Below are 256,439 nucleotides of genomic sequence, written 5' to 3' on the forward strand. Positions count from 1 at the left end.
GCTGGGAGAAGTAATAGGTATGGACCCTTTTCAGCCTCCAGAATAAAGAATGTTCACATTCACTGACAACATGGCATCGTTCCTCTGTGTTTGGGTTGAGTTTACAATTTTCATTAACTCTTTTATCTGAATTTTGTTAAATAATTACTGTAACTGATCTGTTAGATCCCATTCATTTCTTGTAACATTGGGGGTCATTTACTAACAGCACTACACCGGTATTTTGCGTTAAAAAAGTTGTAAGCTCCCTTTTTGGGACTCTCTAAGGCTAGGTCTACACGACGACATTTGTCGCGCGACAAAAAGTCGCGCGACAGATAGGGCGCAACAGTTGTCGCGCAACATTTTGTTGCACTAATGTCGCGCGACAATTTTTATAATGGCAGTCTATGGTGTCGCACTGCAACATGCGACATGTTGCGACTGCGACGCGACAGTCGCAGAAGAATGGATTTTCTGCGACTGTCGCGTCGCAGTCGCAGCATGTCGCATGTTGCAGTGCGACACCATAGACTGCCATTATAAAAATTGTCGCGCGACATTGGTGCAACAAAATGTCGCGCGACAACTGTCGTCGTGTAGACCTAGCCTTACTCTTGTGCAACAACATTTTGTCACATCCAGCTTTTTTATGCTGTCCTCGCCACTGGGGAGAGGCAGGGGTGTGAGGGAGGCCAGGGCGAGGCCCAGCCTTGGGCCCTGGCTAATTTATTAACACTGATGCCTGGAAACAGGCCTGAAAGTGAAAACGACACTAGTCAAGAGCCTGGAGTAAATTTCGCTCCAGTTGCGCAGACTACCGGAGATGCGCCTAATTATGACAGGGCCTGCAACTTGCATAAATTAGGCACTTCCTCCGTCAGCACAGGGGTCATTAAAGACCAGCGTAAAAAGATGGCCTTTGATAAATGATCCCCATTGAGTTTTATTGTTGATATCGTATTTTAAATTGGTTGCATGAAGTAAGGCAGTGAAAGCCCCTCAAGAACAGCAGTGGACATCACTTCACTTGTAGATGTAGGACATGACTGGTGCACAGACCTCTGTTTGTACTTGGCTGTGAGTGGTGGATTACTCTGGTCCAGGTCACCGGATTTCTGTATGTCTTTTGGGGGAGGGGAGTTCTAGAGGCAAAGTGTGATCAGCAGACAAAGCTTTGATGCACATTTATGTTGTAGTTAAAGTTTCCATATAGAAATATCTCCATACAAAGTTGAGTCACTTCATTAATACATTAATTATCCTGTACTGATCCTGAGTTACATCCTGTATTATACCTCAGAGCTGCACTCACTATTCTGTTGGTGGAGTTAATGTGTACATACGTTACTTATCCTGTACTAATCCTGAGTCAAATCCTGTATTATACTCCAGAGCTGCACTCATTATTCTGCTGGTCAAGTCACTGTATACTCACAATACTTATCCTGCACAGATCGTGAGTTACATCCTGTATTCTACTCCAGAGCTGCACTCACTATTCTGCTGGTGCAGTCACTGTGTACACACATTACTTCTCCAGTACTGATCCTGAGTTACATCCTGTATTATACTCCAGAGATGTACTCACTATTCTGCTGGTGGAGTCACTGTGCACATACATTACTTATCCTGTACTGATCCTGAGTTACATCCTGTATTATACTCCAGAGCTGCACTCTCAAGGCTGCAGATTTTTTAGCTGAAATCTCCCAACATTCTCTGACCATTCAGTGTCTGAATAGAGCTATTTCTGGCTATTTGTATTTAGGGACGTTTAATCTTTAGTCAAAGGCCTGTACAATTGTATATTTTAGGAAAAACTATTGACCCCCTTCATTCTTAGAGCTCAGCGAGTCCTTTGGTGCTATTTCCATTCATTTTAAAGTACTTCTCTACAGCTTTCGCTTCCTTCAATGACAAGCTGACTCCAGAGGGGGTACCTTGGTGGACCCCAATGTATAGCTGTTGTGGGGGAGCATCCATCATCCTGGCTAAGAGATGGAGTGGAGCGTGGGCACCCCGACAGCTGCTCCCTCACATTTCTTGTCCAGTTTGTCCAGTATACAGCTCCTTCAGGTAGCTCCTCACTGGAGCGTCACGGGAGTGTGGGATAATCCAGACAGGATCTTTTCATGACTAGAAAGCAGATCATTTTACTAGAAGTCAATGGCAAGACGTGAAACAAGATCCCTACTACCCTCATCATTTCCTTCTGACTGACCCTCAGCTACAGGTTTAATGGCAAACACATCTGTCCTGTCTGCAGTCACCGCTCATAAAACAGCCAGTTACCTTGTACAAGAGCAGACTAGAAAGTGATTATGTGCCAGGCGCTGTGTACCCAGCAGGGGCTTCCCTGAGGAGTCTGGGTGTTGTGCAGCTGTGTGACCAGAACGGGTACTTTTATCCCTGTCTTTGTAAGCCTGACTTCCCTTCACCCACGGGAGCTGCACTCACATAGTGTACAGACCATGCCAAATTCAACAATAGCTATACAAAATCAGTGATCCCTATTGAGCATAGCACTGCTACATACACCAGCATGCAAAAGCTGAGACACTGGCCACACCGTTTAATGAAGCTCTTCATGGTCCCACGTGGATTTTGTTGCAGCAAGACAGTCGTGGTCCACACAGCTGCAGTCTGTTACCATGTATCGGGGTACTGTAAGCGATCCTCCATAAGCAACAGCACTAATCTTTCTCATGGGGCGGCTAATAGGCTCTTTTCACAATGAATTTTGCAGTATCCTCTGGTGGTTTCCATCAGAGGAACTCTCAATGGATACTCCTGACGGATGCCTCGGTAATTTGTTTACAGTGGCATCTGCCATGATAAAATAAAACCTATACCGCACGGCATACATTTTCTAACAGTCTGCTTCAATATGCAATAATGCAGGGGTCAGCAGCCTCTGGTACTCAAAACTGCAACTCTTAGCATGCATCTTTGCTTTGCTGCTGTCAAAACTCTCATAGAAGTGAACAGAGCATGCTCGGAGTTGTAGTGTCAATGCTGGAGAACTGGAAGTTGCAGAGCCCTAGAATAAAGTTATACAGCCAAGAGAGGTCTTTTATATAAGCTATAAGCATGCTTGACCTACACACCAGGAGCTTTACTGGCACAAATGGCACTGAGTGACTACAAAACACAGTAAAATAAAAGTAGCCTTGTCTATACTGATGTAACAGACTGGAAATGTGTGAGCAGAACGAGGCCATGATGAGTTTCAACCTCTTAATAGAAAGTTCTCATTCAGTGACAGGAAGCTGGGATATTGAAAACACAAAGTATCTTAGGCTACTTTCACACTTGCGTTTTTGCCAGATCCGGCAGGGATCAGCAAAAACACTTCCGTTCCTGATAATACAACTGTCTGCATCTGTTATGAACGGATCAAGTTGTATTATCTTTAATATTGTGTCTGAGAAAACGGATCCAGCACCACTGACTTGCATTGTGAGTCATGTCGGATCTGTCTTGCTCTGCATCCCATGCCGGACAGAATATGGGAACGCAACCAAACGGAATGCAATGTGGTGTATTCCGTTCTGTTCAGTTCAGTTTTGTCTCCATTGACAATAAATGGGGACAAAACGGAAGCGTTTTTCTCCGGGATTGAGATCCTATGACGGATCTCAAAACCGGAAAAGTTAAATGCAAGAGTGAAAGTAGCCTTCGAAAGTTTTCAAAGTTTTTAGTATGCAGTCATTTTTTATGATTTTATGATAATTAATTAACATTTTGTGTAATTGTTAGAGAATGACTTTTTCCATTTGCCCAGCTATTTGCACCCACAGAGACGCACGGCTTTTGCGGTGTACTCAGCCAAAGCAAGGCTTACTGTGTAGAAGAAGGAAGTGAGGAGGGGGAAGCACGGGCTGACTGTGATTCATGTCAGAGCTACAATTATTCCCGAGGAGGTTTCCTCTCTGGTTACTCAGCCGCTGACTTAATATCTGGATTCAAAGTTTTCCCAAAGTCTTGGCCGCGCTGAAACGTCAGGAGCTGGAGCCTTCGTGGAGGAAGCCTGGAGAATCTACCGAGCTGTGAGTGACTGAAGTGCTCCGTACCTGTCCGCCCTCTCCATGAGTCCTTGGATAGTGCACATTATACTGGCAGGCAGGAACATAGCTTTGTGCATGTGTTTTTTACCAGACTACAGAGTAGAATGGCTGCTATTACTGATGTATATAGATTGGTGGATACTGAGCTGCAACACGTTCACATTTACTTTGTCTTTTCATGACATGATGAGTGCATGGATGGATCCTATTCATTCCTATGGTGCCATCATGGTCATTAGGATCCCAGAAATCCACCCTGCTGCTTACAGTCTCTTTATATATTTTGCAGTCTTCTGCTATTGAAATTAATTGGAGAATAATCACATCGCCATCCTCAGATAAGCCTTGAATTCACATCATGGTTTTGTTTTCCGTTCTTCTGATCTGTCAGAAGAACAGAAATAAAAAAAATCCTTTATTTTGAGCATCCGTTGTGTTCGTCCTGCATCCGTTTATGACAGGTCCATCTGCTGAGCTCCATTACTTTTGATGGGAGAAAAAGTCCTGTATGCAAAAATAATGGATCTTTGAGGGAACTGACAAAAACGGATGCAAAATGAGCACAACAGATGCTCAAATTAAAAGATCAGTTTTCCTCTTTTAAATTCTGTCCTTCTGATGGATCAGAAGAATAGGAAAACAATGGTGATGTGAACAAAGCCTAGGTCTAGGTTTTCATGGTAATGGCTCGTCAGGGAGTCTTTTAGATTTGGTCACTTATAATTCTTGAACTGCACAGTTTTGCAGGGCAACGAGTGGAAAATGTTTGGGCCGCTGGTTAACAGGTTCTCCGCTATGGACAACTCTTACTTGTCAGAAGGGGCCATTGACAATAGTGTCACTCCTCCTCAGAACCCCCAATGATCAGCTGTAATTTATGGTGAAACCTGGAAGTAACTCTTCAGTTTCCCTGCAGTCTCTGCCAAGAGATGATGGTCCTAAACAGAGGGTCCCTCTCTATTACCTCAGAACTCACTAACAGCATATGTGGAAATGGGTTCTGTAAATCGGACAACCCGTTAAGTAACCGCAAAAGCAGCCCAAGGAAAACTGCCCTAGGTCTGCTCTTTTGGCATGCCAATACTTCTGGGACCCTTCTACATCCTTGCTTTTTTCACAGGGGTCCTAGTGGTGCATTAAAGGTACACTGCACACAATACTACGTCCTACTTAGTGCAGAGCCTGAAGAGGCGGAACATGACCCAAGGATTCAAAGAACACCAAAGATATAAACCTGTGTCATGCTCCACCTCCTCAGAGCCTGCCCTATCCATTACACAAGGAATTATTGTTTTTCTACTATTCCTGGACAGAACAATGCACGTTTCTTTAAAGGACACCCCGTTTTTTCAACGTTGGTTTGGCAACTGGTGCAGACTCATGTCTTCCAATCCAATTAGCTTCTTTTTAAATACATAATTAAATTTAAAAAATAGAGTACTCTGGGGAGGGGGGGGGGTCCCACAATTGTGCTTCCCGGAAGTTTGTGGGCGCTCAGCTGCAGTTTGCAGGATTTCTTCACTTACCTTCTTGTTGGCTGGAGAATGTATTTGTTAGTGGCTGTGAAGGCTGGAAGTGTTTGATGATGGGAGCAGCTGTTTCTGGGGGTAGGGGGGCTTTATGATGAATGTTGTCATTGTAAATACAAGCTTCACAGGCCGGAAGAGGCTGAGATCACAGCCGGGCACCTGGTAACTGATGTATAGGGCAGTGTGTCATGATGCTGCAGGAAAGCTAAAGACCGTGTAAGTAGTGCCCGTCCTCAGATGAAACGACGGTACAGTCCTCAGTAAATTTTACAATAAATAATTGAGTTTTTTTTTTTCTGTATGTCTATATCAGGTGTCAGCAACCTCTACGGAGTGGTTGTGAAACCACAATTCCAAGCATGTTCCATTCCTTTCTAAAGGAGTCCTGTGAATAATAGAGTACAAGTGCATCGCTAGGATATGTCCCCATTGTCTGATAGGTGCAGGTCCCATCACTGGGACCCGCACCTACAGTACAGACCAAAGGTTTGGACACACCTTCTCATTCAAAGAGTTTTCTTTATTTTCAGGACTATGAAAAGTGTAGATTCACACTGAAGGCATCAAAACTATGAATTAACACATGTGGAATTATATACATAACAAAAAAGTGTGAAACAACTGAAAACATGTCATATTCTAGGTTCTTCAAAGTAGCCAACTTTTGCTTTGATTACTGCTTTGCACACTCTTGGCATTCTCTTGATGAGCTTAAAGAGGTAGTCACTTGAAATGGTCTTCCAACAGTCTTGAAGGAGTTCCCAGAGATGCTTAGCACTTGTTGGCCCTTTTGCCTTCACTCTGCGGTCCAGCTCACTGAAACCATTTCGATTGGGTTCAGGTCCGGTGACTGTGGAGGCCAGGTCATCTGGCGCAGCACCCCATCACTCTCCTTCATGGTCAGATAGCCCTTACACAGCCTGGAGGTGTGTTTGGGGTCATTGTCCTGTTAAAAAATAAATGATGGTCCAACTAAACGCAAACCGGATGGAATAGCATGCCGCTGCAAGATGCTGTGGTAGCCATGCTGGTTCAGTATGCCTTCAATTTTGAATAAATCCCCAACAGTGTCACCAGCAAAGCACCCCCACACCATCACACCTCCTCCTCCATGCTTCACGGTGGGAACCAGGCATGTAGAGTCCATCCGTTCACCTTTTCTGCGTCGCACAAAGACACGGTGGTTGGAACCAAAGATCTCAAATTTGGACTCATCAGACCAAAGCACAGATTTCCACTGGTCTAATGTCCATTCCTTGTGTTCTTTAGCCCAAACAAGTCTCTTCTGCTTGTTGCCTGTCCTTAGCAGTGGTTTCCTAGCAGATATTCTACCATGAAGGCCTGATTCACACAGTCTCCTCTTAACAGTTGTTCTAGAGATGTGTCTGCTGCTAGAACTCTGTGTGGCATTGACCTGGTCTCTAATCTGAGCTGCTGTTAACCTGCGATTTCTGAGGCTGGTGACTCGGATGAACTTATCCTCCGCAGCAGAGGTGACTCTTGGTCTTCCTTTCCTGGGGCGGTCCGCATGTGAGACAGTTTCTTTGTAGTGCTTGATGGTTTTTGTGACTGCACTTGGGGACACTTTCAAAATTTTCCCAATTTTTCGGACTGCCTGACCTTCATTTCTTAAAGTAATGATGGCCACTTGTTTTTCTTTACTTAGCTGCTTTTTTCTTGCCATAATACAAATTCTAACAGTCTATTCAGTAGGACTATCAGCTGTGTATCCACCTGACTTCTCCACAACGCAACTGATGGTCCCAACCCCATTTATAAGGCAAGAAATCCCACTTATTAAACCTGACAGGGCACACCTGTGAAGTGAAAACCATTTCAGGTGACTACCTCTTGAAGCTCATCAAGAGAATGCCAAGAGTGTGCAAAGCAGCAATCAAAGCAAAAGGTGGCTACTTTGAAGAACCTAGAATATGACATATTTTCAGTTGTTTCACACTTTTTTGCTATGTATATAATTCCACATGTCTTAATTCATAGTTTTGATGCCTTCAGTGTGAATCTACAATTTTCATAGTCATGAAAATAAAGATAACTCTTTGAATGATAAGGTGTGTCCAAACTTTTGGTCTGTACTGTATATCGAGAACGCAGTGGGCAAAGTGTTGGCTGGAGGACTCTGGTCTGGCGACCACCAAGCGCACTCCCCGTAGAAGTGAATGGGAGCGCACCATGCATGACCGGCTACCGCTCCCATTCACTTCTATGGGCCCGAAGGAAAATGCCTAGCCAGCTCTCGGTTATTTTCGGCGGTTCCATAGAAATGAATAGAGGGCGGCTGTGCAGCGGTGGAACCTGCACTTATGAGACAATGGGGACATATCCTAGAGATATGCCCCAATTGTCTCAAATGAGACAACACCTTTAAGCTTGGAGTTCCATGCGGATTTCTTCATGCATGTTAATGCAGTTTCTGGAACCTCATTCACATGCTATGAAAAATTTTCATGCAGATTTTTGTGTGCACCACAGGGAAAAAATAGTAACCGCAGGAGATAAGTGGCAAGTTACATATTTCCACACATCCTGTAGGCAAAAGCCAAGGATTAGCCGCATTAAATAACAACCATCCAATTGCCAGCCTAGTGCTGCTTCCATTCTCTTCAATAGGAGCAGCACTTAAATGACCAGCTCCATCCACTACATGGTAGACGTTGCTGGGTGGTGTCGGAGCTACAAGGAAACAACTGATCAGTGGGGTTGTGGGATGTCAGACCCCCACCGATCTCATATTTGTGGTATATTCTGAGGGCAACGCCTCCCATTCTTTGACAGCAAACGTAGATGGTGAGGAAGTAAAACTGAGAACAGCACAAAGTTGCTAAAACTTTTTCTTATACAACACTCCAACCAAAACTGATTCACTGAGTACAGCTATCATGCAATCCCTGTGTCATGCTCCGCCCCCTCAGACCCTGCACTATAGATAGCACCTCTATCTGGAGTGTTCCTTTAAGCTTTAATGACACAAACTTTCCCAATCAGTTCTTGCAGAAACAAACCCTCTGCATTCAGACGATGAGCTCAGCCTCTTCCCAGGAGATAGTCCCTCAGATCTGTCCACACTGAAGACATTTTTCTGGCAGTTTCCCCCCTGCCGCAGGCTCTCTGAATCCGGGAGACAGGAACAAACTGCGGAGTGGCTGCTGATTCACGGAGCCATAATTGCCTGGTTCGCGGCTATAATTGAGCTTGTAACTCGCGGGGTGTCAGGTTCCATCACAAGCGGCTGGTTGTAAATTCAGCTGAAGTCATGGAAATCTGATGTCATGGGGGATTAATACGTGGTTATTATTTGTCCTTTTATTATAGCTGATTATATAGATGCGGAATTGCTCATGTCCAGGATGGTAAATTCCAGGGAACAACGGTTTTACTAGCGGAGGAGGAGGACTGTCATTAAGTGAGAACATTTATAAAGAACCTTCCCCCGGCCCCCCCCGAAAATATCATCCATTGAGTTGCCCTTCATAGGTTGCAGGCTGTCTAGGCATGCTGGCAGTTATAGTTTTGCACTAGCTACAAGGTTACAGTTCAGAAACCAAGATTTATAGGTCCTGCCCAGATAGGAGGGATCCGCATCAGCTAATTGTACTCCTGCACCCAGGAGCTTGGGATGAACAATACTGTAGGCCCTGCACAGATAGAGAAGTGTTGTGTATTCTAATTCTGAACCCAGGAGCTCTGGATGAACAATGCTATAGGTCCTGACCAGATATAGAATTGTTGTCTCTGCTAATTCTACTTCTGTACCCCAGAGCTATGAATGAACAATGCTGCGGGCCCTGACCAGACAGAGAAGTGCTGATTCTACTCCTGCACCCAAGAGCTCAGGATGAACACGTACTATAGATCCTGCCCAAAAAGAAGGATGCTGATGAATCATGAATGCAGCTTTAGATGTGACTGGAGCATGAGACTGGAGCATCACTGATAAACATTACATTTTATTGATCTCTACCCGGAGACATTTTGCTAAGACCTAGAATCTATTGTTATATGTGCAGCTAGGTAGAAATGTTCTACCAAGTAGCTGCACAGACACAGTGACACGATGGAAAAGGAAGTCTGTTTAGGAGAGATAGAAGCTGAGGACGGTCAACTTTTGGTGTAGAAAGAAAAGGAAATTCTCTTTTGCTGAGAGATGTTGATTTTAGGATTTATCCACAATAGCAGCTGAAAATTTGAAAAACATGTGTGTGCTCCACTCCAGCACCAAGAATGGCACAGTGACATGGAACCATCCGGCAGGGTCGTCTCTAGGGTTTTAATTACAGTTATTGGGATTTCATACACAGTTGTACCTGGGCCCCAGTGGGAAATCCGTGCTGCTGTTCAAACAGCGCAGATTATTTCACTTCGGATTTGAAATAGACGTTGCAGAAAAAAGATACGTTTCAGATTGAGCTGAATCCAGGGCACGTCACACTGCATATCCACTGCAGAAATGCAAGTGTCTACTTCAAATTTCTGATGCAAATTCGCTTGCAGATCCGCACCGGATCTTTTAGCCTTAAATTCCATTGTTGCCTCAGTATACAGCCTCATGCGAAATTCCACCACAGATTTTTAAGTTCTGCAAAAAGTGGCGACTTACTTGTCCATATGCCACCGGATTTCACAGTTTGCAATGCATTAATCCAGGAGGGAAATCGGCATAAACATACTGCATATTGACATACTGCAAATTAAAAATTAAATTTCCACTTGGGCAAAATAGCATCCATTTTCTGCTACTGTAATACATTGCTGATTTTCCACCTGCAATTCCAAAGTAGAAAATCTGCAGCGTATCTATAGCATGTGAATATAACCCATCTGTTGGATCAGGTTAGTTTCCCGAGTACCCTATCAGGACGTCAGTAGAGTGGGTCACCCTGCTCAAGACACTCTTCTATTAGCCAGAGCAAAGTGCAGATACAAAGAGCTTCTCTCTCTGGAGGACCTGGCATGTCCACCCATTAAATAGACAGCCCATTGATTTCAATAGTATACATGCAGCTCTTCATTTCTCCTGTGGAGGCGCTCAAGGAAAATTAAATTCTTGTCCAGATTCCCCATAGTTTCTAACAAAAAGACATTGTCGAAAGCCAAGAATGCTGGGAAAAAAAAATAATAGGGAGAGGATCATTTTAATACCTGTCCCTGTAATGTTCCCTTAAAAACCAGGACCTCTGTCCCAGGCTCCAACCATTTCTGAACACTTATGGTTATATAAACTTTAGCAGCATGTAATTGAAGGAGGGAGGGACGCCAGATATTAGTGCAGGCTCGCTGCTGATTTTTAATCCTCTTTCTGCCTCGGTGCCGCCCAGTGTCACATTGATCACATCACTAACTGGTACCTGCTATTTCAAGTCTGCTGGGGAATTAACTCCTTCCTCACTCTTCTAGCAGGACCAGGTTCCTGTGCACTCACACATCTGTTTCATTTTGGCCCTGTGATTGCAACATCAGGGGTTCTGTAATGAATGCAATTGGGACTAGGGGTTTGTGCCCACTATTGTGCTCTGTGGAGTCACACTGTACATACCGTACATTACTTACCTTGTACTGATCCTGAGTTACATCCTGTATTATACTCCAGAGCTGCACTCACTATTCTGCTGGTGGAGTCACTGTGTACATACATTACATTACTTATCCTGTACTTATCCTTAGTTACATCCTGTATTATACTCCAGAGCAGTGGCGTAGCATAGGGGTGGCCGTTGTCCCGGGCGCAAAATTTTAGGGGGCCCCAGCAGGACCGCACTGCCAATAAGGCAAAGTGAGGCAATCGCCACAGCCGGCTCGACGGCAGGTCACAGGGAAATGAGTGCTTCCATTGTGGAAGCGCTCATCCCCATAGTCATCTGTATCACCGTCCTCAGGACAGCCTATTAGAGACCGGTGCAGGCGGAAGAGGCTGCATCGCATCGCTGCCATGGAGGTGAGTATAAGTGTTTATTTTTTTATATGGTACAATACTGGCACATGATTGGGGGGCACTTGTTACTGGCACACGATTGGGGGGCACTTCTTACTGGCACATCTTACTGGCACATTATTGGGGACATCTACTGAGGCCACAAAGAAGGAGTATTTTATATGGCGGGCTCTGTATAGGGGCATTTTATACTTTGGCACATTATGGTGGGTACTATGGGGAAGGGGAAAAAGGAGTACTATGGGGTCATCTACGGGGGCACTAAGAAGAGGTATTTTATACTGGTACATTATGGGGGGCACTAGGAGGAAGGGGGGAGAGGAGCACTATAGGGGTATTTTATACTGGCACATTATGGGGGCACTATGGGGACATTAGCTCAACTGGGGCATTAAAAGGGGTTATTTTTTGCACTGTCACATTATAAGGAGAATTAATACTACTGGGGGCATTATGGTGGGCTTTATTACTATTGGGGTCTATGGGGAACATGATTACTAGTATAGACACTATGGGAGCATTATTACTTCTGGGGCACAATGGAGACATGTTGGGGACACTGTAGGAGCACTATTACAACCATGTGTGCTCTAGCAGAGAATTATTCCTATTGGTGGGACTTTTGGGAGCACTATTTTATGGTGGGGCCCCCTTGGCACAGTATCAGCTTGCCACAAATATTTTTGGGGGACGTTATGTTTACACTATTAGGCCCCTTTCACACGGGCGAGTATTCCGCGCGAATGCAATGCGTGAGATGAACGCATTGCACCCGCACTGAATACTGACCCATTCATTTCTATGGGGCTGTTCACATGAGCGGTGATTTTCACGCATCACTGGTGCTTTGCGTGAAAATCGCAGCATGCTCTATATTCTGCGTTTTTCACGTAACACAGGCCCCATAGAAGTGAATAGGGTTGCGTGAAAAATCGCAAGCATCCGCAAGCAAGTGCGGATGCGGTGCGATTTTCATGCACGGTTGCTAGGAGACGATCGGGATGGAGACCCGATCCTTATTATTTTCCTTTATAACATGGTTATAAGGGAAAATAATAGCATTCTGAATACAGAATGCATAGTAAAATAGAGCTGGAGGGATTAAAAAAATAAAATAAAATTTAACTCACCTTAGTCCACTTGCTCGCGCAGCCCGGCATCTCCTTCTGTCTTGATCTTAGCTCTGTGTAGCAACAAGGACCTTTGGTGATGTCACAGTCATCACATGATCCATCACATGATCTTTTACCATGGTGATGGATCATGTGATGACCGGAGTGACGTTACCACAGGTCCTTTTCCTGTACACAGCACAGAAGAGAAGCCGGGCTGCACGATCAAGTGGATTAAGGTGAGTTTAAAAAAAATATAACCCCTCCAGCCCTATTGTACTAAGCATTCTGTATTCAGAATGCTATTATTTTCCCTTATAACCATGTTATAAGGGAAAATAATACAATCTACAGAACCCCGATCCCAAGCCTGAACTTCTGTGAAGGGCACTGTGTGCCAATATATATTAAAGGGCACTATCTGCATGGTACTACTATTATCAGGGGGTGTATCTGTTTCTGCAGTATAATATTGGGGAGCACGGCAGGCAGAGTATTAGGGATGGTAGGATGATTTGTCCAGAAAATGGGAGGATGATGGAAAAGTAGCAAACTAAGATTTTTTTTTGTCAAACTGCAGAGACGAGAAATGGCTGAAAAATGGTGGTCTGGTCTGAAAGGAGAAGATGAGGAAAGACAACATCTACATTAAAGGAGACATCACTGGATGTAAGAGGTATGGGGCGCTGTATTACCCTGTATGTTCTGTAGTGATGGGAGGGTGGATATAGAATTTGTCCCACACTGTAGCAGCCTAGCCCCAGAATTCAGGTCACACTGTGCGTGTTCTAAATTCTGGGGCCTCACACCCATCTACTACATTATCTGTACACAGAGAGTTATTACTGTGTTATCTGTGGTGTTACATAGGACTGCAGGTGATATCTACTACACTATCTGTACACAGAGAGTTATCACTGTGTTATCTGTGGTGTCACATAGGACTGCAGGTGATATCTACTACAGTATCTGTACACAGAGAGTTATCACTGTGTTATCTGTGGTGTTACATAGGACTGCAGGTAATATCTACTACAGTATCTGTAAAAAGGGGACATGGTCACATGTTGGGGGGGGGGGGGGGGCGCAATATCCTGCATTTTAGAAGTTCAGCTGTGCTGTTAGGGGCATGTTTGCAAATGAGCTTGCTGACTGTTTCCAGTAACAACCACGGAAATTGGGCATGCAGCTCTGGTGTGTACAAGCTGCAATTTAGAATCAGTGTTAGAGAAGTGTCTCACTTTGTCGCTCACAGATATACACATAACCTCGTCTGAGTCTTGTCCCAGTATTTTTACACTGACATTGAAGTATCAGCACTGCGTCTCATCAGACCTTGAGCCTGCAGGTGTATCTAGTAGGCTCTATTTGTATTTTCGCAGACTTGGGGTCTCATCCAGGTCACCCTTTACCATCGTCTCATCGGTGATCCCAGAGGTGACAACTTCTACAGAAACAATCCATTGACATCCTGGGAGGGTAATGATAGCGAGCGTCTTATCGCTGTATTGGCGTTGTCAGACAGCCTTTGTCCCAGAAGTATCTGACGGTGGTGACAGACAGCAGAGGACACACAAGGTCATCCCTTTGTTCTGTACTTGTCACTGGCAGTCACTGCTTATAGATATACGACCACGGGCTAACATTATCACATGGGTAGCAGGGTACCTACTGTACCTTGTAAACAGGAGCCAATCATTATGGGGCCTTGGTACTTATGGGGGTGCAAAGAACGGGGTTATAAATGGCACATGGTAGGTGGGGGCGCTGGTACAGATTTTGTGTGGTGGCCCAGGAGCTTTAGGTTATGCCTCTCATAGGGCCCCATAGTGAATTTTTCAACGACCTCTTCCCAGCAACTTTTTTGCAACCCCCTCCTCCTATGCAACCTCCACTTCTGGGATAGTCAAGACCGCTCTTTGAAATCAGGCCAGGCAGCAACTCTGTCTGTATCCTACACGTATATACTGTATGTCATGTCACCGTATATACTGTTACTATCTATAATGTCATTGTATAATACTGTTGAGTGGGCCCTGATAATAAAATCTTCGTTCTCCTCCTGGGTGGACCCTTTCTGAGTTCGGGCCCCAAAGCAGCTGCTTCCCGGCCTATAGCTACACATCTGCCTTCACCAGACTGTAGCTCACTGCACAAATGCTGCACTTCCTCCCGGTAATAACTGTGGTTTCTTCTTTATAATTACATCCATCTTACCAAGTCTGTCCTATTCCCTATGCACAGTAATACTCCTTTACCTGGGAGAGAACAGAAGGATCTGGAGAGAGACTGAGGAGTCTGGAAGGAACAGAAGGATCTGGATGGGACAGAGGAGTCTGAAAGATACAGAAGGATCTGGAGGGAGACAGGAGTCTGGAGGGAATAGAGCAATCTGGATCGGGACAGAGGAGTCTGGAGGGAACAGAAGGATCTGAAGGTGGACAGAGTAGTCTGGAAGGAACAGAAGGATCTGAAGGTGGACAGAGGAGTCTGGAAGGAACAAAAGGTGGACAGAGGAGTCTGAAAGGAACAGAAGGATCTGGATCGGGACAGAGGAAGTCTGGAGGGAACAGAAGGATCTGGAGGGGACAGAGGAGTCTCGGGAAGAGAAGGATCTGGATAGGGACAGAGGAGTCTGGAAGCAACAGGGGGATCAGGATGGAACAAAAGAGAGAGGAGGAATAGTTTCAGCCATTCAGCAGACAGGGATCCACCTTTTATAACCACCTAAAGAGTTAATGGTATAAAATGCCCATGTTATAGGAGTTTTCCTTGGATTTAAGGGACTGATGTGATGTGATCCTGAGTTGCCCCTTTCACACGTCGCCGGAACTGCCTGCCGGATTAGGCAATCTGCCTGCAAACGGATAGCATTTGTAGACGGATCCGGATTCGGATCCGTCTCACAAATGCATTGCAAGAACGGATCCGTCTATCCGTTTGTCATATGGACAAACTGATCTGTTTCTATTTATTTTCACATTTTTATGTAGACCGGAAGGACGGATCCGGCATTCACTTATTTTTAATATATACTAATACATTTTGATGTACAGTACAGACCAAAAGTTTGGACACACCTTCTCATTCAAAGAGTTTTCTTTATTTTCATGACTATGAAAATTGTAGATTCACACTGAAGGCATCAAAACTATGAATTAACACATGTGGAATTATATACATAACAAAAAAGTGTGAAACAACTGAAAATATGTAATATTCTAGGTTCTTCAAAGTAGCCACCTTTTGCTTTGATTACTGCTTTGCACACTCTTGGCATTCTCTTGATGAGCTTCAAGAGGTAGTCACCTGAAATGGTCTTCCAACAGTCTTGAAGGAGTTCCCAGAGATGCTTAGCACTTGTTGGCCCTTTTGCCTTCACTCTGCGGTCCAGCTCACCCCAAACCATCTCGATTGGGTTCAAGTCCGGTGACTGTGGAGGCCAGGTCATCTGGCGCAGCACCCCATCACTCTCCTTCAAATAGCCCTTACACAGCCTGGAGGTGTGTTTGGGGTCATTGTCCCGTTGAAAAATAAATGATGGTCCAACTAAACGCAAACCGGATGGAATAGCATGCCGCTGCAAGATGCTGTGGTAGCCATGCTGGTTCAGTATGCCTTCAATTTTGAATAAATCCACAACAGTGTCACCAGCAAAGCACCCCCACACTATCACACCTCCTCCTCCATGCTCCACAGTGGGAACCTACCAGGCATGTAGAGTCCATCCGTTCACCTTTTCTGCGTCGCACAAAGACACGGTGGTTGGAACCAAAGATCTCAAATTTGGACTCATCAGACCAAAGCACAGATTTCCACTGGTCTAATGTCCATTCCTTGTGTTCTTTAGCCCAAACAAGTCTCTTCTGCTTGTTGCCTGTCCTTAGCAGTGGTTTCCTAGCAGATATTCTACCATGAAGGCCTGATTCACACAGTCTCCTCTTAACGGTTGTTCTAGAGATGTGTCTGCTGCTAGAACTCTGTGTAGCATTGACCTGGTCTCTAATCTGAGCTGCCGTTAACCTGCGATTTCTGAGGCTGGTGACTCGGAAGAACTTATCCTCCGCAGCAGAGGTGACTCTTGGTCTTCCTTTCCTGGGGCAGTCCGCATGTGAGCCAGTTTCTTTGTAGCGCTTGATGGTTTTTGTGACTGCACTTGGGGAAACTTTCAAAGTTTTCCCAATTTTTCGGACTGACTGACCATAATTTCTTAAAGTAATGATGGCCACTCGTTTTTCTTTACTTAGCTGTTTTTTTCTTGCAATAATACAAATTCTAACAGTCTATTCAGTAGGACTATCAGCTGTGTATCCACCTGACTTCTCCACAACGCAACTGATGGTCCCAACCCCATTTATAAGGCAAGAAATCCCACTTATTAAACCTGGCAGGGCACACCTGTGATGTGAAAACCATTTCAGGTGACTACCTCTTGAAGCTCATCAAGAGAATGCCAAGAGTGTGCAAAGCAGTAATCAAAGCAAAAGGTGGCTACTTTGAAGAACCTAGAATATGACATATTTTCAGTTGTTTCACACTTTTTTGTTATGTATATAATTCCACATGTGTTAATTCATAGTTTGGTGCCTTCAGTGTGAATCTACAATTTTCATAGTCATGAAAATAAAGAAAACTCTTTGAATGAGAAGGTGTGTCCAAACTTTTGGTCTGTACTGTAAATTAATGCCGGATCCGGCATTCCGGCAACTGATCCGGAATTTTGGACGGAGAAAATATCGCAGCATGCTGCAGTATTTCCTTCGTCCAAAACGATGTTCAGTGACTGAAATGAAGATATCCTCATGCATCCTGAACGGATTTCTCTCCATTCAGAATGCATGGGGATGAAACTGATCAGTTCTTTTCCGGTATTGAGCCCCTAGGACGGAACTCAGTGCTGGCAAAGAAAAACGCTGGTGTGAAAGTACCCTTATGCATCTTTCACACGCGCGTCATGTTTTTAGCCCGGATAAGATGCGGCTGCGTTGCGAGAAAATGTGCGATTTATTTTTTTTCCACGCGAGTACAAAACATTGTAATGCGTTTTGCACGGGCGTGTGAAAAATTGGCATGTTTGGGTTAGGTGTTCTGTAGATTGTATTATTTTCCCTTATAACATGGTTTTCACGCACGGTTGCTAGGAGACTATCGGGATGGAGACCCGATCATTATTATATTCCCTTATAACATGGTTATAAGGGAAAATAATAGTATTCTTAATACAGAATGCATAGTACAATAGGGCTGGAGGGGTTAAAAAAAATTAAAAATAATTGAACTCACCTTAATCCACTTGTTCGCACAGCTCGGCTTCTCTCTTGCGTCACTGCGCTCATCACATGATCTTTTACCGTGGTGATGGATCATGTGACGGACCATGTGATGAGCGCAGTGACGTCATCACAGGTCCTTTACCCAGGTCCTGAAGAAAGAAGACAGAAGAGAAGCCGGGCTGCGTGAACAAGTGTATTAACCCCTTAAGGACACAGGGCGTACAGGTACGCCCTTGTGCCCTGGTACTTAAGGACACAGGGCGTACATGTACGCCCTGTGTATTTTCGATCACTGCCGTGCGGCTGGCAGTGATCGGAACCCGGTGCCTGCTCAAATCATTGAGCAGGCACCTAGGCTAAATGCGCGGGGGGGTCTCGTGACCCCCCATGTTGGCGATCGCGGCAAACCGCAGGTCAATTCAGACCTGCGGTTTGCTGCGATTTCTGCAGTTTCTGATCCCCGCGGTCCCTGACCGCGGGGATCAGAAACTTTAGGATTAAAAAAATGTTCCAGTATCCCTCTCCCCTTCACTCCTGAGTTATTTGAGCACGGTGGGAGGTGCAGGGGGAGGGTTGCGGGCGGTGCGGGAGGCCCGCCTCCCATTGCATAATCGTTAGCGTCTAGTGGGTATACCAGGGTGCCAGCACATTGCTGGCACCCTGGTATAAACGGCTGACATTGGTGATGCGATGTCAGCCGTTTAACCCTTTCCATACAGCGGTCCGTACGGACCGCTGTATGGAAAAGGTTAACAGCTCAGGGAGCTCCCTCCCTCTCCCATCGGGGGGCTGCTGTGCCTTTGCAGCCCCCCGAATGGAGAGGGAGAGAGCTTCCAGGCAGCCCCCCAAGCCCCGTCCTTACCTTTCCCCATCTGCGAAGTTCTGGCAACTACTGAGCAGACGGGGAAGGTTCCCATGGCAACAGGACGCCTTCTCAGGCGTCCTGCTGTCCATGGTTCTGAACAGATCTGTGCTGAAAGCATAGATCTGTTCAGACAAAGTGTAAGTAAAATACAGTACAGTACAATATATATTGTACTGTACTGTATTATGCAGACATCAGACCCACTGGATCTTCAAGAACCAAGTGGGTCTGGGTCAAAAAAAATAAAGTAAAAATCCAAAAACACATTTATCACTGATTAAAAATGAAAAAATAAAATTCCCTACACATGTTTGGTATCGCCGCGTCCGTAACGACCTGATCTATAAAACGGTCATGTTACTTTACCCGAACGGTGAACGCCATAAAAAAATTTTTTTTTAACTATGATGAAATTGGGATTTTGCCCACCTTTACTTCCCAAAAAAGGTAATAAAAGTGATCAAAAAAGTCGCATGTACGCCAAAATTGTAACAATCAAACCGTTATCTCATCCCGCAAAAATCATACCCTACCCAAGATAATCGCCCAAAAACTGAAAAAGCTATGGCTCTTAGACTATGGAAACACTAAAACATGATTTCTTTTGTTTCAAAAATGAAATCATTGTGTAAAACTTACATAAATAAAAAAAAGTATACATATTAGGTATCGCCGCGTCTGTATTGACCGGCTCTATAAAAATATCACATGACCTAACCCCCTCAGATGACCACCGTGAAAAAATAAAAATAAAAACGGTGTAAAAAAAAGCCATTTTTTGTCATCTTCCGTCACAAAAAGTGTAATAGCAAGCAATCAAAAAGTCATGTGCACCCCAAAATAGTGCCAATCAAACCGTCATCTCATCCCACAAAAAATGAGACCCTACTTAACCACTTCAGCCCCGCTAGGTGAAACCCCCTTCATGACCAGGCCACTTTTTACACTTCGGCACTACACTCCTTTCACCGTTTATCGCTCGGTCATGCAACTTACCACCCAAATGAATTTTACCTCCTTTTCTTCTCACTAATAGAGCTTTCATTTGGTGGTATTTCATTGCTGCTGGCATTTTTACTTTTTTTGTTATTAATCAAAATGTAACGATTTTTTTGCAAAAAAATGACATTTTTCACTTTCAGCTGTAAAATTTTGCAAAAAAAACGACATCCATATATAAATTTTTCGCCAAATTTATTGTTCTACATGTCTTTGATAAAAAAAAAATGTTTGGGCAAAAAAAAAATGTTTTGGGTAAAAGTTATAGCATTTACAAACTATGGTACAAAAATGTGAATTTCCGCTTTTTGAAACAGCTCTGACTTTCTGAGCACCTGTCATGTTTCCTGAGGTTCTACAATGCCCAAACAGTAGAAAACCCCCACAAATGACCCCATTTCGGAAAGTAGACACCCTAAGGTATTCGCTGATGGGCATAGTGAGTTCATAGAACTTTTTATTTTTTGTCACAAGTTAGCGGAAAATGATGATGATTTTTTATTTTTATTTTTTTCTTACAAAGTCTCATATTCCACTAACTTGCGACAAAAAATAAAAAATTCTAGGAACTCACCATGCCCCTCACAGAATACCTTGGGGTGTCTTCTTTCCAAAATGGGGTCACTTGTGGCGTAGTTATACTGCCCTGGCAATTTAGGGGCCCAAATGTGTGAGAAGAACTTTGCAATCAAAATGTGTAAAAAATGGCCTGTGAAGTCCGAAAGGTGCACTTTGGAATATGTGCCCCTTTGCCCACCTTGGCAGCAAAAAAGTGTGACACATCTGGTATCGCCGTACTCAGGAGAAGTTGGGGAATGTATTTTGGGGTGTCATTTTACATATACCCATGCTGGGTGAGAAAAATATCTTGGTCAAATGCCAACTTTGTATAAAAAAATGGGAAAAGTTGTCTTTTGCCAAGATATTTCTCTCACCCAGCATGGTTATATGTAAAATGACACCCCAAAACACATTCCCCAACTTCTCCTGAGTACGGCGATACCAGATGTGTGACACTTTTTTGCAGCCAAGGTGGGCAAAGGGGCACATATTCCAAAGTGCACCTTTCAGATTTTGCAGGCCATTTTTTACACATTTTGATTGCAAGGTACTTCTCACACATTTGGGCCCCTAAATTGCCAGGGCAGTATAACTACGCCACAAGTGACCCCATTTTGGAAAGAAGACACCCCAAGGTATTCCGTGAGGGGCACGGCGAGTTCCTAGAATTTTTTATTTTTTGTCACAAGTTAGCGGAAAATGATGATTTTTTTTTTCTTCTCTTTTTTCCTTACAAAGTCTCATATTCCACTAACTTGCGACAAAAAATAAAAAATTCTAGGAACTCGCCATGCCCCTCACGGAATACCTTGGGGTGTCTTCTTTCCAAAATGGGGTCACTTGTGGGGTAGTTATACTGCCCTGGCAATTTAGGGGCCCATATGTGTGAGAAGTACTTTGCAATCAAAATCTGTAAAAAATGACCGGTGAAATCCGAAAGGTGCACTTTGGAATATGTGCCCCTTTGCCCACCTTGGCATCAAAAAAGTGTCACACATCTGGTATCGCCGTACTCAGGAGAAGTTGGGGAATGTGATTTGGGGTGTCATTTTACATATACCCATGCTGGGTGAGAGAAATATCTTGGCAAAAGACAACTTTTCCCATTTTTTTATACAAAGTTGGCATTTGACCAAGATATTTTTCTCACCCAGCATGGGTATATGTAAAATGACACCCCAAAACACATTGCCCAACTTCTCCTGAGTACGGCGATACCAGATGTGTCACACTTTTTTGCTGCCAAGGTGGGCAAAGGGGCACATATTCCAAAGTGCACCTTTCGGATTTTGCAGGGCATTTTTTACACATTTTGATTGCAAAGTACTTCTCACACATATGGGCCCCTAAATTGCCAGGGCAGTATAACTACCCCACAAGTGACCCCATTTTGGAAAGAAGACACCCCAAGGTATTCCGTGAGGGGCATGGCGAGTTCCTAGAATTTTTTATTTTTTGTCGCAAGTTAGTGGAATATGAGACTTTGTAAGGAAAAAAGAAAGAAAAATCATAATTTTCCGCTAAATTGTGACAAAAAAAAAATATTCTAGGAACTCGCCATGCCCCCCACGGAATACCTTGGGGTGTCTTCTTTCCAAAATGGGGTCACTTGTGGCGTAGTTATACTGCCCAGGCAATTTAGGGGCCCAAATGTGTAAGAAGTACCTTGCAATCAAAATGTGTAAAAAATGGCCTGTGAAATCCGAAAGGTGCCCCTTTGCCCACCTTGGCTGCAAAAAAGTGTCACACATCTGGTATCGCCGTACTCAGGAGAAGTTGGGCAATGTGTTTTGGGGGGTCATTTTACATATACCCATGCTGGGTGAGAGAAATATCTTGGCAAAAGACAACTTTTCCCATTTTTTTATACAAAGTTGGCATTTGACCAAGATATTTTTCTCACCCAGCATGGGTATATGTAAAATGACACCCCAAAACACATTCCCCAACTTCTCCTGAGTACGGCGATACCACATGTGTGACACTTTTTTGCAGCCTAGATGCGCAAAGGGGCCCAAATTCCTTTTAGGAGGGCATTTTTAGACATTTGGATCCCAGACTTCTTCTCACACTTTCGGGCCCCTAAAAAGCCAGGGCAGTATAAATACCCCACATGTGACCCCACTTTGGAAAGAAGACACCCCAAGGTATTCAATGAGGGGCATGGCGAGTTCCTAGAATTATTTTTTTTTTGCATAAGTTAGCGGATATTGATTTTTTTTTTGTTTTTTTTCTCACAAAGTCTCACTTTCCGCTAACTTAGGACAAAAATTTCAATCTTTCATGGACTCAATATGCCCCTCACGGAATACCTTGGGGTGTCTTCTTTCCGAAATGGGGTCACATGTGGGGTATTTATACTGCCCTGGCTTTTTAGGGGCCCTAAAGCGTGAGAAGAAGTCTGGAATATAAATGTCTAAAAATGTTTACGCATTTGGATTCCGTGAGGGGTATGGTGAGTTCATGTGAGATTTTATTTTTTGACACAAGTTAGTGGAATATGAGACTTTGTAAGAAAAAACAAAAACAAAAACAAACAAAAAATTTCCGCTAACTTGTGCCAAAAAAAATGTCTGAATGGAGCCTTACCTGGGGGGTGATCAATGACAGGGGGGTGATCAATGACAGGGGGGGTGATCACCCATATAGACTCCCTGATCACCCCCCTGTCATTGATCACCCCCCCTGTAAGGCTCCATTCAGACATCCGCATGATTTTTTACGGATCCATGGATCGGATCCACAGAACGCATGCGGACGTCTGAATGGAGCCTTACAGGGGGGTTATCAATGACAGGGGGTGATCAGGGTAATCAGGGTGATCACCCCCATGTCACTGATCACCCCCCCTGTAAGGCTCCATTCAGACATCCGCATGATTTTTTACGGATCCATGGATACATGGATCGGATCCACAGAACGCATGCGGACGTCTGAATGGAGCCTTACAGGGGGGTTATCAATGACAGGGGGTGATCAGGGTAATCAGGGTGATCACCCCCCTGTCACTGATCACCCCCCCTGTAAGGCTCCATTCAGACATCCGCATGATTTTTTACGGATCCATGGATACATGGATCGGATCCACAGAACGCATGCGGACGTCTGAATGGAGCCTTACAGGGGGGTTATCAATGACAGGGGGTGATCAGGGTGATCACCCCCCTGTCACTGATCACCCCCCCTGTAAGGCTCCATTCAGACATCCGCATGATTTTTTATGGATCCATGGATACATGGATCGGATCCACAGAACGCATGCGGACGTCTGAATGGAGCCTTACAGGGGGGTTATCAATGACAGGGGGTGATCAGGGTAATCAGGGTGATCACCCCCCTGTCACTGATCACCCCCCCTGTAAGGCTCCATTCAGACATCCGCATGATTTTTTATGGATCCATGGATACATGGATCGGATCCACAGAACGCATGCGGACGTCTGAATGGAGCCTTACAGGGGGGTTATCAATGACAGGGGGTGATCAGGGTAATCAGGGTGATCACCCCCCTGTCACTGATCACCCCCCCTGTAAGGCTCCATTCAGACATCCGCATGATTTTTTACGGATCCATGGATACATGGATCGGATCCACAGAACGCATGCGGACGTCTGAATGGAGCCTTACAGGGGGGTTATCAATGACAGGGGGTGTTCAGGGTAATCAGGGTGATCACCCCCCTGTCACTGATCACCCCCCCTGTAAGGCTCCATTCAGACATCCGCATGATTTTTTACGGATCCATGGATACATGGATCGGATCCACAGAACGCATGCGGACGTCTGAATGGAGCCTTACAGGGGGGTTATCAATGACAGGGGGTGATCAGGGTAATCAGGGTGATCACCCCCATGTCACTGATCACCCCCCCTGTAAGGCTCCATTCAGACATCCGCATGATTTTTTACGGATCCATGGATACATGGATCGGATCCACAGAACGCATGCGGACGTCTGAATGGAGCCTTACAGGGGGGTTATCAATGACAGGGGTGATCAGGGTGATCACCCCCCTGTCACTGATCACCCCCCCTGTAAGGCTCCATTCAGACGTCCGCATGATTTTTACGGATCCATGGATACATGGATCGGATCCGTAAAAATCATGCGGACGTCTGAATGGAGCCTTACAGGGGGGGTGATCAATGACAGGGGGGTGATCAATGACAGGGGGTGATCAGGGAGTGTATATGAGTGATCACCCGCCTGTCATTGATCACCCCCCTGTAAGGCTCCATTCAGACGTCCGTATGCTTTTTGCGGATCCGATCCATGTATCCGTGGATCCGTAAAAATCATACGGACGTCTGAACGGAGCCTGACAGGGGGGTGATCAATGACAGGGCGGTGATCAATGACAGGGGGGTGATCAGGGAGTTTATATGGGGTGATCATGGGTGATCAGGGGTTTATAAGGGGTTAATAAGTGACGGGGGGGGGGGGGGTGTAGTGTAGTGTGGTGTTTGGTGGGACTGTACTGACCTACCTGAGTCCTCTGGTGGTCGATCCTAACAAAAGGGACCACCAGAGGACCAGGTAGGAGGTATATTAGACGCTGTTATGAAAACAGCGTCTAATATACCTGTTAGGGGTTAAAAAATTCGGATCTCCAGCCTGCCAGCGAACGATCGCCGCTGGCAGGCTGGAGATCCACTCGCTTACCTTCCGTTCCTGTGAGCGCGCGCGCCTGTGCGCGCGCGTTCACAGGAAATCTCGCGTCTCGCGAGATGACGCGTATATGCGTCCAGGAGGAGTAAAGCAACCACCTCCCGGACGCATATGTGCGTACAGCGGTCGGGAGGTGGTTAAGATAATCGCCCAAAAATTAAAAAAAACTATGGCTCTTAGACTATGGAGACACTAAAACATAAAACATTTTTTTTTGTTTTAAAAATGAAGTTATTGTGTAAGGCCTCTTTCACACGACCGTTTTTTTTTTCCGTTTTGCGGGCCGTTTTTTGCGGTCCGTATACGGTCCGTATACGGAACCATTCATTTCAATGGTTCCGCAAAAAAAACGGAATGTACTCCGTGTGCATTCCGTTTCCGTATTTCCGTTTTTCCGTTCCGTTTAAAGATAGAACATGTCCTATATTTGGCCGCAAATCACGTTCCGTGGCTCCATTAAAGTCTATGGGTCCGCAAAAAAAACGGAATGCATACGGAAATGCATCCGTATGTCTTCCGTATCCGTTCCGTTTTTTGCGGAACCATCTATTGAAAATGTTATGCCCAGCCCAATTTTTAATATGAAATTACTGTATACTGTATTTGCCATACGGAAAAACGGAACGGAACAACGGAACGGAAACGGAACCACAACGGAAGCAAAAAAACGGAACAACGGATCCGTGAAAAACGGACCGCAAAACACTGAAATGGACATACTGTCGTGTGAAACTTACATAAATAAAAATAAATGTATACATATTGGGTATCACCGCGTCCGTGACAACCTGCTCTATAAAATTACCACATGATCTAACCTGTCAGATGAATGGTGTAAATAACAAAAAAAAAAAAAACGGTGCCAAAAAAGCAATTTATTGTTACCTTGCCGCACAAAAAGTGTAATATAGAGCAACCAAAAATCATATGTACCCTAAACTAGTACCAACAAAACTGCCACCCTATCCCGTAGTTTCTAAAATGGGGTCACTTTTTTGGAGTTTCTACTCTAGGGGTGCATCAGGGGGGCTTCAAATGGGACATGGTGTCAAAAAAACCAGTCCAGCAAAATCTGCCTTCCAAAAACCGTATGGCATTCCTTTCCTTCTGCGCCCTGCCGTGTGACCGTACAGCGGTTTACGACCACATATGGGATGTTTCTGTAAACTACTGAATCAGGGCCATAAATAATGAGTTTTGTTTGACTGTTAACCCTTGCTTTGTAACTGGAAAAAAAATATTAAAATGGAAAATCTGCCAAAAAAGTGAAATTTTGAAATTGTATCTCTATTTTCCATTAAATCTTGTGCAACACCTAAAGGGTTAACAAAGTTTGTAAAATCAGTTTTGTATACCTTGAGGGGTGTAGTTTCTTAGATAGGGTCACTTTTATGGAGTTTCTACTCTAGGGGTGCATCAGGGGGGCTTCAAATGGGACATGGTGTCAAAAAACCAGTCCAGCAAAACCTGCCTTCCAAAAACCATACGGCGCACCTTTCACTCTACGCCCCGCTGTGTGGCCGTACAGTAGTTTACGGCCACATATGGGGTGTTTCTGTAAACGGCAGAGTCAGGGCAATAAAGATACAGTCTTGTTTGGCTGTTAACCCTTGCTTTGTTAGTGGAAAAAATGGGTTAAAATGGAAAATTAGGCAATAAAATGAAATTCTTAAATTTCATCCCCATTTGCCAATAACTCTTTTGCAACACCTAAAGGGTTAACAAAGTTTGTAAAATCAGTTTTGAATACCTTGAGGGGTGTAGTTTATAGAATGGGGTCATTTTTGGGTGGTTTCTATTATGTAAGCCTCACAAAGTGACTTCAGAGCTGTAGTGGTCCCTAAAAATTGGGTTTTTGTAAATTTCAGAAAAATTTCAAGATTTGCTTCTAAACTTCTAAGCCTTGTAACATCCCCAAAAAATAAAATATCATTCCCAAAATAATTCAAACATGAAGTAGACATATGGGGAATGTAAAGTCATCACAATTTTTAGGGGTATTACTATGTATTACAGAAGTAGAGAAACTGAAACTTTGAAATTTGCAAATTTTTCCCAATTTTTGGTAAATTGGACATTTTTTTATGCAAAAAAAAAATATTTTTTTTTACTTTATTTTACCAGTGTCATGAAGTACAATATGTGACGAAAAAACAATCTCAGAATGGCCTGGATAAGTCAAAGCGTTTTAAAGTTATCACCACTTAAAGTGACACTGGTCAGATTTGCAAAAAATGGCCTGGTCCTAAGGTGTAATAAGGCTGTGTCCTTAAGGGGTTAAGGTGAGTTAAAAAATTTATAATCTTTTTTTAACCCCTCCAGCCCTATTATACTATGCATTCTGTATTAAGACTGCTATTATTTTCCCTTATAACCATGTTATAAGGGAAAATAACAATGATCATGTCTCCATCCCGATCGTCTCCTAGCAACCGTGCGTGAAAATCGCACCACATCCGCACTTGCTTGCGGATGCTTGCGATTTTCACGTAGTCCTATTCACTTCTATGGGGCCTGCGTTGCGGGAAAAACGCACAAAATAGAGCTTGCTGCGATTTTCACGCAACACACAAGTAATGCGTGAAAATCACTGCTCATGTGCACAGCCCCATAGAAATGAATGGGTCCGGATTCAGTGCGGGTGCAATGCGTTCACCTCACGCATTGCACCCGTGCTGAAAACTCGCCCGTGTGAAAAGGGCCTTAGAGTTATGATGCAGAAGTCAGTTGGAAACTCCTGAGCATGTAGTGCTCCTGTCCTGCCACTAGAGGCAGTGTTGAGCTGTGCATCAGTGGTGATTCTCACTACACCCAGAACTAACTGATCTGATCCCTGGTATTGAGACTGACTATAAAGTGATAGAGCAGAATATTACTGGTAGCAGTGGTGCTACAGCCATAACTCCCAGCTTCTACTTTAAATCTTAAACATATCTATATGGGTCTGAACAAAAATTCTGCATTAAAACATTTACTTTCTTAAAGTAGGCTTCTCACATATGTTTAAATTGCAGCCTGTATATTGGGAAATGTTGTCTTTTGTCCTAGTGTGTGAATAGTAAAAAGGTTAAAAAGATCTGCAGGGGTCCATCTCCTGGCAGCCCTCCTGATCAGCTATATGGAGAGGGCGCAGCACTGCTTGAATGCTTAGGCCTCTTCATAGGCCAGTGACATCACATTCATCAGTGACATGGCCTCGGTGCAGCTCAGTCTCATTCAAGTGAATGGTGCTGAGCTGCAATACCAAACACGACCACTATACAATGGACGACACTGTGCTTGATAAGCTGCTAGTAGACCGAAGTGCTCACCAGAGCTCCAGTAAGCTCTGCAACTTCCTCAAACATGACTGTGTGCTAGGAGTCAGACCTTCGGCAATCTCACATTGATTACTTAACCAAAAGTTTGTGAACCCCTCAGCTGCATTCGTCAGCGGCGAATAGTCAAAAAAGTAAAACGTGCCCTAGTCTTGTCCGCTTTGCGGACAGGAATATGAATTTCTAACGAAGGTATGAAGCTACCAAAACTGGACAAGGGATGTCTCTCACTTAGATTCAGTAAAGGGAAGTCTTAAAGCTACAGCGACATTGGAGAAAATTGGGAACGTCTAACTTTATGGCAACTCTCTAGGGGAAGGCTGTTAGGTTATAACAGTGCCCCTGGGCACTTAGTGAGACTTTTCACACCGTTTCTGCAAGCCATGACTTATCACCCATCATTAGTGCTCTTGGCAGCCATGTGCCAAAGGCTTTGTGGAAAATGTGCCTAGGAGACCGGAGACTTAAAGGAGAGAACAACTCCATAGCTGCATCCATGTGATGCAGCAAGAACACAGGAGGTGAAGGGGGGCACATACTTCTGGCAATGCATATGTATAGTGATATAAGGTAGGTAACCAGCAGGCTTGCCAGACAGTTGGATGCCGGGCTAGTTTAGAAAATAAAAGCTGCAATGAATGAAACCAATTGGGAGCAGGACCTTTGCAGGAAAGAGTTAATCCTGCTTGTCCTGGCAATTGGCATAAGTCCTCAGACAGAGATTTATTGCTGCGGTCCAGTGTAGTAATGATTTCTTTCCTTTGTATTGTTTGCGGTCTTGGCTTTTTTTCTGGGCACCACCTGGATAAATATGTTCACAAAATCTAAAGTCAGAATGGAAGTTTCTCAGCTCAGAGGCATTCACCCTCCCCAGCCTCTAATATATATATATATATATATATATATATATATATACACACACACACATGGTGCAAGGGTGTAATATTCCCTGCCATTACAGTACTGGTGTGCTGTCCGTGCAGTCCTGACAGCGACTGTCTAGAGCCACCCATACACATACCACTGGCCAAAATGGCTAACCATCCACTGAATAATTGTTTGCAGTGGCTAACGGGAAAAATTTGATCTGTAAGGTTGAAGAATTTCCTCCATAAGCGCCATGTGTTTAGCACAATTGTCTGAATTGGACAAAAGAGTGCGACTTTGCACAAACCCGCTCATATTTTTTATTTGGCTTCCTGATTGGTCAGTTTGGGCTGGGATCCTTTGTACGACTGATCCCATGGATGACTGATCAGCCACATTCTGGATAATACTTATGTGTATGACCAGCTTCACAAACCAACAGTTTATGGGTTGAAAAGCAACAACTGCTCTTGGTGCCAATTTGCGGCAGTAAGTGGTTGTCACTTCCTATCCCTCCCCGGCACAGAAATGGTCCATTGGTCACTTAAAGGGGTTGTCTCACACTTCAGAAACTGACATTTATCATGTAGAGAAAGTGAATAACAGGCACTTACTAATGTATTGTGATTGTCTATATTGACTACTTTGCTGGCTGGATTAATCTTTCAATCATATTATACACTGCTAGTTCTCAGGGGTTATGACCACCCTGTAATCCAGGATCGGTGGTCATGCTTGCACTAGGCCATGCACACCACGGTTCCACCTACCAGAGAGGCTGGCGCCTTTTCCAATAGTGTGCAAGCACGACCACTGCTGCTGGATTGTAGGGTGGTCATAACCACGAAAATTGAGCAGTGTATAATGGATGAAAAAATGAATCCAGCCAGAAAAGGAGGAAATATGGACAATCACAATACATTAGTACGTGCCTTGTGTTAACTTCGTCTACATAATAAATGTCATTTGCTCAAGTGAGACAACCCCTAGAGCTCAGCCAGAGGACCCCAGATATTGCTCTGATGAAATTATCAAGGATCTACAAATACTGCACTAGTCGGAAGGTGGCCCTTGTATTCTATTCATGTACAAGGCATTTACTGTACATTGATATAATATACATAGATAGATTTCACACACACACACTGTGCAAGTAGATGGACGGTAGAGTATTTTTTTTATATTTTACTCACTTATATAGGGCTGACATACTCCGCAGCGCTGTACAGACATTAGGATCACTCGCTGTCCCCAGTGGAGCTCACAATCTCAGCTGCCTATCAGTATATCAGTAATCATATTACATCCTGTACTGTGGGAACTCACACCCCACTACAAAACCAAATATTGACAGACCTGGCCATAAAGTGTCACTGGGGGGTTCACATACTTCACACGTCAGTGCCAGCCCCTCTGGAATCAGCGGGAAGCTTCTGTTCCTACATCCAATTATCCTGGTGCTCAGACCACTGGTAGAAAACAACGTAATCAGTCCTTCAAAAGCATTTGTAGAACTACTACTCCCAGTATAACTTCTCAGCCAGCCAAATACACATGTCAGACAGACCCTTTCATATGACATGTGCTTAGGCCGGGGCACCAAGCTACAATCGTGGCACAAACACGCTCACGCCGAAATGTAGTGCGATATAGCCTCTAACGTACCGCAAGTTTCCAGGGGTGAATGACATCACGTGTGCATATAATGTCATACATGAGCAGTCACAAAAAGTCCAACTCTAATCCAGAGCGTTCTCTTTCCCAACACTTTCTAATATTGCACAAAATACATTTGTACATTTTGTCTGCAATTTTGCGCTGCAATCTCATGTGACATTGGATTGTGATATATTGTTACAGAACACCAGACATTTGTGCAGACTCAGTACTTCTCATGCTGAGGGTTTGTTACAGTGTTAGGCTAGGTCTACACGACGACATATTGTCTCGCGACAGATAGGGCACAACTACACTGCAACATTTGTCGCGTGACATTTTGTCGCACCAATGTCGCGCAACAATTTTTATAATGATAGTCTATGGTGTTGCACTGTGATATTCAACATGCTGCGACTGCGATGCGGCAGTCACAGAAAAAAAATCCATCTCGAATGGATTTTTTGCGACTGTCGCATCGCAGTCGCAGCATGTCGCATGTCACAGTGCAACACCATAGACTATCATTATAAAAATTGTCGCGCGACATTGGTGCGACAAAATGTTGCGCGACAAATGTCGTTGTGTAGACCTAGCCTAAGGCTATTTTCACACTGGCGGCAGTGTGATCCGGGAAGCAGTTCGGTCGTCGGAACTGCCTGCCGGATCCGCCGATCTGGATGTGACTGAAAGCATTTGTGAGACGCATCCGAATGCGGATCCATCTCACAAATGCATTGCAAGAACGAATCCATCTCTCCGCTAGTCATGGCGACAGACGGATCCGTCTTGTATCTTTTTACACCTTTTTCCCGGTCTGCGCATGCGCAGATCGGAAGGACTGATTTGACACTAATACATTCCTATGGGGAAAAATTCCGGATCCGGCATTCAGGCATGTCTTCAGTTTTTTTCGCCGGAGATAAAACCATAGCATGCTACGGTTTTATCTTTTGCCTGATCAGTCAAAATGACTGATGACTGAAGACATCCTGATGCATCCTGAACGGATTAGGCTACTTTCACACTTGCGGCAGTGTGATCTGGCGGGCAGTTCCGTAGTCGGAGCTGCCCGCCGATCTGCATGTGACTGAAAGCATTTGTGAGACGCATCCAGGTGCGGATCCGTCTCACAAATGCATTGCAAGAACGGATCCGTCTCTCCGCTTGTCATGCGGACAGATGGATCCGTCTTGTATCTTTTTTCACATTTTTACTGGTCTGCGCATGCAGACCGGCATGCTACGGTTTTATCTTTTACCTGATCAATCAAAATGACTGGACTGAAGACATCCTGATGCATCCTGAACGGATTGCTCTCCATTCAGAATGCATGGGGATATACCTGATCAGTTCTTTTCCGGCATTGAGCCCCTGTGACAGAACTCTGCCGGAAAAGAAAAACGCTAGTGTGAAAGTACCCTTATTCAGGGGAGATAAAGCCTCTCTGTGAGCTATACACATCAGCAGCACTCATCTCTCCTGTCTGACAGTTTGCTACAATGTATCAGTGAGGATGTGCCAGTCAGGGGTTGGGGCTGCTCTGCTGCTCTACACTGGATACAATTGTAGCAAACACTCAGCTCAGAACTATTATTTCTAGACCAGATTTTAGCCTCTGGATGTAAACAAGATGTTTCCATTTAGTTACAGCAAGCCGAGCACCAGTGGTTTGTATTTGCATGTGGTTCTTGTGATTTTCTGCTTTGGCTATAGTAGGAGCTCTGTCTGATTCAACCAATGACTGTAATTCTGGGAAAACGTCCACAAAAATCACAAGTGAATCCACAGAGGTTTTGCATGGCTGCGATGTGGTGGATCTGCAGCGTGTGACTATGGCCCGAGTGCAAGTAACGAAGATGCTACATGTGATACTTCTGGTTATGTTTGTAACATTTCTCACTTCCATACCTTCCTGACACCAGACACAGGAGCCTGTGCAAGGGGGTGGACAGGACTGGGGCTCCTGGATTGCAGGACACTTGGCCCCAGTGACAGAAGAGAGCAGGGAAAGTGATAAGATTGGAGCACATGGGACTGGACTGTTTATTTTATCACAGCTGTGGGCTCAGGAAATGTCTGCAAACTTTGCATATTTCCCCACCCCTAAGGGGGGCCTGAGGGTCTCTGTGACTACTCCTTAAGGAGACTGCAACCCTCAAAATGGGTGAAAGACTAGATGTATATTATTAATAAACGGTCTATAACAAATACAGACTTTAAATAAAAAATAACATGCTAGAATAAATCAGAAACTGCATCAGAAAACTTAAAGAATATATATAATGAATACAATGAAATATAATAGAAAGATATAAAACATAAAACTTCAGTTACTTTGTAATTACATTTCATTACTTATCCTGTATTGATCCTGAGTTACATCCTTTATTATACTCCAGAGCTGCACTCACTATTCTGCTGGTGCAATCACTGTGTACATACATTACTTATCCTGTACTGACCCTGAGTTACATGCTGTATTATACTCCAGAGCTGCACTCACTATTCTGCTGGTGCAATCACTGTGTACATACATTACTTATCCTGTACTGACCCTGAGTTACATGCTGTATTATACTCCAGAGCTGCACTCACTATTCTGCTGGTGGAGTCACTGTGTACATACATCACTTATCTTGTACTGATCCAGAGTTACATCCTGTATTATACTCCAGAGCTGCACTCACTATTCTGCTGGTGCAGTCACTGTGTACATACATTACTTATCCTGTACTGACCCTGAGTTACATGCTGTATTATACTCCAGAACTGCACTCACTATTCTGCTGGTGGAGTCACTGTGTACATGCATTACTTATCCTGTACTGATCCTGAGTTACATCCTGTATTATACTCCAGAGCTGCACTCAGTATTCTGCTGGTGGAGTCACTGTGTACATACATTACTTATCCTGCACTGACCCTGAGTTACATGCTGTATTATACTCCAGAGCTGCACTCACTATTCTGCTGGTGGAGTCACTGTGTACATACATCACTTATCTTGTACTGATCCAGAGTTACATCCTGTATTATACTCCAGAGCTGCACTCAGTATTCTGCTGGTGGAGTCAGGATGTCATATTAGTCATGCCAGGCACAGCAGAGGTTAAAAGGATGTAGACGTGAGTAGATGCCAAGTCTGTGGGCACAGCAGCCCAGCCTGTGAGATATACTGGGAAACCAATCCTCTAATCCACCTTTCTACCCGTAAAAGGTAAACAGTCCATTAAGCCACTGAGATGTGAATGGGTTTTTGTTCCTGGTATAAATGTGTTGATAGGGAACTATGGTGAAGCTTGTTTATCTGCCCGGGTTAGAGCAGGTAACGTCTCCTGGATATTATGTGGCTAGAAAATCAAGTCAAACATTAAAATAACAATCCTAATAACGACCAGTGACTAACGACTCAGGCTGGGGGATTATAAATGCCGGTTATGTGATCATACAGTTGGACAGACTGAGTCACTAATGTATGTGATTCCACCAGCATAATAGTGAGTGCAGCTCTGTAGAATAATACAGGATGTAACTCAGGATCAGTACAGGATAAGTAATGTAATGTATGTTCACAATGACTCCACAGGCAGAATAGTGAGTACAGCTCTGGAGTATATAATACAGGATGTAACTCAGGATTAGTACAGGATAAGTAATGTATGTACACAGGGACTCCACCAGCAGAATAGAGGGTGCAGCTCTGGAGTATATAATACAGCATGTAACTCAGGATCAGTACAGGATAAGTATTGTATGTACATAGTGATTCCACCAGCAGAATAGTGAGTGCAGCTCTGGAGAATAATACAGGATGTAACTCAGGATCAGTACAGGATAAGTAATGTATGTACACAGTGACTCCACCAGCAGAATAGTGAGTGCAGCTGTGGAGTATAATACAGGATGTAACTAAATGATTTTCCTATTTCATGACGTAAAGTCATAGTTTTATTAAAGACACGGAGGCGAGTATTGCTTTCTCCTTCTTTACTGAACCACCAATAGCAGCAAAGAGAAAAAATTAACATAACAGGGAACCATAGCAACCAATGTCCCTCCCCTATGGCCCCTATAAAAGGCCGCTCCTCCTATGACTCTTCCTCTTTCTTTGGGATCCTGGTGCCAAAATCCCGAACACTCCAACGAACTCTGAACTTCAACCGGAACGAAGAACTCCACACTGTACGAAGCAGGAACCAGCAGTCGCCAACCTGTTCAACCACCGAAGAACTTAAACCGGAACACGGTATACCACTCTTGAAGAAGCTTCAACCTGAAAGAGAGAACAGACCATGGGCCCAGGTGAAACCGGCATGTCAGGACAAGAGCATCGGACACCAACTGCTCAAACAGACCCGATAGGGGTTGAATGACCAACGGCAATAAAGTGCATTAAACAAACACTACAATGGCGATGAAATAATCAACAGAGCAATAAATACAATGTCATTAATAAATAACAGGACAATAAATACCGTAAAGACATACATAAGCGAGCCCTGAAAGAAAACAACCCACCAAAAGACCCAAGGGAGGGAATCCAGGGTGGGCAATACTCGCCTCAGTGTCTTTAATAAAACTATGACTTTACGTCATGAAATAGGAAAATCATTTAGTTTTACATCAAGACACGGAGGCTCATATTGCAAGTTCAAAGCCTGTCAATAATCGAAGCAAACAAATTAGCTGGAGGACGGAAATAGAACTCCCTGAACGTGGTAACATTAGACCAGTCGGCCAGGCGCATCACGTCCTCCAATCTGGCCCCCGAAACTGCCAGAGCGGTGGCCGAGGCCCCCCGTGCGGACTGGGCTGTGAAGACCGAAGTGTCAACACCCGCCAACGACATAACCCATTGAAGCCAACGCGCTAACGTAGGGCTAGTCACCGGGCCAAACGGATGCCGAATGGAAACGAACAGCTGTGGCCTGGTCGGAGACCTGTGTGCCAGAGTCCAGGACTCGTACACCCGAAGGCACGCCACGGGGCATAAGATCGGAGACGTAGGAAAACTAGGGAAGGAAACAAACCGGATGCTAGTCTTAGTGCGACGCGAGATGTTAAAGGTAACCCCCTCCGGGGTAAACGAACGCGCGTCGTAGTCAAGGGCCCTCACATCCGACACTCTCTTACATGAAATGAGGCAAAACAGTGCCAACAATTTAGCAGACAATTGCCTAATGGATAAAGAAGAATTTTCGGGCCAAGAGGCTAAAAAGCCCAAAACCAGGGAGACATCCCAAGTAGTGGAAAAACGAGGTCGAGGGGGACGAGACAACCGAGCCCCCCGAAGGAGGCGAGACACGGAAGGATGTTGACCAGCCGCGACACCCGCGTAGCCCTCGTGGGTAGAAGAAATAGCGGACCTGAAAAGATTAATGGTCCGATAAGCCTTCCCCGCCTCAAAGAGAGAGGTGAGGAAACGCAGCAGGTCAGCTACAGGTGCCGAAACGGGATCCAAGTCCCGTTCCACGCACCAATTAGCCCAAGTTCTCCAGGCTGCCCGGTAAGACTTTCGGGTGCCGGGAGCCCACGCGCTGTCCAATAGTCGTCGAGTCGCAGCCGAAATTCCCTCGAAAGATCCAGGTGTCCGGAGATCCGGCACGCCAGCAGCCGCAGGGATCCGTTGAGGAGGAGGGGATGAAGTAGACCCTGAGGGTTGCGTAGGAGATCCAACCGGTTCGGGAGAAGAACAGGAACCTCCACCAGAATCTTCAACAACGAAGGGAACCAAACCTGGGATCCCCAGAACGGGACCACCAGAACCAGATCCGCCCGATGGCGGAGAACCTGCAGGAGAGTCCTCGGGATCATTGAGAACGGAGGAAACGCGTACAGGCGAGACACCGACCAGTCCTGGAGGAAAGCATCCACCGCCATCGCTTCCGGGTCCGGACGCCAGCTGAAGAACCGGGTCAGCTGCTTGTTGAGCCGGGAGGCGAAGAGATCGACGGACATCGGGCCCCATAAGTCCGAAATCGCTGCGAACACCAGCGGATCCAACTGCCAATCGCTGCCGTCCGACAGGTGGCGAGAGCTCCAATCCGCCTGAATGTTGCTCAACCCTGGCAAATACTCCGCCTGTACCATGATATCCCTGGACAGGCAGAATGACCAAAAACCTTTGGCCAAACGCGCCAAAGTGGCCGAGCGAGTACCCCCCAGACGGTTGACATACCGGACCGCCGACAAGTTGTCCATCCGGAGCCGGATACATGCGTTGGCGATCCCGTTGGAGAAACTCCTCACAGCGAAGGACCCCGCCAAGAGCTCCAACGCGTTGATGTGCAGGAGGGATTCCTCCGCCGACCAGGGACCCCCAGTGGAAACCCCGTTGCAATGGGCCCCCCAGCCCTGGAGACTCGCATCCGATTCGATCGTCAACTCCGGCAGGGATCCGAAGATTGCTCTCCCGTTCCATGCTTCCAGGTTGGCAATCCACCAACTCAGTTCCTCCCGGGCTTCCGAGTCCAGAACCACCGCGTCCGCAAAGGAGGCACCGGTCCGAAGATGGGCGATCTTCAGTCGCTGGAGCGCTCGGTAATGCAGCGGGGCTGGGAACACCGCCTGAATGGAAGAGGCCAACAGGCCGATAATGCGGGCCAGGTGACGTAACGAGAGGAACCCGAGACCCGAAAGCAGATCCGCCGTCCAGCGTAGATGTTCCAGCAATCCCGCTCGGGACTCGTGCATCAACAGGATGTCGTCCAGATAGATGATGAGACGCACACCCCGAGTCCTCAACCACGACACGACCGGACGCAGCAACTTGGTGAAACACCAGGGAGCTGAAGACAGCCCGAACGGCAGACAGGTGAACCTCCAGACTTCTCCCTGCCACCGGAACTGAAGCAGGTCTCTGGAAAGGGCGGACACCGGAACCGTCAGGTACGCATCCTTCAGGTCCAGTTTCACTATCCAGTCCCCAGGGATTAACAAATCCCGAAGGAGATGGATCCCTTCCATCTTGAAATGACGGTAACGTACTACCGCATTCAACGAGCGAAGGTTGATGACCGGTCTCATCTGCCCGTCTTTCTTCTGCACAAGAAAGATGTTGCTGATCACACCCACCGATGCCGGGGGTGCAGGCTCGATCGCCAACTTTTGCCTGAGGGACTGCAATTCCGCGTCCACCAACGCACGATCCGTGTGCGACAGGGGAACAAGCGGAGGGGAAGGAATCAGATAGGGGGAGCCCGTGAGCTCTATGTGAAATCCCCTTACCGTGGCAAGAACCCATGGATCCCCGGTAATGAGGCTCCAAGCGTGGGAAAAAAGCTGGAGTCGGCCCCCTACACAAGGTACCATAGAATCCCCCAACAGGGGAGCACTTACCCAAGGGTCTGCGGTGACTCGGATTGCCCCGGAAGGAGCGAGAACGCCATTGCTGTCCTCTCGTGGTAAAGAACGGAGACGCGTTGCGTTGATCCTGGAATTGAGGACGATGTCCACCGGAGCCTCTGGTCGCTCCACGGGCCTGGAAGTTTGCACGGCCGGACAGGCGGCCCCTACCACTGCCGGCCCTATGAGAGACCCGTCCCTGAAACACTCTGCGCATCGAACTTTGGGCCTTATCGAGCGCCGTAAAAGTGCCCACAAAACGGCCCATGTCCTTGATGAAGGACTCGCCGAAAAGGAGACCCTGGGCTTCCTTTCCTGCCTCAGTGAGCGCTAAATTAGCTAGTTTAGGGTCTATTTTAAATAAAATAGACTTGCGCCTTTCAATTGCCACTGCAGTATTGGCATTTCCAGTAAGGCAGATGGCCCTCTGGGCCCAGCCACGTAACTCCACGTGGTCTATAGGGGATCCCTCATTCCTGGCTGATTCGGCCAACTCTAAGATTTTGGTCAGCGGACCAAGGACATCCAGAATCTTGTCCTGGCAGCTGCGGAGCGCTGAATCAAGTCCCTTTTTTGAGTTCCAGCCAGTCTTGGCCAGAAATTGCGCCATCTTGGGATCCACTATTGGGGTCTCGCACACCTTATTGGGAACTAAAGGCCTGGGACACTCCGCCCTGAGTTTGTTGCGTGCCTCGCGGGGGAGCGAGTGACGCACCCAGTGTTCCAAGTAAGCCCCCACATGAGGGGAGGGGAGCCATTCCGCCGAACGCGGATGATGCAAGGACTCAGGGTCGAACATAGGCTCTCCTGAGTCATCCAGAACCGCTACAGAGTGGGTAGCGTTAACAGGGGACACCACATCCCTGGCAGAGGAGGTCGCTGCAGCGGCAGCTGAGGGGCCCTGAACCGGGGAGGTGACCTCCTCCTCCGCCTCATAATCCACGTCCGCAAACGCCTCCTCGTCTGAAGCCCCATCAGAGCCAGACAATACTGGGGATTGCGCTCTAGCGCTTTTCCAGGTCCGCGCCCGTTCTGCCTGGCGGGAAGAGGCCCTTTTCCGTGATCTAAGCACGGTTTCTGGGGTGGCAATATGCGCACCAGTCAAAGTCCCCTGTGGCACAGGGGGATCAATAGAGGTAGGCTGCGGTACGGTACTGGGGTCTAGCAAGGGCGCACTAGCAGGGTGTGCTGACAGAGCCTGGGCAATAGTTTGAGATAAAACTGACGACATGGAGCCCATGGCTACCATAATTGCGTCAGACACCGAGCGCTGCAGAGCCAGGGCCTGAGCATCTGCATCAGTGGGGTTAATTCCCTCAGGGGAGGAGGGGGGGGGGTGACTGGCCATCGGAGGTGGAGTAGGGGCCGACATGTCTGATGCCAAATCAGGGCAGCGCTGGGGACAAAAAGGGGGCAAGACTGCACTATGAGGCCGAGGTCACCTGAGACCGTGGAGAGCAGGAGCCGCCGACCGCGCAGGGATCCAGTAAGAGTGACCGGAAGCAGGAAGAAAACCAAGAACCGCCCCCAGAAGCCCGCGAAATGCGGCCGTCCTCACCAAGATGGCCGCCGAGATCTCGCGAGATCACGCGGCCGGCCGATCACAGGGGACTTCCAAGATGGCCGCCGAGATCTCGCGAGATCTCGCGGCCACCCGGAAAAGAGAAGCGCCGGTAAATGGCGCCACCAAAGATCGAGAGGGAGGATCCGCCCCTCAACCCTCGGGCCGCGCGGAAGCAAGCAGGGTAAAACTATATATACAGGGGGGGAGCGGGAGACAGGCCAGCGATGTGAGGCAGGGCCAAGACAATAACAAAAAGAAAAAATGGGGAAAAAACGCCCTAATGGCGCCAACAGGGGGGCGCCCAAAGGCGCAGACTGAATAACCCTAAAGCGCAGGGATAAGCGCCGCCATCAAAACCTCTAACCTGCAAAGCAAGGGGTAAGGAACACGCAAGGGGAGCGCTGTACAGCCAACAGGGTTAGTCACCCAGTGTACGCAGCGCAACCCAAAAGAGACACCTAATACAAGCTACAAACAGCAGAGAATAAAAGGTGTACTTAGCTTGGCAGCAGCAAAGAAAGAGGAAGAGTCATAGGAGGAGCGGCCTTTTATAGGAGCCATAGGGGAGGGACATTGGTTGCTATGGTTCCCTGTTATGTTAATTTTTTCTCTTTGCTGCTATTGGTGGTTCAGTAAAGAAGGAGAAAGCAATATGAGCCTCCGTGTCTTGATGTAAAACTCAGGATCAGTACAGGATAAGTAATGTATGTACACAGTGACTCACCAGCAGAACAGTGAGTGCAGCTCTGGAGTATAATACAGGATGTAACTCAGGATAAGTACAGGATAAGTAATGTATGTACACAGTGACTGCACCAGCAGAATAGTGAGTGCAGCTCTGGAGTACAATACATGATGTAACTCAGGATCACTACAGGAAAAGTAATGTAATATATGCACACAGTGACTCCACCAGCAGAATAGAGAGTGCAGCTCTGGAGTATAATACAGGATAAGTAATGTAATGTGTGTACACAGTGACTATCTATCTATTCTATACATATAACCTCGTATTCTTTCGGTCATTACAATCAGTTCGCCATCACTTTTTGGTTCTGTAGGATTATTGCAGGATGTCTCTAGGGATTGAATGGGAAGAATGAAAACAATGGACCTGCTCAGTGAGTTTTGTGGACAATGTGATGTGTTCTGTTTCCTGCCCGCTCCCACCCTGGACCCTGATATTTAGTGATGACATCATGCTTATCAGGCTGGAGCTTTCCTTTCGGGAAGTTGTCATTGATTTATTGTTGTGTAATTGCCAAGTCACACTCCAGCCCTCCCGTGCCCTGTGTACAGCTGGCATCTGCGTGGTATGTTGTTAGGGGAGGATCTCCAAGAAATCCCTTTCCTTCATCGTCAACCTGACCTTGAAAAGCTGGGTCACTGCTAATATGATGTCCGCAACTTTCCCAGACTCCTGAATACCCAGTCTGTCTACTTTATATAGGGCGGCAGGATGAGTGCATTACTTTGTATCCAGGCGGATTTTCCTTTCAGAAGTCTGGAAAAGTTGGGTGAAATCTGTAATAGAAGCCAATTTAGTTGACCCAGCCTTTCCATAAGAAATAATTGTATAGATGTTTTAACAACTTGGATGAAGATTGAGTTTGTGGTCATTTTGATTCTTTGCGGGAACCCTTTGGCTGCAAATAGTTTAAAAGGGTTTTCCGAGATTTTCCTACTGATGATGGGCGTCTGACACCCGGGACCCCCACTGATCAACTGATGGGGAGACCTCCAGTGAGCACCGCAGCTTACCAGCGCCATACATTGTGTAGTGGCTGTGCTTGGTATTGCGCTCAGCCCCATTCACCTGAATAGGGCTGAGCTGCTCCTAGGCCACGTGACTGATGTACGTGGCGTCACCGGCCTAGGGAAAGCTGCAAACGCTGTTGCGTTCTCAAACAGCTTATCAGTGCGGGTCCCAGGTACTGATGAACTATCCTGAGGATAGGTCATCAGTTAAGAAAGTCTCAGAAAATCCCTTTAAGGTGTGTATTTGAAGTATTTCTTTCCTGCAGGTTTTACATTGGCTGTGCTGATCTAAAGCTGGAGTAGATGTTGGCTACAGTACATCCATGTTTCACACTCTGCAGACGTAGATGGAGGCCTGTATCTGCCCCATGGGAAAAGGGGTGGGGGGATCCGTCTCTGTGATTATCTGCCACAGGATCGGACATGTGGTGGGGTGTCTTTGTGACCAGGTGACCACCGCGATGCGCTCCCATTCAGGGGCATAGCTAGAAATGACTGGGCCCCATAGCCCAAAAAATTTATGGGCCCCCCGCTCCCGGATCTCCCACCCCCACATACCTTTCGGACCTCGCCGCCACATCCGCTGCTCTTCATGCACTTGCGACGGTTACGCGTAGGACTGTGCACTGACAGTTGGTCACTGGTCACAACGCATTTGTGCCAGTGTAGGAAATGTATGAATCTAAATGTCTGTGTATTAAAAAAGATTGTTAAATTGTACAGGGGTCTGTAACACAAGGAGGTGAAAGAACATATCGTGGGGTGTGTATGTGTATTAGACAGAAGGTAGGGATATGTATCTTGTGTAGTTTGGGTATTAGGGAGTGTAAGGGGTATATATCTAGTGCTGATACACATGTAGGTGAAGAGCCGCTCTGACATAATTCATCTCTTTCATATTATAAGCTCCCCTTATATATAATTTACTTACAGTTCTGAAGACTCAGGGGTGCTGACAGGCTTGGCCTCAGGGGTGCTGACAGGCTTGGCCTCAGGGGTGCTGACAGGCTTGGCCTCAGGGGTGCTGACAGGCTTGGCCTTAGGGGTGCTGGCTGGCTTGGCCTCAGGGGTGCTAACAGGCTTGGCCTCAGGGATGCTGGCTGGCTTGGCCTCAGGGGTGCTGGCTGGCTTGGCCTCAGGGGTGCTGGCTGGCTTGGCCTCAGGGGTGCTGGCTGGCTTGGCCTCAGGGGTGCTGACAGGCTTGGCCTCAGGGGTGCTGACAGGCTTGGCCTCAGGGGTGCTGGCAGGCTTGGCCTCAGGGGTGCTGGCAGGCTTGGCCTCAGGGGTGCTGGCAGGCTTGGCCTCAGGGGTGCTGGCTGGCCTGGCCTCAGGGGTGCTGGCTGGCTTGGCCTCAGGGGTGCTGGCTGGCTTGGTCTCAGGGGTGCTGGCTGGCTAGGCCTCAGGGGTGCTAGATGGCTTGGCATAAGGGGTTCTGACAGGCTTGGCCTAAGGGGTGCTGACAGGCTTGGCCGGGCAGAAGGAGTGTGGGAGACTGTGAGGCCTTTTTTCTCCAAGCTGCTCCGGAAAAAAATAAATAATGTCATTACACCTCAGGTCAGACCAATTAGACCTCAGCTGACAGCCCCAATAAGATCCCCAATGTTAATAAGACCCCAATAAGACCTCAGATCACACCTCAGCTCAGACCCCAATATGAATGACCCCCAACCAGACCTCAGATAAGAGCCCCATGCCTTTTAGTAGCCTTCAATAGCCTCATGGCAGCCCCCAGTAGCCTCTCCATCAGCCCCCAGTGCCTCTCCATCAGCCCCCAGTGCCTCTCACCAGCCCCAGGTATTAAAATCATTGGTGGGCATTGCTTATAGCAATGCGCTGCACAGACCTGTGATGAGTTACAAGAAGGAGGAGCGCCCGACGTCCACAGCGCATGTAAGTATGCTGCAGAATAACTGACCATGGCAGCCAGGACTTCAGTAGCGCCCTGGCTGCCATGGTAACCGATCGGAGCCGCAGCATTACACTGCTGGGACTCCGATCGGAACTGCCTCTGCCACCAATGAGGGGGGTCCTATTGCACCGCCACTTGAAATAATATTTTTTTTAACTCCTCAGCCGGCAGCCCGGGTCCCCAGTGGCATAGGGCCCCATAGCCATTGCTATGGCAATCCCTACGCCACTGCTCCCATTCACTTCTATGGGGAGAGTGCTTGGTGGTGGCCGGACCGGAGTCCTCCAGCCACCACTTTGCAAACTCCTTTCTCGATATAGGTGCAGGTCCCAGCAGTGGGATCCACACCTATCGGACAACGGGGGCATATCCTTGTTAGCCTCAATGCAAAATCTGTAACATCCACTATTGGTGATACCATGCTGTGGCAGGGGGGCACTGAGCCCGCTCAGGCACCAGGCCAGGAGGGATTGCAGTCTGCATGCTGGGAGTTGTAGTTCAGCAGTAAAAGGTGGCAGAGTACTAATACCCAATGTATATTTCTCAGCAGGGGTGGCAGTCTGCATGCTGGGGGTTGTAGTTCAGCAGCATCAGGTGGCAGAGCACTAATACTGTATATTTCCCAGCAGGGGTGGCAGTCTGCATGCTGGGAGTTGTAGTTCAGCAGTAAAAGGTGGCAGAGTACTAATACCCAATGTATATTTCTCAGCAGGGGTGGCAGTCTGCATGCTGGGGGTTGTAGTTCAGCAGCCACAGGTGGCAGAGCACTAATACTGTATTTTCCCAGCAGGGGTGGCAGTCTGCATGCTGGGAGTTGTAGTTCAGCAGGAAAAAGGTGGCAGAGTACTAATACCCAATGTATATTTCTCAGCAGGGGTGGCAGTCTGCATGCTGGGGGTTGTAGTTCAGCAGCCACAGGTGGCAGATTACTAATACTGTATATTTCCCAGCAAGGGTGGCAGTCTGCATGCTGGGAGTTGTAGTTCAGCAGCCACAGGTGGCAGCGCACTAAAACTGTATATTTCCCAGCAGGGGTGGCAGTCTGCATGCTGGGAGTTGTCCTCCCCGGGCTGGCTGGGTTCAGCGCCGTCGGCCCTCGCTCCCCCCCCTGGGCCGGGTCCACGCACTACACAGAGGGGGCGGGGCCAGACTGAGCGCCGCTCTGGAGCGCTCACTGCTCCGGAACATGGCAGCTAGGTGAGCGGAGGAGACAGCGGCCGGAGACATGGTGAGGAGGACGGTGGGGTGTGGGGGGCACCTACTTACTGTGACAGGGCTCTGGCATCACCTGGAGTAACCTGTACACGACCCTGAGGTGGAGAGGGAGTGTGACCGGGGTGCAGGGATGTATTGTATGTGTCCTGTAGTTGTCACGTGTGTGGTGGATTATTGTGTGTGAGGTCTGTAACTTCTCTATCAGGCGGTTTATTCTTGTAGTGTGATGTGTGTCACCTGTGTGTCACTTGTGTGATGTGTGTGTCACTTGTGTGATGTATGATGTATATCACCTGTGTGATGTCTGTGTGTCACCTGTGTGATGTATATCACCTGTGTGATGTCTGTGTGTCACCTGTGTGATGTATGATGTATATCACCTGTGTGATGTGATGTGTGTGTCACCTGTGTGATGTGTGTGTGTCACCTGTGTGATGTGTGTGTGTCACCTGTGTGTGTGTCACCTGTGTGATGTCTGTGTGTCACTTGCATTACACTTGTGGTAGATTGTGTGGCTATGGAGTATGTTTATTGTGTATTATGTCTTGTCCTGTGTCCAGGTGTAAAACTGTGTGTTGAGGTGTTAGTGTCACACTTATGACCTATGTGATGAGTTGTGTGGCTGTGTACTGTATGGTGTCACTGTCTTGCTTGTGTTGTCCTGAGGTTCTTGGATCAGTGTCTCTTCTATGATACCAGTGGTCTGTTGTTTTGGACTCTGTGACCTGTGTGTACATCGTGTCCCTGCCATGTGTGATATGTATATAGTGTTTCTGTATACTGTGTGTTTACATGTACATCACACACTATATACATTATAATGTGTGTGTTTATAGCACGTGATGTGTTTATAATGTGTTACCCAGTGGTTGATATCAATGGTTAACTGTTCAGTTATCAACCGCTGAGGAATCTCACTTACTGGCTAACACGGTACAAATAGATTTTTTACTTTTATATACTGTGTGTGATTTTCTATATATTTAGTGTGTGGTGTCGATGCGTTGTATATCCTGTCAGATCCTGGATGTCTTTGCTCTCCCTCCTTTTTCCTCTGTACAGGTTATTATTTATTTTAAAGTGCTATTAATTCCATGGTGCTGGACATCAACAGGGGGAGGGCGCTTTGTGTCAGTACCTCTGCTGTATGTGTTTACATGGAAAAGCTGGGTGGTCACCATCCAAAGCAGCTCCTAAGGAGATGTCACCCAGCTTTCCGATGACCCCCTTGATGTCAGTGTATGCTGGTGACTACCACAGTGGAAGCAGTGAAGGCGGCTGTAATGGTTGTCACCCAACTTTCCCAGAGCCGGACTGGACAGACGACCCTGCTGTCCGGTTGCTGTGTTTGTGCTCTGTACGGTAATGTATCTCCTCTGTGGCATCACATCACCAGTATCCATGCTGTCCTGCTATATTACAGCTTCTCATGGTAGCAAAGCCACATATGCAGGGCACAAGTGATACCAGAACTCTGCACATCACCAGTCTGTAGGGGTGCCACTATACCAGACAACTGGGTGTCAGGGGTGCCCTGCATGTCATCAGACAGCTCGGGTATCATTAGTGCTCTGCACATTACCAGTCTGTAGGGGTGCTACTATACCAACCAACTGGGCAAGGGCAGACTGGCCATTTACCCCACAGGGGTAACCCAAGCCCTCCTCATGGCCAGTGGCTGGGTACATAACATTCTGATGCTCTAAGCATTAATTAATCAGCCGCAGGTGCCCTTCTGAAGTCAACTGTATCACTATCCTCAGGATGATGGTGCAGTTAAAGCCTGTCATCAACGTTATGCTGCTCATACTAAAGGCAGAATAAAGTAGAGACAGGCGAGTTGATTTCAGCGATCTGTCATTTAAAAGTTAAAACTAAGTGGTTGCCGAGAACCAACATCACAATCATTGCAGACTGGCCCTGAAAAAGAGTCCCGGCCACCTGAGAAGAGTCCTGGTTATTCATGAATTCCTGCTTTCCTGCTGATGACTGACCGTCTTCTATGTAGTTTTCTCCCTTTCTCTCTAGGAGAGAACTGCCAATCATCAGCAGATGGGTGAGAGAGCAGGAGATTATGTATAACCAGGACTCTTCTCAGGTAGATTTGACTCTTTTCAAGGCCTGGGCTGCAATGATTATGATGCTGGTTCTCAGCAACCACTGACTTTTAGCTCATGAGTGACACGCCGCTGACATCAGCACTTCTGTCACTATTTTATGCTGCCCTCAGTGAGGTCAGCATAACGTTGATAACAGGTTCCCTTTAAATGCTGTGATGGGGCGGCAGTATTGTGTGCTGCACTGTGGTATTAGGTTCTGCTGAGGCAGTATTTTGTGCTGCACTATGGTACTGCTGGTCCTGCCTACTTGTACAACATGGGGCCACTTTTAGTTTTTTTTTTTTTCCCCAGGGCCACAAGTTCTCAGTCCGCTCCTGCAACTAGGTATCAGCGGTGCTCTGCATATCACCAGACTAACAATATGCAGGATGCAGGTGACTCCTTAATAGGCTGGTGGTATGCAGGGCACCGCCAGCTTCTCTGTAGACTGGTAATATGCAGGATACCAGTGATATTAGAATAGACTGGGGATTTGCTGGGTACCAGAAAAACTGGGAAATCTGCAAAAGTATTAAACTACCTGCATATTAGCTGTTCCCTGTAAAATGCCAGACTGATCATGAACTGGCCGACCACAGAACAGGTAATATGCGGGCCGCCTCTGACACCTGGACAGCCTGGTGTTGTGCCAGGATGGGTAATATGCAGGGCACTTCTTGCACCGGAGCTGACTAGGTATTGTTATTGCGCTCAGCTCTCTCAGGTGTCCTGGCACCTCAGCTAGCACATCCACAGTGAGAGGTCCCAGTGCAGGACGTGACATGAAATCCCTTTAGTGGAGCGGGCACAGACTTGGAATCCTACCGTGGGAAGGACTGAGTTGTGCTGCTAAATCCCTGAGAGGAAAAAAGCATGTTGAATTTGGGGAAGTGCCAGTTTAGAATAATTTGAGGCTGGTGACCCGAGTTCTTCATTGTGTCAGGGTTCAGACAGCAGTACAGCCCGGCGTGCAGAGCTCAGAGGAACAGAAAATAGGACAGGTGCTCGCTATTTGCATTCTCTGACTGCTAAGATGACAGCTTCCCTGTGCAGACCCATCTGTGCTTAGAAGAAGAGAGGAAATGGTTTGCATTTCTATCTCCTATAGCTGAACTGATAAGATCAATACTCAAACCTGGTGGCGAAACACAGAAGAGGTGTGGACAGTGTGGGAGCCTCCCAGAGCTCGTACCTCACATAGATATACCTTTTAATATTACAGTACCCTACTAAAGGGAGATTTAGACTACAGTATATGGGATGTATGGTGCCAGTCAAAATGCAGGTTCACCTTTTATATCATGTATATACAGTGTAACGTCACAGTGTACATTACATTACTTATCCTGTACAGATCCTCAGTTACATCCTGTATTATACTCCAGAGCAGCACTCACTATTCTGCTGGTGCAGTCACTGTGTACATACATTACTTATCCTGTACTGATCCTGAGTTATATCCTGTATTATACTCCAGAGCTGCACTCACTATTCTGCTGGTGGAGTCACTGTGTACATACATTACTTATCCTGTACTGATCCTCAGTTATAGGCCTCATGCACACGGCCGGGTTCCGCGGCCGAGAGCGGACCGTGGAAACCCGGCCGGGATTCCTGCTGACAGCATGAGCGCACGGCGTCATTGGTTGCTATGACGCCGTGCGCTTCATGCAGCTGCTGCTGTACAGTAATACACTATACTACTGTATTACTGTACAGCAGCGGCTGCATGAAGCACACGGTGTCATAGCAACCAATGACGCCGTGCGCTCATGCTGTCAGCAGGAATCCCGGCCGGGTTTCCAGGGTCCGCTCTCGGCCGTGTGCATGAGGCCATATCCTGTATTATACTCCAGAGCTGTACTCACTATTCAGCTGGTGGAGTTACACTGTACATACATTACTTATCCTGTACTGATCCTCAGTTACATCCTGTATTATACTCCAGAGCTGCACTCCCTATTCTGCTGATGAAGTCACTGTGTACATACATTACTTATCCTGAACTGATCCTCAGTTACCTCCTGTATTATACTCCAGAGCTGCACTCACTATTCTGCTGGTGGAGTCACTGTGTACTGCTTACTTATCTCCCTCAGACACATCCACATACCTGGAGGAATGTTTGGCCCCCTTGGTGCTATATTCTGCATCACTATCTGCAGGAGAGATCAGGATATTTTCCTTTGTCTAGACCAGGGATGCTCAACCTGCGGCTCTCCAGCTGTTGTAAAACTACAACTCCCACAATGCCCTTCTGTAGGATGATAGTTGTAGGCTGTCAGGGAATGATGAGAGTTGTAGTTTTGCAACAGCTGGAGGGCCGCAGGTTGAGCATGCCTGGTCTAGAGGAACCTCCACAGCAGCTGCCTTTTCCATTATGTCACCATGGTAGATTTGGTGTTTGAGGAAATCAAGGGTTAAAATAAGCACACTGATCTCTTCCAATGAAATAGAGTGCGAGACCAAAACATTGGTGTGTACAGGAGCAGTGAGCGGGGTCATTATCACATCTAGGCGCGGGTATTTTTAGATGGTTGTATATTCTATTTTAGCTCATGTTTCAGGCCTAAATATATAGGGGCGACGATTTTTAAAATAACTGTCAGAGGCGGACGCAGCGATGGTAGACTTGTCTGGACCTGTCGCGCCGGACGGTCAGAAGCCTTTGTAGCCGCCTGAGGCTTCCAGGAGGGTGCTGCAGCAGTGATATTAACTCTCCACACGCCAAGTAAAATTGTTATCCAAGTCTCTATGTCAGATTGTCGAGGAAGCTGAGATACGAGGAGCGGAGTTTGTAGTCTGCATTTTTGACTCCTTTACTATTGTTTTTCCATAGAGAAGTAAAAGGGTATTCCCAACGTGCACATTGGATAAACCATAAATGACTGATAGATGTGGGTCCCGCCTCTAGAACCTGCTGCTGTGTGGGTAATGGGGGTCCCACCACACTCGCGTTTGGTGCGGATCCGTTCAGATAATACGACCGTCTGCATCCCGTTCAGAACTGATCCGTTTGTATTATCTTTAACATAGCCAAGACGGATCCATCTTGAACACCATTGAAAGTCAATGGAGGACGGATCCGTTTTCTATTGTGCCAGATTGTGTCAGTGAAAACGGATCCGTTCCCATTGACTCCGTTTCGTCAGATGGACACCAAAACACTGCAAGCAGCCTCCAAAGCGGAATGGTGACTGATCGGAGGCAAAATAATGCATTTTGAGCGGATCCTTTTCCATTCAGAATGAATTAGGGCAAAACTGATCCGGAAAGCCAAAACGCCAGTGTGAAAGTAGCCTTAGCTGAACCTATGTAGGAGATACGAACCAAAGGACACACGTGCATTTGTTTGCTAATGGCGTTTATTTTATTTGGGTGCCTTTTTTGAAAAAAAAAAGAAAAAAAGCCCAAAAAAGTGTAATCAGTAGGTATAGTGGTGCCTAGCGTCCCAGAGACCCTTCTTCAACATAAGAAGATGCCAGTATTATAGAAAGCACACGCTTGATGGGGGGGCCCTGCTACAGATTGTGCAATGGGGCCCAGGATCTTAAAGTTGCGCCTCTGCATGTGATACACATGTCTCTTTTATGACTTTTTTTTAAAACGGTAATGTGTGTGTGAAGGGGGCCTTAGGGTCCATTCACACGCCCGTGTGTGTTTTGCGGATCCGCAAAACAAGGACATCGGCAATGTGTGTTCCACATTTTGCGGACCGCACATCGCCGGCACTCTCATAGAAAATGCCTTTTCAATTGCGGACAAGAATAGGGCATGTTCTATTTTTTTGCGGAATGGAAGTGCAGATCCGCAAATGCGGACAGCACATTCCAACCCCATTGAAAATGAATGGGTCCACACCTGTTCTGCAAAATTGCGGAACGGATGCGGACCCATTTTGCGGATGTGTGAATGGACCCTAAACCTGTCAAACAGCTCCCCATAGCTCTGCTTCCTGGGCAGCAGACAGTGTATTGGGGTGAGCTTTACCCTGGGTTCACACCTGAGCGTTTTTGTCGCGCGTTCTTATGCGCGTTTTTTGTAATAGTAAACGCGCGTTTATGTCATTGACTGCAGTGTCCTATGGCCACAAACGCGCGTCAAAACGCCCCAAAGAAGCTCAAGTACTTGTTTGAGCGTCGGGCGTTTTACAGCGCGTTCGTACGCGCTGTAAAACGCCCAGGTGTGAACCCTTCCCATAGGGAAGCATTGGATTTCATGTCTTGAGCGTTTTACAGCGCGTTTGAACGCGCTGTAAAACGCTCAGGTGTGAACCCAGGGTTAGTCATGCCGGATATTTGGGGTCACGTACACTCGGAGCCCTTGATGCCTGTTGCTTTGTCCTTGCCCCGTGGCTTGGGACATTGTTTTTTCTTTTTGTTGTTTTTACCCTGATTTGCATCTCTGCACTTTATTTTGCATAGAGAGAATGTGTCAACTGGGATTAACTCTTTCAGGACAATCAGTCCCGGCTCACATTGATGCTTACGGTACATTGGATCAGTTTTGCTGATACTTGTGCTTATGGTGTTTGAAAATGTCTCTTCAGTTGACATCCAAATCTGCTGTCAAATTTCTGCTGGTTGTCCTTGGAAACAGACAGCAGCTTAGCTCCACCCTGTGGTCAGGCGTCCTGACAGCTCTGCTCTAGCTGTGACCTCTGACTTCCTGCAAAGCATTGTGGATTTTACCTTTGGCTGTGAATAGAGAAGTACCGATCCCGAGTATCATACTGGATAAAAGACAAATCACACAAAGTATTTACCGTAGTATTAGACAATGTATGGAGATATTATCTGGGGAATGTAGTTGTCCAAGTGGAGATTTCCCTTAGGGCTCATTCACACGAACGTGTGCCGCTCGTTCCATGCATTGGGAACCGCAAATTGTGGTCCCTAATGCACAAGCACCGTCTGTGTGGCTGGAGAAGACTGATGCAGACACATTCAACTTGAATGGGTCAGTCATCCGTCCGCACCGCAAAAAAATAAACCACTCAGTAGTGCTTCTGTGCGGTTCTGTGCCTCCGTTTTGCACCGCACCTTAGCCGTACACAAGCGGCCGGTGCCTGTATATTGCGGGCCACAGTACGAGCCCAGCCGGCACACGTTCATGTGCCTTAGGTAGTAGAATGTCTCTTGTGTAGTCCATGCCTCCTGGGTGCCCTCATGTATGGATTTCTATCCTTTGGGAGACTCCCATTGTGCATGCATGATGCATATGATGATATTTGCAGCAGGGAGGTGACTAGATAATGAGGGTTGTATTCCTTATATCTACGTACATAAACCGTGTATTTCATGGCTTGTGCAGAGCCGCCCTCCCCGAGCCTTTGATGTATTAATGAGCTTTAAATCTCATTATCTTCACAAGAACGTTTATGCCGTCCTGTAAACTGGGCGCAGTCGCTGTGAGTTGCCAGGGTAGTGCTCCCGATGAGGCCTTTAGTCTGAGGTAAGGAATGAAGTTTCATTTTAAGACCCTTCTGGCTGACTGGAAGGAACAAAATCTGTCGTCTTGTATGTTGCTGAGGATTTTTATTCCACAGTCTAGAACATTCCGGATTTAGAACATTAGAATATTTTTGTCAAAGCCTTTGATCCATGCAAGCTGCAGTCTTGATTTTACATGCAATTTTTTAAGAGAAATGGTTTACATAGGCTATGGGGAGGTTGCAAATATGGCTGTGTAGTCAGAGATCGGTGGATGCATCATGTTCACATAGCAGCTCACATGTATGTACATATTTCATCATACAGTGCTCCAACCCTGCAGACGTGCGGATGAGGGCAGAGCCTGGTGCCATTGCAGAGCCCTCTAATGACCATTGTGCGTGGACTCATTTGCTCTGGGTTTGGGGTGCATAGACTTTTTGTAGCACTATGGATTGCTTTTTAACTATGGAGTGACAGCTGCAGTGTAGAAAATAGCCTGTGACTCCATGTACTGTGTAGGACTGCAGCTATAGCTTGAGTTAAAATCAGTCAGTAGCACTACAAAAAGTCTTGGTGCAGTTCAAATGTTACTTTCCAGGTTTTTTTATGGACTACTACAACCAGCATGCTCTAATACCTAGGAAATTCCGCCTCTCAACAGTTTAAAAGCCACAGGATGAAAATCGCTGAATTACATTGTCCCATGCTTGACTCGAGGTAACTTGTGATAATTTCCCAGTGGATAGAATTAACTCACACCCTCATGCCATCTTATGAGTTCATTTCAATAGGCTGAAAGATGGCAAGTAATGTGTGATTACTAAGATCAACAAAAAAATCCGTTCATTACGCCATAGCGAGCTGTTTGTCTGCAGGGCAGTGTTTTATTGACACTCATCACATCCTGTATACTGTATAATTAACACCGTGGTAATAAACTTCTACAGAGAACGTCAGACATGTAACATAAACCTCTGAGTCCATACTTATCCTGATCTTATACTTCTAATCCTGAGTTACATCCTGCATTATACTCCAGAGCTGCACTCACTATTCTGCTGGTGGAGTCACTGTGTACATACATTACTTATCCTGTACTGATCCTGAGTTACATCCAGTATTATACTGCACTCACTATTCTGCTGGTGGAGTCACGGTGTGCATACATTACTTTTCCTGTACTGATTCTGAATTACTTCCTGAACTATACTCCAGAGCTGCACTCACTATTCTGCAGGTAGAGTCACTGTGAACATACATTACATTACTTATCCTGTACTAATCCTAAGTTACATCCTGTATTATACTCCAGAGCTGCACTCACTATTCTGCTGGCTATTTTAAAAAGTTTTTAAGCTTACAGTCAGACGCACCCCATTGCAGCATTGCTGAGCTCCTATTTTGCATTGGAGCAGTAAGAATTTATTACACCTGAAGACTGTACAGATCCAGAATGCAAATCACTACAGCAAACTCTGGGCAGACATGGAACAAGCAGGGAGTATGAGCAGGTGCAAAACCACCTTTAGGCCCCTTTCACACGGGCGAGATTTCCGCGCGGGTGCAATGCGTGAGGTGATGGGGCTGTGCACATGAGCGGTGATTTTCACGCATCACTTGTGGGTTGCGTGAAAATCGCAGCATGCTCCTCTTTGTGCGTTTTACACGCAACGCAGGCCCCATAGAAATGAATAGGGTTGCGTGAAAATCCCAAGCATCCGCAAGCAAGTGCGGATGTGGTGCGATTTTCACGCACGGTTGCTAGGTGATGATCGGGATGGGACCCAAACATTATTATTTTCCCTTATAACATGGTTATAAGGGAAAATATTAGCATTCTGAATACAGAATGCTTAGTACAATAGCGCTGGAGGGGTTAAAAAATTTAAAATTTAACTCGCCTTAGGGCCCTTTCACACTTGCGTTGTCCGGATCCGGCGTGTACTCCACTTGCCGGAATTACACGCCGGATCCGTAAAAACGCAAGTGTACTGAAAGCATTTGAAGACGGAGCCGTCTTCAAAATGCTTTTTGTGTTACTATGGCAGCCAGGACGCTATTAATGTCCTGGTTGCCATAGTAGGAGCGGGGAGCGGGGGAGCGGTATACTTACAGTCCGTGTGGCTCCCGGGGCGCTCCAGAATGACGTCAGAGCGCCCCGTGCGCATGGATGACGTGTTCCATGTGATCCATGCGCTTGGGGCGCCCCGACGTCACTCTGGAGCGCCCGGGAGTCGCACGGACGGTAGGTATGCTGCTCCCCCGCTCCCTAGTACACTTTACCATGGCTGCCAGGACTTTAGCATCCCGGCAGCCATGGTAACCACTCTAAAAAAGCTAAACGTCGGATCCGGCAATGCGCCGAAACAACGTTTAGCTTAAGGCCGGATCCGGATCAATGCCTTTCAATGGGCATTCATTCCGGATCCGGCCTTGCGGCAAGTCTTCAGGATTTTTGGCCGGAGCAAAAAGTGCAGCATGCTGCGGTATTTTCTCCGGCCAAAAAACGTTCCGTTCCGGAACTGAAGACATCCTGATGCATCCTGAACGGATTTCTCTCCATTCAGAATGCATTAGGATAATCCTGATCAGGATTCTTCCGGCATAGAGCCCCGACGACGGAACTCTATGCCGGATCCGGGCAACGCAAGTGTGAAAGGGCCCTTAATCCACTTGTTCGCGCAGCCGGTATCTCTTCTGTCTTGTTCTGTGAGGAATAAGACCTTTGATGACATCACTGCGCTCATCACATGGTCCGTCACATGATCCATCACCATGTTGCTGTATTCTGATGTATTTAGAATGCTATTATTTTTCCTTATAACCATGTTATAAGGGAAAATAATACAATCTACAGAACCTTGAACCCAAACCTGAACTTCTGTGAAGAAGTTCGGGTCTGGGTACCACAGTCAGTTTTTTGTCACGCGCGTGCAAAACACATTGCACCCGCGGGATAAAAACTGAACATCGGAACTCAATCGCAGTCAAAACTGAGTGCAATTGCGTACCTACTTGCGTGGGTTTGCCTTAATGCACCGGGACGCATCTGGACCTAATCCGGACACGCTCGTCTGCAAGGGGCCTTAATGTCCCGTCAGGATAGCCCCAGTCCACATAGGTTAATAGGTTTTGGACCCCTATTTTTTAGACCATAGTCCACAGGTGCCTCAAAATGAGCATCTGATTGTTAGTCCATTGACTTCAGTGGTCACTGTGTACTGCTGTGACGACAGCAACTGTACCTCACTCATCCGCTCATTTTCCGGGTGTAGTGATTACAGGGGGTTGTAGTCCCAGTGCCAGAAGTATACATTGAGCTTCGGCACAGCGGCTGCACTAGATCAGGGACCATGTGAAAATCTGGCTTTAGTTATATTTCATATGTATTTTGGATTTGGTGAATGTTAGCGGATCCCGGCCAGTGGGAGCAAGGTGCGGCCGGCGTGGGCGAGGTGGCTGCGGATGAGAGCGCTGAGTGTGCGTTTCAGAGCTCGCCGTCTGTTCTATCCCACCCTTCAGATTTTGTAACCGAGGAGAGGGAAAAATCAGTGTTCTCTCACATCCCATTGTCTGCGCCTCGCTAGTTCTGATGGCTCTGCAGTTTGTTCTGCCCAGTGCTTCCAGTTTAACCCCTCATTCACTGGAGATAACTGTGCAGGATTTACCCGGCCATAGAAAGCAGCGGGATCCTCACTATTTCTAAGCATTTACATGAAATCTCCATCTAACTGAATGTTACGTCTCCTCTGTTTTGTATTATGGAGACCACAGAAGCCAATCACTACATGTAGGAACGGTCACGTATGTATAACGTCACATATTATTGGGAGGGGGAGTGACAGTTAATCCCACCATCGAACATACATGGTAAGAGTGGCCCAAGAGAGGATGAAAACGCCTGCAAATCTCTAATATGTTTCTAGTTTCAAACTTCATTTTAGACAAAAAGTCACTGCTTGCAATTAGTGAAAGTGAATATCCCTGTTTAATCCAGAGGCTGTTTGGACTTCAAACTTCTCACTGCTGGTAGTTTGTTCCATTAGTATCCAGTCTAGACAAAGTCTGTGAGCTAAACACATCCACAGCACCATTCTGTCTCCTGATGGTTTATTACAGTGTGTCAGTGCGGTTATATTATAGACTGGTCCTCATTAGAGCCTTTCCAACCTCTGGGGACGACAAGAACGTTCCTTTGTACTAACATCAAGTAAAAATGGTGAGGAACCTAAAGATGAAAACTATGAAAAAGTTCCAGAACTGCTGTGGATTCTTCTTGGGATACAGGGAAGACGAGCACTTTCACTGCTTGGAAGTCTCATCCTGCGGCCGAAAACTCTGTCCCCGGCCTCAGCCGCTGGTTACTTCTGACTTCAGACTACGATGGGAGCTGTAGTTCAATTGCATTCGTATTGCCTTAATTATGCTTCGCATGGGCCTGTCCATAATGACCCGGCAAACATTCATTCATGGATCTTGTGTAGCTGGAAGCTGTAGGTACATCCCTTAGGTGACGGCGTTCATTTTAGCAATTTTTGAGCCCTTGCTTTCTGCACAGATCAGAGTCCATGTCGGATTGACATATATTGCATCCTGTGGCTGTGATCTAAGCCACGTCCTATCGGCTCGTGTCTCCTAAAGAGCCACTATTTTGTATGTAGCTGGGTGACAACTGTGAATAATCACGGTATTGTGCCCATTGTGGTTGTCAACAGTAAGGGTATAGCGACACTGGTGGCATGACACATATCGCGGCCAAGATAACGGTGTACTATGCTACGGAGTAGCGGTGATCCTATAGAAAAATATGGGATTGCTGTATGACTTACAAATAATCCAGCAGTGTTAGATGTTTTATGACTCCCGCAGTGATCCCATTAATTTCTATGGGATCGCCGCTACATCGTGCAAACAGTGTAGCCGTACCCCACAGCAGCATACCTAGGAACACTTTCAGGATATGTGCAGGGAAAGCTCCCAGTACATATGAGAAATGCATCCTTAGGGCCCCATGTACTCAAAGAGTCTCCCCTTTTGGCAAAAGCCAGACCAGTATACCCTTTTTATTTCAGTTTACTCTATTTACTGTATAGGAAGGCATAGTCTGCTGCACCATCCTATAAACCGTGCGGTATATCTTCTTTTTACAATGAGTGAGTCATTGGCCACTTTATGTCAGCAAAATCTCCTGAGGGAATAAAGAAATTAAGTGTGAACAGAGCCTTTAGTGCCCCAGTAGATTTGTTACCCTATTCGGGAACCAGAAGTCTCAGGATGAGCACATCTCTCAGTCCCATCCATCTAGAGGGAGTGCTGGCAGTGCATGATGGCTCCTGGCATGTGAGCTCAGTGTTTGCCGTCCTCGGTGCAGGGCTATGTGACCTGAGGCTATGACTAGCATTTAATATATTTTTGGGCACGGCAGATACTGGCTCAGTGAGATATTTTAGAGGGGGGAGTGGCACAGATGAGAATTTTTTTGCTCTGACCCACAATCACAGCTTTGTTTACTGCCGGGATCCAAGCCAGTATGTGGGTGCTGCTGAGACTGGACTTATACTGGGAAAGAAGACATTATAGCCAGTGCCTCTGGGATTGGCGTAGTCCTGAATGATTACAGCTATGTGGAGCCATCAGATGAGGCTGAATGCAAATGGAGTCTGTCCATGGTTTTCATACGGAAGACTGATTGTGAATATTGACTCGGGCCTTGAAACGCGTTGTCTCCAAATGTCTCTAATCCCTAAGGAGAGCCCCAGATTTCTATAATTCTTCCTATTTCCTATAGGCACATCCATGGCAGCCATGTTTGGAGCCCATGGACTGTTATCAGGCAGAAGCATTAGATGACTCCACACCCCCAGCCATTGCCCGCTTTCTGTTATTTTAGTGGCTGCTGTGTTTTTTGTCTACATCATGTTGTTCCATCTGCATTTTTGGGAACCACATTTCTGAGAAAGTTTTGCAGGAATCCAATACAACTGCTAGAGGGATAACATAATTTGCTGACCAGGATTCAAGGTCAGATAAGCGGCGCCCCTTCATGTGTTCCCACTCAGGCTGAGCTGATAGAAAACATTCCAGCTCTTGATATCAGAATATTATGTATCAGAAAGAAAATAAAACCGCAATATCACCGGCCATCACATGTACAAACAATGCAGGCAGCTGAGGAATGAGAGGACGGCAGCGATGACTTATAGAATATCTGTCCTTGTTACATGCAGGCTAATGATGTACCATAAGAATCTGAGCGGGAACTACTTCCCACCCAGCATTCCCTGCTACTTCAGTGTCTGCACAGAACTTGTTGTGATATTCATCCTGGGAAGTGTCAACTTTCTAATGTATGTACACAGTGACTCCACCAGCAGAATAGTGAGTGCAGCTCTGGAGTATAATACAGGATGTAACTCGGGATCAGTACAGGATAAGTAATGTATGTACACAGTGACTCCACCAGCAGAATAGTGAATGCAGCTCTGGAGTATAATACAGGACAAGGAAGGTTTGCACAAAGTAACAGCTTTTTATGTAGACTGCATCTGTATTCAGACTTCAGGATTGTTTTAGAAAGTTGCATCATTAGTGAAGAGGTTATCAGAGAGATGGAGAATTCATACTATTACTGCTGGTGATTGCTTTGCGTTCGGTCTTGGGTTTTTCCGTGTTCCGCGGCCGAGAGCGGTCCGTGGTATGCCGGGCTGGATTCCTGTTCAGAGCAGGAGCGCACGGTGTCATTGGTTGCTATGAAGTCGTACGCTTCATGTCACCGCTGTTGTACAGTAATACACTCATATAGTGTATTACTGTAGTGCAGCGGCGACATGAAGCGTACGACTTCATAGCAACCAATGACGCCGTGCGCTCCTGCTCTGAACAGGAATCCAGCCCGGCATACCACGGACCGCTCTCGGCCGCGGAACACGGTCGTGTGCATTCGGCCTAAAGCGGAGATTTTGGAGAGGGTTAATTTGCCTGGCAAACATTTTTGCATTCCATATTTCAGAAATCCTCTCTGCGGTTTCTCTGCTTGTACAAGGTGGGCCCTGCTCCGTGTACAAACAGATCCTTCTCTGCAGCCGGAGACTCTTTATGTCCCTCTGCTGCGTTTGAGGGTCAGGTATAGGATATGGATTGAATACATGGGAGAATTTCTGCTCAGTTTTGGGTCAGGAAGAAGTGTTGGCTTTAAGTTCGTATTGTGCATAAAGTAATGATAATGTCTGTAAAACGCCATGGAATATGTCAGCGCTATATAAGTGAGTCAAATAAATAACCGTACACGGCACATGGTGCCAAAGGATTATAACAGTAAAGGCTGCAAATGTAATATCTGGCTGTATGAATAGCTGTGTACATATGGGGCCTTACAGAAATAATACAGATACATAGGGGAATAAGCAGGCATTGAGGCAATGTATAGACCCAGCCTATGGGTTACAGGCCCAGGAATCCCACATATCAATTGCATGTCTTGTGGTTGCAATGATGATCATCTTTAGAGTACAAATTTCCACTGCATGCTCTTTAGTGCTTCTTTATGTATTATAAATAAAGCTTTTTAATTAATAATTGAAAAAAAGGACTTTTGTAATGTAACAATATATCCCCAGTGAGTGAAGCTAGTAGTGTAAAGAATGGAGGGCAAAACATTGGCTACTTGCTAGGTTTAATATAGTGTATAGAGGAGAAAGTATATGTACATATAGACAGGAGCCTGAATGTAGCCATAACAAGCCGAATGGAATCCCCCATCCTTTACACTGCAGTCAGTGTCCAGAAAACCTGAAAATGATGCAAATATGCCCTGTGGATCACAGTCCATTTTGTATTTTGCATACACTATTGTTCTCTAGATGTCCTGTATCTTCACCTCCCAGCGTGGCCTCTGGCTGTCAGGGCATGCTGGGAGTTGTAGTTTGACAGCAGCGGGACTGGCTGGTAAACCGTTTTCTCATGCACCTCCTGATTATGGATGTCCATGGGAAGCTGAACTTTCTGAAATGTCCAAAATGAAGATGTGGATGTGAGGACAATGGACCGTTTCAGGAGAAATCTGCTTAGTAGAGAGATTGCGTCCCCGTTCACACATCCTCTGCTCGACCTCCCGGAGGAATATGACGTTAGTGCAGACACGGGCTCCCTGTCATGATGGCGAGCCCTCCAGGACTGATGCATTTCATTGCCGCTCGTTACCTGTGTCTTGTCCGAGCTTGTTTTTTGCTTGGAGTTCAGCTACAATGTAATGGCAGGGACGAGCGGAGCGACTCGCATGCGGCTTTTTTGCCTCCACACCTGGAGCCATACTGTGTATGCAGGATTCTCCTGAATGTCTGCTCTAACAGGATGGAGGGGGCTGTAGGACCCCATTATTCATTACTCCATGACATGACAGAACTGACAAAGTATTTTTGAAATGCCAGATAATTACCCCATGGGAAGCATGAGATTTTAACTCCAGTACACAATAGAACTGATTTCAAGAATCTTAGAAAGCGGGGTGACCACCCAAATGGAGGAATGGGAAATTCTGCTCCATAACCAGGCAAGTTTGACATTCAGGACTCTTGGAAAGAGTGAGCACACCAGGAGGAGCATGGGAGCAATCTGTCTTTCCGGATTGTTGGAAAGCACGATGAACCTTCTGAAGGAGAGTGGGACGTCTGGCTCTTTTAAATTACTTTTTAGATCTCTTGGAAAGCTAGGTAACCACCCTGTGAGGAGCATGGGTGTATTACTCCATATATAGGCAGATATACCATTCAAATTCAGAGGAAAAAAAGGCTGGTTTGAGAGCTGCATTTATACAAGCAGGCGAATAATGCGAGTGTGACTTTAGATTACATGACTTGAGATTTAGGGACTTTAGGAGGGGACTGCAGTAAGTTATATTCTTATCCCTGCACTATATTGTATTTTTCTCTTTTCTTGCGTAATCCTCATTTACTATGTGTTCCATTATTGTCAGCGCAGTCCGGTGCCCATCTTGTCTAATGTCTGCAGTCCTGGAACAGCCGTTTGAGGTGCATATCTTTGTTCAAAATGTGAGCAAATTACATTATAGGATGGGAAGATAGTGCAGATAGAGACCGGGGGCAAGGTAGTGGGACTGGGGGAGGAATGGATGGCGGGACTAGAACAGTTCAGAAGGAAAGGTGTAGAGTAAAAAATATACATAAACCTCTCAAATGTATGTATACTAATGCCAGAAGCCTGACTAATAAAACTGGTGAACTGGAATTAGTGATGTGTGAGGAGGACTATGATACAATGGGAATAACTGAGACATGGCTGGATGATAGCTATGACAGTGGGAGTAACTGAGGCATGGCTGGAGGATAGCTATGACAGTGGGAATAACTGAGACATGGCTGGATGATGGCTATGACAGTGGGAGTAACTGAGGCATGGCTGGAGGATAGCTATGACAGTGGGAATAACTGAGACATGGCTGGATGATGGCTATGACAGTGGGAATAACTGAGATATGGCTGGATGATGGCTATGACTGGGCAGTTAATGTACAGGGTTACAGTCTGTTTAGAAAGGATCGTCAAAACCGGAAAGGGGGGGGGGGGGGGTCTGGCTTTATGTAAAGTCCTGTCTAAAGCCCACACTCCGTGAAGATATAAGTGAGGGACATGAACATGTGGAGTCACTGTGGGTAGAAATACATGGAGGCAAAAACAATAATAAATTACTAATAGGAGTTTACTATAAACCACCTAATATACTGGAGTTCACAGAAAATATTCTACTAAACGAGATGGACAAGGCGGCAAATCATAATGAGGTGGTTATTATGGGGGACTTCAACTACCCAGATACAGACTGGGAAACTGAAACTTGTACATCTCATAAAGGAAACAGGTTCTTGGCAATAACCAAAGACCATTACCTCTCCCAACTGATTCAGGACCCGACTAGAGGGACAGCCATACTGGACAGTATTAACCAATAGACCTGACAGAACAACAGACGTGCAGGTCGGGGGACACCTGGGAAATAGTGACCATAAAGTAATCGCCTTCCAATTATCATTCAAAAGAGCGTTTCTTCAGGGAGGAACAAAAATACCAAACTTCAAAAAAGCTAAATTTAGCCAACTAAGAGAGGCCATAGGCGTAACTAACTGGGACAAAGTCCTCAAAAATAAAAATACAGCCACAAAATGGGATATTTTTAAAAGCATCTTAAAATCTCATTGTGAGAGGTACATACCGTATGGGAATAAAAGGTTAAGGAACAAAAAGAAACCAATGTGGATAAATAGAACTGTAAAGAAAGCAATAAATGACCAAAAAGAAAGCATTCAAATCACTAAAACAGGAGGGTGGTGAGGAAGCACTGAAAAACTATAAGGAAAAAAATAGAATATGTAAAAAACAAATAAAAGCAGCCAAACTAGAGACCGAGAGATTAATTGCCAAAGAGAGTAAAACTAACCCTAAAATGTTTTTCAATTCTATAAATGGTAAAACGTATAAATCTGAAGGTGTCGGACCCCTACAGAGTAATGAGGGGGGAGTTGCAGAGAGCGACGAGGAGAAAGCAAAGCTGCTAAATATTTTTTTTCTCCACTGTATTCACTGATGAAAATAAACTGTCAGATGAAAGAAGAAGCTGCTGACAAATCACTTTATTATCTGTAGATTTATACTGTTAGTACCTAAAAGGTATGCGGCGGTTATACAGTTAGTGACGAGCTGACATGTAGCTGAGCTTTTCATGTCTGTCATGGTCCATGTCACTGCCTGTCAGACTAGTCAAAAAGTGATAGTGGTGCTGAGTAAGATGATGTCTGGTTTCCACTGGGTAAATTAGCTGAATTGCGTCTGATTTTAAGTTGTTTCATTTCCTGCTCATCGGCCCGAATAAACTCCATCTGTACGGTGAGGTCGGGAGAGATTGCAACGAGCAAAGCCGATATTGGTATAAAGTGTTTGAGATGGATAGGTTCTCAGATCATGGCGTTGGGGCAAATCACAGTGGGTGTAGGCCTGACCATACAGTACAGTTCAGGTGGTCTCTGTGCCGCAACACTGTGCTCGTTACGTCTTTTTCCATTCATAAACTATAATGAAGAGATCAGCTCAGAACAAAGAGCATGTAATAGCTATGTGCGGGTGGGGAGCGGCAGCGACTCTGCCTTCAGGAAGCCCCTCGTGTCCTATTGCCAGTTTATTGTGCTAATTAAATGGCTCTTTTGTTCACCATGACGTATGAAATGCCAGCTTTCCTACACCAGTATGCTCGTCACTTCACCTTTCTACCTCACTTTACAGGTTACAGAACATTCATAATCCCTGTTTATACATCACATTACTCATCCTGTAATGATCCTGAGTTATGTCCTGTATTATACTTCAGAGCTGTACTCACTGTTATGCTTGTCAAATCACTGTGTATGTACGTTATAGAGTATTGCTTATCTTGTACGGTTTGTATTATACTCCAGAGCTGAACTCACTTGTCTGATGGTAGAGTCACTTGTCTACATACATACATGTATGCACACAGTGACTCTACCAGCAGAATAGTGAGTGCAGCTCTGGAGTATAATACACAATATAACTCAGGAACAGTACATGATAAGTAATGTATGTACACAGTGACTCCACCAGCAGAACAGTGAGTGCAGCTCTGGAGTATAATACAGGCTGTAACTCAGGAACAGTACAGGATAAGTAATGTAATGTATGTACACAGTGACTGCACCAGCAGAATAGTGAGTGCAGCTCTGGAGTATAATACAGGATGTAACTCAGGAACAGTACAGGATAAGTAATGTATGTATACAGTGTATCCACCAGCAGAATAGTGAGTGCAGCTCTGGAGTATAATACAGGATATAACTCAGGATCATTACATAAGTAATGTAATGTATGCATACAGTGACGCCACCAGCAGAATGGTGAGTGCAGCTCTGAGGAATAATACAGGATGTAACTCAGGATCAGTACAAGATAAGTAATGTATGTACACAGTGACGCCACCAGCAGAATGGTGAGTGCAGCTCTGGAGTATAATGCAGGATGTAACTCAGGATCAGTACAGGATACATAATGTATGTACACAGTGACTCCATCAGCAGAATAGTGAGTGCAGCTCTGGAGTATAATACCCGATGTAACTCAGGATCAGTACAGGATAAGTAATGTAATGTATGCACACAGTGACTCTACCAGCAGAATGGTGAGTGCAGCTCTGGAGTGTAATACAGGATCACTGTCAGTAGAGGATAAATATCAGTGTCCTATACTTTGTTGTATAAGGCTACTTTCACACTAGCGTTAATATTTTCCAGTATTGAGATCCGTCACAGGGTCTCAATACCTGAAAAAAAACGCTTCCATTTTGTCCCCATTCATTGTCAATGTGGACAAAACGTAACTGAACAGAACGGAGTGCTCTAAATGCATGTTCCGTTCTCATACCTGATAGCATGCTGCAGTTTGCTTTCCGTCCTAGGATGCTGAGCAAGACGGATACGTCATGACACACAATGCAAGTCAATGGGGACGGATCTCTGACGCAATAGAAAACTGATCCGTTCCCCATTGACTTTCAATGGAGTTTATGACGGATCTGTCTTGGCAATGTTATAGATAATACAACTGGATCCTTTCATAACGGATGCAGATGGTTGTATTATAAGTAACGCTAGTGTGAAAGTAGCCTAAGCTGATGTGACCCAGATCTGCTGTTGGGTGCTGCCACTATTCATGATGTTTGCTCTGTGCTGCACTACATCCTGCTCCTGTACCCTGTGACTGCAAATAATGATAAACATCTGAGATTTGTCACTTTCGTGTTCTCGTCCTCACATCTGCGCTGTGCTCCATTCCTTCTAAATCAGCGACTGATTGGCAGTAATGAAATGGATTAGTCTCTTGCACCCCCCTCCCCCTCTTAATTATCTTAATTGTTTAAGTGACTGAGAGGAAGCATGATGAGATTACACAGGTTGTGAGCTGCTGAACTGACACCAAACCTGCGGTGTGGCATAAATAATCTCTCTGATCATCAGCAGATAGGTAGTGCTCTGCTCACTGAGAGTTAGGGCGCCGCCACACATTCAGGTTTTTTATGCCGTTTTTAAAGCAAAAACCTGGCGTGGAATGAAAAAAAAGTTGCATCTGCCTTTAAATCATTCTTTCCTGTTATGATCCACACCTGATTTTGGTTAAAAAACTGCACCAAAAAGCCTGAACGTGTGAACCAAGTTGTTTCCTAGTCAGTGCACTGATGGTTCTTTCTTTCTCCTCAGTCATTTGTAGTAGACAGTTTCCCTGTTGGAAGCATTCTGTGCATTCGTTCTTACCAAAGGTCAAGGCTAAGGGGGTTAACTGTATTTTTTTGGTCTGAGGAAAGGACGATCTTTAAATGGAAACGGCTTAAGCAGCTGCGCATTTCTCATCTCTCCCTCTGCAGGATTCCCAGTCTCTGGACAGTTGCATTCAGAAGACCCTCTCCTCCCTCTACCATCCATTTGAGTCCACTGCTGCTACCGTGCTGTGCCAAGTCCTGGACGTGGTGGAGAAGACCTACCGTGGAGATGGCCTCAGTTATCTCATAGATTTTTTGATTCCAGTCAAACGTATCCTGCAGAGTTTGCAACAGGACGCTTGTGTGAGTTTAGTACCAGTAATGGTGGGTTATGTGAGATCATTGGTGGTGGGGAATATGTTGTCCAAGTCCAGTGGTGACGATGTTGATGTGGGTTATGTAGGTCCATTTGAGGATTTGAAGGAGGGTTATGTGAGTCCGGTGGTGGTTGGGGGCAGGGGGTTTATGACTCCACTGGTGGTGGTGGGTTTGTGAGAGTCCAGTGCTAGGGGAGCATATACAGCTTTTTGTTGGTCATGCAATGAAATCTGTGATTGAAAGTATGGTTGCTTTCCATATATTCCCCTACTGTAAAGCCTGATTCACATAACTGTGCTTGGTCCAGGAAACAGCCGTGGGTCAGCATACATGTTCTCAGTACTGAGCATGGTCATTTGAATCAGCCCTAAGGATATCTAGGGTCACTAGAGAATTATAGGATCATATGTTAAGCTAAAATAGCAATTTTATACACCACCCCTAAACTTTAGCAGTCTTTCTGTGGCATTGTTATAAGGCTCCATTAACACGTCCGCAGAATGGGTCCGCATGCGGGACCCTTTTATTCTCTATGCGGCAGGAATGGATGCGGACAGCACACAGTGAGCTGTCCGCATCCTCATTTCCAGAGTGCGCAGCTGAAAAAAATAGAACATGTCCTATTCTTGTCCGCAATTGTGGACAAGAATAGGCATTTTTATGGGGGTGCCGGCCGGGTGTATTGTGGATCCGTAATGCACATACGGACGTGTGAATGGACCCTTAAACTGATTGACTCCTACCTAGCCAAACGTCAGTGTATATCGTAGAGTTTTACCCCAGTATATGGTAAGGCAGTGATTCTAAACCAGTCAGGGAGCCTTGCAAAACCTATCTAGCCACTTAAAGGGCACCTTTGACGTCAAGAATGGTGTTTGTGCTGCAGGCAGCATGTGATAGAGCAGGAGGGGTTGTGCAGATTGATATTTACTTGTATGGGAAAAGATTCAGTAAAAGATGTCATTTAAACATTTCAATTCCTGGTCATTCTGGGCTTTGAAGTCCAGGAGGCGGTCCTATCAGTGATTGACGGCCTTCCTTCTATGACTGTGTGTACACAGATAGCTGTCATACTGATAGGACCGCCTTCCTGACTTCAAAGCCAAGGGATTTAAATGTTTAAATGACATGTTTTACTAAATCTTTTCCCATAAAACTATATATCCATCTGCTCAGCTCCTTCTGCTCTATAAAATGCTACCTGCAGCTCATAAACCAAGTTCAATATGACAGGTTCCCCTTAAAAGGGAATCTATCAGCTTCAAAACACCCCCAAAATTCAAGTAAGTGGAGTATAGTATAAGTAATGCTGAGTCCAATTATGTCATTTTTATCTTCATACTCTCTTGCATTCAGGGGAGCAACCAGACATATTGCTTAGGAGGGGTCTAAGGAAAATAAAGGCGTGCTGTGCAAAATTTTTGGCCCCACCCATTATTATAAGCCCTTCCTTTCTATAATCGGCCACTCCCAACAAACACCATACAGCTTAAAGGGGTTCTGCACTTTGTTTTAACTGATGATCTATCCTCTGACGTCACTGGGCCGGCGGTAAACAGTGAGAAGGCCGCGGCGCAACTGCCAGCGCCGCTGCCTTCTCAAACAGCTGATCGGTGGGGGTCCCGGGTGTCGGACCCCTACCGGTCAGAAGCTGATGATCTATCCAGAGGATAGATCATCAGTTAAAACAAAGTGCAGAACCCCTTTAAATTACATTGTTGAGGATGAAGGTAAGAGTCTCACCCTCATCCTCCATAGACACACTGTACTTAATACTCAGGGCGCCAACATAAAGCTACTAAACTCAAATAAACTATTCTTTTTTTCCCTCCCTGTGAAAGGACTCACATCCAGTTCTGTTTCACAAACTGCCCACAACATTGCTGACTCTGGCAGGAGCTGCTGCAGCTTTGCTTCCTCCCTCCTAGTCCTGAAGGCGCCAAAAAAGGAGTGGAGGAGGAGTTGCACAATATATAAGGTGTGTAGGTCCAGGTGGAGGAGCACGGCTCTACACATCATACAGATAGTGGAGGGCCTGCCCTGGGTACACTGCCTGCTTTACATTAAACAATAGACAACAGCAGGCTACAGCCAGGAAGCTCCTCCCCTCTCCTCCCTCCCTGAATCCTGCTTGCGGCCTGTCACCTCTCCCACCCTCCTGTGGCCTGCTGCCCCCAGACCTGTTGGACTAACCCCCGTGGGTGCACCCCTGCTTGCATTCCAACACTGTGCTCCCACAAACCAGCAGTGAAATGCATTGAGAGGACTCCTCTTTGAGTCCTCTCCATTATGTCTGTGAGCTCAGGAGTCCTCTGAATAAATTTTGCTGCTGGTTTGTGGAATGCAAGTCAATATGAAGATAAAAATTATATAACCGGATTGAGCACCACTTACACGATACACGGCTTACTCTATTTTGACGGGTGTTTCGGAGCTGACAAATTTCATTTAAACTTCTCTGCAGACTTTTCTTGGGATGGGGAAATCATCCCTTAATTCTTGGTCTGCCTAGTGTTTTGCCTGCCATCTTCCCTCTTTTGACAACCCTGCCGATCCCCGATAGGATCCATGGACTAATGCAACCAAATTCCATGGCTTTCCGGAAGCCCTGGTTGGGACACTGGGCCTGAGTTATCCAAACTGATTTGCTCAGGTTACATAGAAATTCTAGCATTGACTAAATATAATTTGGCTTTTCTACTGGAATTTAGTAGCTAACCGCGGTCGTCTCAGGTGGTGCTTGACTACTTTGTTTATAGATTAAATTTGTTAGATTTGTGTCTGGTGTAAGAAAGTACAAAATGCTCACCGCTCTCTTCCTCTTCCTGCAGTTACAGTATTGCGGACTACTCTTCCGACATGCTGGGTGGCCCCTTTGTATCCATGATAAGATTGTTCTACAGCTGGCGTCCATTGACTGGAGACTTCTCCAGCCCGGAGATTTCTACCTCCAAGTTGTGCCTTATTTGAGAAAGACCCCAAGGATTGTGCTAAAATGTCTTGCAGAGGATCAACATAACATTGAGGAAGTGGTGCTTCCAGAGGTGTCCTATACATCCATCTTCACCGTGGAATGGTTGGAATTCATCAACTCTGAGCGGATCGGGGCCTCGTTGGAGAACTGTCTCCTGACCTGCGATGACCAGCTCTACCGGGTGCCGTGGGATATGATTGTTCATCCCGAGTTTGTGGAGATAAAACCATCAACTGAGGAGTCAGCAGAAATTTTTGAAAAATTTCCTTATGAAAGTAAAGAGGGACCAACCCGCCATCCCGTGGAAAAATTGATGGTTCAAGATGAGGAAGCTGGTTTGGAAGCTCCGTCCACCAGCCATGGTCATACAACGGTTAGTACGTTGTATGCCAAATCAGATTGCTCCAGTGAGATTGAAGGAGAATACGTGGAGCTACGTGATATTACAGTGCCACGTTTCGGCCCTCAGAAGGGCTCCTTAACTCAGTCTATAGCCTTAAACTTCAAAAACCAGCACCAAAGAGCTAAGAGTAACCAGACTTTTAATATCTCAAGCAGCAATAAGTGCACGGAGAGTCCTTTTCATAGCTACTTGCAGCCAGAAACTATTATGGGAGCGAGTTCGACACATTACGATACAGACCATGTACAGAAACCAGAGTCAATTGGTCTGGTGGACATTGAATTCGGGGTCAGGGAGTCCTCAATACCTGACTGCACACGCCTAAATTTTGACAATGGAGCTAAAAGTTTCCAGCAAGCTTTTAGTCTAGAAAACGAGGCCATGTTGGAGGATGCAAAGAACAATGTTATCAAAGAGTCTGATAACAGCAGACAACTCCATGAGCCGCCTGATAATTATAGCACATCATTATCGTTCCAGGGGGAAAGCAGAAGCCACTCTAGAGACTTCACTGAGAATGGCTGGGGGGTGACAGATGCTTCACAAGAACCTGTTACAGAGCATTCAAGGACACATGGCAGTCCAGTAGTAGCGGACAAGGACTGTTGTAACCAAGAACTTTCCAAAACTTGTGCATCACACCCTTACACGGAAGTCAGTGATCAAAAGGGGCCTCAATTACTGGACAATGATCTGCTACCGGAAATCAGGGACAGTGTGGAGGGTGCAGAAAACAGGAACAGTGTGGAGGGTGCAGACAACGGGGACAGTGTGGAGGGTGCAGGCTACGGGGACAGTGTGGAGGGTGCAGGCTACGGGGACAGTGTGGAGGGTGCAGGCTACGGGGACAGTGTGGAGGGTGCAGGCTACGGGGACAGTGTGGAGGGTGCAGGCTACGGGGACAGTGTGGAGGGTGCAGGCTACGGGGACAGTGTGGAGGGTGCAGGCTACGGGGACAGTGTGGAGGGTGCAGGCTACGGGGACAGTGTGGAGGGTGCAGGCTACGGGGACAGTGTGGAGGGGGCAGGCTACGGGGACAGTGTGGAGGGGGCAGAAAACAGGGAGGGTGGGGAAAATAGGAGCAATGTGGAGATTGCAGAAAACATGCACAATGCACGTGGTCTTAGTAGTGAAGTCATAGAACAACATGAGCTGCCTGTAGCTCGGAATGAGGCGCAGTTTGGGTATTTTAATGACCAAACTGTACTAGTGGTGTCTGATGTAGGACAGGGTCTTGTCCCTGCTACTGATGCCTGTGCTGAACAGCCAGTTCACAGCATAGAACAAACCAAACTAGAATTACCTTACTGTCAGGAAAGTCCCCCAAGAAGTCCACAGTATACCAAGCATGCACAATCCCCAGCGATGCAGCTACCTCTAGAGACCCTGCATGAGGATACAGAGGAGGAGCAAGGTGCAACCACTGGCCCCCCAGATGTCCCAGGAAGGGACATTATTCTTCATAACGTATCCGTGAAAGGTAAGACTGGTCAAAAAGGCAGAAAAATAATAAAATCAGTAGAATTTTTGCAGAATTGTGTCTGAGATGGACGACCATCTTTGGGATGCCATAGACACCTGTAATTCATCCAGTAGACTGAGGACAAGAACTGGTGATCTGTCTCTAGGGACTATACAGTAAAGTATTTCATATCGATGCGCAATGTCCAGTGGTTTCAGATGGGTCAGTATTGGGGGGTTTGTTTTGTGGGGATGTCTACGACCAGGAATACAAACTAAGTTCTTGGTACTGTCAGTCAGCTGTGTTCCTGAATGACATGTCTAAAGGCCCTATTACACCTGCAGATTAAGCAGGCAAATGTCAGGAAGGAAACGTTCCGGCTCGCTAGCTGCTATTACATGCAGCAATCTCCTGGGGATGGGGAGCAGTGATCACTAATGTCATCGCTCGTCCCCATACAGAATCTTTGTTTGCCGGCAGCAGAGTGCTGATTACATGGCACGATCTGCCGCCAGCAATGATCTTAGCGGATACCTGCCAGTGTAATAGGGCCCTAAAGGGGTTCTCCCGAGAATTAAGAAAATGAAAATACTTAAATATTACTTTATTATAAATATATTCCCAAATACCTTTCATTAGTTATAATGGCTCATTTTGTCTGGACAGCAATCATTAGGAGAAATAAAATGGCCGCCGTCCTATTAGTACACACAGAATCTGTCCTATCCACACACCAGGACAAGTTACTTCAAAACACAGAGATAAATAACTGCCTCATCCTCCTCTCTGCTCTACTTTTCAGGGATTATTAACCTGAGTACTGCTGATAAGATCTTCTGCTGAATCTCTGTAGGAATGGAGTTCATGAGGAGACATGAAGTACAGAGAGGGGGGCGTGTAGATAATGAGCAGCAGCACTTGTATGCAGTCTCCATTACCACAGTCCATCCTCTCTGGACTTCATGTCTCCTAATGAACTCCATTTCTACAGAGATTCAGCTGAAGTTCTTATCAGCTGTTTTCAGGATCTTCATCCCTGGAAAGCAGAGCAGAGAGGTGGATAAGGCAGCTCTTTAGGACAGGTTTTGTGGGTACTAATAGGACGGCGGCCATTTTATTTCTCCTAATGATTGCTCCCCAGACAAAACAAGCCATTATAACTAATGAAAGGTATTTGGGAATATATTTATAATAAAGTATTATTTACGTATTTTCATGTTCTTAATTCCAGGAGAACCCCTTTAAGGGCCTCAGTGCATAGTGCGATGTCTGGCTCTGATCAGACACAATAGACCCCTCCTGTGGTTATATATGTATACAGAAGGTTTATATACATGGCTTTGGCAGTGTCTGGACTGGAAGTCCCTGGGCATCAATGTCGTATCCTCCTGTGTGCAGATTCTCCCGAGTATTTCCTGATCTGTGAACAGCTCCTATACTTGTGCTCCCTTCCTGTTTTAGGAGAGGTCAGGATATGTATTCATAGGGGAAGCATGAAGGACAGCTGCGGGGAATTCAGATTTTCTGATGTCATACCATAGAAATAACTCCCATCATTGTCTGCACTTCAGGCTGTCAAACTCCTATCATGCACAGACAAATATAAAATGGCAGGACATGCTGGGGGTTGTAATTTCACAAAAACTGGAGAGCCACAGGTTGGAAACCACTGGTCTAAATTTTGGAAATGTTGATACCCAAGTAGGTAGAACTGTCGTGGTAGTAGTCTGCCTGTGCTTGTAATGCCTTCTATAGCATGCTAGGGGTTGTAGTTTCACTACAGCTGGAGAGTCACAGGTAGGAGACCACTGGTCTAACTCTTGGAAATGGTGATGCCTGAGTAGGTAGAGCTGTGGTGGTGGTAGTAGTCTGCCGTGCCTGTATTGGCTCATAGCATGTGGGAGGTTGTAGTCTGAGTACAGCTGGAGGGCTGCAGCCTTGTCTGAATCTTATAAATTGCAAGGCAAGGTATAGCTGTTTCGGTAGTAGTCATTTATTGTCTTAGCATGTTGGTGGTTGTAGTTTTAAGCCTGCAATAATTTTTTGAGATCCCGGATGGTTCTTATTATCGGATTATTGTTTCTGTAACTTTACAGCAACCATATAATCTGTTGGTTGAGATGAGTAAATCGATCAGTTTGCAGTGGGGGAATGATTTCGCCTTTCTCGGACCCTCTGGTCAGTAGGTGATTGTCTCAGCTCTACAGACTGAGGTGTTGTCGGCTCTGCTGCATATTCTCCAGTAGTTTTATTACCAGAGCCCCTGCACCTGCCGCTCACCGTCCTGGGGGTAGAAGGCCAGTTTGGAATTGTTTAGCAGACGGGGAGGGTTCTGCTTTTATTGTTCACTAAAGTTCCCTGGAACTGTGTATGATCCTGCCCTGCCTCTGGTATCAATGGGAGAAGTTATTTGATCCTGGGATGTGTCAGCACACACATGATTTAACCATCTCCATCCTGTATCCAGCCTAAAATATCCCATGGCTGACCCCTGTCCTTCCCGTAAATTTCCTAGACATGCGAGAGGGACTTGGGCTTCTATAACCTTCCATTTATTGTACTGAGGGGGCTCCACAGAGCATGAGTCACCCATTGGTGAAAAGGTTGCAGTCACTTCATGCTGCTGTGTCACCCAGTGGGTGAGGCTATGCCAAGATCCTGCATTTTTACATTGTGTGTCACTGTCTGCAGATGGAGAAATTTGCACAAACTGTAAAAAGTTAATGTAAAACTTTAAGGGACTGTAAATGAATTTTAAGGGTACGGTCACTTGGGGCAGAATTTCCACAGTGCACCACAAGATTTTGCTGTGGATTTTCTGTGGGGTTTACCCTATGTATTGCAACTTAGTATATCCACACCAAAAATCAGCATTTATATATCTCACTGCAGCTCATTTTATGCTGATTTTAGGCAATCCGTAGCATGTACACCACTTGGGAATATACACTAAATCTCTGTATATTGACAGGTTCTAAAATTTATGATGCTTTGTCTTCACTTTTTTTCAAGACCACCGCTTGCTGTTGATCTATAGTAACATTTTTGTTTACAAGGAAAATGTCTGGGATTCCAACTGAAGGTGTCCGTGCGCCTAGTGGTAGTGTGAACGCAGCAGCGGTTTTACAGCACATTAACACATTCTTTACATGTGGTTTGTACAGTCAAAACTAGTGGTAGTAACATGTTTTACCTGAAACGAGAATGTTTCATTTGTTTTGATAATAGGGAAGTAACATAGTATGGTGCCACCTGATGTTCATTTACTTACATAGTATGGCGCCACCTGGTGTTCATTTCCTTACATAGTATGGCACCACCTAGTGTTCATTTACTTACAAAGTATAGCACCACCAGGTGTTTATTTACTTACATAGTATGGCTCCACCTGGTGGTCATTTACTTACATAATATGGCTCCACCTGGTGTTCATTTACTTACATAGTATGGCTCCACCAGGTGTTCATTTACTTACATAGTATGGCTCCACCTGGTGGTCATTTACTTACATAATATGGCTCCACCTGGTGGTCATTTACTTACATAATATGGCTCCACCTGGTGGTCATTTACTTACATAGTATGGCTCCACCAGGTGTTCATTTACTTACATAGTATGGCTCCACCTGGTGGTCATTTACTTACATAATATGGCTCCACCTGGTGGTATTTTACTAACATAATATGGCTCCACCTGGTGCTCATTTACTTACATAGTATGGCTCCACCTGGTGGTCATTTACTTACATAGTGTGTTACCACCTGGTGTTAATTTACTTACATAGTATGGCTCCACCTGGTGGTCATTTACTTACATAATATGGCTCCACCTGGTGGTCATTTACTTACATAGTATGGCTCCACCTGGTGGTCATTTACTTACATAGTGTGTTACCACCTGGTGTTAATTTACTTACATAGTATGGCTCCACCTGGTGGTCATTTACTTACATAATATGGCTCCACCTGGTGGTCATTTACTTACATAGTATGGCTCCACCTGGTGGTCATTTAATTACATAGTATGGTGCCACCTCATGGTCATTTACTTACATAGTATGGTGCCACTTGGTGGTCATTTACTTAAATAGTTTTGGCGCCTCCTGGTGTTCATTTTCCTACATAATAGCCAAGCCAGTGCTCATCTGTTTTCCGTGGGCCCATAGAAATGAGTAGATGGCAGCTGCACATGTGCAGTGTGCCCTCCACAACTTTCGGACCTCCGTTCTAAGTGTAGGTGGGGGTCCCACCTCCTAGTGATATGCGCCCATTGTATGAAATGGGAAAACCCCTTTTAAAGTAATTTTCATTTTCAAATCATTGTAAATTACTATAAAACAGCCTTCTGGTATGAGATGATTCATGGGCTGACCATTTAACATTACGTTCAGTTTTTATTTTCATTTTGCATTCTTCACTGTTGAGGTTGAGTCGTTTTGTGGCGAATGATTCATTGTTTTATGAGCACAAATATGTGAGTGCTCGACCTTCTCTGAACAAAATGGTCTTTGAGCGCGGCTGCATATATTGTGGCTCGGACTGCAGTAGTCTTTCCTTAATTTTCTTCTTTTGATTTACGTATCTGATATTTAAAGGGCTTGCCCACACCTACTGTTACAGTATTCGTCTATCACAGCATCTCAATCTCTTGCTGTCCCAGTGTTCCCAGTCTCCGTGCACGCTGTATGGTCCTGACGTGTTTTACAAAGCATTGGTGCCTTCAGGGGAGTGTGTCCCAGTCTTCTGAAAAGGCCATTGCTTTGGTGAAACATATAAGAGGGACATAGTGTGAGGTAACGTTAGCCCGTGTGTGTTATACATTTGCAGCGCTGCCTACCATCAGAGTTGCATCATTGTGCTCTGTACTGGCATACACGGAGAGCACAACACTTTTTTGCAGTGCGGTTGTTTTAACACTGAGCGGCTGTCTGCAAATTCCGGAATTGCCAATCACTGTGTATGATAATTGTTCAAGTACTCGATCACTGTATATAACAGTCCCTCAGTGCTGTATTTGATAATTCCTCACACTGTATATAATGATTCCTTAATCACCGTATATATTCTTCCCCTCCATCACTGTATATAATAACCCCTCCATCACTGTATATAATAACCCCTCCATCACTGTATATAATAACCCCTCCATCACTGTATATAATATCCCCTCCATCACTGTATATATTGATCCCCTCCATCACTGTATATATTGAGCCCCTCCATCACTGTATATATTGAGCCCCTCCATCACTGTATATATTGAGCCCCTCCATCACTGTATATATTGAGCCCCTCCATCACTGTATATATTGAGCCCCTCCATCACTGTATATATTGAGCCCCTCCATCACTGTATATATTGAGCCCCTCCATCACTGTATTAATACATAAAGTGATAGAGATTATTATATACAGTGATGTTTTGTTTTTTAGCAGTCATCTTCCAGGAACATAAAAATCTCGAATTCTTTGGTTTTACAGGACAGACCAATGGTCAGGAGAGGCCCCCAGAAATATGCCTGGAGAGAGATCCCTCGCTATTAAGGCCTCATGGCTTGAGCTCCCCAAGTGTCTGCAGGAAAAGTCAGAGCCGTCCCTGGCAGGTCAGGGATGTTAATGTGGAGGTTCTGACGAGCGGCGTCATCTATCTGCCTGGTGAGCTGACACTTTATACTAACTGTAGAAAGCTATTAATTCAGATGTATCACAGCTGCAGGGGCGTTTCATTGTTACCTGCAACAAAACCAGATCTATCTCTTTTTAGGAACACGGGACAGGAGTGGACGCGCTCTGGTGATAATCAACACTCGTGACACCTGCTGGTTAAACCCGCACTGCAACGCCGCTGAACTGGGGCGCCTCTTGTTGTACTTCTACAGCGTTGTACGGTACGAGCCGGTCCCCCTTTCTCTCTCATTTTATATAATGCACACTAACGGCACCCCTCTATATCTGTGCAGCCTGTGGGAATTTGGTGCACAGACCATTGAGTTTCATATATACAGTCATCTCCATAAATATTGGGACATCGACACAATTCTAACATTTTTGGCTCTATACACCACCACAATGGATTTGAAATAAAACAAACATGATGTGCTTTACCTGCAGACGGTCAGCTTTAATTACATCCAAATCAGGTGAACGGTGCAGGAATTACAACAGTTTGCATATGTGCCTCCCACTTTTTACAACAGTTGACCAGATCAAGAACACTCTCCAGGAGGTAGGTAGGAGGTAGGTGTATGTGTGTCAACAATCGAGAGAAGACTTCACCAGGGTGAATACAGAGGGTTCACCACAAGATGTTGCAATTGTGTCGATGTCCCAATATTTATGGACCTGACTGTGGTTCATGCAGTTCTCTGGTGCACATTACTGCCAATGTTTTTCTTTCATTTCCTCACCAATTCAAGATCTCTGTTTTCTGCCAGTAAATGGAAACCGACCCATACAGATGTACTATTTCTCACAGCTGATAATTTGCTACAATTGTATGCAGTCTAGGCAATCCTAAACAGGCTGAGCTCGATTGTAGCAAATCCTCAGCTATGAAATGTATAAGTTCTTTTGGGGATTTCAGCCACTGATATCAAACAGAGATACTGAAAATGAGGAGAGAAGCTGCAGAAGTTCTTGCTTATACAATGATGCTTACATAAACTATTTGACTTTACAGTATCGCACCTATCCATGGCCGAGCACTTGGCGATTTGTGCTTTCAGTATATTTGCTGGTTTCATGGCTGTGATATCATCTGCACCGTGTCACTAATTCTCCTTTCTTCTCCCAGGAGAGACTGCAGAGCTTTGGGCCTGACTCTGCTGGTGGACACTCGGAGGTGCTCTCCAGTACCCGCCTTATTTAAAGCCATTCATATAGTCCAGGTATTTGTTCCATCCATCCAGGATTCATCAGAATTAGTGCAAGAAGTGGAGCAGTTTCCCATAGCAATCGGTCTCAGATTGCTGCCTTAAAATCTGCCCCACTTTTAGGGCTCAGCTGCACAACGACATTTGTCACGCAACGTTATTTGTAATGATGGTCAATGGTGATGTGACTGTGATGCGTCAGTCGCACAAAATCCATCCAAGTTGGATGTTTGTGCGAAGGTCGCAGCATGTTGAAGTGCAACACCATTCCTGTCATTACAAAAAATGTGCAACATTGCTGTAACACATGTCGCAGTGTAGCTGTACCCCGATTTGTAGCCGTACCTTTATATAGAATACACTGAACACATTCCTGCAGATTATGGGCTTCTTAGAGGCATTTGCTGGCACTTTGCACCATTTTAGCACCAATTACATTACTTGTTATGTCGCAGATTTAAAGATTTGTCCACTTTGATTGCAAAAACTATAGGTATAGGAAGAGGCACTTATGGTCATTGCATAATTGCATTGCGGAGCCATTCTGGACCTTGCAGGACGATGCAATGGTCTGCAGGAGCCCTGTGTACGATCGATGTGACAGATGCCCAGAGCTTTACCTGTCACTCATCGCATTGTGCTCTCCATCTGCAGTCAACTCATTACACGGAGAGATAACTGCTGACTGGTGTAATAACTCCAACTTCTTTGCCAGCGGTGGTCTCCAATCTGCAGCTCTCTGTGTGTAATTTAGTCATGTCTGGTGATAATATAGCTGAGATTACACCCAGACTGATCTCTTCCAGATGTAGTAATTATATAAGAAGTTGTCTGTCAGCATAATGAGGGTTATAACCTGTGTTTGGATTGATGTATTAGAGCTGTAGTAATAAATGTTGCATTACTCTGTTCCAGAGCACTATTCCTCATTGTATCCATGGAGTATTACTTCTGACAGAGAAAGATCTTGTCCTGTCCGTGGAGAGACCACAAGGAGTGCAGGTAATGAGTGCAGAGCCCCACGTGATCCAAGTCGCATGTTGTAGTCTTCTGTACAAATTGCAAGATGGTGCAAGTTGTCTGGATAGAGGGGCATAGATTCTGTTGTACGTACTGTAGATCTTTACTACTATATAGTGATAGTTATTGGGGGGTATAGAATACTGGTGATCCCAGTAACTGACCCTTCATTATTATCAGATGACTGCACAGATGCAGCTTCTAGGAATAGAAAAAATGGGGTTTGGGTCATAGCAAATTTGCAGGCAAGGTTTCCTGAAGTTTTTGGATTTCCGGGTCCTTGATTGACAGATTACGTTAAAACTATGACTGTCCTGTGTGAGTGTATATATGCTAGTCAGAACGTCTCATACAAGGGTATGACTCGCCCAACAATCCTTTATTTAAGGGTTTCCCTAATTGTTCTGAAATCCAATCTGACCCGTCAGTAATGTCTGACTAATTGTGACAAAGCATATGGGAGCCCCCTGTGAAGTGTGCTGCATATACCAGCCCGTGTCTCCTGAGGCCGCCCAGGGGTTAAGATTAGCATAACTTTCAGCCTGACCTCTTCCTTGTGTCCACCTTACACAAAAGCAGAATGAAGAGCCCCTGACAGGCGTCAGCTCCCACCCTAGCTAATTCAGAGGCTTTCATACACGGATCCTGCTCTTGGCTCATTAGGGCAAAATAAGAGAGAACAATGATGGCCGATGACCCCCGACCCCTGAAGAGTTAAACCAGCGGCAGGAATGATTTATAGAAGCGCCTATTTCCTGCACCCTGACTGCAGCGCTTCGCTTAAAGGCACAGTGTATGCAAAAAAAAAAGGGGATTGTGCTGATTAAAAAGTGATTTGTTGATATTCTGTATGAGATTGAGATATATAGCACACAGAGCTCAAATAATCATCTGTGAGTTTTCCAGCCTTATACATCTTACCTGCCCTGATACATAGTAGCAAAGTATCAGGACAGGAGAGGGATTTGTGCTGCTTATGTGATCAGATCATAGAGGATTGTCTACACTGGATACAATTGTAATAAACCTTCATCTGTGAGAAGTATTTGTTCTGTACAGGTTTTCTTCCTCTATCTAGATACAAACAATAATTCTTCCATTCACTGACAGCAAGCAGAGATTGTGAAGATTTGAAGCACCAGATATATTAGAAAGTTTCAGAACATTTTCCTTGGTGATGTCATTTCTATCTGCATATGTTTCTACAGTTTGATGTTCTCACGTCAGTGAAGTCTTTGCACAAACACATAGAGGCCTCGCAGCTCCCCCCTACGTTTAATGGAACATTCCCATATTGTCACCAGGACTGGCTATCATTCCGCACGGTGAGTAACCACTCTGGACTTTGGGGTGACTATATTGTGCCACCGTGATCCTTGCATGACTTGAGGCAGATTTTACACCGCAAAATTGTTGGGCCGATTATCATGAACGAACATTAATACAAATAGTCCTTCCCAAAAATAGGCTCTAAGCTCTTTATCTCCACTGGTGGGCAGGCAATTATTGGGAAGAAACGGTTCCTTCCTGATAATTGCCTGCTCAGTCTGGCAGTGTACATCCCACCTTTATACACAGGCAGAACGTTCTCACTCTCAGGTGCGTCCATTGTGTGGTGAGTGACAAGCTGCCCGTGCAGTTTCTTTTTCAATATTCAGATTATTATTTTTTCTTTCCTGTAGAAGTTGGAGAACCTGCAAGACAGCTGCCGGGATGCCTGCATCTTCCTGCACAACGCCATCCAGAACATGCAGGTCATCGCTCTGCCCAACACGGCTGAGGTGAGGAATCCACAAGGCTGAACCCTGCAGTGTAGACGGATCTCCCCCCGCCCCATTAGCCTGCTGTTTACTGCAGAATGTGATTGCTCATCCCTAGATCAGGTGTTTGCCTGAAACGTACAGTATCTTTGCTTTTAGAAATCAACCCAATCTGATTGTCGAACTGTCCTCATCAGAACATTTCCAGAAGAAGAAATCTGATGTGTACGGACAGCACTTGTCATGTTTAAGCCCCATATTAGTATTGTATCTTACAAAACTATACAGCCAGTGAATTGGATCATCCAATCACATATGAAAACAGAGGGTTTGCAACGATGTATTCAGTCTAAACCAGGGATGCCCAACCTGTGGCCCTCCAGCTGTTGCAAAACTGCGACTCCCAGCATGCCCGGACAGCCTACAGCAGGGCATGATGGGAGTTGTAGTTTTACCATAGCTGGAGGGCCGCAGGTTGAGCATTCCAGGTCTAAACAGCCAGGACTCCTGATTCAGAATTCTTCCTGCACTGATACTGTACATTGTAGTAATCTATCAGTAGGAGAGACAGATTTATACTGCTGCTTTGGATAGTTGTAGTGGGTCGGATTTTTGCCGTCCTGTTGGTGTTTTTGTTTTCCTCTCACGTATTGGAACATTACACTTGTCCGTACTGCCAGATTTATCACAGCGTGTGACCAGAGACTGTCTATTGCCTCTCATGTAACATGCTGTGTCTTCTCTCTGGAAGGAGGCCAGTCTGCAGCTGACGCGTTTTGGCCAGTTGATGACGGCTGTGCTGGAAGATGCAAGACTAGTGACTCTGCAGACAGAAGGGGGCGCTGTTCTGGCCAGACTGAGGAAGGAGGAGTCGTGTGTAACTCTCACAGATGATTACAGGTACCGTGACCCATGATGGGATTGTACTGAAGCACTGCTGCAGTTTTGGAGCAATGTATGTAACATGAATTAGTAACATGAGATTACTGGGCTGATGACTAAACTGGAGGAGAATCCTTCCCTTTGTGAGGAGCTCATATCATGTTGATAAAACTTAAAGGGGTTCTGCAGTTTCTTGATACTAATGATCTATCCTCTGGATAGATCATCAGCATCTGATCGGCGGGGGTCCGACACCCGGGACTTCTACCGATCAGCTGTTTGAGAAGGCAGCGGCACTGGAGTAGTGCCGCGGCCTTCTCGCTGTTTACTGCAGGTCCAGTGACGTCACGACTATTCAAGTGAACAGAGCTTAGCCCCGCCCAGGACATTGATACTAGTAATGACGTCACTGGTGCCTGCGGTAAACAGCTAGAAGGCCGAAGCGCTACTGCCAGCGCCGCTGACTTCTCAAACAGCTGATCGGCAGGGGTCTCGGGTGTCGGACCCCCGCCAATCAGATGCTGATGATCTATCCAGAGGATAGATCATCAGTTTAAAAGAAACTGCAGAACCCCTTTAATAAGGAAATTCTAGAATCTTTTAATAGGTTTTTGTTGTTTATCATTTCCAGGATCTCCAAGAGCTTGCTGTCAGAGCTAATACCCAGTGCAGCTGAGGGTTTGCTACAATTGTATCCAGTCTTTACAATCCTCTGTCAGCTGAGCACCCTGGAGACCAGACTGATACATTTTACCTGCACTGATACACTGTAGCAAAATATCTTGCGGAGAGAGATTTGTGCAGTTTATAGGTTTAGGTTGGAAAGCATTGTCTAGACTGGACACAAAATAAACAAATCCTCAGCTGTGAGAAGTATGAGGTCAGGATTGATGCCCTCAACTCATGATTTCAACTTCTGGATATAAACAAGAATTTTCCCATTCACTGACAGCAAGCAGAGATCTTAGAAATGGTAAGGGATAGAAATGCTAAATATATTATAAAGTTGTAGAACTTTTCATAGTTTGAGAATTAATTTACATAAAACTGGACGACACATGTAAGATGGCGTCTGGCCGTGGAAGTGTTAACACTACAATGGGACCAGCAGTCGCTGCAGATAATGGGGGTGTTTGTTGGAGGAAGCCAGGGTTATCTACCAGTAAGGTCCTGGCCTGCGCCGCAGTTTTCCAGCCACTTTGGATCACTGTGCCGTGTCTGGAATTCGATTGAAGCTGTTGGAGTTGTGAAATGTTTTTCCCGCTCATCACTCCATCATCTGGCACCAGATCCTCTTCACAGCAACTCAGGGGCCAGCAGAGCTGTGTGACTGCATCCTGCGAGGGACAGGGGGGCGTCCGGGATGCTTGTCCGAGGATATGAGAGACCCCTAAACAGGGAAATCACTGGGGAAAGAGTATTAGGGCCGTTTCACACGAGCGGATGCCGTGCGTGGCATCCGCTCCGTGAAAGTGCCAAGACCCGCTGCAGACTGCAGAGGCACGGAGCAGTAACATGACTGTTAATGCTCCGTGCCTCTCTGTGATCTCTTTACTACGAAATCACAGTTGTCACTGTGATTTCGTAGTAAAGAGATCACAGTGAGGCACGGAGCATTAACAGTCATGTTACTGCTCTGTGCCTCTGCAGTGTGCAGCGGGTCTTGGCACTCTTTCACGGAGCGGATGCCACGCACGGCATCCGCTCGTGTGAAACGGCCCTTAGTCTCTGTTCACACCACATGTGGCTGACATACAAACATGTACCATTCATTTCTACAGAGCCAATGTATGCCACATACAGGTCACTACAAGAGTGGCTCCTAATGTGCGTCGTCATCTAAAAACACACACTGCAGCTGCTGCAGAACCTCTTCCTGAAGTGTAAACGAGACATCCCTTCCCCACCATTGACACCCTCATGTTTTTCATAAAGGTCTGCCTCACTGACCCGCAGTGCATATTATGTAGTACAGTGCTATAGCTGCTGGAGAACTTCTCTCAAAAGTGACCTGCGACAGATCAAGTGATGAGCAGCATCTATGTAGTTCTGACATTGGCATATGATGATTGCAGTGATCTTTGCAGACATGGCAGCTTCCATCAGTGTGTTTGATATGTATGTATTACATGTGTTGTAAGGTGACGTGTCTTTTAGGGAAACAGTGGACATGGCGGCAGAGCTGTATAACCGGGTGGATGAAGGCGTGCACAGTCTGGTGCGGCTGTCTAACCAACGCATACAGGAGATGGAGTTAGTCATTGGCTTTGAAGCATTTGAAGAGCAGTTTCACGAGGTAAGGATGTGGATAACCCGGTGGGTGTAGATACATGAACTCACGTTATGTTAGAGTAATAAAGGGTCAGACATGTTAGATTTCAATATGCAGAATTCTATTGTTCTTGGGGAGCCTTCTCCTGACCTATAGTGTTCGGATTATTTACTGCCGCTGTATCTTTAAGGGCCCTTTACATTGGCCGGGAATCTTAAAGATAATTGCTAACAAACGTTCATAGGAACGCTCTTAAGTGATTTTCTGGCGGTGTAAATGTACCGCCGATGAATGAGCGAAACGCTTGTTCATTGGGTAATCCGATTGGTGTCCTCCCGCACGACCAGCAGATTGTCTGGAAGGAACGCTTCCTTCAAGACAGCATGCTGCTCTGTCCTCTGTAAAGGGACCTTAAGTGAATGTCTTGTTAGTACAGTAAAAGTCCTTTCACCCTTTGGATACCGGAGGTTTTTTTGTTTTAGCGTTTTCATTTTTCTTCCCTATTTTCCGTGAGCCATAACTTTTTTTACGGTCACATAGCTGTATGACGGCTATTTTTTTTGCGGGACAAGTTGTACTTTCTAATACAACCATTAATTATGGCATAAAATGTTGTGGGAAGCGTAAAAAAAATTCCAAATGGGGTGGAATTGGGAAAAGAAAAACGCAATCCCTCCACTGTTTTACGGGTTTTGTTCCCACAGCGTTTTGTTTACAACCTTTTATGCCCTTTATTCTCTGGGTCAGTCCGATTACAACGATACCCCATATGTATCGGATCTTTATGTCTAAATAGTGTAAAAATACATTTAAGGCTACTTTCACACTTGCGCTTGATCGGATCCGTTCTGAACGGATCCGATCATATTAATGCAGACGGAGGCTCCGTTCAGTACGGATCCGTCTGCATTAATAACTTAGAAAAATTTCTAAGTGCGCAAGATGCCTGAGCGGATCCGTCCAGACTTTCAATGTAAAGTCAATGGGGGACGGATCCGCTTGAAGATTGAGCCATATGGTGTCATCTTCAAGCGGATCCGTTCCCATTGACTTACATTGTAAGTCTGAACGGATCCGCTCGCCTCCGCACGGCCAGGCGGACACCCGAACGCTGCAAGCAGCGTTCAGCTGTCCGCCTGGCCGTGCGGAGGCGAGCGGAGCGGAGGCTGAACGCCGCCAGACTGATGCAGTCTGAGCGGATCCGCTCCATTCAGACTGCATCAGGGCTGGACGCAGGCGTTCGGGTCCGCTCGTGAGCTCCTTCAAACGGCGCTCACGAGCGGACCGACGAACGCTAGTGTGAAAGGAGCCTTAACTTTGAGATTTTTTTTTTTTTATATCACCATATTCTGCCCCCCATAACTTTTTTATACTTATGTCTACTGAGCTGTTTATTGTGGAACAATCTGTACTTTTAATTGATACCATTTTGGAGTATGCGTGACTTTTTGATCACATTTTATACATTTTTTGGGGGTAAGAGAAGCAATGAAAAAATGGCTAATCAGCCATGTTGAACCTTTTTTCCGTTACGCTTTTCACCGTATTGGAATTTATTTTTTCTATTTTAATAGTACGAGCATTTTCAGGCGCGGTGATACCCATGATGTTTATATTTGTTATTTAGGTATTTCTTTTTTTAATTATACGGAAAGGGGGGGGTAATTTTAAACCTATATAAAAAATAAAAAAAATATATAATTTTTTTAAACATTTTTAGTTTTTAAATTGTTTGTGATCATTATGTACCTCATATATGAGCTTATTACATTTTTTAATGATTTTTTTGGTTTATCAGGAATTTATTAGCTTATTTTGCTCATTTCTTATCCTGGCCTGCCATCTGGTAGCCAAAATAAGAATTGCAGTTTGAATACTGTTAGCTTATTCAGTAAAGCTACCAGTATTCAGCGCAAATACCATGTTTCTCCGAAAATAAGACAGGGTCTTTATATTATTTTTTTTCTCTGAAAAAAGGGTAAGGCCTTTTATCGGAGTAGGGCTTATTTTGGGTCCATGAACAACAGTCACACATTAATGCTTGGACAAAAAAAAAATCTAGATTTATTTCAATACAGTATAATCACAGTGGGTGGCACAGTACTACGGTATGATAGCGGTACAGTACTCTGGCAGGCAATGCCACACTTCTTTCTGGTACCGTACGTACACTGCCCCTGAGCCCCTAGGCAGCAATGTGTACAGTACGTTACCAGGGAGATCCGGCGCAAGAGATGACAGGGTGCTGATTGGTGGAGGCAGGGGAGGGAGCAGGACGCCTTCACCACCAATCAGCACCTCCAGCTCCAGGCAGCAGAGAGGAGAAGGACATCCTCCTGCTGCCTCATTCAGCTACGGTAGGGGTAAGTTAGAACGTGCGGGCTGGCGGCAGTACAGGGTAGAGAAGCCGTCCAGCCTGCCCAGCGATGTACCCATTCGGTACCGTAGATGGAAGCGCGGCTGCCGGCATAATTTTGCATTTAGTGAAGCTGCGATGTATGCGCGGGCTAGCGGCTTCACTAAAGGCTAAGTGTTGGTAGCGTGCGCTGCTGTACTGTAGCTCCTGCCCGGATCCGATCAGCTGGGAAAGCGCTGATGTCCTGCCCGCCTGCCCTGCCAGCTCAGAGCCATTAGTGAGCACTCCTGAGCTGCTGAATCCATAAATATAAAATTCATCTAGGGCTTATTTTTGGAGTAGGGCTTATATTTAAGCCCTACTCCCAAAAACCCTGCAAAATAGGGCTAGGTCTTATTTTCGGGGAAACATGGTACCTATGCCCGGATTGGACACATGTTTTTGCGCATTTAGGTGCCGTGATCTCACTTGATCACGGCATCTAAAGCATTTAATTACCGCAATCAGCATTATTGCCGGTCACGGTAATTAGCCACAGGTCTCTGCTGTATCTGCCGGCCATGACGCCCGCTGCACGTGCGAGCAGGCGTCATGTTTACACATCGCACCAGCGCCGTATATGTACTACGCTGGTAGCCTTAGGGTTAATTCTGCATTAATTCTACAGATTATTGCATACTCCAGATTATCAGAAGATTGTAGAAAAAAAACGGAGAACTTACTTGTGAGGAACGTTTCTGGAATCCGAAAATAAAATGTCACATAATCCACTGCTATTACATTGCAGTTCTATCTTGGATTATCAGATGCCAGATTACAGGCATGTCGCTGTATGTGGACACTTTTGTGTGCAGCTCATTGTTTGACCATTGTTGTTTGGCATCTTCTCCTTTCTTTTAGGTCAGCGGATGGATAGAGAATGTCGGCGAGCGGGTACTTGAGGAGTGCAGTGTCCTAGAAGATTCTTTGGAGGTTCTTCTTCAGACACAAGGACATTTCCGTGAATTTGATGGTGTGGCATGTGTAAGTGATGACTTAAGACATCTCTCCTCCTCCTTAGGAGCTGGAGACCCGGACCGCTGACATTTGGTTCTTGTTTTCAGGAGTACTGCAAACGTGGTCAGGAGCTGCTCCAGACGGTGGACCGGTGGCAGAACCTCCCCTCCCCTGACATTCAGAAGTACATGATCAGGTTGCAGAAGTGTCAGGAGAAGGTGGGCGAATTCTTCAGGAGACTTGAGGAGTGCAGAAGCAGGTTGGAGAAGACGGTCAGACTCTATCAGTTCTTTGACAAGGTCAGTGAATAAGTCGCATGTCACAAATACATAGAAGCCATATTAAATGCTTCTCTATTTGAGTTTAGCTACAGTTAAGTCACATTATACTGAGTAGCATCTAATATCCAGAGTACCTGCCATGTGCAGCACGGACAGCAGCTAGACGACCTGAGAGTCACTCAGTAAGGTCTTATTAGACTGTCACAGGTATCTGGAGCTGACAACAGTGTATCCCACAGATCCAGGAGGCGGCGTGGGGGAGGATCCATAGAGGGAACACGACCATTGAGGTGGTCCCACTGATGCTCTGTTGGGTTCAAGTCTGGGGAATTAGGGGGCCAGGGTAGTACTTAGAAGACTTTGTCATTAAGTGTGGATGAGTGTGCCCAGAGAATGCCACGACAACCTTCCCCTTGTGTTCTTCCACAAATGGTTGCAGGAAGTTTATTCTCTGATGTTTCTCTCCTGACATGCCAGCGTCCATCTATTCCATGAAACAGAAATCAGTGGAGGTCCAATTCCGATACTGCTGCAAAAACTGAAGCCTTTTCTGCCGATGCAACTTGGTTATCATACGTGCAGTGACCGTCTACTGCATATGGGGCTCCGAAGCAGACAGAGTTCTCTGAACTGTTGTGTTAGACACACGTCTAATAGCCCCTGGTTCATTTTGGGAGAGAGTTGCTTCACTGTGGTGTCTCTGTCCACCCTCACAGCCGCCGTTCACCTCTAACATCAATGGCATGTGGTCTCTGCAGTTTCCACACTGTTGGTGCAATTTGTCCACTCGCCATACACTTTCACCACAGCAGTACAAGAACAGTTCACACTGCAGTGTCAGAAATACCGCCACTTGAGGCCCAAAAGCCAATAAACATCCTTTCCTGCAACTCTGATAAATCGCCCTTTTTACCCATTACGAGGAATATGCATGCAGACAGCTTATCACACACCATATATACCCACCAATCCAGCTCAGAACACGGTACTTCATTCTTAAGCTACCTGCTGCCGACGTCAAAAGTAGGAAGTGGTCAAAATAATCGTGTAGATTGAACTCTGCCTTCTGTCTCAGAGGCTTATGCTGCTGCTCTGTCCCTCCCCCATGCTTTACACTACAGCTCTGCTTTATCACCTTGACTGCCCTGATATTGGCCTCCTGAGAGCTGGGTTGCCGTGCAGTAGCACAGGCAGCTTCTTGTTTCCTGCACAGAATTACAGACAGATACTGGTGCTGGAGGCTGAGGTCGGTTTTCAGGTTACGTTTATATTGTATAAATGGCTCCAGATGTTGTGGTCGGGTTCCATCTTATGACTCATGGCTTCTTTTTCCAGTGCAGTCCTGTCTTTATTATATCCCCCTGGCGTCACTATACAATCTCCCTGTATATGAATCCTCCTGCAGTATTTTTTTTTTTTTTTGGGGGGTGTTGTGTCTGAAATAGAGATGTGCAAATTAATTTGTCACATCTGCAGGACTTCTTCACCTGCCTGGGGCTGTCTCTGCAGGGAAAGAAGCACCCACCTACCGATAGATTGACTGGACCGGATATTTAGCTCGGCCCTAACAATTCCTGCCTGTGCAATGGTGGCAGCTCAGAAGCAAAGCCTCTGCCCTTTCTCTATTATGCCTCATGCACACAACCGTTGTTCGGATCCGCATTCGAGCTGCAGTTTTTGCGGCTCGGGTGCGGACCCATTCACTTCAATGGGGCCGCAAAAGATGCGGACAGCACTCCATGTGCTGGCCGTATCCTTTGCTCCATTACGTGGCCCCGCAATAAAAATATAGCATGTCCTATTCTTGTCCGTTTTGCGGACAAGAATAGGCATTTCTACAATGGGCCGCCCGTTCCATTCCGCAAATTACGGGCAGCTTCAGTTTTTTGCGGCCGCAAAAAGGAGATTTTTGTATAACTTACCAGTAAAATCTCTTTCTCGCTCTTCATTGGGGGACACGGGAACCGTGGGTATAGCGATGTCCTCTAGGAGGCGTTAACGCTAGTAAAAGCTGTTAGCTCCTCCCCTGGCAGCTATACCCCCTCCAGCCTGGAGACGGAGCTTCAGTTTGTGTACAAGCAGTAGGAGAAGCAAGCCAACCAAAGAAAAAAACATGGAACACCAACCATGCCAAAAACCCAACAGGGTTCTAACCAGAAACAGCCACAGCTCTGGTTGAACAACAATACTGGGTGGGTGCTGTGTCCCCCAATGAAGAGCGAGAAAGAGATTTTTACTAGTAAGTTATACAAAAATCTCCTTTTCTCGCCCATATTCATTTGGGGACACAGGAACCGTGGGACGTCCACAAGCAGTCCACAGGAAGGGAAAAACCACAGTCCCATGGAAACAGCGTCCCTGCAGGCATCTCGGAAACTGCCGCCTGCAAGACCAAGCGGCCCATGGCAGTGTCCGCCGATGCGCAAGTATGCACCTGGTAAAATTTCGTGAAAGTATGTAAGGAGGACCAAGTAGCCGCCTTACACAACTGTGCAGCTGAAGAGCGATTCCTCCGAGCCCAAGATGCACCCACCGCTCTGGTAGAGTGAGCCGTGACACCTAAGGGTGGAACCCTGTCCCGGGAGCGGTAAGCCTCCGCAATTGCAGCCCGAATTCAACGTGCGATTGCCACCTTGGAGGCCGCCAATCCCTTGCGAGGACCCTCTGGAATGACAAAAGGGAGTCCGTATGGCGGAAGGGAACGGAGGATGCTAAATAGATCCTTAGAGCTCTGACAACATCCAAGTGATGCAACTCCCTTTCCCTAGGGTGTGAAGGAGAGGGACACAGAGAGGGAAGGACAATTTCCGTGTTCATATGGAAGTCGGAGACCACCTTCGGAAGAAAGGAAGGAACGGGCCGGAGAACCGCTTTATCCTTATGAAGAACCAGGAAGGGTTCTCTACAAGAAAGGGCCGCCAACTCAGACACCCGTCTGATGGAAGTGATAGCCACAAGGAAAGCCACAAGGAAAGCCACAAGAGAAATCTCCTGTAGAGGCTCAAAGGGGGAAGCCTGGAGCGCTAGGAGGACTAGATTCAGATCCCAAGGCGGTAACGGAGGACGGTACGGAGGAACCGTATGTGCCACTCCCTGAAGAAAAGTCCTTACCGCTCTGAGACCTGACCCTTCAAAGAGCTAAGGCTCAAACCAAGGTCCAACCCTGATTGAAGAAAGGACAGGAATGTGGGGAGAGAAAAACGAAGAGGAGGAATGTTTTGGTTTTCACAGGTCCTGTAATAGATCCTGGCTAGCCTGAATCATAGTGCAGATAACATCCACCGAAAAACCCCTTTGCTTTAGAATGGCGGTTTCAATGGCCATGCCGTCAAACGAAGAGACCTTAAATGCTGATGGAAGACCGGTCCCTGCGAAAGCCGGTCGTCTCTGAGTGGCAGTGACCAAGGAACGTCTCCCATAAGGAGAAAGAGGTCGGCGTACCACTAGCGACGGGGCCAGTCTGGGGCGATGAGGATCGTCGGAATGCCCTCCATCCAGATTTTCTGTAGAACCCTGAGTAGGAGGGGGAAGGGGGGAAACGCATAAAGGAGGGGAAACCCCTGCCAAGGGGAGATCAGAGCGCCCACGCAGCAAGCTTCCCGATCCCTTGCGCAGGAAAGGAAGGTAGGAAGCTTCCGATTGAGCCTTGAGGCCATCAAGTCCACGTCGAGGCGACCCCAACGGAGACAGATCGCCTTGAATACTTCTGGGTGGAGGGACCACTCGCCCGGATCTATCCTGGTTCTGCTGAGGAAGTCCGCAGTCCAGCTCTCTACACCCGGGATGTAAATTGACGAAATTGGCGGGATATGGGCCTCCGCCCATTGTAAGATCTCGGCAGATTCCTGCATCACCGCCAGACTGCGTGTTCCCCCCTAGTGGTTGATGTACGCCACAGCAGCGGCGTTGTCCGACTGGGCGACCCTTCAAGAGGTGGGTCCAGTGCCGGAGGGACAGAAGAATCTCCCTGAGTTCCAGGACATTGATCGGGAGCTTGGACTCAGACCGAGACCACGTGCCTTGGACTGTCCTTGGAGGGAACACCCCTTCCCAAACCAGTAGACTGGCGTCAGTGGTCGTCCAGGAGATCGGAAGGAAGGACCTTCCCAGAACCGGAACCGACAGCCACCAACAAAGGGTCGACCGCACTGAGGGGAGAGACGGATGAGATGGTCCAGGCTCTCAGAAGACTTGTCCCAGGAGGACAGGATCACCCTCTGGAACGTGCGAGTGGAACTGGGCAAAGGGAATTGCCTCGAAACAGGTGACCATCTTCCCTAACGTCCTCATGCAGAGGCGAATGGACGGAAGTCTGCAGTCGAGAAGGAGCCTCATGGAACGTTACAAGGCCAGTCGCTTATCCGGGGGAAGGCGAATCCGTGCCGCGTCCATGTCCAGTAGCATACCCAGGAAGATCAATTGTCTAGACGAGGGTGTCAGAGATGACTTCTGCAGGTTGACCAAGTGAGCCAGGGCTGCCAGTGATCTGTACGCTGTTCGATGCCTGAGCAAGGGAGGAAGCCTTGATGAGGATGTCGTCCAGATAAGGCATAAGGAAAATGCCTCTGGAACGGGGCAGGGCGAGAAGAGGAGACAGAATCTTTGTGAAGACCCAAGGCGCAGTTGCCAGCCCGAACGGGAGGGCGACAAACTGGTAATGAGTCTCCTATCGCAAACCTCAGGAAGCGCTGGTGACGTGGAGGTATGCGTCCTGGATATCTATGGCCGAAAGGAATTCCCCGTGCTCCAGAGAAGCAATTATGGAACGAAGGGATTCCATCCGACACCACTGGAGGCGGAGGAACTTGTTCAGCAGTTTGAGGTCCAGGATTGGGCGTACCGAGCCCTCCTTTTTGGGGACCACAAAAAGGTTGAAGGGGAAGAGACAGTAACTCGATCAGGTATCCCGAGGATACAGTCTCGAGCGCCTAAGCGTCGGACACGTGGGCCCGCCAGACGTCCTGGAAGAGGAGGAGGTGGCCCCCCACCCTGTTGGGGGGGGGGGGGCCCTGCCTGAGCGTCTGACAAGCAGTGCAGACAGAATCCTGTTACCTGCAAGGGAATTTAACCTGACAAATAGAGCAGGCATAGTGGACAGCTATTGGCCGCGGACATGGTGAAAAACCAGGGATATCTGAGGCTGGAGGGATACAGTGACCTGAGGAGAGGAATAACCGCTCTTACCAGGACCAGGAGATGCCGACAGAAAGCCGGAGAGAACTGGTTAAGCGCTGAGGCGGGAAGATAGGCTCCGCCCCCTCAGGTCCTGCATCCCTCCAGATAGTCGCTGCGATGCGCGCGCATCCATTAGCCCCCGCATGCTGGATTCACCCTCTGCTGTGACCGAGCAGTGCCAGAAACAGGCAGCCCGAACCTTATGTAAGAAGGATCGCCGCCAGCCGAAGCTGTGAATCGCCCCCGTTGCTTGTAAGCGCTCCTGTGCGCTTGGCTCCGCCCCCATGCGATCTGACGCGGCCCATGTCTATGCCCCAGCGCTAAGTCCTGCTGCTGATTAATAAATTGCATTTTATGGGGACGCAGTCTGTGTCCCAGAGTCGATTATAGATCAACCCCTTGCAGCCAGAGAGGTTGAGCGGCGGGCAGGAGGGGGGAAATCGACTGCCTGGAGCAGGCTTCTACTTATCTGTCCAGCCGCTATCTCCACCTTTCCTCTTCTCCAGCAGGGTCACCCCTTCTGCTGGCGGGATGCAGGGGAGCGAGGCTGCCCTGGTCCACCTTGCCTTCTTGTGGGGGGAGGAGGCAGTGTGGCGAACCAACGCTGGCGTGCTCCCCCAGGGTGAACAGGGAGGCGAGGCAACCACTGTTTCCCACCTAAAAGAAGAGAAAAAAATAAACTAAAATAAAAAAAATCTTGAGGTCTTGCCTCCTATTGACACTGGAGGGGGTATAGCTGCCAGGGGAGGAGCTAACCGGTTTCACTAGTGTCAACACCTCCGAGAGGACATAGATATACCCACGGTTCCTGTGTCCCCCAATGAATCTGGGCGAGAAAAACGGAATGGTCGTGTGCAATAGGAGTGGCAGCGCAAGTAGGAGATTGTCAGGGCCAGGCTAAATGTCCGGCCCTGTCAATCTAGTGGCCGGTGGGCGTCTCCTGACAAGCGATGAAGCCCTGCGGATGAGACGAATAAAGTTTCTCATCTCTAGTCTGAACCAAGCACCACAGAGCCAAACTCATCATCCCTCTGCTGGTCACAGCTGGAACTGCAGGCTAGCACCTCCGCTTAGGCTTATGTGGCAGGGACTGCCTGGTAATGTGTGATTTCATTCAGCCTTTGTTGCAGGATATTTGGCTAGTGTTGAGTGTCATCCTGTGAGGTTCTTTGCCATTCTCTTCAGTTGTCTGATGTCACTGTCATCTTCAGCTTTAGACAGTTTTTTTTGTACGTCACTGTTTTCTGCAGTGTAATAATTATTTATTACATATTAATTGCAAATCTTGAGGAACATAGAAAAACGAAATGTCATGATTGTTACCTCATAGTCTCTGCAAGCTTCTGTCATGTGGTACCGGGTGTAGGGACCCTGTAAGGTCATTTTGAGGTAATTAGGAGCTGTCTCCTGACTGGGAACCCCTGTATTATCCAGATCAGATTTCTACTGGAAAAACCACCTCCTGTTAAGATGAATGTATGATGCTACACAGCAAATGAGCCGTTCTCCCAGTGATAACTGGGAACTCCATTGATCTGGCCTCTTTATAGCTCGGAAATCCTTAGTCAGACATGCAAACAATAGTCCAGTGATGAATAACTCTCCACACTGTCTCCTTAAGACTGCTGGACAAGACACACACACACACACTTGGGCCGGCGTCCAGTCTGGAGATGTCGGCGCAGTCCCTGGCACAGTGTGGGATATGATGTAGCATGGGCTGGCGCCATACACTTAGGTCTGCATTTAGCCGTCATCTTATGGCTCTGTAGCTGAACAACCACCTGGCAGCAGGTAATCGCACAGACTTGTATTATATATACATTGATGTGTGGCATCTCATAGATCGGAGTATCCAGTAACATGGCACGCAGGCTGGATTATCGGAACTTTTATCACCATCTGATCCATACCGGTCAGTGTGTAAGATGTAAAAGTAGTGATGTGGAGGAGGCTGTGGATAGGCAGTGCATAGTATGTGAGGACACGCCAGGCTAGAGTGCCGCCATACCACGCAGGCCTCTAATCTGCCTGTAGCTGTTGATTAAAGTAGTTTCTCCGGTAACCGCCGTTTCCCTGGAATTTGCTCGGCAGCTTCTGATCAGTGACCATAGGGGAGAATGAATGGAGGGAAGAATGACCTGTGCAGCAATATCGTCATCATCATTGCTGTCCTGTTGAGAGTCCACTTCTGTGGCTGAGCACCAGGAATGTGGCAGCTGATTTCACCCACCATGCAATGCTCCATGTAGCTGGGATTGAGCTATACTTTGTCACCCAGCAGATAGTGCAGGGGATCAACTAAGGCCCCTTTCACACGGTCGAGATGCGCGAGTTGAACGCATTGTACCCACACTGAATCCTGACCCATTCATTTCTATGGGGCTGTTCACATGAGCGGTGATTTTCACGCATCACTTGTGCATTGTGTGAAAATTGCAGCATGCTCCTCTTTGTGCATTTTTCACGTAACGCAGGCCCTATAGAAATTAATGGGGTTGCGTGAAAATCGCAAGCATGCGTGGATGCGGTGCGATTTTCACGCACGGTTGCTAGGAGACGATCGGGATGGAGACCCGATCATTATTATTTTCCCTTATAACATGGTTTTAAGGGAAAATAATAGTATTCTGTTTTAAAATTGTTTTTATTGTTTTCCAACAAGAAATACGTAACAAAGAGGTCAGCATTGTTACAACCTATTCTGAATACAGACTGCATAGTACAATAGGGCTGGAGGGGTTAAAAAAATATATAAATAATTAAACTCGCCTTAATCCACTTGCTCGCACAGCCGGCTTCTCTTCTGTCTTCTTTTTTGCTGTGTGCAGGAAAAGGACCTGTGGTGACGTCACTCCGGTCATCACATGGTCCGTCACATGATCTTTTACCATGGTGATGGATCATGTGATGGCCCATGTGATGACTGGAGTGACGTCATCACAGGTCCTTTTCCTGCACACAGCAAAAGAAGAAGACAGAAGAGAATGCCGGGCTGTGCGATCAAGTGGATTAAGGTGAGTTTAATTATTTATATATTTTTTAACCCCTTCAGCGCTATTGTACTATGCATTCTGTATTCCGAATGCTATTATTTTCCCTTATAACCATGTTATAAGGGAAAATAATACAATCTACAGAACACCGATCCCAAGCCCGAACTTACAATGTTTTGCACTCGCGTGGAAAAATCGTGCATGTTCCCGCAACGCACCCGCACCTTTTCCCGCAATGCCCGTGTGAAAGAGGCCTAATAGCACGAGCCTGCTCTTCATCTGGAGCATCTGTTTAGCATGGTAATAATGTAACAAACCCTCAGCTGTGAGCAATTTTTGGGTAAGGATGAGTTCTCAGCTTTTTTATGCAAATAACAGTTTTGCCTTTCATTGACAGCACACAGGGATCTTAAAAATGTGAATGAAAGGTATAATGGAAACTTTCAGAACATTTGATTATACAAAGGTCATGTTCCTTGTCCGCAGAGCTGACAGTCTCAGCAGTGAATGTATTTGGTGGAGTTTTCATTGTGTACATTTCTGTGTAATCTTTCTGATATGTTCACATATCAGAAACATTTTGTGCATATTGTGTGCTGTAAATTCACCCATAAACCACATCCCATTGATTTCAATTGATTTTTTTTTTGGGGGGGGGGGGGGGGGGGGCAGTGATATCACAGATTCTGTGGCGGGTGGGCACACAGATTAGCTTTATTAAATGGGGCTAAATATTTTTGTGGATCTGCCACATATCAAACTGCAACTTGGAGGCTCTGAAGGCGGCCGTCTCCTGATCTGCAGGTGAAAATCTATTCAAGTCTTATAATCTAGCTCCGTGTGGCGTTACGGTGTGCAATAATGATCTGCACAGAAGTATAACGTCTGACCATGGGACTTTTAACCCTCTCAGTTCTCAGGCTGGCATTTACCCTGGCACTAGTCTGGGGGATTTCTGTCCTATTCACAAGTCTGTTCCCCCTCTCCTCCAGTCGCACACTTTAGTCTGGGCCCATCCCCCCACTCTCCCTGTCGCTGGGTCTAGGGTCTGCCCATCTGCCTCACATTTGCTTGTGAATAGCTGAGCTTGGTAGGGTGCAGGCGCTGGGCGCCAGTCACTCACTTCTCCAGCAGATCATGAGAAGAGGCTGCAAGGAATACAGCTCAGATACTGGTCAGCGCCTGATGGGGTCTACAGACGTGCAGGTAAGAGGGTCTCCAGGTTTCCTATCACTTGTGAGGACAATACTAGAGTAGGGTGCAGCAGGTGTTGCGGTACTATATCTGTGGGTTGGAGGCTGGGTCAGGGAGCAGTGGACAAGCTGTAGGATAGTGGGCTGAGGGTCCTGGAGATCTTTGTGCCCTCTCCAGCTGGAGTTTTGTGGCACTGTGTACAATATCTCTGGGTCTGTGCCAGGCTCGGAGTATCATGTCTCGCACATTGTACCCTGGAAGTGAATTTTATATTGAGGATTCAGTGTTAATTGTCTAGCAGTGCTCACGTTGGCGTTATGTAAATTCATTTGAAGTCGGCTGTCGCCAGGTTATGGCAGCTGTGAGGGCGTCCTGGAGTTAATGAGAAAAGCAGCGTGGGGTCTTCTACAGGAGGGGGCCGAGCGAGGCTTGTGTCTGAATAGACCCTCATAGAGCCAGGTACCTGGAGGTCAGAGGTTTCCAGCTGTTCATATATAGACAGTCTACAGGCGGGCAGTAAGGGGTTATTCCGATAGGCAGAGCTGCTTCTCTCAGAAAGGTAAGTTTTTACTATGACAGTATACAAAATTCACTTTACGTCACCTTGTGGGTGACAAGCTCTGCAGGGCTGTGGCTGTCTGTGGCACTTACATTACTTTAACTTTTATGGTCCTAGTAGGTAAATAAGACCCCCTCCACACACACACACACACACACACACACTCACACACACACACACTCACTTTGAGCCTCATTAATGGTTTATTTGCTCTCTGATGGGTTTTCACAGACACATGGCAGAGGCTGGCGAGCAACCAGAGGACGAGAGGCCACTGCTCGCTATAATCATCCTCATGTTAGATGGAGTTATTTAGGTTGGGCATACACAGGGTTAATATTCGCCCCTGATCCATTTAGCATTAAAAATTCACTGTTGTGACGTTGGTTGATGAATAAACATAGTTTGATCATCACAACTACTGTCGGTGTAATTCCTCTGCACTGTTGCTGTAAGGCCCAGTGCGGACTGTGGCAGAGGCCTGCACTTACCGTATACGCAGGAAAAAGCTCCTGATGTATACATTAAACATATCCATTGGTTCCCTTTACTGACGCAGGCTTAGACTAGTTTCACACTAGCGGCAGGTGAACATCCTGTCGGATCCGTCCTGCCGCTAGTTTACGTGTGCCTCCCGAAACCCACTCCGTTCCCATTGATTATAATGGGGGCGGGGTTCCGGTGGTGGCACGGCGAGAGGCAGCCGGACTAAAAGTACTGCTGTGGTTTTTCCATACAGTTAAAAAAGATATATTGATGTATACAGCCCCGATGAAGGCCAATTGGACATGCTTTTGTCCTTGGTCAGGTGGATGTGTTTGACATCAGTCTCCGTGTGCACAGAGATAAGTCTGCAGCTTGTGTCCAGATGCTACATAAACTCGGTGACAGATTCATCTCGTCATACATCCTGCAGAACATTTAATTATCCGGCCTCTTCACTGAGGAAATCAGCGCCTCACAATCAATGCAAATCTCATCTGCAGGAACAGCTCATCTTATTCCTTCATTTATATGTTCTCTATAAGGGTATGGGCAGACGTTGCGGACGGTATCTGCATATGGCCGCCTGATCTTGATGGCAATACCTTAGTTGTACTTGCAAAATCATAGAAGCATTGGCCAGGCCTTCGGCTGCACGTGGACGCCACAACATCTGCCATCCCCTCAGAATAGTTATAGGACAGTCCTATGAGATGGAGCCATGGAGCCTACTTACCAGAAGTATGTAACCGAGCGTAGGTAAAATGTCTGCAGCTTTAATGGACTTTGCATTTCTCACTCTTTTCGTGTTCTCTGCTTGCCATCATTGAAGAGAATAATTTTTCTCAGAGCTGAAGTTTTGCTGCACAACCCTCTAGACAACCCGAACACCTCAGCAGCCGCTGCACAGCTTTCTCTCTTGTCCTGCTGCTGGTGCAATGTATCAGTCAGAGAGGGTTACCTGTATCAAACAGTCAACTGTGGGCAAATGGCGAGGAAATAAAATGCATGGTATATCTGAAAGTTGCAGCCCTGTGCACCGTACCCTGATTTGGATGTTACTATGCGGGGAGCACTTTCCGTGCTCTTCCTGTTCTCTTTCTTAGGCTACATGCACACGACTGTATGTGTTTTGCGGTCTGCAAATTACGGATCCACAAAAAAAACGGATGACATTCCATATGGACATGCACCATTTTTTTTGCGGGGCAACGGAACGGACATACTGATGCGGACAGCACACGGTGTGCTGTCTACATTTTTTGCGGACCCATTGAAATGAATGGGTCCACATCCTATCCGCCAAAAAAACGGAACAGAGACAGAAACAAAATACGTTTGTGTGCATGAGGCCTTATACACAAAGGAATGAGCTTCTCCTCCGTGCTGCAGAATAAAGCTTCTGTGTATCCTGCACAGATCTGGTTATATAACCAGAGCCCTTCGGGTGCACCTGTGATCAGCGGTCAATAGGAATATGATCCAGTGTTTTCAGGGCACTTGGCATCAATTGGGAGGCTCTTGGAGAAAAGACCTTGATGTGGGAGAACTAGAAATACCCGTTTCCTCCTGTATTGGTGACAACTAACAGCCTGAAAGGGAGAATCTACCCTGAAAAGAGAATGCATTTCATTTCCAAAACCCTCCAGTAACAAAACCCCAACATTTCACATCATGCACTGCACCCCCTTCCCCCTGGTTTTGGAGGAGAAGCCGCTGTCCCTTTCTGGACCTCTGTCGGCTAATTTCTTTCAGCTGAATTAAAATTCCAGCCACGCCTGATTCCTCCCCTCCATCTCCAATCATCGCTCATTCAGCTGGAACACAAAGCGTGACATGAAATTGGGCCGACCCATGTGGGGACGCAAATTAACTCTGTCACACCTGGATTGGTTGGTATTAATTGACTCCAAAATGTGGTTTGCCAGGGCTGCAAAACTACAACTCTCAGCCTGCCCTGACAACTGCATTTAAGGTGACAGGTGGATGAGTTGACCCCTCACCCTTTATATTGCTGTAAGCGTGGCCTTGTCTTCCATACACCTGTCTGGTACAGTGTGAGCGCCTGTATTAGCAGCTGCCCCAGGCTCGGCCTGATCCCTGCGGATTTGCTCTCATTGTGCTGGGTGCGTCTATTGAGGTAGGAGCTGCATCAATGGTCAGGGGCTGACCCCGGTGATCAACAGCTGCTGCAAGCCCCCTTCCTTCAGAAGAGTTCAGGAGTCTCCTATATAAAAGAGGGTATTTGCCCTATGCTGCTGAATGGGGGTGGGGGTGATCATACATCTGTCCTGTCCTCCCAGCAGATGTGACCAGTATATAGGGGAGGAGGTCACCCAGACAGTTTAGCGTCACTCTACTTCTATAGATCGTCCTCTTTCTTTTCCTAGACTTGTAGTTTCTTCTACATTTGACCAAGAGGTCAACAAGAGTCTTCTTGAAATTCTGCACCTTTGTGTGAGATCCAGAGCTGCCCTATAAATCCCAGTGAAATACACTGAAGAAATCCCTGCCCTGTGGGGAGGTGAAGATGAAGTGACCTTCTCCTCCTATGCAGGTGTATTAGAAGCTCGGCAGTTGTACAAATCTGAGATGTAGGGAGTGGGGATTGTTAGGGCAATGTGTATTCTGTATGGAGCTGCAGGCTGATGTCATCCGTGTGCACAGGCCGTGATGGGCTCTCTTGTGGTGCAGTCGCTATTTGAAGGATATTTCAGTATGTGTTTGCGAGCAGCAAGCTCAAGATTCTTGACACAGTTCTCAGTGCAGGTCAAAACACTGCACTTATGTGTTATTTCTTAACAGGATGATTTTTTCCTGCACAGTCGTCACTTCCTTTATATTTGGAAAAATTCTTGCCCGATCATAGACTGACACTTGAGCGATATCACGTAAAATAATAATGTGGTTGAATTAAGTGTGTTTCCATCATGTTCTGTGCATGCTGACATTGTGTATTTGGCTGCTGTGAATGGGATGAGTGAATTACAATTTGGTTTGTTTCCCACTCTTAGTTATATCAAAAATGGTAGAAAACCCATTGGCCTGGCCCTTTTAAGACTGCAGGACTTAGAGGTATAACTGAATGCTGGTTATAGTGGTACCACTTGTTACAGCGTGCAGGCATTGACTGTGGGTATAGGCTGGTTGATGTTGCTCTGTAAGATTTGATCATTACCTCATACTGTCTGGACTGGGTATTTCAGGACAAGCAGTAAATCTTTTGTCTGCAGAGCATAGTGGGTCCTGTATTGCACTGGGCACCTCCTTCATCCTGGCACAGCTGCACCCTCCATGAATTTCAGGAGCCCACAGTCAGGTGACCGCATTCCTGAATTGAACACGACTATTTGTGAGACTCCGCAGGAGTCGGGGGTCCGGTTTCCCACAGGATGAGAACCCCTTTTGTTCTCATGGAGGCGGCTTTATGAATACTTAGTAGGTGGTGCCCCTAAATATCAGATGGTTGGCACCACAATGTCTCAAAGAAGAGAAAAGGCACCAACCTGAAGGTTTTCAAACACTGTTCAGAACTGCAGATCACACTGGCTGCTCTCGGCACAATGCATGATTGTATGACAGTGAAGCTGACACTCTGATCGTTCTGTAGGATGCTTTTGCCCCATACACACGAGGACGGTATTGAGTGCAGAAGGGAGTTCAGAGGTGGAGTTGCTGCTCTTTGAGCAGATTAAGAAATGGTGAACATCAAAGCTCTTGATATTTGCATTTAAATGTCCCGTCCAATAATAGCGAGTCAGGGTCCTGCGGTGCTGGTGGTTTCTCTGGGGAATAGCCCTATTTAATACCCTGAGATGATCGCCGTCAAGAAAAGTTGACGCTCGATGCCGGCCTAGCTGATGACAAGTAGCTGTTTGTTTCATCTATCGTCTTCTGTGCTCAGGTCTTTGATCTGCCTGATCACATGTGGAAAAATCTGATGCTAAATCCACAGCAGAAATCCAAGACGACCCTCAGATTCTGCATTGGATTTGCAATCTGAACCATTACAGGTCCAGGTAAACCTGCCATGAGAGATGCAGAAAAAAGCCACACGTCACTTTTCAACATCGATTTTAAATTCGTGGAATATGAGCTGAAATCTGTGTGAAATATATGCAGTGTGAATATGAAATACATTTTACCGACTTTCTTTATTTCCTTCTTCAGGCTTATGAATGGGCATTGGATGGGATGCGACATCTTGGTGCCATCAGCTTGGATGACTGTAACTCTCCCGAGCTCTGCGTTGGTGCCTTTGAGAGTCTTGAGAAGTACCAGTTGCAGCATCCCATGATCGGAGAGAACAAGTTTGAGGAGATGAGAGAGCTCGCCTATGAACTGAAGAATGAGAAGGGAATCAAACACTGGAAGTTCGCTTGGTCAAAGTGTCAGGAGGCTAGGCAAGTTTTAGAGAAGAAACTTGAAGCTGCACTGAGGGCAAAAAGCTTAGTGTCGGGAGAACAAAACTCTGTCTGGTCTCCAGCCTCAAAACATCTCGACCTAAAAGTACATTCAGATAGGAACATTAATGTGTCTTATATGCAAAATAAGCCGCTTCACTCCCCTGTCTGCGGCAGGGAGAGGAGACTTGGGAGAGTTCTGTCTCACCGACCTGAAGTGGATCAGACACTCTTCAGAGCTAGCCCCCCTGGTTCCAGTGCCAGTTCCATTGCATCATCATCGGCGTACAGAATGCGTAAACTGTCTCTTCAAAGTTCTCCCAGCGAGGACCTTCACCTAGAACTGGTGCACCAGGTGCCTTCCGGGGGCTCGACCCCTACCCCATCCCGTCCCATGGGAAGAAGGTTGCTAAGAAAGGCTCAGAGTTTTGACCTTCCTGGGACTGATGTTAGCAGCCATTGTAGTCAGCGGAGGCTCAGCGAGCCAGCTAGGAGAGGGAACACTGGTGTGTTCATCAAAGGACTGGAAGTAAGCAGCACAGAGCTAGCAGAGCGTTCCTGCAGCCCCAGACTACCGCTCTCTTTGGACTGGTCAGCAGAACGAATGCCGAGTGATAGGCGGAGTAGTGTCTCCTCAGCAGATGGACGGTGCCGCAGCAGGTAAGAGGCTGTCTCATTTTATTAGTGTTAGAGGATTATAAATATGTAAATTTATACACATAATTCCATAACCAGCTGTCTGTGCCACCCATCACTCTCTGTACTTGGTATACTCGTGAGGCTATAGAGTGGTGGTCCTCAACCTGCCTCAGGCTTTCAGGGCATGCTGGGAGTTGTAGTATTAAAAGTTGGAGAGCCAAGAGTTGAAGTCCACTGACTTACAGCATGTAAATGTGGCAGTGTTTAACAACAAAATACCCTATAGACACCCTGTTATATTAGATGACATGGGATCCCAGCAGTCAGACTGATGACAATTTGATGGCCTATTACAGGGGTACTCAAGTACTTTTTATAAAGGTCCACATATAAGGGTCTGCCATCGGGTGAAGCTCCGAGTTGCAATAAAACACCAGTGGCATGTAGTGCACTGTGGAAATATTTATTTATTTTTACAATAAGCCACGCCTCTAATCCCTCCCACAGAGTAATTGTGTCCCAACACAATAAGAATGTCCTTAGTGCCACCTACAATAGTGATGACACTTTATGCCCCCACACAGAATGTGATCTCCACTAAGTGTCCCCCTCACAGAAGATATGTCCCATTAATAGCCCCTTACAGTAGATATGACCCCTTAGTGCCCGCTCCCACTAGACATGCACATTCACAAAAGATATGCAGCCAATAGTGATGCCCTTGTAGTTTTGATAAAATAAAAAAAGCCCTACTCACCTAGTGCTTCCCCCGAGCACATCTACCTTGGGTTTTGGCTTCTCCTTAAGTGCAGCAGGTATGATGACGTCATTTCATCGTGCCTGCTGCTGGGGTCATAGAGCACTGACCAGTGAATAGTGGAGCAGGGAGGTGCCGACTCACTGTTTCACCATTGTATTCCACTGTATCCGAGTCCTAAGAATGCAGATACAGTTTAATGAGGGACATGCAGGGGTCCGGACGGCTGGCGTCTGCCTGTTGAGTACCCCAGTCCTTTTATATTTATATAAATGTTTAAGCTTGCAATACACCATATTTTAACCAATCTTGGTGCACCTCATCTGGAGTACGGCTCCTGCAAGAACTAGACGTTAGTTTCAGTGAAGTGCAGCAGTAATGTGGTTTGTCTTCTGTTGTAGTAAACTCCGGCATATCATCGATGAAATGGTCACCACAGAGAGAGAATATGTCCGATCCCTGTGGTATATCAGTGAGAACTACTTTCCGGAGATGGATCGTATCGACCTTCCCCAGGACCTTCGGGGGAAGAGAGGTATTATCTTTGGAAACCTGGAGAAGCTGAGAGATTTCCACAGCCAGTATTTCCTGAAGGAGCTGGAGAGCTGCTGCAATCATCCTCTAAGAGTTAGCCACTGCTTTCTCCGGCATGTAAGTGACCCCAGAAGTTCACTGTGATGTGTGTCCATTTTCTCTCCCTCCCGCCACCTTTCCTTGACTGGACATTAGGCATGTACAGTGGTAGAGGTCTACTGCGAGCGTCTGCGTCACATAGACCATAGGCTTCTTGTTGGTCATAAGTGGACCCATGGCATTGACCTCAAGCCATACCCATTCATCCTGAGAGACAGTCTTAGATATTGCAGCGGGGCACTCGGCCCCAGGACCGTTTTCCTCAGGGGACTCCATAGCAGTGTTGAAGGAAAGTGGCTCCCCTGATCCTGACAAAAATAGTTGCTTTTTCCTTCACATTGTATTAAATGGTTAAGGGAAGAGCGATGGATTATTGTTAGTGGTGGTGTATGATCTCTCGGGCTCCCACTTATCTCAAGAATGAAGGGACTGGAGTTCTGGTGTCGCTGCATCCCCTTCACCATTTTCCCCTTGGCCACCTGGCTTCCTGCAATCAGAAGGGCATGGGAACTTTTGTGCGGGAACAACGTAGAAGAGTGCTGCCACTTCATTCTAAGGATCAGTAGGTCTCTCTGAGAAGTCGGACCCCCAATGATCATAAAGTGATGGCATATCCTAGTCAAGTGTCATCGCTTTACATGGGAATATATCCCATTAAGGCTTCCTCTGAGGATTTGTGAAGGTGCTACCTATTGCAGCCAATCATCAGGAATTACATAATCCAACCTGATGAAAGCCGAGATGTGATGGGTGGTTGCTCTGTGCACACTGGACTTTGTGATCTATGTGACCAGTTCTGTGCCACCACCACACAAGCCGATGAGAAATACAATGGCATTTCTTTGGTGCCTGTCTCTTGTGTAGATAAAGTTACCAGGGATCTGATTTGATCTCATGCTTGTGACACCTCAGGTCTGTGCCATGGAAGTCTGTAAACAAAAAGATAATTATCCTAAAATTGAAGCTGTCCTTTAAGTGGCAGTAATGTCATTTGTGATTTTCCCTTATTATCTGACCGTTCCCTTTTTTCCTGCAGAAAGACCAGTTTGGGATGTATGCCCTGTACAGCAAGAATAAGCCCAGGTCAGACTTGTTACTCGCCAGCCATGGGAACATATTTTTTAAGGTAAGAAAGCTGCTGTGACTTTGTGGACTGTTCTTGCTGATCATTAATTTCTGGTGTGAGATGCTGACTTGAATCGTTTGTGGCTCAGAACAAGCAGCGTCAGCTGGGAGACAAGATGGATCTGGCTTCATACCTGCTGAAGCCTATTCAGAGGATGAGCAAGTATGCGCTTCTCCTGAAAGACCTGATTAAAGAGTGCGGGGAGGCGCAGGAGCAAGAGCTGGCATACCTGAGGGCAGCCGAGGAAATGGTGAAGTTTCAGCTGCGTCATGGCAATGATCTTCTGGCGATGGATGCCATACGGGACTGTGATGTGAGTTGTTACTCTTCAATCAATGTGTACAGGACCCTGCATCCTTATGTATGACATATGAGCCGGTATAATGACTGCATCCCATATTTTTGTGGCATCAGGTGAACTTGAAGGAGCAAGGGCAGCTGGTGAGACAGGACGAGTTCACGGTGTGGCTGGGCCGGAAAAAGTGTCAGAGACATGTCTTCCTGTTCGAGGATCTCATCTTATTCAGCAAACCTAAGAGGATTGAGGGAGGGTTAGATGTCTACATCTACAAGCGCTCATTTAAGGTAAGTGAACCAGGTTCTGGAGACTAAAGAACTACTGTATCCAGTATAAATCACTGCCATGGGTACCTTCAGTGTCCTGGGTCCCGTCATTAGCCTGGCTGTGGTTCTATGTCACCATCTGATTTAACGGATATTCCTATCTCAACAGAATATGCCATAAATGTCCAGATGGGAAAACCCATTTAATTAATCCATTAATTAATGCAGTAAATAAATATGTCATTAAGGCCCCTTTCACACGGGCGAGTTTTCCGCGCAGGTGCAATGCGTGAAGTGAACGCATTGCACCCGCACTGAATACGGAACCATTCATTTCTATGGGGCTGTGCATATGAGTGGTTATTTCCACGCATCACTTGTGCGTTGCGTGAAAATCGCAGCATGTTCTATATTCTGCGTTTTTCACGCAACGCAGGCCCCATAGAAGTGAATGGGGCTGCGTGAAAATCGCAAGCATCCGCAAGCAAGTGCGGATGCGGTGCGATTTTCACGCACGGTTGCTAAGAGACGATGGTTATAAGGGAAAATAATAGCATTCCTAATAGAGAATGCATAGTACAAAAGGGTTGGAGGGGTTAAAAACTTTTTTTTTTTAAAACTATTTAACTCACCTTAATCCACTTGCTCGCGCAGCCCGGCTTCTCTTCTGTCTTCATCTTTGCTGTGCACAGGAAAAGGACCTGTGGTGACGTCACTACGTTCATCACATGGTCCGTCACATGATCCATCACCATGATAAAAGATCATGTGCTGGACCATATGATGAGCGCAGTGACGTCATCAAAGGTCCTATTCCTCAAAAAAGAAGACAGAAGAGATGCCGGCTGTGCGAACAAGTGGATTAAGGTGAGTTAAATTATTATTATTATTTTTTTAACCCCTCCAGCCCTATTGTACTATGCATTCTGTATTAAGAATGATATTATTTTCCCTTATAACCATGTTATAAGGGAAAAACCATAACCATGTTATAAGGGGAAATAATACAATCTAGACAACCTTGAACCCAAACCTGAACTTCAATGAAGAAGTTCGGATCTGGGTACCACATTCAGTTTTTGCCGCTACGCATCCGGACCCGCTCGTCTTGAAGGGGCCTAAAGCTGTTATGCAGTGTCAGATATTGGTGACTCATCCTGAGCATGGGTCATCAATATCAAATCAGCAGGGTGCCGACAGCCAGCACCTGAGCTGTTCAGCTGTTTACCTGCACGTCATCAAGCTCAGTGTTTCCCAACCAGTGTGCCTCCAGCTGTTGCAAAACTACAACTCCCAGCATGCCCGCACAGCCAAAGGCAACACTCCAGGTTTTCTGCTGCAAAATTGTATTAAGACAATCCACAATATAATACAGTAGCAGCAAAGTGGATGAGATGTTGAAAAAATGTCATCCACATGCTGCAGGAAGTTTCTGCAAATAATTTGACATGAATTTAAATCCACGGCGCGTCAATTTACGCTGCGGATTCCCATCTCAGATTTCACCTGTTACAATGCAGATGGTGAAATTTGCAGCAAACCCGCAGCATTTACAGTATGAATTGCACAACCAGGTCTGGTGTGGATTTATTGTTACTTTTACTGCTGCTGAATTCAAGATTCCAGATACAATTTACATAACTTCATTTTAGGACACAATTGTAATTTTTTTGTTGCTGTTTTTTGAATACTTATAAATGACTGCATTATTTCTACAACACGTACATTCCCATTTCTTGGCATCCTTTTTTCTCATACTATAAACCCAATAAGGGATTACTGGTACGTTAGTTGTAGGGATTTGACCTTACTCCCTTTCTCTGGCTTGCAGACAGCAGACATTGGTTTGACTGAAAACTCTGGAGACAGTGGTCAGCGCTTTGAAATATGGTTCAGGAGGCGGAAATCCAATGACACTCACATTCTTCAAGCAAGCAGCGCTGAAATCAAGCAAGCATGGACAACTGACATTGCCAAAATCCTGTGGCAGCAAGCGACCAGGAATAAAGGTACAGTGAGTGACCAGTGCTATTTTGTAAGTGGCATGTGGATAGGAAACAAGGGGTTAATATATGGCTGCTGTGGACACCTTTCTGTTGCAGAAGATCTAGTCTAGCTGAATGCTGGGACCCCTGCTGATCAGCTTTACTATAATCAAAAGCATTACACAGCGCCATTCAGTGGCCGTCATATACACTGTATCGCACATATATATCATTCAGGGATGTAGCTATAGGGGAAGCGGCTGCTTTGGGGCTCACACGCTTTCAGTAATTTTTTCCTCCTCTGCAATTCATTCCTACAGAGGTCCGCATGCAGGAAATGGTTTCTATGGGTGTCGGTAATAAGCCATTTTTGGACATCAAGCCGAGTGATGCAGCAATAAACAACCGTGCTATCGATTACATCATGAAAGGGCGAGGTATGCCATTATACCCCTATTACCCTCTGACGTTTACAGTATCAGGCTGAGGTAGCTCATACCTTCTCTTTTATGTGCAGGGGCAAGGACCAGAGCCTCCATTGCTGTGTCCTTATTTGACCATTTAGATCCTTACAAGAGGACGCAGGCGCCCATCACGTGTAACTCTGTACCTTCTGCCTGTGGCCCTTCTTCTGCATCATTACTGGGACCCCTTAACCTGCACATGTATGTCAACCAAACATTTCTGCCCGGAGTGCTGTCCCCCACTAGATCATTTGACACCAGTGGCTGCTTAGAGGAAGATGAGCTAGAGAACGAGACGAGCTGCAGCCAGCCTTCCATGAGTATGTGTCAGATTATCGGCCTTCTCCTGCATTCTTCTTACTGCTCAGCACATACTAATCGTCTTGCCTTTCACTTGCAGCCACAGAGAGCTCAGAGTCTTCTCACTGTATGTCTGGGGCTGGATCCAGCGGCTCGGACAGCGGTTGTGTCTCCAGTATTCCACAGGACAATCTGTCTGAAGATGCCGGGTCTCCGTGTGACGCCTCCGCACAGTACACCTTTCCAGAAAGAAGGAACAGCTCTGGTGTCACCTCCCCGGTGGTGGAAAAATCCAGATTCATCAACCGCCAATATATCTCTGCAGTAAGGGCGTCAATACTTCACACCACACAGATAGTGTCACTATACCATACACCCAGGATCAGCAGCCTTCAGAACTCCAGCTGTGGTGAAACTACCACTCTCGGCATGCTGCATTCACTTCTCTAGGAATTCTGAGAATAGCAGAGGAAGTATGACTGTTGGTAGTTGTGTTCCTGACCCCTGCCATACACTGTCCTCTCGGTAACTAACACATACTGCGATGAGTGGCACAACAGCTCACTATGTGCTGGAGAAGAGTCATGGTAATTCATGAGCTCCTCCGCTGCCTACCTGCTGATGAGTGGCAGTTTTCATTTTAGTATTCATCATCAAGTGGGAGAGGAAGAGCTCATGAATTACCGTGACTGTTCTCTGGCACATCCTGTGAAGATCATGCAGCAGCTTTTCAGCATCAGTCACGGCTTCATGCTGCCCTCAGAATGTTTCTAGTATATGAACTATCATATAATGCATTGGTTTAACAAAAAATATGTAATTTTCTTCGTACACTGTGCTGCTAAAGTAGCGATTGGAACAGAAGGAAATGGTGCAGATTTAATTTCATTATAGTCCCAAAGTTATAAACCTGCTGAATTTAAGTGTGCGCCTTTATGGTTAGCAGCACCCCTGACCTCTCTGATGAAAAGCACAGATGTAATGTGAACAGAGTCTTAGGGTCTAACATGGTGTGGTTCCACCACTAGAAGAGGTGAGGCTCATTAAAACAGTAAAACTGCATGTGTCACTTTGAATGTGCCATGTAAACAAACGCTTAGGCCTCTTTCACACGAGCACAGCACTCGCACTGACTCCTGACCCATTAATTTCAAAGGGTCTGTGTACATGAGTTTTTCCACGCATGTTCTGTATTCTGCGTTTTTCATGCAGCCCTGGCCTCATAGACGTGAATGGGGCTTTGGTGAAAAACCCATTGCATCCAGAAGCAAGTGCGGATGCAATACGTTTTTCACTGGTTAAACCTACAACGGAACAAAAGAGTCTAAAACGGCAATGTATACAAAAATAAAAATAAACTTTATTGAATACATAAATATAAAAGCATAGAGGTGACAAAACACACACAAAATGTGTGATACCTCCCGGCAGACAGGGTATGCAGAAGCTAATTAGTACAAGGTTGCTAAGAGATGTTGTTTGTAAACCTTCAGTTTTTTATAATGCGTGGAAAAAACTGAACGCAATTGCAGCCAAAACTGACTGAACTTGCTTGCAAAATGGTGCGAGTTTCACTGAACGCATCCGGAGCCAATCCGTCACGCTCGTACAAAAGAGGCCTCAGACTGACATAAAAAATACTAGTCTTAGGCTAGGTCTACACGACGACATTTGCCGCGCGACATTTTGTTGCACTAATGTCGCGCGTCAATTTTTATAATGGCAGTCTATGGTGTCGCACTGCAACATGCTGCGACGCAACAGTCGCAGAAAAATCCATCTCGAATGGATTTTCTGCGACTGTTGCGTCGCAGTTGCAGTGCGACACCATAGACTGCCATTATAAAAATTGACGCACGACATTGGTGCAACAAGATGTCGCGCGGCAAATGTCGTCGTGTATACCTAGCCTTAGGGCTCATGCACACGAACATATTTCACTTACGTGTCCATTCCGTTTTTTGGGGGGGGGGGGGGGTTTTGGTGGACCAATTCATTTCAATGGGTCCGCAAAAAAAACTGAAGTTACTCAGTTTGCATTCCATTTCCGTATGTCCATATTTCCATTCTGCAAAAAAATAGAACATGTCCTATTATTGTCCGCATTACGGGCAAGGATAAAACTGTTCTATTAGGGGCCAGCTGTTCCGTTCTGCAAACTACTGTGTTGAAGGCCCATAACTGGGGCTCTATGGTTATTTTGCATATCACTGTTCCGCAAAATACGGAATGCACACAAACATCATCCATATTTTTTGCAGACCGCAAAATAGATATGGTCGTGTGCATTACCCCTTAGTAAATTTGACCCATGGTACCAATAAACAAAGTCGCCTCTGCTGCATCAGTAAAACCTAAGTTCACACAACAGGATTAGAATAACACATGTTCTGCAATCACTGGACAAGGTCATTAATAAGTTATTATTGTCTCCAGGGACTCGTTAACCCCTTCATTACTCACCACTTTCTATATAACACTCACTTCTGCTAACTGATTCCTGACTGGATGGATTTATTTTCAGATTCTACAGTCTAACTACTCACTCATTACTGCTTCTCTCCTCAGAATCCAAGCCACATTTCCCTAAGTCCTTCCACCATTGTCTGAATGTCTTCTTAACATCCAGTAAGTGTCTCTTGTTATACCACATGTAACAGATCTGTGTGTGCTGCAGAGAGACCAAGTGCAGGGTCAGCTCTGCTCACTTTCTCCATAACGCTAAGTAACTTTCCACATGAGCGCCCGTCCTATATCATATCTGACCATTTATAGCTGTATTCAGCCCATGGAGTGCTGCGCCACATTCTGAGGGACTTTGGGGGTCATTTATCAAACTGGTGTAAAGTAGAACTGTCTTAGTTGCCCATAGCAACCAATCAGATTCCACCTTTCATTTTGGACAGCTCCTTTGCAAAATTAAAGGAGGTATCTGATTGGTCACTATCGGCAACTAAGGCTACTTTCACACTTGCGTTCAGAGCGGATCAGTCTGGTGTCTGCACAGACGGATCCGCTCCATTATAGTTTAGAAAAAATTCTACGTTTGAAAGTTGCTCAGACGGATCCGTCCAGACTTTACATTAAAAGTCAATGGGGGACGGATCCGTTTGAAATTGAGCCATATTGTGTTAACTTCAAACGGATCCGTCCCCATTGACTTACATTGCAAGCAGCGTTCGGGTGTCCACCTGCTGAGCGGAGGACAAACGGTGCCAGACTGATGCATTCTGAGCAGATCCGCATCCACTCAGAATGCATTAGGGCTGTACGGATGCGTTCGGGGCCGCTTGTGAGAGCCTTCAAACGGAACTCGCAAGCGGAGCCCCGAACGCTAATGTGAAAGTAGCCTAAGCCAGTTCTACTTTACTCCAGTTTGATAAATGACACCCTGTATTTTTTTTTTTTCCTGTATCTGGCTATTGTACAGCGCCCTCCAGAACATTCAGTATGTTCATGACATTTGCCATAACCCGTTTGCTAGTAAGCAATAGCTATGGTAAATGCTGCAACAAGCGCCATTTACAGACTGTGCTGTCATTGAGGATGTGTTTTTATGCATGATCGACCAGAGTCATAGATAAACTATAGTTTTAGCGTTGATCTTTCACTGCATTCACACTGCCAAATTTACACAGGGCGATGTGCTGCAGGAAAAAGACAAAAAATGTGTGATCGGCGCCACGTTTAGAAGGGGCCGTAACTAAAAATCTACACAAGCCACGTGGACTGCCACACACTGCGCCTAATTTGTAAGGCATACACCTCATCAAAAATCTATGCCTTCTGTGTTTTTTCACAACACTGCCCCAAAATGTTTAAAAGTACATATAATAACAGTAGAGGTACACCTAAAATGGTGGCATTAAAAAATACAACTCACCCCTCATACATCTATGTATGTCAGCGGAAAAATCTAATATAGTTTTTGAAATGCACAGATGAAAAAAAAAATATCCCTAGAACCATAACAACTTGGATCACTGTAAGGCTTCATGTACATGGCCGCTGTCCATTTGGCCCGCAATGTACGGGCCCCCGGCCATATCACAGATGCGGCCCCGTTCACTTGAATGTGTCATCAATCCCGTAGATTGGAAGCTCTACGGAGTGCTTCTGTGGGTTTTCTGTCTGCGTCTGCAGACAGTGGCCACGCGGTCAGTGCCAGTGCATTGTGGACCTCAATTTGTTATTATCCATATTGCCTTGCTTGTGCACTATAGGAATAAGTGTCGTCCTCACAGGTGCTCACATAGTCCAGCACTTCTTCCTATAGTGTGTAAGCACGGCCACTGCTGCTGGATTGCAGGGTGGTCATAACCATGGAAAGGAGCAGTGTATAATGTGAAAAATGAATCCAGCCAGCAAAGGAAGCAATATGGATAATAACAATACATTAGTAAGTGCCTTGTATTAACTTTCTCTACATGATAAATGCCTTTTGCTCAAGTGAGACAATACCTTTTTCAATTAACCCCTTAAGGACTCAGCCCTATTTCACCTTAAGGACTTGGCCATTTTTTGCAAACCTGACCAGTGTCACTTTAAGTGCTGATAACTTTAAAACACTTTGACTTCTCCAGGCCATTCTGAGATTGTTTTTTTCGTCACATATTGTACTTCATGACACTGGTAAAATTAAGTAAATTTTTTTTATTTTTTTGCATAATAAAATACCTAATTTACCAAAAATTTGGAAAAATTGGCAAATTTCAAAGTTTCAGTTTCTCTACTTCTGTAATACATAGTAATACCCCCAAAAATTGTGATGACTTAACATTCCCCATATGTCTACTTCATGTTTGAATTATTTTGGGAATGATATTTAATTTTTTGGGGATGTTACAAGGCTTAGAAGTTTAGAAGCAAATCTTGAAATTTTTCAGAAATTTACAAAAACCTAATTTTTAGGGACCAGTTCAGGTCTGAAGTCACTTTGCGAGGCTTACATAATAGAAACCGCCCAAAAATTCAAAACTGATTTTACAAACTTCGTTAACCCTTTAGGTGTTGCACAAGAGTTATTGGCAAATGGGGATGAAATTTGAGAATTTCATTTTCTCGCCCAATTTCCTTGGGGGACACAGAAGACCTTGGGTATAGCTCATCTCCCTAGGAGGCGTGACACTAAGTAAGAACTGTTAAGCCCCTCCTCCACAGCTATACCCTCAGCCTGGAGAGAGAGACTGCCAGTTTTTGCTTAGTGTCCAAGGAGGCAAGACACTCCCTGCTACTGCAGGGCTGTTTTTCTCCTGTTTGGTTTTTAGTTTTGATTTTTGCTTTTTGCTTTTGTCTTTTTCTTCAGATCATCAGGGACAACAGAGTCGCACTAGACCTCTCTGTTTCTCCCGGGGTCGAGCTGCGCCAGTGCCGGTCATCCGCACTGCTGCCTCCCCCACAGAAGGCAAGGTGGACCAGGGCAGCCCAGCTCCCCTGCATCCCGCCAGCGCAAGGGTCGCCCGCACGCCAAGTCCCTCTTCCAGCGTCCTGCCACTACGGTGCCAGTAGCTGAAGGGGCGACCCTGCTGGAACGGACCGAGGGTGAAGACGGCTGTGGTAAGAGAGAGGCTTCTCCAGCCCTACGTTCCCCTCATTCCCTCCCCGGTCTCCTGCGTGCTGGACCCCCATACTGGTCCCTGCTGGACCCTGAGGTGTCGTTGGGAACAGCCATTTTCTGGCTCCAGGGCTGTCTCTCATATCCAGCTGTTGCCCAATAATCATATAGCCCCACACCACCACCATACTGGTGACCGCGGGGCGACTATACACTGCCCCTTCATAGGGCATTGCACAGGGGTGAGCAATGGATGGCTGTGGAGGAATTCTGCTTTAGGACCGGAGACCCGCTCCTAGCTGCCTCTGACACAGGGGTTATGCCGGCCCTCCCCCTTACCGGTCGCAGATTCAGTACAGGGGGCCCTCGCTGACTGCCCTGTCCCTCCTCCACGGGCGCCGTTAGGGCAGGGGGTGCAGTGCTGGACTTCAGGGTCCCCCCCCCCCCGCCCTCCTTACCGGTGTCTAGGGCCAAGGGCCCGCTCCAGAAGCTGCCGGCTCCAGAAGCTGCCGGACGCAAGGCCCTCACTGCCTGCATGTACTGAGCGCGATGCTCCAGCAGGCCCCGGCTGACTGTTGAGGCTTTTGGTCGGCCAGGAGCCGCAAACTTTTGACCCAGGCTTCGGCCTGCTCGGCCGCAATCCGGCCCTTTGTCTCGGCCGGCCCGCGGGGTGGGCAACCGCGGCCGTTAGTGCATGCGTCTGCCGGCTCCCGGCCGGGTGCCGCAAACCTTTGACCCAGGCTTCGGCCTGCACGGCCGCAATCCGGCCCTTTGTCTCTGCCGGCCCGCGGGGTGGGCACCCGCGGGCCGTTAGTGCATGCGTCAGCCGGCTCCCTCCCGGTCCCGGCCGACCGCCGGTACTCCCGGTCGGCCGGGCGCCGCGAAAATCTAGGCCCCGGCTTCTCGGCCTACTAGGCCACAAACTTCCAGCCTCAGTTGGAGGGGGCGGGAACTTCTCGCGGCGCGAATTCTTCCCGCCTGGAGGTCCCCCGCCCCCAGGGGATCGCAGCGCCGCCCCCTAGGCCGGATGTTTTGTTAACCTGTTGGGTACCGGCCACCAGGGGCCGGCTCCCATCTAGAGGACACCCTCTATGTTCTGGGCTTCCTGGTGGGCCTGTGTGAGATTGTGCCCCTGTATGGTGGCCCCTTTTTTTGCCTCAGAGTGGCTGTGTTTTAAAAAAAAAAAAAAAAAAAAGTTAATAAATAACGGAATGGTTGCGCAGGACGCTGCAGCCTGATGCAGTAGTGCTGGCCGCACGCTATGCCCCCCTTCCGTAGGCGGCATGTTGCGCTCCTCTGCTGCGGTTCTGGCCAGCTACATGTTCCCCTTCTAGGCGGACCCTTGCCATCTCCCGGGATGCGGCGCTGACCAAAGGCAGGCGCCCCGTCTATAGGCAGAACGTCGCCTCTCCAGTTACAGGTTGGCCATGTGCATCACTCTCACTGGATTTAATGCCGGACAGGTGCATGACCCCCTTCTGGGGCAGAAGAATTGCACTCTCACCAGATACGGTGCTGGCCATGTACATGACCCCTCAAGGAGCACGGCACTCTCACTGGATTCCTGCCGGCCATGTGTGTATCCCCCTTCTATGGCGGTACGCTGCACTCTCACTGGGTTCGCTGTCGGCCATGGGTATAAAACATGTGCACGTCCCCCTTCCATATGCGGAACACTGCACTCATTGGGTTCACTGCCGGCCATGTGCACGTCCCCCTTCCATAAGCGGAACGCTGCACTCTCAATGGATTCGCTGCCGGCCTTGTGCATGACTCCCTTCCATAAGCGGTAGGCTGCACTCTCATTGGTTTCGCTGCCAGCCTTGAGCATGCCTCCTTCTCTCGGGCGGCATACATACTCTTCCTGGCTGGGGTTGTTCTCTCGCGGTAGGTTGCTGGCCACGTGCTTGACCCCCTTCCATGGCGGGGTGCTTGCACTCTCACCGGATCCGCTGCCAGTCATAGGCATGGCCCCCCCCCCCCTTCCTTGGGCGGTGTACCGCACTCTCGCTGGCTTTGCTGCCGGCATGGGCATGCCTCCTCTCCTCAGGCGACATACATGCACCTTCACTGACGGTGTTTGTTCTTGCGCCAGTACGTTGCTGGCCATGTGCATGGCCCCGTCCGTGGCGGGGTGCTCGCGCTCTCCTGGGATGCGATGCTGCCGTGTGCGGTTCATTGCACCCTCACCGAATACGTTGCTGGCCAGGAGCATGGCCCTCTAAACATGGGTGCGCTGCTTGCACTCCCTTTAGAAACGGTGCTGGCCTTGTGCATGACCACTTCTCGTTCCGTGGGCGGTAATTTGCGCGCTCATGAGATTCACGGCTGTCCTTCTATATGCTGTACTGGACGTTCCCCTTTCATTGGCGAACTACTCGTTGCACTCTCACAAAATTCGGTGTTGGGTGGATTATTGCACAATAATTTAATGCCCGGATAATCCTGTGCATGCCCTTCCCCCTTCACTAGGTCCTTTGGTGCGGGCCTTTGCACTCTTGCCGTCTGCAGAGTTTGCCAGGTGCTTTTCTCCCCCCTTTTCTGGGCGGACTGCTTGCGTTCCATAGCATGCCCCCTGTACTAGCCTTGTGCATAACTCCCTTTCGGGTTGCACTTGTACTTCCATGGATACTGTGGGATGCTTGGCTGTGCGCTCTGTGCGTTGTTTGGGCCGTGTTTGCCTTCTCCTCCCGTGGGTGGGTTGGCCTTCTCGCTGCCTGCGGTTTGCTAGTACGTATGCCTCCCTTCCTCCTGCGACATACTTTTTTCTCTTGGGGTGAGGCTGCTTGTCGCTAGCTTTGCACTCTTTTCTGAAGAGGTCATTCTGTCCACCTGTATGAGCCTAAGGTGTTGTCCAACACACAACAAATGAATGCCCAATGTATTCACCGCTGTATAACTTGTATATATGTAGACGGGCTCTGCTGGCTCGCTACTGCACCGAGCTGGGTGGCACTCATTCTCTGGTGTGGTCCCGTTGTGACTGCACCAGCCATGTTCATTGGCCCTTACACCTGGGGGGTGTTCGGGGTACCTTGATGCGTACCCGTTCGTCCTCCCGTGACATTGCTTCCCCGCGCAAGCCGTCGGGTCAAGAGCGTTGTCTTGGCGCCTTCTGCACTTCAGTCTGATCTGCTACCAGGAACAGACCGCTCCTCTCGGGTAGGGTCACCCAACTTCTCTTGGGTGCCCGTATATCCAGGTCTGAGGGACCTCCACTTTTGGGTTCTTCAGGGTTTTCGCCTTCTGTGAGGCGATCTGCAGGTCGTCTCACAGAGTAGCAGGTATTCGGCTTTTGAACTGTCCTGTGGCTTCCCTGTTTGCCATTCCTCCTTTCGGTTTGGAGGGTGTTATGCCGGCCTCTGTCTCGACTGCTTTTCCTCGCTGGCTCGGTTGTTTTGGCTTCCTCTCTGAGTTTGTCACTCCGAGGTGGCTTCTGCACCGGCCAGGCCTCAGAGGCTGTTTTCGTCATTGCCCCCTCCCCTTCGGGGGTGAGCATGGTTGTTCATTTGGATGGTTCCGGGGGTTACTTGTGGTCTCGTACCGTCTCCCTCGTTTTCGCTGGCAGTACTAGCTGTGTGCCTGTTTGCCAGGCCTATTGCGTTCTGTCCTCCCGCTGGGTGCAGATTGCCTTTCCATTCTGGGCATATGGTCCTGCTGGACTTACCTTTTCGGTAACTTGGGAGGACTACCCTTCGGTCACGGTTGTCCTTGACTTTCCCTCACCAGGACTGTAGAACTCCTTCCTGTGGTGGCTACGTCGACTTGGACTTTGGCCTGTCTTGTCCTGGCATCTGTCGGCTGCTGGGCGGACCCTTCCGGTTTCTTCCGTCTGTCCTTCTGCTCACCCACTCCGGTTGGATACGGGACTATGTTGTTCGGGGGCCGACGGGAGTTTTCTTCCGACCCTTGGGCCGTGTTACTGGTCTGCGCCTGATCACATTGGGTTTTTTTTCCCGCTTGCCAGGCGATTCCTGCGAGCGCGCTGGTGTTCGCTCCCGACTGTGCTTCGTCCGGGTTCGGTTGTCGGACTTAGGGTTCTTGACTAGGTTTTGTGGTAAGTGGGGCATTCCCCCACTCTGCTTTCTCTCCCTTGGTTCTGTCTTTCTCTAGTCCGGCCTGACCCTGGGACTGGGACTCTGTTACTGAAGTGTCAAGTGTCGGCGCTGTCCTTTCCCTTGCAGCGTTTTCTGGCCCTCCTGGGCCTGTCATGACCTTCTTCCACAGAGTGGCTCTTGGTTCCTCTGTACCGTTCCCTGGTACCGCCCTGGGAACTACACACTGAGCTCTTGGCGCTCCACTCTTTCCCTTGGTGCCGTTGTAGAAGTTCTCCCTACTCCTGCTGTCCTGTACAGTTGTGTTTTCTGTTGCCATCATGTCTGATGGGTGGCCCTTCGTGTTCTGTGCCCTCTGTCCTTTTCCAGGACGGGGCTGTTTCTCCATCCCGTCCCTTCCTTCTGAGGGTGGTATCTGCCTTCTTATCTACGAGGCTTTGGTCATCCCCTTCCCGTCTCCGGGAACGGGCGCTTCACCGCTTGGAGATTGTTTGGTTTTGCAGTTGTTACTTGGAGATCTCCGGCTCTTGTCTGCGTTCGGTCTCTTGTGTTTCCAGGATGTCCGCGCAAAGAGTTGACGGCCTCCAGGGTGGCTTTCCTTCGCTCTCTGTGTCTATTGCTGTGGTTACCGCACCAAGGGCAGGGTTCTGCTTTTGGTGTCACCGTTCATTTCAGCCGGAGCGGTCGGTGCCTCCTGGGCCGGAGGCATAAGGCTTCGGCCATGCTTTTGTGCAAGGCGGTCGCTGGTCTTCCTTGCACACCTTACTGGGTTCTACAGGGTGCGCACTGGGGCTTCGGCGTCTGCTGCCTTGGGCCGCCTGGTCTGCAGGCGGCGGTTTCTTGATGCCTTCGGGTGCTTTGCCCTGGTGCTGTGGTCCCTCCCCTCTTGGACTGCTATTGAACGTCCCAAGGTCTTCTGTGTCCCCCAAGGAAATTGGGCGAGAAAACGAGATTTTTGTATAACTTACCAGTAAAATCTCTTTCTCGCTCTTTCCTTGGGGGACACAGCACCCACCCATTCTTTGTTTCCGAGTTTGTTTTACCCGTTGGGTAGTTGGCTTGTTGGTTCCACTTTTGGACTTTGCCTTTTCTCACTACTTGGACACGCAACTGGCAGTCTCTCTCTCCAGGCTGAGGGTATAGCTGTGGAGGAGGGGCTTAACAGTTCTTACTTAGTGTCACGCCTCCTAGGGAGATGAGCTATACCCAAGGTCTTCTGTGTCCCCCAAGGAAAGAGCGAGAAAGAGATTTTACTGGTAAGTTATACAAAAATCTCGTTTTTTTGCCTAATTTTCCATTTTAACCCATTTTTTCCACTAACAAAGCAAGGGTTAACAGCCAAACAAGACTGTATCTTTATTGCCCTGACTCTGCCGTTTACAGAAACACCCCATATGTGGCCGTAAACTACTGTACGGCCACACAGCGGGGCGTAGAGTGAAAGGTGCGCCGTATGGTTTTTGGAAGCCAGATTTTGCTGGACTGTTTTTTTGACACCATATCCCATTTGAAGCCCCCTGATGCACCCCTAGAGTAGAAACTCCATAAGTGACCCCATCTAAGAAACTACACCCCTCAAGGTATTCAAAACTGATTTTACAAACGTTGTTAACCCTTTAGGTGTTGCATAAGATTTAATGGAAAATAGATACAATTTCAAAATTTCAAATTTTTGGCAGATTTATTTTTTATGGCCCTGATTCTGTAGTTTACAGAAACACCCCATATGTGGTCGTAAACTGCTGTTCAGGCACACGGCAGGGCGCAGAAGGAAAGGAATGCCATACGGTTTTTGGAAGGCAGATTTTGCTGGACTGTTTTTTTTGACACCATGTCCCATTTGAAGCCCCCCTGTTGCACCCCTAGAGTAGAAACTCCCAAAAAGTGACCCCATTTTAGAAAGTACGGAATAGGGTGGCAGCTTTGTTGGTACTAGCTAGTTTAGGGTACATATGATTTTTGGTTGCTCTATATTACACTTTTTGTGCGGCAAGGTAACAAGAAATTGCTTTTTTGGCACTTTTTTTGTTTGTTATTTACAACATTCATCTGACAGGTTAGATCATGTGGTAATTTTATAGAGCAGGTTGTCACGGACGCGGCGATACCTAATAGGTATACAATTTTTTTTATTTATGTAAGTTTTTATACAATAACTTCATTTTTAAAACCAAAAAAATGTTTTAGTGTCTCCATAGTCTAAGAGCCATAGTTTTTTCAGTTTTTGGGCGATTATCTTGGGTAGGGTCTCATTTTTTGCGGGATGAGATGACGGTTTGATTGGTACTATTTTGGCGTACATGCGACTTTATCATTATTACCTTTTTTGGGAAGTAAGGCGGGCAAAATTTCAATTTTCTCAGAGTTTTAATTTTTTTATTTTTATGGCGTTCACCGTGCGGGGAAAGTAATATGACCATTTTATAGATCCGGTCGTTATGGACGCGGCGATACCTAATATGTGTAGTGCATTTTATTTTTTTTATTTTTATTCAGTGATAAATGGTTTTTTTTTTATCTTAACTTTTTTCACTTTTTTTTACATTTTTTTTTTTTACCCAGACCCACTTGGTTCTTGAAGATCCAGTGGGTCTGATGTCTGTATAATACAGTACAGAACCCTATATAGGGTTCTGTACTGTATTTTACTTACACTGAACAGATCTATGCTTTTAGCATAGATCTGTTCAGCACCATGGACAGCAGGACGCCTGAGCAGGCGTCCTGTTGCCATGGGAACCTTCCCCGTCTGCCACAACTTCGCAGACGGGGAAGGGTAAGCACAGGGCTGAGGGGGGCTCTCTCCCTCGTCATCGGGGGGCTGCAAAGGCACACCAGCCCCCTGCTGGAGAGGGAGGGAGCTCCCTGACCGATGACAGTTAACCTTTTCCATACAGCGGTCCGTACGGACCGCGGTATGGAAAGGGTTAAATGGCTGACATCTGCGCAGATGTCAGCCGTTTATACCAGGGTGCCAGCAATGTGAAAAATCTCTAATTTAGGCACTCAAAAGTTTCTGATCCGAAATCAGCAAAAAGCGCAGCAAACGCCCTGTGTCCTTAAGGGGTTAAAATTAACTGTGTCAGGGGAAATAATGGGGGAGATTTATCAAAATCAACCAATCAGATTCCACCCTTCAATTACATCAAAGTAACAGTCACTGATTTATTTTTATTTTTTTCCTCAGGTGTGAACAATTCTTCAGCTATTGGACTTGATGAAGCCGCGTCCTCCCGGATCATCAGCCCTCCTAACAGACGACTTAGTGATCTGCTCACGTGTAATATTTCTCGCTCCTTGTATATAGTCTATTATCAGCTGTCGGTTTGTTGCTTCCTCTATGGGACAGACCTATTAAGCTGCGCAGTTTGTACAATTTATAAAAAGAATCTTTTGCAAAATAGATCCTGTATTTAATAACGAACCCTTCCTGATGATGAACTGGAATCTGATGTGCGTCATATGTTATTATAGTTTTCCAAAACTAGAAGTAATTTATTTACTGGAGGTAACGCTCAAATCTGAATAAAACTGTTTTATTCCTAGTCTCTCTGTTGTGCTAACAAAATAAAATCCATACAATTTAAATATTCACCCCAAATCCTGAGCAGACCATTAGCTCCTTAATAGGGAACCTGTCAGCTCCCGTATGCTCACACCCACTGATTTCAGCATTCAGTACTTATAGGTTACTGACCTGCTGAACCTCGTACTAGCGTCGTGCTAGAGAGGAGTCTGATGCTACGCGCTGCCCCTGCCTAGGGACGATGACAGTTTTCACAGGGAGAAACCTGCCAATCATCTTGAGTCATGGGAGGGCAGCATGCTAAAAGTACTGAATGCCGTTAGTCTGCTGCAATCAGTGTGCTTTTCTGTACACTATGCTCCCCTCAGTGAGGGCAGCCTATGGAAGCTGACAGGTTTCCTTTAACTCTCCCCCAATAAAGCCAGCAATAAATAAATCAGTAATAAATAAATACTTAAAAATAGCTTTCCCTAGATGCTGGAAAATGCAGTCACTTAACTGAAGAGGTGGGGTGAGGAGGAAGCTAGTATAGAAGATTTCTCAGGGTTACACACGACGCGGACCTGTGATGTCCCTTCTGCAGCATCATGTTAACGCACTTGCCATATCTTTGTGCATACGGCAGAGAGAACTAAAGAGAAACAGAAGTAAACTGATGAATATTTACTGGAGAACAGTTTAGCAGCTGCCATTACCATTTAGAAGTGGCCTCAAACTGGTGCCGTTTATAGATTTACATAAAAGGCTGTGTTCACACAAGGCAGATTGTTAGCACACGAAAAAAAAAAAATATCCAAATTTCAGGGCTCACAATAAGGCTATGGTCTATATGAAAAACCCACAGCAGCATCCGATGCTGATCCTCTAATTTCTGCTGCGGTTTTGCACCCGCATCTTCAACCCTATTAAATGGGGCTAATCTGCATGCAGATGCCTGCTGTGGTTTATGGTGGTTTCCCTGCAAAAAAAAAAGGGGACATGGCCCTTCTAGACGCGATATAGAAATCCACATGGAAATAATCTGTAGCCACATGGAAGGCAGCATAGATTCCCATTGGAAACCAGCTGTTTTTGTACACACAATCTACCATGTGAACAAGTCCTTAATGATTATTAGCAGAAAATGTAGTAAATGTCAGCAAGTAAAGAACATTACATAGTTTAGAGGTACTCCCCTCTGAACATGTATGGCATACACACAGGACAACCCCTTCAGTCTTCATACAGCATGGTGCGACTCAATCCCGCACCAACTTTTACTTCAAAAGCAGAATCACAAGCAAATGCTGACAAGGCTGATGGAAGACATCAGGCTATAGTTATAATCACACACCTCTAGCCAGCACAGTAGAGCCTCTCTCTTGTGTTTCTTTCCTTTATAAAACTTTGGAACCATCAAGTTATTAACAAACTGTCTGACTGGAATCTGAAAAGCCTGAAAGGAAATGTAAAATGTTATAGCTTTTCTGATTTCCTGTACAGCAACGACAGAGAAATGGACAAATGTCTGTAAAGCTCTGCAGAAAATGAGTAAAATAATACAATCTTATCAATGCTGACAGCTCGGAGATATCCACTGGCAGTTATCTGATCATTAGAAAAGCACAGTCTGCTCTGCCCTCAGCCCCAGATCCTAATTATCTTCAGTCACTGTGGAGGGATATGTGTAACTAGCTCAATAAGAATAAGGCTACTTTCACACCTGCGTTAGGTGCGGATCCGTCTGGTATCTGCACAGACGGATCCGCACCTATAATGCAAACGCTTGTAATCCATTCAGATCGGATCCGTTTGCATTACCATGAACAAAATTATATATATATTTTTTTTCATAATGCAAACCGATCCGTTTCCAATTGCTCCACATTGTGTCAGTGAAAATGGATCCATTTGGCTCCGCATCGTCAGGTGGACATCAAAACGTTGCAAGCAGCGTTTTGGTGTCCACCTCCAGAGCGGAATGGAGGCTTAACGGAGGCAAACTGATGCATTCTGAACGGATCCTTATCCATTCAGAATGCATTGGGGCTAAACTGATCCATTTTGGGCCGCTTGTGAGAGCCCTGAAACGGATCTCACAAGCGGACCCAGAACCGCCAGTGTGAAAGTAGCCTAATAAGCTGACAATGGGCCATTCTTACATTACTAAACCAAGATATGCACATTTCTATTGCCGACATGGAGCTTATACACTAGACAATAATTGTTAGATTAGTAAGGGCCCAGTGGAAAGACATCAGAGATGTGCTCCACTGTGCACTCCTCAGTTGATACTCCATTCAAAGTCTACCTTGCTGCTATTGTGTGTCCCGGGGCCATGGTGTCTGTGGTTGGACTCCCACCAATCTAGCATTTATCTACCAAGTGTTTAATTTATCAGTTACTCACCCAACACATGCTCACAAGTCTCATCACGTTACAGATACTGGGCTTGGGGTTCCCCTGCTGTATACAGTCCAAGATTAGGCCGATCAGGAAGGAATGGCACTGCCTTGCGTACATTATCTCTTTATGTGACATATTCAAAGTGAGAAAAAAATGATCTGCAAAAGCGAAACATAAAAGGCAATAAGCATAAAGCAGGTAGAAAGGAAATTAATTCAGTGCATCATCATCCCCACACCTGCTGCTGACACAGATTGTGTGTTTCAATCATGTGGCTGGATGGTGAAAATTGTAAGTTAAGAGTCTAATTTGAATTTCATGTGGGAGGCACCGTACCTTCCGCTGTACCCTCAGCACACCTTGGGATATCCATTTCAGTCGTATATATGATGCTGTCTTCAAAAGTTGTTGAGCTCCCATCAGAGGCCAGCAGGGGTCGGTGCTGTACCCAAAGAATAGTCCCAAGATCACCAAGTCCTCCTCTCTCTATCAACAGGCATGGAGCTTCTAAAGAGGACACATGGATAGGAGCGCTGCACAATTACGGCAGCAGATTGCCATGTTCTTACATTTTATCTCTGCATAACATTCATTATAATAATACAATAACAGAGAGTCTGCACAACAACCCATTGGTCTCATAAAGGTACATAGTTGTAACAACTCCAAGACAAATATGCCCACTATATCTATACTCTTAGGGCATGTTCACACATACCAGATACACTTTGATGTCTCCATGTAGATTTGCAGGCAGAAAATATGCAGCGTTTGTAAGTGTCGGGAACAACTCTATGCAGATTTTAAATTTGCAACATGTCAATTTTTCACCCTTTCAAATGTAGAGGCGTAAAATCAACAACATAATCTGCATGGAGCACTCAAGGAATTTACTGTAAACTCCATAACAGATTTTTTTTTTCCACAGTGAATTCAGACTGTGGACTGTACCTACAGATTTGCCCAGGTAAAATCTGCAGTTTATTACAGCACCTGGATGACATTTCATATGGCTCATCCATATGCCGCAGACTAGAGATGAGCAAATTTTATATTTTGAAATTCGTTTGCGATTCGTTTACTGGTAAAAGCACAATTGCGTTATGGATTCCGTTACCACAAACCATAACGCAATTCTATGACGGAATGCATAACGGAATGCCTTTAGAGGCATCCCATTATTCATTCCATCATAATAGAAGTCTATGGGCTGCATATCGGATCTGTCCCATTTCCGTTATGCAGGAGAGGACTCCCCTGCACAACGGAAACGGGACAGATCCGTTATGCAACCAATAGACTTCTATTATGATGGAATGCCTCTAAAGGTATTCCGTTATAGAATTGCGTTATGGTCCATGGTAACGGAATCCATAGTGCAATTCTGCTTTTACCAGTAAACAAAGCGGAAATTTGCTCATCTCTACCGCAGACCTTTTCTGCATTGAAAAACAAGCAAGGTATGGATTTTTTCATCCGAGGTGAATCCAGAACAAAATCAACATGTTTACTTACCCATAAAAAATTATTCTCACCTGTATTGGAGGCCGTTTTGTCATCCAGTGGTGGATGGCTGCATTGCATCACAGTCTGTGTTAATCTACTGTATTCATGATGTTGACTACTGGAGTCACATGCAGGAGTGAACCCCTGCATTACTTCCTTTACTGTAGGCCCATCTTGCTGCATCTCCCCTCTGCATCCTGAGTACAGAAGTCCTTCTCCACCTATGTGATACTTCAGTGAGTTCCCTCTATCTGATGCTAGAAAAGTACCACATGCTGGGGGTATGCACTGATGACAGGCAGAGATTGTGGTGCTGCTTTCACTCCCAGCTGTATAGTCAGTGCAGTCCTGTACCGTTTCATCCACTTCCCGACCCTCATTACTATGAAGAAAATGACTGAGATTTACAGCTGGACTCCTTAACTCTCCTAACTTATCGGGGACAAGCCCTTTGGAGCTTACAGTTATGTTCTCTTGGAGTCCGTCTGCAGATGAAAACCAACTCATAACCTGAAATACAAGAATTATATATTGTACACAGTAACTCCACCAGCAGCAGCTCTGGAGTATAATAGACAGCACTAGATGAAAATGTGTACTTTGGTTCCATCTGCTGTATACAGAGAGCAACAACACAGTAAGGGCTTTTGCACATCACACTCAGGAGATGTTCCCTCCAGTATCTCTTTTTTTATCAAAATTATGAAAGAAATGATGTGTCAAAATCTGATCTACAAGACATACAGGAGACATGATCCCCTGAATTTCATGTAAAAATAGCTTAATGTTGCAGAACCAGTCTTTTGTGATCTATACAGGTCAATGGGGACAGTGCCAGCAAGACAGGTTACACATAGAAAAGACTGCCCCAACTACCACCACAAACATCAGAAACCCTTAAAGTGTAACTGCTGTTTGTTTATTTTTTTGCTAATGTGTAGGGACAGTGACAAGGAACATTTTTGTAATATACTTTATTTAGGGAGAACGTTTATTTTTAGGTAAGCGCTCGGTACAGGCAGTGCAGGCAGACAGGGCAGGACAGGGGGAAGCTGCTACACAGTATATAAGGACAGCTATTAAGCGAGTGCTTACAGCTCACACAGGCATCGCTCCTGGCGGCTGCTATATTAGTTAGCCGGGAGTGCAGGGGGAAAGCGTCTTACTGACAGTACTGGCCACGCTAGTCAGTGAGCTTACAGAGTGTACAAGTGCATTCTAGTTAATAAAAAGGGAGAATGTATATTTAATTTTAACACATAAGGCTCCTGTGCCGCCCAGGCTGTATGGGAGCAGCTCCCGCACACCCCCTCTCTCCTATGCTAATAAAAGACGGATGGCCCTTCGCAACACTCATTTAAAAGAGCGCCGCTAAGGGACATTTCAGCCACAGTTTTCTACTAAAAATAAATGTTTTCCCTAACTAAAGTATATTACAAAAATGTTCCCTGTCACTGTCCCTACAAATCAAATGAAACCACAGTAACGCTGGGTTCACACCTGAGCGTTCGCGATGGAGCGCTCTGTATGCGCGATTGTACAGGCGTTTGCAATCGCGCATACAGAGACAAGCGAACACCTATTGTCGCGCGTTCCCGCTGAAGTCTATGTACGGGAACGCACGACAAGACGCCCCAAAGAAGCTCATGTACTTCTTGGGGCGTTGGGCGTTTTACAGCGCGATCGTACGCGCTGTAAAACGCTCAGGTGTGAACCATTCCCATAGGGAATCATTGGTTCTTGCCTGTTGAGCGTTTTACAGCGCGTAGGAACGCGCTGTAAAACGCTCAGGTGTGAACCCAGCCTTCCGCTTACATTTTTTTTTTTATTCACTTAAAAAAAAAAAACTACATTTTATACTCTGACACCCACAATTTGAACATGGATCAGTTGATCATTAATTCCATAGACTGCAATAGTACACTACTGCAGTCCATGGGATTTTAACTGGCTGCCACAGGACTTAATAGGCAGTTTACTGTGGCAGACCTGGGAGCCTTCACAATGCCAAACGCTGCCATAGCAATCTATCACTACCTGCAGTTTTGCTGCAGGGGGGTGCTGAACGGAGGTCAGAGAGGGTACCTTCCTTCTGACTTAACCTCTCAGGTGCCACAGTCCGTATTGACCACAGCATCTGAGGTGACAGTTATCCAGAACTGGGTTCATCTCCGGTCATTGCCGGCAGGTGTCAGCTATACTACACAGCCAGCACCCGCAGCATATGGAGTGGGAACACCCCTCCTGCACTAATGCTGTATATTTACTTGGACCGGTTGGGCAGGATTTAACTATGGTAGCATTTACATAGGCTCAATGTTTGAGGGTCCATCATTAAAACACAAATTAAGTAAGGAGGCACATTTCAGTGTGCATTAAAAAGAGGGAAGTTTGTCACTAAACCCAAGACAGCAATGAGGGGGTTGCAGTGGGGTAATGTTCATTATGATAATATTTTCTCTCTAGAGTAAGGAAACATAGTCTTGACGGATGCGATAGCCTGGACTTGGTTCTTTTATGTCTGTTCACTTTCCATTCTCCTCCCTCCCTCCCTGAGTGACGGATACAATCATTCTATATACCAATTACACTGACCACCTGTCGCGTTATGTGACCAATACAAATGCATATTATTCTCATTTACATCCTAATAGAGGCAGCTCCCTGCTGATTATATCTGCTTCCTTTTTAGCAGGTTGATCAATATAAAGAGCAGGACTTAGTACAACAAAGAATCTAACATCTGGGATCATCTTGGGAAACAACACACTACTTTTTACATAGGACTTAATGCAAAGTGTGAACATTTACACAAATAGACACAAGAAACAAGTCACCTCCAGTTTAGGATCCACTAAGTGGTGGGCACATCTGCGTCCTTTAACCCACAATCTGCAGAACAAATTTAGCAAATTAATATTTAAACTATCAAAACACAGCAAAAAAAAGATACATAATGGCAATTAAAAGGCCTCAACATGTTTGTTGGGGGGAGGGGGGGGGACTTCTGGAAATCAAGAAAGCAAAGACTGAGGAGCAGTTATTGATATAACTTTAACGACTATGTGCACCTTTGGGGACACATCTTTTTTTTATTATTGCAGTGTTCTCATTATGAACTAAAAAAGGAGATTTTTGTATAACTTACCAGTTAAATCTCTTTCTCGCTCTTCCTTGGGGGACACAGACCTTGGGTATAGCTCAGCTCCCTAGGAGGCGTGACACTAAGTAAAACTGTTAAGCCCCTCCTCCATCAGCTATACCCTCAGCCTGGAGATAGAGGCTACCAGTTGCGTGTCCAAGTAGTGAAAGGATAACAACCAATAACGGAAACAACCAGCCAGCAACCCAACGGGGCGCCAGACCATAACCCTGTAACCAAACACAGAAGGGTGGGTGCTGTGTCCCCCAAGGAAGAGCGAGAAAGAGATTTAACTGGTAAGTTATACAAAAATCTCCTTTTCTCGCCCATTTTCCTTGGGGGACACAGACCTTGGGACGTTCAAGAGCAGTCCAAGAAGGGAGGGACCACAAACCCAAGGCGGAACACCACCAGAGCATCAGGAAACCGCTGCCTGCAAAACCAGGCGGCCCAAAGCAGCATCCGCTGATGCATGCGTATGCACCCTATAGAACTTTGTGAAAGTGAGCAGAGAGGACCAAGTGGCTGCTTTCCACAACTGTTCAGCCGAGGCCCGATGCCTCTGCGCCCAGGAAGCTCCGACTGCTCTGGTGGAATGAGCAGTGACGCCGAAAGGCGGAGGTCTGCCCTTGGCTCGATAAGCCTCAGACACCGCCAGTTTAATGAAACGGGCAATAGCCACCTTGGAGACCGCCAACCCTTTGCGCGAACCCTCCGGAACCACAAACAGGGAGTCCGTGCGCCGAAAGGACCCGGTGACCTCCAAGTAAATCCTCAACGCCCTGACCACATCCAGACGGTGCAGTTCCCGTTCTCTGGGGTGGGAAGGAGAGGGACAGAGCGACGGAAGGACGATGTCCTCATTGATGTGAAAGGCGGAGACCACCTTTGGCAGGAAAGTCGGGACAGGCCGAAGCACAACCTTATCCTGGTGGAAGATCAGGAAAGGTTCGGAGCAAGAAAGAGCCGCTAACTCCGACACCCGTCGGAGAGACGTGACGGCCACAAGAAAGATGACCTTGCAGGACAGAAGGCGAAGGGAGACCTCCCGTAAAGGCTCGAAGGGGGCTGATTGGAGCGCCGAGAGCACCACATTCAGGTCCCAGGAAGGAACTGGAGGGCGGTACGGCGGAACAGAGTGAGCCACCCCTTGTAAAAAGGTCTTAATTGGCCCTAGAGGGGCCAGGGGACGCTGGAGAAGAATAGACAGCGCCGAAATCTGACCCTTCAGAGAACTGAGGCACAGCCCCAGGTCCAGACCCGACTGGAGGAAGGACAGGATTGTGGGAAGAGAAAACCGGAGAGGTAGGATGCTCCGGGACTCACAGAACCCCAGATAGGACCTCCAAACCCGATAGTAGATCCTAGAGGATACGGGCTTACGAGCCCGGATCATGGTGCGGACTACGTCCGCGGAGAAACCCCGTCGCGTTAAGACGGCGGTCTCAATAGCCACGCCGTCAAACGTAGCGAGCCTAAATGCTCGTGGAAGATCGGTCCCTGAGAGAGAAGGTCTTCCCTGGAGGGCAGTGGCCACGGTGCGTCTGCCAACAGCAACATTAGGTCGGCGTACCAAGACCGGCGGGGCCAATCCGGGGCGATTAGAATCGCGGGGACGCCCTCTGCCGCGATCCTCCGAAGAACCCGTGGCAGGAGGGGAAAAGGAGGAAAGACGTACAGAAGGGAGAATTCGCGCCACGGAAGGACGAGCGCGTCGGCGCCGTATGCCTTCGGGTCCCGTGCCCTGGCCAGGTATAGGGGGACCTTGTGGTTGAATTTGGAGGCCATGAGGTCCACGTCGGGGCGACCCCAGCGAAGACAAAGGGCTTCGAACACCTCTGGGTGCAGGGACCATTCTCCCGGGTCGATGGTGGACCGGCTGAGGAAATCCGCCGCCCAGTTGTCCACCCCCGGGATGTAAATCGCAGATAAGGCCGGCACGTGCGTCTCCGCCCAGAGGAGAATGAGGGTCACCTCTTGCATCGCTGCGAGTGCCTCCCTGATGGTTTATGTATGCCACAGCCGTGGCATTGTCCGATTGGATCCGAACAGGGTGGCCCCTCAGCAGATGGGTCCAGTGTCTGAGGGACAGAAGAATCGCCCTCAGTTCCAGAATATTGATTGGAAGTCTGGACTCCGATAGAGACCAAACGCCCTGGACGGACCGGGGAGGGAAAACCCCCCCCCCCACCCCCGTAAGCTGGCATCTGTGGTAATCACCAGCCAGTTCAGTGGACGGAAGGACTTCCCCCTTAGAGGGATATGCAACCACCAGCCGAGGGAAGCCCGAGCCAGGGGAGGCAGAAGAAAGGTCCTGTCCAGACTCCTCGGTGATTTGTCCCAGGCCGACAGAATTGCCCTCTGAAAGGTGCGGGATCGGAATTGTGCGAACGGCACCGCTTCGAAACAGGCAACCATCTTTCCCAACAACCGCATGCTGGATCTGAGGGAAGGGCGGTGATGACGGAGGAGACTGCGAACCGACCCGCGAAGGGCCAGACGCTTGTCCGACGGAAGGCGGACCTCCGCCAACTCTGTATCCAGGAGCATCCCCAGGAAGATCAGCCGTCTGGAGGGGGTAAGGGAAGATTTGGGGTGGTTGATAATCCAACCGAACCGCGTCAGGGTCTCCAGAGTGAGTTCCACACTGCGGGATGTCTGAGAGAAGGAGGGTGCCTTGACCAGGATGTCGTCCAAGTATGGGAGAAGAAAAACACTTCTTGAACGTAGAAGGGCCAAGACAGGGGCCAGGACCTTGGTGAACACTCGAGGAGCCGTCGCCAGACCAAAGGGAAGGGCGACGAATTGGAAGTGATCGTCCCCCACCGCGAAGCGCAGGAAGCGGTGATGACATGGAGCAACCGGAACGTGGAGGTATGCATCCTGAATGTCAATTGAGGCCATGAAATCCCCTCTTTCCAGGGAGGCCACTGCGGACCTGAGAGACTCCATCCGGAATCTCTGCAGTCGGAGAAAACGGTTCAGGCGTTTTAGGTCCAAGATCGGACGCACTGAGCCTTCCTTCTTGGGAACCACAAAGAGGTTCGAGTAGAACCCCCTGAACCTTTCCGTCGGAGGCACGGGGGCGACGACACCCTTGTCCATTAGAGAGTGAATGGCCGCGAAGAAGGCGGCCACTCGTACGGGATCTCGCGGAGGACGGGATCGGAAGAAACGGTCTGGCGGAATGGACGCAAATTCGATTTTGTATCCGCAAGATACAATCTCGAGCGCCCATGCGTCTGAGATGTGGGCCCGCCATACGTTCCTGAATAGGAGAAGGTGGGGGCGCACCTTCAGGCAGAGGGCTGCTGGCCTGTGGGAGCCCGTGCAGGCTGGGACTTGCGCCAGGTAGGTTGCGTCCGAAAAAACGGCTTCTTGCGTCTATCCTGGGCTGGGCCAGAGGAAGAAGAACTGGCCGCGGGTCTAGACCCGGTGGGCTTGCGAAAGGACCGAAAATGGGACAAACCAGCGCGACCACGGGGGGCGCCCATTGGCCTGGACTGGGGGAGGTGAGTACTCTTCCCACCCGTGGCCTCTGATATAAGTTCGTCCAGACGGGTTCCGAACAGGCGGGAACCCGTGAATGGTAGGCCGGCCAAAGAGCGTTTGGAAGCGGCGTCCGCCACCCAAACCTTCAGCCAGAGTTCCCTCCTGACAGAAACTGCCAGGGCAGAGGAACGGGCAATGAGGGCACCCGCATCAAGGGAGGCCTCACAGACGAATTTTCCGGCCTGAACAATTAGTTGGGCTAAGGAACGGAGGTCCTGAACAGGGACGTCCGACCCTAACTCCCGTTCCAGTTGCAAACCCCATTCAGAGACCGCTTTGCCAACCCAGGCGGAGGCAAAGACCGGTCTAAGGGCCGAACCAGAGGCAGTAAATATGGCCTTGGAGAGGGATTCCGTACGACGGTCCTCAACAGACTGGAGGGAAGATCCGTCCTGTACAGGAATAGTAGTGCTTTTGGACAGGCGAGCCACGGGAGGATCAACCTTAGGCGGGGATGTCCACGTGGTCACAGAATCCGCTGGAAAGGGATAACAAATGTCCAGCTTTTTGGGTGTAATAAAGCGGACGTTAGGCCGAGTCCAAGCCTTGGATACCACAGAAGAAAAATCAGCGTGTATGGGAAAAACCTTGGAGGCCTGTTTGGGGCGGAGAAAGGACACGCCGGCCTGTTCAGAGCTGGGGGGGTCATCGTGTAGCTGAAAGGTATCACGGATGCTAGTGACAAGATGCCCCACCGCGGACGCCAATTTGGACGGAAGCTCTGAGTCCATGTCCACGTCCGAATCCGCCAGTCCTCCCTCAGAAAGCGTATCCCTTTGAGAGGATAGACTTGACTGAGCTCGCACGCATGGCGGAGAGAGCGAAGCATCTGGAGAAGATGTGCGCTCAACCCTTGAACGTTTCTGAGTATGCCGGGCCCTGGAAGATTCGCTGGGAGGCAGGGAACCAGTGGGGGCTGCAGAAACGGTAGTCCCAGCGGGTGCGACAGGGATTGTGGCAGCCTGCGGGAGAGGCGGTCTATCCACGAGACGGCCCACTACGTGTGTAAGGCTTTCCACCGCCTGAGACAGAGACCTAGCCCAGTCAGGGGGTTCAGAGGCACCGGGGGGCGCAGCGGGAAGCGGGCCCTGCACCGGGGCCTGACATGCAAGGCAATGCGGCTCAGATTGCCCCCGCGGAAAAAGTTCCTTACAGGCGGTACAGGCATGGTACCAGGGTTTGGGGGCACCTGTGGGATCTGACATGCTGAAGTGTGGTTGTACTCTAATATAGAGACCACAAAGGGTTATAGCAGCTATGACCAGGAGGGTTAGGAGAGGGTTAACTGTCCTACCAGTGCCTCAGAAGAACGTCAGGAGATGGCCCAGATCAGCAGCAGCAGAGAAGCAGTGAACAGCAGTGAGCAGCAGAGAGCGCCCACAGAAGCCGAGCGATGTACACAGGAGGTTAGAGTCCCCCACCGTGTCCCAGCTTCCTGTCAGGAGTGAGGAAGCGCGGGAAACCTCAGCAGAAAGCGCGGGGAACAAGCTCCGCCCCCTCCAGCGCTTGAAATGTCTCCTGTGAAGGAGAACGTAGCTCCGCCCCCAAAATGACGCGCGCGTAAGCCCCGCCCCCTGCCTGGACCGCTAAGCCCCGCCCCCCGTTCTCGGCGGGAAGGGGGAGAGAGAGAAGAGAAAAATGGAGTCAGCCCCGAATGAGGGGGAGGGGGGGAGAAAGATAGCAGCGTGGGGGGGAACGGCGTGGGGGTGCTGAGGATGCTGCTGTGCTGCATTGTCCTGCAGATGAGCGCTCAGAATGAGCGACCACGGGTGCCCCCCTTACCCAGAGGGGTAGATGCTGCAGATAGGGACGGGGTATGGGCTGGAATAGCCATCTCACCGTCCGACGTCTTCACCCTCAGTCCTTTCCAGCAGGGTCGCCCCTTCAGCCACTGGCACCGCAGTGGCAGGAAGCTGGAAGAGGGGCTTGGCGTGCGGGCGACCCCCTAGCTGGCGGGATGTAGGGGAGCCATTGCTGCCCAGATCCTCCTATTGCTTCTGTGGGGGAGGCAGCAGTGCAGATAAGTTGGCACTGGCGCAGCTCAACCCCGGGAGAGCAGAGAGGTCTAATGCGTCTCTGGTATCCCTAGGAAAAAATAAAATAACAAAATTAGAAGAAAAAGTAAAAATAACAAGGAGAAAACAGCCCTGCAGTAGCAGGGAGTGTCTTGCCTCCTTGGACACTAAGCTAAAACTGGTAGCCTCTATCTCCAGGCTGAGGGTATAGCTGATGGAGGAGGGGCTTAACAGTTTTACTTAGTGTCACGCCTCCTAGGGAGCTGAGCTATACCCAAGGTCTGTGTCCCCCAAGGAAAATGGGCGAGAAATCTATTTTTTTTTTATTGTTCTTCATTAACCCTTTCAAGACCAAGCTATTTTTCACCTTTGTGACCACGTTTAATTTAACAAATCTGACATGAGTCACTATGTGCTATTAAGGCCTTATGCACACACGGACGTTTTTTTTTGCAGTCCGCAAAAACGGTTTCCGTTTTTTCCGTGATCCATGTCCGTTTATTCTTCCGTGGGTCTTCCTTGATTTTTGGAGGATCCACGGACATGAAAAATGAAAATAAAAATAAAAATCTAAGTCAAGTTCGCCTTTGAAATGATAGGAAAAAACGGACACGGATAACGGACGCGGATGACAATCTTGTGTGCAGCCGTGATTTTTTACGGACCCATTGACTTGAATGGGTCCGTGAACCGTTGTCCGTGAAAAAAAATAGGACAGGTCATATTTTTTTTACGGACTGGAAACACGGATCACGGACGCAGATGCCAAACGGAGCATTTTCCGATTTTCCCACGGACCCATTGAAAGTCAATGGGTCAGCAGAAAAACGGAAAATGGAACAACGGCCGCGGATGCACACAACGGTCGTGTGCATGAGGCCTAATTTTGGAATGCCTTTACTTATCCAAACCATTCTGAGATTGTTTTCTCGTGCCACATTGTACTTCATGATAGTCATAAATTTGAGTCAATATATTTTACCTTTATTTATGAAAAAAATCCCAAATTTACAAAAAATCCACAATTTTAAAAATTTCTATTTCCCTGCTTTTAAAACAGAAAGTGATACCTCATAAAATATTTATTACTTAACATACCCCATATGTCTACTTTACGTTGGCATCATTTTGTAAACGTCATTTAAATTTTTTAGGACGTTAGAAGGCTTAGAATTTTATAAGCAAATCTTAAAATTTTTAAGAAAATTTCCAAAACCCACTTTTTAAGGACCAGTTTAGTTCTGGAGTCACTTTGTGGGGCTTACATAGTGGAAACCACTCATAAATGACCCAATTGCAGAAATTACACCCCTCAAGCTACTCAAAACTGATTTTTACAAACTTTGTTAATCCTTTAGGTGTTACACAAGAATTAAAGGAAAAGGGAGATGACATTTCTAAATTTCACCTTTTTGGCAGATTTTCCATTTTAATCTATTTTTTCTTTAACACATCGAGGGTTAACAGCCAAACAAAACTCAATATTTATTACACTGATTCTGCGGTTTACAGAACCACCCCACACGTGGTTGTGAACTGATGTAAGGGCACATGGCAGGGTGCAGAAGAAAAGGAGCGCAATATGGTTTTTGGAAGGCAGATTTAGCTGGACTGGTTTTTAGATGCCATGTTCCATTTGAAGCCCCCCTGATGCACCATTACAGTAGAAACTCCCAAAAAGTGACCTCATTTTGGAAACCAGGGGAAAAGGCTGTTTTGGCAAGATTAATCTGACAGATTAGATCATGTGCTATTTTTATAGAGCAGGTTGTTACGGACGCAACGAAATCAAATATGTCTACTTTCTTTGTTTTCGGTCGTTTCAGTTTTACATACCGTATTTTTCGCCCTATAAGACGCACCGGCCCATAAGACGCACCTAGGTTTTTGGGGAGGAAAATAAGAAAAAAAAATTTTTAACCAAAAGGTTTGCTTTTGGTGGGTTTGGAACTAATGGTGGTCTGTGGGTGGCACTATTACTAGGGATCTGTGGATGACGGACACTGTTATGGGGGGATCTGTGGATGACGGACACTGTTATGGGGGGATCTGTGGATGACGGACACTGTTATGGGGGGATCTGTGGATGACGGACACTATTATGGGGGGATCTGTGGATGACGGACACTGTTATGGGGGGATCTGTGGATGACGGACACTGTTATGGGGGGGATCTGTGGATGACGGACACTGTTATTGGGGGATCTGTGGATGACGGACACTGTTATGGGGGGGATCTGTGGATGACTGACACTGTTATGGGGGGATCTGTGGATGACGGACACTGTTATGGGGGATCTGTGGATGACGGACACTTATGGGGGGATCTGTGGATAACGGACACTGTTATGGGGGATCTGTGGATGACGGACACTGTTATGGGGGGATCTGTGGATAACGGACACTGTTATGGGGGGGATCTGTGGATGACGGACACTGTTATGGGGGGATCTGTGGATAACGGACACTGTTATGGGGGATCTGTGGATGACGGACACTTATGGGGGGGATCTGTGGATGACGGACACTGTTACGGGAGGGATCTGTGGATGACGGACACTGTTACGGGAGGGATCTGTGGATGACGGACACTGTTACGGGAGGGATCTGTGGATGACGGACACTGTTACGGGAGGGATCTGTGGATGACGGACACTGTTACGGGAGGGATCTGTGGATGGCACTGTTACAGGGGGGATCTGTGGCTGGCACTGTTACAGGGGGGATCTGTGGCTGGCACTGTTACAGGGGGGATCTGTGGCTGGCACTGTTACAGGGGGGATCTGTGGCTGACACTGTTACAGGGGGGATCTGTGGCTGGCACTGTTATATATGTGCCATCCACAGACCCTCCACCCCATAACAGTGCCATCCACAGACCCCCCCCCCCCCCCCCCCTTAACTGTGCCATCCACGGATCAGCCCCCCCCCCCCCCAGTATGCAAATATAAAATGTCTTATTCAATTAAAATGCATTACATATGCCCCCTAACTCCTAAATTCCTAATAGTACCTTACATCCTATTCCTAATAGGTTCTGTACAATTGCGGCAGGCAGGCCGGGCGGGCGGGCGGCGCGTCACTCACTGATGTCACTTGCCTGCGCCGCCTGCTTCATTCATAAAGTAGGCGGCGCAGGCACGTGACATCAAGGAGTTACGCTGCCGCCCGCCCTTATACTGAACCTATTAGGAATAGGATGTAAGGTACTAGTAGGAATTTAGGAGTGAGAGGGCATATGTAATACACTTTAATTGAATAAGACATTTAATATTAGTATACCGGAGCGGCGGGGCGGGGCTATAGTACACTGACTGCACCGCCGCGCCGCTATTCCGGGGCCCCAGCTTCTTCTCCGGCCCCCGCTCGCTCTACATCGCATCCAGCGATGTTAAACTGTCAGCATTCACCCCATAAGACGCAGGGCCATTTCCCCCCCCATTTTTTGAGGGAAAAGTGTGTCTTATGGGGCGAAAAAAACGGTAATAAAGCATTAAAAAAAACTAATTATGTTTTTGTGTCTCCATTTTCTGAACACCATATTTTTTTATTCTTCTGCCGATCGTCATGTGCAGGGGCTCGTTTTTTGCAGAAAGGGTTGACATTTTTATTGGTACCATTTTTGATAATTCATTATTACACTTTATGGGGCAGCAAGGTGACCCACGGTCCAGCATTTTTCATAGATTCATTATCCTTAGAGTTATATATATATATATATATATATATATATATATATTCAGGTCAGGCGGTGCTTCAAATTGGACATATTCACTATATGCTCATTATTTTGTTATTTTATAGTATCATGTTTGACTTTTTGAATAAAGATTATATATTTTGAACCTATGGGACGTAAATCTACTCTCTTTTGTGTGGTATATATGATGCCAACATAAAGTAGACATATGGGGAATGTTAAGTAATAAATATTTTATGAGGTATCATTTTCTGTTTTAAAAGCAGAAAAATTGCGAATGTTTCAAAATTTGGGGCATCGGTACTTGAGCTGAACTCTTTCAGCCTCGCTGATGAGGCTCAAAGTGTTCATGCTGCAATTCTTATTTTGGCCACCAGATGGCAGGCCAGGATAAGAAATGAGCAAAATTTAGTTTAAATGGCATTTTAAAAATCCCTGATAGACCAAAATTAAAAATTCAAATGAGCCACAAAATCAACACACAAAAATTATAAAAAAAATTATAAAAAATAAAATACAAAAGTTTAAATAACCCCCCTTTCCGTATAATTAAAAAATACTTAAATAACAATAAATATAAACATCATGGGTATCACCACGACCAAAAACGCCATAAAAAATTCCAATACGGCGAATGGCGTAACAGAAAAACTTTTTCATTGCTTCTCTTACCCTCCAAAAAATGTAATAAAATGTGACCAAAAAGTTACACACACTCCAAAATGATGCCAATAAAAACAACAGATTGTTCTGCAAAAAATGAGCCCGTAAACAGCTCAGTAGACATAAGTGTAAAAAAGTTATGGGGGTCAAATTATGGTGATGTAAAAAAGAAAATGATCAAAGTTAAAAAAAAAAATTTACACTATTTAGACATAAAGAACCTATACATATGGGGTATCGTTGTAATCAGACTGACGCAAAGAATGAAGGGCATGGGTCAGTAAACAAAACGCCATTGGAATAAAACCCTTAAAAACGGTGGAGGAATTGCGTTTTATTTTCCAATTCCACCCCATTTGGAATTGTTTTACTGCTTCCCACTACATTTTATGCCATAATTAAATGTGGCATTAGAAAGTACACCCTGTACCGCTATAAATAAGCCCTCATACAGCTATGTGACCGGAAATATAAAAGTAAAATAGGGAAGAAAAATGAAAACGCAAAAACGAAAAAAACTCCAGTATCCTAAGGGTTAATAAGATCAATTGAAAAAATGATTTTTAGCTCAAAATGAGTAAAATGCAATCATTAAAAATAAATAAAAAATTGCCCCTGAAAGTGTACATAGCCTTTAAACTGCAGTAAACTGAGTTTTATCAAAAACAGAACTCCGGAAAATAAAACAATGACCTTTTCGGCAGTAATTGCATCATGACAGCAGACCGCCTACCTCTCCTGTTATAACTTAAGGCCCCTTTACACTGGCCGAACATTAGTCAGAAAATTGCTAACAAGTGTTCGTAGCATTGCTCATTAAGCGATTATCTGCCAATGTAAAGGTTCTGGCGGTAGCCCGATGAACAAGAGAAAACATGATCGTTTCTGCGGTCACCTAAATAGTTGTTTGCCAGCAGCAGATTGTGCCGTCTAAACAGCGATCTGCTGCCAGTAAACAATGATTCGATATGGTGATGAACAATGGCAGAGAGCAGTCCTCCCCATACTGTGGAGGAGATAGCTCCCGACAATCATCTGCTACATCTAGTAATGTAGAGGGGCCTTAAGTATCAGCCTGGGCTCCTCTTACAAGAATGCCATGGCCTCTTCACTGCACATCAATGTTCATATGCCTGCAGATATGTCTGGAACTGCAGGTCAACAAATGGATGAGTGTGACTGAGCACCATCACACTCATACGGACATCGCTGTACCAAATACTACAGGGAAATGGCAATGCCTCTTCACTCTGCTGATCAACTGATGTCAAGTACAAGCCATCAATGTAGTATCTGGGAATATCTGGTGGTTACTTTTGGATACAGATTAAATAAATGTCCCTATTACCTGTAAGCCTTGCACTCATATAGAGCTTTCACAAGGGATGGGATTTGAAATTCTGTTACTTCCTGACAAAGAATGTCCCATTCTCTGCAAAGAAAGGAACAGCCATAAATAATACATCTGAATTATAACACATTTAGTGTGAAAGTAAAAGACATTGATGCTAACCAGCGCAGACAACCTCATGTTTAAAAAAAATAAAAAAAGAGAAATTAAAACATTTCATAGTTCATGATATGGGTACCATATTTTTCGAACTATAAGACGCTTTCCCCCCCAAAAGTGAGAGAAAGTGGAAGTGTGCCTTATAGCCCGAATGTTAATGACCGATTCCATTAGGGAAACATTCATTAGCACGTGGAAGGAGAAGGGAGCGGTGAGGGAAGCGCTGTGCTGGCTGTACTCACCCTTCCTGGTCTTCTTCCAGGCCCAGCTCTGCACTGTGCCCCGACTGTGTACTGCATCAGGATGTAGTGCACCACGTAGGTCCGCACTATGACCTGATGCGGTATGATATCAGGTCACTGCAGCGTGGGCGAGAAGAAGAGCAAGAAGCAATGAGTGTGTAACAAAGTCGTCGGGAGCAAGCGAGGTAAGTTTATTTATTTTATTTTTTTATGTCTGATCTGAGGCTGATGGTACCTGTTCTGAGGTCTGAAGGGGGCCGATCTGAGGCTGAAGGAGGATAGGGCTCTGATCTGAGGCTGATGGAGCTTGGGGGGGTGATTTTGGGGTCTGATCTGAGGTCTAATGAAGAATGGGGATCTGATGAAAAATATTATTTTTTCCTCCTCCGAATCCTCAAGGCGTGTCTTATAGTCCAAAAATGTTATATTACGACGAGCAGGATTTGGAAAAGTTTTGTATGCATTTTTTTAAGCCAAAACTAGGAAGGGATCAATGCAAGCCCTGTTCTACATATGCTCTGTCCTACACGTGCTCCTTAATGAATCTTTATCCATTAGTGAATATATCTCACAGCTGCACATTTCATAGTTCATGATATAGGTACCATAGGTACCATGATATAGGTACGCCTTTTTCCTCCAAAAGTGAGGGAAAGTGGCAGTGCGTCTTGTAGTCCGAATGACCGATTCCTACAAGTGCTCCTTAAGGAATCATTCTTTATCAGTAAATATATTTACTGCAATGGTCAAATGTGGTCAACATTTTATTGCATTTTTTTGATGGGGAAGGAAAAAAACTCAGCCTCAAAACATTTACAAAGTTTTCAAACATCTCCCCTCTTTAGTTTACTGCATCAAAATGGCAACTGTAAATTGGGTCTTTGTACATGTGCATTCATTTTCCACAGTATACAGAACACCAGGCAATGGCACTAAACACTGCCATCTAGTGATGACTGCTAAATCGCAGCACATTTCAGAATAAACAATCAAGGACATAAAGTTCTCCTGTGGGAGTTTTACTAGACGTATTATGAGATGGTTGTGCTTAATGCTGCCATTTTGTGCGTACATTTTCTTTTGTGTAACAAAAAAATAAAATACAAAAGAGTAGGAGTCAACACGGAGCTCTTTTTACTTACATGAACTCGGATGGAAGGTGGAGGCTTCCCAGTCTCAGGAAGTTCAGGATGTGTCTAAACATCTCTCCATCGCCATTCACTAACAAGGAGAAGCCGCAAGTGATCCAACATGCTTTCCTGGAGTTGGCAAGCAGCTCAGGATACTGGACAGACAGATGAAAAGTGCTGAATTTATTATATCTCACCTTTAAATTCTTAACTCTTCTCATTTACATAGAAACATAGAAGACTGGCAGTGGAAAAAGACCACACAGTCCATCTAGCCATTAGGTAGTTATCTTGGGATAGACATGTGTTTATCCCAGGCAGGTTTAAATTCACTTACTCTCGATTTCCCATCCATATCTGCTGGCAATTTGTTCAAACCTGAACTACTCTTTCAGGTTCAGCAATATTTTCTGACATTGTTTCTGATCTCCCTCCCAACTAATTATAGATAGTGTCCCCTTGCTCTTGTGGTGTTTTTTTTAATTAAAAACTCTTCCCTCCTAAAGCTTATTTATGCATATTTAAAGGTTTCGATCATGTCTTCTGAAGCTTTCCAGGCCTGCCATGGTAAGCTTACTGCTGAACTGTGCACGAGGCATGGCTCAGCAGAGAGCGCAGTATAATGCCACCAGAGGTGCACCACCAATGAGGCCAGGTGAGGCGATCGCCTCAGGCAGCACCAGGTAGGGGCAAGAGGGGGGCAGCGGAAGGGCCATGGGCGCTTTCATTGTGGCAAAGGGGTTAGGTTAAGAAATTATCATTGGGGGGGGGGGGGGGGCTGTTTCAGTTTTCGCCATAGGCAGCAGAAAGACTATGTTCATCCCTCATGCACACGGCCGTTGTTTTCGTCCGCATCCAATACGCCGTTTTTGCAGCTTGGATGTGGACCCATTCACTTCAATGGGGCCAGAAAAGATGCGGACAGCACTCCATGTGCTATCCGCATATGCTGCTCTGTTCCATGGTCCACAAAAAAAATATAACCTGTCCTATTCTTGTGCACGTTTTGCGGACAAGAATAGGCTGTTATATTTATGGCTGTCTGTGCCATTCCGGAAATTTGCGGAACGCACACAGACGCCTTCCGTTTTTTGCGGATCCGCAATTTGCGGACAGCAAAACACACAACAGTCGTGTGCATGAGGCCTCACTCTAATCTTATACATCTCTATTAGGGTGAATGGGACAAGGGATCAAAATATTCCAGATTGTGACCCCCCCTAAGGGGCTTAAACATTATTATACGAGTAAAAAAAAGGGGTTAAAACACTTTACTCGGTTTGTCTTCTGAAGCCTGAATGTATCCCCATACATTGCAGACTGCTTAGTCCCATTCAGTTTGAAATCCATCAGACGAGCTTAGATTTGCACTCAGAATTGCACAGAGGGAGGTTACAGACTGAACAGAAATAAGAAGCCTGCAGCCGCAGTCCTATGGAATGCATTACCACAATCTGCGGCTATTCCCCGTTCACGCCGTGTGGTGGGCAGGAAAGGGGACAGATCAGCAGGCCCAGCTCATTCATCATTTTCTATGCCCATTTTAGGCGTAGAAAATCGTCTTAATGTGATCCAGCAAGGAATCTTGCTTACATTTAGACCGATGCTGAAGTTGGGGTTATTAAGACTGGTGTCTAAAACGCTGGTCTTAATAAATAACCCCTTTAAGATTTTGGTAAAATTGCAGGATTCTATATTAACATATCTAAAAGTGAACTATTCGAAAAAAAAAAATCCCAAATCTGAACAGTTCTGGTGTCAGAAAGGCATAAATCTAAAACCAGTATCCACACACATCACTTACTAAGGGATAAAAATTGGACGTACCCCTGACACAATTTATAAATTTCCCGGGTTCAGCTCTAAACCTGGACAACCCCTTTAATGAGGAGTCTGTTTACTCCCCAGATTACAGAAAAGCCAGAAACTCCACAGGCTGCTACTAGAGCATCTTAGTGATGTACAGAAAAAACAAGATTTTTGTATAACTTACCAGTAAAATCTCTTTCTCGCTCTTTCCTTGGGGGACACAGAAGACCTTGGGTATAGCTCATCTCCCTAGGAGGCGTGACACTAAGTGAAAACTGTTAAGCCCCTCCTCCATCAGCTATACCCCCAGCCTGGAGAGAGAGACTGCCAGTTGCGTGTCCAAGTAGTGAGAAAAGGCAAAGTCCAACAAGTGGAAACAACAAGCCAACTACCCAACGGGTAAACAAAACTCGGAAACCGTGTAGAAAAAAACCAATGAATGGGTGGGTGCTGTGTCCCCCAAGGAAAGAGCGAGAAAGAGATTTTACTGGTAAGTTATACAAAAATCTCGTTTTCTCGCCCAATTTCCTTGGGGGACACAGAAGACCTTGGGACGTTCAAAAGCAGTCCAAGAGGGGAGGGACCACAGCACCAAGGCGAAGCACCCGAAGGCAGCAAGGAAACGCCACCTGCAAAAACCAGGCGGCCCAAGGCAGCAGCCGCCGCCGAAGCCAGAGTACGCACTCAGGAGAACCTGGTAAGAGAGTGCAAGGAAGACCGTGGCCACCCTGCACAATGACATGGCTGAAGTCCAATGCCTCTGGCCCCGGAGGCACCAACCGCTCTGGTGAAATGAACGGTGACACCAAAAAAACAGAACCCTGCCCTTGAGCAGTAACCACAGCAATAGCCATTTGGTTAAAGCGGAGGAAAGCACCCAGGAGCCGTTAACCTTGGCGCGGACCTCCTGGAAACAAGAGACCGAGCGTCGACAAGAGTCAGATGTCCAAGCAAAAAAAAAAAAAAAACTGCAGACACTTCAAGTAACAGAGTCCCAGTCGCAGGTCCAGGCCAGACTGGAGAAGACCGAATCACGGGAAGAGAAAGGCAGAATTGGGTGAATGCCCAGCTTCCTAAAGAACCCCAGGGAAGACCCTAAGTCAGACAACAGAACCTGGACGAAGCACGGCCGGGAGCGAACACTAGTGTGCTCGCTGGACTCGTCAGGGCAGACGGGAGGAAATCCAATGCGAGTAAGCGCAAATCAGTGACACGGGCAAAAAGGTTGGGAAAACTGGTCCCGTCGGCCCCCGAGCAACGCCGTCCTGAATCCACGCGGAGTGGGGGAGCAGATGGACAAACGGAAGGAACCGAAAGGGACCCGGCCAGTTTCCAACAGACTCCAGGACAAGTCAGGCTAAAGCCCTTGTCGTTGCAGCCACCACAGGAAGGTGTTCTACAGTCCCGGTGTGGGGGCTTGAAGGGCAATCTTGACAGAAGAAAGTAGGCCCGCCAGGTTACCGAGAAGGTAAAGTCCAAGCAGGACCATCACCCAGAATGGTAAAAGTAATCTGCACCCAGCGGGAGGACAGAATGCGGCAAACCCGGTAATAGGCACACAGCTAGTACAGCCAGTGTGAACAATGGAGACAGTACGAGGTCATAAGGAACACCGGGACCATCCATATGAACAACCATAGTCTCCCCAGGGGGGGGGGCAGTGAAGGAACAGCCCCTGAAGCCTGGCCGGGGCAGAAGCCACATCGGAGTAAAACTGACCCAGGAGAAGCCAAAACAGAGCCGTCGAGAGAAAAAATAGCCGAGAAGACGGATGACACCCCCCAACCGCAAGGAGGAGTGGGCAACAGGGAAGCCACAGGACCGCTCAAAGGCAGAACTCCGCTACTCCGAGATGTCCGGCTCACCAATTCGCAGAAGGCGAATACCCTAACGAATCGAAAGTGGAGGTCCCTGAGACCTGGGTAATCGAGCAACCAAGAGAAGTTGGGCGACCTGCTCGAAAAGAGCGGCTAGAACCTGGTAGCAAAACAAACTGAAGCACGGAGGGTGCCAACAGGAAGGACTCAAACCAAAACGCATCCAAGAGGAGGAATGGCAACAGGCGAGGGAACCGTAATCCCGCCAGAGCCAACGTAGACTGCGAGGGACGCTGGAGACAGCACTCTCGACCATGTGACCGCTTGCGCTGGGAAGCAATGCCACAGGGTAACTAATGGGTACGCATCTAGGAACCACAAACACTCCCCAGGCGGAAGGGCCAACGAATATGGTGGATACCGTCACAACGGAAACACCAATATACCCTCCGAACAGAGAATGGATACCACCCAGCTCGCTGCAGTAGAGAGCAATAGAGCCCATCCAGGCCAGGTGAACAGAAAGATCTCTTCAGAGAAGAGTGCCAGGCCGGCGGCAATCACCGTATCCCAAGAGAAAAACGTCAAGTCGCAGGAAGAATGGAGGCATACGTACAAGCAGCCCCATAAGCAGTGAGAAAGCCAACCCACCTACGGAAGGAGAAGGCATACACGGCCCAACAACGCACAGAGTGCAGAAGAGCGTCCGCCCACTGCGAAATAGTCATACAGCAAGGAGGGCCAGCCACAGAGTCCCACAGAATCCACGGAAGGGCAAAGTGCAACCGGAAGGGGGGACATACACAAGACTAGTATGGCATGCGACGGAACGCAAGCAGTCCGCCCAGAAGAGAGGGCAATGCACTTGGCAAACATTGCGGGCAGCAAGCGTGCAAAGCCCGCCCCACAAGGGGGTGATGCCCAAGACCAGCACCTACTTCAGAGAAGTAAGACATACCATATTCCGCCCAGAAGAGGGCCATGCACATGGCCACACCGCATCCAGCAGGACGTCCACCCAGTGAAAAGGGGACATGCACAGGGTAACCCTAGCATTAAGTGAGTGTGCAATAATCCACCAAACACCGAATTTTGTGAGAGTACAACTACTCCGCCAATGAATGGGGACAAGTACATTAGTCCAGCACAGCATATACAAGGACAGTTGTGAGCCCTGTGAGCGTACAAAAAGTCCACCCTGGAATGAGGGGTGGTAACGCACAAGGCCAGCACCGTATCCAATGGGAGTGCAAGCATTCCACCCATCTTAGAGGTCAGCAACGTATCTGGTGAGAGTGCAGTATGCTGCCCAGAAGGGGGAGCCATGCCCATGGCCAGTATTGCAACCAGGGAGAATGCGAGCACCCCGCCATGGATGGGGGTCAGGCACCTGGCCAGCAGCACACTGGCGAGAGAACAAACACAGTCAGTGAGAGTGTGTGTATGTTGCCTGAGGAAAGGAGACATGCCCACGGCCGGCAGCGAATCCAGTAAGAGTGCCGTACACCGCCCACGGAAGGGGGAACATGTATATGGCCGGCAGTGGATTTAGTGAGTTGCAAGCATCCCACCATGGAAGGGGGTCATGCACGCGGCCAGCAACTTACCAGCGAGAAAACGACCCCAGTCAGTGAGGGTGTATGCATGGCGCTTGAGGGAAGAAGGCATGCCCAAGGCCGGCAGCGAATCCAATGAGAATGCAGCATACCGCCTATGGAAGGGGGTTATGCACATGGCCGGCTGCCCAGCACCATAACCAATGAAGTGCAGTATTCCGCCTAAAGGAAGGGGGTCATGCACAAGACCGGCAGCGAATCCAGTGAGTGCAGCATTCCGCCTATGGAAGGGGGTCATGCACAAGACCGGCAGCGAATCCAGTGAGTGCAGCATTCCGCCTATGGAAGGGGGTCATGCACAAGACCGGCAGCGAATCCAGTGAGTGCAGCATTCCGCCTATGGAAGGGGGTCATGCATAAGACCGGCAGCGAATCCAGTGAGTGCAGCATTCCGCCTATGGAAGGGGGTCATGCACAAAACCGGCAGCGAATCCAGAGAGTGCAGCATTCCGCCTATGGAAGGGGGTCATGCACATGGCCGGTATCAAATCCAGTGAGTGCAGCGTAACGCCTATGGAAAGGAATCACGCACATGGCCGGCAGTGAATCCAGTGAAAATGCAGCGTTCCCCTATGGGAGGGGGTCGTGCACCAGACTAACACCGTATCTGGTGAGAGTGCAGATTCCACCTATGGAAGGAGGACATGCACAAGACCGGCAACGAATCCAATGAGTGCAGCATTCCGCCTATGGAAGGGGGTTGTGCACATGGCCTGCAGCGAATCCAATGAGTGCAGCGTTCTCGTGCACATGGCCAACACCGTATTCGGTGAGAGTGCAGTATTCCACCTAAGCGGAGGGTCATGCACCAGGCAAGCCTGCAGCCCGAGGAGTGCAGTATCCCGCCTAGGAAGGGGTTGTCTGCACATGGCAGTTACCATAGCTGGAGGGTGACGAACTCTGCCTACAGAAAAAAAGAGAGCGCATGCACTTGGCCAGCGCTGTATCCCGGAGAGGGCAAGAACCACTTAGAAGGGAAACATGCACCAGCCGGGGAGTGCGACACCATGCCGCTCGTGGAAGGAGCACGCATACAGGCGGCGCTACCGAGATAAGGCTGCAGCGTCCTGCGCAGCGCACAAGAAATCCATTGGTTAACCATGTTATGCATTTCTAAATAAAAAATAGCCTCACTGAGGCAGAAAGAAGTGCCACCATACAGGTGCCCAGCATAGAAGTAGAGGGGGGGGGGGGGGCGCCAGCCATATAGGCCCATCGGGAGCCGCCGGTACCCGAAGGGTTAAGCCAACCAACCTGGAAGGGAGGAGGAGGCGGCGCCGCGATCCCCTGGGGGCGGGAAACACAGTCAGTGAGAGTGAACCTCCAGGCGGGAAGAATTCGCGCCCGGAGAAGTTCCCGCCCCCTCCAACAGAGGCCGGAAGTTTGCGGCCTAGCAGGCCGTGAAGCCGGGGCCTAAATTTTCACAGGACACCGGAGCTAAATTTTCACAGGACACCGGAGCTGACTGCCTAGACAAACCGGCCGCGGAAGCCCACCCCGTGGACCGGAAGTCAGGGGCCCGGGTGGAGCGCCGGAATGCGGCCCAGTAGGCCCGAAGCCTGGGCCAAAATTTGCGGCGCCCGGCCGACCGGAAGTCGCCGACGGCCGGCATCGATGGAGCATCGTGCTCAAGCCAAATGCCGGCCGCGGGAGTCCACCCCGCAGGCCAGAACAGTCGGGGGCCGGGAAGGAGCGCCGGAGTGCGGCCAGCTCGGAGGTGCGGCCCAGCAGACCGGGAAGAAGCGCCGGAGGTGCGGCCGAGCAGGCCGGGAAGTAAAAACCCCAGCAGCACTGCCGTCAGGAAAAAGGCCCCCGCTCCAGAGCAGCGCATTGGTGAGGGATGGGGGGACCCTGAGACCGGGTGCCCGTGGGGATGCGAGCACAGCGTTCCCAGGAGGGACGCTGATAAGTGAAGGGAGGCGATGTGCAGCCTATTCGCAGCATTCTGCTGCTAAAAAGTCACATGAGGGCCAGAAGGGAGGAGAGGGAGCAGGAGTAGAATGTCACCCCGCAGCACCCCAGGGGCCAGCCTAGGTCCAGCAGTGACCGAAGGGTCCAGAGGCCCAGTATGGGGGGGGTCAGGCACGCAGGAGACCAGGGTGGGGGGTGGGGGACGTAGGGCTGGAGAAGCCACTCTCTCACCATAGTCGTCTTCACCCTCGGTCCATTCCAGCAGGGTCGCCCCTTCAGCTACTGGCACCGTAGTGGCAGGACGCTGGGAGAGGGACTTGGCGTGCGGGCGACCCTTGCGCTGGCGGGATGTAGGGGAGCTGGGCTGCCCTGATCCACCTTGTCTTCTGTGGGGGAGGCAGCAGTGCGGGTGACCGGCACTGGCGCAGCTCAACCCCGGGAGAAACAGAGAGGTCTAGTGCGTCTCTGTTGTCCCTGATGATCTGGAACAAAAAGAAAAGAAAAAAGTAAAAATCAAAATTTAAACAAAGGAGAAACAGCCCTGCAGTAGCAGGGAGTGTCTTGCCTCCTTGGACACTAAGCAAAAACTGGCAGTCTCTCTCTCCAGGCTGGGGGTATAGCTGATGGAGGAGGGGCTTAACAGTTTTCACTTAGTGTCACGCCTCCTAGGGAGATGAGCTATACCCAAGGTCTTCTGTGTCCCCCAAGGAAATTGGGCGAGAAAAGGATTCCATATTTTTTATAAAGACTAATTGAAAAAAAAATATATATATATATTTTTACCTCAAAATAAGTACAATGCAATAATAAATAAAATTGCCCCCAGAGGTGTCCATAGCCTTTAAGAATTCTTATGAGTATGAGACACGTATGAGACTTGCACTCAATGTTTTTAACTACCGGTATCTTGGTATAAAAAGATTCTTTGCTTTTAAACTATTTTCTTCACAATTTGTGAATTGTTCTGTTGGATTACATGGATATGTCTTGCCAGATAGTCGGCTCAGTGATCTTTCTGTGCATCATGTGAATTCAGTACAGGGCCTCAATAAAGTCTGATGACCTGTGCCTTTGTGATTTTTGGTTTCATGTGTAAATGCCTTCTAATTCACTCCTTTACTTTTCTTCATGGTGTCTTGTGCTGGAATGAACATTGGTGTGCCAAAGCTATAAAAAAAAAAGGGCGCTAATGCAGCTACTGGAGCAAAGAGGCCCCGTATGCATGATACACATATGTTACACATATGTGTTGTATGTGCGGTCATAAGTCATATATAGACATGCTTCATTATGTCCCAAATATTCATATTGGTAAAGGACATCAATATATTTACTTTACTCATTCCTGAATAGGCAGATCCCTGCAATTTTTTGTAATCCCAGAGGCAGATAATGCAGAACAGTCACTTTATGGCTGTACCTTCAGCAGTGTTTTCAAGTATGTAGAATACCAGTGGCTCCTAACATAGACTCTGACGATCTGATGTTTCGGGAACGCTCTTACGTCAGCTGTCCAGCTGTCACCTGGGTAAATATAGATGAATACGTTACATAAAAACAAACCGAGTTTTGCAATGTCGGTTACTTGTAGACAATGTGACGCTGGATGAAGTAATTAGAGCCATGCAAGTGATTTCCTTGCAGTGTATAAATAAGGATAACTTTCATTTAATAGCAGTTTAAGGCTTGGGGTCGAATTTCAGCAACCGTCTTCATAAGTCATTCTCACTATACAGAGATAACATCATGATAAAACCATTTCTGATTATAGGGATGGATATGGTGACATTGTGCTCCCCCAATCAGGGAAGCAGTATGATCTGAGACCCAGTACTGAACAGACAAATGGTATTACACTGCACATATTCAGCAGCCATAATGTTGTGATAAAACCCTCATACACATAAGTAATAAATGACAGTACCAGTCAGAAGTATCTTCTAACTTACACAGTATTCTCCCATCCACCCTGGTCCTAGACTTCAGGTAGGATCTGACAGCTTCTCTCATCGACTGATACACAGCATCTTCTTTGTCCAGAAAAGTGCACAGAGCATAAATCTCTAAAAAGCTTCTGGTCAAGGGAAGTCTGCATGTTCCCATCCAGTTCCTAATATCATAATATATAGGAACAATATTAAAATAATGTACCTATATGTTGTGTGTAAAACTAATACTTTAATCTGGAATGTGATCATCCAGAAACTCTCACGTGGGTCATTGTACAATTTACAAGAAGCAGAGAAACCCAATTAGAAAGTTGTGCTCAATTCTTAAAGGGAACCTGTCAACATGTTCTGACATAGATCCATAATCTTCTCAGGACTAACCTGTCCTATTTTAATCGCCATAAGGAGATTTTTGTGAAACTCACCTGTAAAATCTTTTTCTCGTCTTTTCCATTGGGGGACACAGACCATGGGTATAGCTTAGAGGTATTAGTAGGAGGGACACTATGCAAATGAAAGAGCTCCTCCTCCTCGGGCTATACCCCCAGACTCCACCAGGAGGAACTCAGGCGTTGCACAAGCAGTAGGAGAAGGAGCAAGAAAAAAATCATGGAAACCATTGGACCAAGCCATAAGGTCCAACCAGAAACAGAAAAACTGAACTAAAGACCCCTCCTGCAACAGGAATAATGGGTGGGAGCTGTGTCCCCCAATGGAAAAGACGAGAAAAAGATTTTACAGGTGAGTTTCACAAAAATCTCCTTTTCTCGTGCTTTTTTCCATTGGGGGACACAGACCATGGGACGTCCAAAAGCAGTCCATGGGGTGGGAAAAAACACCAGCACCGCCAGGAGGAACGCCCCAACGGTCAAACAGGAACCACAGCCTGCAAAACCCTGCGGCCAAAGCCGCATCAGCCGAAGCCAGTGAATGCAACTGACAAAAATTTGCAAAGGTATGCAAGGACGACCAGGTGGCCGCCGTACACAGCTGAGACGCAGAGGCACGACTGCGTCTTGCCCAGGAAGCCCCCTCCGTCCCAATGGAGAGAACGGCAATTGTAGCCCGGGGGAACTCCACCACAAGCGTGACAAGCCGCGGAAATAGCCAAGCAGATCCAGAGCGCCAAGAACGGCGGACGGAAGCAGTAGCCGCGAGACACACCTCCAGGACCCGTACAACATCCAGGGAATGCAGAGTGCATTCCTTGGGGTTAGCCGGAGAAGGACAAAAGGAAGGCAGGACAAGATCCTCATCAAGGCGGAAGGGAGAGACCACCCTGGGCAAAAAGAAGGGGACTGGACGGAGCACAACTTAATCCTGGTGGAAAACCAGAAAGTCTCCTGACAGGAAAGAGCGGCCAGCTCCGACACCAGTCTGACTTAAAAGCTCGTGATGGGACGTGAACTCACAGCCACTGCATAATAGCCCAGAACTTCAATCACTACGCTATGTAGCTGTATCAGAAGCTATGGTCACAAGGAAGTCCAGATGAGAACAGTCAGAGAGACCCTCCTCAAAGGCTCGAAGGGGGCCGACTGCAGAGCGCGCAGAACCAAATTGAGATCCCAAGGAGACAAAGGGGGAACATACGGGGAACCGAATGCGCCACCCCCGAAGAAAGGTCACCACCGGACCCTTAAGAGCAAGGGACCTCTGACGGCCCACGCCGAAACCTGACCTTACAGGGAACTAAGCGACAGTCCCTGCACAAGCCCAGACTGAAGAAAAGACAGTACCATCAAGATGGAAAACCGAAGGGGAGGGAACCCCGAACCCTCAAAAAAGGATAGGAAGGCCATCCAGGTACGATAGTAAATCCGGGAGGAAGAAGACTTCCCCGGACTGATCATGGTCCTAACCACTGAATCCGAGAACCCCATCTTTATCAGGATGGCGGTTTCAACAGTCACGCCGGTAAACGAAGAGACCGCAAATTCCGGTGGCAGAACGGGCCCTGAGACAGTAGGTCCTGTCCGTCGGGAAGAGGCCATGGGGCGTCCGCCAGCAACCGAGCCACGTCCGAAAAAACCACGCGCGGCGAGGCCACTCTGGGGTGATGAGAACGGTCGGAGTCCCTTCCGCCTCGAACTGGCGTAGACCCTTTGGTAGGAGAGGAAAACAGAGGAGGCTGAAGTCCTGCCACGGAGACACCTGCGCATCCATCCGTACGCCTCCGGATCTCGGGCGCGAGCCAGGACCACTGGGATCTTGTTGTTGAACCCGGACGCCATTAAGTCCACATCCGGACGGTCCCATCTGTGGCAGATTTCCTCGAACCCTTCTGGATGCAGAGACCACCCGCTTGGATCCACCGTGTTGTGGCTTAGAAAGTCCGCTGTCCAGTTGTCCACTCCTGGAATGCAAACTGCTGACAACACCGGAACGTGCGTCTCCGCCCACGTCAGAATTCTCTTCACCTCCTGCATCACCATCCGGCTGCGGGTCCCGCCCTGATGGTCGATATAGGCCACGGCCGCGGCATTGCCCGTTTGAACCCGCACTGGGAGGCCCGCAAGGAGAGAGGTCCAATAGGAGAGAGAGAGCGGAAAAAATCGCCCTCAGTTCCAGAAAGTTGATTGGAAGGCGAGACTCTGCCGCCGACCAAATTCCTTGAACCGTGCGAGACTGGAAAACGCCCCCCCCAACCCAGGATGCTGGCATCGGTGGCGGCGATCGTCCAGGAGAATGCGAGAAAGGAACTCCCCGACCTCAGGTTCTTTGGGAACAGCCACCAAGGGAGAGCTGCCCGAACCCGCTGAAAGGTAAAGGATCTCCTGTTGCGCCAGGCGAGTGTGAAACTGGGCATATGGAAGGCCTCGAAAGAGGCTACCATAAGACCCAGGACCTGCAAGTATTCCCGAATGGAGAGGCACGGGGAGCGCAGCAGATGCGACACTGCCCCCTGGACCTGGGAGGACTTGAAGGCTGGTAGAATACTTAGGCAGCCGAGGTGTCCAAAATCACCCTCCGGAAGGAGAGCCTCTGGGACGGGAAGAGGCAGGAGTTTGGGAAAGTTACCAGCCAGCCGAACCGTTCCAGGGTCTGAACAGTGATCCGGACGCTGTCCGTGGTCTGCGGTAGAGAGGGGGGCCTCTATCCGGATATCGTCCCGATAGGGCAGCAAAGGAATGCCCCTGGTACGAAGAAGCGCCATGAGCGGTCCAGGACCGTGGCAAGGACCCGCGGGGTGGTCGCCAACCCGAAGGAAGGGCGACAAACTGACAGTGTCGACCCATAATGGCGAAGCGCAGGAATCGATGGTGGGATTCCGCAATCGGGACATGTGATAGGCCTAGGAGCAGCAGGGCGGGCTGACTGGGCCCTCTAGTGCCGGGAAGGCTGGTGCAAAGGAAGGGCTCTTTGCGGGCGACCTGAGACCCCCGGCGGAGGAAGCAGGCGACGGCCTACCAGATGAGAAACGGCAAAAGGCATGCAGAGATGAACTCGTCCAGCTGATCCCCATAAGGTCTGGAAACCCCAAAGGGGAGATTAGCAAGGGAACGCTTGGTGGAGGCGTCAGCATCCCACACCTTCAATCAAATCTCTTCGCGCTGAGTGACAGAGATGGCCAACCTGCGGGCAAAGAGGGAAACAATGTCCCTAGAAGCTTCGCAAAGAATCTTAGAAGCCTGAGACATCTGGAGAACCAACTCCAGTGTGTTAGTAGCCGCATCTCGTACCGCCAGTTCCTGGTGGTGGTGTTGTAACCACACCGAGAGAGCACTGGCTACCCCTGCTGAGTGAAAGGTAGGTCACAGGGACGCGCTGCCAGCGAAAAAAGGACCTGGAAGAGAGTCTATGCGTCTGTCTACAGCATCCTGGAAAGAGGAACTGACTAAGACAGGAAGGGCCACATAATTGGCTAATCCGGCCACCGGAGGATCCACCTTAGGGGGAGGAGACACCTCTCCTCGCCGTCAGCAGGGAAAGGAAAGTATATTCATGCGCTGGGTGGTCGAGAACCTTATTAAGACCACCCCAGGCCCTGGACATGACCGCGGAAAAATCCCTCATGGACCGGGAACATGGTAGTCTCCGACTGCCTGGACGGAAAAAGGGGGAACTCCTGACCAGTGGAAGGAGGAGAATCCCCTTGGAGAATAAAGGTGTCTCGGACAGTCACCACTAAGTCAGCCACCCTGGTGGAGAGCTTAGGCGAGGGGTCCCGCTCCATGACCTAATCAGAGCCGGAAATTCTCCTTCAGACTTGCGCTCCCTAAGGGAGGGGAGAGTCGCCCGAACGCGCCTCTAGACGAGGGGGGGGGGGGGGGGGGGGAGAGCCAGAGCCATCCGAGGAGGGATGCTGCTGCTCACGCTCCCTGTTAGTAGTCGGGCGTCTTCTGTGGAAAACCACTTAGAGAGGTGGTTGGCGTCACAGGATTTGAAAATGCCCTATAGTCCAAAAAGGACCTGGCTCGTCCGAGCCGGATAATTCTCCTTCGGATTACTCTCCCTAGGGAGGGGGAAGAGCAGTCCGCAAGCGCCACCGGCGAGGTGAGGGGGGTGGAGAGACGGAGACATCCGAGGTGGGATGCTGCCGCTCACGCTGCCTCTTCGTAGTCAGTCACCCACTGTGGGGACCACTGAGAGAGATGGAGTCGTTAGCGCCACAGGATTAAAGGACATGGTTGCCTTGGCGACTAAGACCAATTTAGCGGCCGCGCTGGACATGGCAGATGCCCAAGCGGGGACCGCAGGCCCCCAGGGACGTGGAGGAGGGGGGTAAGGCAGGGATGCAGGTAATACTTATCTGCTCCTGCAGAACTTCTCCTGCAGAACTTCTCCCTCGACTCCAGGACCAGCAGGGATGCACCTCATCAGGCTTCTGACTCCTTGTCCAGGAGTGCAGTGTTCTGGTGGAGGGTGGCAGCAGGAGACCCAGTAGCTGGTGGGATACCGGAGCTGCAGGTCGAGCCCGGATCCACTTGTCTTCTTTGGGGGGCAATGGAGGCAGCCAGGCAGCGTCCAAGGACGGCAGCGGGCATTCCACGGGGGACCAGGAAGGCGCCATGCCGACCTGTGTCCCCATCTAGAATAATATAAACAATTTTTGAAGGCTGAAAGGGGCTTTGAACTCAGAAAGCCTGGACATGGGGCAGCAGCAACCACTGAGCTACCAGCTTGCCTGGCACAAAACGGAGTAGAGTGATGAGGAGCTGCACGGCCATGAGCAAACAGAGTCTCCGGTGTAAGGAGAGTCAGAGCGGCATGCCGAGGCTCCGCCTCCCCGAACGCGTCATTATGGCGCGAAAAAAGCGCGCGAAAAATAAGCGCGCGCGCGCGAAAATATGCGCGAAAATAAGCGCACGCGCGAAAATATGCGAGAAAATAAGCGCACGCGCGAAAATATGCGCGAAAATAAATGCACCACGTGGAGGAGCGGCCTGCCGGCGGGCGCTGAGGGAGCGCAGCAGCCAAGGCCCGACGAGAGAAGCGCTGAAGCCCACAGTTTAAGGGGGAAGAGATGCCAGTACTCCAGTGCCAAAATGAAGAAAGTGCCCCATCAGGATCCTTCTTCAAGTTCACCCAGGTAGCCACAGACAAATAGACACAGAGGGAGGGGGAGGGATTGGGCAACACTTATCTGCTCAGCATGCTCCCTCGATGTCCAGACCAGCAGGGATGCGCCTCTTCAGACTTCTGACTCCAATCCAGGAGAACAGTGCTCTGGAGGAGGGTAGGCAGCAGGCGTCCCAGCAGCTGGTGGGATGCCGGAGCTAACAGGTCGAGCCCGGATCCACTTATCTTCTTGGGGGGAAATGGAGGCAGCCAGGCAACGTCCCAAAGACAGCGGCGAGCACTCCACGGGGGACCAGGAAGGCGCCATGCCGACCTGTGTCCCCATCTAGAATAAAAATAACAAAAAGGAGTAGAATCAGAGAGCGTCAACCTCCTTCACCAGACACTAAGCAAAGACTGAGTTCCTCCTGGTGGAGTCTGGGGGTATAGCCCGAGGAGGAGGAGCTCTTTCATTTGCATAGTGTCCCTCCTACTAATACCTCTAAGCTATACCCATGGTCTGTGTCCCCCAATGGAAAAAAGCACGAGAAATAATGCTTTCCCGCCGTTATGCTCATTTGCATAAATAATTCCTTCCCCTCACACCATCATAGCCTATTTCCCTTGACTTTGATTGACAGCCAATTTCTGCCCTCACTGCTTGTAATCTCGTCTGAAATCGCGCACATGCCCTTTTTATGAAAGACTAATCAGCTACCTTGGTGTATGTCCCCGCACCCTCACGCCACTAGGTGCGGAAGTAAATAAGGACTGTGCATTACTGAGGCGTTGCGATACTTACGCAATGTAGTTCTGCCCAAAATGAATACTGTGCATGCACAAGATTTTATCTATAGGGGCGTTTCTTAGGCAGAGCTGAGGCGCTTGACTCTGAGAAAATAGGACTCTTCTCCGGTCAAGCATGTACGATACGACACTTGTTGAATAGCATAAAAGGCGGGTAAGCGTTACAGGACGATAAAATAGGACAGGTTAGTCCTGAGAAGATTATGGATTGATCACAAGCATTAACCCCTTAGGGACCCATGACGTATCGATACGGCATCGTTCCCGAGTCCTTAAGGACCCATGACGTACCGGTACGTCATGTGTTGTTCCGATATCCACAGCCTGGCGGGCGGTGATCGGAACAAGGTGCCTGCTCAAATCATTGAGCAGGCACCTCGGCTAAATGCGCGGGGGGGGGGGGGGGGGGGGGGTCCCGTGACGGCAATCGCCGCAAACCGCAGGTCAATTCAGACCTGCGGTTTGCGGCTTTTACGTGGTGCGGTGGCGCCATCGGGTCCCCATGGGGCTGTGGGGGGGACCCGATGGCATGGAAGGCAGCGCAAAGCCTTCCTGAGGCATCTGCGCTGCCTTTCGGTGACGAGCCTGTGAGATCCAGCCCCCTGGATCTCACAGGCCGGAAGCTGTATGAGTAATACACACTGTATTATTTATACAGCCAATGCATTCCAATACAGAAGTATTGGAATGCATTGTAAAGGATTAGACCTCCAAAAGTTCAAGTCCCAAAGTGGGCCAAAAAAAAGTTGATAAAAATTAAGTTTTCCCCCCCAAAAAATTAAAGTTTCAAGTAAAAATAAACAAAAACATCATTTTCCCCAAATAAAATTGGTAATAAATAAGGGGGGGGGAAAAAGTATACATATTAGGTATCGCCACGTCCGTATTGACCAGCTCTATAAACATATCACATGACCTAACCCCTCAGATAAACACCGTAAAAAATAAAAACTGTCACCTTACATCACAAAAAGTACAACAGCAAGCGATCAAAAAGGCGTTTGCCCACCAAAATAGTATCACTCTAGACATCACCTCATCCCGCAAAAAATTAGCCCCTGCCTGAGACAATCACCCAAAAAATAAAAAAAACTATGGCTCAGAATATGGAGACACTAAAACATAATTTTTTTGTTTTAAAAAAGCTGTTATTGTGTAAAACTTACACCTTACATCACAAAAAGTGTAATTGCAAGCATTCAAAAAGTCATATGCACCCTAAAATAGTGCCAATCAAACCATCATCTGATCCCGCAAAAAATGAGACCCTACCTAAGATAATCGCCCAAAAACTGAAAAAACTATGGCTCTCAGAATATGGAGACACTAAAACATGATTCTTTTTGCTTCAAAAATGAAATCATTGTGCAAAACTTACATAAATAAAGAAAAAAGTATATATATTAGGTATCGCCGCATCCGTGACAACCTGGTCTATAAAAATATCACATGATCTAACCTGTCAGATGAATGTTGTAAATAACAAAAAATAAAAACGGTGCCAAAACAGCTATTTCTTGTTATCTTGCCTCACAAAAAGGAGATTTTTTGTGAAACCCACCTGTAAAATCTTTTTCTCGTCTTTTCCATTGGGGGACACAGACCATGGGTATAGCTTAGGCTACCACTAGGAGGAGACACTATGCAAATAAGAAAAAAACTGCTCCTCCTCCACTGGCTATACCCCCATGCTCCAACAGGAGGACCTCAGTGCGTGCAAAAGCAGTAGGAGAAGGAGACCAAAAACCAGATATTAACAAAGAAAACAGAACCGAGGAATACCGCCATCAGGCCATTAACCATAAGGTCCCAAGAGATAAAACCAACCCCTCCTGTAACAGACAAGAATGGGTGGGAGCTGTGTCCCCTCCAATGGAAAAGACGAGAAAAAGATTTTACAGGGGAGTTTCACAAAAAATCTCCTTTTCTTGCCCATTCCATTGGGGGACACAGACCATGGGACGTCCTAGAGCAGTCCATGGGGTGGGAGACCAACACCTCCAGAGGGAAACGTCCAACGGTTAAACAGGAACCACAGCCTGCAATACCTTGCGCCCTAGGGCAGCATCAGCCGACGCCAGAGAGTGCAGCTGGTAGAACTTGGTAAAGGTATGTAAGGACGACCAGGTGGCCGGCTTACAAAGTTATGATATAGAGGCTCGATTGCGCCTAGCCCAGGAGGCCCCCACCGCCCTGGTGGAGTGCGCGGTAACCACCGCTGGGGGAACCCTACCCCGGGGCCGATAGGCCATGGCAATAGTCGACCGAATCCACTGAGCCACAGTGACCTTGGAGGCCGCCAGACCCCGACGAGGCCCCTCGGGAACCACAAAAAAGGGACTCCAAGCGGCAAAATGGGGCAGTAACCGACAGGTACACGCGCAAAGCACGGACAACATCCAGAGAATGGAGAGCACGCTCCTTAGGGTTCCCCCGGAGCAGGGCAAAAAGAGGGCAGGATTATGTCCTCATTAAGGTGGAAGGCGGAGACCACCTTGGGCAAAAAAGAAGGGACTGGGCGCAGTACAACCTTATCCTTGTGGAAGACCAAAAAGGGCTCCTTGGAAGAAAGGGCGGCCAGCTCCGATACCCTCCTGATAGAGGTGATGGCCACCAAAAAGAGCACCTTCCAGGTGAGAAGACTCAGGGAAATGTCCCTCAGGGGCTCAAAAGGAGCCGTCTGGAGAGAAGACAAAACCAGGTTCAGATCCCAGGGGGGCAGGGGAGGGACATACGGAGGGACCGAATGCGCCCCCTGTAGGAAGGTCTGGATGCAGAGACCACTCTCCCGGATCCACCCTGTTGTGGCTGAGAAAGTCTGCCGTCCAGTTTTCGACCCCTGGGATGTACACTGCAGACAATATTGGAACATGAGTTTCCGCCCACTGGAGGATACTTTTCACCTCTTGCATCACCGTCCGGCTGCGGGTTCCGCCCTGATGATTGATGTAGGCCACAGCTGTGGCATTGTCCGACTGGACCCTTAACGGGAGACCCGCTAGGAGGGGGGTCCAATGAGACAGAGAGAGGAAAATTGCTCTGAGCTCCAGTATGTTGATCGGAAGGCGGGCTTCCACCTCTGAACACACCCCCTGAACCGTGCGAGCCCGGAGAACGCCACCCCAACCCAGGAGACTGGCATCGGTGGTGATGACTGTCCAGGAGATTGGGAGGAAGGATCTCCCCGAAGCCAGATTCCGAGTGGATAGCCACCATGGGAGTTCCATGCGAACCCGAGGAGGTAGGCGGATCTGAGAGTCCAGACCCCTCGATGTCCTGTCCCAGAAGGACAGGATCGCCTGTTGCAGAGGCAGAGTGTTAAACTGGGCAAAGGGGACAGCCTCGAAGGAGGCCACCATCAGCCCCAGGACCTGCATGCACTCCCTGATGGAGATAAACGGGGAATGCAGAAGGCGAGACACCGACTCCCATATCCGTGAGAACTTGTAATCCGGCAGGAATACCCGGGCTGCAGTGGTGTCCAGAATCATCCCCAGGAAGGTCACCCTCTGGGAAGGTTGGAGAGAGGACTTCGGGAAGTTGATCAGCCAGCCGAACTGTTGCAGAGTCTGAACAGTGATCCTGACGCTGTCTTTGGCCTGGGGACGAGAGGGAGCCTTTATCAGTATGTCGTCCAGGTAGGGCAACAGAGATATGCCCCATGCGTGAAGAAGCGCCATGAGCGGCGCCAAGATCTTTGTGAACACCCACGGGGCTGTCGCCAGCCCAAAGGGAAGGGCGACGAACTGATAACGATGGCCGCCAATGGCGAAAAGCAGGAATCTGTGGTGAGATTCTGCGATAGGGACATGCAGATAGGTGTCCCGGATGTCCCCTGACCTGGACTCCCCTGGAAGAAGAGAAGCAATAACTGAGCAGAGGGATTCCATCCGGAATCTCCGCACCCGCAGGGACTTGTTTAAGAGCTTCAGGTCTAGGACCGGACGTACTGATCCCTCCTTCTTTGGCACTACAAAGAGATTTGAGTAGAACCCTGTACCCTGTTCCTCCAGAGGAACTGGGGCAACTACCCTCCAGGCCAGAAGGGAAGAGACCACTTGTAAAAGGGCCGAGGCTCGGGCCGGATCCCCCGAAACCCGAGAAGGGAAGAAACGTTCCGGAGGGCTAGAAGCGAATTCTATCTTGTAACCGGAAGTTACAATTTTCAGGGCCCAGGTGTCTTGAACGTGAGCTCTCCAGACCTGCTGAAAGGAGAGCAGACAGCCCGCCACCGCAGTCGGTGGTGGCGCCCCTTCAGGCGGAGGACTGCTTCGGAGCCGCAGGCGGGCAGAACTCCCCTGGAATTGTGCCCGCGGGCGCCAGGAAGATTGAGGCTTAGGCTACTTTCACACCTGCGTTTAGGTGCGGATCCGTCTGGTATCTGCACAGACGGATCCGCACCTATAATGCAAACGCTTAAATCCGTTCAGAACGGATCCGTTTGCATTACCAACGGATCCGTTTATGATAATGCAAACGGATCCGTTTCGACTTTACATTGAAAGTCAATGGGGGACGGATCCGTTTGAAAATTGAGCCATATTGTGTCAACTTCAAACGGATCCGTCCCCATTGACTTACATTGTAAGTCTGGACGGATCCGTTTGCCTCCGCACGGCCAGGCGGACACCCGAACGCTGCAAGCAGCGTTCGGGTGTCCGCCAGACTGATGCATTCTGAGCGGATCCGCATCCACTCAGAATGCATTAGGGCTGGACGGATCTGTTCGGGGCCGCTTGGGAGAGCCTTCAAATGGAACTCAAAAGCGGAGCCCCGAACGCTAGTGTGAAAGTAGCCTTAAAGGAAGGCTTCTTGCGGGACTCCTGAGAGCCGCGGCAGGAGGGGGCTGTCGCAGACCTGGAGGAGGAGAACCGCTGAAAGGACTGGTTTCTAGAGCCAAAGGGGCGAGCTCTCAAGGCGGGCTTGGATCTAGATTGGGGCAGGTGTGTTCTCTTGCCCCCCAGTAGCGTCAGAGATAATCTCGTCCAGCTTAGCACCAAAGAGCCTGGAGCCTGCAAAGGGGAGGTTAGTGAGGGAGCGCTTGGAGGAAGCGTCGGCGACCCAGACCTTCAACCAGACCTCCCTACGCTGCGTGACCGAGAGAGCCAAAACCCGTGCAAAGAGAGTGCTGACGTCCAATGAGGCCTCACAGAGGAATGTTGTCGCTTGGGACATCTGGAGGACGAAGTTCAGGGTGTCCGCAGAGGCATCCTGCTCCGCGAGGTCCTGATGATGGCGCTGCAACCACACCGAAAGCTCCCTGGCTACCCAGGCCGAGGCGAACGCGGGCCGCAGACCTGTGCTTTGGAAAGAGAGTCCAAACTGTGATTAGGGCGCTCCCAAGCCTTTGAAAGGACCTTGGCGTGACCTCGCCATGAATGGGGAATGTGACTGCCTCTGGTGCGCCACTCCTTCTGGAGTGGAAAAGGGGGAATTCCTGGCTACTAGCAGAAGGAGGTTCCCCCTGGATGTCAAAGGTGTCACGGACCGCCGTGACCAAGTCTGCCACCATGGTGGAGAGCTTAGGCGAGGGTTCCGGCTCCGTGTCCTTGTCCGAGCCGGACCTTTCCCCTTCGGACCTGTAGTCCCTGCGAGGGGGAGAGGCTGAACACGCCTCCAGGCGAGGGGGAGGAGGAGTTTGCAGGAGAGCCGTTGTACTTATCTGAGTCCTGCAGTCTTCACCCTCTGTTCCGGACCAGCAGGGGGTCACCTCTTCAGTCATCTGGCACAAGGAGTAGCAGTGCACTGGATAGAGGGCAGGACTAGGTGACCCCGGATCTGGTAGGCCACCGGAGCTGCAGGTCGAGCCCATTTCCACTTATCTTCTGGGGGGAAAGGGAGGTAGCCTGGGACGGTCATTCAACCCCGACGCTCACTTCGCTGAGAGACCAGGGATGCACAATGCGACCCTGCGTCCTCTGTTTAGAAAAAAACAAACAGGAGAAGAAAAAAAACTACAGGGACAACCCTGCAGGAGCAAGAGTATCACCTCCTTATCTGACACTAAGCTAAAACTGAGGTTCTCCTGTTGGAGCATGGGGGTATAGCCAGTGGAGGAGGAGCTGTTTTTTCTTATTTGCATAGTGTCTCCTCCTAGTGGTAGCCTAAGCTACACCCATGGTCTGTGTCCCCCAATAAAATGGGCGAGAAAATTGTAATATAGAGCAACCAAAAATCATATGTACCCTAAACTAGTACCAACAATACTGCCACCCTATCCCGTAGTTTCTAAAATGGGGCCACTTTTTTGGAGTTTCTACTCTAGGGGTGCTTCAAATGGGACATGGCGTCAAAAAAAACAGTCCAGCAAAATCTGCCTTCCAAAAACCGTATGGCATTCCTTTCCTTCTGCGCCCTGCCGTGTGCCCGTACAGCTGTTTACGACCACATATGGGGTGTTTCTGTAAACAACAGAATCAGGGCCATAAATATTAAGTTTTGTTTGGCTGTTAACCCTTGCTTTGTTACTGGGAAAAATGGATTAAAATTGAAAATTTGGCAAAAAATCGAAATTCTGAAATTTCATCTCCATTTGCCAATAACTCTTGTGGAACACCTAAAGGGTTAACAAAGTTTGTAAACTCAGTTTTGAATACCTTGAGGGGTGTAGTTTATAGAATGAGGTCATTTTTGGGTGGTTTCTATTATGTAAGCCTCGCAAAGTGACTTCAGACCTGAACTGGTCCCTAAAAATTGGGTTTTTGAAAATTTCTGAAAAATCCAAACATGAAGTAGACATATGGGGAATGTAAAGTAATAACTATTTTTGGAGGTATTACTATGTTTTATAGAAGTAGAGAAATTGAAACTTGTAAATTAGCATATTTTTATTTTTTTATTGTTTTGTAAATTTGCAATTTTTTTTTATAAATAAAAATGATTTTTTTTTTACTTTATTTTACCAGTGTCATGAAGTACAATATGTGGCAAGAAAACTATCTCAGAATGGCCTGAATAAGTCAAAGCGTTTTAAATTGATCAGCACTTAAAGTGACACTGGTCAGATTTGCAGTCCAGAAGGTAAAATAGGGCCGAGTCCTTATATGTCAGAACATGGTGACAGGTTCCTTTTAAGGTGTCCGTCTTCACAGTTTAGTTTTTTATAGTTTTCAGTAACTGTCCAATACCCCAAATATCTGATAAAACAGCATTAAAGGGAGTCTGTCAGCACATTTACCCCTTTTTAACAGTTCCCATAGCGCTGTAGCCGCAACACAGATGATTAAAACGGTACCTTTATATGCTTTTGTGGACTTGTAAAACTGCCAAAAACGAACTTTGATGCATATGTAAATGAGGGCCCGCAAGTGCCCAGGGGCAGTGACCACTGCGTTGGTGCCCAGGCAGCTCTGCCTCTTCGGCTCTTATCTCGCCTAGCCTCTTCCTCTGCCCGCCCATCTGTTTCCCCTCAGCGAGATCCCGCACCTGCGCGCTGACTTCCTTGGCCGGGGCATGCACACTGCGATGCCTATTGCTGGCACGGCATCGCAGTAGCTTATGCACATGCGCTGGCTAACGGATCAAACAGATACATTTACCTCTCTTGGCCCTCTGTGTCTGCAGTGACAGCTGCTCGCTCGGCTTTCCTTCTCTTCTCCTGCGGTAATGGACCGCCTCCTTTCTGCAGTCTTCGCGCAGTTAGCCGGCGCATGCGCATAAGCTACTGCAATGCCGTGCCAGCAATGGGCATCGCAGAGCGCATGCCCCGTCCAAGGAAGTCAGCGCGCAAGCGCGGGATCTCGCTGAGGGGGAGAGAAAACAGATGGGCGGGCAGCGCCATCTGTGTGGTGGCTGCAGCGCTATGGGAACTGTTAAAAAGGGGTAAATGTGCTGACAGACTCCCTTTAAAGGAATTACACTGTACATATTAAATTAATAGAACATGATAAGTGCCATGATGTTACACTGATAATCTATCAATATAACATACAATGAAAGGTACTGAAAATATACAGGTAACTCCATGTGAAATCTGGTCCATTACACTCTACTCATTTAATGGGACACTAGCATCATTTTTTTTTATCACATATTAACAGCCTGTATTTGAATATCCTATGTATTTTTGTTTGTGGATGGTTATCATTTTTTGAGCCTATACAAAATTGGCTGCAAAGAGTAAAGTGCATGTGCTAATATGCAACTAGCAATACCGATCAAAGTAGCACACTGCAATAATGTATTAAAAATAAATACCATCTTTTTTCAAACAACATTATGTAAAAATCTCATCAGAATCTCAAACTGCAAGGAATGGACACTAAATACTAATAGTACAAGTTACATGAATACAAAATAACCAGGTCCAACCAATAAATAAACTATAACTATAAATGTGACACACACGATACCCCAACATGTGTTAACTTATCTCCCTGAGGAAGCAACACAAAATACGTGTTAGAGTTCTCTGTGGGTGTCAGATTTGGGTCTGTATTATATCTATTTATTGGTTGGACCTGGTTATCTTTTATGCACGTAACTTGTACTATTAGTATTTTGTGTCCATCCCTATAAAAAAAATTTAAGTCACTCCATGTATTCTACTTCCCATCCTGGCTCTTTAATTTCCTCTTTCTCTGGACGTTTAGCACAGCAGACAGTCTCACTTAAAGGGGTTTTCTGGGAATTAAAAGGGTTTTCAGATATTTTTATACTCCGTATCTGATCGATGGGGGTCCGACACCGTGGACCCCGCCGATCAGCTTTTTGATAAAGCACCGGCGCTCCTGTGAGTGCCACGGTCTTCTCACAGCTCACCAAGCACAGCACCACAATATTGTATAGCGGCTGTGCTTGGTATCACACTCAGCCCCATTCACATCAATGGGGCAGAGTTGCAACTAGGCCACAAGTCTGATGAACGTGTTGTCACTGGCCTAAGAAAAGCTGTGAAAAAGCTGCAGCACTACTGCGAGTGTCGGTTACTTCTCAAACAGCTGATTGGCAGGGGTCCCGGGTGTTGGACCCCTATGACCTCATACTGATGACCTATTCTGAGAAAAATGAAAATACATAAATATTATTTTGTTAGAAATATATTCCCAAATACCTTTTATTAGTTATAATGGCTTGTTTTGTCTGGGGAAATAAAATGGCCGTTGTCCTATTAGTACACACAAAACCTGTCCTATTCACACAGCAAGTTACTTCAGAACACTGAGCTAAATAGCTGCCTCATCATCCTCCTCTCCTACTTGCCAGGGATAATGATCCTGAATACAGAGAAGATCTTCAGCTGAATCTCTGTAGGATGGGAGTTCATGAAGAGACATAAAGTACAGAGAGGACGGACAGGACAGAGACTGCATACAAGTGCTGCTGCTCACTATCCACATCTCCAACCTTCTCTCTGTCTTTCATGTCTCATGAATTGTGTGATTTTTTTTTTCTATTGAAGCGTTCACCGCACAGGAATTTTTTTAAACTATTTTAAAATTTCACATATTTTCGGACGTGGTGATACCTGAGTTTTTAAAACTGTTTATATATTTTATATGTAAAATTGGGTGATTTAAACTTAATATTTTAATGGGGGGTTTTTTAAACTTTTTTTTTAAATTTTATAATAACGTTTAACCCCCTTAGGGGTCTAGAACCTGGGATCTTTTGATTCTTTGTCCTATTCACCATAATAGAGATTCTATTAGGGTGAATAGGATTTTGACAAGCTCCCTGCTGAGCTGTGCTTTGTGCACAGCATATCAGGCAGCTTACCGTGGCAGGCCTGGGAACCTTTAGAAGCATCCAGACTACCATGGTAGCTGATCGGGGCACCGTAATTTCACTGCGGGGGCTCCAATTAGGAGTCAGAGGGAGACGCAAGGGGTAAATTACTGGGTTCGCCATTCTCAGTCATTGCGGCCAGGTGTCTGCTGTATTATACAGCCGCCAGCCGTAATAGATCTTGGACGAGGCAGGCTTCCGGGCACTGATCATGGTGCGAACCACATCCGTGGAAAACCCCCGTTGCTTCAAAACTGCGGTCTCAACAGCCAGGCCGTCAAACGTAGCGACCTGAAATGCTGGTGGAAGATCGGCCCTTGAGAGAGATCTTCTCTGAGAGGTAACGGCCACGTAGCGTCTCCCAGGAGCAGCACCAGATCGGCGTACCAAGACTGGCGAGGCCAATCTGAAGCGACCAAGATCGTGGGAATGCCTTCTGCCGCGATCTTCCGTAGAACCCGAGGCAGTAGGGGAATGGGAGTAAACACACACAAAAGGGAAAATTCTTGCCACGGAAGTAGGGCTGCAGCTAACGATTATTTGAATAATCGATTAGTTGCCGATTAATTTTTACGATTAATCGGGAAAAACGACAAAATTACAAAACAGAGAGGTTTATATGATCTTACTTGAAAAATTATGTTCAAAGGCCATATTAAAACAAATTGTGGACGACACTATTATGGGGGATCTGTGGACAACACTATTATGGGGGATCTGTGGACGGCGCAGTTATGGAGAGGGGGATCTGTGGACGGCGTAGTTATGGAGAGGGGGATCTGTGGACGGCGTAGTTATGGAGAGGGGGATCTGTGGGTGGCGCAGTTATGGAGAGGGGGATCTGTGGACAGCGTAGTTATGGAGAGGGGGATCTGTGGGTGGCGCAGTTATGGAGAGGGGGATCTGTGGGTGGCGCAGTTATGGAGAGGGGGATCTGTGGGTGGCGCTGTTATGGAGAGGGGGAACTGTGGATGGCGCTGTTATGGAAAGGGGGATCTGTGGGTGGCGCTGTTATGGAGAGGGGGATCTGTGGGTGGCGCAGTTATGGAGAGGGGGATCTGTGGGTGGCGCAGTTATGGAGAGGGGGATCTGTGGGTGGCGCTGTTATGGAGAGGGGGATATGTGCACAGATCCCTTTCCTCATAACAGTGCACAGATCCCCCTTCCCATAGCAGTGCCATACACAGACCCCTCTCCTCCCCATAGCAGTGCTATACACAGACCCCCCTCCCCATAGCAGTGCCATAGACAGATCCTCCCCCCTCCCCATAACAGCCCCAGCCCTGATGCTTATAAGTCGGACTAATCACTGCATCTTTATTTTACCTTTTTACAATGACGCTCCTGTAACAGCCAGGCAGAGCGGACGGCGGCGTAGCGTCACTCACTCACGTGACGCACCTGCTCCGCCCACCTCATGAATGAAGGAGGCGGAGCAGGCGTGTCACGTGAGTGAGTGACGTTACGCCGCCGTACGCTCTGCCTGGCTGTTACAGGAGCGTCATTGTAAAAAGGTAAAATAAAGATGCAGCGACCGCCCGCCCGCATAGCAATGAATCGGCGATTATTCGATAACTGGATTCGTCGACAACGAATTCAGTTATCGAATATAATCGATTACATGGATTAATTGTTGCAGCCCTACACGGAAGAACGAGAGCGTCGACGCCGTACGCCCACGGGTCCCTTGCCCTGGCCAGGAAGGTGGGAAGTTTGTAGTTAAACTTGGAGGCCATGAGGTCCACGTCCGGACGACCCCACGTCCGGACGGTCCGGACGACCCCGGCTGAGGAAGTCCGCCGTCCAGCTCTCCACCCCTGGAATATAAATCTCTGACAGGGCCGGAACGTGAGCTTCCGCCCGAAGGAGAAGGCGGGTAACCTCTCGCATTGCCGCGGCGCTGCGAGTGCCCCCCTGGTGGTTTATGTATGCCATGGCCATGGCATTGCCCGATTGGACACGGACAGGGCAACCTTTTAGCAGGGGAGTCCAGTGTCGGAGCGACAAGAAGATCGCCCTCAATTCCAGGACGTTGATCTGAAGCTTGGACTCCAATGGTGACCAAGTGCCCTGGACTCACCAGGGAGAAACCCCCCCCCCCCCCCCCCCAACCCTGCAGACTGGCGTCGGTGGTAACCACCTGCCATGTCATTGGGAGGAAGGATTTCCCCTGGAGAGGGGACCGCAACCACCAGCGGAGGGGGGCCCGAACTTGGGGAGTCAAAAGGAAGGGCCGGTCCAGACTCTCCGGTGACTTGTCCCAGGCAGAGAGGATCACCCTTTGAAAGGTGCGGGAATGAAACTGTGCTAACAGAATCGCCTCAAAGCAGGCAACCATTTGTCCCAACACCCGCATACTGGATCGGAAGGACGGCGGTGGAGAAGAAGATTGAGAACCGACCAGTGGAGGGACAGACGCTTGTCCATTGGAAGATGGACCTCCGCCGCCTTCGTATCCAGCAGCATCCCCAGAAAAATCAACCGTCTGGAGGGGTTCAGGGAAGACTTGGGAAGGTTGATAAGCCAACTAAACTGCGCCAGGGTCTCCAGAGTGAGGTCCACGCTGGCAGACGTCTGAGAAAAGGAGGGCGCCTTGATGAGGACGTCGACCAAATAAGGCAGCAGAAAAACACCCCTGGAGCGGAGCAAGGCCAGGACAGGGGCTAGAACCTTAGTGAACACCCGAAGAGCCGTCGCCAGGCCGAAGGGGAGGGCGACGAACTTATAGTCATCGTTTCCCACCGCAAAGCGAAGGAAATAGTGACACAGAGCGACCGGAACGTGGAGGTAGGCACCCTGAATGTCGATTGATGACATAAAATCCCCCTTCTCCAGGGAAGCCACCGCAGATCGGAGGGACTCCATCCGGAATCGCCGAAGGTGGAGAAAACGGTTTAACCGTTTTAGATCTAAGATTGGCTGCACCGAGCCCTCTTTTTTGGGGACCACAAAGAGGTTCGAGTAGAACCCTTTGAATCTGTCCGCCTGAGGCACGGGAGCAATAACTCCCTTGTCCAGTAGGGTGCGAATGGCTATGGAGAAGGCGGCCGCACACTCGGGATCTTGCGGAGGACGGGACTGAAAGAAGTGATCCGGAAGGAGTGACGCAAACTATTTTGTATCTGGAGGACACAATTTTGAGTGCCCAGACGTCAGACGTGAGCCCGCCAGATGTCCCTGAAAAGGAGGAGACGGCCCCCCACCCGTGTGCCCCAAAAAAGGGCTTCTTAGGCCTATCTTGGGAGGGATCGGAGGACGGACCGGCTGCGGGTCGAGGCCCGGAGGACCGAAAACGAGATGAACCAGAACGGCCTCGAGTGGCGCCCTTGGTTCTGGGGAAGATGGGTGCTCTTTCTACCCGTGGCTCCTGAAATAATCTCGTCTAAACGGGTCCCGAATAAACGGGAGCCCGTGAATTGCAGCCCAGCAAGGGAGCGCTTGGAGGCAGCATCCGCCGCCCAAACCTTCAGCCAAAGTTCCTTCCTGACGGAAACGGCTAGGGCAGAAGAGCGGGCAATGAGGGCACCCGCATCTAGAGAAGCCTCGCAAATGAATTTCCTGCCGGAACCATCAGTTGGGCTAGGGATCGGAGGTCCTGAATGGGAATGTCCGAACCCAATTCCTGTTCAAGCTGCGAGCCCCATTCAGAGACCGCTTTCCCCGCCCAGGCGGAGGGAAAGACTGGTCTGAGAGCTGACCCGGAGGCAGCAAAGATGGCTTTAGAGAGGGACTCAATACGATGGTCCTCGGTGGACTTAAGTGAGGAGCTGTCTGCCACAGGAATGGCCGTGCTCTTAGATAAGCGGGCCACGGGAGGGTCAACTTTAGGTGGGGACACTCACGTGGCAACACAATCCGCTGTAAATAGATAACATATGTCCAGCTTCTTCGGAGCGGTAAAGCAGGCGTCAGGGCGAGCCCAAGCCTTAGAGACCACCGAATAGAAGTTGGCGTGCAGAGTAAAAACCTTGGATGCCTGTTTGGGGCGGAAAAAGGACACGCCGGCCTGGTCAGTGCTGGGAGGGTCGTCGTGTATCTTAAAGGTGTCACAAATGTTAGCGATGAGATGACCCACTGCAGAGGCTAGCTTAGACGACAGTGCCGAGTCCATGTCCCAATCCGAATCCGCCAATTCTCCCTCAGAAGGCAAATCCTGTGAGGAGGAGGGGCCCGACTGAGTCCGCACGTGTTGCGGAGAGAGAGACGCATCTGAGAAGGATGCACACTATGCCCTGGAGGCTTCACTGGGAGCGAGGCAACTAGAGAGAGCGTCAGAAGCAGTAGACCCAGAGGGTGCGACAGGGGGTGTTGCAGCCTGCGGGATAGGTGGTTTGTCTACAAGGCGGCCTCCTATGTGGGTGAGGCTTTCCACGGCCTGGGATAGGGACCTAGCCCAGTCAGGTGGACCAGAGGGAACCGGGGGCGGCACGGCGGTTGGCGGACCCTGCATTGGGGCCTGGCATGCAGAGCAATGCGGATCAGATTGCCCCCGTGGAAAAGGTTCTCTACAGGCGGTACAGGCATGGTACCAGGGCTTAGGGGCCCCTGTGGCATCCGACATGTTGGTGATGCCGGTAAAATAACCCAGGAAGAGAGGCCTATACCTAGGCTAAGGCCGCTGGCGCTAGAAGGGGGTTAACAGTCCTACCAGGAGAGCCTCAGGAAGCAGGAGCAACAGCAGCAGCCATAGTAGCAGGAGTGCAGATCCGACGCTGGAGGCCAACAGAGGTGAAGGAGGCAGCAGTGGTGGCTAGCAGACTCCTTGTGCTAAGACTGAGGTGGTTGGCAGAGAGGCGGAAAGAGAGCGAAGTGCGGGAAGATAAGCCCCGCCCCCCCCGCTGGAAGTTGCAGCGCACGGACCAAGTTAACACTTGATGTGCCGCGCTGGCGCCCCCCATCCCACCCAGTCTATGAACACGCGCTGGACCTGCTGCTGATATATATGAGGTCCGCCGCCCATGAGCCCACCAGGAAAGCTGACAGCCTGCCGGCATAACGGCGGAGCAGAGAGGACGTGCGCTCGGCCGGACGGAGGTATGCAAATGCATGAAAGGACCACAGACGCGGTCCTGGATGCCAGTACAGGAAGTAGAAGCGCTGCGGAGAGCCGCAGTGCCGGTGATCCTCAAGGACCTGATAGTACAGCGCCGATAGAAGCAGGCCACCATTTCAGGTTAGAGCAAGAGTGGGGGAGCGTAGTAGACACTGTGCCACCAATGAAAATAATACAATAGAGGGAGGGAGGGGGGGCCGGACACTGTGCCACCAATGAAAATAATACTATAGAGGGAGGGAGGGGGGTCCGGGGGGGATCTGCCCCCTGCTGCCTGGCAGCCCCTGATCTCTTATAGCGGGCTATGATATGCACAACCCCTCAGGTGCGGCACCTGAGGGGTTAATTGTGCTGATCACAGCCCCCTGTAAGAGATCAGGTGCTGCCAGGCAGCAGGGGGCAGTCATGTACACAGTTCGTAGTATATTCTAACTAGAAGCGTCCCCATCACTATGGGAACGCCTGTGTTAGAATATACTGTCGGATCTGAGTTTTCATCTTCGGATCCGTCTGTATGAAAGTAACCTACAACCACGGATCACGGACGCGGATGCCAATCTTGTGTGCATCCGTGTTCTTTCACAGACCCATTGACTTGAATGGGTCCGTGAACCGTTGTCCGTCAAAAAAAGTCAATGGGTCCGCAGAAAATCACGGAAAACGGAACAACGGCCACGGATGCACACAACGGTCGTGTGCATGAGGCCTTACATGACTATATCTGTGGTTAGTATTTATATATTTAGATGTTCATAAATATTTACTTAGGCAGATAATATTGTAATGGAGTTTTTCTGAGGGTTTGATATTTATGGCCGATTATTAGGATAGGACCATCAATATAAGGGTCCATTCACACGTCCGCAGTGTTTTGCAGATCCGCAAATTTCGGATCCATAAAAAACACGGACAAGAATAGTACATGTTCTATTTTTATGCAGAGCCGCAAACCTGAAGTTCGGGGCCGCGGACGGGAAATGCGGATGCAGACAGCACACTGTGTGCTGTCCGCATCTTTTCCGTCCCTATTGAAAATTAATGGGTCTGCACCTGCGGAACGGATCCAGACCCAAAGTGCGAACATCTGACAGACTGAAGGGGCTACAGTGCTCTGGTGAATGCCACATCCTTCTCTGTTGTTTACCAGACACAGCTTTGCACATTTAGTGGTGACTGTGCTGCAATACCAAGTGCAGCTTCTACTACATGTGCTACTAAATGTCTACTATATTGATAGGCCATCAATATCAAAGTCTCAGAAAAGATATGCATACATTGGATTTGTAGGACATACTTTACGTGTAGAAAGAGGGTCCCGGTGCCGGTGATATACAGCTTGTTGCCATCTACACTGCTCTCTATGCTCAGCTGGCCTAGAGTAGAGTCTGGGTATTTAGCCAATAACTCCAGTGCCAGGATGTAGAAAGGCTTTGTTGCTTTTTTACGTTTTCCTTTGCTGCCAGCTGAACCGGTACTGGAGAACAGGGCTGTATCTGGATTACTACCATGTACATATCCTAGAAGCAAATAATTACCGAGATTGGTAATGTTTCTATCATAACCCACAGCAGTTTATTCAGTATTCTATTGTGGAGATTACTATAAAAACATGGCATCCAAAAGGGTTGTGCAGAGATTTATATTGATAATGTATCCTAAGGATAGGTCATCAATATCAAATCAGCTGGAGTCTGACACCAGGCACCCTTGACGATCTGCTCCATATGATTGCATGGAGCCATGCCTCCTTGTCAATCAAGTGAACAGCAAGGGTGCCAGGTGTCAGACCCCCGCTGATCAGATATTGATGACCTATCCTGATGATAGAGGAAAAAAAGAGACAATGCAGCAGCACCCTGCAAATCAGATAAAGTACAATAATGCCAAAAAATATAGTGCTAATGCTATACTTATTTATAAAGTGAGATGCTTGGCCAATGCATTTTGTAGAAAACCATCTGAGCCCGTCTGCCGTACGTCAAGGCGATCTCTGTTAGGCGGGTCCTAACACTAAATACTACCTGTTATGCGCCATAATGGCCGCCATAAAGTTCAGGGAGTGTTGGATCCACATGCATGCTGGATGCACTCTGCTTTTTACCATTTTTGGTGCCATAATGGCCTCCATTACAAAGGAAGCAGGTACCATGTCTCTTTTTTTCCTCTAGGTCTTTGCCATGGCGGCGTGCACCTGCGCACTGGGAGGTGCTGACTAACCCACTTTTTTTTGCAGATTTACAATGCTGGAGATGTGGCACTCCAGCGAGTCGTGCACTCCTGATTAGCCTGTCTGCCCTATAGGTTGATTTTAATTAGTTTCAGTATAAGACCTCATGCACACGACAGTATTTTTTCATGCTCCGCAAAACGGGGTTCCGTTGTTCTGTGATCTGTGTCCGTTTTTTCTTCCGTGTGTCTTCCGTGATTTTTGTAGGATCACCAGACATGAAGGAAAGTTAAAAAAAATATGTCGTTTTGGTGTCCGTCTGGCCGTGCGGAGCCAAACGGATCCGTCCTGACTTACAATGCAAGTCAATGGGGACGGATCCGTTTGACGTTGACACAATATGGTGCAATTGCAAACTGATCCGTCCCCCATTGACTTTCAAAGTAAAGTCAGGAGTCCCTATCGGAGTTTTCTCCAATCCGATGGTGTATTTTAACTTGAAGCGTCCCCATCACCATGGGAACGCCTCTATGTTAGAATATACCATCGGATTTGAGTTACATCCGTGAAAACTCAGATCCGACAGTATATTCTAACACAGAGGCGTTCCCATGGTGATGGGGACGCTTCAAGTTAGAATATACTAAAAACTGTGGACATGACTGCCCCCTGGCAGCATCCGATCTCTTACAGGGGGCTGTGATCCGCACAATTAACCCCTCAGGTGCCGCACCCCCCTCCCTTCCCTGTATTAAATTCATTGGTGGCCAGTGCGGGCCCCCCCTCCCCTGTATTAAATTCATTGGTGGCCAGTGCGCCCCCCCCCCCCCCCCCCGGTCCACCCTCCCTCGTATTAAATTCATTGGTGGCCAGTGCGGCCTCCCCTCTCCCCCCTCCCATCATTGGTGGCAGTGGAGAGTTCCGATCGGAGTCCCAGTTTAATCGCTGGGGCTCCGATCGGTAACCATGGCAACCAGGACGCTACTGCAGTTCTGGCTGCCATGGTTACTTAGCAATTTTAGAAGCATTATACTTACCTGCGCTGTCTGTGACCGGCCGGGCACTCCTCCTACTGGTAAGTGAAAGGTCTGTGTGGCGCATTGCTTATAGCACAGACCTGATTGGGGGGGGGGGGGGGAATATAAATTAGGGGGGGGGGGGGGGGAGGCCGCACTGGCCACCAATGAACTTAATACAGGGGGGGCCGGGGCGCACTGGCCACCAATTAATTTAATACAGGGGAGGAAGGGAGGGGGCGCCGCACTGGCCACCAATGAATTAAAAACTGGGGAGGGAGGGGGGTCTTCCCCCTGCTGCCTGGCAGCACCTGATCTCTTACAGGGGGCTATGATACACACAATTAACCCCTCAGGTGTTAATTGTGCGGATCACAGCCCCCTGTAAGAGATCGGGTGGTGCCAGGCAGCAGGGGGCAGTCATGTACACAGTTCTTAGTATATTCTAACTTGAAGCGTCCCCATCACCACGAAGTGAAAACTCAGCTCTGAAAAAGCTGTATGCAGACGGATCTGTGGATCCGTGGATACGTTTGTGCTAAAGTAGCCTACGGACACGAATCACTGATGGCAATCTTGTGTGCCTCCGTGTTTTTTCACGGACCCAGGTCATATTTTTTTGACGAACAGGAAACACTGATCACGGACGCGGATGACGAACGGTGCATTTTCCGAGTTTTCAACGGACCCGTTGAAAGTCAATGGGTCCGCAGAAAATCACGGAAAATGGAACAACGGACACGGATGCACACAACGGTCGTGTGCATGAGGACTAAAGCTGTAGCCTGCTCTCACTACATTCATTGGAAGCTGTCTGGCACAAGGAAAGGTATAGAGTGGGCTCAGCATGCATGTTGGTACCTGCATCCTTTGTAATGGAGGCCATTATGGCACCAAAAATGGTAAAAAGCAGTGTGGATCCAGCATGCATGTGGATCCAACACTCCCTGAAATTTATGGCGGCCATTATGGAGCATAACAGGTAGTATTTAGTGTTAGGACCCGTCTAACAGAGATCGGCTTGACGTACGGCAGACAGGCTCAGATGGTTTTGTACAAAATGCATTGGCCAAGCATCTCACTTTATAAATAAGCGTAGCATTAGCACTATAATTTTTGGCATTATTGTACGTTATCTGATTTGCAGGGTGCTGCTGCATTGTCTCTTTTTTTCCTCTAGGTCTTTGCCATGGCGGCGTGCACCTGCGCACTGGGAGGTGCTGACTAACCCCCTTTTTTTGTAGCTATCCTGACGATAGGTCATCAATATAAATCACTGCACAATCCCTCTAAGGCCCCTTTCACACGGGCAAGTTTTCCGCGCGGGTGCAATGCATGAGGTGAACGCATTGCCCCCGCACAGAATCCGGACCCATTCATTTCTATGGGGCTGTGCACATGAGCGGTGATTTTCACGCATCACTTGTGCGTTGCATGAAAATTGCAGCAAGCTCTATTTTGTGCGTTTTTCATGCAACGCAGGCCCCATAGAAGTAAATAGGGCTGCGTGAAAATCGCAAGCATGCGCAAGCAAGTGCGGATGCGGTGAGATTTTCACGCACGGTTGCTAGGAGACGATCAGGATGGGGACCCAATCATTATTATTTTCCCTTATAACATTGTTATAAGGGAAAATAATAGCATTCTGAATACAGAATGCTAAGTAAAATAGGGCTGGAGAGGTTAAAAAAGAAAAATTGAACTCACCTTAATCCACTTGTTCGCGCAGCCGGCATCTCTTCTGTCTTCATCTGTGAGGAAAAGGACCTTTGATGACGTCACTGCGCTCATCACATGGTCCATCACATGATCGATTACCATGGTGATGGGTCATGTGATGAGCGCAGTGACATCATCAAAGGTCCTTTTCCTCACAGAAGAAGACAGAAGAGATGCCGGCTGCGTGAACAAGTGGATTAAGGGGAGTTAAATTATTTTTTTTTACCCCTCCAGCCCTATTTTACTTAGCATTCTGTATTTAGAATGCTATTATGTTCCCTTATAACCATGTTATAAGGGAAAATAATACAATCTACACAACCTTGAACCCAAACCTGAATTCTGTGAAGAAGTTCGGGTCTGGATACCACAGTCAGTTTTTTATCACGCAATTGGGTACCTACTTGCGCGGGTTTGCTGTAACGCATCCAGATCTTATCCGGACACACTCGTGTGAAAGAGGCCTAAGGCTGAGTTCACACGGGCGAGATTTCCGCGCGGGTGCAATGCAGTAGGTGAATGCATTGCACCTGCACTGAATCCTGACCCATTCATTTCAATGGGGCTGTGCACATGAGCATTTTTTTTCATGCATCACTTCTGCAATGCTTTAAAATCGCAGCATGTTCTATATTCTGCGTTTTTCACGCAGCCCTGGCTCCATAGAAGTGAATGGGGCTGCGTTAATAACGCATTGCATCTGCAAGCAAGTGCGGATGCAATGCGTTTTTCACTGATGGTTGCTAGGAGATGTTGTTTGTAAACCTTCAGTTTTTTATCACGCGCGTGAAAAAAGCATCAAAACGCATTGCACCCGCGCGGAAAAAACTGAACAACTAAACGCAATTGCAGCCAAAACTGACTGAACTTGCTTGCAAAATGGTGCGAGTTTAACTGAACGCACCCTGAACGCATCCGGAACAAATCTGTCACGCTCGTGTGAACTCAGCCTTAGTCATAAAATCACGAACAAAAAAACAAGAAAAATATAAAGTGTCTTACCGAAAGTTTTCTTTTCAGTGCAGAGTGCCTGAAGGAGTCCAGGTATTTCGAGGGATTTGATTTCAGCTTCCAAAACATCAAACTTTGAAAACTTCTCTGGCAAGAAAAACTTTCCAGTGTGTAAGAAATTTCCTGTAGGATAAACATGCTGTTTATTCTACAGGAAATTTCTTACACATATCTACAGAAAATGCACCAATTCCTCTATATTTTTTACCAAGGGTGATGAAGTGAGGCCATTCCAAATGACTCACCACTAGTGTTGAGCGAACTTGTGTTTTCAAGTTCGGCGTACAAAGTTCGGGTTATCTAAGAATTCCGTTATGGATTCCGTTACCACGAACCATAAGTTATGGCTACTCAGCTCCTCATGCTCTATAACATGCTGCATGCAGTTCAGATACCATTTTCAATGTGAAGGGTTTCCTTTAAGAACATGGCTACGGTGGTCAGATTGTGCAGCAATTCTATGGCTAAATCTGCGATTAAATCTTGGCAAAATCTGCATGTGCTACATGAGGATTTTCCATGGCTGTGAATCTGTAACAAATTCCACCCTATGGAATGCAAAGGGAGAAATTTTTTATAAAAATTTGCAGTATTAATTGACATGATGTGGATTTAAAGTACTCACCACAGGTGAATTTCAGCTCCTTATTTTTCTGCAGTATGTGTGACTGACATTTCTGGGACCATGATATACTACAGATTTTCTGTCCGACTCCGAACACAAGTGACTGGGAGCTGAACTGCAGTAACCCAGCACAGCTACTTCACTTTGAATGGCGCTGTTCAAAATGATAGCTCCAGCAGGGAACAGATGATCGGTTGGGTTGCCAGGTGATGGACCTCACCGACCTCACCGATCCCATGCTGATAAACTATCCTGAGATCAGGTATTGATACCTAAAGTACATAAACATCTTTAATGGGGAAAAATCTTAAAGTGGTTGACCACTTTCTGATTATCGTTGACCAATGTGATTGTCAAATGATTATATGGCCCTTACTGATATAGCCTTTATTGAAATTCTGCACCATTTTCGATATTTCATAAGTTATGCCCCCTTGTTTACTAAATCTTTTGTGCTGTCCACATAGAGGTCCTGTCCTTAAGATTATCACTGACAGAGGGTCATGTGACCAGGAAAATCACCTCCATGCGATGCTTCCGCCATCCAAACACACTGCACCTGCACTAAACTCCTAACAGTGAAGTGCAGATGGCAGGTGCCATGTATTTGAAAGGAGGAGACATCACATGGAGGTGATTTCCCAGGTCATCAGCGGCCATTTTATGGACAGGACCTCTGTGTGGACAGCATAATAGACTTTGTAAACAAGGGGGCATTCCCAATATTCAAAATGGTGTAAAATTTCAACAAAGACTGTATTAGTACTACATTGGTCAACAATAACCAGAAAGTGGCCGACCCCATTAATGGATATAGACGCCTTCGACAAGAAAAAAAATTATTAGTTGAAAACTCCTTTAAAGGGAACCCGTCACCATAAAATGTAATGTAATCTGCAAGCAGCATGTTATAAAGCCGGAGGAGCTGGGAAGATTAATAACGAGATTTTTGTGAACTCACCTGTAAAATCTCTTTCTCGCGTAGTTCATTGGGGGACACAGACCGTGGGTATAGCTGCTTGCTGCCACTAGGAGGCGACACTAGGCTAAGAAGTGATAACTCCTCCCCTGCAGGCTATACCCCCTCCAGCCTGGAGAGAGCATATCAGTTTGTGCCCAAGCAATAGGAGTAGGAGAAAAAAATCAATAAGGAAAATACAGTAAACAACCAGTAAGTGACAACATCAGTCGGATGAACCAGAACTGAGGACCATACTGGCCCACCAACCGCCAATATGTGCGGCAAACAGAACACTGGGTGGGAGCTGTGTCCCCCAATGAACTACGCGAGAAAGAGATTTTACAGGTGAGTTCACAAAAATCTCGTTTTCTCGCTAGTATCATTGGGGGACACAGACCGTGGGACGTCCTAAAGCAGTCCACGGGGAGGGAAACAAATCACACGCCCCTGGGGAAAAAACGCCCTCAAGGATGCGTCATCCGCTGCAGTCTGCAAGATCTTGCTGCCTGGAGCAGCAACAGTTGATGTCTAGAAAAGCCCCCCGAAAACTCGGCGAACTTGCCGGAAGACCAAGACGCTGCCCTCTAGAAGCGATGTCTGGAGTAGATGAACCCTAGAAATGACGACCGCTGGTCGGCCAGGCCATCACTCCGCTACGAAGCAACCGACCGCCAGACATCCCAGGAAAAAAAGCATCCCGTTGGAAGACGCCAGCTATGACAAGGACCTCCAAGAAAAACAGGCAGAAAACCCATACAGCGGAACGCGCCAGATATGGACCAGCAAATCTCCGAGGCCAAAATGGATGGCAGATGGAGAGTCCGCCCTCAAAATACGAGGGAGAAAGAAGAGAAAACCATGTCCGAGATGACCCGGAAAGCGGCGACCTTCCGCCAGAAGAAAATTCTGGCAGAGCACTGCCTGATGCAAATGACAAAGGACAAATGGACGTACAATAAGAAGAAGTCCCAGAGGGGGGGCTTGTTTGTTCCTGAAACGCCTCCAGCGATCTACCGATCGTCGGGGCGAAGCCGGTTGTTGACCACAACTGTGGAAGCGGAACCAAAATCCAGGTTCGCAGGATCCTCCTCTGGTTAAAGGGAACCGGTAATGGAAAAACCCCATAATTGACATATATGGACTTCCGGGCAGGGACCAAGATAAGAGAATACTCTCCATCCTCCTACGACACTAAGCTAAAAACTGATATGCTCTCTCCAGGCTGGAGGGGGTATAGCCTGCAGGGGAGGAGTTATCACTTCTTAGCCTAGTGTCGCCTCCTAGTGGCAGCAAGCAGCTATACCCACGGTCTGTGTCCCCCAATGATACTAGCGAGAAATATAGTTTTAAAGAAATAGATGGTGTATAAGCTGTATTTCATGCAACTAAATTCCTGCTCATCCTGGGCTTTGAAGTCAAGGAGGCGGTCCCATCAGCGATTGAAAGCCTTCTCCCTATGACTGCGTATACAGAGGTAGCTGTCAATTACTGATAGGACCGCCTTCCTGACTTCAAAGCACAGAATGAGCAAACAAGTTTTACTGAATATTTACCCATAAAACTACAAATCAATCTGCTCAGCTCCTCCCTCTCTAAAACATGCTGCCTGCAGCTCAGACACCATGTTCAACTTGACAGGTTCTCTATAAAGGACACCTTTAACATGGAAATGCACTGTAATCTTTATTCATGTTCAGACCCTCCTAATATGTGATTCTTCCCCATTGAACTGCCTTGTGTGCACTTTTCTCCTGTGTCTATGGAGCCCTGCTTGTAGGCTTTCCTCCTCTCCACACTCTGATCTGCCATGTACAACATCCTCCCCTCCCCACTGTTATCTGTAAGGGCTCTTTCACACGAGCGGATGCCGTGCGTGGAATCCGCTGCGTGAAAGACAGCCAGGCCCCGTTCTGGACAGAAGAGACACGGAGCATTAACATGATTGATAATGCTCCGTGCCTCTCTGTGACCTTTTTACTACAAAATCACAATGAGATAAAGTTGTCACCGTAATTTTGTAGTAAAAAGATCACAGAGAGGGACAGAGCATTATCAATCTGCTGCCCAGAGCGGGGCTTGGCTGTCTTTCACGCAGCGCATTCCACGCACGGCATCTACTCCTGTGAAAGAGCCCTAAAACTGAAAGCAGACATAACCACAGGCCACGAAAAGGCCCCTAAACAAAGAAATGGGTGGGAGACGTGTCCCCTCGTAAACAGATTTTACGGTAAGTACAAAAATCAAGTTTTCTCGTGCTAAGATCTAAGTCAGAGCACTGCCAAATATGTAAAGGAATTAAAAACATTTTATGAAAACTATATAGAATGTTACTAAATTTTGCATTTAGGAATCAAATAAACAATAAAAAAAATATCTGCGAGGGTGTTCATAGCTATAAAGAAAATATCCAATTGGTTAAAAGAGAAAACATTTTACGATTTGCTTTGACACAATTTTTGCATTTCCATATTTCTAACCTATGAATCGGAATTCCTGACATCCACATTCAATCAAAGCAAAATTCTCAGCGAACCACAGCAAGTTATCATCTGTGAGCAGTCCAGGGTATTTCTCCAGCATATCAATGGGAAGGAAACAGTAAGGAACATCTTGCAGGACGTCAAGAAAAGGATTGTGTAAGAGTCCAAGGGGGGCTTTGTCTTGATTGCCTGAAAGATAATATGTAGACACCTAATAAAAAATAAAAAGGAGCAGCCATGAAATATCATATTGTAGGGTGCAGGTAACAAACCCCATATATGAGAGGTTCAATCATCACCTGGGAAAAGGGAACTTTTTAGAGGCAGCTCACAGAGTCTGCTGCTACATTTACGAGTTTTCCAGTAGTTAATGGCTGCTTTCTCAGTGACAGACATGTCTGGTTTTGTCTGCATGCGCTGTTGAGGTTCCTCATCTTTTAACTTTTCTAGGGCCTGTTAATGAGAACCAAATGGTGATTACTAAGTGGAATGACAGACATGAGACGGACAGAAAAAAAAAGCTCAATATGCACAGAAAACTAAATTTTTGCACTTACCGTAAAATCAGTTTATTGCGGGACACAGACTTGACCATGGGTATAGCTGTTGCTGCTAGGAGGCGGACACTAAGCACACAAAGTGTAAGCTCCTCCCTCTTCAGCTATACCCTTCCTACAGGGACTAAGATAAATCAGTTAGTGCAAAAGCAGTAGAAGAAGCAAGACAAACCCAGAACCTTTTCAGGCCTGTATGCCCGAAAAGGCCCCTAAACAAACAAATGGGTGGGAGCTGTGTCCCCCAATGAACGGAAGTGAAACAGATTTTACAGTAAGTACAAAAATCTAGTTTTCTCATCCGTACCCTCTTCTCGGCCCCTCTGGAATCACGAACAGGGAATCTGTCCACTGGAAAGATGCCGTCTTGGACAGATACACCCGAACGGCTGGTACCAAATCCAGGGTATTGAGCAACTGCTCCCGAGGATGAGACGGGTCCAGACAAAATGAAGGGAGAATAATCTCATTTAGATGGAATGCTGACACCACCTTCGGCGAATGGGGACCGGACCAGGCCGCAACAAGGGGAGAACCTGAAGATGGGAGAGCCGATAGCTTCTCCGGAGGCAAGAACACCATGGCCTGACATGTGTCCAGTACTATGCCCAGATAAGTCAACCTCTGCGCTGAATAAAGACAAGACATCTGCCTGTTAAGGATCCATCCGAAGCGCTCCAGGGTGTCCAGAACAATGCTCAAGCTGTCTGCTGTCCCCCGGAACGACAGACCCTTCACCAGGATGTCGTCTAAGTAAGGGTTCGCCACAATCCCCCTGCCATGGAGCAGGGCCATGACTGCCGCCAGAACTTTCGTAAAGACCCTGGGAGCCGTGGCCAGGCCAAACGGAAGGGCTACAAACTGGTAGTGAAACGGACCAACTACGAACCGGAGAAACTTCTACTGACGCAGATGGGCACGTGAAGATAAGCGTCCTTGATGTCTATCGAGGACAGGTACTCACCCGGTTCCATGGACGCAATGACCGACCTCATGGACTCCATCCGGAAGCTGCGGACGCGAAGGAAACAGTTGAGCACCTTGAGGTCCAGAACGGAACGGACCGTCCCCTCTTATTTGGGAATCACAAAGAGAGTGGAGTAAAACCCCTGAAAACGGTCTTGCGCACGAACTGAAACAATCACACCTTACTGCAGCAGCGTGCGAATTGCCAGAAAAAAAGACTCTATGGCTGCGGGAGAGCCCGGATGAGACTACCGGAAAAAAAAGGGACGGAGGAGAGGACTTGAAATCCAGCTTGTAGCCCTCTGCAATGACCTCCCTCACCCATGCGGCCGAGACGTGAGTCAGCCAGACCTGCCAAAACAAATTAATCCGGCCGCCCACCCAAACGGAGGGCGCCGGGAGCTGCCTGTCATGCAGCGGAGCTGCACGTCATGCAGCGGAGCTCTTAGGGTTAAAAGGACTTGGAGCCCTGTTGACGGGAACACCAGAAAGGGCGAGGCTTGAAGAAAGGTTTGCACTTCTGATCCGTGGCCAACTTGTCAGACGCCCTCTTGGGGCTGGAAAAACTCAGAAAGGGGCGAAAAAAAGGTTTCTGCTTTTTTTACCCATTATACCGCCCCATGTTCTGTGGTAAATGGGTGCTCTTACCACCTGTAGCGTCCGAAATGATCTCATCCGGGCACTTACCAAAAAGTCTTCTGCCGGTAAAGGGGAGGGCCGTCCCGTCAGGGTGCGCTTTGAAGCAGTATTTTCCGCCCAGCCAGAGAGCCATAGGGTACGGCGAATAGCCACCAACAGGGCTGACGAACGAGCCTGGCTGCGTCCAAAGAAGCTTCACAAATATACGCACTGGCATGAAAGAGCTGCATCGCCTTGCTCACCCAAGTAGAGGCAAACACCGACTGCAGCGCAGTGCCCACTGCTTCAAAGGCAGATTTTGCAAACTCTTTCAGTTTCTTATCTCTGATATCAGAGAAAGAACCCCCATCCGCCATTGGCAAGGTAGTATGTTTAGCCAAGCGGGAAACTGGCGGGTCCACTATACGTTAAGCCGACCATTTCTTAGTCAAATCCTCCGGAAAAGGATAAAAGATGTTCAAGCGTTTTGGCAACATGAAATGTCTATCAGGGAAATTCCACTCCTTGGAGAGAGAGGAATCAAACTCCTGGTGGCTGGGGAAACACTTGTGCGAATGACGGGACTTCCTAAAGGAAACACCCGCGCTGGCAGATGACAGTGCTGGATCCTGCATCGTCTCAATAACTGCCGTAAATAAATTGTCCACCAAGGAGAACAGTTTGGACGACTGATCTCCGGTGAGACAACATACTCATCTGACCCTTTCTCCTCGGAACATGCCTCTTCAGCTGAGGACACGTCGGAGTGAGACTCTCTAGTAGGAGAAGGAGAGGCTGAGGAAACGGGAGACACAGACACCCTTTTGGGTGAGGATGTTCTGGCCCCTTTTGTGGGACGGCCGCGATGGGCACGCTCCCCATGATCCCCAGAGTCGGACCGGTCAGAGGACTGCCTTGCTGACAAACGCCCCAAGATCTCCACAATTACCTTGCTGGTATTAAAGACATCCAATTAACGTTTATGCTGTGTACGAAGTGGCTGTGTCCGCTATTCATTTATGAATAATAAAGAAGAGCTTTTAGAGGATCGCCATTGCCTCCGAGACCTTCCTTTCCAAAGTTACTTGCAGCCTGCTACGGGGACACACCCCTAGGGCCTCTGGAGCCGGGATCACATATTCAACCAGGAAGGTGAGCTGGACTAAGTTTTCCTATATTGGAGACATCCTGTCCCACCCTAGACAGGGAACGGGCCCATTCCGGTTCTACAATAGGCTGGGCAGCAGGAACCATCGGGTCCGGGGCTGAGCCACTTGATGGTAGAGCCGCACACGCAAAGCAGAGGGAGTCCGACTGAGGGGATGGAAACTTTGCACGACACGATACACTGGCAAAATGATGCTCCGGCGGAACCGCCGGCTTCAGGCATAATGACAACCCTGCGTCTAATTGAGGAAGGTTAGGCCCTGTAAGAAGGGACAAACAGCACTTACCCAGCCTGTGTCCTTCCAAGCCGCCAAACCAGCTCGTCAGTATCCCACCAGCGTCCCTCCCTCTGCTCAGCTGCCGGCGTGGGAGCGAGGAAACCACAGGCCCGCCCCCAAAATGACGTCGGCCCTCAGCACCAGCCCTCCATCTCTGGCATCCACCCCCCTCCCCAAAACCAGCACACAACGCCTCCGGCACACACGCCCGCTTCCCTGGCCAAACCCAGACGCCGGCCGGGGAAAAATAAGCCATGGGGGGAAAAGGGGCCCTGCTCCGTCTCCCGCACCAAAGCGGGGCCTAAATTAACAATGGCCCCGGCGCGCCGAAACAGCGATTTCTTAAACAGATGAGCTGCGATGTGTGGCGGCAGTGCAGGAGCGGCATGATGTGCCACTGAGCCCTGCATGTTCTTTTCCCTGTAAAACGGACGCCCCAATGCTCCCCAACTCGACTACAGGGCAGACCTGGGTAGATTAAAGCTGTGAGCAGTGCTCCTAGCAGGAGCATGTAGAGGCATGTAGAGTCCATCCGTTCACCTTTTCTGCGTCACACAAAGACACGGTGGTTGGAACCAAAGATCTCAAATTTGGACTCATCAGACCAAAGCACAGATTTCCACTGGTCTAATGTCCATTCCTTGTGTTCTTTAGCCCAAACAAGTCTCTTCTGCTTGTTGCCTGTCCTTAGCAGTGGTTTCCTAGCAAATATTCTACCATGAAGGCCTGATTCACACAGTCTCCTCTTAACAGAGTTCTAGCAGCAGACACATCTCGAGAACAACTGTGTGGAATTGACCTGGTCTCTAATCTGAGCTGCTGTTAACCTGCGATTTCTGAGGCTGGTGACTCGGATGAACTTATCCTCTGCAGCAGAGGTGACTCTTGGTCTTCCTTTCCTGGGGCGGTCCGCATGTGAGCCAGTTTCTTTGTAGCGCTTGATGGTTTTTGTGACTGCACTAATGATGGCCACTCGTTTTTCTCTACTTAGCTGCTTTTTTCTAGCCATAATACAAATTCTAACAGTCTATTCAGTAGGACTATCAGCTGTGTATCCACCTGACTTCTCCACAACACAACTGATTGTCCCAACCCCATTTATAATGCAAGAAATCCCACTTATTAAACCTGACAGGGCACAACTGTGAAGTGAAAACCATTTCAGGTGACTACCTCTTGAAGCTCATCAAGAGAATGCCAAGAGTGTGCAAAACAGTAATCAAAGCAAAAGGTGGCTACTTTGAAGAACCTAGAATATGACATATTTTCAGTTGTTTCACACTTTTTTGTTATGTATATAATTCCACATGTGTTAATTCATAGTTTTGATGCCTTCAGTGTGAATCTACAATTTTTATAGTCATGAAAATAAAGAAAACTCTTTGAATGAGAAGGTGTGTCCAAACTTTTGGTCTGTACTGTGTATATATATATATATGTGTGTACGGTGTCTTCTGCCCCCCTGGCTCCAGCCGGGTCACCACCTTCGGTGTGCGGCCCCCTTGGGGAGGGACGCTACACTAGAACAGAGGGGACTTGCGGTGGACCCGAAAGCTGGCGAAAAACAGAGGTTTTGAGGGAACCTCTGGTCCTCCTTTGCTTCTGGAGAACGGGAAGGAGCAGGGGGTTTGGGGGACCCCCTGGACTCCCGTGTGGGAGTTCAGGCCGTTTTAAGGACTGCCTAAAACTCCCCCTAGAAAAAAAGGAAAAACAAAAAACCAGCAGACCTGCAACGCAGGGAGGTCTGCCTCCTCCAGACGTTAAGCTAAAAACTGATGTAGCTTAGTCCCTGTAAGAAGGGTATAGCTAAAGAGGGAGGAGCTTACACTTTGTGTGCTTAGTGTCCGCCTCCTAGCGGCAACAGCTATACCCATTGTCAGGACTCGAACCCGTGGCCAGTCATGTCCCGGGCGGTAGCTCTACCCACTAGGCTACTGTCTCTCCTTGGACTATTCTCTAGCTAACTTCTAACTACCTCTCTTGTCCTTGCCTTGACCTGCTGATTATTCCAATCTCTTGCAACTGCTACTTCCCTATAAAACCCAGCCCTTTGCTGGTTATTGTGCCTCCAAGCCTGTAGCAAGCTACCTCTCTGCTCCTCCACCAATATTGCTGAGTTACCATCGTTGCCAACCCAGACCGTTTGACCTTGCTTATTTGCCGCCTGCATTGACTCACTGCTTACCACTGACCACGCCTCCGTCTACTCCTGCTGTTACCTCGCTGCCATCTCTGCTGCCGACCCGGACTGATCGACCACGCTACCTGCCTCTGTGGGCCTCTGCCACTGGACTCCATACTTCCAGCTCGGGTGTCCTCTGATTCAGGTGAGCCTCGATTGACACTACCACCCTTAACACCCATGGTCAAGTCTGTGTCCCTCAATGATACAGATGAGAAATGTTGTTTAGTAACTCTAGTAAACATGAGAAAGCATTAACAGTCATGACAAAGATAATCAAAACCTCTATTCTCATCAAACAGTAAACTGCTCTGTTCAAGGAGAACAGGGTATAGTTACAAACAGGACTCTGGAGCTGGAACAAAAATACTTTTGGCTTGTTTGTGCGTCCATGTGTAATGAATGGGTGAGAGGAGAAAGCAGCTGGCTTATCTCCCTGGTAACAAAAGGATCATGAGTTGACTTCAACATGCCCGATCCTTATCTCACCAACAGCTGATGTCAGGGGCCACCATACACATTAAAGGGGTATTCCCTTTTGGGACACCAATGGCATAGAGCTAGGATATTCCATCAATGTCAAACAGGTGTGGGTCCCACCTCTGGGACCTGATCCTATCTCCAGAACAGGACACCTGAAGTGATCAGACAGCAGCCTTGCATGCACAGCCATCCTTCATTCACCGCTATGGGAATCAACAAAAAAGGTTTAAGATATGAATGCAGAATAGGGATCAAACCTGCAATGTGTGAGTAAGGTCTAAACCAGTGATGGCGAACCTTTTACAGACAGAGTGCCCAAACTGCAACATAAACCCACTTATTTATCACAAAGTGCCAACACAGCAATTTACCTTGAATACTACAGTCCAGTATAGTATATCTTCCATGTACTTTATCATTTATCTACAATAGCCTGCCTACATTCCATGTGCTGCCTGTGCTGTTCATAGTGCACCCTGCACCGATGACTGACAGGAGAAGTCTAAGGCATATTGGTACACCATAGACTTTTTCCAGGGTGCGGGTGCCCACAGAGAGGGCTCTGAGTGCCACCTCTGGCACCCGTGCCATAGGTTCGCCATCACTGGTCTAAACCCTTCAGATCAATGTTGCCAGTCATAAGTTCATTTGACTGGCAGCCATTACTCTCAATCCCTAATACACATGCACTCTTGGTTTAGCCAAACATGCACGTGTTGTCAATGGGAAGCAGGGAGCTTACCACCTCCAGATCAGAAAGCAATGGAACACTTAGGGTGGCCATACACATTAATGTTGCCAAAACCTGCCAATTTTTGTTGAGAAAGCCTGGCCAACCAATGTGTATGGTGGTGTAAACTCTCTCCTGATGGTAGCTGTCTTAGGAGAGAAGGGCAGGTATGATGAATTTCAATTGATGTAGGGTCTACATAAGTCATGATAAACCCTTTTACACTAGGGCTCATCTTTACTAGTCTATTTCATGAAAAATAATGCACCAGGGAAACAACACATCACAGGCTTATTCTTATAGCTTTCTAGATTCTTTAAAAGGACATTTGTCATCAAACAAAGGGCCGTGTCGTATGCATAATTGCCTGGCAAGGGCCTCTTGATCAATCAGAATCTCAGAGAGGGCTCACATACTGGTAGCTTCCATCGGCATGGACTTACCTCTGAAAAGTCTAAACAAACAGACCTGTTTGTGGGGCCTTCTGTAATAGCTTATTAGAAAATAGCACAAGAAATGAGAGGATCAAGAGGTCTTTTGGTGAGTGCAAGTGACCAGTGGGACACCCACCAATCATGAGGATGGGGGTCCTGAGTGCCCCCATGCACATACTGCTCCATTCATCTCAATGGGACTGCTGCAGATAAGCCAAGTACGGCACTCGCCAATCTCCAGCCGTCCCATACAGTTGAATGTAGTGGCAGTGAGCATGCTCCACTGGGGCTTAATTTATCTGGAGGGAAGGAGGGACACAGGACCCCAGCTCTCGTTACACATTACCATCCCAGTGCTTGGACACCCATGGATCAAGCACTTATGCCCTCTGCACAAGAGATGGGATAAGTTTTTTAGGTCTTGTGGTAAACAGGCTAGTTAAGCTGTGCCCATATCATTGGATTAAAGGCAGATTTGCTGTTTTGCACATAGAAAAGTTGGTTGCTAACCCCAACAGGGGCTGTTCTAATATTAACAAGCCTAGTGAACATGTAAAGTGATGGAGCGATACCTCACACACCTCCGTCATTGACTGAAGACCTACTGCTTTGGTTTGTTCATACAAAACATCTATATCGACCAGAAACGATGATGAGAGCTGCGATGTGAGCAGGAATTGATGAACGTGTCTGAACACAAAGCCGTCGTGGTCCAGAAAAATCCTTCTACTATCAGTTGGAGTCAAGCAGCAGACCTCTCGCCACAGAACAGATTCCCGGAAGCGAGCAAGTGCCATGGTGGGGATGGAGAACACCCAGCCGCCAACATCAAGATGGAAGAAGTCAGAGAGACCCAGTGCTGGCTCCGAGTCATCCTGCAAAAAGGGCAAGGAGATTTCTATATACATTTAAGCAGGTTTCATGATTATAAGGGTCCATTCACACGTCCTGTTTTTTTTCCATCCTGAAAAACGGTCCGTTTTTTGCGGATCCGTTGTTCCTGAAAATGTTTCCGTATGTCATCCGTTTTTTGCGGATCCATTGACTTTGTATTGTACCAGGATCCGATTTTTCAGGACAAGAATAGGACATGTTTTATATTTAAACGGACATGCGGAACGGAACAACGGAAACGGACAGCACACATTGTGCTGTCCGATTTTTTTCCAGGACCCATTGAAAATGAATGGGTCCAGATCTGGTCCTGATCTGTTCCTGAAAAAACGGAACAGATCAGGAAAGAAAAAACGGACGTGTGAATGGACCCTTAGGGTCCATTCACACGTCCGTTTTTTCTTTCCTGATCTGTTCCGTTTTTTGCGGAACAGATCAGGACCAGATCTGGACCCATTCATTTTCAATGGGTCCTGGAAAAAATCGGACAGCACAATGTGTGCTGTCCGTTTCCGTTGTTCCGTTCCGCATGTCCGTTTAAATATAAAACATGTCCTATTCTTTTCCGCAAAATTCGGATCCTGGTACAATACAAAGTCAATGGATCCGCAAAAAACGGAAGACATTCGGATGTCATTCCGTATGTCATCCGTTTTATGCGGAATCCGTTCCTGGAAACACATAACAAATTTTATTTTTTTCAATTTTTTTTCAAAGAAATCCAAACAACTTTATTTGATTATTGAAATTTATACATGTTTCCGGATCCGCAAAAAACGGATGACATGCGGAAACATTTTCAGGAACAACGGATCCGCCAAAAACGGACCGAAAATCGGGATATAGGAAAATACTGAAGTGTGAATGTAGCCTAACTCTGGATACCTTCTGTGCTACCCAGAATGTGTCTCCTACGCAATGCCTAATGTCACATGCAGTGGGTCGGCTGCTATGTCTCTTATGATGGCGGCAGTATGCCGTACTGTGACAGGCCAAGACATCTATGCCCAGTTTACCTTACACAGGGGGAGGGGCAGCTCCAGACGGTTTTTCGGAAATGGTTTGAGCTACTTTACCCAGTTTACCTGACACATTTCAGATGGCTGTACCAGGTTCACATGACACACACAGAGGTGTTTGGAAATTGGCTGGTTTATCTGACTCTGGAAGTGGTTGTACACATTTTAACTGATGCTTCAGAAGGCAGTTCCCAGTTTATCTTACACACATATGAGGGATGGCTATGCCCAGGTTACCGCACACTCTGGAGCGTGGGGATGGCTATGCCAAGGTTACCTCACACATTGGAGAGTGGGGATAGCTATGTCCAGGTTACCTCACTAATTGGAGGGCAGAGATGGCTATGTACAGGTTACCTCACACGTTGGAGGGCAGGGATGGCTATGTACAGGTTACCTCACACATTGGAGGGCAGGGATGGCTATGTACAGGTTACCTCACACATTGGAGGGCGGGGATGGCTATGTCCAGGTTATATAACACGTTGGAGGGCGGGGATGGCTATGTCCAGGTTATATAACACGTTGGAGGGCGGGGATGGCTATGCCCAGGTTATATAACACGTTGGAGGGCGGGGATGGCTATGCCCAGGTTATATAACACGTTGGAGGGCGGGGATGGCTATGTCCAGGTTATATAACACGTTGGAGGGCGGGGATGGCTATGTCCAGGTTATCTAACACGTTGGAGGGCGGGGATGGCTATGCCCAGGTTACCCCACAATTTGGTGAGCGGGGATAGCTATGTCCAGGTTACATCACAAATTGGAGGGCAGAGATAGCTATGTCCAAGTTGCCTCATACGTTGGAGGGTGGGGGTGACTATGTCCAGGTTTCCTCACAAATTAGGGGGGCGGAGATTGCTTTGCCTAGTTTCCTTGACATTTGAGAGACGGCTGTGCCCAGATTATCTGACACACTGGGGGGAGATGTTCCTAGTTTACCTGGCAGCCCTAGATGCCGCAGTTGCATCTAGTAGGTTCAATGGCCTGACATTTCCGGAGGGTGGGGGGATGTCTACTGGAGGAGGCAAGGATGCCCGGTTTACCTAATGTTTCTTGAGGGAAGGTTATGTGGCAGTGCCCAGTTTACCTCTTGTTTCTTGGGGGAAGGTTATGAGGCAGTGCCCGGTTTACCTCATGTTTTCTGAGGGAGGGTTTTGAGGCAGTGCCCAGTTTACTTCACGATTCCTGGGGGAAAGGCTGTTATAAGGCAGTGTCCGTTTTGTCCCTTGTTCTGACCCACTCATTTTTGGTAACACATGATGTAAGGGCTGTCTGGCTTTCAGCTTTTCACATGACACCATTACGTATACTGGAGATTTTGACTCCGTTTTAAGTCTATTCAGATGATTTCGGTGCTGACAAATAACTATTACTGCTTTTACACAAACACATATGAAGTAATAACTGGGAATGACGTCATGAACACCGCCGTTACCGCCAGCAGCTCGGTCCCCGCCATCCTTAGCGCTCGCTGACAAACACCTGAAAAATCGCCTCAGAAAACCTCTCGCGCTTCCCGCCACCAATCCCTGAGCGTTACCCCGCCCACTCTCTCCATGCCAACAGCATCAATCACGGTGACTATGGAAACCACCAATAGCCATTACCCGTGCTTTACTCCGCCCACATCCCTCTGCCGCAGCAGCCTATTGGCCAGTCCTGTCTGCCCTGTGTTGCTGGGGGTCAAATCCCGCTCTCCCCCGGAACCTTTCCCGCGAACCATGTTTGCCGCCGTTGCTAGGGTACTGTTGACGAGGCTGCACCCATTGAATGGGATGGCGGTGAAGAGGGTTCATCTGAGAGAGAGTTGGGTGTACGGGAGAGCCGGCCTGCAGGCGGGCGAGGCAGGTAATGGGTGCGCAGAGTGAAGGTGTGATAATGGAGAGCCTGGGGACGTCTCATCAGCCATATGATGTATCCATACATTGTATTGTACAATATAATCCATACATTATATATCCATCATACCTAATATCCATACAATATAATACACAATCTGTACATCCATAAATAATAACCCATACAGTATATTCATCATATAATCCATACAGTATATCCATCATTTATACAATATAATCCATACATTATAAAACATACATTACATATCCATAATCTATACATTAGATATCCATACTCTCTATTATGCATAAGCTATACAATATACTCCATACAATACATTATATACATACAGTATACCCAATACATTATATACATACATACACATAACCCATACGCTATAAAACATTATCCACATCTAATAATCCGGTATACTCCGCACTTCCGTCTCTGAGGCTGGATCTCATTTTCTCCCCATTAGACCAATCAACCTGGTAAATACGGTACTACGACCTGGTAAATACGGTACTACGACCTGGTAAATACGGTACTACGACCTGGTAAATACGGTACTACGACCTGGTAAATACGGTACTACGACCTGGTAAATATGGTGAGAATCAGCCGGACAGAAATTGTTTTTTGTCCGTCCCGATTTGCGGCACCCTATGCCGGAACAGCCTACCAGAAGACTGTGTGACAGTAGCCTAACTTACAGGTTTGCCCTATGACCCCATTTGCAATCATCAGTTGCCATACTGGCAGCGCCACCCCTCTGCCCTCTATGGTCATGTGATGTGTGCCGCCAGCGCTAGCCTAACACGTAACTATTGTGTATAAGGAAAGTGCTGCAGCGTCCTAGCAGACTTTGGGTTTCAGTTCCTAACTAGCTCAATGATTACTGCTTGCTGTCAGTGAATGGATACATTCTGGTTTACATCCAGAGGCGGAAAACATGTTCTGACCTAATATTACTTCCCAAACCTTTGCTACTGCTGTATCCAGTCTAGACAATCCGCTAAGTTAATGTCACCTGCGCCGATACATTTTAAGAGATTTCTGCTGTGGATGGGTTTAGCTCCCAGAAGATTGCACTGGACACAAGTGTAACGTTTAAGGATTAGGTCAGCCAATGGATGTAAACAGTAAGGTTTCCAGTTACTGGCCGCAAGCAGAGATCTTGACTTTGGGAAGAAACTGAAACACAAGACGGTGAACTGGATGATGAGGTGGTTTAGATGAATATAAGGGGATGTTCTGGATGAGGTGTGCTCTCAATGAAGGAGTGGTTTTTAATCAGAGGTGGACAGAATAAAGGGTGCTCTCGATGGGCGGACAGGACGAGGGGGGTGCTCTCGATGGGCGGACAGGACGAGGGGGGTGCTCTCGATGGGCGGACAGGACGAGGGGGGTGCTCTCGATGGGCGGACAGGACGAGGGGGGTGCTCTCGATGGGCGGACAGGACGAGGGGAGGGGGTCTGGATGAGGTGGTCTCTTCTGGAGTGGTGTCACTGTGCTTCTTATTCTTCCTGCTGATACATTTGTATGGATTCTAGATGAGATACTAACTCCAGTGATTCTTTTCTCCCACTTTTAAGATACGGTCGAGTCACTCAACCTCCAGGGGACGTACAGAGAAAAAATCATCTCCTTGGGCGACGCCTTTAAGAACTTTAAAAGTCTTCGATCCCTGGATCTGTCCAGAAATCTAATCATCAGCCTACAGGTAAGGGGCGGCTCTAAGGCTGAAATCACACAGGCAGGTTCTGATGTTGCTTTTTGAGGCAAAGGTAGAAATGGATTCAAAGCGAATGGGAAATATAAAGGAAAGACATACTTCTCGCTGCTGCATCCACCTCTGACTTTGGTTAAAAAAACTGCAAGTGTGAACTAGGTCTTAGGGTGCATTTACACCAGCAGATTATCTGACCAATTTCTGTCCAATCAGACAATAGTTGGTATGTATAACAAAAGATCTGTGTGTGTAAACAGCCACCTGACCAATGATTGGTCAGATAATCTGTTGGTGTAAATGCACCTTTAGGGCTGTATTTGTGTAATACAGGCCTTAGGCAGACACTTATAACAAACACATTTTACCAAGCAAATGAATGTCAGGATGATCATGAACTGGAAAGGTCCAGTCTGATCCTTTTGTATCCATGAAGATAAGCGGCATCAGTGATGTATGGTGCCGCCTATTAAATGGATGATGTGGGGGAATTGGACTGATAACCTTTCCCCCTTGCAGGGCATTGAATATCTGCACGCTCTGCACTCCCTGAACCTTTACTATAATGACATTGAAGCCCTGGAGGAGATAGTGCGCCTCAGACCACTGTCCCTTCTCAAGACCCTGGATCTGCGCCTCAATCCGGTCACTAGACAGGACGCCGATTACCGCCTCATTGTCATCCATGCCATCGGCACCCTGAAGACTCTAGGTGAGTGCTGGACAAATGAAACGCGGACTCTTATGTACACCTGCTTCCTGTCAGTGAACGGGCTTAAAAATATACTACTCATCAGTTGACAATTCGTTACAATTGTTTCCGCTCTGCCCAATCCTCTAAACCAGCAATTAGCAACCTCCAGCACTCCAGCTGCTGTGAAACTACAACTCCTAGCATGCACACAACGCTCAGCTGTTCTTGTAAATCGCATGTAAGTGAAAGGAGGATACTGGGAGTTGTAGTTTTAGAACAGCTGGAGGGCTGTAGGTGTTGATCCCTGCTTTAAGGCTAGGGTTACACGGACAATAAGTCGCAACTACACTGCAACATTTGTCGCACCAATGTTGTACGATAATTTTTATGATGATAGTCTATGGTGTCGCACTGCGACATGCTGCGTCTGGGACACGACAGTCTCAGAAAAATCCATTTGGATGGGTTTTTTGCGAGTAGTGTCGCAGTCGCAGCATGTCGCAGTGCGACACCATAGACAATTATTATAAAAATTGTCACACAATCTTTATAATAGTCTATGGTGTCGTATTACCGCGACAAATTTCGTCATGTAGCCCTTGCCTAAACCAGTCGGCAGCACAAACCTCTCCCCCGACCCAATCGCTTTCTACAATGCATGCAGCCAAATCTATTTCGTTTTACACACAGAGGATTGTATCGACTGGTTACAATGAAGGGCTCATGCACACGACCATGTTTTTTGTCCGCATCCGAATTTTTATGGGTGTGATGTGGGGCTGCAAAAGATGCGTACAGCACACCATAAGCTGTCCATATCCATATGTCCGTTCTGTGGCATCTGCAAGAATATAGAATATGTCCTATTACGGACAAGGATAGGACTGTTCTGTTATGGCCCAGACCTTCCGTTCCACAAAATGCGGAAGGCACACAGCCAGTATCCGTGTTTTGCGGATCCGCAGCTTGTGGACCACAAAACGGGCTACGGTCATGTGCAAAATCAAACCCTCAGCTGTGAAACGTATTAGGTTTGCATAGGTTTTCAGCTTCCGGATGTAAACAAGAATGTCTCTATTCCCTGACTGCAAGCAGAACTGTTGACATTAATGAGGATGTGATACACAAAGGGGGTTATTTAATAACAGATATACGCCACTTTTTTGCTTATATCTGTGGCAGATTGCGGCACAAAGGTTATTTGCGTCTCAATCTGCGACTTTTACCGGCTCACACCAGGTCTAAAAAAAGGGGCGAGATGTGAACAATGAAGGGGGACGGGCAGGCCCGTCTCATTTAATATTTTCGACGCCATTTTTAGGCGTAGAAAATTATCTAAATCTACGCCAGCAAAGGAGATGGCATAGATTTAGGCAGGCGGTGGATACGCCGAAGTTATGTAGAGGCCGGCACCTCGTCTAAACCTCCGGTCTTAATAAATGACCCCCAAAGTCTATTAGAAAGTTGCAGAACATTTGTTATCTTCAGTAAGCGCTCTGTACATTGGACTGAAAATGTAGCATTCTGGTACAGCCGCCTCTCTATACGCCACTACGCCAACTGGCTGTAAAACTACAACTCCCAGCATGCTTTACATCAGCTGGAGAGCCGTATGTTTCAGGCTACCGGATAACGCTGAGATTTCAATGGATGCACTCTGCTATGAAGCGTATGTTGATTTGATGAAGGAGCAGGGCAGTGATGGGGTTAATAATGAATAAAGGAGTGGGCGTGAGGGACCTGCCCCTGCCCAGGTTTCTGTTGTGCCCTGCGCAGGGAGTTGCCATGGCTTCACCTGGAGCCTCTGCAAACCTTATGCAACTGTCAGCCGGGCCCATTCATACCAAGCCCTCCAGCCTCGCATCCTCGGCTCCTCCAGATCTGGGGGGGAGGGGGGAAAGGTGAAAAGCTGCATGTCGGAGAATCAGACCCTTCTGAGCAGATATGTCATTGTTTGCAGACGAACGGCCGGTGCGGGAGACTGAAAGGAGAAACGCAAAGTTTAATTTCCAGCTAAAAGACTATAAAACTAAGGAGATGCCGGAGGTGGATATCAGCAGGTAAGTGCACGGTCCTACTGCCGATAGTCATTGAGATATGTATCGCAATACCTAGATATATTGTCTGTACTTTGTATCTGATTCTACGTAGTGTCCAGAGATCTATACATAAGGGTCTGTTCACACTGTGTTAGAGGTGTATGTTCAGCGTCTGCACTAGGAACGCTAGCGTCACATGTGTTAAATGGACCCATAGGCCTCTATTCAGTTCTTTTGGCCACGTTGGGGTCGTTCCCACCAGGAACACTGTTCTTTTTACTGTATGGAGTAGCGCAGCCTATTGCTATATGCTATACAGAGGCAGCCATTGAACGTGGGTACCTATGGGTGACAGATGGTATCTGTTAAATGCATGTCTGATGTTTCTGTTGAGAGGACAGAAATCTGGCATGGACACACGAAAGCCAAGAGCCTAAACTGTCGCCATATACTGTACCAATGTATGGACATCATATTTATCAAGCCCATTCTCCACTTTTTTGGGTGCGTGCAAGTTTTAGAACAGTGGTGGAAGACCTGAAGTGCATGCTAACAGGAGAAAATACTGGCCATAGACCCCACAGGGAAATTTCCCAGTAGCCCGATGCCCAGGGGGCTGCCAGCTGGATACCTAACAATTTGAAACTCTCCGTAGTTATTAATGCTAGGGGCATCATGCGCCTGGCCGGTGGCTGCAGGTGCCCTCCTGAAGTGACCGGTATCGTCGTCCTAAGGACGGTAATATAGTTAAATGCTGCAGTGGAGGGATTAATATTTAGTGCTGCACTATGGCATTGCTGTCCCGACTACTTCTGTTGTCCCTGCCTATCTGTATTGTCAACATGGGGCCTCTTTTTTTAGCTTCTCTTTCCAGTCCACCCCTGATACTGGCATACTGCCCATGCAGCCCAAGTAATGTCAGATCAGAAGGGTAGGAGGGGGTAAGCCGGATCCCCATTGACTATAATGGGATCCGGCCACTTTTCCGGCATAAATACCGCTGCATGTAGTGGTTCTTGTCTGGCTGACAGCGAGCGCTTATGCTGGAACAGCCTAATACTGGTGTGCCCCCCCCCCCCCCAGTCCTAACACGGAGCTCATTGTATCTGCTTCTGTATCATCCTATTCCACTTTATATAGAATGATGGAAGTCTATAGACTACATTTTCTGAGGGGACCGACCTTCCATTCATTTATACCGTACATGTCTTGTGTCTTTCAGCACAGGGAGCTCTTACACCCAGAAGACATCAGCCAAAACTCACCTGGATTTTGACATGAGCAACGCAGGTAAAATATTTCAAGGATGTATCACATTAAACTAACATTTCTCCTAAAGCAGAATTTTGTAGAATATTTGCCGATGTAGCCACAGCTACAAAATTTGTATTGTGTCCTTGGTATTTGTATAAGGGGTGTATTCAGGGCGTACTATCCACTTATATTACTGGCAAGTAATCCAGACTGATTTAACATGTCCTGAATGCACTTGTATGAATAGCCCCTTAAAGGGGTTGTCCCAATACCAAGGCTTACCCCTACCTATCCACAAGATAGCAGACAAGTGTCTGTTCAGCAGGAGTCCAACTGCTGAGGCCCCTGCCAAACGTGAGACCAGGGACCTCATTTCCCCCCATTTGAATAAAGTATCTCTCGTTTAGTTCCCTAGAGTTAAAAGGGTATTCCGTATAGGATAGTGCTTGGCTATTTCCAGAACCCCCATAGAAATAAATGGAGCAGCTACATACATGCCCAGTTTGCAGCTTCACAGGGTAAAGGGTCTCCATTCTTGTGATCGTGGGGGTCCCAGCAATTGGGCCCCCCCACCGATCAGACACATAAGTCTTTGTAATGGGACAACACCTTTAAACAGGATGTCTCTCTGCCCTATTGTAATCAATAGGAGCTCTGCAACCGAGACTCCATGCTTGATACTGATGCCTACGGCTGCTTTTATAAAATATTAAGTCAATGGGTGCTCATATTTACACCGCATAATGCACACTGATTTGGGGGTGAAAGACTGTTGCTACGATCATTCAGTTTCCATATTGTCTGCAGCATGTCCGTTTACACAGTGCGACGTGCTGCAAACAACTATTTCTGGTGCACATGAAAAATTTGATCACCTGACAAACGAGTGTTCGCTTGTTTGTCCGGTGATCGGCAGCACAATTACACGGTGCAGTGATCAGGAACAAGCATTTTGCCCTCCCAAAGAGACAGAAGACATGGCTCTGTCTGCTGCGGAAGCTTCTCTACCAGTTACATGTGTCTGTGCGAGGTAGCTGAATGAGGAGGAATTTGTTAATGCACTAAATGGCACATAAAGTTTATAGTAAGCCATACAGCCGATTAAGGTAATTTACCATATGACCACTAGGGGGTAGTGTTTTTTATCCATCTTGATACAAGAAACCTATGGGTGACATAAAACCTTGAAAATTGAATTAAAAAGTAAAGAAATACATAAGTACTAAAGCTATATACCATATACTGGTAAATTTCATTCTAGAATTCGGCAAGGTAAATGGACGTGAGAATGACCGTACAGACTACATGAAGATCTCCCCATCTAAATATAAGGTAGGTGCAAGTATCTACATACTGGTGCTGGTGGATTTAGACAAGCAGAAATCGCTTAAGCGATCACAGGCACCAGTGACTAAACGACCAACGTTGTAACAGACAACTAGCATTTAAAATAACCGATTATCATGTATTTTGTTAACGATAATTAGAGATGAGTGAATTTCATATTTTGAAATTCGTTCACGCTTCGTTTACTGGTAAAACGTAAATAGTGTTATGGATTCCGTTACCACGGACCATAATGCAATTCTTTGATGGAATGCATAACGGAATGCCTCTAAAGGTTATTCATTCCGTCATAATAGAAGTTTATGCAGGGAGGTCCTCTCCTGCATAACTGAAACGGGACGGCTCTGTTTTGCCACCCATAGACTTCTATTATGACGGAATTAATAACGGAATGCCTCTAAAGGCATTCCGTTATGTATTCATTTAAAGAATTGCATTATGGTCCGTGGTAACGGAATCCATAACGCAATTCAGCTTTCCCAGTAAACTAATCGCAAACAAATTTCATAACCGGAAATTCGCTCATCTTTAACGATAATTGTACTAACTGTTTCACAGGCCTTGAGCGAGCGTTTTTGGTCAGATCGCTAAATCGTTAGAAGCATTTACATGAAACAATAATTGTTCATCTTCCATCGCTTGCTTTGGACTCATAACGATTATCTGCTTGTCTAAAGCCACCTTTAGGCCTTGGTCACACAGCATGAAGATAAAATATTATAGTAAACTAAGAAAAAAAAAAAAAGTTGTGGAAATTACTTGAATGGAGATGAACTGCAATACCAGACACAACCAATGGACAGGACTGGAGCGTTTTTTGTGGGGAGGAAGCTTTCCTACTAATTTCATAAGACAAGCAGAAAACACTTATATTGCTACATTTTAGGGATCGACCGATATTGATATATTTTTTTTTTTTTTTTTTTTTTTTTTTTTTTTTTTTTTAGAGCCGATAACTTATACCGATATCCTGTGCATTTTCAGTTACAACGTTCACCACATAGGAGATTTATTTTATATTTTAATAGTTTGGATTTTTCAGACGTGGCAATATGTGATATGTTTATTTATTGTTTATATATTTTTTATGTAAAATTGTGAAAGGGGGTGATTTATACTTAATATTTAGGTGTTTTTTTATTTATTTAATAACCATTTTCCCCCTTAGGGGCTAGAACCTGGGATCTTTTCGTTTAAATAGTTTTTATTGAGGTTTTACATGGCATATAAACCAATAACCGGGAATACCCGGACAGGATACACTGTGAGAAAAGCATAACAATTACGCGACCTGGGATCTTTTAATCCTTTGTCCTAATCACCTTAATAGAGCTCTATCGGGGTGAATACGACCTCACACTCTCCCTGCTGCCCTGTGCATAGTACACACAGCAGCAGGGAGATTGCCATGTCAGCCAGGGCTTCAGTAGCGTCCTGGCTGCCATGGTAACCGATCGGAGCCCCAGGATTACACTGCTGGGGCTCTGATCAGAAGCTGCCACCGCCACCAATGAGGAGGAGGGGAGGGGACCCTGTGGCCACTGCCACCAATGACTTTAATACTGAGGGGGGACGCACTGCGCCACCAATGATTTTAATACTGGGGGGGAGGGTGCACTGCGCCACCAATGATAATTAACGTTTAATACAGGAGGTGGGTGTGTCGGCGCAGAATCGCATAGCCGGCACCCTGTCTATGACGGGGAGCTGCGATCAGCGGCAGCAGTCAACCCCTCAGGTGCGGCACTGCCGCTGATCGCAGCTTCCCATCATATAGCTGGACACTATATGTATTTGTATTAGACGTTAATTATCATTGGTGTCGCAGTGTACCCGTCCCTCCTCCTCATTGGCAGCACGGCACAGCGGGGAGGGAGAGAGTAACTCAGTCACCCCTATGCTGCTGAGGGAACATGAGCGCGCTGACAGCAGCGTTCTGTGATAGCGCGCTGGATGCATTATCGGCAAGGTTAGATGCCCATACCGATAACTTAAAAAATCATGAATATCGGCCGATAATATTGGTAACTCCGATAATCGGTCGATTCCCTACTACATTTCATATTACACTTTATACGGATGACTTTGCACTGATTTTTGCCACCAAATTGTAAAATTAAACTGCTTTGTAAGCGGCCTTCATAAAAAATTTCCTACAGTTTTGCTGCTGTAGAGTGTGTGTACCTCCTTCACCTATGTGACTGTCCTGCTGAATCTTACAGCGCACTACAACTGGATGTGTCTACTCTCTCTGCTTTCCCCCTTCCTTGTCTCAGTCTTAGGGCCCTTGTACACGACCGTATGCCCTCCGAGACATACGGTCTGTGAGCGGGCCATATGTCCTGGAGCAGCATTGATCATGCGCACGGGAGCACACAGCATCATAGATTTCAATGATGCTGTGCACGTCCAGCTGCCAGCGGGGCTATTGTCCCACACTCATAAGATCATATGAGTGTGGGACAATAGCCCCGCGGGCAGTCCTACGTGCACAGCATCATGGTCATCTATAATGCTGTGTGCTCCCGTGCGCACAATCAATGCCGCTCCGGGACATATGGCCCACTCACGGACCGTATGTCTTTTGAGGGCATACGGTCGTTTGCAAGGGCCCTTAAAGATATCAGTTGGAAGAGGAGGAGGTTGTACACTGCAGGTCAGAGTGTGGATAGGGGGGTGAAAATTCAAAGAGAGCAACTGACATAGGCTGTAGATGGGGAAGAAGGCACACACAAGGTAAACAGCAGTGGGATGACAGGAGTGTCACATATGCTATGTACAAGTGTAGGGAGAGAATAGAGCAACCATGGAAGAATCTGGAGGGGGAGAGAGAATTGCACAGGCAGTGTACGTAGTGAGAGAACCCACAGCAGACTCTGCAAGGAGAGGGAGTATAACACAGGCTCTATATGTATTGAGAGAACCCACGGCAGACTCTGCAGGGGGAGGGAGTATAACACCGGTTCTGGATGTAGTGAGAGAACCCACTGCAGACTCTGCAAGGAGAGGGAGAATAACACCGGTTCTGTATGTAGTGGGAGAACCCACGGCAGACTCTGGTATCTCAAATTCCTTAGCATCATTGATAGTCAGTACAAGTGGGAGGATATGCCTCATGGGCTGTAGAAGGAGAAATCAGTACAAAAATCAAGGGCTAGTGAAGACAACAGCATCCTGGACATGTGGATGAGTCCCTCACAGCATAACTTATTGGCAGGGACTCATCCACATGAGAAAAGTCTGAAATTAGGAGCAGGTTGTAGACCGAATGTTAGGGGTCAGAGAAAGAAGAGTACAGACTGAAACTTAGTGCAACATTTATTTTCTTACTCAAGATAACCTCTAACATATGTAAGAATGATGTTTTCCATGTCGGAGGTCTCTATAGCCTTTAAATGCATTTCTTCCTCTTCATTCACAGACTAATGAGCACCAGTCATACGTGCCGCCGCAGAGCGACTTTGAAGACGGTATTGGTATAATTCGTGCTTCACTATAATTACTTGTGTTACTAACAACATTGGGGTCACTAACGGTTTGAAGCTGATAAATGACCCGTGTCTGCTGCATTAATCACGTCATTTAATACATAAATAAAACCTGCACAAAGCGGTCACCCGAGTCATCTCTACCTATCATAGTCCTTCTCACATAAAGCGCTACTCCCGTGTGCACCCCTGTATTTATACGCCAGGGGGTCAAATTAGTTCTAAGGAAATGACCATTTATCAAAGTGACCTTCAGCTTCACAGGATTTCTTATCTTTTCTGATATTTACAGAATACCGCCCCTTACCTTCACCCACGCGTTCATCCCTGCGTTCTCCTGGTCCCTCGTCACGAGTCAAGGAAGGGCACCGCGTTTCTTTTGCAGAATTGACCATTTCAGAGCTGTACCCAAAGAAAGAGGATTTGGCCCGACGATCAGAAATTGATGACAATCTTGCCTGCGCAGGAAAACATACATTAGATACACCTACATCGGGGCTCAGCTTCAAAAATACCTACCTCACGTCCACCCCAGTAAGGAAGGAGGATACCGGCAGTGAACGGGCGAGGGTTGACAGCAACGTCTTTAGTGGCATTGGACAGAGCACAGAATCCAGAGATCATCTTAAGTCTGTGGAGGAGTCAAGCAGAGATAGACTACTTAGACTGAGCTCAGGTAAGTCGTACAGCCTCCTGCCATACAGCAGGGACCATCTTTGAATCCCTTTAGTAATCTATTGGATTTTCCCTTTGTAGATCTTTATGTGACCACACATCTGACTGACCCCCCTGCGTCTTCAAATTCACTCTCTGCCTTAAGAAAAGGTTTTACCGATGTGTCCAAGACCTACGCGCTGCCGTCTAAACTCGCATTGGCAAATACCCATCTGTCCACAGGAAAAAGTATGAGCCGCCCCGAATTTAACAGGGACTACAAGAACTCCTGGAACCTGGATAGACCATCTGCCACAAAGTTTGACAGCCTGACCGTGCCACCGAATGGACTGAAAAGAGCCAGCAGCCTGAACTCTCTGCTATCTCCTACAGTCAGCAGTGTGAGTGTGCATCTACCTGCCGGTGGTATGTGGGCACAGGGATGCCTGGTACTGCAGAGATACCCAGCACTGAGCTAACCGTGGTTGTAGGGCAGGCATCCTCAAACTGCGGCCCTCCAGCTGTTGTAAAACTACAACTCCCACAATGCCCTGCTGTAGGCTGATACCTGTAGGCTGTTCGGGCATGCTGGGAGTTGTAGTTTTGCAACAGCTTGAGGGCCGCAGTTTGAGGATGCCTGTTGTAGGTTATTCTATAAAGATAAGTTCAGCATCTTTGGAATGTACTTTGTTTCAATTGCTCCATTTCAAGAGCTCTGCTTGTTTTCAGTGAATGGAAAACCTGTACAGCTGAGAGTTTGCTGCAATGTTATGCACAATACACAAGCAGCGCAAACCTCTCTTAAGGCAAAAGTTGTGTAAATTTATGTGAACGATCATGCTCTTTACAGTTGCCCATACATTTTAAAGGGTCACTGGGTTTTGAGAACTTTTGATATGTTAGAGACATAGCAAAAGTTTTGATTTGTGGGGGCCCGAGCGCTGAGACACCCACCAATCTGTACATTGAGGAGAGCGAAGTGTGTGCGTATCATGCACCCTCTCTTCCCTGCTGGAGATGAAGCGAGACAGACTCCATAGAAGTCTATGGGTCCGTCTCAATTCAGTCCCCTGCAGCGAGGAGAGAGAGATATGCAAGCACTTATCTCTCCTCGTTCTAGCGATCGCTGGGGGTCTCGGCACTCACCCCCCCACCAATCAAAACGTAATGTTTCTATGACATCAAACGTTTTCTCAAAACTCAGTGCCCCTTTAATTCCTCCTCCATACGTGCTTGGTTTGGCCAAGAATGTATCTGTTTTTAATCTCAAGAGGAGAAAGCTGCCAATGACTCCAAGTTCAGCCAACGATAATCTGATATATATGGGGGCCTTAATTCAACTAAGATTGTCCAGACTGGGTACACTGTAACAAACTTTCAGCTGTGAGAAGTCCTTTATTTTTCATTCAGGTTTTTATTTTACTGACAGCAAGCAGAGATTTTAAAAACACAAAAATGTAAATATGAAGTGTAGTAAAAAGTTGCATGGATTAAAAGGGGTTATCCCACAAAAATTATTTGTCTATCCACCGGATAGGTGATACGCATCAGATCCCAGGGGTCTGACTGCTGGAAACCCCACGATCCTGAGAATGAGGGGTTCCCAAGTCTCCTCTCTGAATGGAGCAAGAGTGCGCCTGTCAGTCCACCAGTCCATTCACTTCTATGGAATTGATGGAGTACTTGTCTACATCCACCCCATAGATCTGAATGGAACGTTGGACCGACATTTGCACCAACGCTCCATTCAGAAAGGAGACTTGGGGATCCCAGCAGTCGAACAACCCTCCCCTACCTCGACCTGATATTTGCATAGCTGAGCAATAATTTTCATTGAATAACCTCTTCTAATGTTTAGCTATAAGACCGATGTCCATAGATCTGCCATAATATATGATGCAATACAGAGGCGGCACTTTCAGCGTTTGGGTCTTATATTGGGCCATTATTACAAGGTAGTTCATAGGTATCAATTATCTATTACTAAATTTTTCAGAGTGACGATCTACTGAGCGGAAATGAGCTGAAAACAAGGGTCAGCTCCGGGAGCAGCGAGGCCCCTAGTGTCCATTACGTCCTGCACCAGCTGATGGACTTGGTAGACCGCTACTGGAATGGTTCAGGATCCCTTCTGCAGAACCACAGGTTCCTGGGTACGAACACTACATTTAGTATTAGGACTGTAGTGCATTTCAGTGTCTGAAAAGCTGACATCCATATACTGCTTATTTCATACCAGTACCTGCTCAAGATCTGCTCTCACGGCTGATGTCAGCGAGACAGACGGTGGATTCTACAGTCAGCCACAGACGAGATGAAGACGGCGAGACCACAGTAGGTTGTGTGTGACATACACAGCTCCAACCATGGACATACAGGTGGCCACGTACCTGCACCCAGGGTCACCTGCTGTTGGACTCCACACTTCAATTACATCTGATGGAAAAAAAATATATAGCTCTGTAGGCAACCCAGCGGACACCTTGGCAAAATCAGATAGACCCTAATACATTTCTGGCAGCTTCTTATCCTCCTCTATAATGACAGATCTCCTTAAAAACATGGCTGCCTGCTTCCTGAAACCACACCGGTCCATGGGTCATATCTGGTATTGCATCCCAGCTCCATTGAAGTGAATGATGCTGAGCTGCAATACCACACGCATAAATTCCACAGTAAATGCAAGTGAATGGGGTTTTAAAAAATCCATTGCGTTACAGCAGATTTTTGCCATGCTGCCCATTTTCGAATCCACATAAAGTCCCCACCTGTTGAAGGAACATTGTGGATGTTCAGCATGGGTTTCGGTGATTGCTATGCAAAGCGTAAAATCTAGAGTTATATTCACATTACACATTGAGATTGTGTAGTAAAATGTTTAGGCAGGATAAGCAACGGTGTGTGACTCCGCCATTAGGATATATCCTCATGGGGCATAAATGCTGTAGAATAGTGGGCAGAAAATCAGATTTAGGCCGAATGCACACGGCCGTGAGCGGTCCGTGGTATCCCGGCCTGGCATCCTGCCGACAGCAGGAGCGCACGTCGTCATTGGTTGCTATAACGCCGTGCAGTAATACAGTAATACACTCATATAGATCAGGCATGCTCAACCTGTGGCCCTCCAGATGTTGTAAAACTACAACTCCCACAATGCCCTGCTGTAGGCTGATAGTTGTAGGCTGTTCGGGCATGCTGGGAGTTGTAGTTTTGCAACAGCTGGAGGGCCGCAGGTTGAGCATGCCTGATATAATCATTCGGCCTTAATCAAATCTCATCTACACATTGAATGTCATTTACTAACATCCCTACACCGGTTTTTAGAATAAAAAAAATAAAAATTGCAAGAACTCTTTTTGAGACTTTTTGCATGCCAGCACAATATTTTGTTGCATCAACGTTTTTCCGTTGTCGCGAGGAAAGGGCCAGGACATTGGCCATGGCAAATTTACTAACATTTACACCTAGAAACAGGTGTAAATGTTGGTGAAAAAATTCTCCACTCACGGACTGCTGTAGATGAGGATTGTCTGGCAGCGCAGAGGGGAAACAGACCCCTAGCTATGTGTATAAAAAATCCTCATGGAAATTGCCATGCGGATTTTATGCTCCGAGCGTGTCAATTTATGCTGCCGATTTCATTCTTTGCATTGAAGGTGAAATCCACAACAAATCCGCCGGTAACTTGTTTTCTTTCCCTTAGGATTCCATAAAACTAAAGTTGGTAAAAGTCATGGAGGAAAATCATTTCCTACGGACCAAAGTGTATAAACTGGAGAACCAGGCCGCTCGTAACGAAGGGTCGGCAGCCTGGTCCTTTACCCCAAGGTATTTTCTCTTAAGACGGTGCTGTGCTGGGATTGTTTAAAGCTCCTCAGTCGCAGTAATCTAACAGAAGCTTTTTGTTTTCAGAGGATCTGCGGCAGAAGTACGAGCAGCTGAGCCTTCAGGTGGAATCATTACAGCAGCAGCTGGAGAAAACCAATAAACTGCAGGAGACGGTTCACCTGTTACACAACAGCCAGAGGTACATGTACTATAGACACTAATGGGTTCTCCAGCTGCCGGTCCAGAAACACTGGCGTTCTCATATTGGAGAGTTAGACCTAGAAATTATCAAATAAAATACTCTTTAGGGTTCGGCTATACGGCAATTTTGGCAGTGACGGCTGCTGCGCGACCAAAAATCACAGTGTAGCCGGGCTGCTGTAGGAACCAATGAGATTGCAACACGCAAAAAAATAAACCCAACACTGCTGGATTTGTTGCGATTCGCATTACGCAGAAAACATACAAGTCACACTGAGCTGTCATGGCCAAAATCACTATGTGACCGTACCCTTATGCCTCTCATTTCTGTGCCCCGCAGGTCATTAGTCTGCACTAATGAATACCTCCTGGAGCAACTTCAGAAAATCTCTCCCAACACAATCTCCAGGCCTTCGCGAGGAACTTCCCCTGACAGGACTGGAATGCAACGATACCTCTATTCTGAGCCTGGCGAGCCCAGCACCCCGACATCTCACAGCACTGGGCACTACAGGACTCCGGAGAGGCTCAGCCTGTGCCCATTATAAAGCCACAGTCGTTTTACACATCCTCCCATCACGAAATGCACCCTTCAATCACAAGGAGCAGCCATTCCATGATTTCAGATGTTTTCGGGCCAAATTAAAGTGCCACAAAATGAGTTTTGCATAGTATTGACTGGTATTATAGACCACGTGTCGGGTACCAGCCCCACAGATTGGTGCGCAGAGCATCGGAGCTACCCATTAGGTGTGTTAGCTGCTTTTGGTTCATACGCCCATCATTGCGAGTGCCACAATACTCAGGAACAGGGTCTGGTTATTTTATCACATGGCCAATGAGTATATTGTAATGTCTATCATGAATTCAGGAAGTTTGTAACTTTATGTACATTTTTTTTTTTAACTAATCATTTGACTAATTGACTGTTTTTATATAAACTATCATGTGAAATGATTACTCCGTTCTTGTGATATATGGGGGTTATCCTTATGTGCAGAACAGTCCAGAACAACCTCCATGGTGGACATTGGGTCAGTCAGTGATGGCATATCCTACTGATACTCATGGGTATAAAAATGGGGGGGAGGGGGGCATCAGCGCTAAAACTTTTTAATTGGTCTGTGCAGCTTACTTGATATAACAAAGCACACACACTCCATGCTAGGAGAGACTTAAATAACTATAGCCATGAATCCCAAAAACAGAGACCTGCTGTGAATGGATAGCTGGTATAGTATGGGGCTTATGAAAATAGCCGAGCAAATGTACTTGACTATTTTCAGTAGTCCCATAGCTGTAAATGGAGTATGCTCTTAAAGGGTTTTTTCAGGTGTTTGATATTGATAACCTATCCTAGGGATAGGTCATCAATATCAGATTAGTGGGGTCTGACTCCAGGCACCACCGCCGATCAGCTGTTTGAGGTGGCCATGTCCTCCTCACAGCTTACCAAGCACAGTGCCGTCCATTGTATAGTGGCTGTGCCTGGTATTGCAGCTGTCTTATTCACTTGAATGAGACAGAGCTGAACCTAGGCCATTTGGCTGATAAATGTGACATCACAGGAGTAGGCAGAGGCTGCGGTTGCCAGGAGTGGGACCCCCACTGATCATATATTGAGGACCTATCCTGAGGATAGGCCATCCATGTCAAACCCTTTACTTAATAGATGTGGGTCTCATGGGTGCAAGTCCCGCAACTAAGACATTTATGGCATATCCTATCAAGATGCCGCAGATGGTATTACCCAGATATACTTACATATTTAACAGCTGACTATCGAATGGCTGCATTAGTTCATGTGACAACAGACAGGACATTACACCTTCTATTTGCAGGAACATAGGCAAGTGGCTTTTTTTCTTTATGCTACTAACTTTCGTCTGCCTGACTATACAGGTGCAACCCATGTACATTGTAGGTTGTACCCAGGCCTGGATCATGTGCACAATGTATGGCACATGATTCAGGACGTGCCAGGAGCCCAATTACACCGGGGAGTGTGGCATGGGCCTGGTAGGGGCATTGTCATAATCAATGTGATAGTTGTAAGCCACATGAAAGGGGACACGTTAAAAACAAAAAAATAACCCTCTTTAAATTCTTTACAGCACTCCTGATATGGTTGAAGGTCTGAAGCATAAACCCTTTTTTGTTGCCTGCTTTTGCACCCGTTCAATTTCCTCTCTTTTTGTAGGTGGGGTCTCCAGATCTAGACAGAGTATTCCAGATACGTTCTCACTAGCACTCTGTACAGAGGGTTCACAAACTCTTCCTACTGGTTATACAGTGGCATGCAAAAGGTTGGGCACCCCTGATCAAAATGACTGTTACTGTGAACAGTTAAGCAAAGTTGAAGATGAAATGATCTCCAAAAGGCATAAAGTTAAGGATGACACATTCCCTTTATATTTTAAGCAAAATCTTTTTTTTTTTTTTATTCATCTTTTACACTTTCAAAGTAACAAAAAAGGAAAGGGCCTGAAGAAAGACTTTAGGCACCCTGTATGGTTAGTACCTAGTACCACCCCCTTTCACAAGTATCAGAGCTTGTAAACACTGTTTGTAGCAGGCAAGACTTTCAATTCTTGTTTGAGGGATTTTCATCTATTCTTCTAGTTCTGCGAGATTCCTGGGCCATCTTGAATGCACTGCTTTTGAGGTCTGTTCACAGGTTTTCAGATCAGGGGCCTGTGAGGGCCATGGTAAAACCTTCAGCTTGCACCCTTTGAGGTGTGTTTAGGATCATTATCGATTTGCAGAAGCCATCCTCTTTTCAACGTTGGCTTCTTTTTTTTTTTTTTACAGTTAGTTGTTTGCTTCCAGAATTTGCTGGAATTTTATTGAATCCATTCTTCCCTCTACCTGTTAAATGTTCCCCATGCCATTGGCTGCCACACATCCCCAAAGCATAATTGATCCACCCCCCATGCATAACCATTTCTTGATGCAGCAATTTTCTGTTTTGTTTTACCACCGAATGCAGACATTAGCCGCAGGTGCCTGCTATAAGAAACAGCAGCCACCTGGCAGCTATAACACTCGCTCTGCTCCAAGCAGAAAGCGGCTGTCGGGAAGCAGTTAATGGATGGAGAGGTGTTCTATTCATGAAATTCTGTGCCCTTTTCTCTCCGATCGGTCCACAGGACTTGTTATTTTGTAAACTTCTGTCTCTGAATTTTGTGGTGAAGATGTAGATGTTTTCTTCTGACACACATTTGTGCAGGTGTCTGAACAGTAGAACAATGTACCACGACTCCAGAGGCTGCCAAGTCTTCCTGAAGGTCTCTTACAGTCAATCAAGGGTTTCCAATTTGCCTTTCTAGCCATCCTACAAGCAGCTGTCTGACATTTTTCATGGTCTTCCAGACCTCCTCCGTTCCTGTTAACTGCCATTTCTTAATTACATTTCGAACTGAGAAAATGGTAACCAAAAAAAACACATTGCTTTTTTTTTAGCTTTCTCCTGCTTTGTGGGCCTCAACTATTTTCAGAGTGTTAGGAAGCTGCTTAGAAGAACCCATGGCTGCAGTTCTTTGGGACAAGGTTAGGAGTCTGGGTATTTATAAAGCTTTGAAGTTTGCTTCACCTAGTGATGATTGTGAACAAGCCTTCAGACTATCAGGCTACCTCTGTCAAAGTTATCCGAGTGCTAACATCTCCTTGGGTTCCCATACTTTTTCAAGGTACACCTTTCCTTTTTTACTCTAAAATTGTACAAAACAAATACACTGATATTGCTTAACACAGTGTTTCCCAACCAGTGAGCCTCCAGCTGTTGCAAAACTACAACTCCCAGCATGCTTGGACAGCCTTTGGCTGTGCGGGCATGCTGGGAGTTGTAGTTTTGCAACAGCTGGAGGCACACTGGTTGGGAAACACTGGCTTAACATGTTGAAAAGTGCGTTTCCTCTTTAACTTTGCCTTTTGGAGATAATTTCTTCAACTTACTTAACTGTTCACAGTAACAGTAATTTCGAGCAGGGGTGCCCAAACTTTTGCATGCCAGTGTACCTCTAGTTATACACTTCCATTCTTTGGACCATTTATCCAGAGAAGTTAATTATTTTTTTCCATGTTACAAGCCCCTCCAGGAATATCTATCCTGTTACATACTTCATCAGCAAACCTTCTCCTAGGTCACCAACCAAAATATTAAAATGACCCAGGACAGACCCTTGAGGTCACCACTTGCAAACTGCCTCTAAGAATGCAACCATTAACAACCCTCCGGTGTCCATTACTCAGCCAACTGTGACTCCAAACTATCCAGGGTTTAAAGGGGTTGTGTCACTTCAGCAGATAGGATTTATCATGTAGAGAAAGTTAATAGAAGGCACTTACTAATGTATTGTGATTGTCCATATCGCCTCCTTTGCTGGCTGGAGTAATTTTTCCATCTGATTATACACTGCTCGTTTCCAGGGGTTAGGACCACTGCCACAGGTACGAGGTGCCCAGGACAGGTGCTGCTGTGCATGTGTGCCAATGTGCGATCCCATGGTCCTGGCCAACAGAGATAGGCCGATGCTTCTTCCTATAGTGTGCAAGCACAACCACCGCTGCTGGGTGGTCATAACCATGGAAACGAGCAGTGTATAATGTGATGGAAAAATGAATCCAGCCAGCAAAGGAAGCAATATGGCCAAAACACAATATATTAGTAAGTACCTTGCATTAGCATTTATTATGTAGAGGAAGTTATTTGCCGAGGTGACACAACCCCCTTTAAAGGGGACCTGTCACCGGGATTTTGGGTATAGAGCTGAGGACATGGGTTGCTAGATGGCCGCTAGGACATCCGCAATACCCAGTCCCCATAGCTCTGTGTGCTTTTATTGTGTAAAAAAAAAAAAACGATTTGAACCATATGCAAATTACCCTGAGATGAGTCCTGTGTGTGAGATGAGTCAGGGACAGGACTCATCTCAGGTTAATTTGCATATGTATCAAATCGGTTTTTTTACACAATAAAAGCACACAGAGCTATGGGGACTGGGTATTGCGGATGTGCTAGCGGCCATCTAGCAACCCATGTCCTCAACTCTATACACAAAATCTAGGTGACAGGTTCCCTTTAAGTCCCATCTTCAATTCACATAGGAGGGATGAAAACCAAATTACGTACCGGTAATTCCCTTTTCATGAATCCTCCATGACGGCATACCATGAGAGATGACCCGCCTCCAACCAGGTAGGGACAGGAAGTATAAGTTTGACTCTCCTCCGGCTCCTCCTCAGTGTCTTTCTGGATCGACAGCCTAGAGAGTGTTCTTTCGAATCTTTTTTTTTTTTTTGCACACCATCACCTATGTGTAGGCCTATCATAATCTTATGAACGTCTATATTTACATATATCCCTTTTTTTTTTTTTTTTTTTTTCGGGTGGGAAACCCCTATGCCGTCATGGAGGATTCATGAAAAGGGAATTACCGGTACGTAATTTGGTTTTTCCCTTTCATCCTCCATGACGGCATACCATGAGATATAACATATTAACAATTTTAGGGGGGGATTATAGCTTGAAGGACTTTCCTCCCAAAGGCTAGATCCTGACCTGCCTTAACATTGATTCTATAATGTTTAATAAAAGTATTAGGGCTAGACCAGGTGGCTGCCCTACAAATTTGCTCTAAAGAAGCGTCTGCCCTCTCTGCCCAAGAGGCCGAAACCGATCTCGTAGAATGAGCTGTAAAGGCTTCAGGAGGTGATTTCCCTAGCGCTTTATACGAATCTGAGATCGCCGTCTTAATCCATCTTGAAATGGTATTTTTTGTCGCTCTCTGCCCTTTGTTTAAGCCAAGAAACTGAACAAACAAGGAATCCGTCTTTCTGAAAACCTTCGTGGCCTCTAAATATATAAGCACTGCTCTCCGCACGTCCAATTTATGAAACCTCTCCTCCCCTTCTGTTTTCGGGTCGTCGCAAAACGAGGGAACCAATATCTCTTCTTGCCTGTGAAAATTAGACACAACTTTGGGAAGGAAGGAGTTGTCTAACTTAAACGTAATTCTATCTGCAGAGATAACACAGAAAGGTTCATTAATTTTCAGGGCCTGGATTTCACTAACCCTGCGGGCTGATGTAATTGCTACTAAGAACAGGGTTTTAAGTGTTATATATTTTATAGAGACAGATGATAAAGGTTCAAAGGGGCTTTCTGTTAAACCTGATAGAACTAAATTAAGATCCCATGGTGGAGTCATAGCTTTCAATGAAGGTCTCAGTCTATCTGCCCCTTTAAGGAATCTGACAACCCAAGAATGATTTGCAATTTTTTCATCAAAAACTGCACTAAGGGCTGATACGTGAACCCTCAAAGTATTGGGACGAAGACCTTTCTCCAGCCCAGACTGTAAGAAACCTAGAATTGAAAGGACCGAAAAATTTTCAGGGGATACTTTTTCTTTTACACACCATGTATTAAAGGTTCTCCAAACCTTATTATAGATCTTAGAGGTTGTCTCCTTTCTACTGGCCGACATAGTATTGATGACGGGATCTGTCAAGCCTTTAGCTTTTAAGATCAACCTTTCAGGTTCCAAGCTGCCAAATGTAGCTTTTCCACCTCGGGATGGAGAAGGGGACCCTGCGACAACAAATCCTGATCCCAAGGAAGGATCCATGGACTTTGGATTGACATGACCTTCAAAAGAGGAAACCATGATTTTTTGGGCCATAAGGGAGCTATCAAAATAACATGGGCTTTGTCTTGCCTTATCTTCTTTATCACCCGAGACATTAGTTGTAGGGGGGGGAAGGCATAAGCTAGATGGAACCTCCATTTTATTGAAAAGGCATCTATGCCTTCGCTTTTGTCTCTTGGATTGAGGGAGAAGAAACGGTCTACTTTTGCATTTGTGGCTGAAGCAAAGAGGTCTATTTGGGGAACTCCCCACTTTTGGGTTATTTGGAGAAAAACTTCTTCCTTCAGACTCCACTCTGTTTGATATATCTTGACCCTGCTTAGGAAGTCTGCTTTCACATTTAAGCTTCCTTTTAAATGGACCGCTGAAAGGGATCTTATATTTCCTTCTGCCCAGGAAAAAATCTTTTCTGTTATTTGACTCAGACATAGGCTTCTTGTTCCGCCTTGATGGTTTAAATACGCTACCACTGTGGTGTTGTCTGATCTTATTTGGACATCCTTTCCCTCTATGTCTTGACTCGCCACTTTTATGGCCTCCCAAACTGCCATCAATTCTTTTTGGTTTGAGGACCAAGTTTTCTGGTGGTTTACCCAGGCCCCCTGGAAATAGTGATGAGAGTAATGCGCTCCCCACCCCCAAGGACTTGCATCTGTAGTGATGAAAACCTGCTCCTCCGTATTCCACGGAATTCCCTGGCGTAGGTGGCTTACTTGCTTCCACCACTGAAGACTCTGATTCACCGAAACAGGAACCAGAACTGTCTGTTCCAGAGAGCTCTGGCTTCTGTCCCAGCAGGCCAGCGTCCACTGCTGTAGAATTCGAGAGTGGAACTGAGCCCACTTTACTGCAGGGATGCAAGAAGTCAGGGTCCCTTGTAGTCTCATGGCTTCTCGTATCGAACAGGATGGATGACTCTGAAACCGTGAGACCTTTTCTACCACTCCAGAGACTTTTTGTTCTGTAAGAGACGTTTTTTGACGAGTGGTGTCCAGGGAGAGACCCAGGAAAACTATTTCCTGGGACGGGATTGGCTTTGATTTTTCCCAATTTATTAGCCATCCCGCCAGATACAGCGTCTGGCAGGTCACAAAGAGATTGTTCTCTAGTGACTGTTTTGACTCGCCTACTATCAGTAGGTCGTCTAAATACGGAATAATCAAGATATTCCTCCTTCTCAGGTGGGCCACTAGTTCCAGCATCACCTTTGTGAAGACCCTGGGGGCCGATGTTATCCCAAAAGGTAATACCTGGAATTGAAAATGGAACAGAACTTTCCCCAAATAAACCGCTATCCGCAGGAACTTTTGGGACTGTTTGCATACCGGAATGTGGTAGTATGCGTCTCTTAAGTCTAGGGAGGCTAAAAAGTCCCCCTTTTTCAGCAGATTCACGGTTGATCTTATTGTCTCCATTTTGAATTTGTTGTACTGTATGAATCTGTTTAAGTTTTTTAGGTTTATTATTAACCGAAATTTCCCCTCTGGTTTTTTTACTAGAAAAACGGTTGAATAATATCCCTGACCTTTTTGGGAATAGGGAACCGGAATTATGGCCCTTTGAGCCAGAAGCTTCCGAATCCCTTCCTCCAGATTTGTTTGGAGAACAGTTGTCTTTTGAATAGGAGTTACCCTGAAAATATTTGAGGGAGGAGGAAGACGGAAAACTATTTTGTAGCCTTCCGAGATCGTATTTAAGACCCAAGGGTTTGTTGTAATTTTTTCCCAGTAGTCTAAAAAACAACTTAGTCTCCCTCCTACCTGAGCACTGGCGTCATTGCTTTGACGGTTCCGTATTCTTTGAAGAAAACAGGTATCCTCTACTCTTCTGGTTTCTTCCCCTTGACCAGCCTGAGTCCCTGTTAGTTTTCTTTGCTTGAAAGGGGGTCCCTTTTTTAACTCTCCGAAAGGGAAATTTCCTCTTCCCGGAATCTCTGGGAAAAGTCTTCTTAGAATCGGAAGCCTTTTCTAGGATGGACTCTAAATCCTCCCCAAACAATAGATTACCATGAAAAGGTAAGGTACATAATTTTAACTTTGAACTGACCTCACCTGACCAGGATTTTAACCAGAGGGACCTTCTTGCCACGACCGCTAACCCAGATGCCTTAGCAGCTATCCTGACAGATTCCGCAGTGGCATCAGATAGGAAATCCACCGCTTTGATTAGGAGCGGAAAGGAATCTTTAAGATCACCGTATGTACTACCGCCTTTCAATAGGGATTCTAACTGTGTGAGCCATTTTTTTAATGATCTGGATACTGAGGTTGCCGCTAGGTTTGGTTTGAACAGGGCAGCACAAGCTTCCCATGTTTTTTTAAGAGTCTGATCTGTCTTTTTATCCATGGGGTCCCTTAATGACCCCATGTCTTCAAATGGTAAGGCGTTAGGACCCTTCACTAATTTAGACAGAGAAACATCTATCTTAGGGCAGGTGGTTAACAAGGCTTCGTCTTCGCTAGAAAAGGGGAGACGTCGCCTTATTGTCCTAGGAATGAATAGTTTCCTATCCGGGGACCTCCATTCTCTTTTAATCAGATCGTGCATGTTTTTATGCACCGGAAAACCTCGGTTAGATCTCTGTTCAAAACCACTGAACATCTCGTCATGGACTGATCTACAGATTTTTTTCATCAGAAAGATCCATAGTGGCTCTAACTGCCTTAATTAATTCTCTGGTATCTTCCGATGAAAAAAGATAGTTTTTAAATTCGGAATCTGAACCAGAATCTTCAGACCCGAGTTCACCTGACTCTGAATCCTCCTCAAATTCTGAATCAGATGCTTTTGTCGCTGGTCCCTGCGCTTGTTTGGAGCAGGAAGGAATTAATGAGGTATCTGACATAGCAGCCCTGATTTCTCCAGCATCTTTTTTAGGGAATCAAAAGTCACTGTTCCCCCTCTTTAAATAGTTTTTACCTCCAGACCTCAGATCAGAGGACGACTTCCGCCATAATCCTGTGCGTTTTTTGAATTTTCCCGCTGCCGCCGGCATGCGCTCCACCGCCCGGAAGTGCTCTCAGGCCCCAATCCGGAAGTGAGCTGTGGAACGCATGACGCGCGTCCACTTCCGGTGACGACACTGTGAGCGCCGGCCATGCCGGATCGCAGTGTGGAGTATCACACCGACCGGAGGGACTCCCTGAGTGTCCGGCCCCACATGGACCTGTCTGCCCGCACCAGCAGCAGGTAAGAGACAGGTCTTCCAGAGCCCGGCTTCCCCAATGGGGACCGGACCCTGCTGCCTCCTCACATGGCATCTTCTTCTACTTCTTTCTTCATGGTCGGCGACCATAAGAGAAAACCCATCTCCTACCTGGAGGGACAGGAAGACACTGAGGAGGAGCCGGAGGAGAGTCAAACTTATACTTCCTGTCCCTACCTGGTTGGAGGCGGGTCATCTCTCATGGTATGCCGTCATGGAGGATGAAAGGGAAAATTAATATTATGCCATTGTACACCCCAGATTCCACACATCTTACATGTGAATGTGCCATGGATTTTACCCTTCCTAATGTAAAGGGTTAAATCCGCATCGAAATCCACCTGCAAGACACAGATTTTGCTATAGATCTGTCCATGAAGTGAATCTACACCAGGTGTGAATAAAACTCTTATTTTCACAGATGGATGTCCTTGACCTGCAAAGGAAAGGGGGGGGGGGGGGGGGGGGGGGGGGTGTGTGGAATAGAAGTGCGGTGAAAGGAGACATTACACGTGAAGTGCTGGTGTCAACAGTTTACACGTTTATTACAGATGCAAGGATTCCTGCGCACATTGTAAACAGCAGGTTATGGTGAGTACTACATTCCCATCTCTAGCACCGCTGTGACCTATACTAGTCCCAAAGCATAACACCAATCAAAACCTGCCATCTCCAGTCCTCACTAACAGGGGTCTAGGAAGCTGAGATACAGGAGCTGTTTGCATGGTCTTCATTTTGCATTGCTGTGTGAATGGTCCTGTGCCGTCTACTCATCAGCAATGAATCTGTTCTCTCGCTCATTACCAATATCCCCCACCCCCCAATTACAGAGAGACAGCCATACAGTGAGGCGACCCTGCATACAACTCCTTCCATCTCAGCTTCCTGGATGTGGGGTACCGTCTATAACTATCATTATCATATATTTATATAGTAAAGCCTCATTCAGATGGTCATGTGGTTATACCGGAAATAACACCCAGACGCTACAGCAGTAAGTAAAGCTGAATACATCCAGAATACAGAGGGTTAAATACATGTACAGGATGCTCACCCTGAATTAACATTAAAAAGGATTCAGGATAGATCATTAATATCTGATCAGTGGGGGGGGGTTCTGACTCCTGCCAATCAGCCGTTGGAAGGGGCCACCTCGCTCAGCGCTGCCACCTCTCTGCAGCTCAAATGAATGAGCTACAATACGAAGCACAGCCACTATAGAGCAGCGGCGCTGTGCTTGGTATACTATGAAGAGGCCACAGCTCTTGTCCCAGCGCCATAACCCCTTTGGTGGGTGTACCGGAGTCAGACCACGACTGATGAGATACTGAAGAAATATCCAGCGAGAAGTCATGAATATTTAGGCACCTCTAAATCACCAGTTCAATGTACATCCCCCCCCCCCCCCCCTTAGCTATGGGAGTGATCCCAGTCATCTGCAGCATTGGTTTATCAGCATCTCCAGTCTGGATGGGACACAGGCCGCCATCTGGCCATTTCTACAGCTAAAAGGGAGCAATTAACCAGCATCAGGAATTACTGTTTAACCAATTGTCCAATATAGTCATCATTGCATCATTAGTTCAGAAGTGTAGAGGCCGGGACCAACCCAGCCACAGAAGAGAGAACATTCAGAGGTCTCCTCGTCCTGGGACAGGTCAAAGGAACACATGATAAAACATGACAACTGTAAGTGAATGGAGACTGAACTATACACCCACACGGGTGATCGTTAGCTACCAAATCGCCTACTACACCGGAAGGATCTGTTTAAGGCTGGATTCACACATTTAGTTTTTGGTGCCCATAAAAGAAGGGGGGGGGGGAAAAATAAAAATATATATAATTCTCCAGTCTATTGTAAGTGTATATCCCATGAAATCCAGCATCTAAATGTGTGGCCACAGCATAAAAGTATATTCGCAGATTTGTAAATATAAGGTATTCACGTTCAGCAGATTTATTGCAGAAATTTCTGCAACTGAACATCTGTTCCTTTCATCTTAATGCGGTTGTTTCTACAGCAGGAGCGAGGATTTCTGCACGTCCCATTAAGGCTACTTACACACTTGCAGTAGCCTTTTCCGCGGCGTGCCGTAGGTTTATTCTGGACGCCTCTCGGCATGTTTGCCGTGCTGCGGCCAGACCTCCGGCCCACCCCCATTATGGTAAATGGGGCCGGAGAGGACTTCCAGCAGCACGGATTCGGCAGGCTGTTCCCACCCAAGAACAGCCTGCCGGAAAAGGCTAGCGCAAGTATGAAAGTAGCCCAAGATGAATGGGAGAGGCGAGGTAATTCCTGCAACAAATCTGCAATGTGGGAACATATCCCAACGGTATCTAGGAGAAGCTCATATTTACTTAAAGGCCAGGTCCACTTTTTTTATTTTTATTTATTGTGCCAATGTATCCAAAATGAAAAAAAAATAAAAATAGGCAACTTTACAAAAGGCCTTTAATAAAAAAATGACTTAAAGGGGTTTTCTCATCTCAGACAATGGGGGCATATCACTAGGATATGGCCCCATTGTCTTATAGGTGCGGATCCCACCACTAGTGAAGGAGAGCGCACTGTGCATGCGCAGCTGCCCTCCATTCATTTCTATGGGGCCGCCCAAAATAGCCGAGCACTGGCTCTGCTATTGCCGTCTGCCCCCATAGAAATGAATGGGAGCATAGGCTGCTCATGCGTGGCACGCTCCCATTCACTTCTATGGGAGAGGTGGGGATTAGCGCTTGGTGGTGGACAGACCCCAGGAAATCTGGGGTCCTCCCGCCACAGCGCTCCCCGCTCCGTTCTCAATAAAGGTGTTGGGACCCGCACCTATTAGACAATGGGGGCATATCCTAGCGCTATGCCCCCATTGTCTAATATGGGAATACCCCTTCAAGGTTTTGTTTCTACAGCTCCTATGCAAACCTATGTGTCTCCATGGTAACAGAAACCCTGCGTACACTGATCCTGTGGTCAGTTTCTTCCATCACCCCCCTAATTCTTGGTAACCCACTGAACGTAGTTAAAGTTGGGAACAGGTGGAAGAAGGGTTTGTCTGCGGTGTGTTACCATGGAAATAACTGCACCAAAAAGACTGGAAATCATCAATGAAGACCTATTGCAAAGTCACTTCATTTTAGATGCATTCGGACAACAACAAGAGTTGGTTGTGAAGGTGGACAAACCCTTTAAGAGTAGATTTCATTGTGCCATTAGGATTTATTAAGGAGATTTGGTGACTACACCCGTCTGTCGCTGTGCACATCACATTACCTGCTTTCTAATGGTTAAAAAGTTTGCAGCACAAGTCTGTAGATAAAAGAATCTGAGGTTACATTCCCTGGTGTCTGCTCCTACAAATAGTCCTAACAGGATACAAAAAGCAAGAGAATTATTAAAATCGGAGGTTAACCCTTCCCTGCCACGAGCAGAACACACATTAGTCTCTGTATCAAGCAGCAATGGCAACAAATGTTTCCGTTTATTGAATGAACATAAAACACAAGTGATTAAAAGGAAAAAAAATATATATAAACATTCCCTATTCCTCTCACCAGGACTGATGTGTGCTTGTGTGACAGGTACTGCCGTGTACCCCTTCACCCAATAAAGCAAGCCTGTAATCCATGCACACTGGGAGCAGCCATTTTGTGGGTGGAGCCAGCAGCTGATCACTCGCTACAACAGTGCAGACCTTGGTTCCGCTCACAAACATGTCCGTCCCCGGGTGCTCTGTAAGACGTCAATTTCCAAACCTCCCCCCTTCAAAAAAAAAAAAAAAAAAAAGTGCTAGATGTGGAGTTATCAAACATGGTATTTACAATTTTAATATTCTAACTGTATTTACACGACAAAAGAAAGGCATTATTAAAACCATTATCCTACAGACATCAGATATATGTAGTGTCTAGTTCATCACAACCCCTATCCAATCCCGCAGGTGCATCCAATAAAGGGGCAAACATCTCGCTCATTGCCAAAAAGCTCTGCAGAAAGAAGCCGAAGCGTGCATGCAATTCCTGGGGGGGCTCAGCAGGATCCCGCAAATGCAGACCCCACCCTTCTGCTAACATTCAGCTTCTCCTCCGCCATCCAGGAGCGCAGGGATTAAAAATAAATTGATATGAAACACATCGGTTCCAGATGAGGTTAAAATCCTGGTTGGAGATCCGCAAGGTAAAAACTGAAAGCCTGCTCTTTATGGAGGAAAGTAAGACAGACCCCGTCTTCTTCCATATAGTCAAAGCCATCGTTAAGAGCTGGAGTCCACTGGTCGCCCCCTTTTCCGCTTTGAGAGCAGCCGGCGTTAGGTCTGCAGAGCGTTCTCCTCTTTACTGAACGGAAGGACAGATCCGGGCTTCACCCAGGACAGACCAGTAGCATGGAGGCTTTTATTCTGCTCCTCAGATTTCCTCTAAACAGAAAACAAGAGAAATGCAGCTGAACAGTCATGGTCAGGGGGCTGCGGCGAGATAAGCGGCGTCACCACAAGCATCTGGTATCGGAGCAAGATTCTCAAGCTGCTCATCCACATTAGATGCATGTCACACAACCATCTGATGTAGGACTCTCCCACCAGTCCCTCTCTACACTCCTGTCCCTAATAAGAATACATGCACTCTCAGCCCAGCATCCATGTACATGGGGAGTCAGGAGAGTGTGCGTTGGGACAGATTATCCAACCGACCGACTATAAAATTAAAGGGGTTATCCAACTCCTATAATGCCCCTCCAAATGCCCAGGCCCCTCACACAGATCGTACGTGCCTCGCTCCCTGGCACCTGCGTCGCTTCTGATGCCCGCACGACCGTTGCTGTACCTCCCCGTAACGCAGATCAAAACATCCTGTGACGGGTGGTTGAGGCCCTGGGGGTTGCTATTGGCTGCCCCCCCCCCCCCCCGTTGCCAGATGTTTTGACAGGGAGATGAAGCAGCGGCAGTTCGGGTATCAGAAGCGACGCAGGTGCCGGGGAGCGATGCAAGTACAATCAGTGTGAGGGGCCTGGGCATTATGGGGGTTGGATAACCCCTTTAAGCTTTACCAACATAAAAACCACTAAAAGGGGTATTCCCAGCTCGTAAATGGATGGTTTGTCGCCGGGCTAGGCCATCAATTTATGGTGGGGGTCTGATTCTGAGGCCCCAAACCCTATGAATGATTTGACATGCACCGTTTGCAGGGAAAATGCAGCCGACTCCATTCACTTGCACAGAACTGCGCTGCAGTACCCTGCACAGCCAGGTGCATGTGGTCATGCAGACACAAACGTTTCGATCGGTTGGAGTCTGCGCGCTGAGACCCCCACTGAGCGCTAGAACGCAGAGAGAGAAGCGCTCACATATCACATGCTCTCTCCTCGCTGCAGGAGATGAATGCGTCTTGATTCAGTCTCCTGCAGTGAGCGCGATATGACAGCACTTCTCTCTCCTAACGATCGCTGGGGGTTCCAGCACTCAGATGCCCACCCATGAGAAATTGTGTTATGTTTCTATAAAATCTCAAAAGTTTTCTTAGGACTCTGACTCTTTAAGGGGAAGCACATCAGTCCTGTGGCCCCTTCATTCACAGGATCAGTGGGAATCCAAGAGGTCAGACACTCTGGCATATACATGATCAATAATGATAAAACCTTGTGAAAAGTGCTATGAAATGGAAGAAAGCCCTCCCCACATAAACTGGAGCCAATAAGGTAAATATGCTGCCCCCAATGGTGGCTGTAAATAACACGGGGTTCCAAATACAGTATATACCAACAGGCTGAATAGAAAGTAACCCCCCGATCCACCAACTAAACAGTATATTAAGAGGCCACACCGCTAATATGCAATCCGTATATAAATACCATGAGGTTGTCATATGTTATAACACGTGTTCAATGGGAGATATGAAGCCGACATTCCAATAATGGAATTATCATAAATCCCAAGTGGGAGATACGCCTGGTGCAAGAACACACCATATAGTCACCAATCTACCACTGAAAAACATGCAGCAGTCCTGAAGCCATAGCAGGGCAAGCAATCAAAACAGAACTATACGACCCAGTGCCCGACATACGTGGCGCAGGCGCGCTTATTTTTGGATGATTTAATAAAGATGTATTCTTGTATTGCCCTTTGTGTGCCTCTAATTATTTAGGAGTTGTTGTTTTTTTATAGGTTTCCACACATCGTTTTGGATTTTGTTCAATTATTGGCGGTTGTTACTCTCTGGCATAGCTTAACGATATATACCCTCCCTCAGTTTTCAAAATCCCTGCTTGCTGTCATTCTCGTTTACATCCCGAGGTCTACACCACAGGCTTTCCATTATACCATGATTAGGCCTCTAAATCTTCTGTAACAGATTCCGATACAATTTATTAAAAGGGGTTTAAAAAGACAGAGCATTACAGCAGAGACTTACCGATTACACCCCGTTTTCATCTTTGGCTGTGACTCCTCCTTCTGCCGATTGTCATGTGACCAAAACAGTGCAGCATTTGCGGCTCTACGGTAGGACGTTCTGTCCGCCGATCACGTGATCTCCCCTCTGGCTATCTATTAGATAAGGCACTCCGGTCATTCGCTTGCTCTTTTCTACATTGTAGGTGCACTGTATGCCGGCAGTTTGTCGAAATGACTTCCCTGCACGTTCTAGTTAAGGGGCGAGGATCGAGTGATTTGGAGAACGTTTTGCTGCAATCGTAAACGCTGCACCTTTCTGGTCATGTGACCATCGGCAGAAGGAGAAGTCACAGCCAAAATTGAAAAATGGAGTGTAACTGTCAAGTTTCTTGTACACTGCTCTGTTCGCCGAGTGGACATTTCTGTTTTTTGGGTTGGCTCAGTATATTATACTAGACCCCAGTGTAATCTATACATTATATGTGAGTTTTGTCTTATAGGTTGGTCTAAGACATTTCTAAGATTCCCAGCCCCAGTGGAATCGTAGATTTGCCTTTATGGCGCATTTTACTCCTTCAGATTTCACACCACTTTTTTTGTCCCACGTTTAACATATACATATATGTATATGTCATGTGTATACATTAAACATGGGACACAGCCCAAGATAGTAGCCTGCCTGGGATATACTACTACAGAATGGGTCAATCACCCCGATGTTATAGCCACCCGCCCGCCCCCAATAATACAGAACAAGGAAAAAGTCGTGTGCAGATACTGCTGGAAGGAACCATTATATTAAAGTCATACTTTTTGTGCCAACATTTTTTCTCTGGCTTCATCGTGTAGTGCAGGATTCCAGGGGGAAAACCTGTGAAAAGGTCAAAAAATATATATGTGTATAGTTAAAAAGTGAAAAACAAAAATTAAGCAGCAAAAGTGAACCATACATTCATTTTCTGACCACATGACTACTATGGGGCCTGGCACTTAAAGGGGTTGTCCAGGTTCAGAGCTGAACCCGGACATACCCTTATTTTCACCCCGGCAGCCCTCCTGAGCCTGGCATCGGAGCATCTCATGCTCCGATGCGCTCCCGTGCCCTGCGCTAGATCGCGCAGGGCACAGGCTCTTGTGTTTACAATAACACACTGCCGGGCGGTAACTTCCGCCCAGCAGTGTGTTCGGTGACGTCACCGGCTCTGAGGGGCGGGCTTTAGCTCTGCCCTAGCCGTTTTACTGGCTAGGGCAGAGCCAAATCCCGCCCATCAGTGCCGGTGACGTCACCGGGGTTCCTGTCAGCCCCATAGAGAGCCCGGTACGTCACCGGAACTCAGAAAAATGCCTTTGCCCTGCGCGATTTAGCGCAGGGCAAAGGAGAGCATCGGAGCATGAACTGCTCCGATGCTCATGTGAGGGGGGCTGCCGGGGTGAAAATGGAGGGATGTCCAGGTTCAGCTCTGAACCTGGACAACCCCTTTAACCTGTTCTGTTTCCAATATAATTCTACTGCATTTACCAGTAGCTGCCTCTAGGGGGGGCTCAGTAAGATTTTTTTTCCAGCAACCACAAATAGGGGGTTTTCAGACAGAGCTCCATATACAATATATGAAGCACCTGTTCCACTTATCCCAACATTGGAGTCAGTGGACGAGGCGGAGCACAACTTTTTGGTCATTTATGATGGAACTCATTGGAGGAGCCCACCAAGTGTATTAATCTTTTCTTACTACAGCTATGGGCTTTGCTGCAATTTTCTTTATATTTACAGACATGCGCTTCATTGTGCAGGGATAACAGCAAGTCAAGCAAACTTTATTTTGGGTTGCATCCGTTTTATTTCCCGCAGACGCAAGTCCGTGGCAATGCCGCATCCAAAATGTAACACCCAATGTGAATCCTCTGTTAGGGTTCATTTATGTTTAACCCTTATGATACCAGAGGTTTTTTTTGTTTTCAATTTTCTTCCACATCTTCCTTGAGCCATAATTATTATTATTATTATTTTTTCTGTTCATATATCCATATGAGGGCTTATTTTTTACGGAACTAGTTGTGTACTTACTAATGCCACCTTTTAATATGGCATACAATAAAGTGGGGGGAAAAAAATTCCAAGTGGGGTGGAATTGAAAAAAATAAAAATAAGCTATTGCTCTGACCCCCATAACTTTTTTATAGTTATATCTACTGAGCTGTGTGGGGGCTAATTTTATTTGCAGGACAATCTGTAGTTTTTATTGATACCATTTTGGAGTGTGTGATTTTTTGATCACATTATATTTTGGGGGGTAAGAAGCAATGAAAAAAAATGGTGAATCGCCCATTTTGACCATTTTTTTCCACCAGGCCATTCACCGTATTAAAAATATTTTTATATATTTTAAATGTACGGGCAGTTTCAGATGCGGTGGTGTCTATGAGGAGGTTAAGATTTTTTGTTATTTATGCATTTATATTTATTCTACGGAAGGGGGTGGGGGGGAGAAAAGGAGTGATTTCAATTTTTATATTTTGAACCCTTAGGCCCCTTTCACACGGGCGAGTTTTCCATGCGGGTGCGATGCGTGCGGTGAACGTATTGCACCCGCACTGAATCCGGACCCATTCATTTCTATGGGGCTGTGCACACGAGCGTTGATTTTCACGCATCACTTGTGCGTTGAGTGAAAAATCGCAGCATGCTCTATATTGTGCGATTTTCACACGACGCAGGCCCCATAGAAGTGAATGGGGTGCGTGAAAATCGCATAGCATCCGCTATGCGATTTTCACGCATGGTTGCTAGGAGACAGTCTATACACTGTATTATTTTCACTTATAACATGGTTATAAGGGAAAATAATAGCATTCTGAATACAGAATATTGCATACTAATGCATAGTATAATAGTGCTGGAGGGGTAAAAAAAAAAAAAAAAAAAAAAAAAAAAAAAAAAAGTTAACTCACCTTCTCCTCTTGATCGCGTAGTTCCCGGTCTCTTTACTTCTTGAATGGGCTGTGGGGTGGGCTAAATGACCTTTGGTGATGTCAGATCACATGCTCCAATCACATGGTCCATCACCATGGTGATGGAGCATGTGATCTGATGTCACCACAGGTCCTTTAGCCCACCCCACAGCCCATTCAAGAAGTAAAGAGACCGGGAACTACGCGATCAAGAGGAGAAGGTGAGTTAACTTTTTTTTTTTTTTTTTTTTTTTTTTTTAACCCCTCCAGCACTATTATACTATGCATTAGTATGCAATATTCTGTATTCAGAATGCTATTATTTTCCCTTATAACCATGTTATAAGTGAAAATAATACAATCTTCAGAACATCAATCCCAAGCCCGAACTTCTGTGAAGAAGTTCGGGTTTGGGTACCAAACATGCGCTATTTTTCTCACGCGAGTGCAAAACGCATGACAATGTTTTGCAACGCACCCGGCTCTTATCCGGGCAAAAAAAACTGACGCCCGTGTGAAAGAGGCCTTACACAGAAAGACTCGTAAGGCCTGTGTTGTCATTGGTTGATGAGAAAGTAAATGTTCGTCTTGTTTCTTGTCTTACAGAGCAGTACTTTCTTCAGCAGCTGGAAGAACTGGGAATCTTATCCTTCACCCCTTCCAGGACGGTGTTGGGCTCTCGAATTGCAGCACACGATGACAGGTGTGTAAGATAGATAGATATATTGGGTTCAGGAGCAGTCAGGGCTTGTGCCTCAGTTCTATTCTGCATGGCCCAAGCTGTCAGTACAGTGCGTTTATCTAAGCAGGGGGCGACTGTTCTTTGGGGGGCTGTGATCTCTATTTGCGATGTGGGGTGCTGGGTGCGATGGGTCTTTTAGTTACTCACAGAGAGGCGCAGATCTTATTGGTTAGGACTCTGCAGAGGCACAACACTCTGGAGTGGTCACTGGCGTTGGTCAAGGCTATGCCCAAGGGACGGAAACTACACCACAGGTCCCTTGGCAATGGCTGACATCCAAATGGAGAGCACAGTTCCAGGGCCTATTGCCGTCTCTTAAACATGGAGAATTGCGCATTTTCCCGCAACGCACCCGCCTCTTATCCGGGCAAAAAAAACTGACACCCGTGTGAAAGAGGCCTTATGGTTCTTATAAATCCATGAAGAGAGCAGAATTGCTCATTTCTCATGTTGTCCACCTGCTGGCCAAAATATGAATTGCAGCTTTAATACCCTGGGTTTCTTCAGAGAGACCCAGCGCATTGAAATCAATTACCGGCATCCTCATTGGCTTCAGAGGATGCCAATAAGAAGCCCAGAAGCACGAGCTTCCAGGTTTTTCACCCTTTAGATGCCGTGATCACAGCATCTAAAAGGCTTTAATAACCACGATTGGCATTATTGCCAGTTGAAGTCATTAGCCACAGGTCTCTGCTGAGCGGGCGCCATGTTAGCCCATTGCTCCAGCACAGTACATGTATGGTCCTAGTAGCAAGGGGGTTAAAAAATAAATAAAAAAAAAGCCAATATGGATAAAACACGAGTGATTGAGTGATATAGGGACAAATACAGAACTAAAGGATTCAGTTTTGTCCCTGTAGGAGGACAAAAATGTGTAATTTTCAGGTCACTTACATAATTGCATAGGGATCTTCTATTTTCGGCTGGTCGAATAAGTGGCTGTTGCATAGTTTAACACTGTCTACCACTTTGCTCTTAAACAGCTGAACATCTTTGTCATATCTAACAAAAAAAAAAAAAAAAAAAAAAAAACACATTTCCTTAAAGTCACAGCAACATAAACCCCATTTCTTATATTAAACCTAAACACATCACTCACAGCACTGCAGCTTCTGGGTTCAAAGGGATGGTCGTTTCTATCTTGTAGAAGATCCGCCTGGCGTACATGAGCACCTGCCATACGTGGTTGTGGTTTCTCCTACAAAACAGAAAGATTGAACATGCAGATTTGCCATAAGAGCACAAAAAAAAAAAAAAAATAAAATATATATATATATATATATATATATATATATATATATATATATATATATATATATATATATATATATATATATATATATATAATGAAAAAAAAATCGGACAGCACTCCAGACGGTTTCTTCAGTAAAGCAAGTGTCTTTAATCACCCATGTGGTGGCAGAAAAAAAGCAATGTTTCGGCTCTACATGAGGCTTGAGAAAGGCTCATGTAGAGCCGAAACGTTGCTTTTTTGCTGCCACCACATGGGTGATTAAAGACACTTGCTTTACTGAAGAAACCGTCTGGAGTGCTGTCCGATTTTTTTCATTGTCTACTAGTGGGTAAGCTCCAGTTACCGTGCTTGGACTCTGCACCCGCTTTTTGTTTCACAAGTGGTGCTGCTGGTAGATTTTCATTATATATATATATATATATATATATATATATATATATATATATATATATATATATATATATATATATATATATATATATATATATATCTATCTCTCTCTCGTCTGCTGAGTGGCGAATTGGGAGACGCTGGCACTGCTTTGGTCGGTGACTCACACTGCAGATTTCACAATCCCTTCTATAGGTAATCCAATAAACTCACCTCCACTTTGCAAACGCTCTTTTTACATCCAGTTCGCCGGAGATGGGATCCACGAGAGGGTGGAAGACGGGGATGTCAAAGACAAGGCGCTGAAATACAGAACAAAGATGTCAGCTAAGGGGCGACACTTCAGCGCCACAAATACCCAGCGACATTTCTAGGAAACACTGACCGGACACTCCCCGTCGGGATAGTTGTCAGGGATGTACACTGTGAATTTAAAAACGCCGTCCTGGTAGAGGCCATGTCTGATGAAGATCACACCAAACCACACTGCAAATAAAAGGACGGTCATTGTGAGAGGAGAGCAGAATTCAGGACCTCAGGAGCATCATTGAGAGGATGTGACTAGAGATTAGATTACTGCCCATCATGGCAGGTGGAGGTCGTGTGTGGTACTGCTGCTCTGCCCTATTGACTACAATGGAGCCGAGCTGCAATACCAAACACCACCCATGGCATGTCCAGACACTGATCATACACAGGTCTTGCTTAGACTAGGTTCACATCTGTGGCAGTGGGAGCCTCCAATTTCCTGGCAAAGAAGCAGAAAAAAAAAAAAAAAAAAAAAAAAAAAAAAAAAAAAGGAGGTATTTTGTATGGCAGAATCAGGGAAGACAGATCAGAAACCCAACAGACCCCATTATGGCTGAAGGGATCTGACAGCGCTTGGTGTATCCCGAATCCGGCGCACCAGGTTTTTTTTCGTTTAGGAACCAAATCAGGAAGTGAAAAATGGCCACTGATGTGAACTGAACCCAATTCATTGAAAGGATCTGGTCCACAACCAGTAGATGACAAGAAGTACTATATCGGGCCCTGCACACGTCATCAGAAGTATACGCCAGGTTTACGACATGTACCACCCCGATGGAAGCTGTAAGGGCGCTTTTCGCCTCTTCAGTGAATGGTTGCCTGTGACCATGCTCGGAGTATGTGTCGGAGTCCTGGTGCATATGCCGACCATGTTCACGTATGGATTACCCAGTATAAAGAGAGAAGATCTGCTGAATTTAAAGGGGAATTCTCCTCTGGGCATTTATGGCGCATCAATGGGATATCCCATAAATGTTAAATGAGTGCGGATCGCACCCATCTCCAGAACAGGGCCTGATGTGAATGGAAAGCACAATACGCATGCATGGTGACCTATCCATTCACCTCTGAGACTTCCAAAAACAGCTGAGTGCAGACTTGGCTATCTTCTCAGGTCCCATAGCAGTGAATGGAGAGGACACCACGCAAGTGCAACATGCTCTCGGTTCGCTGCGGGGCCCCGTTCTTGAGATAGAAGCGGGTCCTAAAAGTGGCACCTGCACCTATTAGACTTTATGGCATAGCCTATGGACATGTCCTAAGTGTCCAGATAGGAATACCCCTTTAAGGGACGTCTCTGGTCACTACTGGTACAGGACAGGTGTAGTCACCGCCCCACTGGCCATACATAATAGACCAGGGATGGCCAACCTGTGGCTCCCTAGCTGTTGTAAAACTACAATTCCCACCATGCCCTGCTGTAGGCTGATAGCTGCAGGCAGTGTGGGCATGCTGGGAGTTGTAGTTTTGCAACAGCTGGAGAGCTGCAGGTTGGCCATCCCTGTAATAGACTGTAAGCTTCTTACTTAGAGCAGAGCGATACGACGGCTGCACGTAGACACCCGGAAGCTTCTGCTTCACAACCAGAGTACTGTGGAAGAGAAGAAGGGAAAAAGGGACATTTATCAGACAAGAAAAATCTGCACGACAAGTTAAAAATGTGAATGACAATCGGGAATATGGAAACGTACAAGTAACCCACAGAAAGCAAATATAGTGATCGTGGAAAGGCCATAGACAACTCTACTGCACTCTTGCAGCCATTTTGGACAGGTGTGTTGCCCCTGGGAGACAAGACACCACCAGGTCTCCAGCTTGTTCCCTTCTGAAATAAACATGGCCGCTCAACCGAGTCCGGGATGTGCATTTCTGAGGGGGAATTTACCCATCACCTGCAGACATTACACACTATGAAAGCGAGAGACGTCACAGAACACGTGAAGAAACACAGAGACGCCAATACGTACAACTCTGCCAGTAGGGAATACTCGAGGTAGAACGGCCCGTAGGACGCATGGGTGCCATTAGTGGACTGCACCGCAGGGGCCGGAGAGATGGGTTTGGTGATGGGGACTGCATTCTTCGGTATGGAGGGAAGCTGCTTCTTGCTGGAGGAGGAGCGAGGGGGGCTGATTTTCTGGTCGCCCGTTACAATCTTCTCCTCATTGTCCAGTTTCTGCAGAAGTGAAAAATCACATTAGTCATCGGCCATCAACACCCAGTTCCCAAACCTGCGACAGCAATCTGGAGGATCAGCATATAAACTGAAGGGGATCTCCAGTCCCATGTAAATAAAAGATATTGTACAAGAGTAAAAATCCACTCCATGTTCAGTACCTCAGCTTGACAGCTGTGAATGGAAACATTCCTGCTCACACAAAGGCTGAAAACCCTTCTGCTGGTTACACATCCCTCTTCAGGAGATTCTCCACTTTGGACAATACCTACTTGTTGGAAGGGTCCCTTGACAACACATCACCACAAAGTGCCCCCTGCTAGGACCCCCGGGGATCAGCTGTAATCTGTGGGCAAACTGGCCACACACATTACATGTATACCTGCCAACCATCTAATGCAGGGGCCCGTAACCTGCAGCAGTTTTGAAACTACAATTCCCACCATGAAACCTTATTTCACTCCGACAGAACACGCCGACAACTGTCACTTCACAATGGCTGACATGCAAGCGGTTGCTGCCCCTTGATCTAATGTGTATGAAGGCCCTCGGCCTCTCCCCAATGACAGATGTCAGGGATCGGACAGTCGCATTTAACAGGCTCGATTCTTTTACTATCTGCCGTCAGATTATTCCTATATCTCAGTTTAGAACATATGCATGCTCAGCCGAGCCCAGTATGCATGTGTATGGGAGACATTGGGAGAGTGCGGTCAACCAACAGGCATTGCCGGCCTAACTATTCAATTTCCCTGCGGCGCCACCACAGGATAATTGAAGAATTACACACTACCCATTCAAAATCAATAGACAGGACAGGTCCACCAGAGCAAGAGACACTATGTAACTGCTCTCCACCCAGAGATGTGGGCCTCAGAGAACCCCCCCCCCCCCCCCCCCCACTAATAACTCTTTAGCAGGACCGGCAGAGCAGAGGTGGCATGGGATCTGGGACTGGCATATCCTTTGGTTCTCGTTTCCTACCTTCCGTACAGAAGCCGATGACATGCTCCAGAATGGGTTCATTATCTCACCTCCGGGCAATGCTAATCTCTTCTGAGGCTCAACCTCAGCCACTGCAATGCAAAAACAGAGACATATGAAGGCCAGGCTCCCATCAGGGCCTCCATGCTGCAGGTCTAAGCAGGGATCACACTGGACTCCGTACTGACAGCAGCCTACTGCGGGGGTCAGCAACCTCCGGCATGCTAGCTATTCACTTCTATGGCAGCTGTGAGAGCAGTAAAGCAAGTGTGCATGTTAGGAGTTGTAGTTTCACAACAGCTGAGTGCCGGAGGTTGCTGATCCCTGACCTAAAGGACCTCCACACAGAGGGAGATGTTGCAGTCGCTGCACAATGGCGGCATTATCCTGAACGCTGGAGGGTGAGATCATGGAGACCCCAGCCCGCAGCTGAACCATCCATAGTGAGCGGATTCTCAACATTAACCCCATGACAACCAACGGCGTGTGGTCAAGGGGGACTTTCATGCTGCAAACAGAGGAGGCTTCATGTTCTACAGCCATCAGTGGTCCGCACAATAGTGCCTGCCCCTCACATGGCACCGGCTCGTGCCAAGTCAAATCAAGTGAAACACAAGGGGGTGCAAAGAGTACAGTAAATACAGACAGACACGCAGAGTATGATGAGAGTGGTAGTTAGAAAGCCATCAGCGAGTCAGTAGTGTCAGGGCATGCTGGGAGTGCTAGTTATGAAGCAAACAGAGCAATGTCAGAGCATGCAGCAAGTAAGATTAATGAAAGAACTTGATGGTGGTGGTAGTTACAAAGCAAACAGAATCCGTACAGGTTACAAGGCAAAGAGAGAACCGTATGTCAGAACATGCTGGGAATAGTAGTTACAAAGTAAGCGAAGAATCAGAATAATGTCAGGACATGTTAGGGGTAGTAGTTACGAAGCAAGCAGGGGAGAGTAGTGTCAGAGCAGGCTGAGAGTGGTAGTTAATCAAGCAGAGTCAGTAATGTCAGGACATGATAGGAGTGGTAGTTACAAAGCAAGCTGAGAACCAAAGTAACATCTGGGGGTGGTAGTAAAAGTAGAGACATGTTTTCATGTGGCCAAAACCCCGTCCACATGCAGTGACCAATGGCTACATGACTGCCTGTAAAACGGTGGCGTTCAGAACAGTGCGGCCACCGAACATTCGCAGGGTTCTGGCCTCACACAAGGTCCAGAGTAAGGGTCCTCTCACACCAGCAGATTGTCATTTGCTGGCTGGCGATTTACATGGAGCAGTATCAGAAAGGAGCGGCCATAAGAACATTAACTGATCGGGTGAAAGGTAGGGCTCTGGTAAACAGCCTTATCTGGGGAGGATCACCGTAAAATAAGGACAAAAGGTCAGAATGTGCAAAAACCCTGGAAATACAAGTCCCCGGCTCCTCCAATATGTCCGTCATCACTACTCCCCTGAACGGCACTGTAGTATGTGAGCGCAGGGACCGACTGCTGGATGTAGGATAATCGGAAAGCTGGGCGACAACCCTTGTGATAGAGGCAGGGATAGAAGGTTGTCAAACTTTCGCAGACATAGGGCGATTCATGGATTGTATTTTTTCGGGGAGCCCATCGTTGTGAGGCGGTGATCCTGCCACTGATCTATTTAGGGATCACAGATTGCAGGACGTTGGAGCAGCATTTGGTGAAGAATCTGCCTCACAGGGGCGTGCCGGCCATGTGTCAGGAACATGAAGGACATTGGAGCAGCATTTGGTGAAGCATCTGCCTCACAGGGGCGTGCCGGCCATGTGTCAGGAACGCAGCAACAAGAGAAATCCCTCTGAAGACAGGAAGTGTCTGCAAACCAGAGCAAAGTCTGACCCGTCATCCCAGTGCCTGCCTCGCCCCCCACCCCCGACATGCTCCTGCATGTGCCCCCGACCACCTGCACCCCACCGTACAGGTCAATCCCCCACTACTGGATCACGCAGGGTTAACCTCCCCAGCCCCTTCACATACCTTCATGGGAGAACCAGAAGCTGAACCCACACCTATCAAATTACAGAACAGGTTGTGTCAGACGCTGCAGTAAAGTGAAGCCACTTTGCAGCAGTCATTAATTCTACAGCTTGCACACAGACAGTCCGCGTCACTGGATCTTCACGTCTCTGACCCCGGCTGTGCGCTTAGATCACGGACCATTAAAATGTCACATGTTCTCCTATGTAATACGGTTAGAGGCGGCCGGGGCACTGTTCATACTGGCACTTGCTGACAGAAACCCAACAGAACCTATGATAGTCAATGGGTCCATCCAGCACGTGGGCTCAGTGGTCAGCACTGCTGGGGTTCTGAGTTCGCATCTGACCAAGGACAACATTTGCATGGACTTTGTATGTTCGCCATGCTTTTGTGGGTTTCCTCCGGGTTCTCCAGTTACTTAAAGGGAACTGATCGGGAACTTAAATTGGGAGTCCTGATGGGAACAGGGGCGGATAACAATCGCTGTACTACGCCGCAGAATGTTACCACCACATAAAAATGTGATTAATCCAACGCCAATGTTATTTCTGTTTTTTTCTGTTCTTAGAATGAAAGAAATAAAATGAATGCAGCCTTCGCTGGAGTCCCTTATCATGGCTGGGCTGAAATGAAGGGGTTAAAAGACAGCAGACACTGAGAAAGTTGGACCCCCATATGTATTTCTCTGAAGGGTCATTAAGCCTGAGGGGTCAGCTTATTATGGTGCAGGCACATGCTGTGGCCGAGCCTCGGGGGCCACGCGCAACCATCAGCAGTAGAATGCTGCAGCTCGGCCATAAAGTGCATGTGCGGCCTAAGGGTGGATGCAGAAAATCTGCATTAGATCCAAATATCTGCACTATTTATTGTAGTTCTGGTGCATTTTTTTTTTTGTGCGGATTTGATGCAGATTTTCCACAGATCTCACCCTTCCATTTAAAGGGCGAAATCCGCACGAGAAAAACGCAGCAATTATTCACATGCTGCAAATTTCAAAATCTGCACGAAAAGGTTCATTTCTGCACCCAAGAGAAAAAAAAAAAAAAAAAAAAGCAAAGTGTACATGAGATTCGTCTAACCTTGTGGACTTTGCTGCTACTACATCACGCTGCAGTTTATCCGCATCATGTGCAGGCGGTGATTGCACGCCTTCCGCTAAGGATTTGTGGCCAACAATCCGCAGTATTTTACACCAGATGACGTTTATACAAATCTGTTCCAAACAAGCGTAAAAAATAAATAAATCGCTGCAGAGATTGACCCGCGGTCCACAAAGCCTCAGACTGTACCCCTATAGTGCGGCTGTGATCCTGCGGGGGTCTACACTGCTCCTCACCCATTCCAAGGAAATAGCCATCCTCTCCCCGGCCTGAAATGGCTGATAACAGCGAGCAATAGATACGCATCCACCTGTCTGACAACTGAAGAACGGAAGCACTTGCCACCAGCCATGCGCAGGCTGTGAAGTCTCCCGGAACTTACTGGTGAGGTGCTGGTCATACTGCGCCTCACTGGTGTAACTAGTAATTGTTGCCCCAACCAGAGGTCGCAATAACGCCTGTACAAGCGTCATAGACGCTTGTTCAGGCCATTTTACTCCCTGGAAAAAGTCTAAGGCGTACCAATACACCACGTCCGCAATTTCGTTCATTTTGCGGAACGGAATTGCGGACCCATTCATTTCTATGAGGCAGCACGATGTGCTGCCCGGACACAGAATTGCAGATCCGCACTTCCGGGTCCGCAAAAAACACACAACATGTCCTATTCTTGTCTGCAATTGCGGACAAGAACAGGCATATTTCTATTAGTGCCGGTAATGTGCGGTCCGCAAAATGCAGAACGCACATTGTCGCTGTCCGTGTTTTGCAGATCCGCAAAACACGTTGCGGACGTGTGAATGGAGCCCTAGACTTTTCCCCCACATTCATCAGTGCAGTGAGTGCTGTGTTAACTGCGCGGGCAGCGCAGCGATGCTGCCTGTGCCTGAAATAACCAATAGCAAAGCTCCGTACAGCAAGGAGCTTTGTTATTGGTTGGTATAGGCACGCGCCGGAGCTATACAGGTCCAGCAGCAGAGGAAGCCAGTCGCCCCGCTAGTGACCCTGCTCCCCCCTCCTCCCGCTAGTGACCCTGCTCCCCCCTCCTCCCGCTAGTGACCCTGCTCCGCCAGTCGCCCCGCTAGTGACCCTGCTCCCCCCTCCTCCCGCTAGTGACCCTGCTCCGCCAGTCGCCCCGCTAGTGACCCTGCTCCCCCCTCCTCCCGCTAGTGACCCTGCTCCCCCCTCCTCCCGCTAGTGACCCTGCTCCTCCCGTCACCCCGCTAGTGACCCTGCTCCCCCCTCCTCCCGTCACCCCGCTAGTGACCCTGCTCCCCCCTCCTCCCGTCACCCCGCTAGTGACCCTGCTCCCCCCTCCTCCCGTCACCCCGCTAGTGACCCTGCTCCCCCCTCCTCCCGTCACCCCGCTAGTGACCCTGCTCCCCCCTCCTCCCGTCACCCCGCTAGTGACCCTGCTCCCCCCTCCTCCCGTCACCCCGCTAGTGACCCTGCTCCCCCCTCCTCCCGTCACCCCGCTAGTGACCCTGCTCCCCCCTCCTCCCGTCACCCCGCTAGTGACCCTGCTCCCCCCTCCTCCCGTCACCCCGCTAGTGACCCTGCTCCCCCCTCCTCCCGTCACCCCGCTAGTGACCCTGCTCCCCCCTCCTCCCGTCACCCCGCTAGTGACCCTGCTCCCCCCTCCTCCCGTCACCCCGCTAGTGACCCTGCTCCCCCCTCCTCCCGTCACCCCGCTAGTGACCCTGCTCCCCCCTCCTCCCGTCACCCCACTAATAGTCATCCTGCTAATCGTCCCGAGTCCAAAAGCCACCTCTCTGTACCTGCAGAGCAGTTCCTAGATGAGGCATCACCCTGGTTTATACTGGTTTGTAATGGTTTATAATGGTTTGCTCATGTCATCATCAGGGCTGGATCACTAAATAACAAGCAGCTCTCATTCCAGACCGGTGACACTTCTCCATAAAGGTGCATTCACATGCAGCGGATTCACTGCAGAAATATCTGTGACTGAAAATCCGCCCTCTTGTATCTGCAATGGGCGCGACGGTTTCTACAAACCCTCTCCGGATGAAACAGGCAGAGGAACCTCAGCCTGTGACCACCCCCTCAGGGATGCAGACCCTACTCAGCCAAAGCACCTCTGTATAGCCTCAGGATGGAAGCCAGAATGCTTCTCCTCGCTGACAGCAAGCAGTGATCTTACAAATGGGGTTAAGCTGAAAAGCAAAGTCTATTAGAAAGTTGCAGAACTCATTGCACATCGATTAACCCCTTAAAAACCAAGGTGACACCCAAGACTCCATGGCTGCTCAGATCCATATAAAAGGGCAGGATCGGAGTCATTTCTGATCCCAGCCATCGCTGGCGGGTTTCAGTAGAACGCAGCACCCCTGGCGTGCACAAAGCACCCCCACCACTTGTTAGATATTCTCCAGCAACCTCCGATAATCTCAGGCTCTGTTCACACGGCATCAGAGCCTCCGGCGCAGACTCCGTCACATTTGATGGAAAAAGTTGCGCTATTTTTCCAATCAAAACCACAAACAGACCTTATAACTATTGGAAAGGCCTAAATGTCCCATATTTCACCTGATGGGAGATAAGCGGTGCAGAGGTGTGTGGCAGCCACTTATCTCCTGCCCTTCATAGACACCACCCACACTCTGCAGCACAATACAGGTTCCAGGAGCGGTCACTACGTCACACCGGGGCTGTATACAGCCGCTCACATTCCTATGATTGACCTGCTCGGCCATGAACCTGCTGTCTGGGACGCTGAGGTGTCTATCACTGTCAATCACAGCCAGCCCCAACTGTGATTGGATGCGGCGCACCGACAGGGGGCGGGACAAACCCCCTGATTGGCCCGCTGATGACAGCCGTGCCAGACTGGGGAGCGGCACTAGGTTTGGTAGGTCTGAGGCCTGCTCTAGTGGCTCCGCCGCACACAGACACTTACCTCCGCTATCTCATGTCCGCCCGTCACGGGGCCGTCTCCGTCACACTGCTATCCTCCGCTCGCCTAATCGCTTTATCTTCTCCCGCAGTTCGTCATCCCTCCACTGCTGCTTCACTCTAGTATCAACACCGCCAGCCGCTTCCGCCCCCTAGCAACGGATATCCTCCCCGCCCGCAACCATGGCGACGGCTGCGCCTGCTCATTGGCCGACAGAACTATCAATCACGTATTAGAGGCGGGGAAAGCAGTAAGAAGGTGTGGCCAGGCAGTCGCAGTACGGATAGGCGGACTGAGCGTCCTTATTGGCTCGCTTCCTAGTCAATCACCCTTAAATGGGCGGGACGTGATTGGTAACGTAATGGGAGGGGCAAGCAGATGATTGACAGGTGCAGGGATAGACGCTGACGGCGATCAAAGTGGTCGACCCGACCACAGAGTAGGATTGGATCCGACCACAGAAGATTGTTCAAAAGTTGATAGAATAAAATCTACCACGTGGCGGGGATTCTTCATTTGCACCTGTTATCTTGCAGTAATAAAAGACACGTACCATGTCACATACGTCATATTTGCGAAAACAATAGTGACTTTTTTACCAGGAGCGGACGTGATTAACTACATTCTAACAAATGTATTACCCATAAGGCCTAAAATGGTTTAAACTGTAGCCTGAGTCCAGATCTTCCCAAATCGAATAAATTTGGCGCAATTTGCACCAACGAACTTTGAAGGGGTTCAGGATTAGGAAAGACATGGTTCTTTTTCCTCCAAAAACAGCGCCTCAGCAGTCCACCAGTCGTGTGCGGTATTGCAGCTCAGCTCCATTGACTTCAGTGGGATTCAGCTGCAGTACCAGACACAACCTGTGGTCGGGGGCGGCACTGTTTTCTGATGACACCGTGGAAAAAATATTAAAACAAGTTATATTCACTGGTACAAATCCTCCAGCAGCGCTGCTCCAATCCTTCCCGCTGCAACCAATCACTGGCCTCGGCGGTCATGTGTCCACATACGGGCCACGCCCACCTGCAGCAGCCAGTGTCTGCGGGTGGGCGTGGCTTATCTGCATGTAGTGTGCAGCACCGTTGGGCTGTATCTTTAGTGAATAGCGCAAAATTATGCTCACGGAGTACATCCATAGAGACGCCGCTCTTTAGCGTGACCAGTACTGTGGCTAGGAACCATGTGAAGATATCCTGTGTGTAGAGCCACAGTCAGTTTTGTCTGCGATTGCGTTCAGTTATTTCTGCGCGGGTGCAATGCGTTTTGGTGCGTTTTTTTTACGTGCGTGATAAAAAAACTAAAGGTTTACAACCAACATCAGTGAAAAACGCATCGCACCCGCACTTGCTTCCGGATGCGATGCATTTTTCACTGAAGCGCCATTCACTTCTATGAGGCCAGGGCTGCGTGAAAAAATATAGAACATGCTGCGATTTTCACGCAACGCAGAACTGATGCGTTAAAAAAAAGCGCTCATGTACACAGACCCATTGAAATGAATGGGTCAGGATTCAGCGCGGGTGCTATGCGTTCACGTCACGCATTGCGGCTGCGCAGAAAACTCGCTCATGTGAAAGAGGCCTTACAGAGGCCAGTATGTTCCGTTCTGGAAAATGCAGTCCGTGTTTTGCGGGCAACAGAAACGGCAATGGCCGTGTGCATGAGCGCTTAGTGGAGGAGGGGCATGCAGAGGAAGAAAAAGCTGTTTTTATGTGGTTTCAGTGAGGATTTTCTGCATTTAAATCTGCACTTTGTGCATGTACCCTAAGGCCGCCTGCACACAATGCGGAATATGCACGTTTTTCCATGCAGAAAAATCACAGTGCAATACAGTACCGGTAAAGTGTATAAAATTGCACACATCCCATCTACACTTTGCCGATTTTTTCCGTGTGGAAATTGGCCTGCTGTGCAGATTTCCAAATTTATAGCGTGCCAATTATGTTTGCGGTTTTAGCTGCGGATTTCACCCTTTTCAATGGAAGGTGGAGATCTGCGGCAAAACGGTCTCAAAATCCACAATTGCAGATCTTAGCGCAGATATACTGCAGAAACGCACACACAATCCGCATGGGAATTTGTGCGGATCTTATTTTCAATCACCTGCACTCTCTGCCCGTGGCCTATCTTCATTCAGCAGGACCTGCGCTGACGTCACCACGTGGTGAGCGCGATTACGTCATCAAAAGTCCTTTTGCAGGTCCTGAAAGAAGAAGAAAGAAGACGATGCCGGCTGCGCGAACAAGTGAATGAGGTGAGTTATTATTATTTTTTTTAACCCCCTCAATCCACATTTTAGTAAGTATTCTGTATTAATGTTATAAGGGAACAATCAATATCAAAATACCAGTAATTCAATATGTGTCAATAGACCATAGTTCACCAAAATTATTACCCCACACATATAAGTTCATTCTTTATTATTTAAAAAGAGAAAAAAAATCTATAAATATTGTAATAAATTACGTACAGTGGTAGCAGTGCAGGACAATGCTGCGACAAGTAAAAATCCACCCTCCCCACAAAAACTCCTACATCGGCTCTACAGAACACCTTAGGCTACTTTCACACTAGCGTTCGGGTGTCCGCTTGTGAGTTCCGTTTGAAGGCTCTCACAAGCGGCCCCGAACGCTTCAATCCAGCCCTAATGCATTCTGAGTAGACGCGGATCCGCTCAGAATGCATCAGTCTGGCAGCGTTCAGACTCCGCTCTGCTCAGCAGGCGGACACCTAAACGCTGCTTGCAGCGTTCTGGTGTCCGCCTGGCCGAGCAGAGGCGTGCGGATCCGTCCAGAGTTACAATAGAAGTCAATGGGGACGGATCCGTTTGAAGTTGACACAATATGGCTCAATTTTCAAAAGGATCCGTCCCCCATTGACTTTCAATGTAAAGTCTGGACGGATCCGTTCAGGCTACTTTCACACCTAGAATTTTTTTTAAACTATAATGCAGACGGATCCGTTCTGAACAGATCCAAACGTCTGCATTATAGGAGCAGATCCGTCTGTGCAGACACCAGACGGACCCGCTCTGAACGCAAGTGCGGACCCATTTACTTCAATGTGGGCGCAAAAGATCTGTTGCTCCGTAAAAAAAAAATATAACCTGTCCTATTCTTGTCCGCAGTTATATTAATGGCTGTCTGCGCCGTTCCGCAACCGCAAAAAACACAACGGTCGTGTGCATGAGGCCTTGTGTGCAGAAAATCTGCATGAAATCCACACTAAAAACCACATACATAAATCCGCTCTATTTATTGCGTTTTTGGTGCGCTTTTTATACGGTTTTCAGTGCGGATTTAATTGAAAAGAGTGAAATCTGCATAAGAAATGCTGTAGATTTCTCTAATCTCGTACACTTCGCTGTTACTGTATTATGCTGTGTGTAATCTGCATCGTGTGCAGCCAGACTTAGGGCTCATGCACACAAACTGATATTTTTTCCGTCTCCGTCCCTATTACCTTCAATGGGGCCACACAAAAAAAAACAACAGAAAAGGCCACCGTGTGCATTCCATGTTCGTATGTGCGTTCCGTATTACGGGACAAGGATAGGACTCTTCTATTAGGGGCAGGCGATAGTGTTCCACAAAATGCAGAATGCACGCGACCAGTATCCGTGTTTTGCGGATCCGCAATTCACGGACTGCAAAATAACAATGGTTGTGTGCATGCGCGCTTAGGCCACAGTAACTGAAATAAAAGCGAGAATACCCCAGCATGATATGGGAATAACCCAAGATGGCAACTCTCTGAATGTCCCAGAACCAGACTTTCTGCAGCTGGCATGAGAGTCACTTGCTGCTAGTTAGTGAGAAGCGCATAGTGCGCAATTCCCACTCACAAACCCGCTCTGCCCCTTACAGCCACGTGCAAGCGAGTATGGTGGAAAACCTTATTGGTCTGTTCACACATGCAGGATTTTTGATGCAGTTTCAAAGCCAAAATCAGTGAGCTCCGTAGCCTCCTTTTAGTTTACCAAGCACAGCGCCTCACCTTGTATAGTGGCTATGCTTGGTATTGCAGGCGAGCCCCAGTCGTGCCTAGGCCAGACCCCCTCAGATCAGCTATCAATGACCTATCCTGAGGAAAGATATCAATATTTTGCAGAAAGCCCCTTTAAAGCACTTTCCAATTTTGGCTTCAAAAACAGCATTAAAAAATCTGAACAAATCCCTGGAGTAACACAAGAGGGGCCCTATAAGGAGTCAAGGGCCCCTGCACTCACAACTGTCAGCTGGCTCAGGGAGATGAGGCGTTGTTCTTACGTTACCACGCCCACTTTTAGGCCACGCCTTTCTCCTTTTACAGTAATGGTTTGCAACCTGTGGCACTCCAGCGGCTGTGAATTTACTTTACATCCATGTTGGGAGTTGTAGTTTTGCAGCCACAGATTGCAGACCACTGGTGTCCAAAAAACCCTTCCAGAGCCGCAGGATGTCCGTCATTACACCAGTCCTGTCCTGGAGCTCCCGGTGACGCGTTATACTGCCCTACCTCGTGAGATTTCCCTACCCTCTGACTTCCTGTCGCATGAGCGATGACGTCGGGGGGCGTGTCTCACTTTTCTCCATCTGCGCATGCCCAAAAGGACACTCTAGTGAAAATCTCAAGGCTGAACTTAGCAGCACGCCGGGAACCTGCGCATGCGTCTGGGAGCCGAGACGCGCCTGCGCAATGTGATGGTAGGGAAAAATTACGTCCCAGTGCGCAAGCGCCGAGGGTAAGCATGAATATCCATGCCAAAAGCACTTTTAACCCTTTGCAGGAGCTATTCTCATATTGGTTCTTGACTGATTGTCCTCCTATATATAGGTTCTATTATATAGGGGGTCTGTCTGCACAGTATATGGGGGGGTCTGTCTGCACAGTATATTTGGGGGGCTGTCTGCACAGTATATTTGGGGGGCTGTCTGCACAGTATATTTGGGGGGCTGTCTGCACAGTATATTTGGGGGGCTGTCTGCACAGTATATTTGGGAGTCTGTCTGCGCAGTATATAGGGGGCTGTCTGCACATTAAATGGGGGGCTGTCTGCGCAGTATATGGGGGGCTGTGTGCGCAGTATATGGGGGGGCTGTGTGCGCAGTATATGGGGGGGCTGTGTGCGCAGTATATGGGGGGGGCTGTCTGCGCAGTATATGGGGGGGCTGTCTGCGCAGTATATGGGGGGGCTGTGTGCGCAGTATATGGGGGGGCTGTCTGCGCAGTATATGGGGGGGGCTGTCTGCGCAGTGTATGGGGGGGCTGTCTGCGCAGTATATGGGGGGGCTGTCTGCGCAGTATATGGGGGGGCTGTGTGCGCAGTATATGGGGGGGCTGTCTGCGCAGTGTATTGGGGGGCTGTCTGCGCAGTGTATTGGGGGGCTGTCGCACAGTATATGGGGGGGGCTGTCGCACAGTATATGGGGGGGGCTGTCGCACAGTATATGGGGGGGCTGTCTGCGCAGTATATGGGGGGGGCTGTCTGCGCATTAAATGGGGGGCTGTCTGCGCAGTATATGGGGGGGCTGTCTGCGCAGTATATGGGGGGGGCTGTCTGCGCAGTGTATGGGGGGGCTGTCTGCGCAGTGTATTGGGGGGCTGTCTGCGCAGTGTATTGGGGGGCTGTCGCACAGTATATGGGGGGGGCTGTCGCACAGTATATGGGGGGGCTGTCTGCGCAGTATATGGGGGGGGGCTGTCTGCGCATTAAATGGGGGGCTGTCTGCGCAGTATATGGGGGGGGCTGTGTGCGCAGTATATGGGGGGCTGTCTGTGCAGTATATGGGGGGGGTGTCTGCTCATTATATAGGGAGGTCTGTGCAGTATATGGGGGGGGCTGTCTGTGCAGTATATGGGGGGGCTGTCTGTGCGGTACGGTATATTGGGGGATGTATGTGCAGCATATTTGGGGGGGGGGGCAGTGTATTATATTTGTGGCCTGTGTGTTAGATGTGTACAACCCTATTTTAACAAAAAAAAATAAAAAATTCCCTATATCTCCTATGCCATGGCATGTTTTTTGCTACGAAACTGCAGTCATCTCGTCACTTGGAGAAGGATGAGAAGCGGCCCCCATCCAGAAGGACACACCTGCCACCAGATCCGTCTCTCACTGGATTCTGTAATCCCCGTCTGCTGTGTATGTGCACCGTCCGTCTGCTGCACTGCGTCTGTTCTGCCATTTGCTCTAACTATTTTAATAAAAAAAAATTGTGTCACAACTCTGACCAGCATGTTCTCCTATGGAACACAAAGTACCTGAAGTGGTAAGAAGAAGCCCATGTGTGAGGCCCGCGCCCTGGCGGGAGCATTGAAGGGGCATCTGACAGGTGACGAGCTGCTCCTGTGTACTGTGATCACCGCGAGTTCAGAGGTCGGCAACCATAGGATGTCCACATGCTGTGAATTACATCTCCCATCATGCTGGTAAAGTATTATGGGAGGTGTAGTCCAAAACATCTGGAATACCAAATGCGTATGAATGAAAAGCATGGTGTGTGACTGGTCAGTAACAAGGGTTGAAGCCTTGACGTGGCGTTACTGCTCACATGTGTATCCATGTGCCAATTCAACCAATGTGAGTGACTGTAATTAATACTGATTAGGTAACTATAAATACTGTGACAATGGAGAATTAAACGACTGTATCTCCTACACACCGCTTACACCGTGACCGTATCTCCTACACACACTTACACCGTGACCGTATCTCCTACACACCGCTTACACCGTGACCGTATCTCCTACACACCGCTTACACCGTGACCGTATCTCCTACACACCGCTTACACCGTGACCGTATCTCCTACACACCGCTTACACTGTGACCGTATCTCCTACACACTGCTTACACTGTGACCGTATCTCCTACACACTGCTTACACCGTGACTGTATCTCCTACACACCGCTTACACCGTGACCGTATCTCCTACACACTGCTTACACCGTGACCGTATCTCCTACACACCGCTTACACCGTGACTGTATCTCCTACACACCGCTTACACCGTGACCGTATCTCCTACACACCGCTTACACTGTGACCGTATCTCCTACACACTGCTTACACCGTGACCGTATCTCCTACACACTGCTTACACTGTGACTGTATCTCCTACACACCGCTTACACCGTGACCGTATCTCCTACACACCGCTTACACCGTGACCGTATCTCCTACACACCGCTTACACCGTGACCGTATCTCCTACACACTGCTTACACTGTGACCGTATCTCCTACACACTGCTTACACCGTGACCGTATCTCCTACACACCGCTTACACCGTGACCGTATCTCCTACACACTGCTTACACTGTGACCGTATCTCCTACACACTGCTTACACCGTGACCGTATCTCCTACACACCGCTTACACCGTGACCGTATCTCCTACACACCTTGCTTACACTGTGACCGTATCTCCTACACACTGCTTACACCGTGACCGTATCTCCTACACACCGCTTACACTGTGACCGTATCTCCTACACACTGCTTACACCGTGACCGTATCTCCTACACACCGCTTACACTGTGACCGTATCTCCTACACACTGCTTACACTGTGACTGTATCTCCTACACACCGCTTACACCGTGACCGTATCTCCTACACACCGCTTACACCGTGACCGTATCTCCTACACACCGCTTACACCGTGACCGTATCTCCTACACACTGCTTACACCGTGACCGTATCTCCTACACACCGCTTACACTGTGACTGTATCTCCTACACACCGCTTACACCGTGACCGTATCTCCTACACACCGCTTACACCGTGACCGTATCTCCTACACACCGCTTACAACCGTGACCGTATCTCCTACACACCGCTTACACCGTGACCGTATCTCCTACACACCGCTTACACCGTGACCGTATCTCCTACACACTGCTTACACTGTGACCGTATCTCCTACACACTGCTTACACCGTGACCGTATCTCCTACACACCGCTTACACCGTGACCGTATCTCCTACACACTGCTTACACTGTGACCGTATCTCCTACACACTGCTTACAACCGTGACCGTATCTCCTACACACCGCTTACACTGTGACCGTATCTCCTACACACTGCTTACACCGTGACCGTATCTCCTACACACCGCTTACACTGTGACCGTATCTCCTACACACAGCTTACACTGTGACCGTATCTCCTACACACTGCTTACACTGTGACCGTATCTCCTACACACTGCTACACTGTGACCGTATCTCCTACACACGCTTACACCGTGACCGTATCTCCTACACACCGCTTACACCGTGACCGTATCTCCTACACACTGCTTACACTGTGACCGTATCTCCTACACACTGCTTACACCGTGACCGTATCTCCTACACACTGCTTACACCTGTGACCGTATCTCCTACACACTGCTTACACTGTGACCGTATCTCCTACACACTGCTTACACCGTGACCGTATCTCCTACACACTGCTTACACCGTGACCGTATCTCCTACACACCGCTTACACTGTGACCGTATCTCCTACACACTGCTTACACTGTGACCGTATCTCCTACACACTGCTTACACCGTGACCGTATCTCCTACACACCGCTTACACCGTGACCGTATCTCCTACACACTGCTTACACGTGACCGTATCTCCTACACACCGCTTACTCTGTTACCGTATCTCCTACACACTGCTTACACTGTGACCGTATCTCCTACACACTGCTTACACCGTGACCGTATCTCCTACACACTGCTTACACCGTGACCGTATCTCCTACACACTGCTTACACCGTGACCGTATCTCCTACACACCGCTTACACTGTGACCGTATCTCCTACACACCGCTTACACCGTGACCGTATCTCCTACACACTGCTTACACCGTGACCGTATCTCCTACACACAGCTTACACTGTGACCGTATCTCCTACACACTGCTTACACCGTGACCGTATCTCCTACACACCGCTTACACTGTGACCGTATCTCCTACACACCGCTTACACCGTGACCGTATCTCCTACACACTGCTTACACTGTGACCGTATCTCCTACACACCGCTTACACCTGTGACCGTATCTCCTACACACTGCTTACACTGTGACCGTATCTCCTACACACCGCTTACACCGTGACCGTATCTCCTACACACCGCTTACACTGTGACCGTATCTCCTACACACCGCTTACACCGTGACCGTATCTCCTACACACCGCTTACACTGTGACCGTATCTCCTACACACTGCTTACACTGTGACCGTATCTCCTACACACTGCTTACACTGTGAACGTATCTCCTACACACTGCTTACACTGTGACCGTATCTCCTACACACTGCTTACACCGTGACCGTATCTCCTACACACTGCTTACACTGTGACCGTATCTCCTACACACCGCTTACACCGTGACCGTATCTCCTACACACCGCTTACACTGTGACCGTATCTCCTACACACCGCTTACACCGTGACCGTATCACCTACACACCGCTTACACCGTGACCGTATCTCCTACACACCGCTTACACTGTGACCGTATCTCCTACACACTGCTTACACTGTGACCGTATCTCCTACACACCGCTTACACCGTGACCGTATCTCCTACACACCGCTTACACTGTGACCGTATCTCCTACACACCGCTTACACTGTGACCGTATCTCCTACACACCGCTTACACCGTGACCGTATCACCTACACACCGCTTACACCGTGACCGTATCTCCTACACACTGCTTACACTGTGACCGTATCACCTACACACTGCTTACTCTGTGACCGTATCTCCTACACACCGCTTACACCGTGACCGTATGTCCTACACACTGCTTACACCGTGACCGTATCTCCTACACACTACTTACACCGTGACCATATCACCTACACACTGCTTACACCGTGACCGTATCTCCTACACACTGCTTACACCGTGACCGTATCTCCTACACACTGCTTACACCGTGACCGTATGTCCTACACACTGCTTACACCGTGACCGTATCTCCTACACACTACTTACACCGTGACCGTATCACCTACACACTGCTTACACCGTGACCGTATCTCCTACACACCACTTACACTGTGACCGTATCTCCTACACACCGCTTACACCGTGACCGTATCTCCTACACACCGCTTACACTGTGACCGTATCTCCTACACACTGCTTACACCGTGACCGTATCTCCTACACACTGCTTACACCGTGACCGTATCTCCTACACACTGCTTACACTGTGACCGTATCTCCTACACACTGCTTACACCGTGACCGTATCACCTACACACTGCTTACACCGTGACCGTATCTCCTACACACCGCTTACACTGTGACTGTATCTCCTACACACCGCTTACACCGTGACTGTATCTCCTACACACTGCTTACACTGTGACTGTATCTCCTACACACCGCTTACACTGTGACCGTATCTCCTACACACTGCTTACACCGTGACCGTATCTCCTACACACTGCTTACACCGTGACCGTATCTCACCTTTTGGACTCTTGTACACGACTATATGCACTAAAACATGTATAGTGATAGTTAACGGGCGATATTGATCGTGCGTACAGGAGCACATGGCATCTTGATGTTGTCCATGTTGTGCCTCACAATGGGCTATTGTCCCGCATTCATATGATCTATTCTCTATTCGTGCTAAGCAATAGCCCCACCTGAAGCTCGACTTGCGCAGCATCATTGTAATCTATGATTGTGTGTACTCCTGTTGGCACGATCAATGCCAGTGCGGGACATATGGCCCTCTTGTAGGGAATACAGTCGTGTGAAAGAGGCCTTAAAATGAGTTTTCTCATCTCAGACAATAGGGGCATATCGCTTGGATATGCCCCCATTGTCTTATAGCTGCTGTTCCCCGCACCTATATTGAGAACTGGTCCCCGAAATTGGAGTATGGCGCAATGCGCATGCTCTGCCGTCCTCCACTCTTCTCTATGTTAGAGTTGTGGATTAGCAAACAGTGGTCGACGGACCCCATTAAATCTGGTGTCCTCCAGCCACAGCGCTACCTGCTCCGTTCTCAATATAGGTGCGTGTCCCATCGGTGGTACCCACACCTATCAGACAATGGTTGCATATTCAAGTGATATGCCACCATTGATTGGGATACCCCTTTAACAGCAGTTAGTCCCTTGTGTGTCCATTGTGGTAATCACACTAGTTATGTCAGAGCGTCATAGGGAAATCATTAATCAAACTGTTAAATTACAATTTATTAATGAATTCCTGATGATGCTGATGGACCGTGACTCCCACAAGGGCTCAAATGAAAAGGGGCAAGATTGAACAACGAACAAGCCTTTGCTGTTCATGTGCCAATCATAGGGTCTACGATCAATAAAGGGCCAAAACATAGCTCATTACTGATGGTATTGTTCATGGTTCACCTTTGGCAATAATGTCGTTTAGGGAAAAAAAAAATACCAAGGGCTTTTCAATAAACGTACAGTAGTGACCCTATGGTAGTTGTAATGTCACCACAGCGGTAGTGCCAAAGGTTACTGTTACCCTGTACCGGCCAATGAAAACACAAATACATCGAAGTTAACTATACATTTTTTTATTTTTGTATAAATTACAATATATCCATTAAAAAAAATATATATATATAAACATACTATACAAAAAATATTTTTTTTTAGTGGAGTAGGACTGTCGGGTAGGTGGTTTGAGGTTGGCAATGGTAGCCCCCCTGTCCTCTTTATTCTCTGAGCTAAAAATACAGTCCACAGGAAAGGATGCAGGTTGAAATTGTGGGTTGTATAAGGGTCTGAGGAGGAGGGTACCCGAGCATGTGTAGAGGTGGTGGGGAAAATAGTGGGACGGAGAAGTAGAATAAGAGACAGAAGGGAACACATGCCCGGGGGCTGGGAATGGGAAGGTTGTCGGTAATGGTCACTGGTGTGGGATGGGGTTGTGGGGGCCGTGGCCAATTTCTGTGACACATTCTCTAAGCATGATATTAAACTCATGCAACTGCTCGGGCGTCATTGAGTCCACCAAATTGATTATGCTTACCCCATAATGGTAGTTAGGGCTGCATTGGATCGCCGACTCTGCTCCCTCCCAGCGGCGAATCAAGGCAGCACTAAACTCCTTCTGATATTCGTCCAAACCTTCTACAGTGTTGGAAACAACCTCTACACGGGCCACATTTTGCTTTGGCCTACCGGATCTCTGCATGCTCAGCAGGGCTCTTAAATTTGGATGTCAACCTAAGAGCCTCTGTTGAGCAGAGGGATCCGGTAGGGGACCCGGATTCTCCCGAGCAGATGCATGAGGGACAGGAGGTCTGGCGTTGGCGATCCATTCATTTTCCGCATCAGGAGGTTGTTCAGTCTCCAGAGCGCTGCTCTTAGTTCTGTATGAAAAAAATGAAATAAAAATTTACCTTTAAAAACACCATCCATGTCCGATGCTACGTCTACATTACACCATAAGTTGGCTGTCCAAAACAGGGTAGCCAAACGCTCTGCTGTTACAGACAGTCCCTTAAAGGGAACCTGTCACTGGGATTTTGTGTATAGAGCTGAGGACATGGGTTGCTAGATGGCCGCTAGCACATCCTCAATACCCAGTCCCCATAGCTCTGTGTGCTCTTATTGTGTAAGAAAACAGATTTGATACATATGCAAATTAACCTGAGATGAGTCCTGTCCCTGACTCCTCTCACATACAGGACTCATCTCAGGTTAATTTGCATATGTATCAAATTGATTTTTTTAAGCAATAAAAGCACACAGAGCTATGGGGACTGGGTATTGCGGATGTGCTAGCGGCCATCTAGCAACCCATGTCCTCAGCGCTATACCCCAAATCCCGGTGACAGGTTCCCTTTAAATTACATTTCTTTTTACATTTCATTTACATTTCTTTAAAAAATATATATAATTTACCTTCTTTGTGCCATTGTGCGTCGTCGTAAACCAAGGCCGCTGTATATGTACTCCCTGAGGTTGCGCCGGACCCAATCGGGACTGAACCTCCTTCTTATAGTCCATCCTGAAGGTCACGGTGTAAGCGGTGTGTAGGAGATACAGTCACGGTGTAAGCAGTGTGTAGGAGATACGGTCACAGTGTAAGCAGTGTGTAGGAGATACAGTCACGGTGTAAGCGGTGTGTAGGAGATACGGTCACGGTGTAAGCAGTGTGTAGGAGATACGGTCACAGTGTAAGCAGTGTGTAGGAGATACAGTCACGGTGTAAGCGGTGTGTAGGAGATACGGTCACGGTGTAAGCAGTGTGTAGGAGATACAGTCACGGTGTAAGCGGTGTGTAGGAGATACAGTCACGGTGTAAGCGGTGTGTAGGAGATACGGTCACGGTGTAAGCAGTGTGTAGGAGATACGGTCACGGTGTAAGCAGTGTGTAGGAGATACGGTCACGGTGTAAGCAGTGTGTAGGAGATACGGTCACGGTGTAAGCGGTGTGTAGGAGATACGGTCACGGTGTAAGCGGTGTGTAGGAGATACAGTCACGGTGTAAGCAGTGTGTAGGAGATACAGTCACGGTGTAAGCGGTGTGTAGGAGATACAGTCACGGTGTAAGCGGTGTGTAGGAGGATACGGTCACGGTGTAAGCAGTGTGTAGGAGATACGGTCACGGTGTAAGCAGTGTGTAGGATATACAGTTAAGCGTGTGTAGAGATTACAGGTCACAGGTGTAAGCGGTGTGTAGGAGATACAGTCACGGTGTAAGCGGTGTGTAGGAGATACAGTCACGGTGTAAGCGGTGTGTAGGAGGAGATACGGTCACGGTGTAAGCAGTGTGTAGGAGATACGGTCACGGTGTAAGCGGTGTGTAGGAGATTCAGTCCCGGTGTAAGCGGTGTGTAGGAGATACAGGTCACGGTGAAGCGGTGTGTAGGAGATACAGGCTCACGGTGTAAGCGGTGTGTAGGAGATACGGTCACGGTGTAAGCGGTGTGTAGGAGATCCGGTCACGGTGTAAGCAAGTGTGTAGGAGATACAGTCACGGTGTAAGCGGTGTGTAGGAGATACAGGTCACGGTTGTACGCAGTTGGTGTAGGAGATACGGTCACGGTTCGTTAAGCAGTGTGTAGGAGATACAGGTCACGGTTCGTAAGCGTGTGTAGGAGATACAGGTCACGGTTTGTAAGCAGGTGTGTAGGAGATACAGGTCACGGTTGTAAGCGTGTGGGTAGGAGATACGGTCACGTTTGTAAGCGGTGATGTAGGAGATACGGTCCACGGTGTAAGGCAGTGTGTAGGCGATACAGGTCACAGGTTTTGTAAGGCAGTGTTGTAGGAGATTACAGTTCACGGTGTAAGCGGTCTGTTAGGAGATAACGGTCACGGTGTAAGCAGGTGTGTAGGAGATACGGTCACGGTGTCAAGCAGTGTGTCGAGATCGGTCCGTGTGTAGCAGTGTGTAGGATACGGTCACGGTTGTAAGCGGTGTGTAGGAGATACGGTCACGGTGTAAGCGGTGTGTAGGAGATACGGTCACGGTGTAAGCAGTGTGTAGGAGATACGGTCACAGGTGTAGCAGTGTGTAGGAGATACGGTCACGGTGTAAGCGGTGTGTAGGAGATACGGTCACGAGTGTAAGCGGTGTGTAGGAGATACGGTCACAGTGTAAGCGGTGTGTAGGAGATACGGTCACGGTGTAAGCGGTGGTAGGAGATACGGTCACGGTGTAAGCAGTGTGTAGGAGATACGGTCCACGGTGTAAGCAGTGTGTAGGAGATACGGTCACGGTTGTAAGCAGTGTGTAGGAGATACGGTCACGGTGTAAGCAGTGTGTAGGAGATTACGGTCACGGTGTAAGCAGTGTGTAGGAGATACGGTCACGTGTAAGCAGTGTGTAGGAGATACGGTCACTGGTGGTACGCGGTGTGTAGGAGATACGTCACGGTGATAAGCGGGTGTGTGGAGATCGGCACAGTGTAAGGTGTAGGAGGTATACGGTCACAGGTGTAAGCGGTGTGTAGGAGATACGGTCACGGTGTAAGCAGTGTGTAGGAAGAGTACGGTCACGGTGTAAGCAGTGTGTAGGAGATACGGTCACAGTGTAAGCAGTGTGTAGGAGATACGGTCACGGTGTAAGCAGTGTAGGAGATACGGTCACGGTGTAAGCGGTGGTAGGAGTAATCGGTCACGGTGTAAGCAGTGTGTAGGAGATACGGTCAGGTGTAAGCAGTGTGTAGGAGATACGGTCACGGTGTAGCAGTGTGTAGGAGATACGGTCACGGTGTAAGCAGTGTGTAGGAGATACGGTCACAGTGTAAGCAGTGTGTAGGAGATACGGTCACGGTGTAAGCAGTGGTAGGGAGATACGGTCACGGTGTAAGGTGTGTAGGAGATACGGTCACGGTGTAAGCAGTGTGTAGGAGATACGGTCACGGTGTAAGCGTGTGTAGGAGATACGGTCACGGTGTAAGCAGTGTGTAGGGATACGGTCACGGTGTAAGCAGTGTGTAGGAGATACGGTCACGGTGTAAGCAGTTTGTAGGAGATACGGTCACGGTGTAAGCAGGTGTAGGAGAACGGTCACGGTGTAAGCAGTGTGTAGGAGATACGGTCACGGTGTAAGCAGTGTGTAGGAGATACGGTCACGGTGTAAGCGTGTGTAGGAGATACGTCACGGTGTAAGCAGTGTGTAGGAGATACGGTCACAGTGTAAGCAGTTGTGTAGGTGATACGGTCACGGTGTAAGCGGTGTGTAGGAGTACGGTCAGTGTAAGCGGTGTGTAGGAGATACGGTCACGGTGTAAGCAGTGTGTAGGAGATACGGTCACGGTGTAAGCAGTGTGTGGAGATACGGTCACGGTGTAAGCAGTGTAGGAGATACGGTCACGGTGAAGCGGTGTGTAGGAGATACGTCAGTGTAAGCAGTGTGTAGGAGATACGGTCACGGTGTAAGCGTGGTAGGAGATAGGTCACAGTGTAAGCAGTTGTAGGAGATAGTCCGGTGTAAGCAGTGTGTAGGAGATACGGTCACGGTGTAAGCGTGTGTAGGAGATACGGTCACGGTGTAAGCAGTGTGTAGAGATACGGTCACGGTGTAAGCAGTGTGTAGGATATACGGTCACGGTGTAAGCGGTGTGTAGGAGATACGGTCACAGTGTAAGCGGTGTGTAGGAGATAGGTCACAGTGTAAGCAGTGTGTAGGAGAAACGGTCACGGTGTAAGCAGTGTGTAGGAGATACGGTCACAGTGTAAGCGGTGTGTAGGAGATACGTCACGGTGTAAGCAGTGTGTAGGAGATACGGTCACAGTGTAAGCGGTGTGTAGGAGATACGGTCAAGGTGTAAGCAGGTGGAGGAGGATGAAGCGTCACGGTGTGTAGCGTGTGTCGAGTCCATGAGTTACGGTAAACGGTTGGTGTAGCAGTGTGTAGGAGATACGGTCACGTGTGTAAGCGGTGTGTAGGAGATACGGTCACAGGTGTAAGCGGTGTGTAGGAGATACGGTCACGGTGTAAGCAGTTTGTAGGAGATACAGTCACGGTGTAGCAGTGTGTAGGAGATACGTCACGGTGTAAGCAGTGTGTAGGAGATACGGTCACGGTGTAAGCAGTGTTAGGAGATACGGTCACAGTGTAAGCAGTGTAGGAGATACGGTCACGGTGTAAGCAGTGTGTAGGAGATACGGTCACGGTGTAAGCGTGTGTAGAGATACGGTCACGGTGTAAGCGTGTGTAGGAGATACGGTCACGTGTAAGCGTGTGTAGGAGATACGGTCACGGTGTAAGCAGTGTGTAGGAGATACGGTCACGGTGTAAGCAGTGTGTAGGAGATACGGTCACAGTGTAAGCGGTGTGTAGGAGATACGGTCACGGTGTAAGCAGTGTGTAGGAGATACGGTCACGGTGTAAGCAGTGTGTAGGAGATACGGTCACGGTGTAAGCAGTGTGTAGGAGATACGGTCACAGTGTAAGCGTGTGTAGGAGATACGGTCACGGTGTAAGCAGTGTGTAGGAGATACGGTCACGGTGTAAGCAGTGTGTAGGAGATACGGTCACGGTGTAAGCGGTGTGTAGGAGATACGGTCACGGTGTAAGCAGTGTGTAGGAGATACGGTCACGTGTAAGCAGTTTGTAGGAGATACGGTCACGGTGTAAGCAGTGTGTAGGAGATACGGTCACGGTTGTAAGCAGTGTGTAGGAGATACGGTCACAGTGTAAGCAGTTTGTAGGAGATACGGTCACCGGTTGTAAGCAGTGTGTAGGAGATACGGTCACGGTGTAAGCAGTTTGTAGGAGATACAGTCACGGTGTAAGCGGTGTGTAGGAGATACGGTCACGGTGTAAGCGGTGTGTAGGAGATACGGTCACGGTTGTAAGCGGTGTGTAGGAGATACGGTCACAGTGTAAGCAGTTTGTAGGAGATACAGTCACGGTTGTAAGCGGTGTGTAGGAGATACGGTCACGGTGTAAGCGGTGTGTAGGAGATACGGTCACGGTGTAAGCAG

At 47.4% G+C, this 256,439-nt stretch overlaps 4 protein-coding genes across 5 annotated transcripts; 2 read left to right on the forward strand and 2 right to left on the reverse strand.

The window, feature by feature from the left end:
• The first annotated feature begins 44,547 nt into the window (after positions 1-44,547).
• On the forward strand, positions 44,548-121,535 carry LOC122937707 (rho guanine nucleotide exchange factor 40-like). 2 transcript variants are annotated; one of them, XM_044292692.1, is made up of 24 exons: positions 44,548-44,651; positions 65,610-65,807; positions 68,654-70,679; positions 76,143-76,316; positions 76,426-76,549; positions 77,455-77,548; positions 78,449-78,535; positions 79,762-79,878; positions 80,236-80,334; positions 81,065-81,213; positions 83,353-83,491; positions 86,724-86,846; positions 86,927-87,118; positions 101,678-102,570; positions 103,708-103,957; positions 104,976-105,065; positions 105,154-105,378; positions 105,480-105,650; positions 107,461-107,638; positions 107,935-108,051; positions 108,132-108,398; positions 108,479-108,702; positions 110,947-111,006; positions 121,175-121,535. In XM_044292692.1, the coding sequence occupies exons 1-23, from the start codon at positions 44,649-44,651 to the stop codon at positions 110,986-110,988; spliced, it is 5,982 nt and encodes a 1,993-aa protein (XP_044148627.1). In that variant the 5' UTR covers positions 44,548-44,648; the 3' UTR covers positions 110,989-111,006; positions 121,175-121,535. The 2 variants fall into 2 exon arrangements, with proteins under 2 accessions (XP_044148627.1, XP_044148628.1); XM_044292693.1 differs by lacking the exon at positions 110,947-111,006.
• A 111-nt stretch (positions 121,536-121,646) lies between these two features.
• LOC122939411 (BTB/POZ domain-containing protein KCTD19-like) lies at positions 121,647-192,316 on the reverse strand. The gene is made up of 16 exons (XM_044295480.1): positions 192,293-192,316; positions 189,521-189,814; positions 181,827-181,980; positions 181,525-181,716; positions 177,453-177,584; positions 172,843-173,065; positions 150,457-150,621; positions 149,932-150,028; positions 141,371-141,513; positions 139,825-139,908; positions 128,242-128,296; positions 125,434-125,914; positions 124,235-124,405; positions 123,902-124,056; positions 122,847-122,948; positions 121,647-122,144 (listed from the first exon to the last, which is right to left on the reverse strand). Exons 1-16 carry the CDS (start codon positions 192,314-192,316, stop codon positions 122,037-122,039), a joined length of 2,580 nt encoding a protein of 859 aa, XP_044151415.1. The 3' UTR covers positions 121,647-122,036.
• Positions 192,317-192,592: 276 nt separating this feature from the next.
• LOC122939131 (leucine-rich repeat-containing protein 36-like) lies at positions 192,593-208,797 on the forward strand. The gene is made up of 14 exons (XM_044295125.1): positions 192,593-192,705; positions 194,293-194,420; positions 194,946-195,138; positions 197,081-197,180; positions 198,382-198,449; positions 199,675-199,745; positions 203,182-203,236; positions 203,541-203,924; positions 204,005-204,303; positions 205,899-206,055; positions 206,142-206,236; positions 207,606-207,703; positions 207,801-207,929; positions 208,272-208,797. Exons 1-14 carry the CDS (start codon positions 192,633-192,635, stop codon positions 208,477-208,479), a joined length of 2,058 nt encoding a protein of 685 aa, XP_044151060.1. The 5' UTR covers positions 192,593-192,632; the 3' UTR covers positions 208,480-208,797.
• An 11,805-nt stretch (positions 208,798-220,602) lies between these two features.
• Positions 220,603-239,154, reverse strand: LOC122938377 (AKT-interacting protein homolog A-like). The gene is made up of 10 exons (XM_044293843.1): positions 238,991-239,154; positions 232,975-233,066; positions 231,782-231,990; positions 231,341-231,405; positions 229,891-229,991; positions 229,719-229,807; positions 228,960-229,058; positions 228,755-228,862; positions 224,980-225,040; positions 220,603-222,195 (listed from the first exon to the last, which is right to left on the reverse strand). The coding sequence occupies exons 2-10, from the start codon at positions 233,014-233,016 to the stop codon at positions 222,088-222,090; spliced, it is 882 nt and encodes a 293-aa protein (XP_044149778.1). The 5' UTR covers positions 233,017-233,066; positions 238,991-239,154; the 3' UTR covers positions 220,603-222,087.
• Between the last annotated feature and the right edge of the window lie 17,285 nt (positions 239,155-256,439).

The sequence above is a fragment of the Bufo gargarizans genome, chromosome 5, assembly GCF_014858855.1.
Source record: "Bufo gargarizans isolate SCDJY-AF-19 chromosome 5, ASM1485885v1, whole genome shotgun sequence".
NCBI classification, from domain to species: Eukaryota; Metazoa; Chordata; class Amphibia; order Anura; family Bufonidae; genus Bufo; species Bufo gargarizans.

Bases quoted from the DNA above. Each gene is read 5' to 3' on its own strand.
- LOC122938377 (XM_044293843.1), bottom strand. From the start codon at position 233,016: ATGAACCCATTCTGGAGCATGTCATCGGCTTCTGTACGGAAG. The intron at 229,059-229,718 runs GTGAGTTTATTG...TCTGTTTTGTAG, and splicing joins AGAGCGTTTGCAAAGTGGAG to GAGAAACCACAACCACGTAT. The intron at 228,863-228,959 runs GTGAGTGATGTG...TTTTTTTGTTAG, and splicing joins AACCCAGAAGCTGCAGTGCT to ATATGACAAAGATGTTCAGC.
- LOC122937707 (XM_044292692.1), top strand. The intron at 81,214-83,352 runs GTACCGTGACCC...CGTGTCTTTTAG, and splicing joins ACTCTCACAGATGATTACAG to GGAAACAGTGGACATGGCGG. The intron at 86,847-86,926 runs GTAAGTGATGAC...TCTTGTTTTCAG, and splicing joins AATTTGATGGTGTGGCATGT to GAGTACTGCAAACGTGGTCA.
- LOC122939411 (XM_044295480.1), bottom strand. From the start codon at position 192,316: ATGGCGGGGACCGAGCTGCTGGCG. The intron at 181,981-189,520 runs GTGTGTGAGGTA...TCTCATTAACAG, and splicing joins GTCTTCAGTCAATGACGGAG to GCCCTAGAAAAGTTAAAAGA. The intron at 139,909-141,370 runs GTAAGTAAAAAG...CTTTCTTTGCAG, and splicing joins CACCTTCCATCCGAGTTCAT to AGAATGGGACATTCTTTGTC.
- LOC122939131 (XM_044295125.1), top strand. From the start codon at position 192,633: ATGGCGGTGAAGAGGGTTCATCTGAGAGAGAGTTGGGTGTACGGGAGA. The intron at 194,421-194,945 runs GTAAGGGGCGGC...TCCCCCTTGCAG, and splicing joins ATCTAATCATCAGCCTACAG to GGCATTGAATATCTGCACGC. The intron at 204,304-205,898 runs GTGAGTGTGCAT...TAAATTTTTCAG, and splicing joins TATCTCCTACAGTCAGCAGT to AGTGACGATCTACTGAGCGG.